The sequence below is a fragment of the Cyrtonyx montezumae genome, unplaced genomic scaffold (assembly GCF_038088225.1).
Source record: "Cyrtonyx montezumae isolate F1298 unplaced genomic scaffold, pur_monq_1.0 scaffold_51, whole genome shotgun sequence".
Taxonomy (NCBI): Eukaryota; Metazoa; Chordata; class Aves; order Galliformes; family Odontophoridae; genus Cyrtonyx; species Cyrtonyx montezumae.
Genome location: NW_027072058.1, coordinates 242,011 through 506,856, shown reverse-complemented (window position 1 = coordinate 506,856; position 264,846 = coordinate 242,011). Strand labels below are relative to the sequence as shown.

The 264,846-nt window shown below is 60.3% G+C and overlaps 28 protein-coding genes and 1 long non-coding RNA gene across 37 annotated transcripts in view; 15 read left to right on the top strand and 14 right to left on the bottom strand.

The window, feature by feature from the left end:
- Positions 1 to 4,414, bottom strand: part of LOC136056541 (uncharacterized) — a 10,635-nt gene extending 6,221 nt beyond the window's left edge. The window contains exon 1 of the long non-coding RNA XR_010622954.1: positions 4,218 to 4,414. This is a non-coding gene — a long non-coding RNA (uncharacterized LOC136056541). The remainder of the gene's footprint in view (positions 1 to 4,217) is intronic.
- Positions 4,415 to 25,039: 20,625 nt separating this feature from the next.
- On the bottom strand, positions 25,040 to 34,470 carry MEF2B (myocyte enhancer factor 2B). 2 transcript variants are annotated; one of them, XM_065748736.1, is made up of 9 exons: positions 34,312 to 34,470; positions 28,834 to 28,913; positions 28,524 to 28,727; positions 28,326 to 28,454; positions 28,080 to 28,245; positions 27,116 to 27,231; positions 26,550 to 26,661; positions 26,365 to 26,461; positions 25,040 to 25,841 (listed from the first exon to the last, which is right to left on the bottom strand). In XM_065748736.1, the coding sequence occupies exons 2-9, from the start codon at positions 28,885 to 28,887 to the stop codon at positions 25,523 to 25,525; spliced, it is 1,197 nt and encodes a 398-aa protein (XP_065604808.1). In that variant the 5' UTR covers positions 28,888 to 28,913; positions 34,312 to 34,470; the 3' UTR covers positions 25,040 to 25,522. The 2 variants fall into 2 exon arrangements, with proteins under 2 accessions (XP_065604808.1, XP_065604809.1); XM_065748737.1 differs by having other exon boundaries at positions 26,365 to 26,458.
- Positions 34,471 to 37,562: 3,092 nt separating this feature from the next.
- TMEM221 (transmembrane protein 221) lies at positions 37,563 to 41,129 on the top strand. The gene is made up of 3 exons (XM_065748753.1): positions 37,563 to 37,864; positions 40,196 to 40,281; positions 40,553 to 41,129. The coding sequence occupies exons 1-3, from the start codon at positions 37,563 to 37,565 to the stop codon at positions 41,068 to 41,070; spliced, it is 906 nt and encodes a 301-aa protein (XP_065604825.1). The 3' UTR covers positions 41,071 to 41,129.
- Positions 41,130 to 42,220: 1,091 nt separating this feature from the next.
- BORCS8 (BLOC-1 related complex subunit 8) lies at positions 42,221 to 49,553 on the bottom strand. The gene is made up of 5 exons (XM_065748701.1): positions 49,491 to 49,553; positions 48,344 to 48,456; positions 44,171 to 44,235; positions 43,754 to 43,861; positions 42,221 to 42,771 (listed from the first exon to the last, which is right to left on the bottom strand). The coding sequence occupies exons 1-5, from the start codon at positions 49,525 to 49,527 to the stop codon at positions 42,729 to 42,731; spliced, it is 366 nt and encodes a 121-aa protein (XP_065604773.1). The 5' UTR covers positions 49,528 to 49,553; the 3' UTR covers positions 42,221 to 42,728.
- Positions 49,554 to 49,709: 156 nt separating this feature from the next.
- RFXANK (regulatory factor X associated ankyrin containing protein) lies at positions 49,710 to 54,614 on the top strand. The gene is made up of 10 exons (XM_065748852.1): positions 49,710 to 49,744; positions 50,113 to 50,312; positions 50,634 to 50,711; positions 51,400 to 51,480; positions 51,681 to 51,746; positions 51,916 to 52,016; positions 52,982 to 53,107; positions 53,519 to 53,585; positions 53,813 to 53,893; positions 54,238 to 54,614. The coding sequence occupies exons 2-10, from the start codon at positions 50,120 to 50,122 to the stop codon at positions 54,294 to 54,296; spliced, it is 852 nt and encodes a 283-aa protein (XP_065604924.1). The 5' UTR covers positions 49,710 to 49,744; positions 50,113 to 50,119; the 3' UTR covers positions 54,297 to 54,614.
- A 329-nt stretch (positions 54,615 to 54,943) lies between these two features.
- Positions 54,944 to 56,342, bottom strand: NR2C2AP (nuclear receptor 2C2 associated protein). The gene is made up of 5 exons (XM_065748851.1): positions 56,273 to 56,342; positions 56,090 to 56,180; positions 55,881 to 55,986; positions 55,667 to 55,743; positions 54,944 to 55,520 (listed from the first exon to the last, which is right to left on the bottom strand). Exons 1-5 carry the CDS (start codon positions 56,311 to 56,313, stop codon positions 55,413 to 55,415), a joined length of 423 nt encoding a protein of 140 aa, XP_065604923.1. The 5' UTR covers positions 56,314 to 56,342; the 3' UTR covers positions 54,944 to 55,412.
- A 6,013-nt stretch (positions 56,343 to 62,355) lies between these two features.
- On the top strand, positions 62,356 to 74,548 carry NCAN (neurocan). Its single transcript, XM_065748686.1, has 15 exons — positions 62,356 to 62,435; positions 66,839 to 66,918; positions 67,780 to 68,181; positions 68,659 to 68,833; positions 68,905 to 69,032; positions 69,107 to 69,400; positions 69,497 to 70,282; positions 70,361 to 71,416; positions 71,816 to 71,932; positions 72,036 to 72,149; positions 72,275 to 72,433; positions 72,533 to 72,615; positions 72,696 to 72,840; positions 73,432 to 73,614; positions 73,718 to 74,548. Exons 2-15 carry the CDS (start codon positions 66,846 to 66,848, stop codon positions 73,954 to 73,956), a joined length of 3,954 nt encoding a protein of 1,317 aa, XP_065604758.1. The 5' UTR covers positions 62,356 to 62,435; positions 66,839 to 66,845; the 3' UTR covers positions 73,957 to 74,548.
- Positions 74,549 to 75,161: 613 nt separating this feature from the next.
- Positions 75,162 to 78,293, bottom strand: HAPLN4 (hyaluronan and proteoglycan link protein 4). Its single transcript, XM_065748690.1, has 4 exons — positions 78,188 to 78,293; positions 77,572 to 77,934; positions 76,799 to 77,101; positions 75,162 to 76,076 (listed from the first exon to the last, which is right to left on the bottom strand). The coding sequence occupies exons 1-4, from the start codon at positions 78,291 to 78,293 to the stop codon at positions 75,736 to 75,738; spliced, it is 1,113 nt and encodes a 370-aa protein (XP_065604762.1). The 3' UTR covers positions 75,162 to 75,735.
- Positions 78,294 to 79,936: 1,643 nt separating this feature from the next.
- TM6SF2 (transmembrane 6 superfamily member 2) lies at positions 79,937 to 83,257 on the bottom strand. The gene is made up of 10 exons (XM_065748663.1): positions 83,166 to 83,257; positions 81,788 to 81,888; positions 81,606 to 81,703; positions 81,390 to 81,493; positions 81,222 to 81,304; positions 80,991 to 81,115; positions 80,795 to 80,896; positions 80,620 to 80,712; positions 80,429 to 80,548; positions 79,937 to 80,198 (listed from the first exon to the last, which is right to left on the bottom strand). The coding sequence occupies exons 1-10, from the start codon at positions 83,255 to 83,257 to the stop codon at positions 79,992 to 79,994; spliced, it is 1,125 nt and encodes a 374-aa protein (XP_065604735.1). The 3' UTR covers positions 79,937 to 79,991.
- Positions 83,258 to 85,098: 1,841 nt separating this feature from the next.
- SUGP1 (SURP and G-patch domain containing 1) lies at positions 85,099 to 102,468 on the bottom strand. Its single transcript, XM_065748660.1, has 14 exons — positions 102,386 to 102,468; positions 102,072 to 102,243; positions 101,148 to 101,251; positions 100,472 to 100,699; positions 98,844 to 98,967; positions 98,176 to 98,279; positions 96,440 to 96,563; positions 94,224 to 94,705; positions 89,465 to 89,571; positions 88,665 to 88,842; positions 88,312 to 88,418; positions 87,196 to 87,341; positions 85,825 to 85,954; positions 85,099 to 85,282 (listed from the first exon to the last, which is right to left on the bottom strand). The coding sequence occupies exons 1-14, from the start codon at positions 102,429 to 102,431 to the stop codon at positions 85,256 to 85,258; spliced, it is 2,079 nt and encodes a 692-aa protein (XP_065604732.1). The 5' UTR covers positions 102,432 to 102,468; the 3' UTR covers positions 85,099 to 85,255.
- A 349-nt stretch (positions 102,469 to 102,817) lies between these two features.
- On the top strand, positions 102,818 to 114,766 carry MAU2 (MAU2 sister chromatid cohesion factor). Its single transcript, XM_065748819.1, has 19 exons — positions 102,818 to 103,243; positions 103,324 to 103,341; positions 103,526 to 103,591; positions 104,118 to 104,213; positions 105,239 to 105,333; positions 105,816 to 105,843; positions 106,238 to 106,393; positions 106,837 to 106,983; positions 107,186 to 107,276; positions 107,590 to 107,693; positions 108,637 to 108,714; positions 109,114 to 109,179; positions 109,445 to 109,528; positions 109,968 to 110,017; positions 110,250 to 110,327; positions 110,697 to 110,808; positions 111,376 to 111,466; positions 112,807 to 112,934; positions 114,078 to 114,766. Exons 1-19 carry the CDS (start codon positions 102,818 to 102,820, stop codon positions 114,150 to 114,152), a joined length of 1,989 nt encoding a protein of 662 aa, XP_065604891.1. The 3' UTR covers positions 114,153 to 114,766.
- A 4,756-nt stretch (positions 114,767 to 119,522) lies between these two features.
- Positions 119,523 to 157,817, top strand: GATAD2A (GATA zinc finger domain containing 2A). 4 transcript variants are annotated; one of them, XM_065748706.1, is made up of 12 exons: positions 119,523 to 119,672; positions 135,946 to 136,020; positions 141,971 to 142,242; positions 148,955 to 149,084; positions 149,585 to 149,716; positions 150,965 to 151,054; positions 152,973 to 153,104; positions 154,135 to 154,302; positions 154,927 to 155,203; positions 155,899 to 156,188; positions 156,739 to 156,922; positions 157,333 to 157,817. In XM_065748706.1, exons 3-12 carry the CDS (start codon positions 141,980 to 141,982, stop codon positions 157,461 to 157,463), a joined length of 1,797 nt encoding a protein of 598 aa, XP_065604778.1. In that variant the 5' UTR covers positions 119,523 to 119,672; positions 135,946 to 136,020; positions 141,971 to 141,979; the 3' UTR covers positions 157,464 to 157,817. The 4 variants fall into 4 exon arrangements, with proteins under 4 accessions (XP_065604778.1, XP_065604776.1, XP_065604775.1 ...); XM_065748704.1 differs by having other exon boundaries at positions 119,523 to 119,681; XM_065748703.1 differs by lacking the exon at positions 119,523 to 119,672 and adding an exon at positions 128,284 to 128,360.
- Positions 157,818 to 162,330: 4,513 nt separating this feature from the next.
- NDUFA13 (NADH:ubiquinone oxidoreductase subunit A13) lies at positions 162,331 to 163,389 on the top strand. The gene is made up of 5 exons (XM_065748634.1): positions 162,331 to 162,446; positions 162,518 to 162,596; positions 162,733 to 162,804; positions 162,906 to 162,975; positions 163,249 to 163,389. Exons 1-5 carry the CDS (start codon positions 162,353 to 162,355, stop codon positions 163,366 to 163,368), a joined length of 435 nt encoding a protein of 144 aa, XP_065604706.1. The 5' UTR covers positions 162,331 to 162,352; the 3' UTR covers positions 163,369 to 163,389.
- Positions 163,390 to 165,106: 1,717 nt separating this feature from the next.
- Positions 165,107 to 168,550, top strand: YJEFN3 (YjeF N-terminal domain containing 3). The gene is given in 8 exon segments (XM_065748662.1): positions 165,107 to 165,685; positions 165,687 to 165,833; positions 165,835 to 165,894; positions 165,897 to 166,013; positions 167,005 to 167,115; positions 167,204 to 167,317; positions 167,700 to 167,850; positions 168,339 to 168,550. Coding segments are annotated over 8 exon segments (957 nt in total). The 5' UTR covers positions 165,107 to 165,640.
- Positions 168,551 to 169,351: 801 nt separating this feature from the next.
- CILP2 (cartilage intermediate layer protein 2) lies at positions 169,352 to 175,308 on the top strand. Its single transcript, XM_065748694.1, has 9 exons — positions 169,352 to 169,412; positions 170,084 to 170,182; positions 170,634 to 170,906; positions 171,067 to 171,249; positions 171,798 to 171,956; positions 172,061 to 172,321; positions 172,431 to 172,539; positions 172,611 to 172,768; positions 172,862 to 175,308. The coding sequence occupies exons 1-9, from the start codon at positions 169,352 to 169,354 to the stop codon at positions 175,252 to 175,254; spliced, it is 3,696 nt and encodes a 1,231-aa protein (XP_065604766.1). The 3' UTR covers positions 175,255 to 175,308.
- A 4,709-nt stretch (positions 175,309 to 180,017) lies between these two features.
- On the top strand, positions 180,018 to 180,963 carry LOC136056497 (uncharacterized). The gene is made up of 4 exons (XM_065748710.1): positions 180,018 to 180,377; positions 180,455 to 180,551; positions 180,636 to 180,705; positions 180,787 to 180,963. The coding sequence occupies exons 1-4, from the start codon at positions 180,018 to 180,020 to the stop codon at positions 180,947 to 180,949; spliced, it is 690 nt and encodes a 229-aa protein (XP_065604782.1). The 3' UTR covers positions 180,950 to 180,963.
- A 269-nt stretch (positions 180,964 to 181,232) lies between these two features.
- On the top strand, positions 181,233 to 183,190 carry LOC136056498 (coiled-coil domain-containing protein 194-like). Its single transcript, XM_065748711.1, has 5 exons — positions 181,233 to 181,562; positions 182,295 to 182,391; positions 182,471 to 182,603; positions 182,686 to 182,766; positions 182,921 to 183,190. The coding sequence occupies exons 1-5, from the start codon at positions 181,233 to 181,235 to the stop codon at positions 182,928 to 182,930; spliced, it is 651 nt and encodes a 216-aa protein (XP_065604783.1). The 3' UTR covers positions 182,931 to 183,190.
- A 1,785-nt stretch (positions 183,191 to 184,975) lies between these two features.
- On the top strand, positions 184,976 to 187,374 carry PLVAP (plasmalemma vesicle associated protein). The gene is made up of 6 exons (XM_065748699.1): positions 184,976 to 185,409; positions 185,599 to 185,689; positions 185,934 to 186,523; positions 186,779 to 186,869; positions 186,952 to 187,030; positions 187,110 to 187,374. The coding sequence occupies exons 1-6, from the start codon at positions 185,032 to 185,034 to the stop codon at positions 187,114 to 187,116; spliced, it is 1,236 nt and encodes a 411-aa protein (XP_065604771.1). The 5' UTR covers positions 184,976 to 185,031; the 3' UTR covers positions 187,117 to 187,374.
- Positions 187,375 to 188,460: 1,086 nt separating this feature from the next.
- GTPBP3 (GTP binding protein 3, mitochondrial) lies at positions 188,461 to 191,116 on the bottom strand. Its single transcript, XM_065748671.1, has 9 exons — positions 191,043 to 191,116; positions 190,613 to 190,848; positions 190,158 to 190,244; positions 189,874 to 190,076; positions 189,724 to 189,796; positions 189,505 to 189,648; positions 189,199 to 189,364; positions 188,799 to 189,071; positions 188,461 to 188,687 (listed from the first exon to the last, which is right to left on the bottom strand). The coding sequence occupies exons 1-9, from the start codon at positions 191,114 to 191,116 to the stop codon at positions 188,462 to 188,464; spliced, it is 1,482 nt and encodes a 493-aa protein (XP_065604743.1). The 3' UTR covers position 188,461.
- Positions 191,117 to 192,392: 1,276 nt separating this feature from the next.
- ANO8 (anoctamin 8) lies at positions 192,393 to 200,814 on the top strand. Of its 3 annotated transcripts, none has more exons than XM_065748848.1 (18): positions 192,393 to 192,577; positions 194,786 to 194,896; positions 195,019 to 195,151; positions 195,245 to 195,383; positions 195,601 to 195,697; positions 195,959 to 196,075; positions 196,172 to 196,299; positions 196,491 to 196,652; positions 196,852 to 197,004; positions 197,125 to 197,251; positions 197,327 to 197,382; positions 197,489 to 197,563; positions 197,751 to 197,894; positions 198,118 to 198,774; positions 199,364 to 199,555; positions 199,629 to 199,760; positions 199,842 to 199,952; positions 200,033 to 200,814. In XM_065748848.1, exons 1-18 carry the CDS (start codon positions 192,478 to 192,480, stop codon positions 200,699 to 200,701), a joined length of 3,303 nt encoding a protein of 1,100 aa, XP_065604920.1. In that variant the 5' UTR covers positions 192,393 to 192,477; the 3' UTR covers positions 200,702 to 200,814. The 3 variants fall into 3 exon arrangements, with proteins under 3 accessions (XP_065604920.1, XP_065604919.1, XP_065604921.1); XM_065748847.1 differs by having other exon boundaries at positions 200,030 to 200,814; XM_065748849.1 differs by lacking the exon at positions 197,751 to 197,894 and having other exon boundaries at positions 200,030 to 200,814.
- Positions 200,815 to 207,214: 6,400 nt separating this feature from the next.
- DDA1 (DET1 and DDB1 associated 1) lies at positions 207,215 to 212,738 on the bottom strand. The gene is made up of 5 exons (XM_065748712.1): positions 212,691 to 212,738; positions 209,388 to 209,468; positions 208,794 to 208,845; positions 208,403 to 208,464; positions 207,215 to 207,493 (listed from the first exon to the last, which is right to left on the bottom strand). The coding sequence occupies exons 1-5, from the start codon at positions 212,691 to 212,693 to the stop codon at positions 207,383 to 207,385; spliced, it is 309 nt and encodes a 102-aa protein (XP_065604784.1). The 5' UTR covers positions 212,694 to 212,738; the 3' UTR covers positions 207,215 to 207,382.
- An 803-nt stretch (positions 212,739 to 213,541) lies between these two features.
- Positions 213,542 to 214,632, bottom strand: MRPL34 (mitochondrial ribosomal protein L34). Its single transcript, XM_065748664.1, has 2 exons — positions 214,547 to 214,632; positions 213,542 to 213,978 (listed from the first exon to the last, which is right to left on the bottom strand). Exons 1-2 carry the CDS (start codon positions 214,588 to 214,590, stop codon positions 213,669 to 213,671), a joined length of 354 nt encoding a protein of 117 aa, XP_065604736.1. The 5' UTR covers positions 214,591 to 214,632; the 3' UTR covers positions 213,542 to 213,668.
- Positions 214,633 to 215,603: 971 nt separating this feature from the next.
- On the top strand, positions 215,604 to 222,255 carry ABHD8 (abhydrolase domain containing 8). The gene is made up of 5 exons (XM_065748693.1): positions 215,604 to 215,886; positions 219,999 to 220,749; positions 221,134 to 221,304; positions 221,409 to 221,625; positions 221,703 to 222,255. The coding sequence occupies exons 2-5, from the start codon at positions 220,007 to 220,009 to the stop codon at positions 221,850 to 221,852; spliced, it is 1,281 nt and encodes a 426-aa protein (XP_065604765.1). The 5' UTR covers positions 215,604 to 215,886; positions 219,999 to 220,006; the 3' UTR covers positions 221,853 to 222,255.
- A 738-nt stretch (positions 222,256 to 222,993) lies between these two features.
- ANKLE1 (ankyrin repeat and LEM domain containing 1) lies at positions 222,994 to 226,367 on the bottom strand (the record flags this gene model as incomplete). Its single annotated transcript, XM_065748817.1, has 8 exons — positions 222,994 to 223,348; positions 223,592 to 223,721; positions 223,796 to 223,955; positions 224,041 to 224,203; positions 224,270 to 225,733; positions 225,827 to 225,911; positions 226,007 to 226,112; positions 226,207 to 226,367. Coding segments are annotated over 8 exons (2,442 nt in total), but the record flags the coding sequence as incomplete, so codon positions are not given.
- Positions 226,368 to 227,178: 811 nt separating this feature from the next.
- BABAM1 (BRISC and BRCA1 A complex member 1) lies at positions 227,179 to 229,422 on the bottom strand. The gene is made up of 9 exons (XM_065748709.1): positions 229,370 to 229,422; positions 228,769 to 229,074; positions 228,618 to 228,676; positions 228,408 to 228,528; positions 228,189 to 228,267; positions 227,930 to 227,954; positions 227,664 to 227,793; positions 227,494 to 227,580; positions 227,179 to 227,398 (listed from the first exon to the last, which is right to left on the bottom strand). The coding sequence occupies exons 2-9, from the start codon at positions 229,063 to 229,065 to the stop codon at positions 227,198 to 227,200; spliced, it is 999 nt and encodes a 332-aa protein (XP_065604781.1). The 5' UTR covers positions 229,066 to 229,074; positions 229,370 to 229,422; the 3' UTR covers positions 227,179 to 227,197.
- A 515-nt stretch (positions 229,423 to 229,937) lies between these two features.
- USHBP1 (USH1 protein network component harmonin binding protein 1) lies at positions 229,938 to 233,212 on the top strand. Its single transcript, XM_065748656.1, is given in 13 exon segments — positions 229,938 to 229,959; positions 229,962 to 230,068; positions 230,071 to 230,452; positions 230,455 to 230,699; positions 230,769 to 230,870; positions 230,956 to 231,071; positions 231,167 to 231,307; positions 231,387 to 231,469; positions 231,654 to 232,093; positions 232,182 to 232,358; positions 232,446 to 232,537; positions 232,613 to 232,735; positions 233,016 to 233,212. Coding segments are annotated over 13 exon segments (2,202 nt in total). The 3' UTR covers positions 233,188 to 233,212.
- Positions 233,213 to 237,227: 4,015 nt separating this feature from the next.
- On the top strand, positions 237,228 to 242,500 carry NR2F6 (nuclear receptor subfamily 2 group F member 6). Its single transcript, XM_065748688.1, is given in 5 exon segments — positions 237,228 to 237,540; positions 239,708 to 239,802; positions 240,903 to 241,297; positions 241,299 to 241,443; positions 242,167 to 242,500. Coding segments are annotated over 5 exon segments (1,155 nt in total). The 5' UTR covers positions 237,228 to 237,295; the 3' UTR covers positions 242,442 to 242,500.
- A 1,389-nt stretch (positions 242,501 to 243,889) lies between these two features.
- OCLN (occludin) lies at positions 243,890 to 249,417 on the bottom strand. Of its 3 annotated transcripts, none has more exons than XM_065748856.1 (8): positions 249,383 to 249,417; positions 247,583 to 248,273; positions 246,652 to 246,810; positions 245,473 to 245,624; positions 245,184 to 245,387; positions 244,767 to 244,938; positions 244,493 to 244,534; positions 243,890 to 244,372 (listed from the first exon to the last, which is right to left on the bottom strand). In XM_065748856.1, the coding sequence occupies exons 2-8, from the start codon at positions 248,264 to 248,266 to the stop codon at positions 244,271 to 244,273; spliced, it is 1,515 nt and encodes a 504-aa protein (XP_065604928.1). In that variant the 5' UTR covers positions 248,267 to 248,273; positions 249,383 to 249,417; the 3' UTR covers positions 243,890 to 244,270. The 3 variants fall into 3 exon arrangements, with proteins under 3 accessions (XP_065604928.1, XP_065604926.1, XP_065604925.1); XM_065748854.1 differs by having other exon boundaries at positions 249,355 to 249,407; XM_065748853.1 differs by having other exon boundaries at positions 249,336 to 249,397.
- Positions 249,418 to 252,634: 3,217 nt separating this feature from the next.
- KCNN1 (potassium calcium-activated channel subfamily N member 1) lies at positions 252,635 to 257,013 on the bottom strand. Its single transcript, XM_065748708.1, is given in 9 exon segments — positions 252,635 to 253,077; positions 253,192 to 253,261; positions 253,900 to 254,027; positions 254,113 to 254,223; positions 254,296 to 254,437; positions 255,893 to 256,311; positions 256,423 to 256,518; positions 256,603 to 256,710; positions 256,712 to 257,013. Coding segments are annotated over 9 exon segments (1,566 nt in total). The 5' UTR covers positions 256,931 to 257,013; the 3' UTR covers positions 252,635 to 252,804.
- Positions 257,014 to 264,846: the final 7,833 nt, after the last annotated feature.

Here is a 264,846-nt window from a genome sequence, read left to right as displayed (position 1 = left end):
GCAGCTCCACATCCCCTTCTGTCACTTCACACCTCCTGGATGCTGGTTTGATTTAAGATGCAATTGCTTTACATTAAAAAGATAAAAAAGAAAGAAAGAGAGGAGAAAGAGAGATAGAGAGAAAGAGAGAAAGAGGCAGGGAGGGAGGGAGAGGGGAAGGAAGGAAGGAGGGGAGGAGGGAGGGAGGGAGGGAGGGAGGGAAGGAAGGAAGGAAGGAAGGAAGGAAGGAAGGAAGGAAGGAAGGAAGGAAGGAAGGAAGGAAGGAAGGAAGGAAGGAAGGAAGGAAGGAAGGAAGGAAGGAAGGAAGGAAGGAAGGAAGGAAGGAAGGAAGGAAGGAAGGAAGGAAGGAAGGAAGGAAGGAAGGAAGGAAGGAAGGAAGGAAGGAAGGAAGGAAGGAAGGAAGGAAGGAAGGAAGGAAGGAAGGAAGGAAGGAAGGAAGGAAGGAAGGAAGGAAGGAAGGAAGGAAGGAAGGAAGGAAGGAAGGAAGGAAGGAAGGAAGGAAGGAAGGAAGGAAGGAAGGAAGGAAGGAAGGAAGGAAGGAAGGAAGGAAGGAAGGAAGGAAGGAAGGAAGGAAGGAAGGAAGGAAGGAAGGAAGGAAGGAAGGAAGGAAGGAAGGAAGGAAGGAAGGAAGGAAGGAAGGAAGGAAGGAAGGAAGGAAGGAAGGAAAGAAAGAAAGAAAGAAAGAAAGAAAGAAAGAAAGAAAGAAAGAAAGAAAGAAAGAAAGAAAGAAAGAAAGAAAGAAAGAAAGAAAGAAAGAAAGAAAGAAAGAAAGAAAGAAAGAAAGAAAGAAAGAAAGAAAGAAAGAAAGAAAGAAAGAAAGAAAGAGAGAAAGAGAGAAAATAAAGAAAGGTTTGTCCCTATTCTCTCACTCACGGGAGTGGGAAGGGAATTGTGAATGGAGAGGAGGAGGCCAAGGTGGAGTAGAAGCGGAGACACGCGGCCAAGCGGCAGCGGAGACAAAAGAAAGCGTCTTCGCTTGTTTTCCTGTGCCGCGGGGAATCCACGTGGCGTTTGTGGGAAGGCAGGGAGAGCAGGATGGGGACAGAAATCCTGCAGGAAGGCTTCGTGTGGTGTGGGAGGCACAGCCCCACAGCCCATGGGTGCCCCCCACCCATCCATCTGCCAGCGGCCCCGCTGGGAGCTATGGGGATCAGCAGTGGGGCCGTGGGGATGCTGCTCAACTTTGGGTCTTCCCAGCGTGGCAGGGACCCCGCTGCCACCACTGCACCCCCAGGCCCCACTGCCCTCCATCCCCACTCCCCCTTTCTCACCTCTCCTCAATCTGTCCCCCAACCATCAGCCCTCCTGTGATATTTCCCCTCTGTGCTTGGCTTTATCTGTCCCGTGGTTATCTCATTGCTTCTTTCCTCCCCTGTCTGTCAGCTTTTCATCCTCTAACCCCACTCGTTTTCCCTCTCTTCACTTTATGGAGTGGAAACCCTGGGGGTTGTGCCCCCATCCACAGCGACGTGAAACGCAGCCCAGGAGATGCCACCAGCACTTGGGCAAGAAAGTCACCGACACCATCCCAATGGCACGGGGATGGGACAGGGCAGAGCCTGCAACCCAACAGCACCCTGAGCATCCTCCCGGAGCCAGCAGCGAGAAAACCCATTTCTCCCTTATTTCTCCCAAACTGATCCCTGAGGAGATGCAGAGGACGGGTCCCTGCACGCAGCAGCTGGTGCGGGTGGCTCGGGGCCGCTCAGGTGGCCGCATCCCGCTATGTAGGTCAGGGCCGGGGGGGGGTGCGGGGGCTCCAGCCCGGGGCCGCCCCTCCCGCGGGCAGCGGTGCCAGCTTGGATTAAACCCCTGGATGCTCCCAGCGAGCGGGAGGGCGGTGCGGTGCCGCCGCCACCGAGCTGCTCCCGGGGGCGAAGAGCTGAAAAGTCGGAGCGTCGCCTCAAATAGATGAGCTCTGCCCCATCTCTGCAATGCCGGCTCTAAATGAAGGAGTCTTAACGAGCAGCAGCGGTGGGCTCCGAGCTGAGCAGCCTGGGCAGGGGGCTCCCGTTGTGCACTGCGCGTTATATACGCACATAGTGCACGTGTGCAGGATGGCATCCCATATCTATACATACAACACATGCATACATGTGTAACCTCGGGTTTTTTTCCATGTTTCAGCTGGGAAGCAGCTTGTGTCACCAAAAATGACCCCCTTCCGAAGATCCCTCTTTTTAAGAGCCACCCCTCCGAGTTCTCTCGTTCGGAAAGAGCCCGGAGGCATTTCTGAGCTCCTGCAGGTTTTCCCCATTTCTTTCTTTTCCTTCCTGAGCGGGAAAAGAATGAAAAAAGGAAGAAATGTTTTCCTTACGGAGATGAAAATCCGCAGAAAAATATTTGTGGGTTTTTTTGTTTGTTTCCCTGCTCCCATCTCAGCACCGTCACAGCTGGGCTGCGAGCAAGAAACACTGCGATGGGAAAACCTCCAATTCTCAGTTAAAAACAATAATAATAATAATTTCCTGGATGCAGACGTCGGGGGCACACTCCATTTCCTATTATTTTTCCTTTTAGGCACAGAATGTGGGGCAGAAATCCCGACATACTGAGGTTGGGTGCCAGCAGAGCCCCACGGCCCACAGCCACCGCGCAGCAAAGAAAAACCACTCGAGAGCACCGTGAGGATCTGAAGGGCTCAAAACACAGCCCAGCCCTGGGGGAATGGATTTGGGGATCTCCCACCACACCCATCGACCGCTGAAAGGCCTAAGCGACGCATCGCCCGCTCTGGGGCGGCCATCCCTATGTGACCACGGGGATCTGGGGGGGAGGGATGCGCAGACGTCGTCATGCTCAACCCATAGGGATGGATGGATGGGTGGACAGAGCCCTGAGGACGGACAGAACCCAGAGAGTGGGGTGGTGAGGGCACATCCCAGAGTTTCATTAGGATGCACGAGCAGTGCTGTGGGTGCACCAGCGGAGGGGGAAGGGTTAAGGGGCGGCGGGAGAGAGGGGCGAGAAGAAAGCCCGAAGAAAAGAAGGGACCTCGTAGCACCGGCGGGCTTGATGGCTTAATTACCATATTCAAATCTAATTAATTCCCCTTTGCATAAAAAGGCCACGGCGGGCGTGGGACCAGCCTTGCAGATGGCGTCTCATGCTCAGCACCATTTTGGGGCCGCCGGCCATCTTAGAGTGAGGTGGAGGGCGGTTTGCCCGCAGCGCCGAGCAGCTGCCGGGGGCACCACCGGGCACGGGGCCGGCACCGAGGGGCCCCAGCCACCCCCACCCCATCACTGACAGAGGGATGGGGAGAAGGGGCACTGGAATAAAGGGATGGAGGAAAAAGGGATCTGAGAGTGGTGATGGTGTTGTGAGGAGGTGGGCAGCGTGCTCGGGGTCTGCGTGGGACGGTGCTGGCAGATGTGGGTTTTGCCACCCCGTGCGCATCTCTTTGGGACCTTCACCCCCAAACGCAGAGGGGAAACGAGGGGTAGCAGTCCTCACCCCCCCGGGGGGAACAGAAGGGAGCACCCAAATCTCTGCAACTGAGATGGGGGGGAAAAAACCCCTCTGGGAATGTGGGTGACCCACAGCGCCTGTGCCATGCAGCCCCAGGGAAGGTACGAGCTGTTTTCCTGCTGCCACGGACAGCTCTGCTGTCACATGCAAAGCGCTGAGCTGCAGGGGCTGAGGGCTTTTCCCTTGACTAACTCACAGGGATGCTCAATGGCTGTGCTCCTCCCTATCCCCATCTCCATCCTCATCCCCATCCCTATCCCCATCTCCATCCCCATCCCCATCCCTATCCCCATCTCCATCCCCATCCCTATCCCCATCTCCATCCCTATCCCCATTCCCATAGCCTGCATGGATTTAAATGACACCCAAAAACGGGCACCCAAAGGTGGTGGGAGGGTGCTCATGTTGCTGAATCCAATGTCTGCCAGCAGGAAAATGGGCACAGGGAGGTGGGATGGAGCAGAACAAGGGGTACTGGGGGAAGACGCAATCCTGGCTGGGGGAAAGCAGGAGGAGATGGAGGGAGAGTCCTTGTTATGCTGTTCAGTCACAGAAAATGATGTTTTGAGTCATGTAGAGAAGATTTAAGATGTACATTCAAAAGGAAATGGGGAAAAAATGTTAACCAGAAGCTGTTACCGATGACACAGTCTTTTTGGTGCGATTTTCAAAGAGGATTTCTAAATAAAAAGGAAGATGCAAACAATTTCTGCCCCCCTTCCCCCCCAAAATACCCTCCAACTTACTGCGTCCAGGAGGCTCTGGAGCATCCCTGGTGGAGTATGGGTACTGTGCCATGACTGAGTCACACTGCTGCAGCCACACCATCCCGTTCCCCGGAGCCGTGCCCAGATTTGTGGCTGCAAACCCGCAGCTCCAGGTCCTTGCAGGACACATCTTCCCCTGGATTCAGAGGGTGCTGCCATGGGGCCGTATCCATGCTGTTCCCGTTGCTCCTCTATCCCTGTTCCCTGCGGTGGCTTCTGCTGGTGGGAGCAATGTGGGGATTTCTCCTCTGCAAACAGAACAAGACGAGCAATGCATGAGGTGCTGCCTGGCTGCCTCCATTGCTGCAGGAGCTGGAAGCACAGTTTTCCTTTGAGTTACTGCACAAGAAAAGGAATGGTGAGGTTGGACAGAGAGGACAGATCGCTGCCTGCCCCATGCTGATGGATAGGGGTCCCCAGAAGCCTGCTGCTCCGAGCTGGGGCTGTCACTGAGTGTGGGATATTGGGCACCATGGCCACCTCCAGCACACAGCCAGCACAGAGCCGTCCCACACAGCTGCGAGCTGTCTTTGAGGTCCCTTCCAACCCAAAATGTCATTCCATCGTTCTTTGCCCACCAGAATGTTCCTCCTGGGTTATGTGGCAGGTCAGAGATGGGATGCAGCCCGTTGCTAGGGGACCAGTTTCCATTTGGCCTCTGCACTGGGGGCTAGTGGGAGCATAGAGCAGCTCCATCACCTCCCCGATCGCATCCGGCTCGAGACAAACCCCCCTTTGGATGTGCCAGTGATAGGATGCCTTGTCCTGCCCAAATCATCATGTTTATGCCCCCCAAATCCTTTCTCTGGGCTGAGCGTCTCCCAGCCCCACCCACGGGTGACACCTTTGGGGCCATTTCCTTTTCTCCCCACCATCCAAGCCCCTCCATTGCCCCTTTGGCCAACCCCCATCCCCCGTAGTGCCCAGCGGGATGCTACGACCCCAAAAACAGAGAACGGTGGCTTTCCCCACCCAGGGGAGCAGGTCGGGCTCTGCCCCAGACAGGCGGCAGGAGCTGGGGGGGGGACAGGGGGCTGGGGACGCCCAAGGCGACGAAGGCTCAGACACAATGCTGCCATTCACGGGGCCGCGCCGTGGGTCCCGGCCCTTCCTGCCCAGACACAATAGGGGCGGCCCCGCGCGCCACTTGTGTGCATTGTGCGCCGGCAGCCCCCCCATCCCCCGCCCCTCCTTTCTGTCCCCCATCGGATAATGGATCTGCTTTGTGTGCTCGGCTGGACAAGGACTTTGTTTCGGAGAAAGAAACTGTGTTTGTCTGTCAGAAGAGATCGGCCAAGAAAGGGATGGGGAGGAGAGGCCGGCAGCGTCCCTCGCTGCTCCCCGCAGCATTGGCCTTGTGCGTTACCTGTCCCACCGTGCAGACCCCGCGAGCATCCCCCCAGCCCAAACCAGCAGCCTTAAAACAGAGCCACAAAGAGGGTCTGCATCTGCCCCGCAGCCCCACGTGCTCCCCACGCTGTTCCTCAGGATGGGCTCAGCCCAACCTCCTTGGGATTATTGCCCCCACGGCATCGCTCTGTGGGATGGGAGCAGCCCCAGCCCCGTTATCACAGCCCTACAGGTCGGGGTTAACCCGGTTCTCATTGGGGCATCCCCAGGTGGGACCGTTTTACCCCATTTTTGTGGCAGCACCTCGGGGGGAAGGCGGCCCCGGCACCGTCCCTCGGGCTGCAGGTGGGAGCTGACAACCTGGATTATTTCCTCTTAAACCAATTCAGGAAACTGTTCTCATTGATCCTATCAGTGGGGATAGTTTCAGTAACTGAGGAAATTCTGCTTTTCATAAGAATACATGGCACAAACACCGGTACTGAATAAAAAAGTGGAGTTTTGTCCCCTCCCCCTCCCAAGATTTTTGCCTGTAAATTTGTCATCGGGGACCAAAGCAGGGACATGACTTCAGGAAATGCTGGATGCCAGGAGCGGGCTCGCCCCACCTGTGGTCCATCAGGAGCTGAGCACGGTGGCACTGCCACCACTGCCCTGCTGTCCCAGCTCACCCAGGGGTCCCCAAACCAGACCCACCGGTACCCCAACCCACAGGTGACACTTTGGGGTGACAGCAGCAACGGGGCTGCCCTCGGTGAGCTGGATGCAACAGCTCAGCAGCACACCCCTCTTCCCTGCTCTATTCTGCTGCTGGATTGGTGGGTATTTGGGGTCCTGATGGTGCCACGGAGTGCCCTGAACCCACAAAATGGGCACCACGGGACCGGGGAAAGCGGCTGGCCAGGCACGATGATTAGGGTGGCCTGGGGAGTAATTATCTCATTGGGCAACTAATACCCTTTCAGCAGGAGCGGGGTGGGGAAGTATTGTTCGGGCTTAGGGATTACATCAACCAGGCTGGAGCAGACAATGTGCTCCCCCTGGGAAGAGGCAGCTCAGCCCCAGGGGGAGAGGAGGGAGGCAAGGGCTGAAGCTGTCTCAATTAGCGAGTGGCCAGCGAGGAAGAGGGTGGTGGGAGCGCGTGGGGGGGACGTGGGGAGTTTGGTGAGACAGAGCATCCTTAACCCTTCGTGCTCCTCCCGAGGGGATGCAGTCCTTCTCAGCCCTGCGGGGACAAGGAGAAGCTGGGAGGGCTGGGCACATCCCCGCTGTGTCACGGTGCTTTCCTCCCATTTTCTCCCCGCTGCTCCTGCTGGCAGCGCCATGCCCTGCCCGCCTCGGCGCACATCAGCACCGTGTTGGCCACTCCACCGAGGGGCTGGGAAGCGATCTGACAGCTGGGGCCACCCGTGGGGCCAGGCCATGTGCAGGACACATCCCCGTCCCCATCCCCATCTCATCCCCATCTTCATCCCCACCTGCAAGCAGCACTGTTGCAACAACTCCATTCCCCCCACCACGTGCCACATCCTCCGGGCACCCCCAAAAACACCAACCCCATCTCCACGCCCGCCCCACGAGGCCACTGTTGTCTTCCACCGTGGGGACGGGGTTATTTTTGGCTGCCTTGATGCTAAATCAGGCGTGAGGTCGGAGTCCCGGCGGCAGCGACCGCGCCAGGTTAGCGGCGGAGCGAGGGGCCGTCTCCACCTGGCCCTCGCCATCCATGGGGTGATTAAACACGGGGCTCCCAGCTGCCATACATTTTTAAATAAATGAATAATACATCGCTGGGTGATAAATAAATAACGGCCATACATTTGAACTTAGCCTCTGAGAAAATCCTTTTAGTTCAAAAGGACCGGGGCGCTTGGAAAGGGGAGTCCATGCATTTTGAATGGGGCTGCCATCAAGTGTCAGGGCTTGGCAAGGAAGACGAGGGGGGAGGGATGAAACGGGCTCGGATGCAAAGGGGGGAGACAGGGATGGGGTCCTTGGGCATCGCCACAGGCGGCTCTGGTGGGAGTGGGCAGCGATGGCAGCAGCAAGGGCTGGCACATGTGTCCTTCCCCATCCATCCCAGGGAGAGGAGGAGGATGGAGGGTACCAGGAGGCAAAGGGCACTCCCAGGAAAGGCACAGGACTGGTCCCTGTAACCCCGGCTGTGCAAAGGAGGGGCTCCTGTTTAGTAAAGCAAAAGGAGCATTTACTCAGGAGTGTCCCTGTAAAGGGGTGGGATGTCTGGACAGCGGCCCAGGCAAATACAAAGGATTAGAGAGGGGAAAGGTGAGGTGCAGGGAAGGAGGATGTGCAGGAAAGCTGCTGCCGGGTGCAGGGCATCACTGAGCACAGAGCAGGGAGGGAACAACGTGGCAGAGGAGGTTGTGAGCTGGATGGGGGAACCACATGGTCCTGATTGGGGCAGAAATAAACAGCAGAGAGGAGCTGGTGGGGCTGGGAGCATCCCTGATGCTTCACCATGTCTCTGCATGGGCAGCTGGAGGCACACAGCCACCCTAACACACATCCCTGAGACACAGCCGTGCATCTGCTCACCCCTGCCATGCACACGTATGCCCGGGTCATACTCAACCATGCAGATGCATGCCCTGGCCATGCCCAGCCATGCCCACGCACATCCCTGCCATGCACACAGGTCTCCTGGGCAGGGGATGGGAGCAGGGCCCGGCTGCCAGGCCAGCACTTGTTCCCTCGCCCTTCACAGTGCCTGAGAGCTGCAGAGCAACTTTAATTCTTTGCTCAAGCCGCTCCCACTCACTTGCATCGCTAAGTGGGTATTGATTTATTAGGCTGTAATTTAAGGCAGAATGTTTTAATATGAACTCACACACCAAGCCCAGACACGAGAATAAACAAGGGCTGATTTATTCCATGCCCATCTCTGTGAGGATGCTGGGCACCGAGGGGTGAGGAGCTATGCTCCAACCAACCCTGCACGAGCAAGCTGGGAGTGAGCATCCACCTCCCCACGAGAGCTGCAGAGCAGCCTGAGACGCACCCACGCTGCATCCTGGGGATGGATGCACAAAATGGGAAGGGATGAAGGGATGCACTGCACTCCTCCTGCGACTTGGGGACGGATGCAGCCGTGCTACATCCCAGGGACGGATGCACAGAACCGGGAAGGGACGACAGCAGAGAGGGCAGAGCCCAGGCAGCACGGGGACGCTGCACGTGCCCCGCCAGGTCCCATCTGCAGGACGCATTCCTGCGAGCTGGCCCCGCACTGCCGAGCAGCAGCTGCCGCCCAGATCCAGCGGCCACGGCGGCGCGGGCTCCTCTTGACCTTGCCGGTCAGGTGCTGGGGGGACCACGGAGCCGCAGCCGTCGTGGGGCCGTGGGGAGGGTTTAATGCAGCGGGGACCATAATGGGGCCGGCTGGGGGAGCGAGCGGGAGGAGAAATTAGTGTCAGTGTGCGCGCCTTAAACAAACCTGCGCCGGGGTGACGTGAATGAGGGCACAGCCTGTGTATATATTAGTGATGGGATCTGACCTCGCTGGGAGGGCTCCTTCCCTCGCTCCGCTCCTCTGGGCGTGGGAAAAAGGCCTGGGCTCTTTTCACAGCTGTTCTCGCTGCTGCACTGAGCTAATGGAGGGGCTGCCCGGCTCCCTCCTCCCCCTCCGCCTTTTCAGTTATTCAGCAAAACCCCCCTTTCACAGTCCCTTAAAAACACACCTCATTGTTCCTGCCTGGTTTGCATTGAAATGCCGCTCGCGCCCGTCTCCCGGAGCAGCGGCCCGGCTGGCGAGCTGCGCCGCGGGGCAGCCGTGTGTGTGCACACGCGTGTGCGAGCCGGGCTGTGTGTGTGTGCGTGTGTGTGTGTGCACGGCTGTGCCCGTGCTCTGCAGCTCACGTGGGATCTCTTCCCCACTGAAGATGGGGAGGTGAGAAATGCGCAGCGCCCAAAGGAGCTTTTCCCATCCTGGGGTCGGAGCTGCTGCTGTGCCCCCAGCCCGGAGCCCTCCCTTTCTGCCCTTTATTTCAGCGTTATTTTGACATGAAAGATGAGCCAAAAGCCACGCTTCCCTGGTGCACAAATCCCCTTTTTTTCCCCACCAAACACAGGACTCTGCACGAGCAGTTGGGGACGTGTGGCCGACGGCTCTGCCCAAAGCACATGGGGGGACATCCACAGGGACCCCTCAGCACCCGGGTGCCACAACACACACCTGCTGCTCCGTCCCCATCTCCACCTCACACACAAAGTGATGGGAGCCCCAGGGTGGGACTCGCCAAGGGAGGGGGTGGTTCTGGTGGGGGGAGCTGCACATTGATTTCCCTGTAACACAGAGCCAGGAAATTGTCCCCAAACTCCGTGGTAAACCAAGATGTAAAAAAAAAAATCCAACAAACCTGCCTGCCATCACGGGGAACTGGGGCAGAGGAAGCTGGGGCTCAGGCTCCAACCACCCGGAGCTATGGGGACCACAGGGCTGTGCTCGAGGGGATGGGCTCATCCCCATTGCCATCCTCATTGCCATCCCCATCCCCATCCCCATCCCCATCCCCATCCCCATCCCCATCTCCATCCCCATCCCCATCCCCATTGCCACCCCCGAGCTCCCAGCTCCCACGCAGCCCCACCTGCCCTCACGCCAGCTCCTTGTTCGCTGCGGCCCAGCCCCAGAATTAGCACCAGGTTTGTGCTTTTCATTAATAATGAACACACACATTCCTGGTGGCTGCCACCCCCAAGGCTCACAAACCAGAAGGCGAACGCGCCGTGAGCCACCGCTATCCTTTTTCATTTTTGAAGCTGCTGTGATTTTTATTTTTTTCAGCCAATCTTTGCCTGTCCCGGGGGGGCGATGGGGGGGGGCGGGGCTGAGCTGGTGGTGGTGGTGGACGGGGACAGCATCCTCCGGGCCGCCCGCGTTTCCCGCTGACCTTTCCCCGCTGCTCTGATAGATACTTTCTGACAAAAGCGGGGACGCCGCGCACACCTTCCGCCCTCGCTCCGTGCCTGGCGCGGGGACATCGCCACTAGCGAGTCCCTGTCACCGGCGATTAGGGGAGAAGGTCTCCACCACCGCCGCGCTCTTTCCGCATCAGTGCCAGGCCGGGGGTGCCCCCGGCCCCGGGACGCGGCGCACGTGCCCTCCTCGGTGGTTTATAAATGCAAATCTGTTTAACAGCCGCACGCGCGTTTGTTATCTCCGAGGATGAGCCCGAGCTCTTTGAAGTCAACATATGTATGTGATTATGCACATATGTGCGTGACCTACATTCGGGGCTGTGGCACTTTCCCCCGTTCCCGCACCCGCGCCGCTCCCTTTCCACCGTTGCCTTTTCCCCACTCGGGTTTGACTCCTCCACCCAGCGCAGCCGTGGAGTTTCCATAGAAACATGAAGATATTAAACTGTAAATAATAATTTCTCCATAAAAAAAAAAAAAAGAAAGAAAGAAAGAAAGAAAAGCAAGGGGGGTGGTGGGGGGAAGAGAAAGGAAAGGCAGCGAGGACGGCATCGGTGCGGGGTGGGCATTGGGGATGCCACTGGGGAGAAGGCAAAGCTCTGGTTGGGGTCACAGTACCCCCAGCTCACACCCATGGGTGGGGGTCCCCAGTATGTGCCCTGAGTGCCAGGTGCTGCTGCTCTGCTCCCCCCCAGGGCCGCTCGGGCTGAGCTGGGGGCTTCAGTCCGACCCTGGTGCACAGCAGAGTGTCCGAGGCCATCGCTGTGGCTTTGAGGGAACAATCAGAGCTCCGTGCTGTGCTGACACACACACACCTGATCGGGGGCAGCACTGGTTTACTGCTCCCCTCCGATGGCTGTGTTTAAATGGCCTAAAGTTAAGTGCAGAGCTGCTTTTCATTTCCCTCTGCTCAGGGCTACGCTGCCAGCGGGGGCTTTTTTTGCCCTTCTGTTGGTTTAAGTGATAATTCTCTTTAATTATTATAATCTTAAATGACATTTCCCCCCCACACACCATATCGTCGCTACCGAGGAGTTGGGAAACCATCACTTCATGAGCAGAGGGGACGCAGCACACGGGGATGGGTTTGGCACTGCAGGGCACCCACGAGTGGCACCGGGACGGCTGCAAACGCAGCTCCCAACTCCCATCCCCAATTAACACCCCCTGGCTGATTATGGCACGGGTGGGGGCATTCCCAGTGCTCCACCCTCTCTGTGCTGTGCCCCGTTGGATGCTCAGAGCTGCTCCCCTGATGGCGTTGGGGACACGGGGACTGCAGCCAAGTCAGGGGTCCGGGATTATCTGCAGCATAACATTCCCTGGGAATAAGATTGCGGCTTAGGGCCTAATGGAAAAGAGGAGAGAGATGGGATTAAAAGGGAAATAATGACTATTTCTTTAGCGAAGGCAGGGAAATGAGAAGGGGATTAGCATCCTCTTTACCAGCAGACCCCAATCCCGCTGGGCGGTCCCGGACTCAACGCCCACACTCAGCATCACACCCGGGCACCACTCCCACGGGTGACATGGGGACGAGCGCCCACACTGCCACTCCGTGACCACCTCTGCCCAAAATGAGGGCGATTTTGCAAACATTGGCCCCCGTGGGTTTTTTTTCCCTCTCCCCACAGATTCACCGGGGGGGGGGGGGGGAGAAAAAAAAATTATAAAATATTCTGCAAGGAATAAAACACTGAAAATTAAAACTTCACTTGCCGAGGCACAAGCCCGAGAATAAACCTGAAAGGCTCCTTTCTCTCGCCTTCGGTTGCACACACCGTGCTTTGCAATTGGCTGCTTTCCTGGAATAGATTCAGTTGCTATGATACCAAGTTTGCTTTTAACGAACCCCAGAAAATTAATGGCATTCAGCAGATAAGTCCTTAAAGTGGAACCTATTTTAAGAAATTCTTTCTGAATGGTTTACAAGTAGTCAGGAGGGAAGAGAAAGCTTCCCGAGGGCGGCAGAGCCCGCGCTCTCCCCCTCGCTCCCAGCTGGGGTTTGGGGTGCAGGGTGTTGATTTGGGATGCTCGTTGCTCCGGGACTTGGGGAGGTGATGGGCAGCACCCTGCATCCTTGGTGTGCATCCTCACGCTGCGCTGCTTCGCTCCCTCCCGGCTGTCCCCGCGCGGCCTCACCGCTGCCACGACCACGCAGCCGCCTCTGCTGATGCTACAGAGCCGTGGGCAGGTCCCTGCTGCCACCCAGCACGTGAGGCTGTGGGGCCACGGGAATGCTTTCCTGAGGATCCCGTGCCCCCTCGGAGGAGCTCTGCCCACGCGCAGCCGAGGGGCGGTGGGGTCGGTTGGTGGATGGGGCACGTGCCCCACAGAATGGTGCGAGGCCAACGAGGGGCTCATCCCGGTGTCCCCGCTGCAGCATGGGGGTCTCCAAATGTAGGAACGACGCCGTGATCCTGCAGCAAAGGCTTCCACCTGATGTCAGCATCGTGTTCCCATCCCTGTGCCACGCCGTGGACAGAGCTGTGGCCGCCATAAAGGCTGCCCAGTGCCTCCAGTGCTATTGTGGGTTGGCTGGGGACGCGGAGCTGAAGTCCCACTGCTCGTCCTCTCTGCTACAGTGAGTGGAGAGAGACAGGGAGCACCCCTGCTTTGTCCCACACCCTTCATGCTTCGAGTCTGTGTCCTCCCTGCTCAGATCAATGCCCAAATGGGGACAAACCATGGCATCCCTACACGCTGGAGATGGATGGTTGCCGAGACCTCGCAGCACGAGCCCCCTGCCCCTCTTGCCGACTGAACAAAGCAAAAGAGCTATCAAGGGGGAGGAAGGTGCACCCCTTCCACTGCCACGCTCCAAAATCCTCCCCACTCCCACCTCCCTGCAGACCCCAGCAACATCAGTGGGAAGAGGAGATGTGACCGCACGCAGAAGCGAAACAGCAGCTGGGGTGAATGGGGCAGGGAGAGCCCATGGAGCAGGCACGGCGGGTCAGGTTTTGACATCAGGAGCCGATGCTCTTCCCCTTCCCTCCTCTCTGCCAGGGAGGAAATGCACCAAGCAGCAGAGCAGTGTGTGGGCCACGGAGGTGCCCCCAGAACCACCGCCCTGTGCCATGCCCACCTCCTGCGGGCGTCAGCACGTGCCACGACCCATTGCAGCTCCATGACTGCGGCTGCATCCATCAGCAGAGCTCTGCCCGAAGAATTAGGAGGGACAGAGCTCAGCACTCAAACACCAGCACCGGAGGGGAGGCCGAAGCAAGGCCCCCAAACCCACCTCCACACAGAACAAAGCTGCTCTATCTCTGCAGGCGCAGAATAACTGACGAGCAGTGATTTATTTCCCTTCCCCGGTAGATAAACCGGCCTCGGAAACGGGTTTGCACTAAATTACCATTTGCATGCAGTAATATTTTTAAGCAACTTTCCTTCTACTTCGTTACAAACAGGGTTTCTCTGGGGGTTATTGCCGAGATGGCCCCGTTTCATTTATCTCTGGGTATCACCGGGTACGACTGAGCTTAATTGTCGATGTGGAAATTAAAACCGCTGCGGAAAAAGAATAAATAAATAAAACAATAATAATAATAAAATCAAAGGCGATGGGTTTGACGCTAGCCTGAGGAACACCAGGTCGGAATAGAAATAATCACCCAGGCACGGTCAGCAGCTCTGGGCCTCCATAAAAATGATTAAAGACAAAACCCCACGGAATGCCCACTCCGCCGCGGCGCGCTCGGCTCCGCTCTCCCCGTGAAGGTGCCACGGAGGAGGGCAGGGATTTACCCGGAGAATAGCGAGCGGGTTTTTACATTCGGTTCTCTAGCTTTATGATATCACATACACTCATACAGCTAGATAACCAAAGACAAAAACCAACCCAAGGTCTTTAACGTCCGGCCTCGGCCGCGCCGCGTGCCCGGGAGCTGTGGCCCCATTGGAGCTCCCCACAGCAGCCAACATCCCCGTCCCCGTGCCGTGGGGAATGAAGAAACCCCAATGGTTTCGGAGGTGTAACGCACGGCCCCGGTGCTGCCCGGTGCCCACCCGAGTGCTCCAACCAATGCCTGCACCCAAAGGGCCACGCATGCACCCGAAATGCGCTCAGCCCCGCGGCCGTCACAGGGCGCAGCGCTCGCCCCGAGCTGTCCCCCAGCTGCTGCCAGCACCCAGCGACCTGCATCGCCCCCCAGCCCCATCCCCGGAGCCCGTTCCCACTTTGAAATGACTGTAAATTACTGGTGGGGAAGTGCTGAGTCATGAGAGCCGCTGGTGAGGGGGACGGACCCGGTGGAAAGGGCCCTGCGGGGTTCCCAGCGCATCTCTGCTCTGCCCTGCTCTTCCTCCTCTTCCTCCCGCAGCTCTCTCTGCAGCCGGGCCCCACTCACAGCCCCGGAAAGGACCCCGTGAACGCGGAGAACCTGCGCTGCCGCGGGGGGGCTCACGCCCACGGGGGACCCTCACATCGCATCCTCTGGGGGACGTTTTGGGGGACACTCCGCATTTTCTGGGGTTCCGGGTCACTGATGTTACGAAGGGGGGACATCAGCATTCCGGTGGGGGGGTGAAGGGGGACTCTGTCCTCTCAGCGCTGCCTCTCCCGCAGGTGCGACCCGAGGGGACCCCGCACGGAGAGGCGGTGGGGCGGCCCCGGTGGGTTTCGCTCGCGGAGTGCGGAGCTGCCCCGGCCGGGGGATTCCGGCAGTGCTCGGTGAGAACCCGGCGGCACCGATGTACCCGGTCCGCAGCGGAGCAAAGCCCACCCGGGCAAAAAGAGGAGCGCGGAGAGAAAAGGGAAAACCCCGGGAAGGGGAACCGGAGAGGGGAACGGGGAAGGAAGTGGGGAGCGGGTACCTGCTCGCCCCGCTGGGGCCGGTGCTGCCCGCGGTCTCCGTCGGCTCGGAATCTCGGCGTCCTTCCCGTGCCGGCAGGGTGGGGAGGAGGCTGGAAGCTCCCGCCTGGTGCCGTTGCGGGTCCCGGCCCCGCTGCCGGAGCCTCCGGGACCTGCCTCTAAAGTTGAGGCAGAGCCGGCGGCTGAGGGAGGGCGGGGAAGGGCGGGAGGAGGGACGGGGCGGCCGGCGGGGACAAAGCCCGAGCGGTGGGGCTGGGACAGCCCGAGCGTGGGGCCGGGGCAGGGGTCACCCCCCGGGGGCAGGGCCATTCGCCACGGCCGCCGCTTCCCCCGGGGGCCGGTCCGTCTGCTCGCCCCCCTTCCCCACCGCCCCCTTCCCGGTCGCAGCCGGCCCGCCCCGTCGGGGAGGCGGCGGTGCCCTGGGGCTAACCCCGCTCGGGCCGAGCTGCGACGGGGCCGCCCCTCCCCGGGCGTTAAACCCGACGGGGAAGGGCTGGGGCGGGGAAAGAGCTGTGGAGGGGGAGGAGGAGGGGGCGGCCGGACCCTCCCGTCGGGGCTACGCTCCAATTGCAAAGGGGAAAATTGGCGGCAGCTCGGGAGCAAAACCAGGCACGACCCCCGGCCCGAGGAGTAACAGGACCATCCCCCGCGATGGGCCCGGGCCCGGCTCTGCCCCCTGGCCCGCTGGAATCGCCCGACGTCCGGGACAAAGCGGTACCGCGGCTCCATTGGGCGCCAGAGCAGAGCCCGGTTCGCAGGGCCGAGGTCCGGCTCCACGTCCCCACCCTGCGGCCGCCCGGGGCCGACCCTTCCCGGAGCGGGGAGCCCGTTCCGCTCTCCTGGCACGGCGGGGCAGCCCCAAGGACCGGCCTGGGGTCAGCATCCTTTCCCCGGAGCCCGAGGCTCTTCGCATGGGCACAACCGTGCTCGTGCGAGCACCGAGTTGCCCGGGCACCGCTGCACGGGCACCGACCCCACGCTGCTGCACACCCAGCAGCACTCCCAGCCCTGCACACGAGCTGCTGCACGCGCCTCGATGCACACAAACCCCTGTGCACGCCCGTCTTGATGCACGCCCAGCTTTGCACCACGCACCCGTGGACGCCCGCTGGTACACACGCACACACGCCCAGGACAACCTTGCTTCTCCCCAGCCTTCCCCGCACCCCCGGACTCACACTTTTATCCCATCTCGGCGGCATCCACAACACTCCGGGGCTGCCGCACCGTGCCTGGCTCTGGAGTAACGGCGGAAAACGAAACCACCGCACATCCCGGGCACAGCACCGGCTCTGTCAACCGCCGAGCACAGCCCCGGCCCCACTGAGCTCCTCCACCTCCCCCGGGCCGGGCCCGGATCAGGGCCGGGGCCGTGGGTGCGGGCACCGCCGGGCCGGGGCTGGGTACTGCTCCCAGCGCTCCGTTTTTTGGGGAGGCAGGAGAGAGCCAAAGGTGAACCGCCCCGTCCCGACCCCTCTGTTCACACCTACCCTTGCATATATATGTAGAAAAAATAGATCGATATAGGCATGTGTAATACGGATGTAATAAATATCTGCGTCGGAGGGCACTCGGAGCAGCGCACGGCGGCGGCTCACGGAGATGCCAACCCGCAGGCACCGGGAGGAGCGGGGCTTTGTGCCTCGCACGGCGAAGCTCCGGCCCTGGGAGCCCTCGGATGGAGCCCGGCGGGGAACGGGAAGAGATCCCGGCGGCACCGGGCACCGGGCACCGGCCCCGCCGCTCTCCGTGGTGCTGAACGGCCGCGGCGGAGGCCCCGGCGCAGCGGTGCTGGTGCCTCCTCGGTCGTTCGCTGTCGAAACCGACACCGGTTCATGATTAGGATTAGGATTATGAATGATTCTCGTTATCATCGCCGCCCTTCCCGTCGCTCGGGTGCACGGCGGCACGGCGAACCGTTCCGAGCGGGAGACGGTGCCACCGAGGCAGCCGGTTGCCGAATTAACGGATAGTCCCCCTCCCGTGGGCTCGTACCGCGCGTGGGTACGGACACACCGAGCCGAGGCCATTCACTTCGCCACCACCGGGCTCCGAAACGCCGCCGCTGCCGGTGTTGGGGTCTCGGCCCCTCTGCCATCCCCACCGCCCGGGCTCTCACCTCTGAAACGCTCCTTCCCGAAATGGCAAAAATCCCACAACGACTGCGGCCCCAAAAGCTCCGCCGAGGGAACGAACGGGAAACGCGGAGTGGCCCCGTGGCTCCGGGAGCGGTCTCGGCTCGGGAAGGGCCGCACCGGGCACCGGCGGGGCCGGGGCTCATCCTCCCCCGTTCCTCCTCCGCCCGCGGGCCGGAGCCGCCGCGCAGGGCCGGGGAGAACCGCAGCGGTTCGGTTCGGCCTCGCCAGTGCCCGACCCCGCTTCCTTCCACTCCGCATCCCCGAGGGGAGGCTCGGCAGAGCCGGGGCGGCCGCTCCACGCGTGTTCGAGACGCGAGGTGACCACGGGGCCCGCCCGTCTCCGCTCCTTCCCACCACTTACCCAGCGCTCACCCTCCTCCATCCCTCACTCGGCGGCCGCGGGCACCGGTACCGACCCGGGCTCCTTTCGTCCCCTTTCCTACCCTCCCCTACACCCTCGTGTGCATCAAATACCTTCACTACAGCAGCCATGTTGGGCTCCGGTGCGAGCACGGCTCTCGCCGCAGGAGCCGCCTCGGCGGGATGCAGCGCGGCTCTGCCCGGCCCGGCCCGGCCTCTCCCGCGGCCCCGCTCCGCCCCGCAGCCCGGTAACTTGCAGCCGTACCGTACCGGGAACGCCAAAGCCGGCGGCCGCGGGTGGCTCGCACCGCCCGCTCCGTCCCGTCCCGCATCGCCGCTGCCCTTCGGGGTGCGGGCTCGGCTCCAGCTCTGCGCTGAGCGAGGGGAAGGGAGAGCCGCAATCACCTCCCGGTCGGGCGGGCGGGTCCCGCGATGATGCCGAGCTCACCTGGGGGGGAGAGAGAGAGAAAAAAAAGCGAATCCGTGAGGAGAAGCGGAGAGCGCGACGGCTCCAACTTGGAGCAACTTTGCCGGCAGCGGGGGTGCTGCTGGAGGGCCCCCCCCGCAGCACCGAGCTCTTCCCCGGGCACCCGGGGCCGTTCTCCCTTCCCCGAGGCGGGCAGAGCTGGGGGGGCCGTGCCCCGAAGGGCCGTACCGGGACACGGCCTCCGCTGCCGCAGGGATACACGCAGCCCCGCGTCTGTCCGTCCGCCCGCCGTCCGCCCGTCCGTGCCGAGCAGCGGCAGCGCAGGGCCTGCAGCCCCGGGGGCACCGGGCACCGCACCGCCCCCCCCCCCCGCTCCCCCCGCACCGTGGGCACCGGAGCTCCGCGGAACCGTCCGCAGCCGCCGCTCCCCGTCCGGCCCGCGCCCCTCGGAAACGGATTTTCAGTCGCTTTTCTCCCCTTTATTTGTGTTTCTTTTTAATTATTATTATTATTATTTTCCTTCCGAGAAATATATATATATATACACATATATTTTCCTTTTTCTTTTCCCGCCCCCTTTTTTATATTTTATTTTATTATGATTATTATTTTAATTCCTCTGTTGTCGCTGGGAATTATTTGCATCTAAAACACAACGACTCGTTCCCCGCACGTCGTTTCGCGGATCAATTGAGGCCGCAACCGTCTGGGGGGGGGGGGTGGGTGGGATAGGGGGGGTGGGGGGGGAGGAGGACACGACCCCCAGGAACGGGGAGCCCGGAGCTCCGGCCCAACCCGCCCCGATCGGCCGCGGATATCGATGTGTGCGGGAACTACGGATGTGGCAGCGGCTCGAAGTGGTTTTATTTCTGCAGTCGCTGTCACCCGAAGATGTGGTGGCAACAAAGGCTGCGAGGGTATTTGACGCTCGTCTTTTTGGCCTGCTCCCGTGCGGAAATATTCCCCCTAAGCCCTGAACGCTTTGCGCGGATCGGTCAATCCGAGAGCGATAATACCGCGCTCCGGAAAGTGCTTAAAAAAATAAAATAGGAATGAAAAAAGAAAGAAAGGAAATCTGATTTTCTCTTTATCCGCGCTGCGATGCTGAGCCCGTCGGAGGACGCGCGCAGCACCGCGGGGTCTCGCACCGCTCGGGTCGGGCCGAGCGTTTCCTCCGCACCCGCGGAGATTTCCGCGATCGGGAAACAACGGTGCGTGGAAATCCCCGCGGTGATCGCTCGGGCAGAGCCGGGAGCTTCGGCACGACAGCAGCCCGGTTACTTTTCTTTTTATAGCATACAACAACAACAACAAAAAATAGATGTACGTATGTTTTTTTCCTTTCTTTTTTCTTTTCTTTTTTTTCTTTTTTTCCAGAGAAACCCGATTCAGCCCCGGCCCTTCGGGTGGGGGTTTCCCCGCCGTCCAGGCTCGCAGCTCGGACCGCCTTCTGGCACCGCTCGGGGGTACCCCGACCACCGCCCGGCGCGGCTCCGGCCCCCTCCCCCCTCCCCCCCCCAAATCCAGCCCCACTGCCCTTCCCCGAAGCCCCCGAAATTGCTGTGGACATCGCAACCGCGCTCCGGCAGCCCCTTACCTCGGGCGGCGGGCAGGGCAGCGCCGTCCGGGCAGCCCGGGGCTATAAACCCCGGGTGGCTTTTGTGAGTTTGCCGGAGTTTCCCCCGGCTGTCCCCTTTTGTGTCCCATTGCCATCTCGAGGCCCTGATTAATTAATTTCACACTGGAGCCCGGGAGAAAATTTTCCCACAAACAAGTGGCCGGGGAGACGTGGAGCCCCAAAGAAAAGGAGTCAACATCAAGTTCAACAGCATGCGGGAAGGCGATTTCCATCACAATCGCGTCTGAGCGGCCCGGGCGGGGGGCGGCGGGCGGCGGCCCCCGCGCCCCCTCCGCGCCCCCTCCGCGCGTTCCCAGGCTCCGAACAATCGCGCTCTGTTTGCCTCGCACATGCCGGCGTTTGGGCACGGAGGCTGCCTTGTGATAACAGAAATAATGAGGGGGGCTCGGGGAGGGGGGCAGGCCGGCGGGGGGGGGGGGGTGGAGTAGGGGTGGGAGGGGGGGGAGTTGGAGGAGGGTGGAGAAAAAGGGAGTGGAGAGCGAGCGGAGCGCACCTGGGCTGCCCGGTACCGACCTGTTGAGCCCCGCCGGTGCCCTCGGCGGTGTTGGAGGTACAAACCGGGACGGGCTCGGCCCCGAAAGCCGGGAGAGGTCGGGGCGGGCCCCGGGGGGGGGACTTTCCCCAAGTTTGGTGCCACTCCCCCCCTCCTCCCCCCCCCCAGCCACGCGTTTTCCCACAGCCCCGGGGGAGCGGGGCCCGGGGTGGCCGAGGCGGTGGTGGACGTGTCCTGCAACCCAAGCAGCTCCGCTCCGCCGGGCATTGTCCCCACGGAGCCCGTGGCCATTGTTCCCGGCGCTGCGGGAGCCGGAGGGAGGGCAGCTTTCCACGCCTCGTCCCCCCCAGCCCCCCCCCCCCCCCCCCATCAAACCGCTTCGCCCCCACCTCCACACTCGCACACCGGACTGGCGGGATCGCAGCCTCTAAGCCGGGGGAAAAAGGCAAAAAAAAAAAAAAAGACCCCAACCCCCCCAATAAATAAATGAATAAATAAATAAAACAGGCCCAGGTCGGGGGACACGGGGTCCCCCTGGCAGACTTCCTTCAAGTTGGGAGAAGCGGGGAGGGGGCGGGCGGCTCTCGGTCTCTCAGCGCCCCGTGTCCCCGTGTCCCCGTGTCCCCGTGTCCCCCTGTCTCGTGTCCCCCTATCCCCGTGTCCCTGAAGCCGCCCCGGGGAGTTCGCAGCGGGGCAGGGAGCGATAGGGGAGTGGGGGGGTATTTACCTCCCTCCGCACATCCGCATCCTTAAGGAAGGACTTAGCGGCAGCTCACGCCGAGCTCCGCCGGGACACCTCCGGGGCGGGGACGGGGGGGGACGCGGCCCCGGCAGCGGGCACGAACCGGAGCCCGGCGACATCCACCCGGTGCGGAGCTGCGGCTCCCGGAGCGGACTGCCAGGAGCAGGGCTGCGGGAAGCGGAGCCCCCGCGATCACGTTGTCTGTACGTGGGGTTAAACAGAGACGTCTGCCCGCGGCTCCAAACGTGCCGGGCCCCGGGCAGCTCGGGCGGGCCCTGGGTCGCGGATTCCACCCCAACATCCATTTTGTCCCTTTTGGAAATGGAGATGGGGGGGGAGGGGGGGGAGAGAGGGAGAGAGAGAGAGAGAGAGAGAGAGGAGGGAAAATGCGCTGCTTTTTTTTTTTTTTCCTCCTCTTTCTCCATATTTTACTACGTAAGGCATGACGTCCTCACGTCGGGAGCGGGATAGGTTAGCCCTGCGATGGTGGGAATGCACGGGGTTGGGGGGCGCGGGGGGCGGCTCCGAGAGCGGAACCTAAAAATAACGGGGATTTTATTAAAATAATAATAATAATAAAATGGTACAGATGCCGCTGATACCACCGATGCGGCTCCGTAAAGGCAGAGAGAGGATGAGCCGGCCCCCCCAGCCCCCCGGCTCCGCGCTCCGCGGGAACGGGAGAGCTCAGGAGCCCCGTGGGGCCGGGACCGGGACCGGAGTGGGGGGTATCGGGGGCTCCTGCCTTTACCCCCACCCCGGGACTGCTGCAGGGGCGGGGGATGGTCAGCTCTGTGCCCCCGCTGTGCTCGCACCCCGCTCTGCAGCCGCTACCGGGTGATGTCCGTGGAAAAGAAGCCGAAATCGGCTAATCTTTAATTTAAAAAAATACAATTAAATTAAAGATTCAAGCAAACCCTACACCGGGTGTTAACAGCCCCGAGCTCCGAAGTGGTCGGGAGCTCAGGGCCGCCCCGCTTTGGCGCATCGGGATTTTCGGAGCGCTTTAAAAATCGCTGCCTACAACCGCGGCTCCTCGCAGCGCACAGCCGGGCCGTGCTCCGAAAGACGGCCCAGGGGTCCGGGACCACGGGGGGTGGGGGGCAGGGGCTCAAAACCCTCACGGCACCGAGCTGGGAGCGGGGCCGGGCACGTCGGGGTGTGCAACCCCAACGCTGCTGCGGAGCGGGGCCCGTTCGGTGCTGTCCCCACGCGCGCTGAGCTTTTCTATTTTCCCCTCAACGAATATTTCCCCCGGCGGGGATGGGGCCCCTCGGGATGCCCTATCCCGGTTCCTCGCCGCCCGCCCCGTCCGACCGGGACCGTGCAGAGCCAGCACGGCCTGTCCCGGTGTGGGACAGCACGAAGTAGGGCCGGGCCTGCCCGCTGGGGACCCCAAGCCGTATCCCTTTCTCCAACCCCGACGGTGCGGCGCGGCCGACGGTGGCTGTGCCCACAGCTCCCGGTGCCGCCGCCTTCAGGCCGGTACTGTACCGGCGGGCCCGGTCCCCCTTCGACTTTGACTGGGGTTTGGGTTTGGGGAGCGGTGTATTTTGGCTCCCTGATAAGGTTTTGATGAAAAATTCATTATGAGGCACTCGACGCAGCGCCATGAATATTTCAGGGTTTGTGCAAAACAACCGAGGGTGTTCGGGGGAGGATGCACCGACGTGGGGAGGAGGGGGCTCGGTAACGCCCCCCCCCCTCTCCCGGTTCCCAGCTCAGCCCCAGTTTGCTGCGACGGGAAGTGAGGAGGGGCCGGGCAGCACCGTGCTCCGGATCCACGGCCCCTCGTCCCCAGCCCGGTGCTCGGACCCTCTCTGTTAAAGGGCAGAAATGGAGGGGGACCCCGATCCGTCCCATCGTGTGACTGCGGGGACACGCAGTGCTCAGCCCCCAGAGCCCTCCTGGCACTGCTCCGTGTTCGTACACGGCCATGGGGATCTGACAGGAGACGGTCCTCCCACCTCCACCACAACCCCAAGGGACACAGAGTCAGCCCCCACCCCATGGGGCTGCTCCAGCACCCTTGTGGAGAGGGGACCCCAAAACCATCCAGCCTGCTTCTCTGCCAGCAAACGGACCCCTTGGCTGCAAGGTCTGCAACTGCTCAGTTTGGGGCACACAGAGCTCTGCCCCTCTGCAGCTGCTGCCTGAGCAGGGAGGTGACAGCACAGGGAAAGGGACAAAGCCCCACCATCTCCACAGCCCCCAGCACCGGAGCACAGCACCCTCCCGGAGCAGCACATCCCCCAGCCATGCCGGGCCTGCAGGTAATGGGGTTTTAGTGGGGCAGCTCCACAGCTTGCTGGGAAGGAATGCAGAGCCACAAAGGCGGCCCAGATACGCAGGACGGCAGGGTGGGGAAATGCAGAGTGATGCTTCGTCTCTTCCCAGTGCCATCCTGAGCATTGGTCTCCTCTGAAAAGCTGCAGCTACCTCAGTGTGATCTCTGGGAGTCAGAGCAATGTGGTATCCCACAGCTCCGGGGGGGTGGGGGGGGTTGCAGCAAAGGGAGTCGGGCAGGGGCACGGGGCCGGAGTGGGGACAGAAGGTGAGAGAGGCCTCCCCACAAACCCAAAGCGGGCTGAGGGCACCCCGGGGCACCCCCCACCCCATTTAGGACCTGTCACAATAGGACGTTACTGGACCTGCAGGCAACCAGGGGTGTGCAGCTCCGCTCGCTCCCGGTGTCCCACCGCTGCCCTCCGCTCCCGTGTCCCCGCAGTGCAGTGTGGTGTCCCCCCCCCCCAGCAGCCCCAGCCCCTCCCCGGGGCTCACCTCACCCTGACATTTCCTGGCGTTCCTTCCATGCCAGCGGGTTGCCATAGCAAATCTAAATCTTACCAACAAAACGAGGAGAAAAGCCTTATTAGCATATATTCAAATGAACCATGCAATAATGCAAACCATAAATCATGCAGTCATTGCTATTCAATCAGTGTCTCTTACCCCAGCCCCCATATTTTCTGCGGGTGTCTCAGTTCCTCTCTGCATTCACAATACCCCTCCCAGCTTGGGGACACGAAAGGGACCGTCCCCGCTGCCCGGGGGCACCTGGACAGCAGTCACCCCTGCTCAGAGACCCCGAATTTGGGGTGACTCCCACTGGCTGAGGCATCACCCAAAGCTGGGAGCATTCTGGGGCGGTGGGCTCTGCACCAGTGAGGCAGCAGCCCCTAATCCGAGCTGGTATTTACACCACTCGCTGGGCTCCATTAAATGGGAAAAAAAAAACAACCCTCTCCCCAGGATTAATCTCCCCACCGTGTTTTAATCTCGGGGCTCAGCTCCTGGTAATCCCCCCATGAGCTGAGCTCAGTGCTGCTGAGCAGAGGGGCCCCATCCCAGCACCGCTGCGGACCCCAAACAGCACTGGGGGAACCCGCGCTGCCTGCCCCCATAAACCCTCAGCCCTCACCCTCTCCCTTGCTCGCCGTGGCCGTACCCAGCACACCTCAGTGCTCACGGGATGTCCCCTTGCACGGGAAGCAGCAAAACTCGGCCCTGAGCCAGGCAAGTGCCACCAAAAATTGTCCCCCACCGATGGTGGCATCTGGGGGAGTCAGAGGGGACGCTCTGCTCACATCTCCCTGCAGCGTGAGATCACACCAAAGCCTTTTTGGGGTCCCCCAGGGCGCGTGGCTCAGCCCCACAGATGCAGAGATGTGATCAGAGTGGGGCGGCCTGTTTTTTCACCCTCTTTTGGAGGTTGGTGACACCGGAGAGGTGGCCCTGAGCCGCGAGGGGACACAGGGGACAGCGGTGCGGAGCTAAAGAAGCCGGGACACGGCCCAGCTTTCCCTTTGGGGACACTAACGAACCTCCACCTCGTTAGGCACACCAAGCTCTGCTGCGCATCCCAACCCCAAGGAGCTCACACCACGCACCCCCCGACACCCCCAGCTCTTTATTGGTGCGAATGCAATAAATAAGAACAAAAAAAAGAGTCCCAGGGCCGTTGCCCCGGCTGCTCCCCCCGCCCCGGTCGTTGCAGGATGGGGCCAGCTGCCGTCGGTGCTGCTGCTGCTCTCAGTCCTGCTGCCACCCCGTGGCACTTCCCAGGCACTCCCACTCGGTGGGAACACGCGGGGACAGACAGACGGACACAGTCGCACAGTGTTCGGCACTGGACATTGCACCTCTCTTGTGGGGGGGGTGGGGAGGAGGGGTCCTGGCCTCGCCGTGCCCTGCAGGAGAGTGGGGCTGGAGGCAGAGCTGCAGGGGGACGGGGCGGTGTCCGGGGTGGGGAGGGGGCACTGCTGACAGCTGCATGGGGCCGGGACCCCTTGGGAAGCCCCAGAGCTTGGAGACTTCCTGGGGGTCTGAGGATGGGGTGAAAGCGGGGGGCTGCCTCCCCTGCACCCCCGCAGCCTCGCTATCTCTGCCACGCATCCTCAGCCTGCGTACGTCGGGCAGGGACCGGGACGGTGGCAGCGGCCCTCTGCTCCTCCGCCAGCGGCCGGGGCGGGGGCAGGGGGTAGGGGTAACCCTTGGCGTAGTCGTCCCGTGGTTGGAGGTCTGCGGCACCTCGGGGGGCTTCGCTCAGGGAGGTCAGGCTGCCCGGGGAGGGCTGGGGGGCACCTGAGGGGCAGCCGAGCCCCGGGGACACCCGCTCCGATTTGATGCTGATGGCGTGGGGCTGCGGGGAGCTGCCGGGGGCCAGGTCCTCGGCGGGGACGATCCTGCTGCTGGCCCTGGGGGTGAGAAGGGAGGGTAAGGATGGATCACCTCATGCAGCATTCCTAAGGACGCGGGGGTAGGAAGAGAATATTCGTGTGTCCCCGTTCCTCCCAGGAGGGGCTGAGATCCATGCAATCCGTCTCATGTTCCAGCTCCATTCAATTCCTCGCCCCCAAGTGCAGCCGGGGGGGCTGCAACATCCCCAGCCCAGTGCCTGCTTCCCAGGCTGCCACCCACCCACACGCTGGCACTGTTGCTGGGAGCCTGATGTGCGACAACAGGGGATGCAGGGACCAGGTCCTCGGGGGAAATCCATCTTTAAATAGGCTCTGGGACCGGCTGGGATGCGGTGGGTGGGGGGGTTCCCAGGGACATCCCCATGCACCCCAGTTTGAGGTGAAGCTGGACGGCACGAAGCTGTGCTTTAAGCATTCAAATACTGGGCTCAACTCTAACCTGCGCTCACTTTGTCCCTCACCCCAGTGCCAGACCCCATCCCCTACTGACCCCCATCCCCAGCCTGGTGGTGGTCCTTACCCCAGTGCTGCCATGTCCCTCGGGGGCTGCCAGGGGGCTGAGGGGCCGGGCTGCAGGAAACCAGGGGGTGGTGGGGCTTCTCCAGCCCCGAATTCTGCTGAGAAGGGGGGTGGAAATTGAGCAGGAGCTGGGGGGGGTGTGAGTGGGGGCTTCCAACTATCCAAGGGTGAGGGGCCAGGACTTACCTGCTTGTGCTGGAGCGAGGAAGGGGAAACCAGTGAGGCTGTGGCTGGGGATGCCGGGGCTGCCTGAGGTGAGCACTGGGCTCAGGGTCTGCAGTCCAGAGTACAGCGGCCGCTGTGGGACACCAGGGTGCCCCTGGTCAGGCACCATGCTGCCAGACCCCCATGAGGGCTGCGATGCTTCCTCTTTATCCACAACCCCTTCCCATGCCCCCCAGCAAAGCCCTGATGTTGGATAAGGAAGAGGAGGAGGGAGCAGATTGGAGGAGCTCCCTGCTGGATTTGGAAGGGGGATATGCACACGCATGGGTGACTTGCTGGGAAGTGCCAGGCTGCAGAGGGCTGAGGGCTGGGTGGAAGCAGGGGACCCCTCACTGCTGGGAAGGGGACCCAGGGGGGACAGTGCCACCGAGCATCCTGCTGGCACCAAGGCCCGGCCATGCTAGGGACTGCAGATTTGGGGTCTCGCATCTGTGGGGCCACTCAGGGGCTGAGCCCTCCCCTGGCAGCACTGTCCCCGTGTGCCACCCTTAGGTGCCACAGGTCTGGGGCCACCCCGTGTCACTCACTGCCGTGCTGCCGCCGCTCCGGCGCTGCCCATCGCCTCCCAGGTACAGCGGTGGTGGGGTTTTGGTAGCCAGGGCTCGGTTCAGGCCACCAGCAGGGAACAGGGGGTAGCCAACGCCTGGAGGGACAGACGGACAGGAGGGTGGCACCCAGGGAGGTGGAACGCTGTGAGTTCCTATCCTCGGGGGTCCCCGAGGTTGTGGCTGGTGGCCTCAGTGTCCTCATCCTGGTGGGTGCCCGTGTGTGCGTGCATGGTGCCGCGCTCCTGCGAAGCCACTTCCTGCCCTGGCTGCACCCGGGCTGCGGCCACGGCCGCGTGCTGAGAGAGGAAACGAAGGCGGCGGCCGGATCCGGCCCCAGAGACCAGTGGGGTGCAAATCTCCGCTGCGGGGAGCACGCTGAGCTCAGTGCCCCGTGGGGACATCCTGCGGCACCGCCCCGGCCACGCTGCGCATCCTGCACCAGGAGCACCACGGCTCAGTTCATCCTGCTGTGACCAAACCTCCCAGCACGCTGCTGCCCCCGGGACACCTCCCACCCACCGGGGGGATTTCCACCGGTCCAGCCCCACGGCATCATTTTTTCCAGCTGCTTTTCTTTTTTTGCTGCCTGACACCGGGGCTCACTCAGGTGGCACCCAGCAGCGCTCGTGGAGTGCCCCCTGCACCCAGCTCAGCTGCAGTGGGTACGGGCTGCGTGGGGCCACCTGGGTGCCCCATGGCAGTGATTCAGCAGTGCAGGAAGCAGCTGGAGGGAGGCAGCAGCCGGTGGCATTTCTGCAGCTGGGGCTGTGCTCCCTGCCCACGCAGCCACCCCGGCCCCGTTCCCGTTAAACCCTTGGGAGAAGCTGTGAGAGGAGTTTTGCATGTGGCATCCGGCCTGGAAAATCCCTGCGAGGTCTCCGTCAGCGGGACCGTGTCCTCGCTGTGATGCCACCAACCTGCAGCCCTGCAGTGCGGACCCTACCTGGGGGCATTGGTCCCGGTGAGCGTCCCGATGGCTTTGGTGGTGTGGGTTTGAAGGCGGGCGGGCGGCCCTGGCTCTGCGGGGAGCTGCTGGCACTGCCCAGGGCTCCATCACTGCTGCTCGGAGGGGAGCTGCCATAGGGCGCCTCGGGCAGCGGCACCGGGCTCTGCGGGGTGAAGCAGAGCTCAGGGTTTGGGATGGGGACACACATCCTATAACCCGTGCAGGGGTGCAGCAGCGACTCACATAAAAGCGGGGCCGTGCCACCGTCAGGTCCATGCCCTCGTTCAGCTGCCGCAGCTTCTCCCCAGGATCCAGCCCCTCCTCCAGCTCCAGCTCGTGGCTCTCCAGCCCCAAACCTTTGCGCTTCAGTGTCTGTGGGGAGCGGGGTGATGAGCGGGACCCCCACCCTGCCCGGTCCCCCCCTCAGCCCCCCCCTGCTACCTCAAGGATGTCAGAGTTGGTGCGGCTCTCGTGGGGCTCGCTGTACTCCGTGTACTTGAGCAGCACCTTGTCCATGTCGGTGCTGGCGTACTGGAAGAGGCGGTTGGTGCTGTTGAAGATGATGAGGGCGATCTCGCAGTCGCACAGCACGCTCAGCTCGTACGCCTTCTTCATCAGCCCAAATTTCCGCTTGGTGAAGGTCACCTGTGGGGAAGGGGACACAGCACTGCCCCAGTGCCACCACCACGGCCCCACAGAGCTCCATATCCCCAGAGCACCCATGGGTCCCACCCCACCCCCCGTCCCCCACCTGCCGGTTCCGCTGATCCAGTATTCGGCTGATCTGGATTTTTTTCCGGCCCATTTTCGCTTCCTCGGCTCAAGGAGAGGCTGAAAGAGAGAGAGAGAGAGAGAGAGAGAGACAAACCCTGAGCACCCGCTGCACGCACCCCACCTTCCTCGTCCAAAAATTCACTTTGCATTTTTGGAAGCGCTTTCGGTCCCAGCGGCATTCCCCGTTTTATTCTGCGAAGTTTCAAAACCTGAAAAGATACCCTCCCCCCAAAAATGGAAAACTCTGCTGAGATAAGGGGTAAAAGTCCCCTCCGCTCTGCTCAGGCGGCTCCATCACCCCCCACCCCACGGCCCCGCTGCCCCATGGCACCTTCCCCACGGGTGGGTCACTGCGGAGCCGCGGTCCCTGGAGAGCTGTGGAGCACACGGAGCAGCCTCAGCATCCCAAAGCTGCACCGCTGCCCCACGCTCGTCCCCATGGGGGTTTTTACCAGCGGATGGGGGCTGATGGGGAGGGGGGTTACAAAAGAGGCCGGGCTGGCTGCGGGGAGGGTCCTCCATGAGACAAAAGGGACATTTTTAGGTTCAGGGCTTTGGGGTTTTTTTTTGTTGTTTTTTTTTTTTTTAATAATACAATACTTTTTGGGGTTTTTTTTTGTTGTTTTTTTTTTTGAGTGTGAACAGACTAAATTTGACCTCAGCCGTTCGCAGGTCAGGAAGTGGCTGTACGAGGAGACAGCAAAGCAAAACCACCCACCTCCCAGTGCCACGTGAGCCACTGCTGGGATGCGGGCACTGTCCCCCCCAGCACCCGTTACCCCAACCCTCTCTGGGACACTGTTGGGGTGCTCAGAGCCACGGGTGCAGCAAGGTGATCCCCAAAATGTGCAGTGCTGTCCTCATTGTCCCCAAGTCACGGCCATGGGGCAAGAGCTGACCATGGGGCTGGGGCTCTGTGATGCTCTCCAGGGGACAATGGTCCCTGAGTGTCCCCAAATGAGCCCCCCCACTGCAGGGATCAGAGTGCGGGTGGGGGAAGCATCAGCCCTTTGCTCCCTGGTGCCCCAGCCCGGCTCGCTTCCTTCTCTCGAGCACGTTGCCATTTACCATCTTGCTCAGCTGCTATATTTAGCTGATCAAAACTAATTTTAATTTATGGAAGGAAATTGCGCTGCTGTTCCCACGGCCCCGCTGCCACCCCGTGTCCCCGGGCCCACGCAGGGTGCGAAGGTATGGGGTGGGGGGGGGTGATGGGACCACCCCGGTCCCTCTGGGAATGACTCTGCTGGGAAAAGCCAACGGTTCCCCGGTGGCATCACGGAGGTTTCCCAAGGATGCACACAGCCGGACCCGTCCCCACCTGCAGCACAGCACAACGCATCTCTCGGTGTGTGTGTGTGTGTGGGGGGGGGGGGGCTCAGCTCCCACCTGCCCACCCCAACCCCAGTCCCACAGTCTGTACGTGATTAGGGTGCGGAAACACGAGCTGTTCCCATCGGGCTCTGCTCGCAGCCCGGCGCTGCCCCACCGCATCCCTGCGAGCGCAGCACGGCTGCACCCCGAGGGGCTATTTTTAAAGGCTCGCAAACCTCAGAGGGGAGGAGGGGCTGCGCTGTGCAGACTCAGAGGTGCTGAGGGGACAAAGGCTGCGTGCAGCGGGGACACTAAGTGCTACCGAGGGGCCCTGGGATGCTTCAGTAGCCCCCCTCCCCCCCGCTGCAGCCCCCCGTTATCCTGCTGTGACTGCAGGTGGGAAGCTCGGGGTGAGCAGATCCCCCCTCTCCCCGTCCCCATTCTCGGTGTCACCGGTGCGGCCTCGTGCAATGCGCGGGGTGGTTTCATCAGCCGCCTCCCCGAGCTCCTCGTTAGGGCAGCTCCACTCCTCCCGGGGCATCACTTCGGCCCTGCAGTGCTTGGTCCCACAGTCGGGCACTGGGCAGGGATGTGCTGCTGCACAGAGGTGAGGGGTTTGGACACCGCAGTGCAGCACAGCTCCTTCTGCCCCCCCCCCCCAACCCCCCCCCCCCCTCCTGTAGGTATTAAGAGCCGTGGAGTGGGGGAAGCTCGCGCTTCGGATTTTAATTGCTGTGATAAAGTGATAAGCAGTGCTCCAGCTTCAGGAGATTAGCACGGAGCTTTGCCACGTCCAAGGGAGCAGCACTGCAGTGCCATAGGGACAGCATCACCCCAGGAGGGAGCGATGGGGACGGGGGAAAGGACACAGCTTTCGGGGCTTCCCAGCTATCCCCAGTGGAGCTCTAAGAACCCCAAACCCAACCTCGATGTCTTTCACCCTGTGCCAGACCGGGAGAGGAGCCCGCTGCCGTCCTCCACCTCCACTTCAACAGGAGCTGCCGTGCTCCTGGCATCCCACCAGCCCCGCTGCCTCCCACACACACATATCTTTAGCTTGGGCCCTGCTCTGTCGCACGCACCCAACCCTCTCCCCCCCCAGCACCGTGAGCCATGGCCCCAGCAGGACCAATGCCCCTGCCAGGACCTGTGTCCCCTGCAGCCACCGCGGTGCTGCCCCAGCCCCTCTGTCTGTACTGAGGGTTATAATTAACTCCCCGTTTCCTGTGCATCTTTAGGGGTCAGTTGCATCACGGAGGAGTGTGCAGATCCGAGCTGCTGTTAATGAGCGTGCTGCGGAGTGGCCCCCAGGAGCAGTGTGTTTTTTGGCGTGTTTTTTCCACGTGTGGCAGCAGAGCCCCCGGGTGGGAGTGGGGTTTGGCTGTGCTGGTTTGGTCCCGGCGTGGTTCAGCTCCGGGTGGCACACACAGTGTGCTGGGATTTTTGCACTGTTACGTTCTTGATCACTATAGTGACCCCAGAAACAGAGAGTGCAGCAAGATGGACAAATCCCCCCCCCCACATCCAGCCCAGTGGGCAGCTCTGCAGCCACGGCCTGCACTCAAAGCAAGGACGAAATGAGAGAAGGGTCGGGGTGCTCAGGGGGGGATTCAGCCCCTGGGGTTGGAGCTGTCCTCAGGAAGGAGCAGTCAGCAAACGCTGCCCGCATTTGGCTGCCTCCAAACAGAGCTCTGTTGGAGAGAAATATTGATTAAAGTGGGACGGAGTGCTTCCACCACATCTTTTTCCCTGGGATGTAACGTGGGCTCGGCCAGGAGCTGTGGCACATGGGGGGGATCAGGCCAGGAGGGCAGCGGGCTCGAAGGAGAGCTGGCTGTGCACACACACACACACAAACAGACCCCAGGGTGCATCCATCGAGTGGGAGCTGCCCCGCTCCGTGCTGGGGACGTGGCCATGCTCCCTGGGTACGGGTGAAGCTGGGGCTCAGTGCCACCCCGAGGTTGGCACGGGGAAACGTCAACGTTGAGCAGCGTTTCTGCAGGGGTTGACTGGGCTTTCTGCTTTTTATAGGCTGCTTAAACAACCAACCAGTAGGAACCAGAGCGGGGCCGGCAGGGGGGAAGCAGGAGGAGCCTGCTGGGAAGGAGAGCTCGGGGGACAAGGGGGCACCTGGGGCCATCGGGGTGTGGGGACGAGGGGTCCTGGCATCTTCTTGGCTATCTCACATAGGCAGACACAATCAGTGGAGCCTCAAAACTCAGCCACAGCGAGCATCACCCCAGCATCATGCGAAAAAAATAAAGATAAAAACCAATCCCTGGGGGGAACTAAAACTCGTGCTGCTGCAGAGCAAGGCTGGGATATGGCACCGCCCTGTGTCCCTCCAGAGCCACATCCAGGCTGGGGACGGGGGACATGGCCCCGTTGGGGTGACACAGAGTGAAAGTCCCGGCAGCGTCCGGCCCTGCTGAGCGAGGTGCACTGCTGGGCGGAGGCTGCTTGGTTCTGAAATGACTGTGGAAGGGGGAAGGATGGCAGTGACCCCCACAGTGAGGCAGCTCTTCCCCCTGCTAAGGCAGGCTGACATCCAAACCCCCTCTGGGACCGAGGCCACTGTTTCTGCTCAGTGTTGGTGGTGCTGCCTGCAGCAGGAGCACGCTGTTGCTGCAAAGCTGGGTCACCCCGTGCTACTGCTGAGTGTCAGTATGGGAAATGATGTCTGTTTGCTGCCGCACGGCTTCATGGGGCAGCCACGAGGTGATGGTGGCCGAGCCCACCCTTGTGGCCCCAGAGTTGCATGCTGTACAAACCTGGTTTGCTCCTGGCAGTCCTGCTGTGAAGAGGAGCAAAATTCAAAGGTCTTAAATAGAGCAACCCTTCCCTTGCTCCTTACATCGCACCCATCGTGGCTTAATGAGTCTGACTCCCTTCTGTAAGCAGGAATTGCTCTCCTTTACACCGTGCAAAGTTCTCTAAATCTGCTTTCCATCCGCACTGCTGCACCAAGCCTGCTCCCAGCACCGAGATATCACCAGTGCCCAAGACTTGGAGACAAGCAGGAACACCTGAAATCCTAAAATCAAGCCTAGGGCCGGCATCTACATCCCAGATCCCACACCCTGAGGTTTTCCTCTGGCCTCTGTGACATGTCCACCTTGCAGATAGGAACATGGGACAGGGTCAGGAGCTGGCTCCCTGCTCTGCTCACCCACTCTCCCTTCCCACCAAGGCCAGGGCCCCACCTCCCGGGGGATGTGCACAGACTGAGGGTGCTGAGCCCATCGCTGCCCCGCAGCTCACTTGCTGGCTGCCACCTTAATTCATTACCTGCAAAACTCCATCCCTGCAGCCAACAGCTCTGGGAAACTTTCCCTCATTAATAGAGTAAAGCCCCGGGGACGGGGACATGCTGGCAGTCAGCTGCAGTGGGCAGAGGGCTCGGCAGAGGATGCACCCTGCTGCCCCTGCAGTGATGGAGTGAGGGACATGCTGGAAATGCCACACGTGGACAGGACAGAGCCGTGGATGGGTCACATCCCCGCTCAGGAGTGACAGAATAACCAAGATCCAGTTCAGTGCCAGATCAGCACAAGACCTCAGCAAAGCCACGGGGAGATCAGGCCCAGGTTGGGGTGTCTGTGCCATGCCTCCGTTACCCCACAGCCCAGCGGGCTCGGCCCCGCCACCCCAAGGCCGAGGGACCCGGGGGAGGCAGACGCAGTGCCGGGCAGGGCGGCTGCCCGCCAGGCTGCACTTTTGGGTTAAACCCAGGCGTTCCTCTGCGCGCAGACACGAGTAAAAATAACCGGCCGGAGCGCGGCGCAAACCACAGGCTTTTTATAGCCCGTCATCCCTAGACGGCGGGGCGGGGGCCGGGGCTCCGCCGTGCTCAGGGCAGCCCGCAGGGCGCCGTCCCGGCCGCACCGCACCGCACCCCGCTCCAGACGGGGCCGCCCCCTCCCCGTGCGCACCGACGGGGCGGCCGCTGCGGCGCTGCCGGCACCGAGGGGTCCCTCCGAGGCACGGGGCTGTGGGAGCGCTGCCCGTTTTCCCCCTCACGTACCCCGGTGCCAGCCGCCGGCTCAGAGCTCGCTCCCGGTTTCCCCACCGGGGGGTTGGGGCGGCTCCGCTCCCCCGTGCGCACGGGACCTCCACCTTCTCCACCTGGGACACGCACCTGGACACCGGTTCCTTCTCCTCGGTAAGTCTCCGCCGGCACGGCCGCGGGTGCCTGGCGCTGAGCGGAGCCGGCCCGGCCCGGTGCGGCCCCGCCGCCGTCGGGTCCCGGTCCGGTCCCGGTCCGGTGCGCTCCCGGGAGCCGCGCGCTGCCCGCCGCCTGCTCCAGGCGCACGGCAACATTTGCATAGCCCCGCCCCCCAACTGGAATAAATTTGCATAGCGCTGCCGGGCTCGCTCGCCATTGGTTGATGCGGAGGGGATGGTTTGCAAACCCCGCCCCCTCCGGGGAAAGGGGCGGAGCGAAGGGCGCGCGCTGTGCCCCGAGAGTGGGGTCAGCGCTTGGGGTGCTGGGGGGGGGGGCTGCCATAAAGGTGGGGTGATGGGGTTAGAAGTGCGAGTCGGTGCGAATCTGGGGGGGTCTCAGGGGTGGTCGTGTCCTCACTGAGGGGGACGGGTGAGGGCACAGGGTTAGGGCTCCCCAGCGCCGCCAGTTTCCTGCACGTCCATCCACCACGGGGCTGGGGGTGCCCGCCCCCCCGCGTCGCAAAACCGCAAAGAAACCTCATCGGCTCGGAAGCACTGCAGCTCAGCGACAAAGCGGTCAACGCTTTGGGTTTTTTTTCTCCTCTCTTCTTCTTATAAACGTCTCTGTTTCCTACATTCCCCCGCCCCCCCCCCCCCGGCGAGGGGCTCCCCTCGGCCCCATGGGCAGAACGGACGCCGTCGGGGGAAGCCGCTGCCTTGGCTCAGCTCAGCACGAGGCCGCCCTGCAGCGGGCGGTCGTGCAAAGCGACGCGGGGACCGACGAACCGCAGTGACATAACGCGAGGGAGGCGGCGAGGAAGCGCTGGGTACACCGAGCGGAACCTCGACGTGCACCCTGCGGCCTCGGAGCAAAGCAAAGCGCGGTGCAACGCGCACTGCAAAACGCACCACCGCCGTTCCCGTGCGCTGCCCCGGCGGGGGGTGGGGTGGTGGGGGGTGGGGGGGTGGGGGTCAGGCCCCGGTGACACGTGGGAGAGCTCAGATTTTCTGGCACCGTCCCCAGCGTGGGCACACAGTGGGGCAGGGAGAGGAGGATGCAGGTGTTTGTGGATGCTGCAGCAACAAACCGGTGAGCGACGATTCCAAATTCACTTTGCAGAGCAAAGCGAGATGCTGCTGCATCACGTGGTGACAATGGAGTGGGCAGCCCTGGGCTTGGAGGACACTGATGCACTGGGACTCTGAGTCCAGGCCCCCAGGTCAGCCCCAGGGAGGAGGGGCACTGCGTGCCCGGGAGCTGCTCGTCCCATCGGGAGCAGCCGTGTTTATAGCAGGGAACTGATGCAACTCTGAACTCACGTGCCCAGGCAGCAGGTGGGAAGGAGGAGGATGGAAATGAGCTCCCCAGGAGGGGATGTGCCCATGCACCCTGCAGTGCCGGTCCCAGCCCCCGAGCAGTGGGGCTGGAGGGAAGGGGCTCTCCGGATCAGACTTTCCATGGAGTTTGTGCATGCAGAAAGGACACGATATATTTTTCAGAGCTGCTTTTAAAGCTCATGATTTATAGAGGGCTTCAGAGCGCAATTAGCAGGCTGTTAATTAGCCTTGCTCGTAATCTTAATTGATCCTGGAGAGGAGGTGGGAGGCAGAGCAGGAGTGCAAGAGCATCGGGAGAGCAGCATCCTGCAGCAACACGTCCAGCTGTGCCCAGCTGTCTCCTCCTGCCTCGGCTGCAGGGCAGGGACACATGAGGTGGTCTCTTGTCCACTCGGAGCATGGGACCTCCCTGACCTCACCTTCACCTTAGGGTCTCCTGGCTTGGCCCTGAGCTGCTTCCAGCTGAGCCCCCTCTTTGGTTGTGGGGCTGTCCCCGGGGTCAGGGGGTGTGCAGGGGGTGTCCAGGCTCTGGCTGTCTGCTCCCAGCAAGCTTGAGGTTCAAAGGCTTTGAGCTCCCTCTGGAGGCCCCAAATCCGGGGGTTCTGGGGGATCTGAGCTGAGCCCCAAGTGACGCAGCCGCACAGAGGGGATAGGGACACTGGCAATGGGCGCCGGTTTGGGGTCCCTGAGCCAAATGTCAAGGATGTGGGTCTGGGGACCGCCATCCCCCACGGCCAAAAAAGCAAGTGGGGCTGGAAATGAGCAGGGAGCCAAACCCTCACTGCCTGCCAAGGCCAACAACGCCAGCGTTCAAAATAGCCCCACGTCCCGCGCGGCTCCGGAGCAGAGGGTGCCAGCAGGAACCGCCCACGTGGGACAGAGGCTCCGACGGAAAGGTCGCCCATCCCGATCCCACAGCTGGGCTGGGCACGGGCCCAACCAGGCTGGAAGGAACCGGTGTCGTACCCCATTCGTGTGCTCATCCTGGCCCTGGCAGGGCGCCTGGGATGTGCACGGAAAGGCACAGCCCCGATGCCCATCCCCTTTATCCCATTCAGGTGGGAAACAGCCGCTCTGGGGGCTGAGGGTTGGAGTGGGGAAATTTCTGCCTCGGTTTCCCGGCTGTTCCTGAGTGTCTTCCCGAAGTAAAAGGGGACCTAGGAAATGATTTTTCCCAAATCGATGGCCACGCCGAACGGGACTGTGCAAAGTGCTACCCCCCTCCCTCCCATCCCCCCCGGAGGGAGTGCGCTGCGAAGGGCAATTCCCAGCCACTCCCAGGGGAAGAGACGCTTCTGCTTCCCAGGATATTTTTAAGGCACGGGAAAGTTGGGCCGGCCCCACGTCCCGGCGGTCCTTTCTCAGCCTCGAAGGGACGGGTTTCGGGTGTTCGCTCCCAAATTGCACAGCAGCTGAGGCCAAACGCACCTCTTCGTGGGTGCGGGGTCGGGTCCCGCCGATGTCCCCTTTCTCGACGCAAAGCAGAGGGAGCGGGGCAGATCCCGGCCGGGAGAGTGCTCCAGGAGCTGCGTGAGAAAGGGGCGAGCGAGGGCCGAGGGGGCCGGGGGGTACCGGTGGACTACCGCCAGCCCTCTCCCATCCATCTGTCCCCGCGTCCGTCCCCGGAGCCCCCGCCCCATTCCTGAATCCGGCCCCGGGGGAGGACGCGGGCGGAGCTGCTCCGCGTTGCCCGGGGCGGGGGGCCCGGCCCTGGGGGGGAGGTCCGGGGGCAGGACGGGCTGGGAAGGGCAGGACCGCCCCGTCCAGGCAGCGCTGCACGGAGAGAAGCGGCTCTCCCGGGGTTCAGCGCTCGGTCCCGGGGCGGATCGGGAGGTGCACGCGGCTCCCCCGGCTCAGCATCCCCCGCTTCCCGGTGCCGGCCCCGCCATGCCCTCCTCCTACCCGCAGCGGACCCTGACGGTGCTCCTGCTTTTCGGCACGCTGTCCGCCGCCATGGCCCTGCTCGCCTCCAGCCTCATCTTCCAGCTGCCGGCGGGGCGGACCGTTCCCGGGAGCGGTCCCGGTTCCGTTCGAGGAGCGCTGCCGGAGCCCGCGGCCGCCGTTTTGCTGCCGGTGTCGGCCGTCCTGGCCGCGCTCTGCCTCGTACTCAACGTCAGCTGCCTCCTGCTCTGCCTCCTCCACGGCTACTTCAGCACCGAGCTGTGCCGGGGGCAGCCCGGATCCGAGCGGTGAGAACGGGGGGCACCGCGATGGGGGGGGGAGTACCGAGGATTAGGGGACAGGAGGGTGTGGGGCGCACTGGGGTGCTCTGGACCCCCAGGGATGCAGAGGAAGCTCCTCCCTCTGCGATATTGGGTTCTCCCCGGGGAGGGTGAGCAGAGGGGTTGGACCACTCTGGGTTTGGGTGAACGCTGAGCAGTGATACCCCAAATTCCTCCCTGCTGTGCTCTCCTATGAATTGGGATCATCCCCGGGGCACACAGTGACCGCGCAGATGAGCTTCCAGCTGCTGCACCCGTGCGCCCTATGGAGTTACCCAAGAGCATCCCTGGGTGCTGCATCTGCACCCCAAGCTGCCTGGGTTTGTCCTCTGGCACAGCAGCGACTGCAGACCCAGCTTGGGTGGCCAGCAGACGTGTGCTGACTGAACCATAACCAGCACACTTACACTTGCAGAACTGTTTCCAGTGCAATTAGTTCCTCTCTGCTTCCTCCACCATGACCTGGCTTCGGTCAGCAGCTCTGCTCCTGGGTGAACCAAAACCAAAAGCAACGTGCAGTTCAGGGCAGCTCGGTGGAAGTTGATCCCTGCACGTGGCTCACACAGTGGTCCCCACGGGGCCGTTCTGGGACCACTGTGAGCAAGTCACAGCTCAGCTAGTGGGAACAAAGTGGGTTCAACAGGTTTGCCCCCGATCTGACAAAACTTCGAGTGCCTCACGCTGCGTGCAGCAGCTCCAGCAAGTCTCACCTGGCAGCTTCCAAGGGATGCTGCTGCCCCGTGTGCTCATTAGTGAATGGGAGCAAAATATTTCTGCAAAACACAGAGTTCCCGGAGTAAACCTTGGTGACAGCAGAAAATCTGCCCACTGCCTGCGAGTTCATTTGAGATTTTGTATTCATTCGTGCTGGAAAATACTCATTTGAGCTGTCCTTCTGGCACGGCTGATGGCAGAGCCACACTGCGAGGGCAGCGACCTGAGCTCCCAGGTTGGAGCAGCCCTCACCCCACTGAGCAGGAAAGCTGTTCCCAAACGATTTGACTTTATGTGATGCTTCTGTGCTCTCCTGCCGAGTCCTCGTGCAATGAGAGGCCGCTTTTTGGTGGTGCAAGGCTTTGGCAGGAGGGAGCTTGCAAAGGGGTGCCCGGGATGGCTCAGGCAGTGCCTCATTTCCCCGGCTGTGAGCTGAGGACTCCACGCGTGTTTGGGAGGAACGGGGGCGGGGGGGCAGGCTGAGGCAGGAGGTGCTGCCCCTCTCCCCGCGATGCCGTTTGCTGCCGTCTCTCCGTGGCCCCACCGGGCTCCGGTTTCATTAGGGGACCCGCTCACGTCCCAGGGACCTTTCCCACGTTGGGGCTGTCACACTGAATTACCGCTCCGCTTCTCAGCGCTGCGCTCAATGGTCCGAGCCAGCTCCAAACAAAGTCCTTCTCCTCCCCGCTAATCCCTCCCGACTCAGGTAATTAATAGAACAAAAGGGCTGCTCTTCCTCGCCGGGCAGCGGGTTCAGGCTCTGTTAACGGCTCCAAGAGGCTGCAGAGGGCTCAGGAGGAGGGCACGGCGTTGGGGCACTCGTGGAGGGAAATGGGGACAGGGCACAGCGTCCCTTGGCTGCTCCATTTGTCCCATAGGACACAGGGAGCTGGCTGCCATGGAAGAGCAATGTGAGGGCTGGTCCTGCCAGGACTCTTGTGTCATACTACTGCCTGCTGAGCTGCAGGTCCTGTGTCCTTCCAACCAGCCCTGGGACTTCAGGAGGTGTCACAGAACCCGTGATGACCTGTGTAGGAAAGGAGGGCCCTGCTGGAAAGGAGCTGGTCTTCTCCTCTTCTGGCATAGGCACGAAACAAGTAGCAACCTCCTCCAGACAAAGGGCTCGCAGCCCGAGATGAGCAATGAAATCCACTCCTGAGGGTGCAGAGAGAACCTGGACTTGCTTGACTCGGTGCACCAGCACTTTGCTTTCCACTCTCTTTAAGGGACGCACGATGCAATCACGTTTGTTCCTTGCTTGCTCTTCAAGGTTTGCTGAACAGGACAAACTACCTGCAGAAAGCCCTGAGCCTCCTGAATCTCTCCTCTCTGCCCTACCTGCTTTCCAAAGCACAGCCAGAACCAGACAGGGAAAGTCTGAAAATTCATCTCAAAATCCTTTTCCAGAGTGGAAACAGCACACCCAGAGCTGTGCAGCAAAGGGGAAACCCCAATTCTGCAGAGCTCCTTGTGCTCGGGTCTCTGTCCTGAACTTCTACACAGAAGCAGCATTCTGGTTGCTCAGTAGGGGTCAGGAGACAACGCAGCCTCACCTCAGCAAAGTGTTTTTCTCCCATTTTGCAGGGCAGACTGGTTCCTCCTGGACAGCCGCACCGTTCGCCATGCGGCCATCGGCTTGTTCTGCTGCGGGGTCTCAGTCTACCTGACAGGTAAGTGCTCACTGCCCAGGAGCACAGCCCAGAGTGGGGGGAAGGCAGAGTCCATGCCCAGCCCGGGCCTCTGTCTGTCTGCTGACTGCTCACGAGCTGCTGTATTTCCACTGAAGCATTAGGTTTGCTTTGCAAATAGCACAGTCCGTAGCGTGAACTTTCTACTCCCGGTGAGCAGCCCCCACGGGGCAATTCTGGCCTGAACTTTGCAGGTCAGATGCATGGTTTGAGTCCATCTGGTTCCTCACGGTGTGCTGCTCTCTCCTTCCAGCCCTTGCCATCTACATGCTGCTGCTGTTTGAACTGGAGGCCGGCATCGCCAGCGCCTGCATCCTCTCCTCTGGTGTCATCGTGCTGCTGGTGACGGTGACACACGCCCTGGTCCGCGCCTCCCAGCTGTCACACCGCAGCCTCTCCGAGGTCTCTCACACTCTGTATGAAAACGACTCTGCTCAGCACAGCGAAACTCCTGGCAGCAACCTGAACAACAAGAGCATCGCTGCTGCTCCGACCCGGCCTGAAATCCACAGGGAGTTCTCCTTCCCTCCGTTCCTGGAGCGCAAATCCCAGCTGGGCTCCCCGGCCAGCAGCAACCTCACCTCCTCGGGCAGCCCTGGGGAGCACTCTGAGAAGGAGAGCTACCACCTGCCCCGCACGCACAGGACGCTGTCTGCAGAGTCAGCCTTGCTGCAGGCACAGGGCAGGCCCTGGAACGGTGTGACCCATGAGATGAGGAACGTGCTGGCACGCAAACCTGGAGCGTCGGGCAAGGACTCGACCCTGGTGTGAGAGCATCCACCTCATCACAGGGGAACTGCAGGCACCACAGCATCTCTGTTTAGAGCTTAACATAGATCACGTCACAGCACAAGTGTCAGTGATCCCTCATGAGATCGGGGTGGCTGATTTTTCACCCTCTGCCCTCCTGCTTGGAGGATGCTTGGGCCTGTGCAACCACAGGTTTTCTTTGCTGAGGAGCCCGAGCTCCCAGCCCCTCCTGCTGGCACTTGTCTACCTGCAAACAAGGCAGACAAACCTCCAGGCAAGCACTGGCAGGCAGAGGCTCGTGCAGGACTGACTCAGCACCACAGGATGAGCAGCTCAGATACACTGAGCAGCAGCAAAGAAAGTGGCACATGTGTGAGAAGAGGATTTGTCCAGGAGCAGACCTACCCTCCTTCCCCAGCAGTCCCAGCTGGTTTCTCTGGCCAGCCATGCCTCTCTCCTCTTCCATTGCCTTCCTTCTTTCTCCTCTATTTCCTGTCACCAGCACCTTGACCCTCTGATGGAGTTTGCTGAGCAGAGAACTGCCCATCCTGTGGGAAAACCTTGCTGAGGATTACTGGGGTGACACCTTAAGAACAGCGACAGTTGTCAAAGCCAAGATGTGAGGAGCAGGAAAGGGTTGTGTTGGTGGTCCTCTGCTGACTGCAGGACAGAATGTGCAAGTGCAGCTGCTGCTTCTGTTAAACTTGAGTGGGTTTAACTCACAGTCACTGCAGCCACATGCTTGGATCTTCCTCACATCCTCACCATCCAACAATCTGTAAAGCACTTCAGGGAGTGAAGGAAGGCCACTGATCCAGATCCCAACTCAGCTTCCATGTTTTTATCCTCAGAGACACCTGTTACCCTGAGCACAATACAGAGTCCTTCTTTGGAAACTGAGTCCAGCATTGCTTTGATCCCTGTATCCTTGGTAAATTCTTTAGCAGAACAGAACTGTTGGTTCCAAGAGACATTAACACTGCATGACACAGAATGAAGAAAATCCTTTCTCTTTTTCCAAGAACAGGACAGTTTCTTTCTCACTTGAAAGGCTCCAACTCCACAAGTCCCTGTTTTGCTCCATGCCCTTTGAAATATGCAGAGCCAGCAGGCTCCAAGACCCCCCAGCCCGAGCAAGCAAGAGGGGAAAGTCTGAGACAGAACAAACTTGTTTTTGCTTTTTATTATTGTTCTCACTAAGACCAAACTCAGCGACTCTTTGGCACACATACAAAAAACTCTCCTTGCAGAACACCCCCTGAACGAGGCTGAAGCGTGCCTACGTTCAGTTTGGACACAGCCATCTACAAAATCCTGAAAGCAAGACCTAGTTTTTCCTGAGCTACTTCTGTGGCCAAAGGTTAGAGAGAAAAAATGTCTCAAAGCAGTCCGCCACCAAAAAGAGCTGGAAAGGACAAATGCAGAACCACCCCATCTCCCTTCTGCAAAACACTGTGGAAAGGGATACGACTGCTCCCCAAAGCAACCCCCAAAGGCAGTCCTGACCTCAGTGGAAGGGTCTTCTTGCTCAGGTGCAGCACCTTGTTACTAGGAACAGAGAGGCAGGGAGAGGCCTCTGTGCAGCTTCACAGACTGAGCAGAAGGTTTCTGATTCCTCCAAGTGGTCGGAGAACACAGAGCTGGAGAAGAAGGCAGAGGACAGCCTGTCTTGCCTGAAATCAGGAACTAGCTGGAGGATTCTTGGCTTGTGGAGCAACAGTGCTGTAAAAAGAAACAGACAGTCACCTCCAGCAGCAGAAAATAAGTGGCCAGGAGAATGTGAAGAGCCAGGGGTTCCCTCAAAACTTCACTGCTTGCAGTAGGAAAGCTTCTTAAGACAAGAACACCTTTCAGTGTTCTGTGCACACTAGGTAGCAGCACACACCAGCCCCCGTGGGTGTTAAGACAACAGTCTTCACAGCCACACCACTGCAAAAAAAAAAAACAAACTAAAAATGCTCTGTGAGTGCTGGACAGCATGACCTTGCTGCATGGGCAACTGGGAAAACACAGAACCTTGTACCAGAAATGTCTAAAAAAAGAGTCATCCTGCAGAGACAGAGGCACTTTGTTTGCTGTGGTGGTTTTATCAGGGACGGACATCTAAAACTGTTTGTGGTGAGCACGGGTGTTTGGGAGTTCTCTCACTCCTAACCAGTCAGACTCCAATACTAACACAGTTCTCAGGAGAGACAAATAAACTGGACTCAGATGATCTGCTGGAGGATGTTTTCGTAGCTGTACTTCAACTGCAAAACACAGGGATGCAGAATCTTTCTGCTTTATCTGCCAGCACCACTAATGTCTATGGGACTTTCCTCAGGGAAAGAGCCACACGCATGACAGAGAACAGCACCAAAGGCAGCCTCTGACCTACTCCATCTCAGCAGCAGCATCACACTCCAAGTGCCTTTAACACAAAGCTTTAGTGTATTACAGAACCAAATATCCCTTTTTAAATAAGGAAATAAATTATTTCCCACTTATCCCTTTCTGTAAACAAGATTATTTGCTTCCCATGGTAAACAAAGCCAGAAGATCACTGGAAGGCAAGCAGCACGCTGTTTTAAACAATAGTCTGGCGTGACATTACTGAAATAACTGCTGGGTATATTTGTTCTGAGCTGCATTACATCACCAAAGCCTCTGTCAGCCAGAAGGGTCACTGATAAACACGCAGGGCAGTGTCACAGTGCCTTGCTACCTGCGGCCCTGAGCGGCGTTCAGCTGATCCTTCATGGCAATGGCATGCTTGAGCAGACTGTCGATGCTCTTGAAGTACACACTGCTGTCTGTCATGCTCTTTATGGCACTGAAAGAGAGAGGAGGACTGGTTAGCACACCCTCAGACTAACAGTGCTCTGCATATTCAGACACTTGCTGGTTAGCGAGTGGATTTACTGCAGGAGAAGGGCAGGACTGCACTGCAGGATCGGGAGGGGAAGAGCTGTGTGCTCAGCAAAGTGAAGCTGTTGAGGTTCTGAGAGCTCTGCCCTACACCCTCACACCTCCACCTGACTGCTTTCTCCCTGGCTCACACCAGGAAGGCACTGGTGAAGCACAGGCAACCTCTGCTTTGCTTCTGTCAGGCAGCCCTCCTGCCTGGGCGAGTCTGCAGTACCTGCAGGCATACTCCACTGTGTAGATGGCTCCTTGGCTCTGCTCCTCCCAGCTCTGCATGTCGGACTGAAAGAAACAAGAGGGCAGCATTAGGTGAGCACTCAGTGACACAGCTCACATCGATGCACTCTGCCAGCTCTGCCCAAATGAGGGCTCTGGCTGCTTTTCACGAGGAGCTGCGTTTGGATTCTGCGTGCTGCTTGACAGCCCGTGGTGCTTGGCTCCTGATGCCAAGCACTAGCATTGGAAAGAAACATTTACTGCGTGCATTTCTGGAAGGGCTACTGGTTGGAGCCAACGCCTGGGATGCTCTGGCAAAATTCCCCTTGTTTTCAGATGTACCTGTGAGCCAGCTGGGAGCTGTGGTGAGGCAGGTTGCAAGCAGCCAGCAACTGCCACAGAGTGCCAGAGTGCCCAGATCCCTCGGTGTGCTTGGCCCAACACAGCTCCTGCCAAGTCCAGTCCTCAGCCCTCTGTGCAAGACCAGGTAAAACAGCTCACTTCACAGGACTGAAAGTTCTCGTTTCATTCTGCTTGCTATCTGTAACCACTATCACAGCCACAAGCCTCCTCTAGCCTGCTCTGGGGGGAGCAGTCGGCACTCTGCCCTCCCTTTCACGAGCTCAGAAGGAGCCCTGTAAACTTCACACAAGCTCAGCTACATGCAGGCAGTTCTGGCACGAGATGTAATTGTGTGCTGCAGCTCTCCAAGGAAAGGGAAAATCAAATGCTCACACAAATCACCACGAAAGCACAGCTGAATTCAGAGGTGTTGCTCAGTAGGTAACTATTTCTAAAGTGCTAAAGCAGTTCAGGCACTTTTTAAAATATGTTCTCATGGGAGCTAATTCTCAAGTCTATTCTGTTGGGTCTAGTTGCAAGCCAAAGAAAATGCAAGGGCCTCTTTTTGTGACTGAAGGAGGTCAGCTAGGAGCTTGGAGTGCATCCAAAATCACTTCTGCTGTTCAAAGCCTGTCCTACATCGGGACGCTTGACCACACAGCTTTAAAGTACAAAAGGAACAAGCCTCTACATGCAGCACTCCAGGCAGTTCTCTGCAGGAAAGGGTCCTCCGACCCGACTCACAACCCCACACGCTGTCCTGCAGGGGCTGTGCTCATCCCAGAGTCCAATCACGTTTTACACAGCCATAATGTGTTGCTGAGAGCAGGCTTTCTGAGCAGAGGGAGCTACGTCCCGCAGCTCTGCAGCCTGTTCTCTCCAAGAGGTGCCAGATGATCTTTAACAACCATTTAGAGCCCAGCATTGCTCTGGCTCAGTCACCAGAGCAGCACAGCACTCTCACTGCTCTGGTGAAAGATGGCTCTATCCCATGAAGGGCAGGAGAGCCCACCTAGCAAATCAGCAGCACCATTTCCTCCAGCAGCAGCACAGACCGTGGATAATTTGAAGTCCTAGCCTGCAAAGCCCAGTGCAGGGTGAGGGCACAGAGGTAAAACTGGAAAGCCAGAGATGGTGACTGCAAAGCTTCTGGGAAAAAGTGGAAGCAATACAGTCTGCTACAACACCCACCCCCCTGTGGCCCTGAGCACCAGCAGGTCTTAATAATTTCCCAGTATCAGAGCCAGTGATGTCCATTCTAAGCATTCCCACTACTTCCTGGGAATGCTGTGCCATTAATAGGATCAAAAGCCTTTCCCTTAAAGCTCTTCAACTTTCCTTAACATCCTTTCTTCAGATTCCCAGGAGGTGTGTTTGGATGCAGTTTAAGAACTAAAGCCAGCTATTAATATACTAAGGATATATTACTGCTGCTTAGCAGTAAATTAATGAGGAGATGCGAGTTCTCAAAAGATCAGGGGAAATCCAGAAAGGCAGCTTTGTGCAAAGCAGGGCTTAGCAGCACAGCTCTGACACGTGGAGGCAGTGAGGGCCCTGCATCGTGCTCCATCTTATCAGCAAGGGGCTAAATCTGCCTGGAGAGTTTGAGATGGTGAGGAAGGTATTAAGATTATTTTTAATCAAATCAAAGAAAGTTGCTCGTTGTAAAGGCATGGAGGTGACCTTCTCCTTGAATGCTTCCCCCCCTCCTCAAGCTCCCTCATTTTTCATCGGTTTAATCTCCCCAGGAACTGTAAAAGCTGCATTTCAGAACTCTGCCAGCCATGGGCAGAGCTGCTGCAAGGCTGAAGGGAAACCACCAATAAATACTGTTTCCTTTATACATTACTTGCACCTTGGGACTAAATTACAAGAAAATGGAGCCAGGAAGAAAACTCCATTTTCTTCCTTTCCATTCTGAGGAATTAAACCCACCATACTTCAGTGCCTTTGCTCTGATTTAGATAAAACCTGACAGTGCTTTCATGGTGTACAGCTCTGCTGACAGTCTCCTGTTCCAGTGTCTCCTAACAGAGCCGATGGGCTTCAGCAGAGCAACCCAAAATATCCATCCCCACGTTCCCAAAAATGGCACTGCAGTCTTGGAAGAAGGAAAGTGGGGGCTGATGAGGCTGGAGGAGACACCACCAGCAGCTACATCCACTGTTGTTCCAGCTGCAAGAAATTATTTGCTTTCTATTCTCCCCCAGCCCTTGCCACATCCATGCATCACTGAACACAAAGGAACCAGGGAAGTGGTTAAAAGCTGGAAATGCCCACGTGTCGGGCAAAAAGAAACAGACATAAACTGCAGCATCTTTGTGCAAGTGTTAGGAGAACATTCCTAAGATCAGAGGGGGAAAGGGCAATCAGGGTGGTGCTCGGGCAGACCTAGGGCAGAGGACAATGAGTATTCTGTTCAACCTTGCCCTGATGTGCACCACTACTGCAGGGAGCACACAGAGCTCCTCCTTCTGCAAGGACACCTCTGTCCCAGCAGGGGTCTGAACCCAGGGCAAGGAGAGATGCTGAGAGGCTGAACATGAAGGCATCAAAGGCATCTGATGGTTGTGATGGCTGCAGTCACATGGGGACAGGCAGTGTCCTCATATTTGCTGCAGGCATCCACAGGACTGCAAAATCTTTCTTACGAGAAGAAAGTGGAAAACAGAAACAATTTTGGCTAAAAAAAAATAAAAAATTATCTGGGGTGGCAGTAACCACCTGAAACTCAGATGAGAATGCCCAGCAGGAAAAACAAGAGCAGCAAAGGTTTTCAGAGATCTTGTTCAGCACAAACCCCACTGCCTAACAACGAGTGTGGTGTCCAGCTCATTCACTTGGCTGCTCCTTCTGTTTGTGCTTCTGTGCTGCCCTTCACCCTCCTCCCTGTTACAAACCCTCGGTGATGGAAACTGATCTCTTCCCTCTGCATGACTTGTCATACAATTTGTTCAATTTCCTTTTGTTCCAGACACATTCCCTGAAACCAGGGCTATCTTGATTAAATGAAAGCAAGTGACAGCTCAGGAATAATTTTATAAACCTGTCTCCTGATTCCCAGTGATGCAATCGCATCAGCATGTGCTATACATACATATACATCTCTATATACCTACCATTGTATACAGACACGTATATAAAATGTTAATAAATAATTGAATAATAAAGTGTCACAATCCAGGTTAATTTGGAAACTAGGGCTGTAAAGCAAAGGTGAAAAATGAGGCCTGACAGTGCATTAGCATAGACATGAAGCAGTAATCTATTCATGAGACATCACTCCTAATGAATCATGACTGGCAGAAGAGGGAGAAGGACAACAAGGCTGGCATTAAAGTGTCTCTGCTCCGTGCTCTGGAGGAAAGTAGGAACACAGCTGTGAGATGCGATTCATTATCCTGCCTTTCCTTGTGTGGGCTCTTCTCACTTGTTTCTTCCCACTCCCCCTTCCCTCCTCTCACCCTCCTCCTTATTTTATGTAGGAAATAAAAATCTTGCAGGGTAGTCAGGGGTAATAAGATTTAACGTCTGCCTCCTCCCCCCCCTCCCTGTACAAGAGTCGTTTTTCTTTGTCTCCACACACACGTCCAGCACTGGGAGCTCGGGGATGTGGCTGCCATGCAAGTTTTACTCCAGATCTGCAGGTGAATGTGCAAATCCCCCTCATCCCCTCCAGCCTGGGCTGACCAGGGTCCCTTAGCACCTCCTACACAGCACCTATGACCTGACGGCAGATTTCCTTCCCGAGGCAGTGAGATAAGAACGACACGGCAGCTCAGGAAAACAGTTCTGGTCTGACTGTGTCTCAGGGTTGGTGAGCTCCACTCACCTTGTGCTGAGCCAGCTCTGGAAGTGATCTCCTGACGTGCTCCTGGAGCCGGTACAGGGCCACGGAGGGCTCGTTGGCCAGCACATACATGCTCTCTGTGAATTTGTCTGTAACTGCAGAAAGGGAAACAACAGTCACAGCAGGTGAGGAGGAGGAACACAGGGCTGGAAGGGCTCCCGTGGGCACCCATGGCTCAAGGTGTCTCTGGAAGATATGGGGTTCAGAAAGCCCACTGCACAAGAGACTCCAAGTTTCAAAAGCAACAACGTGCCAGAGAAGAGATCAGAGGAAAAACCCAATATTTTCCAGCTATTAACCATGTTAGTATCTGTTAACCAGGTCATGGTGGCAAAGCCCCATTACCCAGGTGGTTCACTTTGCACTCTCCATGTCATGGCACCTGCAGTGAGTTCAGCACCAGGTGGAGACATCACCTTGAGATGCTGCTGGCCCAGCAGCCCACCAGCTGGGGATGGCCTGGATTTGGGAACTGCTCGTGCCTTTTCTGAGCAACCTGAGCTGCCCTAGAGATGGGAGGGAGTAGCAGAGAGCTGGTGAACCTCCTGCTTTGGGGTCCTTCTGCCTCTCCTCCCAGCCACAAGTGATGTCCTAAAAGCATCCAGTGAGTGAATGCAGTTTCTCCTGCTGCTTCCTCAGAAGATGTCCCTTCCCAAAGGCCACTTCTGCAGTCTGAGGGCTGTGCAAGAGCTCTGAGCCCTCCTCCCCTCTGGGCTGACACTTACAGCTCCGACAATTAATAACGACGAGAGGCAGAGCTCAGAGATCGCTCCCCATTTCCTTGGGGGAGCGGTTGATTGCAGCGAAGCGGGGAACACCGCAGCACCAATTGAGGGCTGCATTCAGGAAAGCGATTCCCCCTTTTGCTTCAGTGCTTTGGTTTCAGCCACAACCGCTCCCAAACAGCGGCAGACGCCGCAGCTTCTGAACGCGTACGCGAACAAACGCACAACTGTGCGATATTCGCCGCGATATGTCGCGACATGCCTCCCTCCCAGCCCCATCGCCCCGCCCTCCTCTCTCACGACCTCTGCTGTCGCGACAGGGCAACAGAACGCCGCCGGATCCCCTCGCAGCCGACCCGGCCCCACCACCCGCGCCCCCTCGGGCCCCTCCGCTCCACTCCGACCTTTCTTCACCTTCAGCTGCATCTCGGGCTCCTCCATCGCTCCCCACCGCCGCGGCCACTTCCGCTTCCAGCGGCGCCCAGCGCCACTTCCGCCCCGGCCGGGAACACCGCCCCCGGCACACGCGTTCCGCCCCGCACCCCCGCCCCGATAACAGGGGTACCCCCTACACCCCGCTATCGGGGGCTGCGCCCACCCCGCGGCCGGGCCGGGCCGGGCCGGGCCTCGGGGCTGCCTCGGAGTGCGGTCCGATCAGGTAAAGCCCCGCTGATCGCTCCCTCTGTTGTTCCCCGCTCTGCACGTGTAGGCCTCGGGTGCGTACAGGCCGCGCCTCTTCCCCCCCACCTCCCCCCCCAACTCCGTGTCGGGGCTGCGGACATCACCGGGCACCTCCGAGGGCTGGGACCCCCATCGGACACTTGTCTCCATAGTGCCCCACAGGGCCGGAGCCGCCCGCCCCCTGGCTGGGGGAGGCCCTGCGGGTTGGGGGTGTCCCCTCCCAGCCCCATCTCTGGGGACGTGCGGTCCTGCAGCCGCCGCCATCCAGTTTCTGCTGGCCCTGGCAGCTTCCCCCTCCTCTGTTCCTTCTTTTTTTTCTGTCCTCCACGCGCTGCTGTGTGGCAGTTTCCCCATGGAAGGTGAACGAGAGGCCCCCCTGAACGACGGGGACAACAGGGAGCTCCTGAAAGAAGAGAGTGAGAATGGAGCTGAGGGAACAACGGCCACGGAGGAGCCGGCTGGGACCGGGGACACTGGGGACGGCGGTGCCCCCCTGGGGCTTCTGCAGACGGACAGGGGCATGCAGTGCTCCAGCTGCGTGGAAGGTGACTGCTGGGGTGAGGGGTGTCAGAGCTCAGACAGGGCACGCTCAGACCTGGGCAGTGCTGGCTCTGTCTGGAGCCTGGAATCCTTGATAAAAGCAGGTTTCTTTGTGGCACAGTGACACAGTGACAGTGTGAGGGGAGTTTGGCTTCAAAACTTCAACCAACCCTCCAGGGAATTTCATACAGGGAAGGAGCCTGGCAAGAGTAGCCATCCTGTAACCCTCCCCAGTGGGGTAGGGGTGCCTGTATGCCATAGCTGGAGCCCAGCCTGCTCTCCAGCAAGTGGCACCAAGGTCCCTAATGGCCACCCTCCTTCTGCAGGTGGAACGAACACTCTCCTGAAGCCTTCAGCTGCCTCGATGGACAAGCAGAGGACTTCTGAACTCTCGACCCTTGACAGTGAGTATCATGGAGCCTGGTGCTTGCAGATCTTTGGATTCAGCCCCAGTAAGAGACAGGAGTGGGAGAGGTCATCTGCTGGCAAAAGGATCTCTCATTCTACAAAGACGTCTGGAAAAAAGTCTTCTACTGCTGTTGGTCCCTTTCATAACACAGCAAGACTAAGTCCAAATCCAGGCCTTGCTGATGACTCGTAGCAGCAGTGAGAGGTCGCTGTAGCTCCACACAGTGGAACTGGAGATTGCAAACTCTTTCCATACACTTTCCTAATTATACTACGAATTGCTTGTTGAAAATACATCAAGCTTTCCAAGTGGAGCTCTTCCTCTGTAGGAGATATGAAGATGAGTGCATCCCCAGGCTGTCCTCTGCAATATTTCGTGTGCAATTATGCCATTAATGTAAGATCCCTGTCTCCTGCAGTGCCCCAGATGGACCGTGCCCCTCCTTGGGCAGCTGTTCAGGCTGTTTTATCTTCTCTGCTCAGCTGTTGTTCCTGCACACTGGTCAAACCTTGGTCTCCACTTGCAAGGCGATAATTCTTTTTTTTTGAGGGGGCAGGAGGGAATAGATTCAGATAAGTCACGTAAAGTTTCCATGAGGTTTCATGAGGCTTTTGGCCTCAAGTTAGTCCCATTCCTCCCTGTGAACAGAGATGTGCCCTGACTCTCTCCTCTCTCTGGAACAGGCTTCCCCCTGAAGCACTCGAACACACTGACAAACAGGCAGCGAGGCAATGAGATCTCAGCCCTCCCAGCCACACTGGACAGTAAGTAGAGCTGGGCAGATCGAGCTGTGTACCTCAGGCTGCAAGTGTATGTGGGGTGTGCAGGGAGCAGTGCAACTGGAACCTCCCTCCATTTGCTGCTGCCGTACTGTATGAAGCACCCACTCCTGACTCCCCCACAGATGGTGGGTGCTGAGCTGGAAACACTTTGTTCTGATGGCTGAATTTTCTCTGTCCCCCAGCGTTGTCCATTCACCAGCTAGCTGCCCAAGGTGAGCTCAGCCAGCTGAAGAAGCATCTTCGGAAGGGTAAGCATCTTCCTTTGGGTTCACACCTCAGATCACGCAGAGTCCTGCCAGATCATCAAGCACCTTGTGATAAACTGCTGGCTTAGTTTTATATTTGCTGGGTTTATTTAGGGGACAGGGAGTAGAGAAGGTTTTAAGCATCCTATGAGTCTCTTCTGTTTTTATGCAGGTGAGAACTTGGTAAATAAACCTGATGAGAGAGGCTTCACACCACTGATCTGGGCTGCAGCCTTTGGAGAGATTGAAACAGTCCGTCACCTGCTGGAATGGGTAAGGCCACACTTACATAGCACCTCATTATCAAGAAACTTCTCCATTCCAACCCCTGTGACTACCAAAATGTCTTGCAGTGCCCTGACGTGGCCTCAGCCAGCCTTTCCTATGGCATCAAACAAGACATGTTTCCTGGGCTAATGGGCCAGATACTGCTGGATGCTTCTCATAAGGCTAAATCAGGAGCACAGAGAGCCTTATCTCACAGCTAGCAATAACTGTTTGTAATTAAATATCTGCTTATTGGTAATCTGAGATCAGACTTGTCACTTGGGCCCTGTAATCTGACAGTAAACGCACTCACTGAGGTATCATTACAGTTAATGAACTCATTGCTGCATTGTCCTCCAGAGCCAGGCTCGGAGCCCGGGGCTGTGTGGAGGTGAGCAGGAACCAGATCCTCCTGCACCTTGAATCAGCATGCTCCCCAAAGCTCAGTCCCATATCCACGTGTCCACATGTGCTTGTGCCACATAAGCCAGATGCTGCAGCAAAACTGCAGTTCATTACCAGAGAGACAAACAGAACCCAAAATTAATGAGGTGATACATTGCTAAAGGATGTACTGAAATCCACGGCTAGCAGAGCTTGGAGCATGGGGTAGATTTCTAGGTAAATAAGTAACAAAAGAGAGGGTGTGTATTGTCCAGGCACCTCTAGACAAGGCCACTATTAGTGATGTGAAAGGAGGCTGACTAACAGGAACCATCAGGCACAGTCTGACGACATTGGAGAAGGGCTTTTAATTCCTCAGCTGAGACGTTTATTGATTAAAACATGCCTGGTAAGGACTTTGCTAAGGACAGGTCACTGGCACCACGGGAGCAGTCTCTTCTCCACGAAGCCATTGGGATGTGGCTTCACAACCAGCTGTGCTGGGGTACCCCACAAGGCTCTGCCAAGCACCCCAGCTCTCAGCAGGAGCCTTCTCCCACTGGGACTGATACCTTTGCTGTCCCCAGGGTGCTGACCCCCACGCGCTGGCAAAGGAGAGGGAGAGTGCCCTGTCCCTGGCCAGCATGGGTGGATACACTGACATCGTCATCATGCTGCTGGAGAGGAACGTGGACATCAACATCTACGACTGGGTGAGTGCTGCTGAGTGCTAGCCAAGGCCTGGTAAAGCTCATTTTAAGAGGGAACATCAAGTTCACGTTGTTCTAGGCTGTCAGCAGCCACGTGTTTCTCCTTGCTGCTTTCCAGGCTCACAACGCTCGTTTATTTGCTCAGGCAGTTGTTTTGAGAAATTAATCTGGATAATAATTTTAAATTATTTGGTGATGTTATGAGCCTCTAGGAAACTGCACTCAGAAATTAAAGCCGACTTTGAAATTACTTTATCGTATACAGAGAATAAAACCTAAGCAGAGCAACAAAACACCAGGAGCTGGGAGGGGGCAGAAAGGGCTGGGACTGATGGCTCCAGGAGGAGCAGGAGCTGCATGAGCACGGCCCCACGCGAGGCCAGCAGTGACACAGCCCCTTCCCTTTTCCTGCAGAATGGTGGTACTCCTCTGCTCTACGCCGTGCGTGGCAATCACGTCAAGTGTGTCGAGGCCCTACTAGGTAACGGGGATCTGCACTTAGTCCTTGGCCTTGAAATCACTGCTCGTTGGTAACCACCCTGGGGACAGAGCGTGACATGCCTTGGGGGAGAGCCTAAGCAGCCTGGGGGTGTCACAGGGCACTGCCCAGCCAGGATGGGCACTTTCTGGGGGTCTCCTCACCCTGTGCCAGCTCTGGAGGGGACGCTGTGGGAGTGCTGTGCCCTGATTTCCACTGCCTGCTTGCAGCTCGTGGTGCTGACCTGACAACAGAAGCAGATTCTGGCTACACCCCAATGGATCTGGCTGTGGCTCTGGGACACAAGAAAGGCAAGTATCTCCTCCATGCCTGGCACAGAGCCCCATCTTCCCCACCTGAAAAGCCTTCAGGCAATTCCTAGCCCTGCATGGGGCTTCTTTTGACCTTCCACCACAGCTCTCTGACTCTGCCATGTAGAGAAACTGAGCCAGAGAAATCAAAATGATTCCTATTCCCTGTTTCTCCTCCAAACCAGAGTTGTGCTGGGAGCAGGGCTGAGACAGGGGAGATAGGTGTTGTCCAGCTTCCTGCTAGAAAACAGAAACAGATAGAGACCACGTCCTGCCCACAGACATACTAGTTTCTAATAGCTTTGGCTTCTCTGTTTTTCATTTCCCTTCTTTCCCTTCTTTAGTCCAGCAGGTGATTGAAAATCACATCCTGAAGCTATTTCAGAACAAGGGTCTGGAGTGACACAGCAGCTCACACTGCACTGCTGCAGCACCAGTGCTTCTCTGGGCCAGTGCAGGGCTCTCCTCAGGGACCAACGTGGTCTGAACCAGTGGTCCCCAAATGGGCAGCAGCACGATGCTTCCTGCAAGGAGCACATGGAGGAAGTCATGAACTGCAGCAGATTTTTGCCATCCACTCCTGGAAGGTGGCATTGTCTCAATGCCTTGCACCTAGGGACACTCACTTCTCAGGACAGCTGCATTTCTGCTCTGTCTGGGCTCAGCTGCTTTGTATGTGCATTCAGGTATTGCATTTTTGGAAATAAACTCTAAAGCAGCCATGTGGAGCCCTGTTTGCTGCCTCAGTTGCATCCCCCTGGCCTGTCACAGCAGCCAGCCCTCAATTCCAGCACCAGCTGCTTAGGAACTGCGAAGGGGAACTGGGCCAATCAACCTCTTCAAGGCTGGCACCCTCCTGCTGCCTCCAGATTTCTCTCCAGAGCTGTCTCTTTGAAAAGCGTGGCTTGCTCTTATGCCCATAAACATGCCAAGACCTCCCTGCATGCAGCACTGTAACCAGCCAGGGAAATATCCAAGGGCATGAGCAAAAAGCAGCAGGAAACATCTCCCTGCCAACCAGCAGCACAGCACTGCCTCAGCCAAAGGGCCCTGCGAATCTGCTATCAGCTGCTCCAAGTTCAGGGGTGGCTAAAGGTGAGAAACAGCCAGCACCAAAGCACAGGGAGGGGGCAGCATCTCCTCACCCATCCCCAAACCATACAGCACCATTGTGACAGCACTGAGTCCAGGGCACACACCGTGGGGCTCAGTCCCCAGGTGTCCCTTGCTCACGGAGCAGCCACGAAGGAGCTGGGGGACAGCACCATTTATTCAGCCATCCACATAGGCTGCATCCCACCAAAAAAAGACAGCAAAGGTGGCTTACAATTCCAGCACGTAGTGCTCTGCACGAGTGTCCCTCCTGCTCTGCCATCCCATGGGGGGGAGGGGGCTCCATCAGCACTTTGGGATGCAGCTGGGGGCAGCACATCACTGCTGCTGGGGTTTGCTGTCCCATTCCCCCACACGAGCAGCTTTCCTGCAGGGGAATGCAGGTGATGGGTGAGCAACTGCTGCCCTACAGCCTCTCCCCCAGGACCTGGAGGTGGTACACCACGATGCGTCCAAAGAAGTCGGTGCTGTTCTCAAAGGTGATCTTCAACTGATCCAGCGTCGTCTCCTCCACCTGGAATCTGTGTGGGGCCCATGAAGGAAAAAGAAAACAGGCAGGGGGACACCTCGACACACGGGTGGGGATGTCCAGATCTGCTGAGCTGACAGTAGCAAAGTGCCACCTGCAAAGCCATCAGCTCTGCCAGCCTGCAAGGTGACAAAGGATATCTGCATGGCATTGATGTCCTCGGGGTACAGGTCAGATATTTTCACCAGGTCTTCTCCTGTTCTGCAGCCTGTGAAGGGTAAGGGCAGAGGCAGCTGTGTGGAGGCGCTGAAGGGCTCTGTGGGCTGCACCAGGCACAGTCCCAAAACCCCTCAGGTGTGCACAAAGGGAGGCAGAGCAGCCCCACGTCCCCCCCCTGCCCCTCACCTTCCAGCGTGCACCGCCGGCTGGAGAAACCCCCCTGGAACTGGATGTGGAGCTGCGAGACCCTGACAGTGCTGGGGAAATCCAGAGTGACCCACTGGTGACCGCCCTGGGGGCAGGGATGGCACCGGGGCTGCGTTAGGGTGGGGGATGGACAGAGGGCCGTGCGCTCCCGTCCCTCCATCCCCCTCCTCGTGCCCCCATGCCCCCACCTGGTCCGAGTTCCAGCACGTCTCCTCGTTGGCGTCAAACATGTGCTTCTTCCCGAACTGCTTCACGTCGCGGTTCAGCACTGAGCTCACCCTGCGGGGACGGTGGCCCCGTGTCGGGGTCAGCGGCAGCGGGAGGTGACCCCGGTCCCCCCCCATGCCCCCTCCCCCGGGACCCGGACCCACCTCGCGGCCGTGTCAGCGCAGACCAAGGGCTCCGCGGGCATCGCTGCGTGTGATGGACCTGGACGGCAATAGGGACCCCCGAGCAGTATTAGGGACCCCCGAGAAATAGGAATACCCGACCAACCCCCAACCCCAACTCTCACCCCGTGCTAAACCCGTGCAGGAAACGACACCGCCTCTTCCGCGGGGCCGAACCGGTCCCGCCCCGCCCCGCTCCGCCCCACGCCGGTCCCGCGCCGCCCGGGGTGGTGGGGGTGGGTGGTGGGGGCTTGGCATCCCCACGCTGACCCCGCAAAGGTTTCATCCACGCCCCACAACCCCCTCCCGAGCCCTGCACGGGCTCTGAGCTCCGGGCTGTGGGAACCCCCCCCCCCCAACCATCAGCGGGGCTGATTCAGGGCTGTCCCCGGCCCTGTGCCCTCCTGGTCCCGCTCTGTAGGTGGCACTGGTGCAGCGCGGCTGGAAATAGCGGCCGGGAGGCACTGCAGTGGGGGAGTGCGGTGTGTGCAGGAATCCTTGCACGCCGGAGCATCCCTGCACACGGACATCTCTGCCTGCTCCAGCATCCCTACACAGCCCGGCGTCCCCGCATCCTCCTTGTGTGCTCCGGCATCCCTTCCGTGGAGCATCCTACGTTCAAACAGCCCTGTGCACCCCAGCGTCCCTGCGTGCCCCAAAAATCCCCACGTGCCCCCAGCACCCCTGCACCAAGCAGCGTGTGACGCCAGCCCTCCCGCAGCACCCATCCCTGCTGGGTGCTGAGCTGCACACCCCGAGTCTCCGTGCCCCCAGCAGCTGTGCGGGGAGCAGCAGCCCTCTGCACAGCACACAGCAGCTGTTCACAATGCTCCCTCCCATGCACACGGAGCTGCTGCGCCAGCCCACGGCCCCGTGTCTTTGTAGCTGCTCCATGATGCTGCCAGCCCCAGCCCTGCTGCGTCCTGCATCCCCCACCAGCCCCAGTTTGCTGGGGGTCGTGACAAAAGCCACCACCACTGCTGCGGTGGTCTGCAGAGCATCCCTGGGTGTTTGTCTGCTGGCATGAGTCACGGTGACCGCCTGTGCTCAGACAACAGCAAAAATAAACCCAGTGCTGCAAAGCCCTCACCTCCCCCTCGCAGCACAGCTCCGTGCAGGGCCCAGGAGCTTTGTGCTCCTGTCCCCTCCAGCGCTGGGCACACACGTGTGCACGCTGGCACATGTGTGCACGCGCACACGTGGCGGTGAGGGCACATGCTAGCACACACGTGCACGCATGACGCATGCTGCACCTTCCTCCTCCTCCCTCCTCGAGTTTCGCCTGAGAAATTGGGTCAGAAACACAGGAGCCTTAAATGTCACTCGGTTAATCGCACGTCGGGGGACCGGGCTGCTATTTCTGCCGCCGCGACCCACGCCTCCTCCCACCTGCCTCTCCCGGCAGCGTCCCAGCTCTGAGTGAAGGAGATCGAGGTTTCTCTGCATTGCTGCAGCCCCTCTGACCCACACCGGGCTGGCATCCCCCCCTCCATCCCAGCCCCATCCTCTTCCTGCTCAGCCCCCCACATTCCCGAGGCCCCTCATCCTCTGCATCTCCCTCACTCTTTAGGAATGCCGTGGGTTGCTGAACACTCCCCGCTGCCATCCAGCTTGGACTCAGAGCTGCCTTTATCCAAACCCCCATAGAAAAGGCCACAGCTCAGCACGGAGCCTTAGCCCCAACCCCACTGCTGGCAGCCCCACAGCCGGGAGCCCCCCAGGAGCGGTGTGGGCAGCTCGTGCCGGAGTGCAGGAAGCTCTGCCCGGGCCTTTTGTGCACTGGGTGCTGGCGTGCGAGTTTTGCTGAGCAACCCCGGCTGGCACAGGAGCTGCTTCCAGAGAAGAAGCGGGTGTTGTGCCCTTTGCAGTTAATTACTTGCAGCGATTGATTTCCACTTCCGTGTAAACACTGGGGATTACCGGTGAATGCAGCGCAGCCCATTCAGCACCGCGGCTGCTGCCCGGCACAGGGCTCTGCCTGTTCTCAGGGAGCTCCATGGGATGCAGCTCTGCCTCCATCCCCACGCAGAGGGGCTCTGGGTACCCGCACTGGGGGGTCCGGGTGGGGTTTGGCACACTGCTGGCACTGGGGTGGGAATTGATGCTCCGTAGCAGTGCGGTGGCATCTTCACACCGGGAAGGAGCAGTGTGGGGCAGTGAGGAGCACTGCACCGGGAGGAGGCAGGATGAAGGATGTCATCCCAGTGACCTTGCTGTAGCTGGCTGCAGTACTCCCAGCAGAGAGAGCACCCATGGGTGGAGCAGGGAGAGCTGGGCACCTGGGAGACCCACGGTGCCATGGGGATGGTGGCCAGGCCACCACGGTGCCTCTGGGCCCAGGGGGTACGCATCACTGTGAGCAGGTGGCAGGGGGGTATGTGTGCTGTTAATGAGCCTGGCTCTGCACACAGGAGGTGCTGCTCAGCACATGGGCAGGGCCAGGAGGGCAATTACTGCCAGGGCTAATAAAGCAGAGTCGCATTCAGCCCTGTGCTAATTGCTGCAGGTGTCAGAGGAGAGCTGAGGCCAGATTAATGCCCCCTGTGCCCATACTGGAGGGGGACATGTGTACTCTGTCACCTCCCACTCAGATCTCCCATCCGCGCTGCACTGGGGCAGAGGGGCAGGTTTGGGTCCTGCAGAGCTGGTGGCAGTGCCACTCCTGGGAGTCCCTGGGGGAAGGGACAGGGCTGGGTGATGGCTGTGCCCCGTGTCCCCAGGGAAGGTAGGTGCTGTGGGAGGGCACAGGAGCGGGGCTGGGCTGCCGGAAGGCCGGAGGGGGATGGGAAGGAGGCAGTTGCCATGGAAACAGAAAATAAAATCAATTCATCCTGCTGGTGGGTTCGGAGGGAGTTGTGCCTGGTCAGGGCAGAGCCCCATCCCCAGCACTGCACCCACCGCAGCCTCCAGTCCAGCACTGTAGGGACAGGGACCCCTCCGTGCCTTTGTCACCATGCTGGAGTCAAGTCCAGGGCAGTGCTGGCTTTGGCCAGGAGCAGCAGTGGGGCTGGAGACAGTGAGGGAGCAGGTCCACGGCACTGGCACTCAGCCCATCCCCTCTGGAGCATCGAGGTGTCCTGCTACATCTCATCCTCGGGGCGTCCTGCCCTGCTCCAGACCACAGCCACATCTCACCCAAACCTGACCCTGCTGCTCACCCAGCACCCGGCCCCACTCAGCCGTCCGTCCCCATTGCAGTGCCCCGAGCTCTGGCCCCAGCTGCGGTGGGGGGGGTGGGGGGGGGCTGGGGCTCATTAACACGCCGCTCTCCCAATGAATGTGGCAGCTCTCCTGGAACCGGCTCCATGAGCTGGCAGCAGACCTGAGCGGAATAACAAAGCGGTCCTGCGGGGCGCGGGGTGGGTCCCCACGTTCACCCCACGCCACGTGGCTGCCCTGCTCCGTCACCGTGCGCCCTCTGCGGTCCTCGGCAGGAGGCACGCCTGGCTGAGGCCTCCCAAACTCATGCCACGTGTGGCTCCTGCTCCCTGTGGCCATCATACTGCAGCGTGGGGGGGCGGAGAGGGGGGGAGGGGGGTGCACCGCGGTGATGCTCCATCCCCAGTGCCGGTGTCCTCGGGGGCAGGGGCGGGTTCAGGCCCTTGGTGGCAGGAGCACTCGTCCCTGTGCTGCTCCCCTACGCCCGCGGCCCCCTCCCGGAGCTGTCCCCGCGTCCCTGTCACAACAAAGGAAAACATCGCTGGATGGAAGCTGCAGGAGGGTCGTCACGGCAACACTGCTGCAGGATTTCACCAGAAACCCACGATCCAGCTCAAAAAGATGCACCAATCCCCTCTCTATTGCCTTGGACAAAACTGGATGGGGATGAAGACGAGCGGGGCCAAGGAGCAGAGTGACCAAGTGCCACCATGCCAGGGACCGCCAGCGTGACCCTGCTGACACGGGGCACAGCGTGCTCCAGGCACTGGGAGCAGCCAGGGGCTGAGCTGCTGCTGCCCTTCATGGGTGAGCGATGCCATGGGGCCAGGGTGGGGAATGAGGACGGGCTGGAGGCACAGCTGGACCCCACAGCTGACCTCGAGTCTCTTCACAAAGGATGGAGGACTGAGAACATCCCTCCGTGCCACGTGGAGCAGCGTCTCCCATTCCATTCTACCAGGGGGAGTCGGCACAAGGGGACACCAGGGCTCAGCCAGGGGTCACAGACACCCCACAGATTCACCTCTCACCCTTAGGAACCCTCCAGGGGAACAGCCGATGGTCACCAGTGCTGTCCCACCACATGCCACACTCCCCGGGCACGGAGCAGCTGCCAGCGCGGGGGGAGCGGTGTCTATTAAATCCTCATCCGTAAGCCGTGCTGGCTGGTGTCTGTTATGACATTTATCTCCACTCGAGAGGAGAGCTCCGATAACTCACTGCCGGCAGCTTCGCTCCGCAAGACGAATGGCCGGCAGCACCGCGGCACGGCCATCCCGCAGGGCAGGAGCTGTCCGGGGGGGGGATCGCCCATCCGAGGCCGTGCGGCCGCCGTTAGCTCCCCGCTGGCAGAGGGGAAGAGCCAGTGACATCCTCGGGGAGGGAATGGGGCGGAGGTGTGGGTACTGCCGGGGCGTGGGACCGGGAGCATCCTCATCCCAAGCAGTGCTTCCACCCCACGTGAGTGGGTGAGCACCGACCCCCTCCCGCTGTGCTCGAGCAGTGGTGTCCATCTGTGCTCCTCCATGTCCTCACGCTGGGGGACCCACGGGTGCACGTTCTCCCCCCAATATAGAGTATTGGTGACCTGGGGGACCCACGGGTGCACGTTCTCCCCCCAGTATAGAGTACTGGAGACCTGGGGGACCCACGGGTGCACGTTCTCCCCCTGATATAGAGTACTGGAGACCTGGGGGGCCCACGGGTGCACCTTCTCCCCCAATATAGCATACTGGAGACCTGTAGGATGACATCACCCTACACCTGGGTGCGTGGGAAGCGGGGACAGCGTGGTGTCAGCACAGTGACAGTGCCAGGTCCTTCCCCCCCGCTCCTGCTTGGCAAAAACCACGGGACCCTTAACCCCTACGCCTTCCCCCATGCTCGGGCACCTTTGGGGGCAGGAACGCCAGCTGCAGTGGCATAAAGGAGGGGAACAGAAGGGCTCTGTGACGGGGGCTCACAAAAGGCAGGAAGCAGCGCCCCGCACAATGCAGTCGGAAATGAGAACTTTGCTCTCGGGTTTCCGCGCACCCATCCTATAGATGTGGAAGAAAAAGGGTGCCCATCTCCGGCCAAGCTGCAGGAGACAGGGTGGCATTCTGCATTCAGGATGACAGGTTCGGGGAGAACAAAGCCTCCCCCCCCCCCCCTTCCCAAAGGCTCAGTGACAATTTCCCCCCCGTGTTGGGGGTCACTTTTGGCATCACGGCTCTTCCTCGTGTCTCATTGCTTTGTTGGGGTTATTTGGGCTTTTCCCAGGCTTCACACATCCTCTGCATCTTCCTTCCCACATCCTCAGCTCCTTCCAGCTGCTGTGGGGCGCGGGGGGGCTGTAGGGTTCTGAGTGCAGCAGAGATTTAGGGGTGCAGGGATAGATGTCCTTCATCCCGACCCCCACCCCAAAAGCGTGCCTGGAGCAGGCTGGTCCCCGTGCAATGATTTTGGGCACCGATTTTGTCGAGGCGTGGCGACACCCCAAAACCCCCGAGTGCCGGAGGAGGATGTGGGGGCGCGCTGCGGGGAAGGGGGGGGGGGTGGCGGCATGGAAGGTGCCCCCCCCATTGAGACCCCCTCGGAGAAAACCCGCTCCACCCCAACCGCAGGGTCTGCGGTGCCGGCGGCGGGGGGTGGCCCCGCTCTCGGGGGAGGGGGCGGCCCCGGTTGATGGGGGGGAAGAGGGGGGGGGAAGGGGGCGGCGACGCATGCGCGGCCGCCCCTCGCCCTGCACCGGGCAGCGCGGCGGGCGCGGAGCGGGCGCGGGTTCGCCGCCGCTGCGGGCAGGTGCGGGCGGCACCGGCGGGGGGGCCGCGCCTGCCGCCAGCCGCGATTGGCCCGGTCCGGCCCGGCTCGGCCCCCTCCGGGGGACCCGGCCCCGCTGCCCCCTATCCGCTCCCCGTTTTTAAGCCCCCGGTGCCGGCGGGGCGCTCGGTGCGCGGCTCCACCGGCGGCGATGATCCTCTGCGCGCCGTGAGCGCGGCCCCAGGTACGTGCGGCACCGGGAACCGGTACCGGCTCCGCCCGCGCCGCGCCCCCGCTGCGGTGCCCGGTACCGGCGGGGCCGGGGATGGGGGCGGTGGCACCGGTACCGCTGTGACACGAGCGGGACCGGTGCTGCAGTCACGGCGAAGGGATGCGGGCGCCGGGGCTGCGGAGGGAAGGATTGGGGCTGGGGGACACCGGGATGCGCTGGGGTGAGGAGGGCTGGGAGGGGGGCTGCGCTATGATGGAGGGTTGGGGACACTGAGGGGGATGTTGGGGTTCTGGAGGGCGCGGGATGGGGATGCTGGGAGGGACAGCACCGGCTGAGTGGGGCTTGGGTGACAATGGGGTGGGACCGTGGGGACGGCAGGATGGAGGGATGCTGGGGACGCCAGGATGGGGTTAGCAGTGCTCTCAGGCTGGGGACACCAGAGCTGTGGGATGCCAGCACTGAGGCCAGTAGGACAGGCAAGGCTGGAGGATGATGGCAGTGATGCAGCGACAGGGAGAGGAGCTCAGGGACAATGGGGAGGGTGGCAGGTGCTGGCAGCTGAGTGCCCCCCCGCTATGGTGCACCGTGGCCCTCTCCCCAGAATTCACGGCCCCCTCCCCTGCACACACTGCCTGCTCCGTGTTGATGCCACCGGTGTTCCCCCAGCAGAGAAGGAGCTGGAAAGTTTCACAGCCCGGACACGGCGCTCCCAGTGTCCCCCCCTCCCCCCCTACGCACCCAAGCTGATAATTCCGGGCAGGGCTGGGTCCCAGCAGGGGCTCAGCAGCACGGGCAGGATGAGTCCCAGTTCCCCCAGCATGTGGACTCCACATGGCAAGGCCAGGCTGCAGCAATTCAAGGAGGAGTGGGTGCAGGTTTGGGTACCGTGAGGGATTTGGGATGCCCTGTGGGGTCCCCAAGGTCGCAGCACATCCCACGTGCCATGGGCCCCGTGTCAGCCCCACTGAGAGCATCCTGCACCTGCCAACCTCTGCATTTGGGGTGAGTACTGGTGCTGCTGGCAGAGCAGGAGTGGGGTTTGGGGCTCAGCCTCCCAGGGAGAAGCCAGAAAGCAGGGAGGGAAAGAAAGAAAGGAAGAAAGAAAAGCAAATAAAATAAAAATAAGAGCAAATTCTAAAATAAAGGCTGCAGACTGTCTGCCTAATAAAAATCGCACCCAGCAAAGGGCCCATATTGGCCACGATCACAGTTTTCCGAGGTGCTAATTTATGCTCGCAGGATGGGGGGGGAGCGGAGCGTCACGTTGCTGTGACGGCAGCGCGGAGTGCAGAATTCCTTTGTTGTGGGCAGAGAGGAGGGGACGCGGAGCCGCCGGGTCCTTCCGCGGCCGCGCAGCGCTGGGGGGGTCCGCGTGGGTGCCCCCTCCCCGCCGGAGGGACGTGGGGTGCATGGGGGGGCAGCCCGCTGCGGGGACATCGCGTGGTGCTGAAGTGGTGCGGCGGTGGCGATGGGGTCCGGAGTGACCCGCGGGGACAGCGGAGGTCACGGTGTCAACAGCGGCCTTGGGGTGGGGAGAGGAAGGGGTGAAGGAATAGGGGCACCCCTAGCGCCGGGCAAACCCGAGGGTGGGGGCACCCCGTCCTCCTGCGGCCCCACGGCGGTGGCAGTGTCCCCTCCCGCCCATCCCCAGCCCATGTCCCCCCGGCTGTCCCCCAGCTTGTCTCCACCGCTCACCCTGCAACACCCTCCCCCCCCCAAAAAAAAAACCGTCTCGGGACCACAAAATGCCCCAGAAGTGGCCGGGTCGGGCCGGCACCCAATCGCCAGGGAGGAATTCAGCTAGGTTTCAGCTGGAGCTAATCACCAGCCCCTGCTTTGCATATTCATGAGATAGATGAATTATTCATGAGGTGACAGCTAGTGACAGATGTGACAATGTTCGCCTGGGCCGCGGGAGGGGGTGTGGGGGGGAGGCTTTGCACCAGCGTTATTTTAGATTTCCCTCGTCTCCTTTTGCCCGGTTTGGAGCAGGGGCTGCCCGGGGTTTGGGGACATTTCCCATTGTCCCCAAGGAGAGCCCGGCCACGTGGCACTGCCACTGTCACCGTGCCACCAACCCGCGGCATCACCGGTGCCGGTTCTGGGTGCCAACATCTGTGCATCAGTGCCACTGCCGAGGACAGCACGGTGACACCGAGCTGAGCCCACAGCGACCGGGATGGGGTCACCAGGGCTGGGTTATGGGGTGGTGGGTACAGGAGGTGGGAGGAGGGGGCTCTGTAATTTGCAGGGTCCTGACTTAGGGACACTGATAAGGAGAATTGATGGGGGGAGAGCGGCTGTGCTGTGCACTGCTTTGTCCCCAGCGTCCCCAATCTCAGTGGTCCCAGTGGGGTGCACAGTGGTGGCTGCGGTTTCAGTGCTGGCGGGGTTGGGGCTGTGATGCCACTCCCCTGACCTTGGGATCAACTTCTGAGGTTGGCATGGGCTCTGGGGGCTGTGGCAGGGTCCTCCCTTTGTCCTCCTGCTTGGAGCTGGGCCACAGTGCCACCGGGGACGTGGTCCCCACGTGCTCGGACGCGGTGGCAGCAGCAGGCCGGTGCTGTGTGTCCTGTTCCCAGGTCGGGGGACACCAAGACCCCCCCTCAGTTCACAGCCTGAGGTCCCCAGGGAGGCAGTGGGTGCTGATGTCCCCTCCCAGCGCTGCGCTGTCCCTGCTGCAAAAGCAAAACCTGCAGAAATGCTGATGTCAGGGAAGGTGACGGTCACGCAGCCCCGTGTCCTCCCCGTGCACGGGGTCCTGCTGCCAGCCTGGGGGCAGCCGTGGTGCTGCCTTCAGTCCATCCATCTGTCCGTCCATCCGTCCCTCCGGCCACAGCAGGCAGTTGCACATCCAAAGACCAACTCCCATGTTTAACATTTAAATAAAATATTGAATGTTTACCCAGTGGTGCGGGCCGCGTTTGCTCAGCGAGCGCTCGTCTGCAGAGCAGCAGCACTGGGTAAACAGCAGAGAGCTTAAGGAAGTGTTTATATGTGGGTACGTGGATGTGGCTCCTCGGGGTCCCTCTGGGTCTCATCCCACCAGAATGAGTGAAGTCCTGGGTTGCGTGCGACTGCTGCGTGTCCTGGGTGCACCCATCCTGCTCCCAGCACCCAGATCCTGAACCCACCACCCCATCCCCACCCGGGGGTCCTGGAGCTGCCCCTTCCCACACTTCTGGACCAAAGATTTGTGCTGGGAGATCTCCTGATGCCCGAGAAAGGCAACATCAGCATTTCAGCGAGGAGGAGCTGGGACTCCAACCCGGCCATGCCACTTCATGCCAAGGCACTTAGCTAGCTTTTTTTTTTTCTGGAGCATGAAAACAGGGAAAAGTTGAGTGCTGGTTTCCATCTGGGCAGCAGTGATGGGATTTCCATCCCAGAGAGCAGAGCCCAGCAGCCCCTGGTGCCTTCACTGCCTCGGCATCCCGTCCCCACAGCATCCCGTCCCCACAGCATCCCGTCCCCACAGCATCCCATCCCCACAGCATCCCATCCCCCAGCAGCCATCACACCCGGTTGGGCTCTTGGGCTCTCTGTGGGGTGGCTGTTCCCGGTTGCTCCCTTTTCTCTCCCGGGGTGTGCTCGGGCTGGGGCTCAGCATGGAGCTGTGCTGCAGGTCAGCTCACCCCTTTGCTTTTATTAGTGGAAGTTTTTGGAAGCAGAAAGCACCACGGAGCTGTGCGAAAAGGGAAGGGGCAGCCACAGGGCTGCAGATGCTTTCTTCTATAGAAGAGATGAAATAAAACCCAGTTCTGTACCCCCCCAGAAGGGCCATTTTCTACCACTGAACACGGGGGGGTCTCCTTTTTTCCTCTTATCATTTTGCTCTTTCTATTTTTGTCCCGTAAAAGCAGGAGGGACGGGGTGAGAAATCAGGGGTTGGAAAATGGAGCATCAGGGCGAGGAGAAGCTGGGGGCTGAGCTGAAGCTGCAGCCTGGGAGGGTCGGGGGGGGTGTTCCAGCCACATTCCCAAACCAGGAGCTCCCCGTCCTGGGCAGGGGGCAGGACAGGGCTATGGCAGCGTTCGGTGACAGAGCCGGGGACCGAGCATCCCTCCCGGGCTGGAAAGCAGATGATTTAGAAAGCACTAATCGGTGCTGCAGTAAAACAGATGGATGGGAGCTTTGTGCTCCAGCCCAGCTCCAGCAGCCAGAGGCACCCACTGCATGTTAATGCTGGGGCAGAGCAGGGGCTGCACCTGGCACTGTGGGGCTGTGGGACCCCTGAGCATTCCCATGTCCCTATAGCAGAGGTGTGGAGATGTCACGAGGAGCAAACCCCAACCCACTGCTGAGCAGAGCCAGCACTGCTCCCGTGGCTCCTGGGGGAGGGACGATGTCACTGCGTCCCCACGGTGACTCGTGGAGCACAGAGCAGTGAGCAGCCGACCCCGCTCTCGTTGCAGGTTAAGGATGGTCCATGTGATGGGGGATGCCGGCTGCTGGCTCCTGCTCGGGCTCACTCTGCTCCCCATCGCTGTGCTGGGTAAGTGAGGAGGGTGGCACGCAGGGATGGGTGCTGTCCCCACCCCACCCCCCCCAGCTGTAGGGTGAGGAGGAGCAGGGCTGGGAGGGGAGCAGGGAGTCATCTCGAGTTGTGGCTGGGGATGATGAGCCCGCGACAATTGGCATCAGCAGCAAGCAGGGAACCAGCAGTGATGAGGAATGCTTACAGGGAGGAGCAGCAGCTCGGTGGGGGCTGGGGCTGCACAGTGCTCACTCTGTGCCTCAGCCCCACATTGGGATGAAGAAGGGTCGGCAGGGGATTAGCGAGGGAAAAGCCCCCCCGGGTGGCTGTGCTCCCCCCACACTGGGATCCCTTAAACCCTTAATCCCGTTGCTTGGCACCCCCCTCTGAGCCAACCCCCATGGCTGGCTTTGTGCATCTTTGGGTCTGCCTTGCACCCGCACCCCCCCCCCCCCAACACCAGCCCACCCATGGCCCCATCCCACACAGCAGGGACACAGCAGCATCCCGCAGCTTTGGGACCCCCCTGCACCCCCCAGGCAGGAATGGGCTTCGGGTGAAGCTTTGTGGGGTGGGAAGGCGGTGGAGGGCAGCAGTGGGATTAGTGACCATCCCCAGCTAGCTTGGTGCTGCGGGGGGAATCCTCCACGACCCCGGGGGGGGGGGGGGGGGCTGAGAGTGATGGGATTTGTGGGAGCGTGGCCGAGCCGAGCAGGATTAGTGCAGGAAGAGGAGTTTTCTTCCAACCTCACTGATTCTACGAACCCAGGAATCGCTGCCATGCTTCCCCCCAGCTTGGGGTCGGCTTCCCGCGGTGCCCCTGAATCGCATTGCCCCCCTTTGCAGCCCTCCCCCCCCCCCCCGCACCTCTCCCCGCAGGCTCTCAGGACGATGGCAAGGTGATCCACATCAGCCGGGTTCAGCACCAGGCGGTGCGTGTGGGGCTGGGGGAGCCCGTGGCACTGCCCTGCCTCTTCCTGCTGCAACCCTCCGCCTCTCTGGGCCCCAACGAGCCCCCGGATCCCCCCCGCATCAAATGGAGCAAGGTGCGCTCAGCCAGCGGGCAGCGGGAGGACGTCCCCATCCTGGTGGCCAAGGACAACGCCGTGAAGGTGGTGAAAGCCTACGAGGGCCGCGTGTCCCTCCCCGGCTACGCCCGGGACCGCTACAACGGCACGCTGCTGCTGGGAGCTGTGCGCGCCAGCGACGCGGGGCTGTACCGCTGCGAGGTGGTGGCCGGCATCGACGATGAGCAGGACCTGCTGCCCCTCGAGGTGATGGGTGAGCTGGGGGGGGCTGTGTGCTGCCTGGGAGGGGCCGTGTGAGTCCTGCACCCTATTGCAGCCCCCATGAGCCCTGGCGAGGCGTGGACGCCCTACACGGTGTTACAGAGGATGCATGGGATGCGTGTGAGCAGCACGCGTGTGGCAAGCTGTGTGTCCTGTGTGAGGTGTATGGCGCGCCCTCTGCAAGCCGTGCGTGCTGTCAGGCCCTTCATGCAAGCCGTGCTCGCCCCACAAGCTGAGCACCCTATGAGAGCGGCGCGCTCCGTGCGTCCTCTGCAAGCCGTGCACGTTCGCTTGCTCTGAGGGACACGGTTTCGGGGGGGGAATGGTGGTGGTGGGTGGATGGCTGGACTGGGTGACGGTGGAGGATCAGTGATCTGACTGTGCGCTCCCAAACCCTGCACCCCGAGTCCACCTTCCCCCCCACGCACCCCACGTGTGCCCCATACACCCAGGCACTGCTCCCTTCCAGGCGTCGTCTTCCACTACCGCCCCGCGGGCGCTCGCTACGCGCTGACCTTCGCCGCCGCCCGGCGCGCCTGCGAGGACAACTCGGCCGTCATCGCCTCCCCCCGGCACCTCCAGGCCGCCTTCGAGGACGGCTATGACAACTGCGACGCGGGCTGGCTGGCCGACCAGAGCGTGCGGTAAGCGCTCGGCACGGCACCCCACGCCGCGGTGACGCAGAGCCGGGCACCCACCGCAGCCCGTCCCGCAGGTATCCCATCACGCTGTCCCGACCCGGCTGCTACGGGGACCGCAACAGCCACCCCGGGGTGCGTAGCTACGGGCAGAGGGAGCCCGGTGAGCTGTATGATGTCTACTGCTACGCGCAGGAGCTGCAAGGCAAGCGTGGGGACGTCCCTCGGGGCCACCGTGGGGATGGGGACGGCTGTCCGATGTGCCACGCTCTCTTGTAGGGAAGGTGTTCTACGCCACAGCCCCGGAGCGCTTCACCTTGCCGGCGGCACGGAGGCACTGCCGGGGCCGTGGGGCTGCGTTGGCCACCACGGGGCAGCTGTACCTGGCCTGGCGTGAGGGCCTGGACCAGTGTGACCCGGGCTGGCTGGCGGATGGCAGCGTCCGGTACCCCATCCTGGCTCCGCGCAGGAAGTGCGGTGGCGAGGCGCCGGGCGTCAGGACTCTCTACCGCTTCCCCAACCGCACCGGGTTTCCCCCGCCCGCCTCCAAATTCGATGCGTACTGCTATAAAGGTAACGAGGATCGGCCTCGGGGAGGGGGGGGGGAGAAGGGGAGGGGGCACCTCCGGGTGCTGGATGGCAGCCCACCCCCGATCCCCATCCCTGCAGGGGACACGGCGGCCGCCCCCGATTCCACCGCAGAGCAGAGGGAACCGGAGCCACCGGGCAGGGACAACGTGCTGGTGGAGCGTGAGGACGTGGCCACCTCTGGGGACAGCCCGCGTGCCGGCGTCCTGCCGCAGCTGGGGGCTGCGGGGCCGGGCGGTGCTGAGGACGAGCAGTTGCAGTTGGCAAGCGGTGTGACGGCAGCGTGGCGGGGTGACATCCCCAGGGGCAACGGCACGGCCTCGCCGTCCTCCCCGTCCTCATCGGCGTGGCTGCACGAGGATGAAGCCCTCAATGTGGTGGATCAGGCGCTGCGGGAATCCCCACAGGAGCTGTTTGGCACCGACCCGGCACCGGTGCAGCAAGAACTCCCCGATCCCCCAGAGCTCACCCTGAGTCTGCAGTCCCAAAGTCCGGCCCAGGAGGTCACCAGCTCAACACCAGCACCGTCAGCCTTGGGGACAGTCCCCAGTGTGGCAGCAGAAACCCCCGGCACCCCACACACCCCAAAACAGAGCAGCTACGCCGGGCTGAACGGGCGCTATTTCCAGCTGCAGCATCAGAGCCAGGACCCCACGGTGTCCCAGGACCCCTCAGTGGACGATGACCACACAGCAGATGGGGACGCAGTGGGGACAGTCACCCAGGCCCCCATCCTGGCCCTGGAGGTGAAGGGTGCTGCAGCCAACGCAGTGGAGACGTGGAGCATCGCCCGTCCCAGTGCTCAGAGCCCCCGTCAGGGGGGGCCCTACCCACTCTCCAACGAGGTGGAGGAGGAGATTGGCCGCAGTAAGTGATGCCTGGGGTGGAGGGGTGGCATTGGGGTGCTGCCACCCAGGGGACCCCACGGTGCTTCATCTCTTGCAGAGCTGATGGCACCATCCACCACCCCTGTGCCGACCTCCCTGAGGGATTCACCACGGTGGAGCCCCCCTATGGCCGCATATGGTCCTGGGGGCCCCACACAGACGTCCCTGCCGTCATCCTCACCCACTCTCGTTGCTCCCGGTGACGTTCCCCACCACCAGGACATCAGCACTAAGGAGGTTCAGCCCCGTGGTGACTCCCCTCAGCTGCCTGCAGATGCCACTGAGGACTTCTCCGGGGACGCTGCCCCCAAGGAGGATGAAAACCCCACCCCACCATGGCCCCCACTGCCCCCAGCCCCACTGGTGGCTGAGGGTCCCGGAGTGGCCGCACAGCCTGGCATTGACAGCAGTGGGGCCCTGGGTGATGGCTCGCTGGAGAGGCAGAGGAAGGCAGTGACCTTTGTCCTCCCACCCATGGGGTTCCCCGGCAGCTCCAGCCCCACTGCAGTGTCTTCCCCCCATCCGCAGAGCCCCACAGCTCCCCAAGGGGCACTCGAAATGGGGGCTGAGCCCACCCGTGAGCACTTGGATGAGGGGACAGGGACATGGGAGGCAGCCATCACCCCAGTGGCTGTGGACGTCCCCTTGGCTACTCCCACAGACAGCGAGCTGACCCCACTATTGGGCTCTGAGTGGCCAACAGAGGGCAGCGGGCGGGTGGGGGACGGCCCTACAGCTGCCCCACAGCACCCAAACCCCTCTGCACCAGGTCTGGAAGGAGAGGAGTATCCTCCACACCCCCCAGTTCACCAACAGCCCCCCAGCCCCAGCGAGGAGGACGCCTCAGGGGAGGCAAAGAGTGAACCCCCTCCCAGCACAGCCACCCACCCCCCAGCACCCCCTGACACCCACTGGCCATCACCCACTGCCCCCCACCCATGGGTGCTGGAGGGACCTGAAGCTCCAAGCACAGGACCACTCTTTGAGCCCACCACAGCGGGGGGGGCCGGGGGGGCCCTGCTGCTGGATGCTGACAGTGGGAGTGGTGAGGAGCCCGAGCTGGAGGAGCGGGAGCTGCTGGTGTGGGCAGACAGCAGCAACATCAGCCAGCACGGTGAGCACGGGGCTCAGAGGTGTCCAAACCGTGGGGCACAGTGGGGACATGCTGTGACTGCGATGGGTTTTTCAAAGCGAGCTGAGCTGTGAACGAGAGCCAGGAAAGCATCCTCCTAAATGTTTAATATTTGTGGTTGCTAATAATAATAGCCGAGCGTGGTGGCTCCTGGCAGAGGGTGTTCGGCACAAACTGCCTTTAGTGTCCACAAAAAAGGCAGATTTAAAAGTTTAGAGGCACCCAGAGGTGGAAGCACCGCCGCGGTCACTGCCCTGGGGCCTCACTGCCCCCACGGTGCCACCGGGGAGTTGGTGCTGGGTGGGCATCCTGCCGCTGGGGGTGGGGGTGATGGGGTGGGCAGGGGTGGAGTGCCCCAGTGACACTGCTCCCGCCCCACAGCTCCGGCCGACCCCTGCCAGAACAACCCCTGTCTGCACGGCGGGACCTGCCACGCCAACGGCTCCGTCTGCGGCTGCAGCTGTGCCCCGGGCTTCACCGGGGAGAACTGCGAGATCGGTGAGCGGGCGGCCGCGCTGGGATGGATGCTGGTGGTGGGGATGGTGAGGGCAGGGGGTGCCGGGGGTCTCAGCGTGCCTGCAGCCCCATGCCATCCCCGCAGACATCGATGACTGCCTGTCGAGCCCCTGCCAGAACGGTGGCACCTGCATTGATGAGGTCAACGCCTTCGTCTGCCTCTGCCTGCCCAGCTACGGCGGCAGCCGCTGCGAGAAAGGTGGGGAGGGTGGCATGGGACAGGGCAGCCCCCAGACCCCCCAGCCCTGCCCCATAGTCGGTGGGGAGCTGGATCCAGGAGCCCCCATACACCGGCCCCCCTCCCCACCCCTGGTGTCCCCGCAGACACGGAGGGCTGTGACCACAACTGGCACAAGTTCCAGGGCCACTGCTACCGCTACTTCTCGCGGCGGCGCTCCTGGGAGGACGCAGAGCGCGACTGCCGCCGGCGCTCCGGGCACCTCACCAGCATCCACTCCCAGGAGGAGCACGGCTTCATCAACAGTATGGGCACAGTGGGGTGGGGGGAGGGGAGCAGCAGCACCCCTGGGTGCACCCCGGCCCCATGGGTGCCAGTGCCTGGTCTGATGTTTTTCTCCCCAGGCTTTGGGCATGAGAACACCTGGATCGGGCTCAACGACAGGATTGTGGAGCAGGACTTCCAATGGACGGACAACACCGGCCTGGTGAGACCCGTGGGGTGGCTCCTTTGTGGGGTGGGGGATGTGGGGTGCGGGTGCTCTCAGCCCCCCCTGTTTCCCACCAGCAATATGAGAACTGGAGGGAGAACCAACCTGACAACTTCTTCGCGGGCGGCGAGGACTGCGTGGTGTTGGTGTCCCACGAGATCGGCAAGTGGAACGACGTGCCCTGCAACTACAACCTGCCCTACATCTGCAAGAAAGGCACAGGTACTGCTCATGTGGCAACTCCATCCCGCAGCCACCGACGTCCCCGTCCCACAACCCCCAGCATCCTCATCTCACTCCCTGCAGCGTCCCCATCCTTCATCCCACAGCATCCCCACCCCATGGCCCCCATCCCACAGCATCCCCACCCCATGGCCCCCAGCCTCCCCATCCCATGGCCTCCTGGCACCTCCTCATCCTCAGGAAACCTCTCCCGAAGAAAACTCGAGCAGCTCCCCTTAATCTCTATTCTTTTTTTCTTCCCCTGTACTTAATTCTTCCCTCTCCACTTTAATTTGCTTAATTTGCCGCCATTAAAACTATTAAGCTCTCATTCCTTATCTTGAAAGTTATATTAACCTCCAGCTGTTCGCTGGGAGCGCTCCTCCCGTGGATCAATGCTCTCACCCCAATAGTGCCATTAATTACCTCTGTAAATCCTCGGGAGCACTTCCCTGCAGCACCAGTGGGGTGGGAGGGGATTTGTCGCGAGGCCGTGGCGGGTGTGGGATGTCCCTAAGTCCCCGTGACCCCTGCTGCTACCGGGGGTCCGGGTGGGGGTCTGACGGGGCTCTGTCCCCCCCCCCAAATCAGTGCTGTGTGGGCCCCCCCCGGAGGTGGAGAACGCGTTCCTCGTGGGGAAGAAGAAGGAGCGGTACAGCATCCACTCGAGCGTGCGCTACCAGTGCGAGGAGGGCTTCACCCAGCGCCACGTCCCCACCGTCAGGTGCCACAGCAACGGCAAGTGGGACCGGCCCAAACTGCTCTGCACAAAACGTTAGTGGGGTCCGGGGGGGGAAGGGCTGGGGATGGGCTGTAGGGTTGGGGGTTCCCTGACCCCCCCCCTCCGCCTCGCTGCTCTTTGCCCCCCGTTAGCCAGGCGGTCGCACCGGGCACGGAGGCACCACCGGCACCGCCACAGCCACCAGCATCACCAGCACCACCACCACAAACCCCGCAAGGAGCGGCGAAAACACCGCAAGCACCTCCGGCTGGACTGGATGGAGGAGGGCCACTACTTCTAGGGCCGGGGGGGGGGGTGGGGGGGCAGCGAGCACACGGTCCCCAGGCACCCCAGGAACAGCCGCCCGTGGGACGGGACGTGGTGACGTCCCCTGACCCCCTCCAGCCTCCCCTCCCCTCTTTTATAACCCCCTTTGCTTTAGCTCCTAGGATGCCTGGCCCCGTAGGGAATAGGACCCAACGGGGGCGGCTGCGTGTGCGTCCCCAGCCCCCCTCTGCATGCCCCACCCCGGGGTCAAACCCCTGACCCCGCACGGGGACCCCAAAATCCCCGCTGGGTCCTGGGGGGGCCACCCCATGGCGGTCGATGGCCCCCGGGGCTCTGCTCCCCTCCAGGCTGTGGGGGGACACGCAGCAGCCCCTACCCATCACCCCACTGCCCCATGGGGGGCTCTGTTTTTTTAACAGCCCCCCCCCGTCTTCCTGCCCCACCGGTGTCCCCCCGCAGCCAGCACGGGGTCCCCTTCCCACCCCGTGGGGCCCTCCTGGCTGATTTTTGGGGTTGGATTTCCCCTTTTCCGTTCCTTGTCTGTTCCCCGTTGGAGTTGGTGTGTGTGTGTATGGCGCTTTCTGATCTCTGCCGTTTGCGATGTGACTGCCGTGTCCCGTACCCCCTCCCCTCCTCCGTGGCATTTCTGACTCTGCGTTTCTGTACTGCTGGACATTTTAATAAATTTTTTTAACAGTTGAGCAGCCCCGAGCCTGCACTGCAGACCCCCACGGCACACACGGACGGGGTGGGATGGACCCCACGGTCGGACCCACATCCTTTTACTGCTGCTAAATAGGCGTTGCCCTCCATGACCCTCCTCACACCAGGGCTGTGTCACTGCTCTGCCACCATCTGTCAGTGTGTGACCGCATCGCGTGGGGCTCCGGTGGCCCCCAATCCTGTGTCCCCTCCCCGTGTTCCCAGTGGCCACACGTGTCACCTCCCGGCAGCTATTTATTGCCATCAGTGCTGGAAGGGCCATGAAGGTGATGTGCTGTGCTCAGCTGTGCCCAGAGCAGAAGCAGCTGCAGTGCTGCTCCCTGCACTTGGGGCCGGTCCCGATGTGTCGGTGGGGATGAGATGCTGTAGGGTTGCAATAGGGATGCTGTAGGGGTGCTGCTGAGGAAGCCCTGAAATGTGCCCAGCTCTGCTTTACTGGAAATTTAGATACAGAGAGAAACCACGAGCGATGCTCAGCCGGGTGGGACATGGGGTGAGTGCTGTCCCACGGCTCCACGCACCCCACGGTCCCTTTTGCTGCCCTCGCCAGCACTGGGACAAGGAGACACGTGAGCCTGGCTCAGCTCTCCGAAGCAGCCGAAGCTTTTATTTCACCTAAGTCCAGCTCGCAGTGCTGGGGCTGCATGACACCCAGAGCTGCCCCCACCCAGGGCTGGGCAGGCAGCTCGGGGCGGCTTCTGCACTAAGCCAAGCGCGAGGACAAGAGGCTGCTGCCCCAAGAGGGCACCACCTGCACTGGTGCCAGATTTCGGGGCCATACCCCCCTCCCCACTGCGTGTTACCCACAGCTCCCTGAGCTGGGGTTGGTCCCAGCACAGAGCTGGAGAGCACGAGGATGTGGGGGTTCATCCTGCGTGGCTCTGGCCGGGCTTTTTGCACATGCAATGCGCTGATTTCTAAGCAATGACTGCAGATGGGCTCTGCCGGGTTGGTGCTGGATCCTGCCCGGACAGCTCAGTCCTTTCTCCTCCCGATGCCTCGGTTTCCCTCCAGGCATCACCAGGTCCGGGCACAATGGCATCACCTGAGCTCTTCCAGTTCCACGTGCACAGCCCCAACCCCGGGGGGCTCCCAGTGGAGTCCGAGGATGCTTTGCAGCCATGCAGGGCTGGGGGAGCCCCGCAGGGAGCCCCAGCACTGCATCACACGCGGTTGGGATGCCCCTCACCCCCCTTCTTCTTCTCAGGAGGAGCATCGCCAGCCTTTTTGAAGCAGTACACCCCAAAAAGCTTGTACTTCTTATCCGGGAAGCCCAGGTTGCGCACGCCGGGCTCTCGGCCGCCGCAGCGTGCCCGTGGGTTGACGATGGGGTAACGGATGCTGCCGTCCTCCAGCCAGCCCGCCTCGCAGCGGTCCAGCAGCTGGATCTTCCAGGCAGCATAGAGCTGCCCCACCTTGGCCACCACCGCCCCGTTGTTCTTGCAGGCCTGCACCGCCTCGGCGTAGCTCAGCTTGCGGAATGTCTTCAAGAAGTAGACTTTGCCTGGAAAGGGGGAGGGGGGGATGTGAGAAAAGATGGGGTTTGAGGATGGGGTGCATCACCAGAGGGTGAGATGTCAGGTGGGGGTGGGGCTGAGCGGTGCTGCTGGGAGATGTGAGCCCCACATCCATCCCTGGGGGGGGGGATCCGGGGGTCCCCCCCTGCCCTGATCCCCATTGGAAGGGGTGGAGGAGGCAAGCAGCTGGCAGTGGGGACCCCCCCTCAGCGTGAGCAGATTTACAGAGCTGTGCAGTGCTGCCGGCGCTGGCGGTGCTGCCCGCTATTTATCCTGCCTGCCACCATTAAACAAACATCCGCAGAGCCCCCCCCCCACCGCTCTGCCCTGCCAGCCAGGAGCAATTTACACAGCCCCGGAGCCCTCGCGGCTCCGATCTGTCTTGCACGGCCCCGGCCTCATCCATCACCAGGGCCACTCGCAGCTGCAATTACCTCCGTCCTCTGCTCCTGCCCAAGGAGCACAGAGCTGGGCTGAGAGCCACTGCCCCCGAGCAGAGGGTGATGGGGGCACGCAGATGGACCCCGGTCCTGGATGGGGTCCCCCATTCCCGAACCCCTTGTGATGTGACATGGGGATGTGCAGCCACCTCCTGGGGCCGGGACAGCCGGCAGCACCCAGCAGGACCCCAGCATCGCCACGCAGAGACTGTGCCAGCTACGAACCAACCCCCCCAAAATCAGAGAGGCACCCCAGTTTCCCCACTCACCGTTGAGGTTGGAGGTGAAGCAGAAGGCGTCGTAGTGCTCGCTCTCCTTGTGCCGGTAGCCGTAGTTGCGCACCCCCACCGGCGTGTCCTTGCGGCCGCACTCCTCCCGCGGGTGGGAGATGGGGTACTGCACGGATCCGTCCTGCAGCCAGCCCGCGTTGCACCAGTCCATGCCCTCCAGCCAGGCCTGGTGCAGCTGGTCGTGCGAGGCCAGGATGCCGTCCTGCTGCAGGCACGCCTGCTGCGCCTCGTGGAAGTTCAGCGTGTATCGGCCCAGGCGTGGGTGGTATGGGAAAATGACACCTGTGGGGCAGCGAGCGGGGCGTCACCCACCGTCCCCCCCCCCTTAATGAGGTGGGGATCACATCGACACGATGCCATACAGAGCGTCCGGGCATGGGGCCGTGCCCCTACAGCAGGCATGCACAGCCAGCAAAGCGTTTCCCCTTTTCTCAGCATCCCCAGCTGCTCCAGCCCACGCCGCAGCTCAGCTCCGAGCCACGTGTGGCACCGACGCTGCCACGCGCCCCGGTCCCCCCTGGAGCTTTACGAGGCCGTGCTGCTATCTATCTGCGGCCTTTACGAGCTGCCAGAGCAACAATAAAAGCCAATCACAGACGCAATAAAACACGGCACATGCCGGGACAAACGAGCGGCCGTAAAGCTGAGCCCGAGGATGCGGCCCCGGGAGCGGCGTCCCGGCCATCCCACGCGTGGCCACCGACGGTCCCCGCGTGTCCCCATCCCCGTCAGGTCCAGCGCCGTGCTGCTACCTTCGAGATCCAGCTTGACCATGCCGGTGTCATCCTCCAGCTCGTTGGTGACCTCGCACTCGTAGCGCCCGTAGTCCTGCAGGGTGACGTTGCGGATGATGAGCGACGCGTCCCCGAAGCCGTCCTCCTGCAGCGCCGTGCGCCCGCGGTAACTGCCAAACGCCCGCCGCGCCTTCCCCAGCGCCACGAACACGTCCACGAAGGACATCGGCTCCGTCACTTTGGTCCATTTGAGGCGGATCTCGTCGGGGTCGTGGGCAGAGACGTCGTAGTGGTAGCGGCACGGCAGGATGATGGTACCGCCCCGGTGCGTCACCACCTTCCCCGGGGCGGTCTGCACCACCACGGCCCCGCTGTCCCCCTCTGGAAGGGACACTGAGCTCAGCGGGGTCTCATGAGCTCAGGGACAATGAACTCAGCCCCATCGCGGAGTCAGCCGGGTGGGGCAGGGCGGCCACGCGGCCCAGGGATGGGGAGGAGCGGTTTTGGGGGAGGATTCCCCTTCGCAAAGCCACGGGACTGCTCTGTTGCGCTTCCGTGAGCGTTAAACCCCGCTCCTCGAAGGATGCAGAGGGGCACCTGTCCCCCCCCACACTTATCCCCTCCCCCCACTCACCCAGGACGTGGACCACCTTCTTCCTTCCCCGGGCGGTGGGCGGTGCGTCGGAGGCGAGGACACCCACCAGCAGCAGCAGCGCAGCCCACGGCCCCTGGGGACACATCTGGAGGGGGGAGCGGAGCCGTCAGCGCCCACCGACACCGCAGCGCAGAGAAAGCATCACACCTGACCCCCAACCCCGCAAAGCTTGGGCCCCACCTGCCCCTCGCAGGACCCCCACGCCCCCTCCCCCCCGCTTTTCCCCACCACGCCGTGCTCATCTCCCGTTCTGGCAGCGCTGCGGGGTGAGGGCTGCGTGCCCCGCGGGGACCCCCGGGGCTGTGCGGTGCTGAACTCCGCTTCACCCGCTCAGTTACAGCCGGGATGAATATTTCATGGCACGCGCTGCGGGTCGGATCTCGTGAGTTATTTATGGCACATCTGGAAACTGAACTGATGGCGCAAGAAAGTGGGCTGCAGCCCGACCCCCCCCTCTGACCCGCATCCCTTCCCCTGAGCGCAACCCCGCAGTGCGTCCCCGTCCCCCCCCTCCGTCCCCCCGGGTCTGCAATCCCCCCCGTAGCCCACAGACCCCTCGCGGCTCCGGACCCCCCCCAGCGCGCAGGGGTCGGGGTCTGTGCGTGTCTGCGGGGCGGGGGCAGACCCCAGTGCCGTGCTCCCCCTCCCCCCCCGGAGAGGTCCCGGTGCGGTGCAGTGTTGCAGTGCGGGGCACTGCGGCGGGAGCTCCGGGGCTGCGGGACGCGGGGAGCAGCGCAGCGCGGGGGGAACCGACCCGAACCGCCCCCCCCCCCCCCCCCCCCCCCCCCCAAATCCCCGGCTCCACCGAGCGGTGTACGGTACCGGGATGACCCGCACTCACCGTGGCTCCGCGCACCCGTGCGGTGCCGGCCCGCGGCGGGAGGGGGGGGAGGGGGGGGGGGCAGACAGCAGGAGAGCTCCGGTGCTGCCGGTGCTGTCGGTGCGGCTCCGCGCAGGGGGCGGCACCGGGAGCTCGGCCCGGCCCTGCCCGGATCCCGGCGCTGCGCAGGGCCGCCGCCTGCCAAGGTCACCGGTACCGGCACCGGCACCCCCGGTACCGCCAGGCGGGCGGGGAAACGACGGGACGGCCCCTGGGGGGGGGGTGGGGGGTAGGGTGGGGGGCTGGAGCTCGGCGGGGCGAACCCCCACCGGTCCGTCCATTACAACAAGGACAACCCCCACCGGTCCGTCCATTACAACAAGGACAGCACCGGGGGAGTGGGGGGGAAGGGGGGAGGGAGCACGGATGGGGACTCTCGGGTGGGCCGAGAGGCGAACGGGAACCCGCGGGGCATCCGTACACGTGTGCACAGCCCCGGAGGTCTGCACAGCTCTACACACGCGTGCACACCTCCCACCCCCGCGTGCATCCCCGCTCCGTGCACTGAGTCCCCCCTCCCCTTGCACCAAGGACAAGGCAAGGGCAGCACGGGCTGGGGGGGGGACAGGGACAGCTGCTCCGGGGACACAGCACACACACATCGGTGTTACAAAGCCGGACCCGAACTCCTTTATTTTGTAAACAGTGTTTTCGTGCCGTGCTCCGTGCTGCTGCATCCCTCCAGCCAGCACATGGGTGGGACGGGGGGGGGGGGGCATCACTCCCACCCATGTCCACCATCAGATCCCAGTGAGACCCCCCCCCGAGGCCACCCAGCCGCACACAGACCCCACCAGGTCCCCCCAGTGTACCCAGAACCGGAGGGGGGGGGACACAAGGAAGGGACCGGAGCGTCGCAGGGGACCCCTCCCCAGCAGCATCCCACTGGGGGGGGCTGGCAGCTCACTGGTGCTTCTTGCCCCCCAGCAGTCTGCTGGGGGCGGTGGGCAGGAAGAAGGCGGGGCTGTGCAGGCAGCGGAGGGCCAGGAGCTGCGGCCCCAGAGCGTAGAGGACATTGGTGGTGAGGAAACTCCACCAGACGTCTTCGGGGGTCTGGTACGGGAAGGGTGTGCGGGAGTGCAGCGAGGAGCCCAGGTGGGAGAACTGTGCCTGGGGGCAGAGGCAGGGGTGGCACCGAGGGGTGCTGCCGTGCCCCACGTCCTATCTATAGACCCACGCTCCAGCCTATTTCTGGCAAACTCATCCTCAGCTCCATTAAGATCCAACGAGGAAAAATTAATTATCCGGCTGCGGCGGCAGCTCTGGGAGCTGCTCCAGATGCGGGGTGGGTGCCCACCTGCCCCCCTCCCCTCTTCCCACCCCCGGTTCCCTGCCCTTACCTGTGCAATGGCCCCAGCAAACACCAGGCTCCAGTCGGGCAGCCAGGAGCAGCCCGGGCACAGCAGTGCGTAGATGCAGAGGCAGAGGAAGGGGAGGAAGTAGAACAGGTAGATCAGCATCTGCGAGCAGAGAGATGGGAGCAGTTGTTGTGTCCTGGGTGGCCCAGGGGTCCCCCCCTGCCCGCACTCACCTGCACTTTGGGGTAGGCGACGGGGTCGCGCAGGTAGGGCTCGTGCTGGTAGATGTACTCGAAGCAGGAGTCTGCGGGGCAGTCCAGAGCCACCTGCATGGATGCAAGTGTGGCAAGATGCCCATCCCAGAGCATGGCCCGCACCCCAAGGCACCCCCGGACCCCCAGCACTCACCATCCCCCTGAAGAAAGTGAAGGAAGCCACCAGCAGCAGGACCAGCACCAGCACCAGGTCGTGGGGCCGCTGGTGCAGCCACCTGCGCTGCTCCTGTTCGATCTGGGGGGGGGGAGCAGACAAACCGTGGGGTTTGTGCCCCATGGTTGACGCCCCACAGTTGATGTCACCCAGCCCCTGCCCCATTGGTGCCCACCTGCTCTGCTGTGAGGTATGGCACTGCCCTGGGCTGCTGGAAGAGCCGCGTGCCCACCCAGATGGGGATGAGGATGTAGGGCAGGTTGAGCAGGAAGGCAGTGCTGATGTTGGAGCTGTATTTGCCTGAGGAGGAGAGCGTGGAGTGGGGACAGTGCACTGCCCAGCACTCATCCCTGAAGCCACACCACAGGGAGCTGTGGGCGCCGGTGTCCCCCCCACAGCCCCGTACCTATCAGGTTCCCAAGCAGGAAGACGAGGATGCTCATCACCAGAGAGCCCAGCCAGAAGAGACCCAGGCTCCTATAGCTCTTCCTGCAGAAGCAGTGAGATCAGAGCCCAGCACACAGAGAGCACACAGCCCCCCCCCCCGACCCTCAGCCCCCCCAGCCCCGCTCACCGCTGGCTCATGGCCACGATCATGGTGAGGTACAGCCCATAGTGCACGATGCCGTCCCAGTAACAGATCATGATGCCATGTGCTGTGCGCAGGTATGGCTCACCCTGAACGGATGGGAGATATCATGGGGTGGGGGAGAGCACCGTGCCCCCCCCAGGGGTCCCGGGGGGTCGGGTGCTGCTTTCGGCCGCTCCAATCGTTGTGATGGGGCTGTACCTCTCTCACGTAGACCTCTGCAAAGCCCGAAATGAAGCCATCCTCCTCCAGTGAGATGATCAGATCGACGGCAGAGACGAAGGAGAACACCACGAACACTGCAGGAAGCAGCAGGGGGGGCTCAGCACACGGCCCCACTGCCCAAAGGGTGGGCTGGGGGTGCTGGGACCCCCGGCACTCACCGCAGAACAGGGGGTCCTGGAAGTAGCTCCCAGCGTTGGCGAAGTAGACGAGGGCGAGCAGCACGAGGAGCAGCAGCACAGCCCCCAGCAGCAGCGGGTTGCTGTGGGACAGGAGGGGCGGTCAGGCAAGAGAGGGGGGGGGGGTGAGGGGGGGCCGTGTCCCCCGAGGGCCTCATTTCCCCCATCCGGTTCACTGATTGTAAAACGAGCAGGCAATACGACAAACACTGCCGATTTTTTTTGAGAAGTCGGAGGGAAATCCGCGCTGAGCTCGCTGCTTCCCTCCCCGGGGGGGCTGCCTTACTGGGGGGAGCTACGGCTCTGCTCCGGCCCATTCTTCTGCTTCTCACTCCGTACAGCTGCGAGGGCACTGTTCACCCCAGCACCAAAGAAATGGAAAGGGGGAAGCGCCGATCGCTGCCTGCGAAGGCACTGCCGTGTGCCCACAGCTCTCCCTGTGGGAAACTCCCATCACTGCCCCACTGACCCCCGGCTCGTGTTGGCTTTGTGCCGGGGAGGGGGACAGGGGTGGGGTGGGATGGGGAGAGATGGGCGTCACAGCAGCTCCGAGTGGGGCTGGGGGTGTCCTCCCCCTCCCCCTCCCCCCACACACACTCCAGGCATCCAAAACCAGCAGAAACTTATGAAAAAAAAAGAAAAGAAAAAAAAATCAACACCAAAACAATCAGATGATTTAACTGTCAGCGCATAAGTGCATTATTAGTAGTGTATAATTAATTACTACATGACTAATTACTCCCATGGAATGATTAATTCAGAATTCAAATACAAGAGTGGCGGCGGAGCAGAGCTAGGGAGGGATCCTCCGCTCCCCATCGGCCGTCGCTCCTCGCGATGGGGTGGGGGGAGCACCGGCACGCACCGACACGGCCCCACGGGACAGCATCTTCGGGTCCGCTGCCGGACAGGAGCGGCGGGGGGGGGGAGGAGGATGGGGCAGCGATGCTGATCTCACTGGGACGGCCCCGGGAGGGGGAGCTGGGACATGGGGGGCTCAGTGCCCCGGGTTGGGGGGGGGGGGACACACGGCCGTGGGAGGAGGAGTCACGCAGCGTTGGAGAGGAAGCACTGAGCACCCCGATCCCGGAGGTGGGCTGTGGGTGACCCCGGTTTTACTGTGCGTTGTGCCACGAGCCCGAGCTGCCCCGCGTCTGCTGATCCCACAAACGCAGCCTCAAGGTGAGAGCCCCGAGGGGACGCACGGCGGGCTCGGCCCGGGCAGCACCGACCCCCCAACCCCCCCTCGGCATCGCCCCGGAGCCCAACACCGCCCCGCACCCGCAGCTCTGCCCCGACGTCATCCCGCACCGCACCGCACCGCACCGCACCGCACCGCACCGCACCGCACCGCACTCACTCCGCCAACGCCGCAGCGCCGTTCAGGCCGAGAGCCGCGGGGAGGGCGAGCAGAGGGGGGGCGAGAGCGCCCGGCCCGGAGCGGAGCTGCATCCCCGGAGCACCTCCGCAGCCCCGACGGACTTCGGCCCCGGACCGGGCCCGGACAGCGCCCTTAAAGCGGCAGCGGGGAGCACGGAGGGGGCGGGGGGGGGGTGCACAGCGGGGAGGGGGCCCAGAGCCCCCCCAGTGTGGGGCTGGGATGTGAGAGCTGCTCCCGAGCGCAGCGTGGGGAGAGGGGAACTTTGGGACTTGGGGGGTGGTTTTCTGTTTATTTCCCTTCCCGATTCACTCTCGAAATGGTTTTTATTAGCTATATATATAATATATTTTTAGCCAATTCATTCTGGAACTCTTAAGCACTTAACGGAGCCAGGAGGTCACGGCTCTTCACAGCGCACGAGGGGGAGCAAATGAAATGAAAGCCAACGTGGGTCTGCGGCCTTCAGCCACCAATGGGGCTGAGCAGAACCCCGCAGCCCCACGCCGTGTGTGTCCAGCTGTGATCCCAGCACCTCCCCGACCTCCTCCAGCAAAACCTCTTCCCTCCACCCCAGTGGCCCCGAACCTCCACGCTGTTCAGCGGACCCCGAAGGCTCAACCTTTCCCCTCTCCCCCAACGCCTTCACAAATGTGCCACTGTGTCACTCTTTTGCCCTTTTGCTTCTGAGTCCGGGGAGCTCTGCACTTTGCCCCGGGCTGGGACACTGCGTGCTGTGCTGTGTCATCAGCACCACACGGGGACGCAGCACAGCTCCCCACCGACCTCAGCTGTGGGTCTGGGGAAGGCAGCCCGGCCCCACTGAAAGCAGCTCCTGGGAGAAGGGAGGAAGGGATGAGCACAGGGCGAGGAGAAATGGCTTTCATCCCTACGTGTCATGCAGTGTGTTTGTTGTGGGGCTGCCCTCTTTTTTTTTTTGTATTTTAATGTTTTATAATGTAAGAAAGAAGTCTCGTCACTTATCTACGTTAGCCATAAATGTTAGTTGCAGTCCAAGATGAATCCTCTTCACCCAATGTGGCCCAGGAAAGCACAGAGCCCCCTTCTTCAGCCTGAAAAGGAGGGGAACTGTTTTCCCAACGAAGCACCAAGCCCAGATGTCACACTGACCTCCCCTGGCACATTCCCTATCTCTGTTTCCCAACCTCCCATTGCTCACAGTAAGACTGCTCTGTGCCATAACTCAGTGATTAAAACTAAGGAACAAACGAGCTTTATTTTATTTACAGAGCGAACGAGGAAAATTGGTACTCGCAGCTGTTTTTTCCCCCCTTACGACAACAAAACCCAAATGGCCTTTGATAAACTGTGTTGGAGGGCTGGGGTCTTGGTCACCCACGTCCAGGGGCACGGTTTGCAGTGCCTCAAGCGTCCAAGGAGCCACGAAGCTGTTGTCTCTGCAGCTGAATGCAATCCCCTGTGCACCTCTCCCTGCAGTCAGCTCCGCTCTGCTCCCACCCTCCTCTTGCAGAGGGCAGAGGTGAAGCAGGTAGGCAGCGGTTGTGCAACGTCAGCTGGAGGTCAGACTGCACTCCTGGCCTCACGACAGCGTCAGAACTCGGTTTGTCAGGGAGTAAAGACTGAGCAGGAGCCCCCTATCACCTCTGCAATTACAAAGGAGCAGCACAGGCTGCTGATCTGAAAACCAGACCATCTACGGTAACGCCGAAGACGTGCCCTGCCAGTAACACAACACTGAGCTATAGCTGAATGGAGTCCCTGAACCATCCATCCCTATCGGGATCTCTGGAGCTGCCCCCGTGTGCGCAGTGCCCTGCTGAGTGCATCCCTGCCCTCACCAGCTCTGTTACCCCTCCCACCCCCACGCAGGCCTCACTATTTTGGCTGTCACAGCACTGGAGCACGCAGTGAGTGGGCCTGCAGCCTTCCTTCTGGGTGAAGGGATGGCACTGTGACTCGAGGAAGTTGTCAATATTAGCAAGTAAGAGAATGATAATGCAGATTTCATGACGTTTCACAGTAAAATTACGATTGTTTTGGAAATAGATCATCCCCCTCCCCTCCCCCAAAAGAAAAAACCACCAGCGTTCTCAGTAGTAAGGTCGTCGTGGATTGTTCTGTGGGGAATAACAGGAGAAAATTAATCAGAAGCGTCGTCTTCACAGAACAATGAGCATTTGAGCTTAATTATCTGAAAAAGCCACTGAAACGTGACATTTCTGACAGTGAGAGCTGAGGTTTCCCATCACAAATCACAAAGGCAGCTCTCTAGATGCGCCGGCACGCCGAACGTAACGGGCACTGCCAGCTCACTCAGCTCTCACAGCCAGGAATACAATTATTCAAAATAAGCCACAGATTCATGGACAACTCATCTGCCTCCCCTGTGTGCAGCACCTCTGCTTGGTATGGAGCACACAGGACTAAAGGCAGCGTCCTTTGCATCAGAAAAGCACAGCGAGGAGACGTGCACGTCCAGGCATCGCTGGGTAACGGGGATTTGATTCAGAATGAGAATGAATCAAAGGAACGTTCGTTGAATTTGATCTCTTGGTTTAAAAAAACAACCACATTGGAAACTGCTTTCTCTTTTCCAAGAGACACACGGGAGTCTCCGAGCATCTGTCCCTGTGCCTGCTCTGGTCCTGGGGCAGCTTACCAGTGGGTTTGGCCGGAAGCGGTAGGCGAGCATCATGCGTTTGCGGAACGCCTCGTACTCATCGTCCTCCTTGGTCAGCTCTGCGGGACGGTCGATGCCAAAGCCAGCACCATCCACAGCTGTGGTTCCCCTGTTCAGAAGAGATAAAGCTGCTGAGGGAGCAGCTCTCCTCGCTGCTCACCAGCACACACACAACGCAGGTAGGACCGAGCACATCGTCGCCTCTGCCACGTTTCTACGTTGCCCTTCCAAACCACTGAAGCCTGCTGGAAGCAGCAGTGACGACGTGTATTTGCTTACCCCTTTTAGAGCTGGAGTAGAAATAGTGTCTGTGCTTTGGAGGTCTCCCTGCCCGACCAGCAGTCCAACCTCGGGCAGCCAAAGCTGCTGGTTTGTGCCTCCTTGGTGGAGGCAGGCAGCTAACCCTTCTTAGCAACTCTGAGATGGCAAACCCAAGCAAATCACAACCCTGGTTGAACCCTGTGACAGACAGAAGTGCCTTCCTTCTGCTGTTGTAAAGCCTTGCTGTTCTGAACACAGGGATCTCTCCTCACAGGTCTCCTCTGAGCAAACAAGCACACTGTCAGAGAGACCTTCCTGCAGTAAGCAAAGCACTTCTTTGCAGAGACATTTCGTATTGTGCAGTAAAACAACTGTTATTTATAATAGAATCTAATGCTAAGAAATAATGCAGAGCATTTCCTATCACCAACAGCTGCTCTGAAGTTCAGCACACACCACCAGCAGACGATCCAGCCCAAAGGATATGCTTATCTATTTTTGGATGGACCTCTCCTGAAGCTTTATTATCTACAAAATGTGATGAAGTCAGTAAACTCCTGAGCAAAAAATGAGCTGCAAGTCGCACACAATGCTCACTGCTACAGACTAAACATTTCTCAAATGGGTGCACCAGGAGCACGTACTGGTGAGTGCCTTCCACCCACAGCATGCCAGCGACCAGCCAGCAGGCACCAGCAGTGCTTCAGATGCTCAGGGCTTTCTCATGAGGGTTTAAATAAATGTGGAGGCACGTCCTGTGAGTGATGAGGGCCATGCATGTGTTACCTTTGCTTTATAGAGGGGGAAACACCTTAGGAAAAGAAAACAACACGCTAGGCAAAAGGAGATGGCTGGGCTCAGATCATACCTCCTTGCTTGAGACACAGGAACAAATCCAGTCCTGGCAGGGAGAGAACCCCAAAGAAATCAGAAACAATTTTCCTCCTTTGCTGAGAGGATCCCACATTCTGTTCAAGTGATGAATTACAGCCACATTCACTGCAGCTGCTTCCAGTAGGCTAGAGCAGGAGCATCAATTATCAGCCTAAGAGGAAAGGACTAAATCAATAGTAGAAGAACTCTGCTTACTTGCTGACTGGGTTTTTAATCCCCTGTCCATCTGAACCAAGTCCCTCGCCTTCCTTCCAGCCCATCTTCATTAGCATTTGATAACCTATGTTTTCCACAGTCAGTTTGAACTCTTTGTACTCAGAATAATCTGGTTCACGTCCTTCCTGCAGAAAGACAAAAGGTAGAGCTGTTTTGTTTTGTATATGCACAGACAGACCTATCTTTGTGGGTCAAAAGAAGGAAAAAAAATCAGCTACTGGAAGACAGGACTGTTCTGGCAAACAGTTAATAACCAGCACGATCTCCTGGGACTCCACTTCTGCACAAACACAGAGGAGAAAACAGGTAAACGATAAAGCACTGCACAGTCACTGTTATGGTATTATGACTGTTGTTATATTATTGATATTCCACATCATAACATCAACTCATCGTGTAGTTTATTGGGAGTTAAAGAGTTAATGCTCTAGCTGCGTGGATGATCGATAGTTCTGGGTATACCTGTGTTGACAGTCACACAAGCCCTATAACAATCTGCAAGGAGCAGGGAATGCTGCTGTGAGATTAGGCTGAGACATATTCAGCTTCTGAATTTAAAGTTGCTCGCTGAATCAAGTTCCAGATACGGTTCCTATATAAACAAGGATCTCCAGGGAACAGAAGAACCCATGGTGGTTACAAGAAAACATTATCAAGGATGCCAGCATCAAGAAGTTCTGTGCTTTAGAAAGCACTGACAGCTATGAAGTACTTCTCATAAGCTTTTTGTATGCTTCATGCCTTTACTTACTGCAATTGTCTAGATAAAAACCTCAGGTTTTCCTTGCTTGGCATCAGCCACCACTTGTCTTAAACAGGAACTGCAGACAGTGGGGAGCACAAGAGGTTTGTCTCTAACTCCAGCTAGCCCCCAGATACCATCCCAACAGCCTGCTCTCTAGTTCACTACTGCTGCAAAGAGCAAAGACCTGCAGAAGGAACACGGACCCCAGGGTGAGGGCAGAAGTACTTCAAAGCTGCACAATGGCAAACTGCTCTGATAAAGGGCAGAAATGTGCCTGAGGTCTTACCCTCATCGCTGCAGGACAAATCTGAAGCACTACCAACTGCTCTGGGAAATCTCTGCTATTTTACCTTTAAAGCCTTGAACGTCTCCATGAATTTTTCCAGCTCGTCTGGTGGAAGAAAGTCTCCAATGAAATGCTTCCCTCTGCCCATCTGGGTCAGCTGCTCAGCCCACTCTGCTCAGGATACAGAAGTGAAAACAGCAGTTACGACTTGGGAGTTCCAGAGGGTTTGTGAAGCATAACATCTCACAGGAACAAACTTATCACCTCCACCCAACAGGGAGGGACACCACAGAGGAGACCAGTGACAAGCGACCCTGAGACTGCCACGCTAAGAACACGACCTCAAACATCTCCCTCTGGAGGCCTCTGTACAAGAGCAAAGCAAGCAGTGTGCCTGCATGGCAGCTCCCCACACACCTCGTGTCTTGTCCATCTCCATGCGCCGAAGCTGATGCTCCCACGTTCCCAGCTCGCTGTCCACTTCTTCATCACTGTCGTAGCCATGCTGGTGCTGCTGAATGGCCTTTTCCCACATCATCTGCATTTCCTGCATGGCTTGCTTGTGCTTCATAATCATGTCATACATCTGCTGCATCTGGGTGAAGAGATGCAACGGTGCACTCAGGGATACGAACCAAAACGAAGGCAGCACAGCCCCCCGCCCCAGCTGCCTCCCAGAGCACAGGTGATGACAGCTACAGGTCCCCAGGGGCAGCACAGCTGCTTGATCTGATCTGCTTACTTCTCAGATCAAACAGGAGCAAGGCGTGCTGGCTCCTCCAAGAGATGCACCCTGATTACAGCACTGAGGACTGCTGCCACCTCATCATCCCCACGCAGTTTGAACATCACCCTCACCTTCCAGCAAAAGCAAATTCTGCTCTTGCTCCACCACAGCTTGCACACACACCCTCACCTCCCCACTGCTAAAGCAATACGTAACCAGCTGCAGATGAGACACCACAGACCTTATAGATTTGGGGTTTTAGTTTGGGAGCACAGCAATTGGCTGGCTTAGCTCGTATTCCCCAAAGTCCTCTAAGACATTTCTGCTGACTGCAGCACCACATGATCCTCAGGCATTCAGCACAAATCCCAGAGATTTATGTGCAAAAGTTTCCCTGCTCTCGCCACCTCTGTTCTCCCACCCGGCGCTGCCACGCTGCGGCACGAGACGCAGGCACACAATGAACGTGGAAACCATTTCAGGGCATTACCTCCTGCTGCTCCTTCAGCTGTTTCTTCTGGGCTTCAGAGAGCTCCGTCACACCCACCAAACCAACTGGTTTCCCTTTTTCATACCCAAGGCCCTTGAGGTCCTGAACTGAAACAAGCAAACGTAAAAAGACTTCCATAAACCAGAGCCAGCTGTCGAGGCTGCAGAGCCACATCTCCAGAACCCACTGCAAAGCTTCAGACCCATTTCCCCACTGCTGCATTCACACACAGAACTGCAGAGCAACCACCTGAAGGCAGAGGCAGGAAACCCAGCAGCTCGCAGTGGCTCTGCCAGCACAGAGCCCAGATCACGTTAGCAGAGTGGGAACCAACATCCTGTACCCCCAGAGGCGATGCTGCACAGCAATCTCCTGTGGCATGCTTGATAAATCACTGCTCCTTTAATATTAATCCCCCTCATCAGGCTTCCTTGTGAGCTCCAGCCACTGCATTATTCTGAATGGTGTCCCATGCAGATCTGAGCTTGTCACTGTATTGCCCAGCCTGCAGATCACTACGTAAACAGCAGCTCCATTCGCAATGAAAAGCAAGTGACCATGCTGGAATAAAGACAGGAGCATTGTGCTGCTCTGGAAGGTACCACTCCCCAAGGAGATCTGAGCTCCTACAGGCTCAAGAAGAGCACTGTTTGGGTTTCAAAGAGGGGACAACATTCTAAGCTTGACAGCCCCACGGATGCATCCTCCTTCTCCTGCAGCATCCCATTTGGAAGCTCTTCGTGAGTGGAGGATGTGATTCCCATCTGGAATCACTCTTGCTGTCGTATCAGGTAAGGCCTGAGATGAGATACTAAGAAGATGTGGGCAGGGAACACACTGATTTCAAGTGACCGTACAACACTGAGCTCAAAGCACACATTAAAGGAGTGGGAACACCTCTATGTCACTGCTACACCACCAAAAAAGACCAGCACCATTTCTGGGGCTGCAGAAAGAGATTCACAGTAAAGACTGCCTTACAAACCCAGCTTGCATCTCTCTAGCAGAACTGGCAGCAGCTCCCCTCCTTCCGCAGCACCTCAGAATTAGGGCTCCAGCAGTTAAATATTTAAGGAAGCAAAAAAAGACCCACAACCATGCTGGAAAGCACGCTGCATTTTTCAAGGCATGGCGAAGATGATCTTCTGAAATGACTGCAAAACCCTCAATTCGGACGGCCGTCCAGACCACAGTTAAATGATGCCTCATTAATTATTCATCACCTATTAATTATGAAGCCCAATAATAACAGGATCATTGTTAGTGACACCGAATGTCTACGCAGCATGCTAATTAGGCCCCAGGAGTTGGCTTCTGCCTTTCCCTTGCTCTCAACCCAGGGCAACTGATCCAAGCCCTCTTATCTCCCCCTCCTTTCCCACACGCTTTTGGCCAAGCGTGCCACGATTGGGAAGCAGCTTCCTCAGCTCCAGCCTCCCAGGGAGAACATGAAACAGCACACCCAGCCTTGCTCACACAGCGAGAGCCTCGGTGCCAGCCACGGGAGTCAACTCTGCAGGAAGAGTTATGTAAAACACTGCAAGAGGTTTGCTGAGAGCAGGAAGCAATCAGCGGCGTCGCCCTGGGCCTGGCGCTGGGATAAGCACTTTCAGCTCCCAAGAAATAAGAGCAAATAGAAAAATGAACCTGTCTGCTATTGACTAAGAGCCCGACTTCTGTCTCGGAGAACAGGGAGATTTGGAGACTGTCTTAATGAACACGCTCCTCCATTCCACGCCGAACTCGCTGTAAATAAGAATCTGGCTCCAAATGTGATGTGAGAGCGGGGCACTCCAGCAGCAGCCCTCGCCAAGGATTCACCTCCTGTCTCAGGGCATGGGAAAGCTTTCTCTGAATGCACCAAGGAAGGCTCTGCCCTTCACGGAGGTCAGCAGCTCTCTGGCTTCATTCTGAATTGCATAAACACTCAGGCTAAGAGCCAGGCACGGCTCCACAGGCCCCACGAGCTGGTGGCTTGCCAGCATATATAACCACCTTAAAGGAGAAAGGTAGGACCGTGGCATCTTCTTTCACGTCCCAGAAAGCACATGCCACTGCTGCTTCCTGTGCTAAAGCTACATCTGGTTCGTCTGCCTGCTCCGTGGCACCTCGCAGACTTCGTGCTGAGATTTGGCTGTAAGAGTCACTGCAGCAGTTTATTTCTGGGGGATATTTCTGTAGCCTCGGCCCGAAGCATCCCAATACAGGAAAGGGGAGAGAAAAAGCAAAGCTCCACCCAAAGTCTGCACCCGAAGACAGAGAAATCTATGTCAGAAATAGATAATCAGATTTATAGGTGCCTTGCAGCAGGCTAGCATGGTGCAAAAGAAAAGCTGCTCTCAGCCTCACGTTCAGCAAGCTTGGGAAGAAGGCATTTTTCCCTTGAATGACATCAGCTTATCCACAGGGTTAATGGTGCAGTCTATCTGCAGCATTGGCAGAAGACTACCTGAAGGTTCATCCCTTCCCTACATGCACAAAGAGCTTGTTAGAACTGAACTGAACCTCCTTTAAGAGCAGCAGAAGAAACCCCAGTACAGAAGTGCCTGAATTTGCACTTTGCAGCCTCAAGACTGCACTCAATTAAAAGGAATCAGACCCAAACCAATCCAATATCAGGTTTCAGAATATTCTAACAGCAGCCTACAGTACCCATTAGTCCACAGAGTTCACTAAGGGCAGCATCTCTGTTCTGTTCAGCTTCTCAGATGTATTAGTCCCTGCAGCACCTATGCAGTTAAGTGCTTCGACATCAATATATTTAAGAGGAACTTGTTTCTGCCCAAAAGGGCTACTTTTCCTCCACTCTGCAATACTGATTTATTACTACGAGTAGACAGAAAAAGGATCCCAACAGTCCTTCACTACATTCAGAACAAATGCTAAGGATAAAAGGTCTGAGACAGATACATAGGGACCAGAGCATCCTGTGCAACCTGCCTTGCACAGAGCCACTGTAACTTGGAATCCTCTCCACCTGTCAGGTTGAAGATGTTAATTCTACAAAGAGATTAGTCCATCTCAAGCAATAAATAATAATAAAACATGCCCTGTAGGGGGAAGGATTTATTAACAGTTGATTTGTTACGCCCAGCAAACTGTTTGCTGTCCTTTTCTTCTACTTGACACAAAGCCCTGTTGAAAGTGAGCATGAACACAGCTAGCATGTCCCTGTCTAATTAAGGAGAGGCTAAAGAGCCAGGGGAGACTCCAGCAGGAAGCATGCTGCAGTGAGCACACGGATACTCTTGCAGGCCCCCACTGCAGCAGGAGGTATTAAGATGGAATCTGATGCTTGTTTTGATAGTGCCTGCCCAGCTATCAAAGCTTCATCTAAGCTTCATTACTGTCTGCAGGAAAAAAAAAGCTACTCTAGAGGCACGGAGTAAGACTTTAGTATCTGATTTCTGGCTTGCTACAAGCAGCAATTCAAGGTCAAATGAGTGAGCCATTCAGATTGGTGACTTGTCCTGTACGTATGACAAGTACAGACAAGAATTCTGTACAGGGTGGTGATCAGAAAAGCAGATTGCATAGGAGCTCCTCTTCCTCTCCACTTGAAGAGATGGATGAGGAGAGCGAGCCCTTCCTTCCTGACCTCTGCAGAATCAACACATCACAATACATACTGCCAGCCCAACATCTCACCCAGGCCTAACAAGTAAAGCTATTAATGGCTGAGCAATTACATCCTCTAAAACCCAGCCTAAGCAGAAGATCCACTGACTTAATGGAGCAACGAATTGTGCAGGCTGACCATGCACTCAGAACCACGTGGTCTCTCCCTGCAGCTCAGAAAACTATACCCCATTTTTGCTACTTGTCCCATGTCCATTCTGCTATTGCTCTTTGGGAAAGCTCCTACTTAGACAAATACTGATTATTTATCCTGTGACTCTAACCTCACACCCTAGTTTCCTTTCAGTTAGCCTATCTTGCATCTTTCTCTTGCTCCTTTTTGCCATCTCTTCCCCACAACACACTAACTGAACTAAGGATCCAAAGACATCCCCTTAAACACCTGCACCCACCTGTTGTCCTTGACGAACTCAATTTCTGCATGCATCTCTAAGTGCCTGCCTAATCACCTACGTACCAGATGAGCCACAGGAGTTCAACCTCTGTGAGCTCACTGCAAATGCCTGGGCTGGAAGCATTACCTCCCTGCACTGCAATGGGGCTGCACCCCCTGGTGAACCTGGCAGGTGAAGCAGCAGGGACATCAGCCTCAGCACTAGATGAGGGCTGTGATGCCTGCCTGTAATCAAATGAACCAAAATGGGTATAAACTGGAACTGGGAGTTATACTTGTGTCCACCAGCACCTGGAGAACAGCTATTCCCATTTAGCCTTCTGAGCAGTTAGAGTGAGATGGAAGTGCTGCCCAGGGGTTTTATCCTACCGTGGGGAATAAGCACAGTTCAGCTTTGATATTTGTTTTCTGAAGACTCTTCCTGAAGTGAAATAGCCCTAAATAGCGTGGAGGCTGAAGCTCTAATGAGCTATAGCACAGCAGGGTTTTAGAGATAGCTGAAGAACGATAAGATCCAATCCCTGGTGTCAGCGAGATAAAGTGGTTTATCTGGGTTTCCACACAGGGAGAGTTATCTGCTGGACCTAGCTGTAAGACGGGGGGCTGGCGACCAAGGAGATTACAACGAGATAAAGGCTTGCTGGGTTTTGTTTACGCAGCCAGCTGAGCTAAGGCAGAAAGCACTCCCTAGGAAAAACAGTTATGCAACCCAAAAGAGCCACTAACCTGACAGAGGGGAGGGAGAATCCAACTGCTGGATGAGCTGCGGGAGGGGCAGTTCAACCTTGTCCTCCTCCGGCCCCCACCTGCTCTTCCGCTTCTTTTTAGTAGTGCCTGCTGCTGCTGTAGCTGTTGTCACAGCAGTAGTTGTAGCTGTCTGATTAGGTGGAGTTGAAGAGGACGATGGTGAAGGTGAGGGCAATGGTGGGGGCACAGGCAAGGGCACGGGAACAGGTAAGGGGACGGGCAAGGGCACGGGAACAGGTGAGGGGGCAGGGATAGGTAAGGGTAAAGGCAAAGGTGTGGGCACAGGTAATGGCAGAGATGACAAGCACAGGGGTGATGGAGATGCCTCAGGACTGGTCTTCCTTTTCAGACTGGACTCTGCAGGCAAGGGGGCACTTGCAGCACTGGTTTTGGCCTTACGGAACTCCTCCAGTTTCTGCCGGTAATACCTGTAGCCTTTGCTGTTTGGCTCATACAAAAACCTATGGGGGGGAAAAAAAAAATAAGTCTGGACTAGTACCCAGGGGATGGACACAGTTTGCTCAGCACTTCCCCTTCTCGCAAGGCTCTTGGCCCAAGAAGACATCCCACTCATCTCGCTGCTCTCCAGCACCACCCTGTGTGTATGTGAGTGCAACGCAGGGCTCTGCACGCTGCTGCGAGGAGAACTGCAAACCTCGGGGAGCAGGAAGCACGCTTCCCTTCCCATCCACGGGTGACACGCAGCTATTCACAGCCACAGAAGCATGCTGTGCTAAAAGGATCAACGTGTCGTTCAAAGGCAAGGGGAAGAACACGTCTGGGAAAACTGCAAGGGCACCACAACACGATGGATTTCAGCTCTCAGGAGAAAGCAAACGCTCCTGGCTTACCAGGGAGAATGCCAAACCACTGCACAAAGAAACTGCTCCCAGCCCTGTATTCGAGCTAGAAGCGTAGATATTAACAGTCTGCTTAATTATACCACGACTCCTCCTCCTCCTGTTCCTTTGTACTCAACAAAAATACTGCTTTAGGTGTTACTCCTTCCAGAAATAGGCATCCCTGACCTTTTGGGTAAAATAAAGCTCCTTAAGACTCTGTAGGAAGAACGTGAACAATCCTCAGCCTGGCAGCTATGCAAATAAATAAATAAATAAATGAAGATACACTTTGTTTATTATAAACACTCTCTTTTTGGGCTCCCTCCAATACTCCACGCAGAAACTTTGCCTATTCCTAGTGCCTCTGCAATGCTCCTGTTTCAGAGAGGAAGAACTTAAAACGTGATCTAACCTCTCCTTGTGATAGCACCTACTCCTACAAGGAAACACACAAGACAACAGGCCTTCCCCATCTATCACTGCACAACAGCCACAGGCAAACAAGCACATCTCTGACACTCCAAAACACACTGAATTAAATCCTGCATGCCTACATTTGAATGACAGGATCAGGGATTGCTCCAGGAGGGCAGGATGGGACATCCACTGAGGGAATCCCAAGAGAGGAGGTAGGGTTCATCTGGGTCATGCTCAGGTGGGACCACAGTGGTGTTTTCAGGTAAATAATGGAGCAGCTCAGCTATCAGCACATCTGTCGAGTGCAATTCACAACTTGAGGAGATGACCCGAGGGGGCCAGGAGGCAACAAATGAAATGCCAAAACATCAGCAGGAGGAGAAGACCTGCTGAACACAGCGCTGCTCCCGGAGAGCACACCACACTGTTTGTAAGAGCAGAGAAATGAAACACATATGACACTAAAGGGAGACATTAAACAGCTGTCAGCAAGCACTGAACAGAACAATTCACATCTGATGCACTGAAAAAGATATTCCAAAGGGGGACCTAACGGGGGAGGAGTGCTACCTGTACCTCAGAGAAGATGCTGCGCAAAGAGCAACCTAGGAAATTAATTGGACTGCAGCAGTATGAGGGGTGGATGGGGGCCCACAACAGAACCCAGTTATAGGGAAGAACTTAAAGGTCAGAATTATACCAGTGGATTGCAGGTGGGAGGGGTGGAAGTCGTAAATTAATTTTGGAGAAAGCCAATCGATTCCTGCCTCTCTGTGCCTCGATTGGTAAAGCTTCAGAATGTGAAGGCATCAGCACTCTACTCTACACTCTTACCATCCTTGTAAGGTCAGATTTATGTCCACCATTGTCCCTTAAGAAATAAAAAGACCCACCCGAGCCCCCACCTTGCCCCCTGCTGCAGGTTTCTTCCTTTACCTGAAAGCGTGGTTCTCACGGTTGTTCTGCAAGGCAATAGCTTCCACCTCAGGACCCCCGTCTGCTATGAACCGGGCGAGTTTCTCAGCAAAGTTCTTTGTCTCTTCATCCTCTGGGGGTGAAACTTTAAGCAGGCTGTCAGTACTGGGCCCAACTCACACAAGCAACAGTCAAAGCCTATCTGTTCTAAGAACCCCAAGAGCAGAATAAGGGCAAAAGGTCGAGTTTAATTTTTAGAAATATTACACACACAACAGAGTTTACATCACAAGAACATGACATTGCATTACAGTTGTACAACAGTTTTGTAACCAGAGGAGTGCTCATTCACACGTCACCATCCTCTGTGCCAGCAGCTAGATGAGAGCAGATTAGGGACAAGCCAGCTTTTGTGTTCAAGGGGGGCACTCATTTCTCTGTGCAGCAGAGGAAGTCCTTCCTCAAGTCAGGCACTCTGCCATAATATCACATCTCAGTACTCACAATTAATTCTCATTAAAGGTTTTGCCACTGAAGTTCAGAGATGCAAATGGGAGGAAAAAGCAGCCAAGGAGCAACACACAACCCCACATGTACCCAGAGGCACTACGCACCTGATGGCCACTTTGAGGGAGGATTGTAGGGCAGAGGAAATTCACCACAGAACACTCCCAGCCCTCACATGGAAGAGGCGACCACTGCAGCCTCAGTCCAAAGGCACAGAGGTCTCAGAGCATTCATATTTCAAGCACATTTGATGTTTATAAGGAGCCAGGCAAACAGGTTATTTAGCCATGACAGCCTTATATGAATTTGCTACCTGCACAGCACCAGTGCCAGTACTCCAGCGTGCTGACGCAGGACCAGGAGGCAGAAGACATGATTAAAAGCCATGGCTAAGTCATAACCTTTCCTTGCTTCAATATTCCACACCCATAAAGCATTGATAATACCATTTATAGCTTCCAGGCTGCACAATCAGCTAGTTGATATTGGTAACGAGCTCCCTCAGCCCACAGTCTGTTAAGCCACAGTTTGTTTGGGCTGTTAGCTCATCAGCATGACAGCTAAATTGCATTAATACTCCTTTCCACAGGAGAGGAATCTGATAGCAGACCTGAAACGGAGGCTGGCCAGGAAGCAATGAACGCCCAGCGTGCAGACCACATTTCACCCATAACAATTTTGGTCTTCTAATGCAGTTAATGTTGTTCCACCACCCATAGCACCTGTCTGTTAGCAGATCTCCCATTTCTGCTGCTCTCCCACCAGAAACCAGTCCCTTATTTGCAAAGGTTTATGGCCCAAATGGGAAATCAAGGTTTTGAGTAGGGAAACAGCAGCAGAAATGAGGATTACATTCAAATAAACCTTTCTCGTTGATAACAAATCCAATAGGAATGTGTGAGAATAAGCACTCTTCCTCATTTCATTTTCAGTACTGAAACACCTTCCAGATTGCACATAATGGAGAAGCATTTTAGTTCACTTCATATTTCTCCAAAGCCCTTAAAAATTACAAATTCCTTACAAGAGCCCATACACTGTGCTTAAATACATTGTGGGTTTGGGCAAAGACCACCTTGGAAAAGGAGTTTGATGCCAGAGGTCACCATCTCCATACATTTTATTTACAGGAACAGACTGTCATATCTGTCCCCACTGTTTCCAGACAGCCTTACAGTCACGGAGAGAGTGAAGAAGGCAAATAAATTCTGTAATTTATAGAGTATTCTCCAGATCACAGTCTTAATTACCTTTTTGAGAAGAGGACGCCTGAGAACTTTGATTCTCTTTTCTTATCTCTGCCACTTTCTTTCTGTAGTAAAGGAATTCTCTGCTGTTCTTATCATGTAAAAACCTGAGGTGGAGATGAAGGAAAAAACAGCAAAAAAAAATGCATCAGCAACAACTATAAAAAAACCAACACCGATCCCCTAGAGATGTAAACAGCTCCAGCTACAAAGAACAAGATAGATAAATTACTCAGGACGCACTTAAACCGTGGGTTACAACATCTTTAGCACGTATAAACACACACTGCTCTAATCCAAGGACTCGTACCCAAATGTTTTATTTTACTTCACAAAGAAAAATAAATATCAATCTCTCCTTCCCTCCGTCCTCAGCCACACAGTACAGCAGTGGCAGAGAAGACAGACTCAGCCCTAAGGTGCAACCCGTGGGCTGGGTGTTGGACAGACAGCCACATCTCCCAGGCTATATTCCTAGCTAACTGATCCGTGCCCACACCATCACTTTCTGCTTCTGTTTTCCCAGCTACAAAACAAATACAGTGATGTGCAACAAAGCTCAAGTCCAGCCCACAGTAATCAGATCAACTGACCCCGCTTCCCCACGTGAGAGCTACTGATGCTCTTCCTCCTACAAAGACACAGGGTAGACAAGTTAGCTCCAGACTTACGAAAAAGCTGGGTTATCCTTGTAGTCTTCCATAGCGACCTTCTCTAACTCTGGTCCCCCTTCAGCCACGAACCTAGCCAGCTTTTCCACCACTTGGCGGGTCTCCGCATCCTCTGGGGGTAAAACTTTAAGCAGGCTGTCAGTACTGGGGTTCAACTCACACACCAAACAGGCAACAGGCACATTACTTCTAAGAACCACGGCGACAGACAAAAGTAGAACGGGAATGGGAAGAAAAAGGATGAAATGGGGGATCTGGTCTTACACAGCTGTACAAATCACAATCCCTGTTCCACAGTCAGCCTCCCCCCTCCCCTACTATGAAGTTAGTACACTGAGTACAAGAAAAAGCCTAAAAATTTGATCAGAATAGCTCAGGGTACGACTTCAATTGGAACATAATTTGCTTCTGACAACTCTACTCCACACAAAACACAAGATGGGGAGGAATAGGACAACCACATTACCAACTAAACATTATAAATTACAGTTCCCAAAGCGTTGTTCTGTACCACGAGAGCAGAGACAGCTTGTGCAGCTGCAGCACACAGCTCATCCTACTGGCATATGCCTGTGTCCCAGCCCTCACTTGGAGGGAATCCCATCAGAGATAAGAGGAGAGCATCATCTCCAAAAAGCTGTGCCAAACAAGGAACCCACTGTGATTAGAGAGCTGATATAGGGTATATTCAGTGGAAACTAAACACACATTTGTCTGGACAGTGATATTTTGGGTATGGTGCTGAACACAGAGCACGCAGGAGTAGAGATGTCCGCTCTGATCTAGGCTAGTTTTGAACCCAAGGAATGTAAGGGCCCACGTCCTATCTTCACTCTGCAGCAAACAGCTCCTCCTCACATTCCTGCAGTACATTTCATGCCTGTGTCCAGACCTGCCAGGATTACGTGTTAATAAATCCCACAGCAACAGCTAGACACGTTTTTGTTAACATAACGAAACGAACTGTGACACAAACCTTAGTGTGACTTACTTAGCAACACCAATCTAATTTTATACTTGATTAATACGCCCGTGTGAAATTCAGATTATTAACCAAATCTGCCTCCTGGCTCCTCAGCCTATGTTATCCGCAGACACTTGCTTGTTTAAGTACTGCAATTATCTTTGTTGGTTTTATATCTTCAAGTGAAGACCTCTAAGGTGTGTTTTTCTAACGAAGCTTCAGAGAGAGAACTTGGAATTCACCTGATCGTACTTCTGCTCCTTGTAAGTAATTATATTCATTTATACATTCAATTTCTCCCCCTTCCTCAATTGTTTGCCTTGATAACTTAGAAAAAAACAAATTCATTTATACATTCAATTTCTCCCCCTTCCTCAATTGTTTGCCTTGATAACTTAGAAAAAAACAACCTTCCTAGACATAAAACAGACCCAGCCTAACTACGGTGAGCTCAGGCCGGATGAACAACCCCAGTTATTGGGGCTTAACAGCCCTCCACCCTCAGCTTTTCTACACAAAAGTCTGCATGCAAAAACCTTCCCAATAATTCACAACTTAAGAGAAAAGCCCAACCAACCTAACATTTAACTCATTGAGCCACGGCAAGCAAGCCTGACCCCCCCCCCCCCCGATAAACAGTGCAGTAGTACAAGGTGTCATTTACCTTTGATTTCCAACCACTGCTCATAATCTTCCTCCTCATCCTCATCTGGCGACTGAAACACACTGAGGCGGTTAACGACTGGGCTCTGTTTGGAATGGGAGTAGCTCTTCGCTTGCTGCAGCATGCTGCTCAGGACCTGACCAGGGCGCTTCCCAAACACCATAGGTTTCTTCCCAACATTTGGTGCAGAAGTGTTTGCCGAGTTATTAGTAGAACTTGGGGGAGGTTCTTCGAAAAGAATGAGGGGGAAAATAATTCCTGTGCATTTTTACTGTTTTAATCTCAGCAGGTTATAAGTAACAACTCAGGCAGTAATACATCTGCAGTAGGCCGTTATTTTCAGAGTAAATTAAAGACACTGCTTGGCAGAAGCTTCATAACTAAGTGAAAACTACAGTGATTGCTACAAGGTGAGATTCAAACTTAAAAAAAAGTAGTAATAACATATATGCCTGTCTTCAGAGCAACTACAGATGGAAAGAAGTGCAAACGTTCCTCCTGCATCCTGAAGGAAGCCTTCAATCTAAATCTAAAGGGGTCACCATTGCTTCAGAACTTACTCACACTGGTAACAGCTCATGGCAGGGTTTCTAAAGTGAACATACACAGAGGCAGCTCACACAAAGTGGTACCATCAGGAGAAGGAAGGCCTCCTGCTGCCCAGAGGTTGACCTACCAGTACTTGACTTTTCCTTCTGCAGCTTGAGAAACTGCTGGAGGAAACTGCCATCGTTAACAAACTTGTTGGAAACAGAGGCTTCGTTTTCAGCACCGTCATCTCTAAACAGAAAAAAGAAAAGCAGGGGATGGTAATTGACAACTTCCCCAGTCCCTTCAAAAACTTTTATTTTGGACAGAAAACAAAATCGAAAATCCCTATCTTTGATGCCTAATTTTGAGAATGCAGCTTTTCAGAAACACAAGAACCATTCCACTCGCTGCTTATAGCATTTACCCACGCTCTCCATCTGATCTGCTTACCACCAAATTAAAACAGAATCCCCCCTTGCATAGTTGTGTCATTGTGCTTCCAGGAGCTCTAGGCAAGCAGCTACTGGTGGAATTGCACGATTAGGAGTTAAGGTTGTGCAAAAAGTAGTAATTGAGGGGAAGGAAAACATAATATCACAGCATTAGAAGTGCTCCAAGAGGGGAGATTTGGACTAGATATAAGGAAAAAGTTCTTTAAGAAAGGGGTGGTGAAGCACTGGCACAGGATGCCTTGGAGAGGTGGTGGATGGGGAGTCCCTATCCCTGGGGACACACGAGGTCAGGCTGGACAGAGCTGTGGGTGTTCACTGCAGGGGAGTAGGACCAGAAGGCCTTGAATGGACGTCGGGGTCCCTTCCAACCCAAACCATTTATGCTTCACAAGGGCACCTATCTGTTAACAGCAGTATGTGACAAAATTGGGCAGCTCCACTAAACACACGGAGCCCACTGCTGCTGTTCTGGATGGTTAATTAACTCAAATTAACTAACGAGCAGCTCCGACCCCTTAGCATTGGCTCCAAGTGCCCGTGAGGCCCCTTCCCACCTCGCTCCCACCGCACACCCACTTCTCCCAGCACAGCCCAGCACTCCCCATCACCGCACGCACTCTCCGAGCAGCGGCAGCTGCTGCAGGCTCAGCGCGCTCTGCCGGGCCTGCTGCTCCAGCCGGGCCTCGATCTCTCTCTTTTTCTGCGCTATCAGCTCCTCTTGCTGGAGGATATTCGCCGTCGTCTTGGCAGATTTTGACTGCGCGACCCCAAACCACCGACTGGCCTTCCCTGAATGGGGGGAGGGGAGGAAGGGGGACGCGATTACCGCCCACTGCAACAGGAGATCTCCCCGAAGCCCTCACGGCCGAGCCAGGGAGCGGCGGAAGTAACGGGGACGGGAAGAAAGCGGAAAAAAACAGAGGAGCCGTACCCGGAGCATCCCGGTGGTGGTGATGGTGGTGGTGGTGGTGGTCCATTTTGGAAGTGCCGTCCCACCATGCACCGCGCTGGGTCCGGGCGGGCGCTGCCGCAAAGGCCTCTGGGAACTGTAGGCCCCGTGGAGGCCTCGGCCTCACTGCTCGCACTTCCGGGCGAGGAGGAAAGGAGGGAGCGGAGCGGAGCGCTTCGCTGCGGTGCGGACGCGGCCTTCGCTCTCCCTTCCGAGCCCTTAACGCAGCCCACGGAAGAGCGCGCCCGGACTACAGCTCCCAGGAGCCCTCGCGCGGCGCCGCTTCCTCCATCCGCTCCTCCGCCTCTTCCGCCCCGCGCCGGACTGCAGATCCCGTCATGCCCCGCGCGCACCGCTCCCGCCCCCCTCCCCCCCATCCCCCCTCCCCTCCCGTGTTGTCGCGGCGGCCCTGAGATGGCGGCGGTGGCGGCGGGCGCGGCGGGCGGAGCGGCTCCACAGCAGCAGCCGCCCCCTCAGCAGCAGCCCCAGGCGGCAGCGGGCGGCGCCGCGGGCTCCGGGGAAGCGGGGGGCGGCGGAGGGGGAGCGGGCGGCGGAGGAGGAGGCGGCGCTGGGGGAGCTGGGCCCGGCCCGGGGTCGGGGTCGGGCGGCGGCGCGGCGGGGGCCGGGGGGGAGTCGTGGTACCTGGCGCTGCTGGGCCTGGCCGAGCACTTCCGCACGTCCAGCCCGCCCAAGGTGCGCCTGTGCGTGCACTGCCTGCAGGCCGTGCTGCCCCGCAAGCCCCCGGCCCGCATGGAGGCCCGCACGCACCTCCAGCTCGGCTCCGTGCTCTACCACCACACCCGCAACGGCGAGCAGGCCCGGGGGCACCTGGAGAAGGCGGTGAGCGCGGGGGGTGCGGGCGGAAGGGGGTCCGGGGGGGGGGACCGGGGCGGTGCGCTGACCGCTGTGTTCTCTTGCAGTGGCTGATCTCGCAGCAGGTATCCTTTCCTGCGCTCTGCACGTCGCCCGGAGGAGGCCCGGCACTGGGACGGGGATCGAGTCCGAGTTGTTCATCCGCTGCTGCGGCCGCGGGCCGCTTTTGTACCGCGCGTGCCATAGTTAAGGGTTGGGGGTGCCGTGGGGTTGCCGCGTTTGGTATTTACTTAACTCAGACGTTGCCAGATCCCGCAGTTTGAGGATGTGAAGTTCGAGGCAGCCAGCCTGCTGTCCGAGCTGTACTGCCAGGAGGTGAGTGCTGCACTGCTGCTGGGAGGCGGCCCGGGGCTCCGTCTGCTTCTGCTGGCTTTGCTCCCTGAGTAGGGTGTAGCTGTTATCACAGGGGTCAGCCGGCTGCATCCCGGGCTGTATCGATAGAGAAGTGGCTGCGGGACAAGGGAGGGGGTTGTCCCCTTCTGCTCTGCCCTCGTGTGGCCCCACCTGGAATACTGCATCTGCTTCTGGGCCCCCAGCTTTTGCAGCAGGGCCAGAGGAGGGCCAGGAAGATGCTCAGAGTGCCTCTCCTGCAGAGGCAGTGCTGAGAATGCTGGAATAGTCACCAAAGGAGCTAAATAGCCACTGTCTTTGAGCAGACTTCATTTATCTTGCGTGTTAAAAACTGGCTTGTGTTACTTTTCATGTTTTAAGATTCCTGACCTGTGAGGCTTTGGTTGAGGATCAACGCAGAGCTCATCTTGTTCAGAAGCTCCTGCTGCTAACGATGGCAGCACTCAGGGCCTGGCTGTTGTGTTGACTCGGGTGTGCATTTCTGTTTCAGAACTCAGTGGACACAGCAAAGCCTCTGTTACGCAAGGCCATCCAGATCTCGCAGCAGACTCCGTACTGGCACTGTAGGCTGCTTTTCCAACTCGCAGTGAGTGATGTTATATTGCTAATTGAGCATATTGTGTAGCACTGTGGCTGTAAAAATGGCTGGAAAACATCTGTACTATGTAAAAGATCTCAGTCACCTTTTTGTGTCATCAGTTTCAGTGGAGAGACAGAGTTGAGGGACTTAATTCCTCTTTAGAGGTACTCTGTGGAAGAGAGCTGGTTGGCAAGCAGTTTTGTCTTTGATGACTGTCTTAACAGTCACCTGTACTTGTCTCTCCCCCCTTCCTGATGAGCTTAAACAAGCAGACCAACTTCCTCAGAAAGGAATTGCTGAGCTCCTTTGTGTAGTTTGGGAGTGCTGAATTGCATGGAGCCTTTCCTATCGATTAAAGGACAAATGTTTGCTTTGCCATGAGTTAATGCCTGAGTACTCACAAGAAGCTTAAATGTTTTTCTCGGTGCCTCCCACTGAACGGGATCCTTTCTTGGGGCTCGACATTCTTCGCTGATTTCTTTTCTGTGTGGTATTTCCTTTCTGGCTCTTGCTTGACCACAAGGGTCTGTATGTCTCACTGCCTCTGTGCGTGTTCTTCTGCAGTTGTGTGGCTCTCTACCTGAGTTTGGGAAATGTCTGAAATTTGGGAGGCTGTAGGGAGGGAGGGGTTTCTGTGCAGGCTGTGCCATCTTCTCCTCATCACCTGAATCGTGCCTTGCAGACTTCCTCTGCTCCTCCTGCTGGGGAGCAGCACTTACTGAGTAACTGTCTGAGGTTGGTTATGTCTGAGCTGCTCCTGTCTGATTGCACACGATCACAGTAAATTAGGACCGTTTCGAAGTATGAAACCTGGCTGAGAAATTCCTTCTGAAATGTTACAGGCTTTTTCTGGAGGATGCCAGGTGTTCCTGGAAAACAAGTCCACAATGAGACGAAGTAATTAACTTGCCAGTTTAGCAGTTTATCACACCTAAAACACGAGATAGTTACATTAACCAAAAATAAAAAATAAAAAGGCTTATGAGTCTCACTGAGAAACATTGACCTTCTTTGGTCTTTTCTCATTTCAGCAACTGCACACTCTTGAAAAAGATTTGGTATCTGCGTGTGACCTTCTGGGAGTGGGAGCAGAGTATGCCCGGGTGGTGGGGTCGGAGTATACCAGGTGAGCTCCACACAGCACTGGTTTTCTTCCTTCCCACAAACAACACTTTGGTTTTTTCTGCTTCTTATTTGGATGCATTCTGCTGCATTCTCCTGAGTTCTGTTTCTAAATTAATTAGAGATGTGGCCTTTGATTGCCACATGGCTTTTACAGGCAAACCTGAGCACTCTCTTAGGTCTGAGTTTGTTCAGCTCTTCAGTTTTCCTGTGAAAATCAGTGATGTCTGCTAAGACTCGGGAGGTTTTGTTGTTGTTCAGGGTGAACTTCGTTTACTGCCATTATCAGCAGAAGATTTGCCATTAGCCTTGCTTTGACCTTAGCAACTGTTGCAGCTGGAACGGTCTGTGGGCACAGACCAGAGTGGTTGGGTGTGTGAGGTTCTGGTGCTGGGATTGGTCGGCCCCATCTAGCTTTCAAACACCCTTTCTGTGGGGGTACTTTGTGTTTCCTTTGGATTATGACATTATTTTGTTTCATTTCAGAGCACTGTTTCTGCTAAGCAAGGGAATGGTGAGTTGGACTACTTCTAACACTTTAATGATACAAGCTAGAAGAGAATATAACATCTGAACGTTAAGTCGGCTGTTTTAAGGTTTTATCTGTGCTCTTTATATTCTGTATGTGAGCACGGAATTAAATGGGCCCAGAATAAGCCTCAAGTCAGTAGGATTCTTGTGACATTCTTGTGAATGGCTTCCTCTGCTTCCTGATGACCAATATGTGGTTTCTAACTGTGAATTGTCATTGGAGCCCTTGGAATTAAGCATGAAAAACTGTTCCAAGGCTGCTGCTTTTGCAGGTAGATGCCTTTGAGTCTAGTTTTGTTTGAAATAATGGGGCTCAGCCGTGGTCTCTGAGCATCTAAACTGCCAAACACAAAACTGATTAGTGTTTTGAATTACAGCTCCTCTTGATGGAACGGAAGCTGCAGGAGGTGCACCCTCTCCTTACCCTGTGTGGACAGATAGTTGAAAATTGGCAAGGAAACCCCATCCAGAAAGAGTCGTTGCGTGTGTTCTTCTTAGTCCTGCAGGTCACACATTACCTGGATGCTGGGCAGGTGTGTGCAGACTGTGAGAGCTGGGCAGGGTGGTGGCCCAGAAGCAGCAGGGCTTCTGATTCTGGGGCATTTTTGTTGCTGTGTGTGAGCAATGAAAAGATGTCGTTCCTTCTAACATGAGTAGAGGCTTGCTTTGCTATGCTTGCAGCCCTGGTGGCCATTCTTCCTTCTCTGTAAAGTTCAGGGGGAGCAGGTGGTGTGTGTGTGGTATCGAAAAAGGTTCTGAGCATCTGGTGGTGGTGTGTGCAGATATTAAGTTCTGGTGTTAAACCTGGAGCACACCTGAAGTACTCACTGTCGTGTCCTGCTAGTATAGCACCTCACGCATTAGCTTAAGTTCATGAGTGTGGGGATTATTCATTGCTTGGCGAGTTTTCTTAGCTAAGTAAATGTTCAGGTGATGGGATGCAGGAGCTGTGTCTGAAGTGAATCATCTTGTGCAGGTGAAGAGTGTGAAGCCGTGCCTGAAGCAGCTTCAGCAGTGCATTCAGACCATATCCACACTACATGATGATGAGATTCTGCCCAGCAACCCTGCAGATCTCTTTCACTGGCTGCCCAAGGAACACATGTGTGTGCTTGTCTACTTGGTGAGCAGCTTTTTTATTTCTTACTTTATGTATATTGCTTAAAAGTGATCTAGAGCCAGCAGTGATCGATTCTGCACACCACGTGCTGCTTTACTTTATGCTGACAGTTTAATTCTGGTGGCTGCCTGAGGAGCTGTGTGAATGCTCAGACCTTTCCTCTGCAAAGAAAATGTTTTGTAATCCTTGCTGTGTCCTCTGGCAGGTGACAGTGATGCATTCCATGCAAGCAGGGTACCTGGAGAAGGCTCAGAAGTACACAGACAAAGCACTCATGCAGCTAGAGAAGCTAAAAAGTAAGGATAAGAATGAGAATTTGGCTGATGCTGCAAGATTCCATTACTTGTTGCTAATTTAAATGAAAAAAGAAACCAGCAGACTTTCCCAGCTCACTGGGACAGCCTTCCAGTCTGTTTCTGCTACATCCAAGAACTGTGCTGGGTGGTTACTTTGATTTTCTGAATGCAGAAGTCTGAATTTGCACAAAGAACTCTTTGTGCTGAGCCACCTGCACTAGGAAGCTGGTGGGGTGCAGGAGGGCCTGTGTGCTGTGTGGATGTTAGGATTGTCTTAACTCCACTTACTGGATTCCCTTTGTTCCTTCTTCAGTGCTGGACTGCAGTCCTATCTTGTCATCCTTCCAAGTTATTTTGTTGGAGCACATCATCATGTGTCGGCTTGTCACAGGACACAAAGCCACAGCGTTGCAGGAGGTAAACGTGGGCTTTGACTCTCTCCTTAGCTGGGGATGTGTGTGGTAATAACTTGTGAAATTGCTTTTCAAAGAAGATTCTTGGGCTCAGATGGGGTTCCGGCAGTGCTAAGCTAGCAGATGCAGTCAGGCCTGGTGGTGCCTTGGAATTAGAAATCTCTTGAATGATTTCATTCATGAACACTTTGGTGTTGCTGGTGGGGTTGACAAGCACGGAGCAGTGGCTGGAAGTGTTCCCTTCTTCCTGGTGATGATTGGGCTGGTGTCTTTTCCCTCCAGTTAATGGCTGAGTGTATCTCTTAACTCTTCCCCTTTCACTTCCTTGTACAGTTCCTGTCCTGTCCACGTTCTCTGTCCTTAAGACTCTCTGACTTTCTGTCCTTTCTTCCTCTTAAATAATTCGGGGGAAAAAAGGAGGGGGACGGCGTTCTCTAATGCAAGAGTAAACTGCACTTTTTCTTATTCTCCCAGGCGTTTTTAATTCCTTTCCACCCTTTATTTATAAGATACACTGCTGCATCTGTTATCAGTCCTAACATGAACGTATGTGGGGGAAAATCAGCTGAAAGAGTGGTGCTTGGTTCCCAATTGCAACGTGTGTTCCTTTTTTGTTAGGATTTGATTCCAGCTTTTCTGTTGTGTGCCAGCACAGAATCTGAGCATTTCCGAGCAGATCTGTTATTTGTTTGCAGGTGGTGCCACCATATGGCAGAGCTGCAGCAAAGCAGATCATTCCAAACCAGTTCTTGAGTGTGTGTGTGTGGGAGGAGTGTGCACCCAGCAGTGTCCCTCAGCCCGAGGCACAGCTGGCTCTGCCCTCACTAAAGGCAGCACTAGGTCCTGGAGCCAGTTGCTGCAGCTTGCTGGGTGATGTTCGTGATGGACAGAGAGCATACATCAAAAGGGAGAAAAATACCTGAAAATATCTTGTTTTTTCCTGACAGATCTCACAAGTGTGCCAGCTCTGCCAGCAGTCTCCCAGACTGTTTTCTAATCACGCTGCCCAGCTGCACACTCTGTTAGTAAGTATCTGTGATGAGTAGTAAACGTGTGACTGCTGAGGGCTGTGCGTTGAACAGTCACCAGTAATGAGATCATAGTGATGCAGACAGCAGAATTTCCTGCTGAGTAATAGAGTTTGCTTTGCTGTTTGCCTTTGACAGCTCTGCTGTCAGAGTTTTAAATCCCCTTTTAAAGTGTCCTGTGGTGTGGTAATTAGTACGCAGCATAAATACACAGGGTGTGCACTGTGTGCTGTATGGGTATGGGGGCAGATATAACTGGCATTGCTATTTGAAGATTGTGAGAAATGAAGAGCATTTTTTTCAGCCAGTATTCTGATTTCTGTGTGCTTGTCTTCTCTGCATTCTGGGCCTGTAACAATGTGCTGTGTTACCTTAAACACATCGTGTCTTCTACAGGGGCTCTACTGCATTTCTGTTAATTGCATGGACAATGCAGAAGCACAGTTTACTACAGCACTGAGGGTAAGGCCTTTCTTCTCACAGTATTCCCTGTGGTCGTTGTGCTCATGGGGCAGCAGATAGATGAGGCTGGAAGGGAATTTAGAGCCTGTCTGTATTAGTTGCATTAGTTCAGGTCAGGAGGATTTGTTTGTAGCTAAAAAACAGACACCAAATCTGAACGTTTTCTTTCTTCCCTTTGTATATATTTAAGATGGAGTGAACCATTTCTGGGTTTGATGCTGAAGTGTTTTTGACTGTGCTGACGGTGTGCTTTGTTTTATTTTAGCTCACTACACACCAAGAGCTGTGGGCATTCATTGTGACAAACTTGGCCAGTGTGTACATCAGGGAAGGCAACAGGCATCAGGAGGTGAGTGCCTGCTGCTTCCTGCCTGCAGCTCTGTCTGATTTTGCTCTCTCACTTTTTTAACAAAGTAAAACCTTTTTTATGCAGTTTGTTTCTGGTTTGGGTCAACCAACCAATCTGAGACAGCATTTGGATCTGGGGCAGCTCAGTTAAACGACTGCTGAGGATTTTCTGAGGGAACATTGACAGTTTACAGTAACTTTTATAAGGTTCATATAATGCATATTTTGCATAAAACTCAGTTGTAGTACCGAAATGGACATGGTTTCTAGCACTGGAACATCTGTAGTGTGATGTAATCAATATGAATAAACTGCAGTGTGTTGGTGGTGACTGGAATGCTTTGATTTGATGTGCACTTTGTGTCAGGCTCGTGCTCTCTATTCCATCAGCTGTACATGTTGGAAGCACTGATTGTCTTTTTTCCCCTTTCACTTTGTAGCTTTACAGCTTATTGGAAAGGATAAATCCAGACCACAATTTTCCTGTGAGGTGAGAGTTCCAGAAACTGTGCTGATGTTGCACTGACAGTGGTAATACCAGTTTTGTATCAGGGGAAATGCATTCAGAGGAAATGGAATAACCCTTTTCGAGGTAGAAGCTCCGAGTGTGTGTTAAACATAATGTTCTGTGTGGAGGTTTGGTTGTGGGGCAGATCCCCAGGGGTGTGCCCGTGCTGCAGTCACTGTGCAGTGCCTCAGTGTCTGTTCTGCTTTGTTTGTAGCTCCCACTGTCTTCGAGCAGCAGCTTTCTATATCCGAGGTCTGTTTTCCTTCTTCCAAGGAAGATACAACGAGGCCAAGTGAGTACAAAGCAGTGCACCTGGAAAAATGAAATCGGGGTTTAAACAGAACGCATCAACTCAGAGGCTTTGCTTTCCCAGTGGGTTTAGCCAACCTTTGGTTTTCCTTGAGGCAAATGCTGTTTTACATCTCTTTGGCTCTGAATAGTAACAGTACTTGAGCAGTGCTGTGCAGTGCCCCATCTGAAGGAACTGCTTTTCGAGGGAGGGAAATGTGTTGTAGTTGTTCTTGCTAAACAGAAGGTGAGGTTTGGGAACCAGAGCCAACATTTTCAGCTGGGGTTCACGTGGTTCTTAGTGGTGTTTCTTCAGCACGTCAGGGGAAGCAGACTTCTGTTCAGTGCTCCATGTTTTGCTCTGTGTTGGCAGGAGGTTTTTGCGGGAGACACTGAAAATGTCAAATGCAGAAGATTTGAATCGATTGACAGCGTGTTCTCTCGTGCTCCTGGGTCATATATTCTACGTGTTAGGGAATCACAGGGTAAGCCTTCACTGCATGTGCTGCTGCTGTGTGTTTGGTTTGGGATTTGACAGGGATGGGGTGCTTCCTCGAGTGCTGTTTGGGGCTTTGTGTGTTGGTGCCCCTCTGAGAGCTCATGGCTTCACACTGTTGTGTGGCTGCAGTGTGCACGCTGAGCAATGCTCTTTGACAGAGCAGCAGTGTTCACTCCTGTTGTGAGCTGGGTGTCCCTGTAATGCCTGAAATCACTCAGGGGAAAAAACAACAGAATAAAGGACAGGTAATGTCCTGCAGTGGGATTGCTCAGAGGGAACTGTGGGTGTGAGCTCTTTGGAATTCTCATCAGATGTCAGAATGTGTGAAATATTTCTGTTATCTTGCACGACACAGACATCACAATTCCTAGGACACAGCAAAATTCCAGACAGCTTTAGATGATGTGTTTGGGTTACTGTGGCACGAAGCATTTCAGCTCACTAGCACAGAGGCGATTACATCAGGCAAAATTTCTGTCTCAGATTCAGCATCTCCTCGATATGTTTGATGACAAAAAATACATGTTTGATGTTGATGTCTACTCTTCACCAGGAAAGTAATAATATGGTAGTGCCAGCCATGCAGCTTGCAAGCAAGATCCCGGATATGTCTGTGCAGCTGTGGTCTTCAGCTCTGCTGAGAGGTAAGTGAGGAAAACGTGCTTAAAATGAGTGGCAGAGAACCATCACTGCTCAGTGGGGGTCAGAATGGGGGAGCTCATCGTGCAGACTGATACTGCAGCTGCATGGGAAGGGCTTTAGGTCACAGCCATGCAGTGTCTGTGCTGCTGTTGCAGAGCTTTGCTTTGACTGCACCTCTTTCTGTAGTAAACATCTTCTTAGGCTTTGCTTCTGTGTGGGGGCCTTAATAAACACAAGAGACTGTTCTATTGCTCATACATAAATATTGTTTAATCTGACTTACACGGGCCCCAGGATGCTTTGTTCAAATATTGACTAGCTTCTTGGCAGGCTGTCAGCATTAATGCTGCAATTGATTTGCTTTCACTAGGAAATAAAGCAGTAACTCTACCCCTTTTCCAAGAACTTACCCCACAGTTTCAGTTTGTGTTAAGCTGTCGTGTTTGCTGTATGCTGAGCACCAGCCCAGGCTTATGTCTGCTTTGCTGCTGCCTTTGCTACAGAACTGCTTCTGGGCTATTGAAATAACTTCTTTCATTCATTTCCAAGTGGCATTTGATGTACAGAACACGCCAGTAACACAGTGCTGAGTCTGCTGTAGATATGAGGCTGTCCCTCAGTCAGCTGCTGCTCCTCCTCTTGCATCCTCTTGCCTGAGAACAGAAGCATTCTGCTTTGGTTTTTCTAAGAGCTTTCCCACAGAACTGATAGATTCTCTTTTGAAGGAAAGGTGCTCGATCAGGAGCAGTGGAATGCCAGCACTTGTTCACTGACAGGAGCTGCATGTCTCAGCCCTCCCTGCTGCACTGCCCATCACTGCTAGCTAAGGTTGTGGTGCTTGCTGTGTTAGCAGTGTGCAGTCTGATGGAGCAAACCTCACAGGAAACAAAGTGGGACCCGTGTTGGGGTTGGGCAGAGCAGGGCCCTGAAAGCAAAGGTGAACAGGGAGGGAAAGGAAATGAGCTGCAGGGAGAGGTGTGTGCTGCCATAGCGTGGTGACAAACTCGTGAGCCCTCGTCCCCACTAGGTGGTGCCAGAAGGTAGAGAAAGCGAGTGCCTGCAGCACGGGGCTCTGCTGGGTAAGGAGGTGCTTTCCTCCTTGTCCAACTTTTGTACTGTGTTAGAGACTGGAAGCTAAAATACCATCAAACCCTGCAGTGTGCACTGCCAGGCCTGTTGGAAGAAGGGCTCAGGTTCTCTGTGTGCCCCTGCCCATTCTGGCCTTGATGTATGGGCAGTTTAAAGAATGCATTCATTGCTGTAGGGAACAGTCATGTCAGGTAAGATGAAAATGAGTATGAGCAGTGGTTCTCTGTGAGCGAATGAAGCTCTCATCTTTCAGACCTGAACAAAGCCTGTGGAAATGCAATGGATGCACACGAGGCAGCACAGATGCATCAGAACTTCTCACAGCAGCTCCTCCAGGACCACATTGAAGCATGCAGTCTTCCAGAACACAACTTAATCACGGTAAGCCATCTTCATCCTCCATTTGGGAGCTGCTCTTGAGGTGACATGATGTGCTTTGCTTTCCTTTGATACTCCTGTGAGGTCTTTGTTTCCTACAGTTGTGTTATTGTCACTGCAAAACTTCCTTGAATGGTTTTTGTAGCTTCGTTTGGGTGACAGCTGCTACTTTTGAAAGAAACTTACTACACACTCAGGTTTCATTTTAATGTTTGTGTCATCCAGACTGCCTTCTCCTGGGGAGTGCTTTGTACCACGCTGCCACGAGAGTGGTTTCTGTTGTTTTAGTGTTTCTGAATTTCCAGTTAATGACATTCAGTGTCTGTATAGGACTTCTTGATGCCAGAAACACTTCTATCATTGTTTAAAAAAAACCTGAGTGCCCTCGTACGCTGCAATCCAGCAAAGGTGTAAGACAGTGCATCCTTTTAGGCTGAAGTAACAACCAAACATGAATTTGAGATTGAAGGAAACCTGACATATTTTCCTTTTTGGGAGAAAAAAAGGCAGCCAGGAAGAGGCTTTGGTTGCAGGGGGATCCTGAGTCCCACGTGGAGGCAGCCTGTGTTGGTGATGCCCACAGCCTGTCCCCGGGAGCTCCGTGCTCTGCTGACTTTGCTTGCCATTGCTGGCTTATGTGTAATCCATGCTAGATTAGAAATGTGGAGGTGGAAGAGGATTAAAAACTCTGAAATCTGCCTAGTTCAGGAGATTTTGATAAATTTGAGAGGAAAACATGAAACGGGCGAGAACCAGAGGCTTTATTCACTCTGGAAACACTACAGCTGCAGTGTAGAATGGGCCCAACCAAAGATGTGTCAGTTGAGGTCTATCATTGGTGCAAGTTGCAGTTTCCCTGCTGGGACTGTCAGGCTTCAGGAAATGCTGCTGGTGCTGTGGCAGTCAGCTCAGTTTGGAGCACCGTGCACATGGAGTGGCTGCAGTGCCAAAGGAGCACCATCCAAGGGACAGGAGCTCCACTTGCATGAAGCAGAGTCAAACCTGATGCTCAGCTTGCCATGAGATCTGTAATAATCTCAAGGCAGGCCGTGTCTGCGTGGCCAGCCCCTTCCTCTGGCCCTGCTGCTGCTCCTCCCCTTCCCAGGTCGTGGCTGGAGGATTTTCATGCTGTTTGTTATCTTGCAGTGGACAGATGGACCACCTCCCGTACAGTTCCAGGCACAGAACGGACCCACCACCAGCCTGGCCAGTCTCCTGTGAAACAGAATCAGGACAGTGTGTTTAGAAAGAATCAAACAACAAACAAACAAACAAAAAAAAAGCCAAAAAAAAAAAAGAGAGAGAAAAACTCATTGCAAAATCTTTTCTTCAACGAAAAGGCAGCAAATTCCTCTTCTAGTGAGGGCCTCGTAGGAAACTGCATAAAGACAACATACATTTCATAGACTTGCAAAGTGAGAAGGGCATTTTAAGCTACTTTTACATAACGTGTGTGAATATACAGCTAGAGTGTATATACCTACTGGTTTTAATCTGTTTTCCTCTTACTGAGAAGTAAGGTTTAGTCCAAAGGACGTCTGTTCCTTGAGCTGTTAGACTTGTTTTTTAACGTTTGTCACAGAAAGTTGAGAGGACTTGCACAGTTTGGAATACCAGTTGTATTCTAAGTACTTAAACCTTCCCTGAGTTATGGTGCGTGCTAGTTGGAACATCATCTGTGCCCTTCCACTCCTGGGAACAACGGGATTCAATCCTGACTGGTTGTAGGGTGCCCTAAAGTTCTAAATCCAGCTTCTGAGGTGATGCTCTTCTCACTGAGTTGCTGTGCAGGGCGGTGGGATCTGCAGAGGACACCCTCTGCTGGGGGTGGTATCCCTTGGGATGAGCAGAGGGGCAGATCCCACAGCCTGGGGCTGTCAGTCTGTGCCACCACTTTGTCCCCATGAGGGTTTCCGTGTCCTTGCAGTGCCAGGTCCTGTGGGGTGAGGAGGAACCACAGCTCTCTCCATCTCTGCTACTTCGTAGTGATTTGTACTGGTGGAGATTCCTTCTCGTTTTGGCCCAGCAGATGGAGAGCAGCATTTAGCATCCTGCAGCCTCACCGAGGCAGGGCAGTGTCTGTGCCTTAACCACTTCTACTGACGATTGCAGTGAGGGTTCAGCTCAGCTGGGTGCTTAAAGCCAGTTCCCATAGAAGCAAACAAAGTATTTCTGTGTTAGCCTCAGTGTTTTAGCTCCCTTTTTTTGAGCTCCTTGCTCTCCCCTTGCCGCTGCAGCTGTCCCAAAGCAGGGTAAGTGTGGCCCAAACTTCTGTAGGAAACAGTACAGAAGTTGTCAGTCCCATGGAGCATCAGCAGCTTTACAGCAAGGAGCTGTGCCAGGTGCTGCTGTGCAGTGTACCCTTACAGAGCTCCAAGGCTCAAATAAAGGGGGTTTTTTTAATTGCTTTTTTCCTCTCCTGGTAGCTCTGCATATTTATCTCCCACTTTGGGAAGGGGAAAGGAATCTGTAGCTGAGTTTGTGCTTTTTTGGAGAGAGTATTCTGGAGGAAATATTTGCCTGAAACCTGTTGCTATTGGTCCTTCTTTTGGAAATCCTCTTCCCCTGTCTGACAGCAGCGAACACAGACGCATTGTGTAACTCAAACCCCTTGGTTTTAACCACTGAATGACATAAGAGGGACACGTTCTCGTCCCCACACTGGGGTTTTATGCTCGTCCTACTGGACGTGCAGGGGTGATTCAGATCCTGTTTTCAGACAGTTACTTCTGTGTGTATTTTAGGCCTTGTTAAATCTCCAGTAGGGAAAACATGCCCTCAGTATCAGTGTAAGGAGAGGGTTGCAAGAAGAGGGTTGCAAGAAGAAAGTTCAGTGCCGTTTTGAAGCCTATTTTGTTCCCTAAAAACTCCAAGAAGAAGGAAAGCTGTGAGGTCTGAGAGCTGCAGGGATACACCGGACACGGGGAGAGGAGCCTGTGCAGATGGAAGCTGCTGCTGCCCGCCGTGCTGTTAGCTGGGATGGAGTTCAGCTCCTGTGCCCTGCAAGGTGTGAGGAATGGCCACAGCTGTGCAAGTCAGCACTCCCGTGCTTCAACGCTTCCCACAGTCCCATTCAGATGATGCAAACTCTCTGTTTTCAGCCTGCCATCCAATGTGAGGCTGTTGCTGACCTGATTCGTGCCCATGGCAACTGCAATAAGTGGCTTTAAAAGTTGGCCAGAAAAGTGCTGCTTCTCTAAGGCAATATTTAAAAAATAACCCCAACTGCAGAGAGCTGTGGTTTGAGCTGAAGTCAAGAAAAGATTTTGCAGCAGGAAAGGTTTCCCCCGGTGCCATGCAGGAGCTGCACCTCCTCACCTCCCCCTCCTGCTCGAGGAGCTGCGGCGCCCAGGACTGCGTTGTGGGAGAACGTCTGCGGTGGCAATTTGTGGCTCCTCATTGCACGAACCAAACCTTCCTCAGCTCCAATCCCCGTGGTGTTCTCAGGGGGGAAGGGGCACCCGGAGGGAGCCTGCTCACATCCGATGCTTTCAGCAGCAAGGGGTGCCCGAGCTGGTCGTGTCAGGAGGAGGAAGGACGTGGGACACCCGGTGTGTGATGCATCAGCTTCACCCACACTCCGCTCCCACGTGGAACAGATCTGGGCTGCAGTGTCTGAGCTGAGGCACTGCCCTCAGCCTTTCCCCATCACCCAATATCAAAAGTCGTGTAAATTTGGAAATAGCTCGGTGATTTTCTATCTCTGAAATTCGAGTGTACATTTGTTACAATGTACAGTGCTTTTTAACTACACTTGTATATTAAATTATTTAATAGTTTTTTGCTCTTCAGTATCTTTTGTATGTAGCAGAGAGTAAAACGAGGACCTCGTGACCGAAGTTCTTCCGGATTTTTGGACGTGTGTGTAAAGTTGAACGGAAAACTCCAAGTTTACAGTTTACAGACAGTGCTCTGTTCAGTGCTTGGTGTGTCCTAATTTGATTTGAACGGTGTATTTCTAATCTTTCTCGTCCGATCATTTAATTCTCTATAGAAACAAACACGAAGTCTTTTATGAACTTCTAAAATATAATAATAATTATTATTCTTTTAAAGATGTAATTTAGGAAGCTGTACAGTTTTTCTGTAGCGTTTTTTAAATGAGTAGCAAGAACTTAAAACAGGAACACCTAATGGCTGTTTTGTAGATAGTGTAAAAACTCATATATGTATAGAGAACGCAGTGTGAAGAACAGTGTTTGCCCTTTGTGGTTCCTTTCCTACACTGTGGGTATCAGGAAGGCCCTCGTGCACGTGAAATTGAGATTAATTTTGGGGATAGGGAATTGAAAAACAGAGGAAGAAAAACTCATCAGCTTCCTCTGTTGTTGTCCCACACGTGCCAAGGTGTACACTGATACAGCAGCGAGGCCTTTGTTGGTGCACTGCCTTGCTTCCCTGCTTTCATTTTACCCAGCTTCCCCAACTTGCCAGAAATTGAAACTATGATAGAAAGGGTTCGGTGGTGTCCCCCTGCACTGCGTGTCTCACTGACCTCCACCCCCCTCATCCCTCTCCTTTGGGATGCAGTGGTTTCAGAACGGAGCGAGGGGACGTGCAGCCAGCTCAGGCTGCCCGGAGCAGGGGGGATTTGGGATGAAATAACACCGGTCTGTGCTCTTCTACTGTCTGTCTTAGTGAGTGTATTTAACTGTTTCCTGCAGTGAACCCTGAAATGTTACGTCAGGTTTGTACAACGTGTTGTTAAGCGTTTGTAGCTCTCCGTAAGTAGCAGGACGTGTACCTTCTGCCAGTGCTCCTTTCTGAAGCTGTACAGACAGTAACTCCTGTAACGAGACGGAGCCGGGGCCGTTCGTTTCTGCCTTTGTTTCCTCTCGTTTTTCTATAGAAGAATTTTTAAATAAAGTTCAGTTGTACTTCTTCTAGCAGTTCGTGGAACAGTAATTCCTCCTGCCCACAGAGGGCCCATCCCATGGCCCCGCAGGGACAGGGGCTGCCTCGTCCCTGCCTCCAGCTCTGCCTGCCCCGCTGCACCACGGCTGCTGCCCTGGAAGGAGAACTGGAATTTCCTGCTGGGGAACCTGACTGCTCAGCTCTGCACGCTGCAGCAGGACCAGGGGAGGCTGAGGAGGCGAGGAGCTCGCTGCAGGGGCTGCTGGAAGCTGGCAGGGTTCAAACAAGGCTTCTGCAGGTTGCTCCAACAGCTGGCTGCGTTAGTTCTTAACATGGTCTAAAGGCAGAAGTATTTTTTCACCGCAGTTGCACGCTCGGGAAGGAGACCACGTTCATCTTCCCAAATGGGGTCTGGTTTAAGGGAAGAGCGCGTCCTCTCTCTTTACCCCTGAGCTGGAACGGTTCAGGAGGGGATTCTTACATTTCAACATGACGTTCAGAAGGAAGAGAGATGCTCAACCGATCCGTCCTGCAGTGCCACTCTGAAGAAACACGATTTTACAACTTGTGGTGCTCCACCTCCTCCCGAAGCACCACCTGAGCCCCTCCACTGCACTTTACGCTCCACCACAAAAGCCGAGGAGGTCCTGTGCCAACAAATCGCTCCACTCACAGCACCTCCAGCCCAGAAGAGTCACCCACGGAGATGGCCGGGCTCAGCCTCGCCCCGCGGCCAGGTAACGAGCAGCTCTGCAGCTGCTGCTGGCGCAGAGGGCTGAGAGGGAGAGAGATCAAAGCGTTCCTCGGGAGGACCTCACCCTCAGCACTTACCCCGAAGTCCCCGACGGCCTCAGGCGAAGCCGGGAGCCGCCGCTGCAGCGGACGGAACAGCATCGCTCACAGCCGCCGCTATCGGCCTTCCAAAAGATACCGAGCACAGCGTTAACCGCGAACGTGCAACGAGGGGGAGAACGGCCGAAGGGCGGAGAGCCGCTGAGGCGGAGCCGCTCGGGAAGGAGGAACGCGGCCCTCACCTGCGCTGCGGAGGGGTTAAGCCCGGAGGCGTGGCCCGGCACTGCCCGCGCACCCCGACCTACATCGCGGGAGGAAGCGGGATGACTCACCGGGGCCCGCCGCCGGGCCGGGGCGGGGAGCCGGGGGCGGCCGGCCCTACCGCGGGCCCCAGGCCGCGCTGCGCGGGCGGATAAGGGCGGCGGCGCGGCCCCTCCCCGCGGGCAGGGCCTGACCTCAGCCGGCCCCGCGGGCCCGGCCCCGCCCCTTCCCCGCGGATTGGCTGGCGGTTGCCCACTCGCGCGGCGGCTATTGAAGCCTATTGGTTAGGCTGCCCGTCGATCATAAAATCGCCCCGCCTAGTTCCCCGAGGCTTTGCGATGGGAGCGGGCTGTGAGTACGATTGGCTGGCGGCGTTGGCAAGCCCGGCTTTTCATTGGACAGCGCAGCCGTCAATCTTTTCTGTCCCCACCCCAGAAAATAAAAAAAAAAGCGACAACCACCTCTAGGTCAGAGGGGGCGGGGCAAACACATGAAGGGGCGGGGCGAATGAAGCAGGGGGGCGGGGCGAAGCTTCAAGTTTGTCCAAATCTGCCTAGCAACCGGGGTGGGCGGGAAAGGCGTCCCGAGGAGGTGACGGTTGGTGGCGCGCGCGCCACCCCGGGAGTCCCGCTCCGCCGGGGGGGGGAATGGTGAGGGAGGGGGGGGGGGGTTGGAGAGGGCGGGAGGGAGCCCGGCGTGAGGCGGTCCCCTGCGCGCGCAGCCCCCTCCCCCGCCCGCCTCCTGTCAGTGGCCACCTGAGGGAGCCGCCTCCCCTCCCCCCACGGCCCCAGTCCGGCCCGGGCCCCGCTGAGGAGGAGAGGCGGCTCCGAGGGGGTGAGGAGAGTGCGTGACAGCGGCGGCCACGGGCTGAGGGGACGGGGTGGGGGAGGGGATCGGCCCCCAAGGGGTGTGAGGGGGAAGGGGTCGGGGGAGGGGAATGGAATGGGGCTGAGCTGAGGGGGGGGCACCGCCACCCGCACACCCGGCACGGGTGGGGGAGGGGGAGCGGGGGGGTGGGGTGCGTTTTTAAAGGAAAAAAAAAAAAGGTGAAATTAAAGGCAGAGCCGCGCGTGGCGGTGGGGAGGGGGGGGATGAGGGGGGGTCTGCCCGCAGCGCCGGGGCCGCTTCCCGGGAGCTGCCCGCGGGCACGGCCGCCCCGCGATGGGCGACGGCGGAGGGGGGAGGGGCAGGGAGGGGAACAGCGCGGGGGAGGGGCGGCGCACCGTGCCCCGGGGCGGGGGGGGAGGGGAGGACGAGTGGGGGAAGGAGTAAGTTGGGGTGGGGGGAGAGGGAACCGAACGCTGCGTGGGGGGAGGGGTGTGTGTGTGGGGGGGGGGCAGATGGGCCGCGGCCGCCGCGGGACTTAAGATGGAGGTGTACGTGGGGCCGCTGCCAGAGCCGCGCGGGGCTCCGCGGGGCTGCTCCTCCCGGCGGTGTCATCGCTGTGTAGCGCGGGTTGGAGGAGGAGGAGGAGGAGGAGGAGGAGGAGGAGGAGGAGGAGGAGGGGGTGGGGGGAGGGGTGGGGTGGGAGATGGGGGGGGTGGTGTGTTGGGGTGGGGGGGGAGTTTGTACGCGAGGTGAGCTCGGTGCCGAATAAAGTTATATCCTGTCTGTGGTCTGCCGCCTCCCGCGCTGCCCCGCGGCCTGCCGTGTGCCGCGGAGGGGCGGCCGCTGGAAGCGAAAAAAAAGGAGAAATGATCGTAATAATAATAAGCGATTCCTCATTGATCCGCCGCCCTTTCGCCAACTTTCCTCCCGGCTCTGCGGGGAAAAGCCGCGGAGAGGACGAGGAGCGTGTGCGTGCGCTGCGTGCGGTGTCGGTTCAGCGCTGGACTGCACCGATGTCGGCTGTTGGCAGCGCTGCGGGAGACGCTGTGCGGGAGGGAAAGGACTGCGCGCTGCTTCGGCCTCTGCGGGACCCTCCAGGGTGACTACAGAGTCGGGAGCCGAGCGAGTGTTTGAATGGGTTTAGTGCAGCGCGATCAGATGGAGACAGTCGTGTGAAGGGCTTCAGTTCTCTCCTGTACGAAGCAGAAAGTTTTCAGGAAGAAGATGCTTCTCTCGCGGGCAGACTGCCTTCGGATGGAGCTTTCAGGCTGAGTTTTCCTTCTCAATCTGTGGTACAGAGTGCTTTTTTTTTTTTTTCCTCTCTTTTTAAAGACTTTTTTTCCAAGCGTTTAATGAGGTGTTGCACAAACCCGAGTTCAGACAGTGACTGAACCTCCCATTGAGCAGCGATGGGGTGATGGGGCCACGCAGGCAGAACCATGCCAGGTCCCCTCCAGCACACGGTGCTGAGTGCTGCCCTGCGGGAGGAAACTTGTCTGTAAGCAGCGAGTTGGGGGGGCAGAAAAAGCCAAAAACAGCTTGTGTACATTTTTGTTGCTGTTTGAAACAACTGCTCTAACTTTTGAGAGCTCCTCGAAGAATGTGAAGTAGCTTTCATCCGAAGTGAACCACCCCATTCCCATCGTGACGGACTGAGCGCGAGGGGCAGAACCACAGTGTCAGCCTCCTCAGTGCAGCAAAAAGAAGGCAAAGTCCTAGATCTAGCTGTGAGTGGATGTCTCTCATCCCGATGGAGCTCAGCTGTTTGGGCCAACGGGAGCTTGATGCTTTTGGCTCTGATATCTTCAGAGTGAAGCTGGGAGTCCCATCATGCTGCTTGTGCCCTCCCGTGCAGGGTGCTGGCTTCCATCATCTGTCTTTCTGGGCTGACGCAGTATCCAGTTTCACAATTTTGGCCTACAACCAGAAATACCAATGGGTGTCACAGCCAAGGAATAATGGGGAGACGCTCTAAAGAACACCCCTATGCTGATCTGTTCCCTTTTCTGCAGGGCACCGTGGTGTGGATGGCTTTGGAAACCTCACCGGGGCTGTTTCTTGCCCTGGTTGGGACACCAGAGGCACCAGGCCCTGCCATAGGATAACAGCTGCTCTGTTTTTACTGAAACAAATCACACCAACCCAATCCACCGACCCATCCCAATCACAGGAGAATGTACTTCGGGTTTCCAGTCGTCAGGAGACTTTAAATTCATCTTGAGGAGGACAGGATCCACGCTGCCTTTTTACTTTCAATCAAATACGGTTGTAGGTGTGCGAAATGAGCAGACTGCATTGGCTGTGGGCTGTACCCACCTGGAGCACACTGCTCCCCTGCAGAGCACTGCCACGTGCCATTACCCTGTCCTTACTGCAGTCCCATTGGACAGCATTCACCCTTCAGATTCTGCTGCTCCATCGGTCCTGGCTACGGGTAACGAGGGCGTTAGTGACCAGGTGGAATAGCAGGAGAGCTGCAGTGTTTGCACTGGGGTTGCCTGGTGTTGTGAACTGGTAGCTTGGAGCGACCTGAGTTATTTCCACTTCTTTTTTTTTCTTTTTTTTTTTCTGCAGCCCATAGCAACTTTGCCTTTGCCAGCAAACTCCTCTCTTCTCATCCAGCAGCCCTTACTCATCGGTTCTTATTGGCGCTGTCGTTTTATGCAGCTGAACCTGTGTCCAACTGAGCACAGATGGCTGTCCCGAGGGGGGGGTCAGCACTGGGTGGTGGTGTTGAGGCTTTGGGGGACCCAGGGACCATCCCTTGGTGCTGCCCACATAACAGCCTGGGCAGCAGCTTGTGTTCCTACTCGCAGAGCAGTTCAGCTATCCTTCAACAATTGATTTATATAACTGAAATAGCTGGGGAAGTGAGAAATTTCCTTCCTCTTAGGACACAATGCCAAGGATGTCAAATCTCTTGGGAGCCCGATGATAAGAGCTGGGCTGTCCTTTGCACTTATTGACCAAGGATAAGGTGATTCATTGGAGCAGTGAAGCTCGGGGATGCCCTCAGCAGCAGCCCCCTCCCCTCTCCGAGGTGCTGGGGGCAGCTGGGGCTGTTCTGAGTGCATCTCTTGATGCTGTGCTGGGGCTGGCGTGCAGCTGGTGGGGTTTGCTGGTGGCCACCAGGGATCTGCCCCGCTCTCTGTGCTCCATAGGAGTGTTTGGCTTCGCTGTCCAGGACAGATTTCAGCCTGGAAGACGGTTTACCAACATCTGTTGACACAATTAAGCGTTCTCTTCTTCCCCAAGTGCTCCTCGTGTGCTTCTAGCCGAGGGCTTTGTGCACTCTCAGCAAGCGGCGGCTGCTGGATGAATACCTTTCCCTTGAAATCCGCCTGGAAAAAAATCAGACCAGTAATGACTGAACTCATCAATCCTAAATTTAGAAGGAGTCTAATTGATGCGCCTTGCTTTTCAGCAGGAAAGCAGGTTACGGGACTGAGCTGGTGCAGTTCTGTGGGGGAAGAGAGTGCCCTCCTGGAGCTGCGCTCCGACTCAGGGGACGAGGCTGCTGCTCTCTACATGCTGATAATAAGCATTGCAGGAGGAACAACGTTGATAAATGCTTACAGCAAACATGGCGTAAGGCTCAGATAATCCTCCCGAAGACGCAGAGGTCTGCAGTGTGCAGAGTACTCCAGCGAGTGTCCACCCAATGTCACCTGGATCAGCAGAACCCTCCTGTGCCTTCTGACCCCCCTGGCTGCCCATCAGCGTGCTTGTGATGGAGGGGCTGTGCTGGAGCCTCACATACACACAGCCCAGTGGCAAAGGGTGGGAGTGTTGGGCGTGCTTTTGGCTCAGCCCTGGCTGGGCAGCGCGTTCCCACCCGATGAGCAGCGTGGGTTAGCAGCAGTCACCCCCTGGAATCACAGTGACCACCTCCCACCGTTTCCAGGACGCTTTGGTGGATGGATGCAGATCCCGCTTAAAAATCCTCCTCAGCTCTTCTGGTTTCGAATCGAAGCCTCGCAAACGTATAACTCAGCCAGGCTGCTCTCGGTGTGGCTGCCAGGATCGAATCGGGAGCATCTCTGGTGCAGGTCCTGCAGTCGGTGACGCAGCCCTGTGCAGGAGCAGCTCAGTGAGAGGCCAAGTTGTAATCGTGGCATCTGCAGCCCTGTGCAGCTGTCACTGTGCTCCTTATCTCCTGCAGGAGTTAACCATTTCAGCCACCAGCACGGTCCCCTCGAGGATGAAAGATGAAAGCTGTTTCTCTAGGAAATGGGATAGCTACAAACAGCGCTTTGAGAGTCTGGTTCTCTTCCAGAACCCATGAAAGCCATTTGTTATTGAGGTCACACTTAGATTTACCCCATGATCTCTAATTCGGGGGGGGGGGGGGGGTGTGGTAAAGACCAAACTGCAGTTCGGGGGGGGGAGGGGGGGCTCACGTCCTGCTGGCTGCGGGTGTGACAGCAGCAGGCCTGGATGGGAAACGTTCCTGTGAACGTGGAGGGTTTGGTACCATCGTCAGGAGGAGCAGCTCGCTGTAGCTGTGCTGATCTGTGCTCCTGCTTCGCACAGGACCTGGAAAGCCAATCGTGGCACGGGAACGCTGCGGAGTTTTCTGCAACTAGTGAATTCATCTGTTAATCGGGGTCAAGTTCTGATGGGCCACGTGACGGCCATCGGTAAACACGCGAGAGGTGGCTGTTCACAGCCGGCCCTCCGTGATGGCCCGCGGGGCTGAGTGCCAGCAGAGCTGTGCCCGGGCTGCAGAGCCCGAGTGGGGATGCCAGCCCGGCACGTCCTCTGCCCGCTCTTCAAACAAGAGCGGTGCCGGGCAGACTTTGTTCTCTGCCGCTTCGGAGCTAAATCGATAGTCCATGAAGCACTCATTGAATTGGAGCAGAGCTGCTGATCTGTGTCCCCCCCCCTCTGCCCGTGGGGTGCTCGTTAGAGCCAGGTCAGCTCGTGCCACGCTGAAGGCTCCATCTCCAGCCCTGCACGGCGTATCCGCTGCTTTCCCAGTCCCTGATCTTCAGTTTATTTTTTTGCCAGGCCGGAAAAGGTGAATTTTCATTTCATTTCGGGGCCGTTCCCCTCAGTGCGTGGCTCGGGGTGCTGTGTTGGGTGGTGGGCACAGCGTGCAGGGCCCCATGTGCCCACGGTCCTCCATCAGCACACAGGTCCCTGTGCCACCTCGCCGTGCTCCTGAGCTGCTTTCCACAGCTCTGCCTCGAGCAGCCGTGCAGGAACAGAGCTCCAGCAGAAAATAAGTCAAAAGGGAGTTTTCTTGGTCTCCAGTCTATGGAATTCCTTTCATTCTTAGCATAAGCCATCTTAAAATTGTGCTCCTGCGATCTCTAGCACTGCTTACAGTTTATCCTTCTTTTTCCCTTTAACTGTTTAAGGATACAGTAGGTAACTTAGAAACCCCTGCCCAGCGACACACATTCCCTGTGGGATCTCTGCTTCTCAGGGACACGGACACGGTGGTGCTCAGTGTGGGTGCTCTGACTGTGGGATCCCATGGACATCAGACGGCCCCGGTGCTGTGCCAGCATAACTGCGCAGTGCTGAGCCCCACAACCTGCTCAGCCTGTTCTGCACGCTGTGCTAGCATGTTCCCATGTGCCCTGCTCCTCGCTGGTTGTAGGGAGATGACCCACTCTTCCCGATCCAGCGTGGGTTTCACTTCTTGTTCTCCTTTGGCCTGGTGTGCATCGTCTCGAATGCAAGCGAAGGTTTACAGAATCAAAGAGTGGCCCGGGTTGGAAGGGACCTCAAGGATGATGAATCCTCCCAGGCAGGGCCACCAACCTCCCCATTTCATACCAGACCAGATTGCTCAGGGCCCCATCCAGTCCAGCCTCGAACACCTCCAGGGACGGGGCACCCACAGCCTCTGCAGCCCGTCCCAGCCCCTCACCGCTCATAGTGAAGAACTTCCCCTGACATCCAACCTAAATCTTCCCTCTCTCAACTTCAGACCATTTCCCCTCACCCTGCTGTTCTCTACCCTTTCCGAGAGCTGACTCTTTCTCCTGTTTATAGGCTCCTTTAGGTCCTGGAAGGCTGCAATGAGGTCACCCCACAGCCTTCTTTTCTCCAGGCTGAACAAGCCCAGCTCCCTCAGCCTGTCTTCATAGGGGAGGTGCTCCAGCCCTCTGAGCATCTTTGTGCCCTTCCTCTGGACCCTCTCCTACAGCTCTGTGTCTTTCTTGAACCGGGGACTCCAGACCTGGACACAGTGCTCCTGATGGGGCCTCACAAGAGCAGAGAGGGACAATCCCCTCCCTGTCCCTGCTGGCCACTCCTCTCCTGATGGAGCCCAGGATAGCGTTTGCTTTCCGAGCTGCAGGAGCACACTGCTGGCTCACGTTCTGTTTTTCACCCCTCAGGACCCCCAGCTCCTTCTCTGCAGGGCTGCTCTCAAGGACTGCTCCTTCCAGTCCTTATCAGTGCCTGGGATTCCTGCAGCCCAAGTGCAGAACCTTGCACGTTGCTGTGCCGGACCTCATTAGGTTCACCCGGGCCCACCTTTTAAGTCTGTTGAGGTCCCTCTGAACAGCATCCCTTCCTCCCACCGTGTGAGCCGCGCTGCTCAGCTTGGTGCCATCAGCAAACGTGCTGAGGGTGCACTCGATTCCGTCATCAATGTCATTGATGTTAAAGATCACCGGTCCCCGGACAGACCCCTGGGGTTGCTATGTTTAATCCCAGCCTTGTCCTCTTGGACACACCACAGCACCAAGCTGTGCTCTTGTTGCAGCAGCTTCAGCTCTCCGGTGCTGCCCGACGTGCAGCAAACATCTGTGGAAGCGCCGCTGTTTGCTCACATTGGATTTTCATTTGAACAGAGTATTTAATTCAGACTAAAATCCAATAACGTTAATAACGTAACATCACCAACTGTAATAAGAGTGCCCAATCTGGGGGGGCTCAGAGCCCCAGAAGGAGAACCCCCGTCCAGAGCAGCGCCGGCAGTGCTCTCGTGGAGGTCAGTGCTGTTTGCACGCGGTTCAGACCCACGGAGGGTCAGCTTTGGTTGGTGGTTTTTTCGGAGCAGCCGTTCAGAGCTGTGTGACCGTCACTCCTTTGCAAGGAGTTCCCAGCTCACAGCGTTGGTGTCTCGCTCGGTTCCCATTGCAACAACACCGGCTCGCGCCTTCGTTAGGTAATTAGCACGGTGTCGCTGCTGGCTCCTTAATGAGGAGCCCCTCCCGGTGCAGGTGCAGCGCCGTGTCCCAGTGCGGCCGCAGCAGCCGCTCCTGAGCCCGCGCTGTAACGCCGTTACTGCAGGAGCTCCTGCTGGATGTTTGAAGCAGAGACGCGCTCTCTGCATTCAGCTCTGAGCGTCGCTGCGGGGGCTGGCTGCCTTAGTGGGGCTGCTCCCAGCATGGGTGTGGGGTTTGTGCTGCGGCCCAGGGCTGTGTGGCGGCGTTGGGTGCATCCTGAGGGTGCTGGGGTGCCCCGGGGGCAGCAGGAGGTGCTCTGTCCCGCACCGGTGCTCCGTGTTGCCTGCAGAGGCCGTCTGCCCACCCATGGTGAGGGGCTGGTGGCCGTTTGTATGGGAAAAAAGCATCGGGTGGGTTGGGGCCGGGTGCTGACCCTGAGGCAGCGCTGCAGCTCTGAGATCTGTTGTGCTTGAATACAGTGTCTATTAATGAGAGGCAGAGCAGGGACCCCGTATCTTCACAGGACCTACAGATGTCTTCAGCCTCAGAGTTATTACATTCGAAAGAACGTTGCTGATTATTCTGCCCTTTAATTGCTTTCCATTGGTCTGGAAAGGTGTGGGCAAGGGAGCACGGGCATGGGCCCGGTGGAAAGCTGCTTTGGGGTGACCTCCCTCCCTGCTCTAACCTCACGCTTCAGCTGGGTTTCAGGAAACGAGCCCAAAGCCTCGTCCTTCTGGAGAGCAGGGAGCACTCCGCAGTGCTGCTGAAGTTAGCCCGAGCTGCTGGAGCCGGGGAACGGGACGCGCTCGTGCCGAGGGCTTGGGAGGTGCAGCCCCTACACGGGATGAGCAGTGCGGGGCTGTCCCGAGCTCTGACCGGTGCCGCAGCTCCGCGAGCCCGGCTGCGGAAAGTCCCTCCGAGGGCCGAGGGTTTCCTGCCAGGAGGAGGAGGAAGGAAGGGGATGTACGGGCGCTGCTCTCCTGCCCGCAGCCCCGAGTTCCGGCTCTCCCCGTGCCCCCGCGATCCTCAACCGCGAGCACGCGGCGGCAGCTCCGAGCGCTCCTCCTCCCGTCCCCGGGCCCGGTGCGACGCGGGACCCCCCCCTCCCCCCGGCAGCGCCGAACAATGCCGCGGTGCCGCCGCCAGCAGCCCCCGCCGCTCCACGTGGCCCCGGGCGGCCGCAGCGCGGCGCCCCCCGCCCGCGCCGCAGCCAATCGCCGCCCTCCTGCCATGTGCCGCGACCCCTCCGGCCAATGGCGCCCCGGGTCACAGACCTGCTCCACCATTGCCCGGAAGCGGCGCGGGGCCGCGCTGCCGCCGCTCCTCCCGGCCCCGCCGCGCTCCGGGCCCCGCCGCGCGCATGCTCCGCCGAGTGACGCCGCGACTCCATGTGTGAGAAGCGCATTATTTGGCACGGGGGAGCCGCGGCCGACAGCCTGCACCGGGGAGAGCCCGCGGCGGCGGCGGCGGAGGAGCGGGGGAAGAGGAGGAGGAGGAGGAAAGGGCGGCGCGGAGCGGAGCGGGGCAGAGCCGGCGGGGAGCGGCGGGACGCGGCGCGGCTGTAAGTGCCCGAGTGAAAAGTTCTCGTCGGGCGCATTGTCTGCGGGAGGAGCGGCGGGGGCCGGGCCGGGCCGGGCCGGGGGCGGCACGGGGTCCCGTAGCGTTCAGCCCGAGCGCGGGGCTCCGTCGCCCCGGGGTACGGTCGGCTTTGTTCGGCGCTCGGAGTGCGGCCCGCGGCGCTCCGGGTTCGCAAAGTTGGTGTGGGCTTTTCGCCGTGCCCGCTTCCTCCTCTTCGTCGGGGTTGGCAGCGCCCCGGCCCCGCGCGGGGCTCGCGCCGGGGTGGGGGTGGTGCGAGCGGCCGCCCCAGGCAGCCCCCGTCGTGGCACCGGGGCCGGCGGGCGGCCGGGAGGGCCGTGTCACAATAAGAGTCCCCGTTCCTCCCCCCCCCCACTCAAGGTGCGCCGGGGCCGCGCTGCCCGGAGGGGCGCTCCGCTGCCGCCTGCCGGGAACGCCGGGACAGCGCGGGGTGCGGGGGGGGGGGCTCGGCCGGGGGCCGCTCCGGGCGGTGCGGGGGGCGGTGCGGGGGCAGCGGGGCGGCCCCGGGGCGGGGGCACAGCCCGGTGCGCTCTGCGTTGCGTGACTGCGTGCGGGAGAGCCCCGGCCCTGCTCGAGTGGGCACCGCCTGAAGCTGCGCAGTATCGCGCGGCGTTCTCGGTCGCGCGGCCCCGAAGTTGGGATGTGCGCTCCTGCCGCCCCACGGCGTCTGCTCGCGGCTCCGTTTCAGATGCCTCCGCTTCAGGTTTTGCTTTCGCTTGTCCCTTTCTGTCTGCCCCGCGCTGCTGCGGGCTGACCGGGCTGCGGTGCCACGTTCCCTCGTGGACCGACCCGCGGGCACGGCCCCGGCTCCTCCCGTGCGTGCCCGACTTCCCTGCCCTGCTCCCTCCTCCGGCTGCAGCGGCGGCGGAGCTGCTCGCAGGGAGTGTTACACAGGAAGTGAAAACTGGAGAGGGCCCTTTGGGAATCTGTGACTGCTGGCACACCGGAGCAGGCAGGAGCCGGGAGTGCATCCCTCCCTGCTCCCAAACTGCTGAGCACCTCTCAAGCCCCAGGAGAGCAGCACAGGGAAGCTGGAGCCCAGCGGATGCGTGGTCAGCGGAGAGCACGAGGTGGGAGAGGACCAGGAACAGAGATGGTAAAAGTAAGAAATAAGAGGGATGATGCGTGGCACGTTGTGTGTGTGTACTGCGTGGGGTCTTTGAGATGGAGGCATCCCTGAAGGTGGCATCACAGTGGCACCTTATGGCACTAGGAGCCCACTCTGGTGGCACAGAGCCCCGTGCTGCTGCATTGTGCTGAGGGGCTGTGTCCCTGCAGAGCACTGCCTCCCATGCAGCCCTACTCCTGCGCTGGGAACTGCTCTGCTTCTCAGTGTGTTGGTGTGAGAAGGGCTGAGTCCTGTGCCTGAAGGGAGGGACACCAGGATGGGTCCTGCTGGGAAGGAGCACTGTGTATCCGTGCTGCAGATGTTCCCTGTGCTCAGAGGTGGGAGTGCAGTGTTACGTGGCCGTGGGGTTACACCGATGGGCGGTGATGCGGCGATGCCAGCTCGGCTGCAGTGTCACTATGCTAATACAGGAACTTAATATAGCTGCACTGTGACTTTCTGTAGTAATTACAGGCTGGTAGGCATACAGGGAGCTGCTCAGAACTGTTGGTGTAAACTCAGGTGGTGTTCCTGTGCTGTGTGATGGTTTCGGGGCACTGTGGGGCTGTGGTTCTGTCTGCACCACCTGTGCTGTGCTGGGAGGGGGGCAGAGGAGAGCACTTGGGGTAAATCTAAAGGCAGCTGACTTCTGGCATCCCTCAGGTAGCTGGGAGCATGTAGGAAATGAAGCTTAAAGCTCCTTTGGGTGTTGAAGGACCGCCTCGTTCAGACCTGCTGAGAGAGGTCAGAGCTCCTGTGTGGCCATGGAGGTTTTCCTGCTGGAGGGAGGTGCTGCCCAAGCAGTGCAAGGCAGAGGGAGGTTGGAAAGAAAGTATGCAGTGTGTGTTTCTGTGTTGGACTGACATACACACGCAGAGCTCTCGTATGACGTGAAAGAAAAAGCAGTACTGCTCCTCTTCACAGAACAACCAGCGCTATGGAGAGCTCTGGGATGGGTGCTCATCAAATTCCAGTCCCCTGTTTGGTCATTATTGGAGTAATGTAGAACTTTGTGGACGCTGTGGTACCTGGAAATACGATGGACTTATTCTTGGACGTGGGGAAGTACTGTTTGCTGTTGTGTTACCACACTCGTGTGTGTGGCATTGCAGTGGGCACGTGGAGTTGTGTTGGTTTGGGAACAGGAGGGGGCAGGAACATGGGATTTAGGAGCTGGACAGCCCCAGGAGGCTCACAGGCATGTTCTTCTTGCAAGAAGTTATTAATGTGATATTTCCTCCACGCTCAGAGTGCCCCATGTGCATCAGTGTCACTGCCAGCTGAACCCTGTGCCCACGTTCAGGTGGGGAAACCACGAGTGAGTGGCCTGAGGCTGGTGCTGTGGGATCGTGTCCGAGCAAAGGTTAGGCTTACTGACGTGCAGTTTCCTATGCTGGCTTTCGGTTGTTCAGCACTTCTCCTTCCCCCGCCCTCTCCAGACCACGGGATTGCTGGTGGTGCTGCCTGGCACTGCTCCTGGTGTCGGCCTCCCAACACTGGCACGTGTCTGTGCCCCCTGTTCAGCATCACCTGGGGGCTGTGGCTGGGATGGGGCAGGAAGGAATCCTCCCAGACAGCTTTCCTATGTCTTAATTACAGACTGCCTCTTCCTTCTGCTGGGGCTCCTGAGCCTGCAGCCTGCTGTGCTGCTGGTGGCTCCTCCTCTGAGCAGACAGGGCTGGAGAGCAGTGCTGTGGCTTGGTGGGCACAGCTCTTTAAGCAACCATGAGTATTTTGAGGGACAAAAGTGAGGTTAGGCTGTTTGGATTGTATGGGACAAAAGTAAAGCGTAGCAAGTTTCGCGCATCCCTAGCTTCCACGTGGTGATTCTTAAGCAGAGATGTTGGAGTACAGCTGTCCTTTTGTCACTCTGAAATGGGTTAGGGAAGGAGAAGCTCTGACCAGGTGCAGCTGTAGCAGCGCCTGTTCTGTTCCTCCTCAGCTCCAATATCACCAACCTCCCCAGGGTTGCATCCTGAGCTGTGCACAGCTGAGGGCTGCTGAGTAATGTGCTCTCCTTCTCACCTGTGCTTCTCTGGAGGAGAAGTTTTGCATTGCCCCTGATAAGTCCCTCCAGCATCTCCGTGCTGTGGCTGTCCCATCTGCTGAGTGCACGCAGCATGTACCACAGAGACCTGCAAAACCATTTCCCTCGGTCTTGAAGTGAAGGAGTGCAGTGATGGATGTGTAGGAGGTGCAGGCAGGATGCTTCCCTTCTCTGTTAGACTGTTAGTTCCCCAGAATAAGGAAGAGGTTTGCAGTGGGGTCTTTGCACTGGATGCGGGAAGGGAAGGAGTGCAGGCTCATTTTGCAGCTTCCCAATGGGGAAAAGATACAGCTTTGATTGTGTTTTCAGTTGGTCTTGGCATTGATTTGGTCGTGGCCTGCCTAATTCTCTGTGGGGTACAAATGCACACTTCTGGTGTGCGTGGGACTGTAGGTGTTAACGTTCAGGAAAACACATCTTCAGTTCAGTGGGACACTCCTAACAGCAGCACCTGGTGAGCCTGCTGCTTCCCCCAAGGGAAGGGGCTCTGCCACTGCTGGCTGCAGACCCTGCTGCTCTGCCCTGGGTGGTGATGCTGTAGCTGACACATTGGCAGTGTTTCCTTGTAGCAGCTCCGAGCTGCCCAGCACACAGCTGGAACAGAGCACACGAGGCCCAGGTGGGTCCCTGATAAACAGGGAGAGCAACAAAGCCACTGCTGCCACTGCTCCGCACGTCCCAAGGTGGACAGTAGTGGTTTTTTTTTGCTCAGCTTGATTTATGCTACAAGTGTGGAAGACCTTGGAGATGTTAAAGATCCCATTTACTGCCTAATGTGAGGTTTCATACTCATGGTTATTTACCTATTGCTGGAGGAGGACTTCCTTGCTGCAGCCCGTCAGCCGTGCCCGGCCGCTCATTTGCTGGTGCAGCCACGTGGTCCCAAGCTTTGAAATGCTCACAAGAATTAGAGGAAGTAAACTGAAGGCATTCATATTTAATAGGATCTGAGAAAACCCTGTCTGCAGCAGCATTGGGTGTCTGCACATCCCTGGCGTGGCTGTACGTACAGATGTGCTGAGCAGCTCGGGTGTGCTCACAGCACAGAGGCACAGTTTTGGCTTTTTGTTGCACAACAGCGAAACTATCTGTGCTCAGTGCAGGTGTGATGCTCTATGGGATGCTGCTGCATGTGTGCTGCTAGGTTTTATTTTACAGGTGTATAGATGCAGCCTTTGTTTTGGGGTGGCAGCCTGTTGTAAGTAGTGGAGAACAGAGAGCAGAACTTGTTGCTTCCATTGGTGTCTGGAAGGTGCCTGGGTTGTGTTGAGTGGGTCCGAGGGCAGCACTGTCATCTGTGGGCCATGCACGTGACGGTCCTTAATGAGTGTGTGGAGTACTTGGTGGCTCTGATATTCTCTTAAATCCCAAAGCAGGTGGACTTGCATCTTTTTAGGCAGATGTTCTGAGCTTCGTGGCAGCACAGTGAGGTCGAGGAGTGCCCTTCTGGGTTGTGGCTGCAGACTGTGCTTGCGTTGAAGGTATTGGCAATGATTCTGCTGCTGCAAGACTGTCCAGAGAGGGATGGATTCATTTCATTTTGTCAGACCAAAACCGGTTTAAACCCGGAGACAATGGCTTAATAATGGCCAGAACTTAAGCAGTAGAAGTGGTTTAGAGAACAAAGGCAGCTGGAGGGCTGCTCGGTCACTGGTGCTCGAGAGCTGCGGCGATGATGAAGTCAGAAGAAGTAGCTGAAGATGACTCCTTTTAATATTGCACGTCATTGATCCCTGAGGAGACTCAGGCACGTCCTTGGTGGGAATATTCCCTTTGCAGGGTGCTCCTTGCAGCTCTCACACCTCTGGTTGCTCTCTGCCCTCACGCTCTTGTGGCAGCCATCCATTGTGTCACACCGTGGAGCGGAGTAACAGCATCTAACTCGGATCTCACGCATCCCATTTCCCTTCTGCACGTGGTGCTCCACAGCACACAGATGGTTTGCTGCTCAGGACAAGCCCTCGGTCCCACGGGCACAGTGACAGCACCGCTTCCTGTGGCCGTGGGGCGGGGGCAGAGCACCCCACGCTCCCCCCCACGGTGCCATGGGGGGGGATGTGGGAGCACAGGTGGGTGCTGCTGTGCACAGGGCTGCTGCCATAATGTCTGGGGTGGCTGTGCTGCTTCCCCCGTCAATAGGTGTGGCTGCTGGGCTCCTGCCAAGCTGCCATTTCGTTCCCTTATTTGGATTGCTGAGCAGTGTCATGCTCCACGCACACCCTCAGCTTGGTTTTTAAATAATACAGGCAGGGAAGCAAAGATTGCTGCGACAGAATGATTAGCTTATGGGTTATTAACACACTCCTACCACTGAGATGAAGAGCGTGTCGTTGGTGGAGGACGGTACCTCGAGCTCCAAAAAGAAAGAAGAAAAATCCTCCTGTAACACCTCCGGGGGTGATGCTGGATGAAGCCAGGTGGGCACGGAAGGGATTATCCTGGAGAGGAGGAAGACCCCGCTGTGAAGCAGAGGATGGTGGCAGTGTCACCTTGCCACCCTCGGAGCTGTCAGGCACGAAGTGAGTGGGGCGATGCCTTCGTGTCCCCCTTCTCTTTGATATTCTGCCAAGCTGTTCCTCGCAGTGCATAGAGAAGAGACCCCCCCCTCCTCCTCTGCCAGCAGTGTGGCACACATTGCACCCGGAAGGCAGAGGGGGCTCGGATCAGGCATGGCACTGCGGTGACACCGAGGTGCAGCAGCCTGGGACTGAGAGCAGTCCAAGCACGTTGGCACTTTGGTCTGAAAGCACCAACTTTTGGTTTCGAGTGGTGTCCAGGGGCTCAGCTTGGAGCATGCTGCCCGCTCTGGAGGGGGGACATGCTGCTTGTGGATCCCTGCACGTGCTTCCATGGGACTCAATGGAGCCCCTTCTGCTGGGACTTGTCAAAGCCAGAGCTGCTCCGGCCGAGTTTCACTTCCCACTGTTAACCACTTAAGTGCCTGCTTCCCACGGGAATCCCTGCAGTGCTGCTTTACCAAGAACCCCTCCGAAACATCTCAACCCTTCTTCCTCAGCACTGCGTGCCGTGGGGATGGGGTGCTGGAGCTGAGGGTGCTCAGAGCTCCGTCTCTGCAGGGCAGAGCTGCAGCATCCCGTGGCAGGGAAGCAGTTAAACAGCTCCTCGTGTCCTCGTAAGATGAAAACTATTTTAGTCCCATGACAGGAGCACGATGGGAGTTTAATGCTACGGTTTGTTAAAAATGGAGGCAGGCAGGAGCCCCAGCTCAGCTCAGACTTCCCCTGTCCGGATCACTTTGGAAGGAGTGATTCCTGCTCGCTCCTCCTTTTCCTTCCCCCCTCTCTGCCTTTCTTTTTTCCCAGCAGTGTCACAACTTGTGGCAGTGTCACAGTTAATAATGAGTGCAGGAGCTCATCGCTTGCGATGGCTTTTTGGAGGTTTTGGTGTCTGTGTCCCAGCCAGGTGTGGATGCACTGCAGCACTGCTGGATCCGAGCAGGGGCCCTGAAGTAGCTGTAACGATGGTTTTCAATGGGCTACTAATTAGAAAAGTATTGGACTAATAGGATGAGCTATAATTAGCAAGACCTGCCCTCTAGATAGCTAATCAAGACCCAGAATGCAGTTGCATATCCATTCATTAAGTTCCTCTCCCTGCAATTTTGTAGCATGTTTAACCCATTGGAAACTGTGGGTGCTGCAAAGGGCACAGCACAGGGCAGTGCCCCCCACCCTGGGGGTGAGGGGCCCTCCGGCCCCCCCAGTCCAGAGAGCAGGAGGTGGCGAGCTGCTGTCCTGCCCACAGATGACAGAAAACAGCTCCAAAAAGACTTTTGGAGGAGGGAAATGACTCAGAGCACTCAGTGGCTCAGCAGAAAGGAGAGGCTGAGCTTCTGAGAGGGCACTTGGCAGCTGCAGTGCACCCATTGCTGCACACCAGCACGGGGAGCACTGCTGGACTGGTGCTGTGGCCCCGGTGTTTGCTGCGGGCTGGCAGCAGTGCTGTGTGTGCTCACTGCCCCTCAGCTGTGCAGTCCGTGGGTTGGTTTGGTGGTGTTTTCTCACTGGTCAGTGTGTGCAGGCTCGCTCTTTCTTCCCTCAGTGTTTTCTTAGAGTGGGAAGAGGAAGGTGGGGAGGTTGTGCTGTGTGGGGGGGGGTTGTAAAAGGGCTTCTTGTGGCGTGTGAGCAAGTGTAGGACAGCAGATGCACTCAGGTGTCTTTCACACGCAAACACAAAATCAGCGATTGCTGAACAGAGCTGATGTGTGACTTCGTGTGTTGATCTGAAAGCATTCAAACCCTGACTTCAATTCCTTCCCAGCTCGAACCAGAGGATGCGCTCTCTGCCCTTCCCACGGCTTTAGGGTCTCTGTCTCAGGTGAGCCCATCACTACGTGGACCAAAGGTGTGCTCACCTCCTTGTCTTTTCCTGCAGGACCTTCACTGCGGTCGCTTTCAGCCACGTGGTGCAGACAGGACCCCCCACGGGACCCATGAACCTCACTGACGGGTAGGACTGGGGGGGCACGGTGCTGGGGGGGTGGGCTATCATCACATGGTGCTGTAGCAGAGCTCAGCTGTCCGACTCAGCTTCTGCCTTAACCAAAATCACCTTTCCCTTAACACTGAACCAGCGCTCCGAAATCCGTGCGTCTCCTCAGCTTACTGATGGGCAGACAGAGGAGTTTCGCTTCCTTTTAGCTGGGCATTCACAACAGCTGCGGAGTATTTTCGGTCCTGAACAAGAGGAGAGGCAATAGTGAGTGCTCAGAGATTCCTCCCTTGAGACCCGTGTAGATCTCGATCGTTTGTGCAACCCCCAGAAGCAAAGTGGTGAATGGAAATGAGATTTGTGCAGCTCCCCTGCAACTCCGCAGCGTGTGTGTGGAGCTGTGTGTTGGGAAGCTCTCTGCAGTGGCTGTCCTGTGCAGGTGGTGCTCCCTTCTTAATGGACTGGCAAATGAACTGTTATTTAATTAGTGATTTCAGCGTTTGTCCAGTGGCTGTTTTTTGGTGTGGGTTTTTTTTCTCCCCCCACTCTGGTGATGGGTTTAAGTGCTTCTGGTCTTCCCTTCAGCTTGACAGCAGCACCTCCTCTAGAAAAGCAAGCTCGTAGCTTTGATTTGATTTGCTACGCTCTGTGCTGTAGTCAGCTTCAGAGCTGAGCCCCGAGCCCAGATCTGTGCAAAACAGAGCTACCTTCGTGTGAAGGGAAAGGCCAAGTGACATCACACAAGCACCCCCTGTGTGACATCAGCCAGCAGCGATGGAGTGGGAGCAGCAGTGAGAGTCATAGATACGCTGCGGTGCTTGGACGTGTTGACCACAGTTGTGGAAACTTCTTAACCTGCTCTCTTGATCAGTGAGGAGTCAACCTGTGAGCGCCCGCCGTGTGCTCTGAGGCTGCAGAGGTGCACACGTGAGTGCTGTCTCCTTTTGCTCACTTTCTGAATTCTGCCCTTGTGAGCCCCGACAGAGATGTGCACTCATCTGCTGTTCTGCTCTGAGGGATCTTGGTAACTGTATTTTGTTGGGTAATACAAAGCCCAGACGTAGTCATTAGCAGACTTCCTGCCCAGTGGTTGCTAGACAAAAATAGATCCATAAAACTTGGGGGAGAATTCAGGTCAAGCAAATCCCTCCCGCAGTGGCTGTGGGCAGCACCCTCTGTGTGCAGGCTGCAGACCCGAGCTGGGGCCTTAAAGCTGCTGTAACTCTAAAGCTGTTGTTTGGAGCACGGGGTGAAGTGGAGAATCAGAAAACTCCCAGCACTGCCCAGCTCTTCCTTTTGGTGCTGTCCTTTGTGTCCAGTTGTGCTTATCCCATCTGTGTGTGGACTGAGGATGGGTTACTAACACTGGGTGAATGCAGAGTGTGTGCGCTAAGCCTTATTTCTGAGTGAAAATAAATGCTGGATAAACAGTTTTTAATCATTAGCTAATATCTGCACGGGTTGATGGGACTGTGGGGCTGAGGTCAGGCTGTGTGTGCTGCCCTTGGGCACAGCAGTGTGAGTCCCTGCTCTGGGGGAAGAGCTGCACTGTGGATAGGGCCGTGCATTGAAAAAGAAAAAAGCACGAGTTGTCTCAGATCAGCTCGGCCGTGCTCCCCGAATTCCTGCAGATCAGTTTGATCTCTGCAGGCCGTGGCTGCCCCGCATCCACGCAGCTCTGTTGGGTATCGTCTGTGGCACGTGGAGCTTTGTCAGGAATTGTGACTGCTGTGGTGCACGGAGTGCTCACAATCCCGTGCTCTAATCGTTATTGTGAGCAGACGGAGCCAAGCTGTACTGTAAACAGCGATTGCTCTTAAGGTGCATTGACACAAAAGCAGAGCGAAGCAGAGCAGTGCCTCCTTGTGCCTCGAGACCTCCGCTCTCCTACCTGGCCAAGAGCAGAGCTCTCTGCTCGTGGTGCTCAGAGCCTCAGCAGCTGCCTGCTGATGGCACGTGCACTCGGTCGCATGCAGGCTGATGGCCTTGGTGCTGTGGGCACGGTGTGGTGCTGAGCACCACTGTCAGAGGGACCCGTGGGTGCTGGGCACTGCTGCTGGCACAGGGCAGCATGGTACCCTGCTGCCCCACAGCGTGGCTGTTCTCCTGCAGCACTGGGCTGCATCCCTGGGATGCTTTCCACCGTGGACCCGCTGCTGTGCCACCATCCCCGCGCCCACTGGTGCTTCTCTCTCTGTGCCTCGTGCCCTGGCACAGAGGAAACTTCTGTGGGCTTTCAGCTTCTACCAGCAAGTACCCAGAGGTGCTGAGCGAGGCTGCTTATCTTCCTTCCCCTGCGCGCTCCCGGAGAGGGGAAACGTTCCCATTGATTTGTGGTGGGGTCAGGGCCACCAACGCCTGGGAGTGCCGCCGGCCGGCGCTCAGCACGGCAGTGTGGCAGCCGGCGAGGAAAGGGTTAAGGGCTGCCATTTTGTTATGTAACACCCTTAATGGACATATCGGTGAATGGCACCAAAATGGCAGGGCTTAACCCTTGGTGGGCTGGCAGCAGGGCGCCCACTGCCCTCCACCCCACTGCTTCGGGGCGCTGCCGTGGGGAGCGCGGCCCCGGGGTGGCACAGGAGCCCGGGTGAGGGCAGCTGCTGGGGTTCTCGTTTCTGTCAGCCTGCTGTTTTCGTCCTGCCTTCGTTCACTGTTTGTGAAAAAATAATAATAATGCTAACGATCGTCCTGATCTCAGTTTGGGATTCCTGAGGCTCACACGGTGAGGCCGTGAGCTCCTGCCCGTGTGTGTGTGGGCACCACTGCAGCTTCACACAGTGCTGCGTGCGCAGGGATCGTAGCTTTGCCAAAGAGATGAGGCCTCTGCCTTCATCCCCAGTGAGGATATGGGGAAAAAACAAAACAGAAAAGCGACGTAACACCTAGGGTGCTCCGAGAAACAGAGCTCAGCTGCAGCGAGGAGTGCGTGCAGGGGCATCTCTGGGCTCTGATCAGCTGCACCTAGAAGATAGCTGGAGCCACCTCTGGCTGCTGCTCACCCCGGGGTATGGGCGTGCATGTGCTTTCATCTCCCCTTTCCTCTTCTCTAACCTTGCCCTTCTTTCTTTCTACTTTTTTTTTTTTTTGCTCCCCCTTCACTTCTGGTGCAAGGAAGGAGGGCTGCTGTGTTCAGTGAGCCCTGCAGAGCAGTGCTGCTCCCATTGGTGGGGGTTCCCACGAAGCCCTGGAGGTCCTTCTCATTTTGTCCCCTTCTGTTTAACATCACTGTGTTGTGGGAGCAGTGAGAACCGAATGCCAGCATCATTGCTGCCACGCTGGGGCTGCCCAGCTTGGTTCGGGCTGCACTGCACATCAGGAGACATCAGCACAAAGTGATTAATTCCCCACATCTCAATCTGGGCCTTCCTCTGCCCCATTCTGTAGCTTTTGCAGCAGGTGAGCAGGTGGTGCCACGGGCACTGCCACGTGTGGTGCTTCCCAGGCCATGAGCTCAGCACAGGTTTGGGCTTTGGCTGCTGGGAGTGTGCTCAGAGGGCAGTGGAGCAGCATGGAGGGCTTTGGAGCAAGAGTGTGTTCAATACTGTACACTAAACTGCCTTTGAATTGATGGTAGGAGTTAATTTGTTACAGCAGTGGCACCTAAAGCTGAGAATTGGTTGCTGAGGTCCTGAGCTCTCCGCTCTGAGCTGTGCTATTCACGGTCATAAAAGGCAGAACCTCCCATAAAAACCTACTGCATAATTCCTGCTTACCCTTCCTCCTGTAAAATGGGAGGTGGGGTCGGGCCGTGCCAGCGCTGCGTGCCCCTCGTGCTGTCTGCTGCCTGTTGAAGTTGGAGGAGCAGAAGTGGGGATCTGGGGACGACTTCCGAAGCGATGCGTTGTCCTTTGTGGGGTCTGGGCATTCTGAGCTGCTGATCTGTGCCCACCTAGCACTGTCTTCTTGCTAACAGTTGCTGTCCCATCGCTGCTGCAAAGCAGAGAGGCCACGTCGATGCTGGTGTGCTGTCCTGGACAACCTGTGCTGGGAAGGTGTGTGTGCTGCATGCAGCCTGTGCTTGCTGCTGGGCTGCCCTGGTGGCAGGGCTCACCCCAGGGGTGCTGAGCAGGCTCTGGGGCTCTGCCCCACTGCATGCAGCTGTGGTGATGTGGGTCAGGAGGATCCAGCTGTGAATCCTGCCTGGCTCTGAGTACAGTAGGGATAGAGTCCCTCAGTACAGCTTGAAAAGCTCCTATCCCTCATCTCGGTTAAAACTGGGAATAACAAAAGAATAGAAATCTGTGCCTTATAAGCACTCCTAAAACTTGAAGCCTTGCTCCTGAAGTGCAGAGGCACTGACCAGTGCTGGGTCAGCACCTGCTGCTGGAGCTGTGCTGCTCCTCCAGGAGCAGGGGGTGCATAGGTACTGGAAAGCAGACCCAGATCTGCTCGGTTTTGCTTTTTGTCTTCTCAGGGAGGTTTTGTACTAACTGAGCAGCCCTGCTGCAAGAGTTCCTCAGTGAAAACAGCAAAGCCCGGTGTCTGCGAGCAGGCTGGTGGCTCTTGGTTGCAGCTCCAGCTTCAGGTACTGAATGCACAGCAGTGAGATCTGTCATTCCTGCCCGGGTTGCTGGGCTGAGGAGCAGCCTTGCTGTCTGTCTGTGGCTGGAGCTGGGTGCGAGCTGCCATGGTGCTGTGCTGCTGAGCTCAGCCCAGCACACACACACACACACACACACACACACACACACACACACACACACCCTCTGACACCTTCCTGCCCGGCAGTGATGGGCTGAGCAGAGCTATGTGCTGTCTGCAGCTGAAGCTCTTCTTCTTTTTCCCATCCCTTTAAAAAAAAAAAAAAAAGTTTTCTGTATAACAGCAGGCAGAGAAACTTGTGGTCGCCGTGCAGGGCTTAGAGCATCCAAACTGCGATGTCACGGAGCGCTCGGGTGACATTGGTGGATCGTGGGGGGCGGGGGGGGGGTGAGCAGAGGTTAATGATGTTGCGTAATTATGTTAATCTCGCTGCTAAAAACATTTGGAAGACTTGGTCCAACTATTGTGCGTTGGCCTCGCTCTTGGAATCCAGTTTAAAAGGTTGGGGGGGGGGGGGAGGGGGACACTGTGATGGGAGGGACTCTTAATTAATTAGAAAGGGAAGGAGGGGGAGGGGGGGAGGGCTCCCCACGCCCCGTGCCAGCCCCGGGTGGGCCGGCGGTGCGGGCGGAGGAAGAGGAGGAGGAGGAGCGGTGGGGATGCTGCGGGCGCCGGGGTTAGCCCCGCTGCGGGTCGCCCGCTGCCGGCTCAGACTGGTTTCTGGAAAGTGCTTTGTCTCGCAGGCTGCATCCTGGGAAGGGTCATGTGGAGCCCAGTGATGTCATGGGATCAAAGCCTGACTCAGCTCTGCGTCCGAGGGGTGTCCGCAGGTACCCGGTGTCCCGGCCCTCCTCCCCTCCCAGGAGGGGCTGTGCTCATCCAGGAGCGTGGAGGGCTGTCCCTGCAGGGCGTGGTGGTCCCAGAGCCCGCAGCCAGGGCTGGGGGTCCTGGGAGAGACGTGGCAGCGCTCCCAGCCCGATCCTAATCTCCAATTTTGTAATTACGGTTATTTGCATGTCAGGCAAATCCGTACGCTCTTCCTGCTTCTTGGGAGAGCTCCAAACTCTTCCAGGCGTGGGGGTTTGCGTGCTCCTTGTGCTGGTGTTACGATCCCTGCTTGTAGCTGATGCTCGGTGGGGTTTGAGTTGTGCTTTCTTGTTTTGCCTCTTCTGTTTGTTTTTGCCTCACGTAAGGAGCGCAGGCAGGGTGATGCTGGGCGCTTAATGGCTGCAGTCTGCGATGTGTGCTGCAGATAGGGCAGGCGAGCAGAGGAGCACAACTTTTATTGCTCTTTCAGAACTTCTTTTGCAGCAGCGCTGTACTTTGCCCTGTTTTGAAATTAAGGTGGTTTGTTTTTTTTTTTCTGGTCCAACTTACTTTTTGCCAGGCACTTAACTCGTTTGTGTCTCCTCTCTCCCCCCAGAGCCTCACAATGACAGAGGAAGCATGCAGGACACGAAGTCAGAAACGAGCCTTAGAACGTGAGGTACCGCATAACGATGTGGACAGTAAGAAACTAAAAATGGAGAAAGGACTGTTAGGAACTGAAATCAGTGCTGAAGGAGACATGAAAATAAAAACGGATCCCGGAGCTGGAAAAGTGCAAGGACTGTTAAAAAGTGGAGAGGTGAAAGCGACCATTAAAGTGGAGGTTCAGACAGGAGACGAGCCCGTGGACATGAGTACTTCTAAAAGGTGAGTGGTGGGGGGCCCTGCACAGTGAGCTGTGTGCTGGGAAGGAGCTCCTGGTGCATTTGGGGTAGCAGGAGCCCCAGTCTGAAGGGTGAGCTGCAGCTCTGGCTCCTGGTGTGACATCCCTGAGCTGTGCTGGTGCTGTTCCACGAGCTCAGGCAGCTGAGTAAAGAGCATGGTCCTGAATAGCAAGACCTGCAGGCTGTGCTTTGAGGTTGGGACTTTGAGGACGTTTTTCTTTTTTAATTGAGCTCTGATACAGGGAAAATAATAGGTGGTAGTTGGTCAAACAGAGGAGTTTGGATTGCAGCTGGATTCCTCCTGCCAGAGCAGTGTGTATGGATAAGTCTGAGTTTCTTCTTAATGTGAATGGTGGATTTTGGCACTGGAAGGCACTGTGAAGCATGGCACCCCTCTGCAGCAGTTCTTTGTAGGATGGGTTCTTGGTGCTTTCCTGTGTCCGAGCGCTGATATCTCAAAGAACAAATTCACAGTTGCTCATCACTTTGGCAAACCTTACTCCAGGGCTGCAGGACATTCCCTTTGACCTGTGCTCGTGGTGCACTGGTGAATCAGGTGTTCCTGAGGGAGGGGCATCTCCTTACAGCCACGTTCCAGATTTCTGCTCTATCGAACCCAGGTCCTGCCCTTAGCAGGATAAAAACCTGCTCACCATAAAGACCTTGCTTTGTGCCACAGGAAGTCGGGAGCTTCGTTATTCCCAGCTCCATGGGAGCAGTGCTGCAAGGACTGGGCCTTCCTGCATGCAACGTGGGATAAACAGTTCTCAGAGTAATGAATCTGCATCTGTTTGGATGTGAGACATTACAGCGGTGCAGATTTGAGATGTGAAACTGAAAACACGAGATTCTTATCAACTGCGCGGGAGTTACGGGGAGGAGGGGTGCTCTGGGAAGGCTGCTGTCTTTGATGTGTCATGGCAACTCACCCGTAAACTTTTCCCAACTTTTGATGCTTGAGAAATAACCAAGACCACAGCGGCTCTGTTCAGAAATCGCTTCCGTGTTTGCAAAGTAAGACCTCTTCCATCAGTTTGGTTGAGCAGAGGGGAGAGCTGCCAGCTCACTGAGCAGACCTGCAACAAATAACACAGGTCGCTCGAGTTTGCCCCTGTCCTGCCCAGAAGCAGCTAGCTGGGGCAGGTGGTGGTTCCCATGTCAGGCAGTGTGTTGTGCTGAGAGGGGCCAATCTCTGAAGGCATCTTTTGGCATAATTGCTGGCTGCTAATTAATGCAAGTATGCATACTGTGATTTTTTTTTTTGAAGAATATCTGAGAAGATCACTCGTAGCTAGAAGCTGATAAGTTAGTCGGCTGTCCTCGCGCTCTCGTTGTGCTGCTTGCCCCCACATGCACGTGCTCTTTGTGAATCCGTGTTTTGTAAACGTGTGCTGCAAGGCATGCAGTGGGATGGGGGCAGCAGGGTGCACGTGGAGCTTCCAGCATTCCCCTGTCCAGGGATGGGGCATCCTCTCCACGCAGTGCTGCTGTTTCAGGTGGTGATGGATGCTGCTGTGCTGAGGGGAGAGGAGGTTTCCCCATACCACAGCACGCTTGCCACAAGGAGACATTGTGAAAGCAAGCCCACAAAGTTTATCTTAATTAACGTGATGAAGAGCTCTGTGATGCTCTGGGTGAGCTCTTTGGGTGCAGTTTGTAGGTGGGGATGCTGATGCCTCTCACAGGGCCGTGGTCTCACTCTGATCTGATACAGGGAAGCTTGTCTCAGGATGAATCTGACCCCTCGCACATATAGGAGTGCAATCAACGTTTGTGGGAAGGTGGATCTTAATTTCATAGGGATGTTTTTAAGTGAGGGACTTACCTCTCCGGGCCTTTGATCTCCAGAGGAATTTGGCTCTCAGCTCTCAGCAGACCTGTGTTTTCAAAGCAGCTGAGCTGATGTTCTGAGGAGGTGAATAAAAGCTGCTGCTTGTAGTGACTGAGCTGCTCCAACTTCTCGTGGGGTAAATTCATGCACAGTGATGTATGGGGTTCCGACTTTCAAACTTCCTTAATGCTTTTAGAACTGAAATCATAATATTTTCCTTGGAAAAGGTGGCCCAGCAGCAATGGCAGAGGAGCTGACGTAAAGCTGATTGGATGGGTTATCTTTCTGAAATCATTTTTCAAGATCTGGAGTACAGACCTGGCAGCATCTCCGCACTGAACTTAAAAATGTATTTTGCTTCAAGTTTTTTTTTCTTTCCTTTACCCCTGATCCTTGAAGTTACGTTTAAAAATAGTGTCTGGTTGGAGCACATGTTCTGATGCCAGGAGAAACAGAAGGAAGCCTGTCGTGGTGGAAGGCTCTGGGAGGTCACCCCAGGCCAAAGCCAAGCCTGCTGCTCTGCGTGGTGTCCCTGTGCTCCAGGGCTGGACGTGAGGAAGGAGCTCTCCCTGCTCAGTAAGAGCACCAACCGTCGGCAGTGGGATGGTGTAGTGTGAAGGCTTTTGGGACACCCAGCCATGCGTTGATGCAGGGGCTGGAGGAGCAGAGCATCTGTCAGACTGCCTGAGCTTTCAGGCTCACAGTGAGCTCTGGTGGAGACCACAAGTGCTGTTCCTGGGCACGGTGATCCACCGGCAGCCGTATTCCTCGTGGCATCCTCTCGTGGGAAGCTGCAGTCCCACTTTTCCTTCTAGTTGGGGTTGAAGTCTGGCTATGCCAACCAGGCCATATCTGGCACTCCTGGGCCGCATTCTGCTGCAGTTGTCCTCACCCTTCTGATGTCTCCTGATGTGTGACCCACACAGGTACAAAGCACAGCCACAGCCCTGGGCTCTGGGCTCTCCAAGTGGCACGTGAGCTGGGTTGGCTTTAGCCACAGCTTGTCTGCCACAGTGACAACCGTGGGAGAGAGGAGGACGAGGGCTCCAAAGGCATCCCTGCAGTTCAAGGCAGCATCTCAACTCCTTATTTCCTTTAATTTACAGTCCTGCTGGTTATAAAATGTGTGCTTGGGGGATTCTGCCTTGCTCTGGAGCCTCAGAACAATCGTCTCCTCCACTGGTTGTGTTGTATAATGAAAAATAACATCTAAATGGAAAGTGTTTGGAGGCTGTGTGAGCTGGCCTAGCTGCTGCACCCTGCGTGTTCGTGGTGGGGCTTGGGTGCGGTGTCAGGTTTGGAGTTCTGCATTTGGGTTTTCGTTTGTTCCTTTTGGTTTTGAGCCTGGCTTAAAAAAAAAAAAAACCAACGAAGAAAAAGTTTCTTGAGGGATTTTAACGCCGTGTTTTAAATGTAGAGATGGTTTGATTAAAGTTTAATTTATGTTCAGAGGAGGGCAGGAAAGGAATGAAGTTTGCTTTGCTTCGGTTGCACGCCGCGGTTGCTAGATCCATCACAGCCCCTTTGATTCACGTAGATGCATCTCCAGAAAAAAAGAAGAGAGCTCTCTTTTCCCCACTGCATTGCTTGTTCTTGCCTTGTTTGTCTTCCTTCCCTGCCAAATATTTTTGGATGGGAGTATACAAGAGATTGCTGAATGGACTGAGGCAAAACTGTTGCATATTTGCTCATGTAGATTAAGCTCTCGTCTGAGCAGTGGTTGCAGTGCCTGCTCTGGTTACCTGCTGCTGGGCACAGCGTGCTGGGAGAGCACAGCACGAGGCTTCGGGGCCCTGCTCTGCAGCCGTGCCCTTCATGTTTCAGGTCAGTAGTTCTGCAGCTCCAATGCCACGCTCGGTGGATTGACCATCGATTTCTTTTTGGAGGGATTTAAAGGGCATTTCAGAGCGTGGGTAAGATGTGGTCTGTGGATGGCAGCTCGTTCCTGGTGTGGTGTTGCCGTCTCTGGGTCGGTAGGAACAGACTTGAAGGTGCTGTGGTTCTGGGGCTGTCCCGTGAACGTGGTGATGCTCTGTGTCCCCTGGAATGGACCATCCCAGCACACCTGGCCCTGCTTCTTCCTTCAGATCACCAACTCAGTGTAGTGTCCCCAAAGGAATGTGTTCTGTTTGTTATTTTCTCCCTGAGTAACACTGCTCTGATGCTCCAGGACACCGAGGAGGACTTCGGCATAGCACAGTGCATCCATCCTTCTGCTGTATGGTTTCCTAAGAGGGAATGGGAGGAAACACAGCCCTTTTCCTATGGCACCTGGGGCTCTGCACTCGCCTCTTCACACAGACTCTCTGCACGGTCTCTGTTCAGCTGTGGTTTGTTGCTGGGGATGCTCACATAGTGGCATGCAGCTGCAGAGCAGTGCTGCTTTCATCTTCCTGTGTGCAGCCCGGGTGACTGAGACAGCGATGCTTATGAAAGCTGAAAAGGGGGGGGTGGGGGGGGAATAACAGAATGATGTCTTTATTTGGCTGAAGGACGTGGCTGATGGCTTCAGAGGATAAAGGTCACAGGACCAGCGCGGCCATGCTGAGCTATTAACTGCTGGTGGCAGTATTTTTTGGAGGGAGGTGCTGATATTCCCATTGTCTTTCCCATTTGGGAGCATCTGCTTTCAATGTTTCGCTGTCCCCACAGGCTCACACGAGAGCAGGACTGACTCTTTTCTTTCCTCAAAGATCAATTTGTGGTGTTCTGCCCCGCGCTGCAGCTCAGGTTGGTGGTAAAGCACCTGGGATGCCCCGTGTGGGTGGGGGCATTGCTGGGCCCCCCAGTTGGGCAGGAGCTTCCCCACGTGAGGCATTGCCCCGGGTGGGCTCAGCAGCAGCCCTCTGTGCAACTTTTCTCTTCTTCTTCTTGTCCATTTCCCCACTTTTTTTCCTTGAGGAGCAATGTCTGGCCGTTGACGCAGCATCCTGGCTCACCCACAGTGTAGTGCCCGCGGTGCCCGACCCGCTCCATTTTCTGTGCTGGCACCTGGGTCCGACCTCACCTCACAAAATGAAGGCTGGGGCCGCCCGTTGCCATGGCTTTCTCCATGCACGTCACGTGCTGCTGCCTCACGTGACCCCGTGGTGCCCCACTCTGCACAGGACAGCAGTGCCTGGAGGGCTCCGTGGGGCTCAGCCCCACTGTGCATTGCAGTGTTGAGGTGTCAGGGCCCCAACCCTGAGTGCCTGGGGTGCTGCTGGAGTCGGGCCCATGGGTGACAGCGCAGTGCTGGCTGTGCTGCATGGCTCTCCCTGCAGGCAGCAGGCTGGCCGTGCTCTGAGCCCTGCAACCCTGCAGTGCTGTGGCCTGGGAGGGACCCAGAGCAGCACCCCCCACCCCAGCAGTGCGTGTGGGTCGGCTTGAAGGCTGGAGCAGGCAGCAGAGTCCCGTGGGGTCCAGAACTGGGGGCTTCAGGGCACACGCACGGACCCTTGGGATCCCCACGGTTACACCAGACTCGCTCTGTGGGTGCCACAAGGGCCCGGATTCTCCACGTGGAGCAGCATCTCCTCTCCTGTGCAGCAGTGCATCCCTGTCCCACAGCTGGTGCTGCTGCATGGCACGTGTTGCCACCAGGCCCGGATCCATCACAGCCCATCCAGGGGCACTGACAGCCAGTTCTGTGCTGCCAGGTACAGGAAGGCAGTGGAAACCTTCCCCCTGTGCCTCTGCTGCTTTGGATGCCCTCAGAGTTTCAGCAGGTCAGCTTTACTGGCTCGCTGTGCCCTCTAGAGGACACTTCTCCCTTTGTCGTCCTTTCACTAATGTGGAAATTGCATTTTGGAAGCTCCCCGTGCAGTGTTGTAGGCTGGCTTTGCTGCATCCCAAACGTGGCTCGGTCTGGTGAGCTCAGTGTGAATATCCTTTGCATCCCTACATAAGATAACAAGGGTTAATTACTGGGTTCTTGGTGTGTGTGGAGTATCAGTGAAGTCTGGAAATGGTTCTTTAATCTGAGGATTAATTACCTGATAGGAAGAACACAAAGCTTACGTGCCACCTCTTCTACCTGTGAGTAGTGCAAGCCACACTTAAATGTTTGCTTAGCCTGGCTTGGTACAAGCTCTTCAGGCATTCTTCCTAGTGCATAACTCACCACAAATTTAGAAGGTTCACAGTGTAAACTTCATTGTTCCTACTTCTGGTTTTGGGTTTCAAGGAAAACAAAGCACGGACGTGTGTGTGTTCTGCTCTTCTTGCTGTCAGCCCTTTCACAAACACTGCCACCACTCCCTGGGCTGCACCATCCCCTGTACTGCTCTCCTGCTGAACCTCCCTGCTCCCAGCACCCCACCGTGCCACGTGGGTCGAAATCCCAAACCCTGGCACCAAAGGGGATTGCTCCTGCCCCCCCGGATGACCCCATGTCACATCATCCCCAGCCCTTTTAGTTATATTTATTTTTTAATGCAGCTTGGTGTTTCTCGTGGAGCTGAGGGGTGACTCCTTGCAGGTTGCTCAGGTGTAAGGTGCAGACACTGAGTGCTGATAGAGGGCACGAAGGCAAAAACAAAGCTAAAAGCAGTGTTTGTCTGGGTGTGTTTGAGGAGCTTTCTGTGTGTGCTGGGTCTGTTATTCTTTGCTGCTGCTGATAGCAAAGGAGTTCAGTGCAAACGTAGGTAGGTGTGAGTTGTTCCAGTTGTAGCCTGAGTGGGGGAGGTCAGAACACAAAACCCCTTGCATTAGGAAGGGAAAAAGAGAAGGGGAGTCAGGTTCTTTCCTTGCAGCCCATTAGGGAAGCAGTAAGTTGAGAGAGATGGGAATAATGTATCAGGAGGCTGTAAGCAACACCGTGCTGCACGCAGCGCTCGTTCACTTGTTATTAACTCATTCTCTGCATTTTCCTTCTGAATTGCAGTGAAATAAAGAGAGAGAAGCGGGTCCCCTCCCCGGACGTCATAGTGCTATCGGACAATGAACCTTCTAGCCCTAGAATGAATGGTTTAACAAAAATAGCATTGAAAGAGACCAACACGGAGGCACTCATGGTGAGTTGACCGATGCACTTCGACCTGGGCCGTCCTCGTGTTCCTGCAGAGCCACCTGCAGCCCGGGATCAGCGAGGCCCCTGGTTCCTGGGGGGCTGCTTCGTGGGCAGGGGGTCCTGCAGCTGTTGGAAGCTGATGTGTGCTTCGTTATTACTGCCCAGGCTCTCCCCTCCTTAATCTTTATATGCTTCTTAAGTGCACCTTTATCAGAAAGGGCTCTTCAGCACAGGCTGTGTTGGTGGGTGCAATACCCCGTGCTCAGCGTGTCGCCTGGCTCCTCCTGACTTCAGTTTTTTCACTTTGCTTATGGGAAATACCAAAAAGACAGCCTTTTTTTCCACCCTCACTTTGTGTCCTTGCATTGCAGACATGTCAGTGATATTAAGACATACATGACAATTACAAGGCAGCGAGTTCTTGTCGTAACTTGCATGGTATCTGTCTTTCCCTCTGCCCCCTCCCTGTTTTCCTGTCCTCTACTGCCTTACCTGGCCCTGCAGAAAAGCAGTCCTGAGGAGCGTGAGAGAATGATCAAACAGCTGAAAGAAGAGCTACGGTTAGAAGAGGCAAAGCTCGTCCTGCTGAAAAAGCTACGGCAGAGTCAAATCCAGAAGGAGACCACTACTCAGAAGGTGTGTATTTCCCTGCTAATCCTTACCTTGCCTCTTGGAATGAAGGGGAAGTAAAAAAAAGAAAGGAAATTTCACTGTGGCAGTTCCTGTGACAACTTTTGGAGAAAGTGTATCTTGCTTTTTGCTGAACCTCTGTGAATTATAGTGTACCTCATTCCTTCTTGAGGGATTCTTCTCTCACCGAGGTGAGAAGACAAGGCAGCTCATCCTGTCAACTCTGTTCAAAAGCAGAATGCCTCTTTGGTGACCTCGGGTGTGTTAATGAGTGGAATACGCTGCAGATTACTTAAACACCATCCTAAAAAGCAGCATAGAGAGAGCTGGCATGTGCTGGGAGGAGGTTCTCCTGCGTCACAGCCCTGCCAGCGTGGTTGTGGCCATGCTCACATCCCCACTGCCAGGAGCTCTGGGTCCCAGTGGGCTCAGCCCTCTGCAGCAGTGGGTCAGCCCCCAGTCCCTGCCCTTCCTCCTCCTCCTCTCTTCCCACCTGCATCTCACACGCTCTCCAAAGTGCTGGGAGGAAACAGAGCAGCAGAAATTCCCCTTTCTGTGTCGAGGAGCTGCAGTGTCACCAGCAGGTTGCAGGCTGAGTGCCTGCTCTGTCTCAGTGATAATTCACCCCTCTGACTTCGCAGTGCGTGGTGCTGACGCGATGGGTTTTGTGCAGGGGGCAACGTGTAGGACTCAGTGTGCTTTGCACTGCAGCTGGATGTTAGCACCTCTTGTTGGCTGGGTTTGCTTGTTGGTGTCTTTCTCCTGGATGTCTGAGGTGGAAATAAAGGCAGTGAAAGTGCCCGTAGTGTGCAGTTCCTGCTGAGCGATGGGCTCGGGGTGTTGGAGCTCAGCAGGGTCTGGTGGCACATCCTCACCGTAATAACTGAAGCCTTCAACTTTTTTCTCCTTGTGTTCAAACCCAGTTAGCTGGAAGCAGTAGTGGCAGAGGATGAGACCGAAGCAAGCTGTCAGCTGAGGCTACTAAACCAGAGTTCTGCATTGCTGTGCTTCTGGTGCATAGGCTCTGTTCTTTTTCTGACATAACCTAATCTATACTTGCCTAATAACTTCTCCATTTAAACATGCCTGGTGAGGTGCTCGGAGGAAGCAAGGGGTGGGGGAAGGGGAAACCCACAGCCTTTGAAGATTCCCTTACTAAGGCGAAGGAGGTAAACGCTTTTATTCCCTTAGCCTCTGTGATTCTGCCTACACCCTTACACTCCTCTGCTTTCTTTCTGGTTTTTCCTCTTCCAGCCTGCCTGTTCCTCTGGGAGTGCTGTGGCCACCCCTCCGCCCTTGGTGCGGGGCACGCAGAGTGTTCCTGCTGGCAAGCCGTCCCTGCAGGTCAGTGGGGCGGGCCCGGCTGCCAGGTAGGGCACGGGGCAGCACAGGCCAGCAGCTCACTGCTCATACCCAGGTGGGAAGCTCTGAGTCAGACCCAGTGCTCTATCCCACAGACCCCACTGTAAGCTGCGTAAGAACGCTTGGGGTAGGAGATGGAGGTAGGATGTCACATGCAGATGCCCCTCCAGAGCTTATCCTTGCCATCCTGGAGGGCCTCATCTGCTCCACGGATAAATGCATGCAGGTTGTGGCTGCTAATGACCTCTGGCAGAAGAGTTTTGTCTTGGGAACACTGGCAGCCTATTGTTGGTGTGTTTAATGGTGCCTTCAGTACGGTCACCTGCAGGCTGAGTGAGCCATCAGGTTTTCCTTTTTGGCTTGGTGGCTGAATGGCACAGTGTGCTGGTGAGAAGGGTCTATGTTCAGGCTAAATTAAATGTAGTGCTGGAAAGCTTTTGGGGGGGAAAGAAAACAGAGGGAATTGACATCTATCAGCCTAGCCTTCCTCTGGGTCCGGTATCTTGCTCCATTTTCAAGTTTAAAATGTTTCTGATTATTTACCTCGGGCTGATCTGAGGCAGATCTCAAAACTGCTTCAGCACTAAATGCTTTCCCTTGGAAAAGGGCAGCTCTTCATCTGAGAGCCCCACGTGAGGGATGGGGGGGAAGGTGTGCTCTGGGCAGGAGACGTTCACAGCACTTGAAGCGATCTGTCAGCGTGAGTACTCCCTTCCTTAAGGCGAGTTGCCTTCTCAGAAGACAGCACTTTCAGAGGAACTGGACCACGAGTTAAATCCCCACGCATGGACAGCTAAACTCCAGCTGTGTGCGTGTGCCAGTGGGCAGAGCAGAGAGCTGGGAGCTAAGGATGCAGAGTGGCACTTACTCTGTCTGAATTTGTGGTGTTTGGGCACGTTAAGCTCACCTCCATCTGCTTCTGCTCAACTGTGAGAACTAATTCCTGTGTGTGTAGGAGTTAATGTTCAGTCTCCAGTTGAAGGGTGTAACAGAAGGGGGTTAAGCTTCCCCCATCCTCAGTTGTGCACACGTGCTGGGAGCTCATGGATGTGAGAGCTCCGGTGTTTGTAGGACCTTTAGTTTGTGGGTGATGGTCAGCTTGGGGCCGGGGTGGGTGTGCAAAGCCACGTGAGCATGGTGGAGGGGTTTGCTGCTCTGTGGGCAGTGCTTGCAGACGAGGCTGCATCGTGCTCTGCAGGAACGTAAGTGATGCATGAAACCTTCTGCTGCATTATGAGAAACTTCCAAGATTTCAAGTCCACAGCTCAGAAAAGATGGTCAGTGGTGTTTCAGGCCTCTTTAGCTTGACTTTCCCCCCCCCCCCCCCCCCCCCTTTCCTGCTTCTTCTTTCCTTCCTGCACACATGCCCACGCCAAACCACCCCAGGCTCCTGCATCTCCAGCTTCTGTCTGCCCTGTGCCTCTCCTTGGAGCCAGCAGTGTGTATGTTGCTGTTCCTTCATTCCCTGGAAAATAAAGTTGCTTTTTGTTTGCTTGCTTGCTCAGATCTCTAGCTGTGCTGCAGCCATTGCTGTCCTCGTGCTGAAGGCAGATCACATTTGTCACATCAGGCAGAGAGGAGAGCTGCTCTCACACACCCCGTGCTCTTGTGCTCCTGTTTGTGGCATGGCTCCTGTGTCTCAGTGCAGTGGTTCTTGAGCTGCTGAGCTGTGCAGAGTGGTGGATGGAAACGTCTTTCAGGACTTCTCTTTGTATTTTGAGCTCTGTGAAGAGTGTGAAACAACAATCCCCGAGCACACAGCCTGCCCACCTCTGTTCTCATGTCTGTATTGCCACGTCACATTTCGGATTCTGCTCTTTTGGTGCCCTGGGCAGAAGAGAGTGTGTGTCTAAATGCACCAGGATGAAAAATGCAAGTTAAACTGTCCTCTGTTTTTCAGACCTCTTCTACACGTATACCTGGCACTGTTATTCCTCCTCCATTGGTTCGTGGTGGGCAGCAGACTTCTGCAAAATTAGGAACCCAGCAAAACACACAGATAGTAATGCCACCTCTTGTCAGAGGAGCACAGGTATTTCCTTCGTGGTAGATCTGTTCTGTTTTTCCTGAACTCGTCGTAAATGTTTCCTTAGTTATCATTCTGCTTAGCTGGAGGGATCCTTCATAGCTTTCATTCATCCCTTAATAGGGTTGTATGTCCACTGAAGGACCATTGCAGCTCGTGCTTTCTATGCTGTCCCATAACACTCCCAGTGAACCATGGGGAAACCCTGCTGCCTTACCTGCACTGTGTCCTCCCCTGGCTGCACCAGAGACATCTGCTCTCTGTATTACAAGAACTAACTGACAGGTTCCCAGCTTCACCCACTGCTTAGGAGAGCAGTGGCAGAGGAAACAAACTGCAGTCCTTTTCTCTTCCATTTTTCCATCGTTCTTTCTTATCAGTTTCACCATCTCAAATGTGAAAATTCACTTTTTTTTTTGCTCATCATGTCTGTTCAGATTGAATAAGAGCTGCTGAAATGAGATAGCCAGCTGGAAATGGGGGTCTTTATCACCTGCAGCAGAAAGCAGTGCTCTGTTTGATTTGGCCTCGTGGAATTAAGACTTCTGTGGGGAACTGAGGGGAGAAAAAAATATTCCCATGTTCAGTGAGGGTTTATTTTGAAGATACAGGTCTGCTTTTATGTACTGCATAGCCAGCATTAAGGGGAAGGCAGAGCACTTGGCATTTCATTTTCTTTCTGTTCTGATGTGGAGAAAACCTCATTGTGAGAAGCAGCTTTCCTGATGCCCTTAGAACGAATCAGGCTTTTAACAAGTATATGTTTTAAAAGAAGTTGGATGTGGGGACTTGGATTTTTGGCACAGCTCTCCAGTCCATAGCGTGATGGCCTCACACGGGGGCTTCCCTTTTAATGCCACATTCTCCTTGGTTCATTTTGACAGAGGGAAAGGGAAGACCATCCCATTCTGACACGTGTTAATTCCTGTGCTTTCCTTGGGTTCCCCTCCTTGCCCCGTTCCCATCCTGCTCGACTCCCCACCCTTATTTCCTGCTGTCTGACCCGTCACCTCAGCTCACTTCTGTGTCTTCCCAGCAAATCCACAACATCCGACAGCACTCCAGCACGGGGCCACCTCCACTGCTGCTGGCACCACGGGCATCAGTCCCCAGTGTACAAATCCAGGGGCAGAGGATCATCCAGCAGGGCCTGATCCGTGTGGCCAACGTCCCCAACACCAGCCTGATCGTCAACATCCCGCAGGTGAGCCCCACAAAACACCTTGTGCCAAACAGACCGTGCTTTGTTGAACACAGCATTCCTCCTCGTTTTGCATTTGGTGTTTGGATATGGAACTGTCCCTTGGAGTGTTTTTTCTCTCTTTGGTCTCGTTCTCATAAGCAGAGCTGAGAATGGGCTTGAGCCAGCAGGAGATCCTGCAGCAGCAGCTAATGCTGATGCTGTGTAGGCATAGCGTGGACGAAAGCAGTTTAAAGTGGTAAAGAAAAAGTCGTAAAGTGCTCCTTTTCTTTTGGATTTCCAAAACTCGATGGAATTGATAACAAAGTAAGATCAGTTCCTTATAAAAGGATTAGAGGGTTAGATGACAGGTGATGTATGTAATAGGAGGTATGCTGTTGCAATAAATGTTAGTATGGTGACCCACGCTCGCTGCAGAAGTGACCTTTAGGGGCAGGCTGTCCAGCCCCCCCCACCACCCCACCTTCACACACTCAGAGTCTGTGGTCCCAGCTGCTGGGACCCGTGACAATCCAAGTCCCAGCTCCACATCCACGCCTTCGCTGCCCCCCAGCAGCTCCCCACCGTGCTCCTGGCTGTCCCAACCTGCTGGCAGGTGTCACTAAGCCGTGTCCTGTTTCCTCCAAGGCCTCTCCAACGTCCATCAAAGGTACAACGGTGACGTCAGCTCAGGCCAATGCTACCACCACCAGCGCTGCTTCCATCAACTCCAGCGAGTCTCCCGCCAGCCGGCAAGCTGCGGCCAAGCTGGCACTGCGGAAGCAGCTGGAGAAGACCCTGCTGGAGATCCCTCCTCCAAAGCCACCTGCTCCCGAGATGAACTTCCTGCCCAGCGCAGCTAATAACGAATTCATTTACCTCGTTGGATTGGAAGAAGTTGTGCAGAATTTGCTGGAAACTCAAGGTGAGATGGCGTTAAAATTCCTCCAGAGGTGAGGGGAGAGCCTTTCCCATCTGCACTGATGGCAATGGTGGGATGCACTTCCCAGGACTTACACCTTCATAGTCCATCTTACCTCTGGGGTTGGCTTTCATCCCCAGTTCTCCACCTGCTGTAACTGTAGAGCTGTGGGATTTCTCAGAGGCTAGGCACTGCTGGTAAGGATGAAATGCATCTGGTTTTCCCTGGAGCAGGTGACTTCCTTCCAGCCATGTGTTTCTGCATCACCACAGTGCGTTTTCAGCTCGTAGAGGGATGTTCCTGGGGAGAAAGGAGAGCAGTATGCTGCAGGGGCTGCCTCCAGGCAGATGAGAACTCCATCTCTGATGCCACGTTCATGCAGAAGACAAGAAAATCTGAGCTGACTAAAGGCTGTCCTTGCCCTTCTGCACTGCAGCCCTCTCTGGTTTACCAGGCGTTTCGTAACTATCAGAGTAAACAGTGGAGCAGATTTTTGCCTCAACAAATAGCACCGTGTCTCTTGCCTCATTCCCCGTTTTTTGCAATGCCCTTGGCATTCAGAGTGATGGGAGGAGGATGAGGAAAGACCTGCAGGATGCCTGCAGAGAGGGAGGAGTGGGAGGGTCGTTGTGATGGAGTGCCTTGGGGCTTGTCGTAGATCAGAGGTGGAGCTGAGCTCACCTGGCTGTGTTCTGCAGGTAAAGTTTCCATTCCTGTTTCATCTCGTGAGCCCTACATGTGTGCTCAGTGTAAGACTGACTTCACCTGCCGCTGGAGGGAGGAGAAGAACGGAACCATCATGTGTGAAACCTGTATGACATCCAATCAGAAAAAGGCCTTGAAAGCAGAGCACACTAACCGACTGAAGGCTGCCTTCGTCAAAGCACTGCAGCAGGAGCAGGAGATCGAGCAGAGGATACTGCAACAGACTGCATCTCCTGTGCAGAGCAAGTCAGACCCCATCGTGCAGCACCACTCGCTCAAGCAGGTGAGGCTCTGGCTGCACGAAGCCCCATCTCCATGTTTTTAGGATGTACCAAATGAAGAAACTTGCTCCTGTGGTAAATACGTGGGAATAAATGTACCTCAGGTTGAGAGTGTGGCTGAGCCAGGAGCACGTAGTGGTGGTTGTGAAGCTTCAGGGTAACAGCCGTCCATCATTTGTGGTGGAAGCTGCATCTCAGGCACCTTGTAAAACCACCTCTCAGCTGGGAGGAGGCTGCTTTGAGCTGAGATAATCAAGGCCCTGATGATTTAGACCGAGGAGGTGGTGTTGCTGGTGTTGGAGATGCTCGCACAGCACATCTCTTTGCTGCTTTGCAGTTGCTTATAATTCTGCATTCTTATGGGCACTCTGAGAAGCACGGAGCTGATTCTTTGGAAAGAGATGACTTGGAAGTTTTCAGCCCTGGAACGAACAGCTCGTTCTGGGGTTGGCAGAGGGAGCTGAGAAAGGAGGAAGTTAGGCCGTGGATGTTGGTCAGGGCTCTGTTCCACGAAGGAGGGATGCTCACTGTGCCTGTCTGCTCTCTCACCAGACCTCTAGCCAGATGTCTCGAGGCTCTGGAGCCCCACGGGGAGTGCTGCATGCATTTAGCCAGTCACCCAAGTTGCAGAATGCATCGTCTGCAGCAGCACTTGGGAGCAGGCCAGGTAAGCATGCTGAGAGACCTGTCAGCAAGGGCAGCGCTGCCGCCTGGAAGAAGACTCCCATCAACACAGGTAGATTTTTTTTCCTGAAGTTTCTTTTCTTTCTGCTTACAGCTGCACTCTGTCCAACAGTCCCAGCTCGCTGAGTAAGGATGCTTTCTGTTTGGATCTCCAGGAAGGAAACAGCTCTGTCGTGAGCTCAGTATTGACTGGTTTATATATATATTTTTTCTCCTACAGCTTAAGGTGTCCCTTCAGCATGATTTCATTGCAGAGAGCCCTCACCTCAAGTCTCCATTTCAGATCCAAAGTCGTAGTGCTGTTTGTTTAGCTGATTGTAGAGCTTTGGAGGGGTCACGGTGGGCCTTACTCTAATGTAAATGAGTCGTTTTCATGCAGGTTAAATGTCAGTGGTGCTCATGTGCCGCTGCTTTGTCCTGTGCTGTGTCCTTGACTCTCTCTTCTCTTCTGTGTCTCCTCAGGTGGGGCTCTGCCCTTTGTTAACCCTAGTTTAGCTGTGCACAAGTCCTCCTCAGCAGTAGACCGCCAGCGTGAGTATCTCCTGGATATGATCCCCCCACGGTCCATCCCACAGTCTGCCACGTGGAAATAATGCAGAGCAACGCCCGAGAGGAAGACTTTCCTGTTTCTGCCATCCTTTTTATACCACATGACAGTGGAATCTGCTTTAATCCCAGCTGGATACGCCCCAGGCTTTATAGGATGCAAGAAGACCACTCCTCATCCCATCGAGTGCTGCTGTCCCTGCTATGAGAAATGCCACCGTGTGGGTGGCAGAGACTGGAGCTCATTTGGTTATCAGATTCTTGTGATTGACTGATAATGAAGGCTGTCGGGGAAGGGGAAGAATCCTTATTTTTTTTGGCTTTATATATTTAGTTTTGGATTTTCTTTGTCACCAGCACAAGAGGAGGACTAAGAGAGTCTCTGCCCTTGGTTTCTTTGTCAAGAAGCACGCCGGGAACGCGGTGTTGGTTCCCCACGGAGCTCGGGGAGAGCAGCTCCCACAGGTCCTGCAGACACACTTAGTGAGCCAGGTTCATGTTTGCTTTTCTTCCCTGCCCCTCCTCAGCCAGGAAGGCAGTCTACAGATGATAATGTTTCCAAATCTGCTGCTGCTGCTGATGAGCTAATGATAAATAAGCGCAAACTCCAATTCCAGTTGAGTCTGTCGTTTTCGAAGGGACTGGCTGCCACCAAAACTTTGCCTGGTGGGTGGGACCCAGTGCAGGAGCCTCTCGCTTTCGTTGGATTCTGTTTTGAACAGACTTGGAACTGTTGGTAGTCTCAATTTCCCGCATAGACAGACACCTTTGTTTCGACCTTTGTAATTCAGCGAGGAGCAGTTGGGCCTTTCATACGTTCCCAGAGACTTCAAGCAAAACTTTGGGATTCTTTTCTTTTTTGTTTGTTTGATTTTTGGGTTTTTTTTTTTTTTTGGGTGGGGGGGGGCTGGGGGAGGGTTGGAGGTTTATTGTTGTTTTGAGCAATTTTACTCCGAATCCAGGAGTTGTGGAAGCTGCAGAAGGGGAGGGCAGAATGGAGTTGGGGGGGCACGCACTGCTCCCTCCTTCCAGGAGCTCCCCCAGCTGCTGCTGCAGTGTTGCATTTTGATAGAGCTTTAGGTAACCCCGCTTTAAGGACAGGTTTCTACGTGGTTTTAATATATTCTGGGGATCCCACAGGTTTCAGCCCAGATCCCTTTGGTCCGGTTGATCTCCCCCCCCCCCTCCCCCCCATTGTCTTCTCTCCTCCTTTCCCTGTGCTTCTCCCAAATTCCCATCGAATTCGAGTGACAGAAAGACATGCCTTACTACTTACGTTGCATATCAGTGCTGGAAGTAGTGCTGATGAGAATTATTTGCAAAATTATATATATATATATCTATATATAAAGAAAAAGGGGGGAGGGGGGGCCACTCAGCCTCTGTGCTGAGCCTTATTTTCTTAGCAGCTGCCCTTAGGTCCAACTCTGAAGCAGTCACTGCGTAGGGCTGTCCCCCCCCCCCAGGTCTGACCATGGCATAGTGGGAAGGAGACCTCGTTTGTGGGAGCCCCTGTTCTGTTGTGTGAATATCGGTATTTAGATACTTTGCAAACCCTTGGGTAGCCTAGAGAGCCTAGTTCTGCAAAATGGTCTTTGTTGCTGTATAAAGCCCTGGAATTTCAATTGGACTTTGGGTTTTGGTTTTTGGTTTTTTTTTTTTTCTTTTTGGTTTCGTTTTTGTTTTCCCCATTTGTTTTACAAATGTATATTAAGAGCAAAGTGGGCAACAGAGGAATCGTGTCGGGTTCGTTTCGTTTTCATTTTCATTCCGGGTGTATTTTGGATTGGGAGATGTGGAGAGAGAGAGAGAGAGAGAGAGAGAAAGAGACAGAGAAATGGAGTGCATCTTATTTTTGCACTTGGAAATATTACAGAATTGTTTCAGTTCTTTACACGTGTGGAGTTTTCTTGCATCTTTCCCCTCTCTTCTGCCCGCGTTGTCACCTGGACGTGTCCCGTGCTGATAAGTGACGTGGGGAGAGTGCATTTCTCAGTGAGAGAAAGCAGAGCTGCTCTCCATCTGAAATCAGATGCGTTGGGCAGCAGAAATCCAAAGCCTGGGTGAGGTCTGCCTTCTTTTCCCATGTCGGGGTGGCTTCAGCTGATGCTGGGAAGGAGGGAACGGAAGGAGGGGGTGGAAGGATGCCAAGCACCCGGGTTAAAAGCGATGTCAGCGCCCGTTTGGGCACAGCAGCTCCCACCACAGCGTGGGGTTTCAGCACAGGGGGGAGAGAGCTGGCACAGAGCTCAGCGTGGTGGGGGAGAGCTCCGTGCTGAGAGCAGAAGGTGCACAGTGCTGAGTGGATGCTGCTCCCTGGTGATGCCGGAGCACAGCGAGAGCTTCATTGCAGTGCCCTGTGAGCCCCGAACTCCAGGGCAGCGCTGCCCTCGGGGCTTTTGCAGCCGACAGACACGAGCCACCCATCACTGCTGGCATCCACACCCGCCCTGACATCGTTTTTAAGCTGCGGGTTTCTTGGAGATGTCGGTATTCATTGGGTGCTGCAGCAGGATGCTGTGCTGTGTGTTCTGCTGAGCAGTGCTCCTGGGTGCTGTGTCACCCTGGGGGTCGGGGATGGGCAGAACAGCACGCTGCAGCCTTTCACATCCTCTGTGCCACCCGGAGAAGGGGGGGGGGGGGGGGGAAGAAAAAGCAGAGAAGCTCAGTTCCATGGAGTGTCCCAATAGCGGTGGAGGTGCTCTGCAGAACAAACCTCGCTTCCTCCGTGCTGCCCCATTCCCTCTGCTGGAGGGCTCCCGGCCCCACGGAGCTGTGGGGAGAGCTCTGAACAAAGACCGACTGCTGCCACAGTGCTGCATGAGCTGGGGACGGTGCTGCTGGCTTCCCCCTCTCCTGGGGAGAGGGTCAGAGCAGTGCTGCTTCTCGCAAGCCATATAACCTTTCTCGGAGACGTTGCGACGACGAGATTTTATAATACAGTGATAATGACAATGACTTATTGTACTTAGATTTTAGCAACTTGTGAAATAAACCCCTGATTTTCATTTGAAACCAGTGCTGCCGTCTGGGAGCCGTGTGCTTTGTTGATTTGTTGTTGTTGTTGTTATTTCAGTAGCCAAACTTTATTGCCCCTGGGGTGCTCGGGCAGCACCGTGGCCGTGGGGCAGCACTCTGCCCCTCGTTGTGCCACTCGTGGGGCTCCTGCTGCGGTGCTGGGGAAGGTGCTGGGTTATCCCTGCACTCCCAGGAGCACAGTGTTGTGGCTTCGGCTGCTTTTCTGATAGAAAGGAATGATCATCGTTTCAGGAAGAGCCCGTTTGCCTCCGGATGCTCAGACATCACCACCCCTCTGTTTTACTGAGTGCTAAGAAGGAAACGGCCAAAGCACAGCAAAAAAATTGGGAGTGGGGACGTGGGGCTGTGGGAGCACGTGGAGTGGGCACTGGGTTCAGCTCCTCAGTCACCTCCTTTGGTGAGGAGAGGGCATGGAAATGGAAAGCATCTTCTGTTTTAGTAATACAAATTAGATCTCTATGATGCAAAAAGACCTCAGGGAGCTGCAGCAGTGTTGCTGTGCTCCAGGAGGAGTCACGCTGCACATCGCATCCAGTGCAGGAACTCCCGTTGTGCTTTCTTCTTCAATGAGAAGAATTCACCACCGTTAACAAAACGTTGCAGCAGAGCAGGGTATGGTTTTGTCACCCGTATTTATTGTGACTCTAAATCTTTGACTGATATATCTATCAAGACATCAAAAAGGAATAAATAAAGTTCCCATTGAACCCCGATCGTCCCCATGGAGGAGGATCCTGAGCTCGGTAACTGTGCGTTGTGTTGGGGGGGGGGGTTTAGTGCTTGGATGACAATAAACAAGTGGACAAACTCCTGTGTCTGGCTCTCACTGGGGGGCTGGGGCAGCGCCGGGGGGTGGGGGTGGTTGTGGTGGTGTTGGTGGATTGCAGGCACTGTGTGGATCTCCATCATTGCCCACTCCCCCCCCCGAGGAGTGCAGCCCCTCAAACCCACATGGGGGGAGAGGAAGGAGATGGAACCCACGTGGATTTTCACAAATGGAAATGAAAAGCTGCACGCGTCACTCGTCGCACCCCGCACCTCCGAGGCCCCATCGTTCTGCACAGACCCACGTGGCACACGGGACGTTTTGGGGACAAATCCCCTTCGGCACCGAGCCCAGCTGGAGCCGGGACGGGCAGAGCGGCAAAACCCACGGGAAACAAAGCCCACGCCGAGCAGGAACGTGACACCGCCGTTTGCTGTGGTGTAACCTTCTCCCAGCGCTGCGGAAGATGCGCTGCTCCGATCGCACAGCGGCAAAGCGATGGGGCAGTGATTTATTTCCACGCTCTCGGGATCATTTCAGCATCCGCGTTTGTGAGTGCCAGCGTGCGTTTCCTCTCCGTGCTCGGCTCCCGGCGCTGATTTCTCCCCGTTGCCCCTCGCGCTCCGTTTCGCTTTCGGGAAACTGCGCTCATCGGCGCTGAGAACTTCGGGTCCGACCCCGCGCTCCCCCCAACCCCATCCCGCGCCATCTGCAGTCATTAACGGCCACCGCGGGATTAGGGCAAGATTAGGGCTTAAGGGGGCGGGGGGTGGGGTGACCTCGATCTGCAGCGCGGCCGTTCGTGGGGCGGGGGGGGATCGGGGGTGCTGCGCTCTGAGCGCTTTCGATGCGCGCATCTCCGTGCGGGCTTTATGGTACACATTTCGCTGCACGCGTGCTCGTGTGTGTGTGTGGAGGTGGGGGCGGGGGGGGGGCGTGCGCGTGCTCGCTCGGGGGGCGCGCACATTTTGCACGCTCCACACCGGGTGGGGCCCACCTACTCCCTGGCGCCGTTTCCCCTTTAAGTCCGCCGCGCTCGGCGGGAGGTGCGTGGGAGTGGGGGCGCTCTCACGCTGCGCCGCCACCCTAGAGCGCTTCCGGTGAGCGGCGGAAGTGACGTACCGCGCGGCGATGGCGGCGCCGAAGGTGAAGCAGGACATGGCGCCGCCGGGCGGGTACGGCCCCATCGATTACAAACGGCACCTCCCGCGCCGCGGGCTCTCAGGTGGGCGAGGGCACCGGGTCCCCCCTCCGGTCCCCGCCGTGCTCGCGGCGCTCCTAACGCTCCGCCCGCAGGTTACAGCCTCTTCGCGCTCGGTGTCGGCAGCCTCCTGCTGGGCTACTACAACATCGTCAAATGGAACCGGGAGCGCAGGTGCGCCAAGGTCCCCTCCCGTTCCCTTCGGGCCTTTCCCGCCCCCCCCCCCCCATTTTCTCCTCTCGTTCCCTTCCCCTGCCCGGCACAGCCCCCCATCCATCCCCACCCCCCCGCTGACCGCGTCCCCCCTCAGGCGGCTGCTGATCGAGGATCTGGAGGCGCGCATCGCGCTGATGCCGCTGCTGCAGGCAGAGGCGGACCGCAGGTAGGGAGGGGGCAGCGCGGGGCTCGGCCCCGGGCTTTGTTTTTTGGGGGGGGAGGAGGGGGAGAGAACCCCCCGCTGCAGTACGGATCCCCCTCTCGTAGGACCCTCCGCCTCATGCGGCAGAACCTGGATGAGGAGGCCAAGATCATGAAGGACGTTCCCGGTTGGAAGGTTTGGGCTCGGGGTGCTGCGGGTGTGGGGTTCCCATTGGGTTCTGCCCCGGAGGTCCCACACTGAGGGGGGGGAGGGGGGGGGGGAAGTGCACCCGTGGGTCCCTCGGGAGCGTCTTTTTTGGGTGGGTGTGGGTAATGTGCTGCTGGAGGTGCGGTGGGGATATCCATTTTCTCTCCTCGCACGGTCTGAGCCCCGTGCCAGCCCCACCCCACCCCTCCCCCTGGGGGCAGACCCCCGTGCCAGCCCCACCCCACCCCTCCCCCCCCCCAGGTTGGTGAGTCCCTGTTCCACACCGAGCGCTGGGTGCCCCCGACGGTGGATGAGCTCTACTACCTGCGTCCGTCTGCCGAGATGGACAACGAGAAGTTCGGGCTGCAGTACTACGTCTGAGCACTAAACCTGCAGCATTAAACCTGCGTGGGTGTGCACGGCGACCTGAGTGTGCTCCGCTCCTTTGTCCCTGCTCGGAAACCTCGTGGGGCAGCACCCAGAGGGGCTGCAGCAGTGCCACGTGGGGTGGGATCGGGGCTCGTGGTGGTGGGAGCGGGGGAGGGGCTGTGAGGGGCTGCTGCCGCCCACAGAGGGGGCTCGGTGCTCTCTGCCCCGCGTGTCCCCGGGTCACAGTGGGAATGGATCCCTCTCTGTCACGATTGTTGGGGTTTGGAGGTCCCGAGGACTCCGTGCACATCGCCGTTAGGGATCAGGGCTGAAACCCCACTGAGTTCTGTGCTTGGAAGGGGGAAAGCGCTGTGTCGTTTGGGGGGGGGGGGGGCTCGGGCGGGGCGGGGGCAGTCAGAGCCGCCTCCCAGCGGGCGGCACCGCGCAGCGCGGGGGGGACCATTGCTGCCGCTGCTCCCGCAGGGCTCGTCCTGCTCTTCCCATCCCGGTCGGTGCCCACCATGAGCTCCGTTCCCGGCCCCTCCCGGGAGCCCCCCCGCTACCTCAGGTGAGCCCCGCACCGCCCCTCGGGAGCCCCGGGGGAGGTCCCGCTGTGCTCATGTCCCGCACGGCGCGTCCGGTCCCGCCCGGAGTGGGACCGCGGGATGTGAAGGGGATGCGGGGAGGGACAACGATGCCCCGGACGCGGTGGGCGGTGCCGGAGGATCTCTGGGTCCCGGCGGTGGGAGCGGACCCCGCGCTGCTCCTCTCTGGGCAGGGATGCAGAGCCCCTACACGTGTCCCCCGGGGCGGTCCCGGCCCCGGAGCCGCGGGGGTGGAGGGGGCTGGTACCCAAATAGCGGCTGTTGCCAGAGCAACCGCATCCCGGCTCTCCATGGCTGCGGCGGGGATGGGGACGGCTCCGGCAGCCCCGGGGTGGGGGGCGCGGGCTGAGGGGATCCCGCAGTGGGACGGGAGTGGGGCACGATGCAGAATGGGGGGGGGAAAGTGTGTGGGGAATGCGGGCAAATGTCTGGGGCTGCTCTCGTGTGCTGGCACCTCTCCCTCCTCCTCCCCCGGGGGGGTCCTGGCTGTGCTGGGCTCCGCTGGTCCCGAGCTGGGATCAGAGCAGCACTTACACCCCTACGGGAACACAGAGCACAAAGTCTGCAGCTGGAGGGGGACGTATGTGCGGGGCCGCTGCTCCCCGGGCGGGCGGAGAGCCAGGGACACGGAGCCCCGCGTGTCCCCCTCGGGGACGGTGCCAAAACATTGGGACCGAGCCTGGGCCGGGGCCCAGGATGCTTTGCCAGCAGCAATTATGGGTAATGTTCTCCCCTGGATCCAAAGAGCGGATTTTTGTCAGAACTTTGTCTTCTGTTCAGTGAGTGCCAACACAGCTGCAGTGGGGCCAAGCCCTGGGGACTGCTGCTGCCAATGTGCGTGGGGGGGGGGCACCCTGGGGTTGGGGCTGTCCCTGTGCCCCCCAGTTTGCCCACTGCACTGCACTGTGGGACTGGGACAGGGCTGGGGCTCACTAGAGGGCACCAAAGGATTGGGACAGGATAGGATGGGATGGGATGGAACATGGGGCAGGATAGGATGGGTGGGATGTGTTGGGGGTTGGACAGAATGGATGGGGCACTGAAGGCTTATGGGGTCTGTCAGGGGATCCTGGGGGGGTAGATGTCTAATAGAGTTAACCAACACCTTGGGGACGTGGGTCAATGGGATCTGTCAGGGTGGATGGGGTCTGTGGGATCTGCCAGAATGACCGTGGCATGTCACATCTGTAGGGTCTATGGGGCCTTGTTGGACATCCAGGGTGTGGCACAGGATGGGGTCTGCTGGGCCCTGAGGTCTGTGGGGTCAGCCTGAGTGGGATGAGGTCTGTGGCACCACACACCCAGCAGGACCCCATTCTGACCCCCTCCAGCTCCCGGGGTTGTCTGCACCACACCACTGTGTGACCACGCAAGGTGTGGGTAACACACGCACCCAGCAGTGGAGTTCCAGGTCCCATTGCACACCCCACAGCTCCAGGTCCCCCCGTCCCACAGCACCCGTAGGTGTCAGCACCACCGTGGGGTCTCACCCCGCAGCCCCAGAGCCGACGTGGGCTTCACCCGGGGCTCAGATTTCCCCATCCCTTCAATAACAAACGCAGCAGCAGCGGATTGGAAACGGCACATGTTGTTCCCATCCGCGGCGCAGGTGAGCCAACAGATGTGAGCAATTATGGTCCAATTCCGAAGCTCCCAGCCCTGCCAGAGCTCGGCAGCGGATGAACAACCACAGCATTGTTCAGCTTTATATAACAGCCCGGTCACCGCAGCCCGGGGCCGCTGCCAGGGCCGTGCCTCGCACGAAAGGCAACCGCGACCCAGCGCTGTGTGCGCCCGGCTCCTCGTCCCAGCTCCCCCTCGAGCCACGTGCACCCCCTGCCCCAAAGTGATGGTGATCACCCCGCTGCGGTGCTCTGCTTGGCTGGGAACGGAGTGGGGTTTGTGGGGGTCCTGCCCTCACAGCTGCCCACTGCCCCCCACAGCAAAGCGGAGGCGGAGGCCATGGAGAAGGAGCTGCTGGAGGATTACCGCTTCGGGCGGCAGCAGCTGATCGAGATCTGGGGACACGCGTGTGCTGTGGCCATCACCAAGGTGAGCATCCCATCCCATCCCATCCCATCCCATCCCATCCCATCCCATCCCATCCCATCCCATCCCATCCCATCCCATCCCATCCCATCCCATCCCATCCCATCCCATCCCATCCCATCCCATCCCATCCCCACAGCTGAGCAGAGGTGCAGCATCAAGGGCAGCTTTGTGCTTCATGAGGGCAATGAGCTCCACTCCGGGCTCAGCTTTTCCATTCGAGGTGTCTGGGCCCTGCTCTGCCCTCCCCTTCTTTCAGGGCACAGACTTTGTCGGAGGAGCAGAACTATTTGGGTGTTGGAGCTTCGACGCGTCCTGTGGTCAGTGGGGCTGGCACGGCCCCACATTGCTGCATCCCAATAAGTGGGGAGCACCCTCCTCTTCCTCCTCCTCTTCATCGCGGGGCTGGGAACCACACGGGACCGTGCTGACCCCAGCTGTGCCGTGCCCCCAGCATCGTCCCCTCCCTGGGCTCCCCCCACCGCATTCCCGGGAGCCACACGGCAGCTGGAAGCGCATCTGTGGGGCAGCGGCCAAACGCTGCCGCGGGGCCGGGGCCGGGTGAGCGGGCTCTGTCCAGCGGCCGCGGACTGGCGGTGCCTCGCGGGGCTCCGGGGTTTGGATGGGAGCGGGAGCCAGGCTGCGTGAGCAGGAAAAAATCTGTCGATGGATAAACAGAGCCTCCCTTCGCCGGCTGCTGGTATGTGGAGCGCGGCCGCCTCCCAGCAGGCTGGCGGGGAGCCCCGACCCACTGCGGGCACCGGCCCTGTCCCGCCATGGGCAACGGCCCCGAGACACCGCAGGCACTTTCCCCATCCCGTTGTGGGCACTGCTGCCTCCGTCCCGTTGTAGGTGCCATCCCCATCCCGCCACCCACCTGCTGCCATCCAGCATCGCATCCCCAACCTTGTGCCCCCCCCCCCCCAAGCTGCAGTGCCCCTTCCCCTGCCGCCGGGGCTGGGTGATGCTGTGCTGCCCCCTTCCTCTCTCCCAGGCCTTCCCGCTGCCGTCCCTCCCACGGAAGCAGCCCACGGTGCTGGTGGTGTGCGGCCCTGCACAGAACGGGGCCATCGGGTTGGTGTGTGCACGGCACCTGCGCGTCTTTGTAGGTATCTCCTCCTCCCCCCTCCTCCTCCTCCTCCTCCTCCTCCTCCTCCTCCTCCACGGAGCTCTAACACCGCTCTGCTGTGCAGGACTACGAACCCACCATCTTCTACCCCAAACGCTCCCTGGATCCCCTGTATCGGGACTTCACCACTCAGTGTGAGAAGATGGACATCCCCTTCCTCTCGTACCTCCCCACCGAGGTGAGCCCCCCACCCACCGCCCCCACTGCAGCACTTGGGGGGCATTGTGAGGATGCTGATTCCCCCTGACGTCCACGGGGATGAGATCCACGCTCGCTGCTGGCCCTGCCCACAGCTCTGGGGCTGCTGTTGTTGTTGGAAGTGTTGGACTCCCTCAGAGGAGGAATGTGACCTCAAATCGCTGTCCTGGCCGCGCTATGTCCCCCTCCCTTTGCCTGGTGGGGGGAATTTTTGCAATTGCTCTGCACATCCCATTCAGCAGGGAGAAGGGATGCCCCCACAGGCAGCATTCCCATGCTCTGGGGTTGGGGGGGTGGGGGTCCGGGGAGTTTGGGGAGCTTGGGGACCCCCCATCTGCCCACTGTGTTCCTCCCCCCCCCAGGTGCAGCTGATCAACGATGCCTACAATGCGGTGGTGGACGCGGTGCTGGGAGCTGAGGCGGAGTTGGGCGAGGGCAGGGGGCCGTGCGCCAGCATCCTTGCCACCCTGAAACACATCCGCATCCCCATCGTCAGCCTGGATGTGCCCTCAGGTCTGGGATGGGGACCCCCAGGGTGGGTTTGTCACCCTATCTGCCCCCAGGTGTTGTGCCCGGTGCAGGAGGAGCGGGGACAGCTGTGGGTCCCCCTCTGCCCCCCACTCAGCACTGTCCCCGTGGTTCTCCCCGAGCGAGTGCTGCTGACGGCTGAGGATGCATTCAGGGCATCTCCAACAAATAACCAACTGAGACATGATGTAATTTGCAAACACCCGGGTGTCTGGTGGCCAGGCCTGGAATTGCCATCACCCCCCCACCCCCCCCCGCCGTGCTGCTGGAGGAGCAAACAGGAGCCCTGGGCACGGCTGCTGGTGAATCCCCAACCAAGCACAACCCCACACTGTGCCAGGACGCAGCCAGGGCACTGCGGGGCAGCAATGCCACTGGGTGCCACGGGGACCCCACCTGCCCCGACCCCATACCTCCACCACCCCATGTCCCCCCCCCCCCGACCCCTTCCCCGTGTCTCTGTGCCGTTGCAGGGTGGGACGTGGAGGCAGGCAGCAGCGGTGGGATCAGCCCCGACGTGCTGGTGTCGCTCATGGCCCCCAAGCAGTGTGCCCGCCGCTTCCTGGGCCGCCAGCACTTCGTGGCCGGACGCTTCGTGCCCTACGATGTGCAGAAGAAGTTTGAGCTCAACCCACCCGAGTACCCGGGCACTGAGTGTGTGGTGGCCCTGCGTGGCCCGCAATAAAGCACTGGGACTGCTGGCTCAGTGTCTGCGTGGGGTGGGCTCCGTGGGTCCCATCGGTGGCCGCTGTCCCCGTGGTGTGGCATGGGGTACAGGGCTGAGCAACCCCAGGTCTTAATTAGCGGGGAGGATGATGATGAGGAATTGCTGGGGCTGTCCCCACCGGTGCCAACTGATGGGGGGAGGGTGTCCTCAGCCCCGGAATGATGTGGGGGTCGGGTGACCCCAGAACGTCTCAGTTCCAGGAGCCTGAATGGGGGGGAACAGAGAGTCCAGGGGGCGAGGCCATGGTTTGGGGTGATCCCCCCCGCTCTGCCCTTTGCTGGGTGCCCCCCTCCTACCCCAGGGGGTGCTGGGGGCCATGGGTGCAGCGAGCTGTGCAAAATCTCAGCTGACAGCAGCACATGTGGCTCAGGTCACAGCACGGGCACCCACCGGCTGTGCCCATCCACAGCAGTGCCAGGGAGCTCTGGCACCCCAACCTCAACCGCATGAGCTCAGAGGAAGGGCCTTTTTCATCTTTTTTCCCCTTCCCTCCCAGCTGCATTCCCAAGTGCATCCAATTTTAGCAGCTCTGCAAAACAAGCCCTCGAGTTTCCCGGGTTGGAGCAGCGCGCGGCCGGCTCACGGGGAGGGCTCGTTCCCGTTTCCCTCCTGACACGGGGCCAAACGCGGCGGAGCTGACGGCCCCGAGTGCCAGGATCCGATTTCTGCTGCCTGCTGGCGCGAGGGGGAAAGCCCTCCTATATAGATCTGCGGGGCGGCCCCGCTCGCAGTCGCGGGTGGAGCGGTGCGTGGGCAGCAATGGGGCGGCTGCCGCTGGCCCTCCTGGCTCTCGCCACCTTTTGCTGCACCGAGGCAGCAGGTAAGGAGATCTCAGCCTTTGCAGCAGCATCCCAGGGAGCCGGCTGGGGAAGCCCCTCCTGTTCCCCACGGCGATGCGGCGCGGGGCTGGGGGCTGCGGGACGTGCAGGGCAGGACGGCAGCCCCGGGGTTGGACAGCTATTGGCTGGGGGCAGATGTCACACAGCTGCCGGGAGCGTCCCTCCTGAGCGAGGGATGTGTTGGAGATGCTCAGGGATGAGCTGCCCCATTGGGGTGCTTCATCCTCCCCAGGGGGGGAGGGGAAGTGCCACCCACCCCACGGGACAGGGGCTGCAGAGCTGTCCCCAGAAAACCCCGGTGTCCTGAGCTGACCTCTTGGGGGGTGGACTCGGGCAGTGAACCCCCACCGTGCTGCCCTGCTTGCCCGGCCCCAGGCTGTGGTGTTACAGCCCAATTTCCTGCTTTGCCTGCTCTGATTGCTGGGGGCTGATCATACCACGGCCTCAATGAGGCAGCTCGACCCCCCCGTGTCACCCCGGGGCAGCATTTCCAGCACGCAGCCTCTGCTCCACCACCACCAAACCCTGCCCCGTGCCCCCCACCTGCCCCATGCCTGTGATGTACAGTGCAACGTTGGTGTCTGTGGCTCAGTGACAGCCCTGGGGATGGGGTGAGCCAATGCTGGGGGCTCTCACCCTGTGCCCCCCTCAGAGTCCCTGGAGAATGACTCAGAGCCCAGCAAGACCGATGTGCCTGGGAAGCCCTGGAAAGCAGCCCCCAGCCCAGAGGAGCTCGACCTGGACACAGCAGGTACGACCCCAGAACCACGGAGCAGTCCCTGAGCCCCCGTGGGACACCACGCCGTGGGGATCCAGGGGACACCAACGCATTGGGGCACACTGTGCCATCGGGGACACTGTGCCACGGGGGACCCACAGCCAGGGCGGTGCAGGGACACTTCTACTTGCAGCATCCCAAGGGGCTGTGCAGTGCAGTGTCCCCCACTGCCACCCCGCTCCCCCTGGGGACATCACACTCTTCCATGGCACTGTTCCGTCGCAGTAGGAACGCGGTGGCCTCCCCCAAGCTTCCCATGTCACAGCACCCGCTGCTGGTGTCCGCTCGTCCTTGCAGCCCCCATCAGTCAGCACGGAGCCATCCCCGGGATGTCCCTGTCCTTTCCCCATCCCCGACGGCACCCGGGGCCGCATCGGTGCGCTCAGGGGGCGGGGGCTGTGCGCTCATGGGGGGCTCCATGCAGGCGGAGGGGCTGAATGGACGTCGTGGTTCAACATCGACCACCCCGGGGGGGACGGCGACTACGAGAGCCTGGATGCCATCCGCTTCTATTACCGCGGGCGCGTGTGCGCGCGGCCGGTGGCCATCCAGGCGCGCACCACGGAGTGGGAGCTGCCCCAGGACGTGGGAGAGGTGGTGCACTTCAGCCCCAAAAAGGGCTTTCGGTGCGTCAATAAGGAGCAGCCGCACGGCAAGACCTGCTCCAACTACCACATCCGCTTCCTCTGCCCGCTGGGTGAGTGCCGACCCCGGCCCCGACGGCACCTCGCGGGGATCCGGAGCCCATCCTCCCCCGACGGCGCTATCCGGAGGGAGAAGCGCTGCTGGCGTTGATCCCGGGACGGTGGGTTCCCGTGAGCCTCCCCCACCCGCTCACCCCGTCTGCCCTCCCCCAGAGCACATCTACTGGTCGCACTGGTCCTCCTGGAGCCCCTGCTCGCGGAGCGCCTGCGGGAGCAGCGGCACTCAGAGCCGCCGCCGCCGCTGCGTTAACGCGCAGGAGGTGACCGCGCTGAAGGAGCTCAAGTGCCGGGGCAAAGCGGTGGAGCGGCGGCCGTGCAGCACCGGGCCCTGCCCAGGTACGGACCCATCCCCCCCGACCCCACTCCCCCCCCGGACCCCACTCCCACGGCTCCACCTGCCGCCTCCCGCCCCGTTCCTAAAGAGACGGAGGAGACGGCGGCGGAGCCAAACGGCGGCCCTTCCCCGGCCGCAGGAATGTCGGCGTTGGGCTGCGGTCTCCCGTTCTGGCTCTGCTGGTGAAGGTTCTGCTCTCCGCCGCACACCTCCCCCCCCCCTTCATCGCCGCCCCCCCCCCACACACACGCTGCAGGCTCCCGAGCCCCACGCGGGGTCACGGACCGTCCTTGCGGGGCCGCGCCCACGCGGCACGCCCCGGGCGCCGTGCCCCCTCCCGCACGTCGTCGTCGACTTAATGGCAATCACAGAGGCCGCGCTTGTAAAAATAGCTTGGCAGGGGCTGGGGGGGCCGAGCTGGGGGCTGGATGGGGGGCGGCAGCAGCACGGGGCCTCGTGGGGCGGGGACCCCGTCGTGCCCGCTTCTCTCCCATCCCGCGTGCTGCGGGTGGGCAGTGCTGGCGCCCGACGCTCCGCCGCGTCCCTGCAGAGCCGACGTGGACAGAGTGGGGCGCGTGGGGTCCCTGTTCCCGCAGCTGCGGCAGCACCGGGACGCGTGTCCGCCGGCGGAGCTGCCAGAACGCACGGAAACTGCTGTGCGCCGGACACCCCTCCGAGGTGCAGCAGTGTCCCCCCACGCCCTGCCCAGGTACCCCATCCCGGGGACACGGGGACGCTGACCCCCGTCCCCATCCCCGCGTGGCCCCGCTGCTGGCGGTGGCCGCGAGGTCTCAGCGCGGTGCCGTCCCGCAGCCTGCCCCGAGCACACGCTGCGGGGCACTGTCGTCTCCGCCTCCGGCGCGGCGCTGCCCGGAGCCCGGATCTACCTGGAGGGACGCCCGCCGGTGCTGCTGGCACACAGTGACACGCGTGGGGCGTTCCGTGTGGCCGGGCTGTGCGTGAGCGTCGGTGCCAACGTCAGTGCCCACCGCGATGGCTTTGCCCCGGGACTGGCACCGGTGGTGTCCAACGGCTCCGGCGTGTTGGTGGCACACGTGGGGCTGCAGAAGTTGGGTGAGCGCTGCGTGCCACGGGGTCCTGAGCCCCACGAGTGTGCCATGGAGGGATGCGGGGGGCAGGGGGGGGGGCTTCACGGCTGCACCCTCCGGTCCTTCCCCTGCAGAGAAGCCCTACATGGTGCTGCACCCCACGCCGAAGGTGCGGGTGGCCGGGCAGGAGGTGACCTTCTGCTGCAAAGCCTCGGGGACACCCGTGCCCAAGAAGTACTACTGGTGAGTGGGTGCGGGGGGAGGGGACGGGGGGCACCCGCTGCATCTCCACTCACTGCATCCCATCCCTGCAGGTACCACAACGGGACGCTGCTGGACAGGACAGCACACCACTACAGCAGCCGCCTGGTGCTGCGGGCGCTGGCACCGGAGCAGGCGGGCACCTACCACTGCAAGGCCAGCACCGAGGCCGGGGCCATCCGATCTGCACCAGCACAGCTCAGCGTGCTGGGTGAGCGGGCACGGGGTCTGCGTGGGGCGGGGGCACGGTGCAGGGAGCACGGGATAGGGGCCCTCTGAAACCCCTCTCCGCTCTCTCCCCCAGCCCAGGGTCAGCAGAGCTGCAAAGCAATGCCGGAGCCCAGCCTGGTCGAGCTGCCCGCTGAGTGCCAGCAGGACGCCGGTGGGTCCCGCTATTACGACGTGGGGCACTGCCCACCCACACCGTGTGCTGGCAGCCCGGCCGATGGGCAGCGGTGTGGGGCAGGAGCGCGGCGCTGCTGCGGGGTGCGGCGCATGGAGATGCGGGAGATCCGGTGCGGCGGATCCGTCCTTCCCATCAAGGTGGTGGCCAAGTGCGGCTGCGGGCCCTGCGCACGGCCCCGTGTCCTGGTGCAGGGACGTGTGACGGCGGCTGACACCGGGGAGCCGCTGCGCTTCGGGCAGATCTTCCTGGGGAGGAAGAAGATCGGCTTCACCGGCTTCCAGGGCTCCTTCACCATCGAGGTGCCCCCCGACACGCAGCGCCTGGTGGCACGCTTCGTGGACCGGCAGCAGCGCCTGGTGGACGCCGTCAAGGTGCTGCCCTTCGACAGGCGCGGCGGAGCGGTCTACCAGGAGGTGAAGATGATGAGGAAGAAGGAGGCGGTGGAGCTGGACGCCGGGCAGAACAATGCCATCCCGCTGGGCGAGGCGAGCGGCCAGGAGCCTGTGGCAGAGCTCGTCATCCCCGCCGGAGCCTTCCTCCACCCCTCTGGGGAGGTCTTCAGGGGCACTGTCAAAGCCAGCGTCACCTTCCTGGACCCCAGGGACATGGCCACGGCGCGCGCCGCCTCCAGCGACCTCAGCTTCGCCAACGCTGATGGGGAGATCGTGCCCCTGCGCACCTACGGCATGTTCGCCGTGGACTTCAGGGACGGGGACTCGGGCACGGCGCTGCAGACGGGGCCGGTGGAGGTGAGGATGGACGCGGGGCAGGTGTGGATGGCGGAGCACCTGAGGAAGATGAAGCTGTGGTCCCTGAACCCCGAGAGCGGGTTGTGGGAGGAGGAGGGTGTCCTCCGCCCGACCAAGGAGCGGCGCGGGAGGAGGGAGGAGCGGACCTTCCTCGTGGGGAACATGGAGATCCGCGAGAGGAGGCTCTTCAACCTGGACGTGCCGGAGGATCGCCGTTGCTTCGTCAAGGTCAGGGCCTACAGCAACGAGAAGTTCAACCCCTACGAGCAGCTGGAAGGGGTGGTCGTCAGCCTCATCAACCTGGAGCCCAAGCCCGGCTTCCCCGCCAACCCACGGGCGTGGGGCCGCTTCGACAGCGTGGTCACCGGCCCCAACGGTGCCTGCCTGCCCGCCTTCTGCGACGCCCGCCGCCCCGATGCCTACACGGCCTACATCACCGCCACGCTGGGGGGCGAGGAGCTCGAGGCCGTGCCCTCCAGCCCCAAGCTCAACCCCAACGCCGTTGGGGTGTCCCAGCCCTACCTGAACAAGTTGGGCTACCGCCGGCTGGACCACGATGACCCCGAGATCAAGAAGACGGCCTTCCAGGTCAACGTGGCCAAGCCCGACCCCAACAACATCGATGAGACCAACGGACCCATCTACCCCTACCGCAGCCTCAGGGAGTGCGAGGAGGCGCCGGTCAGCGCCAACCACTTCCGCTTCTACCGCGTGGAGGTGGACAAGTACGAGTACAACGTGGTGCCCTTCAAGGAGAGCGACCTCACCTCCTGGACGGGCGACTACCTGGCGTGGTGGCCCAACCCGCAGGAGTTCCGGGCCTGCTTCATCAAAGTGCGCATCGAAGGGCCGCAGGAGTACATGGTGCGGTCCCGCAACGAGGGCGGCAGCCATCCACGCACACGGGGACAGCTGTACGGGCTGCGCGATGCCCGCAGCGTGCGGGATGCCGCGAGGGGGGGCAGCTCGGGCGCCTGCGTGGAGTTCAAGTGCAGCGGGATGCTCTACGACCAGAGCCTGGTGGACCGCACCTCGGTGTCCGTCATCCCGCAGGGCAGCTGCCGCCGCACGGCCGTCAATGGGCTCCTGCGGGACTACCTGGCGCGACACCCACCGGTGGCCGACAGCAACAACACGGCCGCCTTCTCCATGCTGGCTCCGGTCGATCCTCTGGGGCACAACTACGGCATCTACACGGTGACGGACCAGAACCCGCGCCTGGCCAAGGAGATCGCCATCGGCCGCTGCTTTGACGGCACGTCGGATGGATTCTCGAGGGAGATGAAGTCGGACGCGGGCACGGCCGTCACCTTCACCTGCCAGGAGCGGCCGGCCGGGCGCGAGAGCTTCTTCCAGCGCCTGCTGACATCGCCGGCCGAAGCGCTGGATGAGATCCGGCGTGAGATGGGCGCCGGGGAGCTGCGCCGGGCCCCCCCCGACGTGCTGGACTTCGCCTCCGGAGCGCGCGCCCTGAGCCCCGCGCCCACCCCGCGGACCCCCGGCAGTCGGCGGAGAATGGGCCGCGTCCGGGCGCGGCAGTGAGCGCCGCATCCCGCCCCTTCCCCTCGCTTATACCCGCGCCCATTTATAACGACCGACGGGGGGGGGACGCGGAGAGGTGAGGGGTTGCGTCCGGTGGGGATGGTCCCCCCCTGCCCAGGGACGTCTTTTTAAGGGGAAGGCAGGGAGATGCCCACCCCCCCCCCCCCACCCCCCACCCCCGGTGCTGTCCCCTGCCCTCGCCCCCAGCCCTGTGTGGGGCAGCTCGTGGTGCTCCCCCCGGCCGCAGGATGCGGCCCTTTTGGGGGTTATTTAAAAATAAAGAGAAAATCCGCGGGGGCGAATGCAAATAGGGGGAAAGGGATCGATGGGGATGGGGTCCCGTGTGCCATCGCGGGGGCCGAGGGCAGCCCCAGTGCTGGCTGGGTGCTGCGGCCGCTGGGGTGAGGGAGGAAATGTGGGGTTTCTTTTGGGGGAAAAAAAAACCAACAAGAACCACCACACGTTTGGTAGGAAAGCCCTTTTCTCTGCTCGAGTGCAGGGGCAGAGTGCTGGGGGCACCGGGCTCAGCCCCACAGCCTTTCCCCCACTCAGCACTCAGCCCAGACCCCCCACCCCCGTGTTTGGCCTCGGGGCACACCTTTCGCCCCAGATCCCATTTTCCCAAGAGAAACCAAACTCACTTCTCCCACCCCCACCCCCCCTCTGCAAGAAGGGTTGGGCAGCGCGCAGGGGCGAGGGTAGGACTGAAGGATTGTACATTATTTATTACAAAATATAAAGTTGTGTTTACACCCGCGTGGCTGCTGGGATTCCTTGGGGTGCCCGGAGATGGGGGACAGAGAGCGTGGACATCCCCTGCACCCCCAAATTGCGCCCAGGACGGGACGGGGGTCCCATCCCATCGCTGCCCCGACGGAGGGTTGGCCCCGTGGCTTCCCTCGCCCCGCACCATAGCACCGTCCCAGCGGCTGCTGTTTGCCTTGGGTCGGCTGCAGGCAGTTGGCGGCAGCGCAGCGCTGGGGGGGGGGCACCGATCAGCCCCACAACCGGGGGACGTGGCGGCCCCATCCCCAACGCGCCTGGCCCCGATGTGCCGGAGCACCGCTGGCACGGGCTCAAGGGGCGTGCGGGACGCGGGTGGGGGGGGGGGGTCGTGGGAGGGGAGGGAGGGGATCGTGCGGGTGTCCCCCAGCACGTGGACCCCTTGGCAGGCAGCAGCCCCGCTCCCCCGCCCCGCCCGGGGGATGCTGTAATGGAACAGCTCCGTCCGCGGGGCCAAAACATCCCCTCCTGCTCGCGGGACAATGTTTCCCTTTTAAAACACGCTTTGGACGCTGAGAGGCATTTTTTCCTCCTGCCGCTGGATGCTACCGCTGGCGAGATCAAAGGGGACGGGGCACCCGGGGGGACGGGACTCGGGGGGCTGTGCCAAAACCACCCCTGGGCGTTTCGGCAGCCAAAACCCGGCCCCGCCGCTCCGCCTGGAGGGGAAATGCCGCGGACACGTCGGGTTTCGGGATGCTGCTGCTGCGGGGGGAGCGCTCCGTCCCCGCGTGGCCCCGAAACGCGGGGATCTGAACCCCCGATCCCTTCACTGCCCACCCCGGGGTTGGGGGGTGCTGGGGCTCAGCTCCACGTCCCCCGCAGAGGGGGGTCGTCGTGGGATGGGGGTGCGAAGTGACGGCGGGTGGGACCGCTTTTCGCCGTCTGCTCGGGGAGTGGGGGAGTGGGGGGGAAGGGGAAGGTGGGGGGGGGGAGGGAAGAGGGAAACCGCTCCCGCTGCGAAACGGGATGAAAAATGGCAAAAGGAAGGCGGGCAAAAATAGATAAATAAATAAATAACTGTTGGGACGGCTCGTGGCAATTCCATGAGCAGATCCGAGCCTGCCCTGAGGGCTTCGGGGAGACGTCCTCCTGAGAGAGGGGGGTGGGGGGGGTGGGGGGGTGTCTCTCGAATGCTCCTCTGCCACCTGCGCTGCTCCGTCCCCGCACCGCCCAGCACCGCTCCCGGGCTCCTCCCTGAGCTGGGGACAGGGAGAGGGCTGCGAGGGGATGCGAGGGGCTTCCTCCCCCCCCTCCCCCCCCCCCCCCCCAACGTCATGGAGGGATGAGCGCGGGAGGTCCTTGCTGGGTGTGCGGCCCAACCCCTCATTCCCGAGGGCTGGAATCCCGCCCGGGGTCAGGGCCGGGCTGGGGGCTGCGACCAAATCCCCCCGGGACCCCCACCCCCTGCCCCCACCATCCCGGCTGCGCCCGCACCCCACCCTCCGCCCACCCCAGGGTACCAAAATAGCCCCTCCCGATGCGGAACGCGTCACTGCGGTGCAGCTGAGGACCACCGCTGCCGCCCCAGGGCCGTTCTGTGCCTCCTGAGCAGAGAGCACGCAGCAAAACCCGGGGGGGGGGCGGGGGAGGGGGGGGGGGGGGGCACTCACTGATGGAGAGGGATGGAGAACCCGGGGGGAGAGGGGGTGCAACAGCTTGGGGGTCCAAAGTGCCCTGTTTTGGGGAGGATGGGGACGGTGGGGCACAGCACTGCTCCTGTCTGGGGGACACTGGTGCCGCTCACCCCCTCCCCCCCGATGGGGGCAGCACCCATGGGTGCCCACGGGCACGTCCCGGTGCTGGCAGCGAGCAGAGCCGTGGGCTGGAATGTGACTTGGGAAGCAGCTCGCTCGCTTCTGGCTTTGGTGGGGTATTTTTTTCTTTTCTTTTCTTTTCTTTTCTTTTTTTTTTTTGTTTCCCTTTCTTTTTAAATAATGGAAAATAGAATGAGAGCGCCTAAACTGAAATAACAAAAGGCGGCGGCCAAAACTCCATCCCGAAATAGGAGAGAAAGTCACATTCCAGGGAACACGAGCAGGAGAGGGATGAAAGCAGCAAGGAACAGCAGACACTGCACGCTGCGCTCGGCCCCGCGCCGCTCCCGGGGGGGGGCACAGCCCCCTGCGTCCCCCTCCCCCCCCTCCCCCCCACCCTGAGCTCTTTGCAGCCCCAAATGTGTCCCACGTGTCCCAGTAGCTCCTCTCCTCGTGCCACGCTTGGCCCTTAATGGGGGTCGCGCTCTGGTTGGTGGGGGGGGAGGTGTACATAGAGGGCTCTCCTGCCCCACGGCGCAGCATCCCGGGGGGGTGTCATCCGGGACGTGGGAGGTGCCAGCTCCGTCCCCACCCGTGGCAGCTCCTGCTGCAGAATTCCTGTCCGTCTGGCCAAGAGACGCGGCGCTGCCGGAGCGGGAGGAAAACACGCGGTGAACAGCGGGGAGAGCGGTCCCCGTGCCCCGTCCCAAAAAGCAGGGGCATGGCCACAGCCCTCTGTGCCCCCCCCCCCCCCCCCCGTCCACGAATGGAGCCATAAGAGTCAAGGTCTGAGGGCAAAGCAGTGGGGATCGTGACCCAAAATGCAGCCACGAATGCATGGGATGGAAACCAATTTCAGGATTGATCCCGATCCCAAACACGTCCCCGTCCCCAGAACTGCCCTCTGGGGCCACATTCCACCCGCAGTCGCTTTTCAGACCGGTGTGAGGCGTTACAGCCCCATCTCCCGTCTCCACTCTCCCATGTGCCGCTGCTGGAAAACACATCCATCCCCATCCATCCCCATTCCTGGGCTATTTTGGAAACCTTTGGCCTTCACTCACCCTCAGGATCCCATAAATAACAACAGCATCGCGCTGAGGGACAGCACACACGGGTCTGCCAGAGCCCTTCACTCCTCCAGATGGCAGAAATCTGACTCAGAACTCTGTTCGGTACACAGTGGTGTTTTTCATTTCAGTGCCACGCTTTGCTTTTTTTGTTTTGCTTTGTTTTTATGGACCAGAGGGGGTTCTGGGGAGAGGGGAGGGTGGGGAAAGAGCATCTGTGGTGCTGCAGGGCTCTGTGAGGGGTCTCGTGTCCCCAACCTATAGCCACCACCCCATGTGGAACCACAGAATCATTCCAGCTCAAGTCCAGCTGTTGACCCATCACCACCACGGCCACTGAACCACGTCCCTAAATCCCCTCTCCCATATCCAGGACCCCACACCCACCACATCACACACCCCATATCCAGCATCCCGTAGCCACGCGTGGCCTATCTACACCCCACGTGGCACATCTCCCATCCTGCATCCACAACCCCTCATCCCATATCCAAAATCCCACTGCAGCACGGCCTGAAGCAGTGATGCAGCTCATGGTGGGAAGGCAGGGCCGGCCCAGGGAGCTCAGGTGCATTCAGTGCAACGCATTGGGATGGGTGGAGCCAGGATCCATCCCTTCCCAGCCCTCATTTAAGGGTTGGCAGTGGGGGTGAGAGGATCTTGCTGGGGGCTCCTGCATATCTGAGGCCTTCTGAAGGTAAGCAGATGCTTTCCTTTGTTTCTGTGGCTGTTGCACTTAGGCAAGTCCTCTCTTGCTGCAGCTTGGGACTTTTTTGCTACTCTGCTGTTGTTGCTGTGCTTTCTATTGGATTACACCCCTGCCCACCCTCCAACACCCCCTGCCCACCCTCCAACACCCCCTGCCCACCCTCCAACATTCCCTGCCCACCCTCCAACATCCTCCCCCCCCCGGAGGGTCTCTGGGCACAGTTCAGCCCCGCGGCATGCCCCAGTGTCCCCACGTGTCCCACTGTCCCTAGGAAGGACACTGCCTGCCCCCTCCCCCCCCCCCAGGCCCCTCCTGCTGCTGCCCTTGAACCAATCACATGATTTCCTGCGAAAGTCCCGTTATCGGAGAAACGAAACTAAAGGAATTTGGGTTCATCCCTCGGTTTCTCCGGGAGGGGACTGCCCCATCCGGGCGCGGTGAGCGATGGCCGCGCAGGGCAGCGTGCCGGACTGCAGCGCGCACTGCCCCCCCAAATGCAGGAGAGCCTGGAGGGTCTACGGGCTGGTGGTCGTGGTGGTGGTCGTGCTCATGCTGGCTACAGTGCTGCCATCCTCCCTGTGCCTGCAGACCACCGAGCCAGGACCGAGGACAGAGCCGGGGACAGTGCCCGAATTGGAGGGGCTGGCACGGCTGCAGGGGGGGCAGCAGAGGCTGTGGGCGCAGGTGGGTGCGTTGGGGCAGGAGTTGGCTGCCACCAACGAGTCCCTCGCTGTGCTGCTCAGGGCCACCAACCGGTCCCTCGCTGAGGTGCACAAGCAGTGGGACAGCTGCAGGAGTCAATTGGTGAGTGGAGGGTGGGGGGCCGGGACCCCTGGGCGCAGGGGGCGGGGGGGTTTGCTGAGCCGTGTCCCTGCGCTCAGGATGCGGTGCAGAGGTTCGTCCAGGAGCTGAGGCAGCAGCTCTCCCAGCTGCAGCAGCACAGGGGGGAGCAGGAGGCCGTGGTCAATCGGCTGCAAGGTGAGCACTAGGATAGCATCCCTGACCCCCCCAGCACCCCAATCCTCATCCCCTGGGCCACTCTGACCCCGTCCTCTCCCGCAGAGGAGAACAGGGCGCTCCAGGTGGAGGTGGCACAGCAGAAGGAGCAGTTGGAGGAGGTGCAGAGGGACAGGTGAGAGCTGCGCTCCCCCCACCGACGCCTCATCCCTGTGCTCTGTCACCAACCTCCGCCGTCCCCCCCCCCCCCCTCCAGGAGCAGATTCCAGGAGGAGGTCAAGCAGCAGGTCCGCAGGCTGTCGGACTGGATCTGGGACATCCAGAACCGCAGTTCCAGCGGGAGCACAGCGGTGCTCACCGGCGTGGCCGTGCCCCTGAGCCTCCTCCTGGCACTGCTCACCGCCAAGTGGCTGCTCTGAGCACGGTGACGTGGGGCTGGGTGGCCCCATCCATGTGGGGACGTCGTGGGAAGACAGTTCGCCATGGGGCGCCATGGGGCTGGGGCGGTGCCACGCGGTCGGACGGGTCTGAACCCATCTCCAATAAAACCATGATGAAAACCCAAAGCGTTGTGCCCCTCCAGAGAGGGTTGGGGCTGCGGATGGCACAGCCCCACTGCCAGGGGCCGAGCATCCTCCCACACACAGCACAAACCGCACCGCTGGGAGCGGAGAGAAACCACCACCCGGGGCGGCTCCCAGCATGGATCCTGCGGTGCCCAGAGCCACGCTGAAGGCCATGGGGCTGTGCACGCTGCTGGTGCTGCTGGTGGCCGCGGTGACGGCGGCGGTGGCGGTGCTGCTGTGGCGTTCGGAGGCGCTGGAGAAGCTGCGGGGCTGCCGGGAACGGGCGGCCAACGAGAGCCGTGCGTTGGAGCTGTGCGTGGCACAGCTGGAAAGGGAGCGGGAGAGGCTGCAGAGTGCGACCCGCGAGAGAGAGAGGGAGGAGGATGAGCTGCGCCGGGAGCTCGGCCGAGCGCGTGAGGATGGGGAGAAGCTCAGCTCCAGCTTGCAGTTCTGCCGGCAGCAGGAGGTGGGTGCTGTGGGGTTGTACGGATGGGGAGAGTGATGCTGGGAATCCCTGAGGATGCTCTTTCTCTGGGTATGGGGGGGGGGGAGTTGGCTGCTGGGAAGCTCCAGCCCCCGGTGGGGTATGGAAAGCTGCTGTCTGGTTCCCTGTGCCCGGCTCGGAGTGGTTATTCTTAGCAGTGTCCAAACTGAGCGGCTCCACACACATATAATTATCGCATCCCGAGGCAGAGGTGGAGGCTGCAGCCCCGTGCAGAGCTCCTCTCCTCTCCACGGGGGTATTTTTAGCGGCTGGGAAAGGGCCCGGCCCTGCACTGTGGCCGGAGGAAGGGGGGGCCCACCTCTCACCCCATCCGGACGGACAATGGCCCAGAGAGGCTGGAAACGCTCCGGCATTTGGGGCTGGAGCTGGCTATGGGGTCCCAGTGGGATGTGCTGGTGTCCAGCGGGAGCACCCCACCCCTTGAGGGGCACATGGCTGTGCAGGGGCACTGCGGTGCCTCAGTGGGCTGTGGACCCCCCCCCCCTCCACACACACACACACTCCCTGTGCATCCTCACCAAGGTCAGGTACCGGCTGGCCCTTCCCTGTGGGATTTTCCCCTCAAATCTGCTCCCCAAACTCTTGGGGAAACCTTCCCATTGTGACAACGGGAGTACAGGGGCAGCTCTGGGGACACCGGTGAGGACAGCAGTGAGCTGGGGGGGGCTGTGCCACGGTGTCCCTTGTCCCCAGGCCATGCTGGGAGCCAACGTCACTGCGCTGCGGGATGAGGTGCGGGCGCTGCGGCGCGAGCAGGCTGAGCTGTCCCGCAGGAGCACAGCACTGCAAGGTGCGTCTGTCCGACCCCAAACCCACCCGGGCCATCCCCCGGCCCCACATTCACCTCTGGGTGTCCCTTCACCCCACAGAGGAGCTGGCACGGGGCACGGAGCGGGCGCTGGGGCTGCAGCAGAGGTTGGAGGAGGCGGCGGAGCAGCGCAGAGCTCTGCGGGCGCGCGGGGAGCGGTGCGAGCAGCGGCAGCGGGAGCTCGAGGCCACACTGTGAGGGTCCCGGCCCCGGAGTGCCCTCCATCCCCGACTCGACCCCACTCGTGTCCCTGAGCCCGCTGTGCTCTGCCCGCAGGAGGGATCGTGCAGCTGAGCTGGATGCGTTGCAGCGGCGGTCGGGGCCCCGCACGGCGCGGCGCAGGTGCCCCCCATCCCGGTACATCGTGTGGGTGCTGTGCTTCCTGCCAGCACTGTTCCTTCAGGGGTGGGCACCCCGGGTTGGGGTGGGGGTGGGGGGGCTCCTCCGGCACTGCACGGCTCCGTGTGTGTCACCCGTGCTCCTTTGTCACTGCGTCCCCTCCTTTTTGCAGGAAGAGCTGAAGCCCCACAGCGTCCTCCTGCTCGGCCCCTGGGGGCACCCCACACGGGACAGCACACCTCCCCCCCATGGCAGCAGGAACTGGGGCTGCCCATCGCTCCCAGTCCCACCAGAACTGGGACCAGCAGCAGCTCATCCTCTCTGCACTCAGCAGAGCAGAGCCAGTGTGGCACCCATGACCCACCCCCTCGTGTCCCCCCCCACTCAGCAGCTGTGGGTGCTGCCTGCTTGCTGTGGGTGAATGATGGCGCCCGGTCCTTGTCCTGAGGATGGCCAGAGCTGTTCACTCATCATTAATTCTGTTAACTCTCTGATTAAACAGCCCCTGCTCAGCCCTGTGCTGCTCGCTGTGCCCCCATCATTCCGTCAGCTCAGCACTTAGGGGGCACAGAGTGGTGATTCAGCACTGTGCCCAGGGCCGGGCTCTGTGGGGCTGAGCCATGGGGTGGGGGGAACTCTGATTCCCAACGTTTCCCAGTTCCTTTGATCCACTCGAAAGACAGTTTCCAGGAAAGTTGCTGCCGATTTTCCTGCCCCTGCCACAGCGATATCCTGTGCAGAGGGCAGGGTGAGCGCAGGCATCCGGCCCCTCTGCCCCACGAGGGGGATCGTCCCTCACCACCCCCACGGCATGGGGGGCACCGAGGGGCCGCGGGAGGTGCTCACAGCCCCAAACCCAGCCGTGCCCCCCACTCAGTGGTGCGATGGGACGGGCAGGACTCGCCCCCGTGGCCCGACCTCGAGGCAGCCCCGGCCCTTGGCACAGGAAGGATTAATTATAGCTGGGACGCCGGCTGGAAAATGGGACAAAGAGACAGAGAGTGCGCGTGGGAGGGGGCCGAGCCGGTGGGGGGGGGGTCCCACGGGGATGCCCGAACACCCCAACAGATGTGGAGTGCTGCTGGGGACTGCCTGTGGCCACGCGGTGCATCCCATGGGCGACTGCTGCCGTCGGGGACACGCCGGGCTCTGGGGTCAGCAGTGGGGCCGGGGTCCACTGAAACCCAGACAGTGCCCCCAGAGTGGGGCCGGGGGGGAGCGGGGGGGGAGGGGGGGGGTGACTCACTGTTATTTGCAGCTCAGGAAGGAAATGCGGTAGCTGAGAATGGATGGGGGACCGACACCGTCCTCAGCGCCGCAGACACTGCCGGGCTCCAGGGAGCGTGAGGGCAGGAAGCAGAGGGGTCAGCGCTGGCACCTCGCAGCCCCTGACCCCCCCTCCCCCCCCCCCGTCCCGGGCCGGGAATGCTGCGGTGCTGCTGGAGAAGGGCAGCATGGGATGGGGGGGGAATGGGTCCCCCCAGGGCTCGGCGCTGTCACTCAGAAGTGGGAATGTGTACTCACATCGACGTCCAGAATCAAAGATTCATCAGAAATATGAGAGATTCGGGGAGATCCGGGATGGCAACGTGCACGGGGCAGTGCTGGGTGGCACTGGTGATGGGGAGGAGGGAGGAGGGGTGCGGGTGGGGGGTTTGAGTCCTTTCTGTGGGGATCATGGGGCACCCAGCCCAGCTCAGCACCCCCGTGCTGCCCCTGCTTGGAGGGACCTGCTGTGTTCCCCCCCCTCCAGAGATATCCCTAGAAGGGGACACGGGATGGGAACACTGTGGGGTGGCAGCACCCACGGGTGCCCCCGCCACGCGCTTCAGGTCCTGGCAGTGACATGAGCCCCGGGTGGGGGTTCTGCCTCCATCACCCCCCCCCACCCCCCCCGGGACGCACCCACGATGCCCATTGCCCCCATTGCTCTCTGGAGCTGTGCTCACACCGTTCCCTCGCGTGCCAAGCAATGCTGGGAGGGGATCCCAGGAGAGATGCGATCTCCATCAGCACCGGGAGGGGGGACGAGGGGGGGGAAGGGGGGGGGGGGGGAACGGCTGCGCTGTGCCCCCGTCCTATAGCAACGGGGAACAATGGCCACGCAGCAAACAGAAGCTGCACCGTGATAACCTGGAGGCATCCGGAGAGGCAGGAAGGAGCCCAGCGAAAAGGAAATATTAAATAGAGCAATATAAACACGGCTGGGGAGCAGGCTCCACCCCGGCGCGGCCCCGTAGAAAGGGACAGCCCTGGGGTGCGGCGAGCAGAGCGCGGGGCAGCATGGAGAAGAGCGGCTACGGCGTGGCCAAGTTCGGCGTGGAGAGCAAGCAGGCGATGCCCAAGAGGGACTGCGCCTTCTACATGCGCTACGTCTTCCTCTTCACCTCCCTCATCCAGTTCCTCATCATCCTGGGGCTGGTGCTCTTCATGGTGTACGGCAACGCGCACGCCGGCACCGACAAGCACGTCCGGCTGCTGGATGGGCAACTGCAGGAGCACTTCCACAAACTCGTCATGCTGAGCGGCCGCAACACCAACCTGACACGAGCCCTCAATGCCACGCTGAAGGCCAACCAGGGGCTGCAGGGGCAGCTGCAGAAGGTTCAAGGGCAGCTGGATAAGTGCAACAGCAGCCAGGCCCCCAGCGGCACCCCCAGGGTGAGAGATTGGGGGAAACCCAGGCCCGGATCCCAAAGGGATGGGTGAGGGGTGTGTGGGGGGTCCAGTCCTTGGATGCACCCATCCCTGGGGGTCCTCTTTGGCTCCTGGTGCTGCTGTGAGGTGATGGCAGTGGGGGGCACACTGACCCCGTCTCCTTCCTGCCCCCACCCCTCCCTTTGCCCCCAGCTGGAGGACATCAACAGGGCCATCTACTTCCAAAAGACCAACCTGGACAAGTGCTACATGGCCATCAACGTCATCAACTCCAGCTGCACCGGTAAGGGGTGGGGGTGGGAGGGGGGGGGGCAACCTTTAGCATCCCCTCCCAACCCTCCGGGGGCCCACAGACCCCCACCACCCTCATAGTGTGTGTGCACGGGGATCCCCAGTAGTCCTCGGGGACCCATCTGGAGCCCACACAGTGCGTACCCCCAAACGGGGCAGTGCCACGTGGGATCAGGGTGATGTTGGGGGGTGGGGGAGAGGTCCCACATCGCACCCCAACCCTATGCCCCACGCAGCCGAGAAGGCGGAGCTGCAGCGGCAGCTGGACACGGCAAAGCAGCAGAGGAAGGAGCTGGGGCAGAGCTGCACCACGGCCGAATCGGAGCTGGGCAAAGCCAGGCAGGAGCAGGAGCGCTGCCAGCAGGAGCTGAAAGCCACCAGGGTGCTCTCCAGCACCACCAGGGCGCAGCTGGAGCAGCTGAAGGGCGAATACGACACGGTGCGAAGCAACGTGCTCTACACCCTGCGCACCATCAGCATCAGCAACATGAACTTCGGCTGCAGCCAGGTGGAGGAGAAGCTGCGGCTGCTGATGCAGCGCATCGAGGAGCTCTTCAACCAGCAGCAGAGGCTCGAGAGCGACTACGTGGGGAAGAGCGTCTGCGACATGACGCTGCAGCAGTGCCACCTCAACTGCTCCCACGAGAAGCAGGAGCTGGGCAGGAGGCTGCAGGACGCACGGCTGCAGCTGCAGGGCAGCCAGGAGGAGCAGAAGAAGCTGCTGGCAGAGAAGGAGAGGCTCAGCAAGGAGCTGGGAGAGAAGAGCAAAGCTGCTGCACAGGCCAACTACTTCAGCCAGCAGCTCAGCCTCTGCATGAGCTCCAAGGTGTGGGGGGGCAGCCGGGTGGGGGGGTGCGTGGGGTGCACGTGGTTCTCAGGAGGCACTTTTGCACGAGCGTGGCCTTGCACACGCTTGTTTTAGCCCAGGATCTCTGGAGATGTGCTCACAGCCTTCAGCACAGCCCCACGCTCTGTGCCGTGCCACCCCCATCCCTGTGCCCCACTGGTGTGCCCCCACTGCCCTGAGCCCACACTGCAGGGCAGGAGCCAGCACGGACACACAGCCCTCTCCCCTCTGCAGGTGGGCACCTACTACACAGCCCCCCAGGTGGTGGGCAGCGTGCGGCCGGGCCCCCTCCCCAGCTCCTATGCGGATGCTCTGCAGAACCAGGGTGAGTCCGTAAGCTGTGGGTGTTGCCCCAACTGAGTGCCCCCCACTCCCCCCCTTTAACCCCCCTGCTCTCGTCCCACCAGACAAAATCAGTACGGAGGAGATCCAGAAGATGGTGCAGAACGTGATGGAGCAGTACACGGCCATGATGAGGAACCCCAGGTGAGGGGGGGTGGGCACGGGAGACCCCCGGGGATGGGGGGGAAAGGGGGGGATGGGGCTGACCATGCCCTCCCTGCAGTGGGTAGCACGGGGAGAGCCGTGGTGAGGGGCTGGAGGACAGCAGGACGAGCCCGGAGCGGCGCTTCCCACAGCACGGATGGAAAACCCCAACCAGGAGCAAGCGGGGAATGAGTCCCAACCGCCCCCTCCCCCTTCCCCCACCCACCCCAAACCCAATCCCCATATCCCTCCCCTCCCCTCTCCCCGCTCGGTTCCCATGTGTGTGTACCCGGAGCCGCCGTGATGGTGGCTGTGAATACAGCCCGTGCTGAGCACTGACACAACTCATCACGTGTGTACCTCACTGCTGGACAGGGGGAGCTGGGATGGGGGAAAAAGGCCACGGGGGTGGGGGGTTGGGGGGGGGCAGGAACATCCCGTCCCACTGCAGAGGCAGTGAGGCCGAGGAAACAGATCAGGAAGAGGGGGGGGCTGTTCCCAGAAGGGGCCGAGCAGCAGCCAAGGATGTAAGGGACTCCCCCAGCACCATAGGGGGGGGGGTTACGGGTCAAGGCTCCCCTCGGGACAGCTGTAATTTCCCCCATCCCGCTGCCAAACCCAGAGCTTTCCCCATTGTGAGCACGAAGCCCTCGGCCAAAGCGGAGCCCCCCACCCCACCTCCCTCAGGCCTTGCGGTCCCCGCTGCCCCCCCCCTTGCCCCCCTGCTGTTGGCACGCAGGGCCTGAGGTGCAGTGATTTATGGCCACGTGGTGATTTATGGCCACACGATCCTCGCTTTCCTGTTTAAAGAGCTCTTCCTGCCCCCCCCGTACACCGCAGCCCCGGTCCCGCGCCGCCTGCGTGCCACCATCCCCACGTGCTGACACCGAGTGCCCCCCGGGCCATCGCAGCGTCCCCATCCCCCACCAGATCCCTCTGTGTCCCCCCCCCCACCCCATCACTCACAAAGCCACCTGCTGGGGCTGCCCCACTGCATGGCAGCACTGCTGGGTGGCCCCTCCCCAGCCCACAAAGTGAGGCAGCACTGTGAGAGCGGGGGGTGGGAGAACAACGGGCGGCACAGGGTCCCCCCCTCCCCCCACCCTTAGGGTGTACCCACCCCCAGCTTGGGCCGGGACCCCCACATCACCACCCTTGGGGTACCACGGTTGGCCCCACGCCTTGGGATGGGGAGGGGAAGCCAAAAGGGGGAAGCAGAGGATTTTCCATCTCCAACACGTATCCTCCCAGCCAGGAAGCACGGCCCTTCCCAGCGGGTTTTCCCACGCCTGGGGTTCAGGATGCGCTCCCCCCGGGGGCACAGAGAGCACCACCCCCAGCAGGGGGCTGCGGGCACAGGGCAAGGACGCAGACCGACCCAAGGCACCACGGTTTAATACCCCCACGGACCCCCCTTCCCCCCCCCCCCCATCACTTGCCGATGCAGAAGTCCCTGAAGATGACATCCAGGATGTCCTCGGCCCCCACGTGCCCGGTGATGTGCCCCAGGTGCCGCCGTGCCACGCGCAGCTGCTCCGCTGCCATCCCCACGTCCTGCTGCTGTCTGTACTGTGCCAACGCAGCCATGCAGCCCCGCAGATGGGCACTGTGCCGGCTCTGCGTGAGGCTGGGCGAGCCGGCCAGGGGGTCACCACACCTGGAGGGGGGGGGAGGGCACAACACTGTGACAGCCACCCCCCCGCCGAGTGCCATCTGTGAACGGATGGGGTCGGTGCTGTGCCCCCCACCCTGGACCCGTGGTGCTTACAGCTGTGCAAGCTGCTGCCCCAACAGCTGCAGGAGGCGGTCGGTGCCTTCGCCCGTCTTGCAGGACAGCAGGGTGGTGGGGGGCAGCGGGGATCCGCGGGTGCAAGCATCAAGAGCTCCCGTGCACCCCCCCAGCAGGTCGGCCTTGTTGAGCACCAGGACGCAGGGGGTGGCGGGGGGCACCAGGGAGCGCAGGGCAGCCCCCAACTCATCCGGATCTGTGGGCACCGAGGTGGCATCCAACACGGCCAGCACCAGGTCTGCGTGCTGCAGGCTGCGGGGACACGTGGGAACAAAGCCCACGGGGACAAAGCCCACGGGGACATGGCCTGCTGCATCACTGCCAGCTCAGCCCCCCCGCAGTACCCCCATCCTGCCCCCCCCCCCCCCCCCCATCTCACCGCTCCCGGGCACGGCTGACTCCCTCCCGCTCGATGGGGTCGGTGGCATCGCGCAGCCCCGCTGTGTCACTCAGCACCACGGGGTAACCACTGACATTCAGGGACACCTCCACCACGTCCCGCGTGGTCCCCGCCACTGGGGACACGATGGCAGCCGGACGCTGGCCTGGGGATGGGGGAGGGGGGGACAGGGGGCTCAGGGGGACGACGCCAGGGACCCCCGCCCTTGCAGCAGAGTGGATGAGGGGGAGGTGGCTCTGCCTCAGGTGGGGGGCGGCCGCTCGGAGCCCCCCGTGCCCCACTCACACAGCAGGTTGAGCAGGCTGCTCTTGCCCACGTTGGGGGGTCCGGCGATGACGGCGCGGACCCCCACGCGCAGCAGTTCCCCCCGGCGCCCGTCCCGCAGGTGGGCAGCCATCTCCCGCTCCAGCGCCCGCACGGCCGCGTCCACTGCGGGGACAACAGCAGCGGGGGTGGGGATAACGGCCTCAGAGCACCCCCCCCCCCCACCCCCCCTTACCTTACCCTGGGACAACACCTCTTCCTCCACGTTATCATCTTCGCTAAAATCGATGTACGCTTCGACGTGAGCGAGGGCCTGCAGCGTGGCACGGGGGTCAGCCCGGACAGCCCGCGTGTCCCCAACGCCCCTTTATCCCCCCCCAGCCCCCACACCTGGGTGAGGGTCTCTCCCCACCGCCGGTACAGCCGCCCCAGCTCGCCGTCCATCTGCCTCAGTGCCTGCTGCCGCTGCGCCTCGGTCTCGGCGTGGATGAGGTCCCGCAGCCCTTCGGCCGCCGTCAGGTCCAACTTCCCCCGGTGAAACGCGCGGCGCGTGAACTCGCCCGGCTCGGCGGGACGCAGCCCGCACAGACGCCCTGCGTGCGGCCGTCAGCGCCGAGCGGGATGGTGGGGGAGGGGTGTGGGAGGTGGGGACACCCGTGGGGGGGTGGGCTCACCCAGCGCCCGCAGCACCCCGCTCACCACCGCCGGCCCTCCGTGCACGTGCAGCTCTGCGCAGTCCTCCCCGGTGAAGCTTCGGGGTCCTGCAGGGGGCGGGGGGAGACTGCAATCCCACTGCTATGGGGCAGTGATGGAGCTGTGGGTGCTCGGAGGTATTGCGGGGCTGCGGCAGCCAAGAGGGACTGCAGGCAGATGGGGTGCTGGCCAGACCCCCACCCAGCACCCAGACCCCCATCAGAGCCCCCCCAGACCCCCTACTGGGCACCCAACAGTCCCTCCCAGGGGCTGAGATCCCACTGGATCCCCTGTAGGCACCTGAAACCCCACACCAGACCCCCAAACCCACCCCCCAGGGCACCCAACAGACCCTTCCCCCCTGCACACCCAGACCCCTCTATGGTACCGCCCCCCATTGAGACCCACAGCTGATGCACTCCCCCCCAGCCCCCACCTGGGAACCAGACGACGAGGCCGCGGTCCAGCAGCTCGGCGGTGTGGGGGTCCCGGATGCGCCGTAGGGCCATGACGCGGGGGGGGGGCAGCTCGGCGTTCCCGGTGAGGCTGCGCAGGGCCCCCCCGCTGCCCGGCCCGCTGGTGCGGATAACGGCCACCCCGCAGCGCCCGTGTCCGGAGGAGACGGCGAAGATGGTGTCCCCCGGTGCCACCGAGCACAGACGCTGCGCACACCTGCGGGAGGAGGGGGGGGGAGCGTGGAGTTGGGGGGCTCCAAGACGGGACACCAAGACGGGACACCCCCCCCACGCCCAGGAGCGTGTCCCCCCCCCCCAACGCACCCCTTGCCCTTACAACTCCCATTCCCAGGGCTGCACCCCCTCCCCACTCCCCCTGCTCCTCTGTACCCCCCCCCCACGTGCCCCCACCTCCGTCCCGCCGCGCTCAGTGCCCTCCGCAGCGCCATGCCCGCGCGGCTCCACGCCCCGCCCACCACCGCCATGCCCCGCCCACCGCCGCGCGCCGATTGGTTGCCTGAGGCAGGGAGGCGGGCTTTCTGCCGCGACCTCATTTCTGATTGGCTCGAGGCGGAGGGATGACGTCACGCTGCCTGAGGCTGTGCAGGAGCCGCTTCCGCCCGCACGCTGCCACCTTTTGGGGGGGGGAGGGGGGAAGCGGGGACATGGCGCGGAGACAAAGGCGGGGGGGCAGGGGGGGGATAAAGGAGCGTGAAAGAGGGATACAGGCGGGGATCGAGGCAGGGATGGAGGAGAGATGAAGGGATTGCGGGACACGTGCGGGAGGGATGCGGTGGGATCCGGGCGGCGGGGCAGGGAGGGATGCGGGACACGAAGGATGCAGGAGGATGCGGGATTCCCGGGGTTCCTGAGCCCCATCATTGTTCCCCCCATGCTCTGCCCCATCGGGGGCACTGCAGCCCCCCCCGCTCCCCCCCCAGGACTCCCCAGCACCGCTCGTGGAGAGGACACAGCAGCGCGGGGCGGGTGCGGGGGGGGGGGGGGTCGCCGAGTGGGACAGGGGCAGCACCGAGCGAACCCCAACCGCAGCTGGAGTGGGGGGGGGGCCGGGGCCGTGTGGCACCGCTTGTCACAGCCGTCACCGCTGGCACCCCGCGCCGGCCCCAAAATAGCTACAGAGCCGGGGGGGGGTCGGGGGGGGGACGACGACAAGACCCGGAGCGGGGTCCCCCTGCCCCGATGTCACACTGCCACGGTTAGGGGAGCGGGGCTGCGCTGTGCCCCCCAACCCTATGGCACTGCGGGAGGTTTGGGGGGGGTCCCTGGCACCATTGGGTTTGGGCCGTGGGGTGGGGGGTGGCGAGGGCTCCTAAATGTCAGCGGGGCAGCGCGTGGCCCCGCTCGGGTTACCTGCGTGCCCCCCCCCCCCCCCATACACACCCCGAAATAACCGCCTGACCCCGAGCTGGGCGCTGTGCCTGGAGGTGGGGGGGGGTTACGTGGGATGGGGGAGCGGAGGGGGCTGGGGGAGGGGAGGCGGTGGGGTGGGGGGGAGCAGGGGGAAGATTTGGGGTGCAAAAGCAGCCGGGGTGGGGTGGGGCGGGGCAGGAGGGGATGGGGGATGCTGGGAGCAGCGCGGGGGGATTGAGGCTGGCGAGTAGGGGGGGGCAGTAGGGGGGTGCAGCCGTCGGGGCCCCCGCTGTGGTGCTGACATCCAACCAAGTGCTGCGGGGCCGGAGCGCGGCGCTCCGCCGCCTTTGTCCCTCCTCCTCCTCCTCCCGTCCGGGCGCGGCGGCGGCTCGGGCGGTTCGGGCGGCACCGGCCCCGCAGCGGTCCCCATGCGGCGGCCCCCCCCGAGCCCCCGCCGCGCCCGGAGCCCCGCACCATGCCCGAACCGCCCGCGGCACCGCACGACGGTGAGCGGCCCCGGAGGGCCCCGCCTGGGGACGAACGGACGGAGCCGGCGGCCCCTGGGGGGGTCCTGGGTAGGTGGCAGCGGGGATGGGGATGGGGGGGGGACACACGGAATAGGGATGTGGGTTTTGGAGGTGGGGGGGGGGTGGAGAGGCCGCTCCCTGCGGCTCAATGCGGCGCGGCCGCTCCGGGCAGCGCTGCGGTCCGGGGGGGGGGGGGGGGACGGGGGGGGCTGATGCCCCATCCCTTCGTGCTGAAGGTTGCGTGCTGGTTCTGTGCCTACATCCGGGTCGGGGGTCCGCCGGACTCAGTGCGACCCCCCCATACCCACCCTCCCTTACTCCCCCTTCCCCCCCCCCCCCCCCGGACCGGCTGCGTGCAAAGCGCTGTGTGTACGGGGAGACAGCAGCGACTCCTCCGGCCCTCGGGCAGCTGTGCCCCCTTCGTACCCCCCCCACCACAAGGGAGGGCCATTTGCCCCCACCCCTCCCCCCTCCCGCTCTCTGTTCCCCCCCGCCCCCCGACCTCCCCAGGGCCGGGTGGGGGCTGGGGCTGCGGGATGAGGGCTTTGTGACACCGCCGGGGATGCGGCCGTGTCGGGACGCGGGGTGTCGTGGCAGCAGCGTGACCCACTTTGTGCCCCCGCCCCCCCCCGCGGTTCCGCCCGGTGCTCCCGATGCGCTCCGCGGGGCGGGTGGTGGCAGTGGTTGGGTGCCCGGAGCCCTGCGGCTGCGGTGACCTTACCCCAAGGTGAGCGGTGGCTGCGGGGACGGGGGGGGAAGGGTGGGGGCGGCACCGGGATGACATGGGGCGGGGGACCGTGGGGACACGAGCAGGAACGGCCCCAAAGCCGGAGGAGGAGTGGGCAGCAGTGTTCCCCCCCCACCCCCCCGACTCAGTCACCATTAAGTGGACGGGATCTGTGCTGGGACCCCTCTGCAGCCCCCCCGCATCCCTCCCGGTGTCCTCGGGCATGCCCCCGACCCACGGTGCCCTGGGGGCCGTGCCACCGAGTCCCACGCGTGGCACGGCTGGCTCACACACGCGGTATTGCACCCCGTGCCCCCTCCCCCCCGCCCGCTGCCCCGGGTAGGGTTACGCGGCCCTTTGCGGGTGTCAATAATTCAGCAGCACCGCTCTCTCTGCCCGATGCTCGGCCCCATCTGTGCCCCTGCACGGAGGGGGTCCCACTGGGGGTCCCAGCGCGCGGCGGTGTGGATGGAGAGGAGCTGAGGGGGGGGGTCCCGGCGATTCACCCCACCCCGAGCTGAAGCTGCTCCCCCGGTGCCACCCCGGCTCTGCAGCTGCGTTGGCACCAACAATGCCACATTTGTGCCCACCCAGCACCGCCCCCAGGGCCGTCCCTGTGTGTGGGGTGGGCAGGATCTGCCCCTCCACCCCCCCCCGCCCCCCCCGGCGGTCAGCCCGGCGCCCACAGTGCCGCACAGCACGGGACATGAGTTCGTCGGGTCTCAGCCGGGCTGCTGGGGGGCTCTGCTTGGTGCTGGGGTGGAGGGCACGGGGCTGGGTGTGTCTGCTGGGATGGGACAGGGCCCGGTGCGTGTCCGGTATTTCCTGTGTTTTGGGGCACAGCACTGCCCGGTGTGCTCAGGATTTCCGGTGCCCCGGGGTGAGCTGGCGGCGGTGACGTCCTTGTTCAAGTGCGGGAGGGGAAACTGAGGCACAGAGGCGGCCAGGAGCTCACACTGGGACCTCTTGGCTCCGTGGGGCCTCATCCTGCCCCACAGCCAGGCTGCGATATCTGGGGTCCTCAGTGGGGACAGTTCCCCCCCGTCACGGTCACCCCGGAGCAGGACCGGGGTCGAGTCCCAGCCTGGGCGGAGGGGGGGGGCGGGGAGCAAAGGGACCCTGGGGACCACCCCCATCCCCGCGCATCACCGCCGCACGGGGCCTCCCCCCGTTTCCATGGAGACGGCTGCTTTTTCGCTCCCCCCATTTTTGCTGCCGTTTCCCATCTCCCGGCGCTGCGGCCGTACCGGATCCCGGCACCGCTGTGGGGCTGCGGGCAGAGGTGAGCCGTGGGTCGGGGGAGGGGGGAGCACACCGTGGGGGGGGGGGGGGGGGCTGTGGCACGCCATGCCCAGACATGCGTCGCCTCCCACAGCTGTTGGGATTTTTTCAGGCGCCCAGAGGAGAAACCCAATCCCTGCTCCCATTGCGGCTGTGCCGGTGGCCGACCCACCGCTGTGGGGTTACGGTGGGGCTGTGGGGTTATGGGGTGGGCGATGGGGGTGACCGGGGCACTCCGTTCCCCGCAGACAAGCTGTTTGGGAAGCGGCTGCTCCAAGCCGGGCGCTACATCATGTCCCACAAAGCCTGGATGAAGACGGTGCCCACCGAGAACTGCGATGTGCTCATGACCTTCCCAGGTGTGTGTGTGTATGGGGGGGGGGGGGGAAAGGGACGTGGCAAAGGATGGGGACAGCGGCGGGAGATGTGGGCACGGGGCTGTGGGGTCATGTCGGTCCCCCCCGGGCCCCCCCCCCCGCAGACACCACGGATGACCACACGCTGCTCTGGCTGCTCAACCACATCCGCCTCGGCATCCCCGAGCTCATCGTGCAGGTGCGGCACCACAAGCACACCCGCGCCTACGCCTTCTTCGTCACCGCCACCTACGAGAGGTGTGTGTGCTCCCATCCCCCCCCACCCCAATTCCCTTCCCCCCCTCCCCCCCGTACCCCCATCGTGGCTCCATCCCCGTCCCCTCTCTGCAGTTTGCTGCGCGGGGCCGATGAGATCGGGCTGCGGAAACCCGTGAAAGCCGAATTTGGGGGCGGCATGAGGAGCTTCTCCTGCGAGGAGGACTACATCTATGAGAACATCGAGAATGAGCTTTACTTCTTCACCTCTCAGGTGGGATGGGGGGACCCGGGCAGGGATGTGGGGACACGGGGCAAGGACACGGGTCCTCTCCCCCTCTCCAGATGGAGAAGGGAAATGGGGTCCCCCCCACGCCGGGGGTGGGCAGGACAGGGCACGGGGTGCGCAATGGGGTCACATTTAGGGTGCTGGGGTTCGGGCAGTGGGGCCGTGCCCCCCCCTCACGGCTCACCCCTCTGCGGTGCCACAGGAACGGCAAAACATCATCAGGTATTGGCTGGAGAACCTGCGGGCCAAGCAGGGCGAAGCGCTGCACAACATCCACTTCCTGGAGGGACAGCCCATCAGTGAGTACAGCACGGCACTGCCCCGCTCCCCCTGCCCCCCCCACGTCCCCACCGTCCCCAGAAGGTCCCCACCCCCGCTGGGGTCCCCATTCCTGCAGCACACGGGGATGAGCACAGGGTGCAAGCGCACGGTGCCGTCCCCGGGGTGAGACGTGGGGTCCCTGCGTGGCACCGAGCCCCCCTCCCTGCCATCCCTTTGCTCTGTGCTGTGTTGGGGGGGGGACAGTGGTGCCCCATCCTCACCCCCCTGCCCTGGTGCAGTCCCGGAGCTGGCGGCCCGCGGCGTCATCCAGCAGGTGTTCCCACTGCACGAGCAGAGGATCCTCAAGCGGTTGATGAAGTCGTGGGTGCAGGCGATCTGCGAGGCGCAGCCGCTCGGTGAGGCCTCGAGGGGGGGGGGATGAGGGAGGGAGAGGATTGGGGGGGGTGGTTCGGGGGGTCCCGGCCCCACTCACGCCCCCTCGGCCCACGCAGATGAGATCTGTGATTACTTCGGGGTGAAGATCGCCATGTACTTCGCCTGGCTCGGCTTCTACACCTCGGCCATGGTGTACCCCGCCGTGTTCGGCTCCATCCTCTACACCTTCACCGAGAGCGACCAGGTGTGGGGGGGGGGCAGGAGATGGGGCTGGGGGGGGTCCCATCCTTCTCTCCTTTCCCTCATTGCTGCAGAGCTGCAGTGTCCCCCCTGGCACTGGGGGGGGGGGGGGGGGGTCGGAGCTGCCTGGCCACCCAGGACTGCGGCTGTGGGGCGGTGGGTGGGGGTGACCCCGGTGCTGCCCCCCCCCTGCAGACCAGCCAGGACATCTGCTGCGTGGTGTTCGCCATCTTCAACGTGGTGTGGTCCACGCTGTTCCTGGAGGAGTGGAAGCGCCGCGGGGCCGAGTTCGCCTACAAGTGGGGGACACTGGACACCCCCGCAGAGTCCATCGAAGAGCCCCGGCCCCAGTTCAGGGTGAGCACTCTGAGTGTGTGTGTGTGTGGGGGGGGGGTCCTTACGCCTGCGTTGGGAGCGTGGGGGGCAGGGGGGTGGTCCCACGGAGCCGTGAGCTGTTCCCTTCGAGTCTCGTGGGGTGGGCTTGGAGAACTGACGCCGTCGTGACGCGTGTGGCCGCCGGAGGGGTCTGAGCTCGGTGGGGTCACACCTCCATCAGGGGGTGAAGAGGATCAGCCCGGTGACCAGCGCCGAGGAGTTCTACTACCCCCCCTGGAAGCGGCTGCTGTTCCAGTGCCTGGTCAGCCTGCCCGTCTGCCTCGCCTGCCTCTCCTTTGTCTTCCTCGTCATGCTGGGCTGCTTCCAGCTCCAGGTGGGGGCCGGGCTGTGTGGTCACACCTGATGAGGGGGTAGGGGGGTGGGGCACATCCCTGCAGCCCATCCCTGCCCCCTCCCCGCCCCCCACCCACCCCCGGTGACCCCATCCCTGCAGGAGCTCGTGCTGAGCGTCAAGGAGCTGCCCCGCATCCTCCGCTTCCTGCCCAAAATCGTGCTGGCCGTCATCGTCACGACCTGCGACGAGGTTTACAAGAAGATTGCCTACTGGCTGAACGACATGGGTGCGTGGGGCCGGGGGGGTGGGGGGGTGGGGTGCAGTGGGGCCCCCCCTGACCGCAAACCCTTTGGCTCTGCAGAAAACTACCGCCTGCAGAGTGCCTACGAGAAACACCTCATCATCAAAATCGTCCTGGTAAGTTGAGGGGGGGAGAAAGGGAGCGGGGGGGAGGGGGAGGGGTCTTGGTGTCTCCCCCCGCCCTGCATTAACACCTCCCCTCCCCCCACCTTGTATCCCGCAGTTTCAGTTTGTAAATTCATACCTAAGTCTTTTCTACATCGGTTTCTACCTCAAAGACATGGAGCGGCTGAAGGAGGTGAGGGGCCGCGCGGGGGCAGACATCCCTCAGCAGACAGACAGACATCCCTCAGCCAGCAGCACCCTCATCCCCCCCCCCCTCCACCACTGCCCCCCCGGGTCCCCGCATGCCACAGTGGGGCCGAGCTGATGGCGTCTCTCTGTCTGTGTCTGTCCGTCCGTCCGTCCATCTGTCCCTTCCGCAGCTCCTGCTCATCTTCTCTCTGTCCCAAAGCCTCGTGCGCCAGCTCAAAGAGGCGCTCCTCCCCTTCATCCTCCTCCACCTCCACCTCTCCCTCATCTTCCTTAAGGGCCTCCTGGGCTTTTGCTGGAGACTGGGAGTATCCAAAGTAGGAGCGGGGAGGGCGGGGGCCGTGCATGCTGCCGTGAACACCCCCATCCCCGACCCCACCCCTGGGGCTGCCATCCCCGACTCGGTGGCGCACGTGCGGCCGACGGCATCGGCGACGTCGGGGTGACACCGAGGGAAGGGTGTCCTGCTCTGCAGGGATGGGGTCGGGAGGGGGATGTCGAGGTGGTGGCACCCCCCCGGTGACAGCGGTGTCCCCGCAGATGCTGGCCACGCTGCTCATCACGCGGCAGTTCCTGCAGAACGTCAGGGAGGTGTCGCAGCCCCACCTGTACCGCCGCCTGCGCCGCGGGGAGCTCAGCCTGCACAGCCTCCGAGAGCTGTCCCACGCCGTCCTCCGCATGCTTGCACACCCCCGCGCACCCCCGGCAGCCCACGAAGGGCCACGGGGGGAGAAGAAGTGTCTGAATGGGGGCTGCGGGGTGCCCGAGGAGGAGGAGGAGGAGGAAGAGCGGCGTGAGTCGGATTCGGAGGAGGAGAGCGCGCTGGATTGCGGGCTGAAGCTGAAGAAGGTGAGCTTCATCGAGAAGGCGGAGCGGCGCGGCACCGAGCACGGCGGCACCGAGGAGGAGAGCTTCCTGGAGGAGGGCAGCCCCACCATGGTGGAGAAGGGCATGGACCCCGCCTCCGTCTTCGAGCTGGGTGATGATGAGGAGGATGCTGAAGGCCCCCCGGGCAGCCCAGCCAAGGCAGCGGAGCCGACCGTGGGCCCCCGGGTCACCAGGAGGAGGAGGGAGGAGGAGGAGGGCGAGGAGGAAGGGCGCAGGCGGAACCGGGCGTCGTGGATTGATCCACCTGAGGAGGACTACTCGACACAGCTGACGCAGGCGGAGGTGGAGAGCTGCATGAAGAAGTACGAGGTGAGCGGGCGGCACGGCGCGGTGCAGCGTGGAGCATCCTCCCGTTCCTCTCCTCCTGATAGAAACGTGGAACTGTTGGGTTGGAAGGGTCCTTAAAGATCACAGAACCTTGGGGTTGTTGGGTTGGAAGGGTCCTTAAAGATCACAGCACCTTGGCGTTGTTGGGCTGGAAGGGTCCTTAAAGATCACAGCACCTTGGCGTTGTTGGGCTGGAAGGGTCCTTAAAGATCACAGCACCTTGGCGTTGTTGGGTTGGAAGGGTCCTTAAAGATCACAGAACCTTGGGGTTGTTGGGTTGGAAGGGTCCTTAAAGATCACAGAACCTTGGGGTTGTTGGGTTGGAAGGGTCCTTAAAGATCACAGCACCTTGGGGTTGTTGGGTTGGAAGGGTCCTTAAAGATCACAGCACCTGGAATTGTTGGGTTGGAATGGACCTTAAAGATCATAGAGAACCATGGAGTTGTTGGGTTGGAAAGGACCTTTAAGATCTTCCACTTCCACCCCCTGCCACGGATGGGTGCCCCCCACCACAGCGGGCTGCCCATGGGCCCATGCAGCCCATCCTGGAACCTCCTCCTCCTCCTGCCAGGACACCTTCCAGGACTACCAGGAGATGTTCATCCAGTTTGGCTACGTGGTGCTCTTCTCCTCTGCCTTCCCGCTGGCCGCCATGTGCGCGCTGGTCAACAACATCATCGAGATCCGCAGCGACGCCTTCAAGCTGTGCACGGGGCTGCAGAGGCCCTTCGGGCAGCGGGTGGAGAGCATCGGGCAGTGGCAGGTGGGCTGGGGGCTGCAGGGGGCCGGCGTGGCCGCAGGCTTCACGCTCATCACCAGCACCGTGCCTCTTGCAGAAGGTGATGGAGGCCATGGGCGTGTTGGCCATCGTGGTCAACTGCTATCTGATCGCGCAGTGCGGGCAGCTCCAGCGGCTCTTCCCCTGGCTCAGCCCCGAGGGAGCCATCATCTCCGTGGTGGTGCTGGAGGTAGGGGGGTGTCAATATAGGGTCTCCCATTTGGGGAGGGGGCGGTGGGGGTGCTGAAGCGCTCGCCCCGCGTCCCCGCAGCACTTCGCCCTGCTGCTGAAGTACGTCATCCAAGTGGCCATCCCCGACATCCCCGCGTGGGTGGCCGAGGAGATGGCCAAGCTGGAGTACCAACGCCGCGAGGCCTTCAAGGTAGGTGTCCCTGCAGGGGATGGGGACATGTGGGCCGTCCCGTCCCCGTCCCCGTCCCGACGCGCTCCTGCCGGCAGAAGCACGAGCGCCAGGCCCAGCACCACTTCCAGCAGCAGCAGCGGCGCAAGCGGGAGGAGGAGGAGCGGCAGCGGCACGCCGAGTACCAGGCACGCAAGGAGCGCGAGGCCAACCGTGACGAGGCCAAGGCCGAGGCTGCCGGGCAGGACCCGGCCCACGAGAAGAGCCAGAGCAAAGGGAAGGGCTCCGGGGGGTCCTCCGCGCACAGCTCTGACAAGCCCAAGCGGCCCAGCTCGCTGCTGGCCACCAACAACGTCATGAAGCTGAAGCAGATCATCCCTCTGCAGGGCAAGTTCCTCTCCGGGGGGGCCGGGGCGGGCAGCGCGGCCGCCAGGTCCCCCCAGTCCCCCACCAGCAGCGATAACAAACTCCCCGGCTTCCTCAGCTTCAAGTTCCTGAAATCCCCCGAAACCAAGAGGGACGCGGCCACCGAGAAGGTGCAGTCTCCCACCAAGCCATTCAACCCCGGCAAGCTCTTCAACTTCGGCAAGTCCGAAGGGACCGGCAGCAACGGGGCCACCGCTGCCCCACAGCCCCGCGCCGGCCCCTCCGCAGATGGGGGGGAGCGGCCGGGCCCCAGCAAGTCCCACCTCAACGGGGCCCCCGAGGACGGAGCCCGCGAGGAGACGGAGCCACGGGCGGAGGAGGAGAGCGGGGGATTCAGGCTCTGAGCTGGAATTTTGGGAGCGAGAGAGCACGGGTGTGCCAGCCCCACGGCGGCCCCTCCATCGCAGCCCCGTGGGGGTCCGGCGGTGCCCCTCGGATGGAGCATCCCCTCCCACACCGCCGAGGAGGTCATCCAAGGAGGATTCGGTGTCCCTGGACCTGCAGAGCAATGAGAGGTGCAGCTCGGGGCCCCAGCTCTGCTCCACAGGGATGGACAGTGGCGAGAGGAGCCCGATTCAGCCGTGCCTACAGCCATCGCTGCGCCCCACTGACCACGGGACAGCGGCCGGGAGGGAGGGGGTGAGCAGCGAGCGCCGGCTGCTGCCCCCCCAAGGCACGGGCAGCATTTCTTGCACTAAAACCCAAACAAAACCCAACGCGAGCGACTCTGTGCCCTTCTTCGTGCAATGGCTGCAGGCGGCGGAGACGAGGGAGTCGGAGCATCCTGGACCTGTGACAGTCCCTCTCTCCCTCTCTCTGCTTTCCTATGTTGTGGAATCGTTTTGCAATAAGGCACTCGCGCTGGAGCCTGGGAGGATGGGGGGGAGGGAGGGTGGGGGGAGGGGGGTGGGAGCAGCTTTGCTTCTGGCGAGGTGGAGGATTTGCTGGGTGTAGCATTAGTGCTTTGGCAGCCACCGGCCCAGAGGGGAAGGGGCTGCCCACGGCTCTGCTGAGCGCTGCTTTGCTTTAGGGCACGGGGAGGGGCAGCCCCCCACCCCCAGCCCCGCTTACTGCCCCCGCCGAGCTACCTGCCATCTCCAAAGCAAACCGGGGGGAAGGAGGGCTCTGGGGCGGCCGCCCCATCGCTGTGCCTGGCCCAAGGCCTGGGCTGCAGAAACGTCAGGTTGTTCCCCCCCCCATCTCACCCCACAGCACGGTGTGTTTGTTCCTTTCACCTTTGAACCAAGCCATGGATACAGCAATAAGGCCGGGGCAGCGCTGAGGCTCTGCTCCCTGCACAGCAGGGCCAGGGCTGTGCCACAGCCACACCACACTCCAGTGTCCCTGGGAGGCACGGGGGGCCGAGCACCCCCCCACAAAACCAGGCACCACCACGTACCTTCCCCTCCCTGCTCAGAGCAACGAGCAGAGGCTGAGAGTGGGGAGAGGGGAGCAGACCCACAGGGTGTGGGACAGGCAGCAGGCAGAGCACGGAGCAGGGGTACCAGTGACCCCACCACCACTGTCCCCCCCCCCCTTCTCTCCCCACTCCCCATTCGTTGCTCTGCTCCCCGCGTTGGGCTCGCTGGGGCAGCTCTCAGCTCTCAGTTAAAACACGCTGCTCTCCAACTGATCTTTGTTTGCCCCATTTCCCTCCTGGCAGCAACAGTCCTGGCACAAGCCACTCCTGCTCCGTGCAGGGCCCTGCATCCAGGGCGCTTCTCAGCATTTCTCTATAGAAGATCCTTCTCCAGCAGCCTCCTGTCTGCTATCTCACTTCTGGGCAGTTACTGTACAAAGGAGGGAATTGTTTCTTTGGGTTTTCTTTTTTTTCCCCTCGCTGCGTGCTACTTCTTTGGAAACAGAAAGAAGAAGGGGGTTATTTATTTCTTTTTAATTTATTGTCATATTTTTGTAAAACCTGCAGAAATGCAATAAAAGTATATTTCAACAAGCTTGAGGTGTGTGCTAAGTTATGCTCGGGGAGAGAGCCCCAGAGCTGCCAGCCCTGAGAGGGGGGGACAGCAAGAAGGGACAGCAGCGTGCTGTCACTGCTTGGTCCCCCGGCACAGGGCAAAGCGTTGGGGCTTAGAGGATGAGCCCCACGTGTCGGCAGTGGGAGGGAAGGGAAAGAGGAAGAAGAACGAAGAAAGCGGGAGTCCTCTAAATTCTGCAAATTTATTGTACACGGTATCAAACACGGAAATAAATGCGAGACGAAAATGATGATAAAAAATAAAAACCAATTCAACACTCAACCAACAGCACGTCTGCAGTCACTCCACGGCAGCCGTCAGGAAACCCTCCTTGTCCCACACCCACCGTGCAACGTTTCTGCAAAGGAGGGAAGTTTGAGCCGCAGAGATGGGGGGGGAGCAACACGGGCTCACAGGCTGAAAGCTGCGCTGCCAAAAGCAGCTGGGGATGGCAGAGCAGTGAGCTGAGACACTCTGTCCCGATGCACGGCCGGCCCAGGATGGCTGGCTCCACTAAAAATAGGCAGGGAGGCTGAGAGCAGTGCACTGTGTGCTGATGAATAAGAGATGAACGGCTCTGGAAGCCCGGCACCGCCGCAGTGACTCAGCTCTGACCGTCCTGCTCCTTACAGCGGTGCGTTCAGCATCTCCTGTCTCTGGGAGCCCCACACCTGCTATATGGGGCCGGTTCAGCTGCGGGTACTGTGTGCTCAGCTCCGAGCAGTGTGTGTGTGCAGCAGCACAGTGGCATTGCAGTGCTTTGCTAAGAGCAAAGCGGGGCGAGCGGCGCTCACGGAGCAGTGAGGTGTGTTTCTGCAGCTTGCTCACCAAATGAAGTTTGCTTCGGATGTGAGCTTGAGGAAATGAAAAGCTGAGTTCTAACAACAAGAGCACGACTCGCTGCCCCTGTGCATAGGGCAGCTTTGCTTTCATGGAGGGCCGGGGCTGCCTCTCACCTCCACACCGAGCTGCTGGAAGGGATGGGAAGGCAGAAGCCTGCCTGGCACCCAGCCTGCTGCAGGGACAGCCAGCCTCCTTGGGGCTCCCGAGGGTAAAACCTGAGCAGCACAGGATGCTGAAGTCACTCAGCAGCTCAGAAAGCATCAGGACCTCTGGTAAGGCTTCTTCCAACTATCCCCAGAACAACCCCGTGCTAACAGCACGCCCACAGGGAGCCTCGGTTCATCACGCCTGGGGAAGTTTTGCCTTCAGAAACAGAGTCTCATTGTTAGATGTGGAAGCTGGCATTTCATCCCCCCGCTTTGGTTACAAAGAAAAGCTCCTTCCCTGCAGCTCAGGTTCAGCCTTTTCAGCATACAGATTCTGTTTTATTTTCTCAGTGACTGCACAGTTGTTTGGGACACAGAAGAGAAACCCAAAGCACAGTCAGCGTGGCATGAAGGTCAGCCCGTGCCGAAGCAAAGCCATGATGCAATAGCTCCTTCTGGGCACCTTCTCACTCCCAAAAATACCCTGTGCTGCTGCTCCCAGGTAAACTCAACCCTCTCCCTCCTTTCAAGGAAAGGATTTCCCCCTCTTTGTTAAACAGCAGAAAAATCAGACAAAGCGTGGCATGGATAGGGACCAGCTGGATCCCCTCGGGTCACACACAGCTCCCCTGCTGCCAGGCTGACGTCAGCAAAGCAGGAAAACTAGGTTTCCTATCAGACACAGGCAGGTCTTTCTGAAAAAATCCTTCAAGAAATGAAGCCAGTGGTAAGTAAACAAGCCAGGGAATTAAGTGGTAGTACAGCTGGTGGCCGCAGTGCTTCACAAACACAAACCAAATCCAAGACTCCTGCGCTTAGCCTCTGCCAGTCAGGCCAGAGACAAAGAGCTCAGCAACACACAAAGCTCTGAAGTTCTACCTGCTTTAGATACCCAACACGGAGTGAAAGCATTCAGATTAACACCCAACATCTGCCTCAGAGGAACACCCACCGCTGAAGCACTGCTCAAGGCACGAGCAGGAGGGAAGGAAACCCACCCTCCGGCCGGCCCTACTCCGAAGCACCCCCCACTGCCCTCCCACCCCAGCACGGCCCCACACGGGCACAGCTGACCCTGCCCTCAGTTGGGATGAGGATGGAGCCCTGGGGCTGCGTGTGCCCCCACGGCCGTCTGAGACACAAATCCCACTCTCAAACCAGCACACTTGCTGACGCATCACATCCTTGCTATTATTTCTCTTAAATCAGACCTAACACATCAAGGTGACTCTGTTCTGCCTGCGAAGTGCACCTGGAGACCTCAGCCCAGCCCAGCAGCTCGGGTGCTCCCTCCCCTCAAGGAAAGGCTGTGTCTCCCCTCAAGGAAAGCGTCCACACGATGCCAAGAACTGCCCTCCACGCGGTGTTAGTTGCCCTGCACTCGGTCACTAGCACAGCTATACGTTAACACAAAGGCAGTGCCTAATGCTTTGATGTCCTGCACTCACCCAGCACACACCTCCGCTGCTCCCAGGAGCGCCCTGCTGTGGTCCCCTTGGAGAAGGAAGCAGTTCTGCTGCTTCCATTATTGAGCAAAGATTCCCTATTCAACTAAAAAAAAAAAGGACATGAAAAGAATCAACATCGGAACATCCCGGGCTCTGACAAGAATCTCAAGTTTTCATTAAAAAAGCCAAACCTTTAGTGTACATCGTAACAGACACAATAAAAACACCACTGCAGACGTACAAAAAACCCCTGAGGGTCACGAAGTTTCAGTCACCTTGTAACAGGAGCCAGACTCGCCGGGTGCTGTACGAACAGTGCGGTCAGGAGAAATCCAGGCTTTGTCTGTTTGCTTTTTCCTTTGTTCCTTGTTTTCAATGCACTAAGGCACCGGGAAGTCACAGTTAGGCAAAGGCCCTCCATGCAGCACTCCAACCCGACACACTCAGCGTGTAGGACACAGATAGGGTCAAAGTGCAGCAGGAAAGACAGACAAATGTGATCCTGAAGTTTACTTTTAAGATTTAGCCGTCAGTTCAGGACTGCTTAAAAAAGGCAACTTTCTTTCAGCTCTTAAAAGTACCTCGAAGATTGCAAAGGCTCCAGCAATCAAATGGATGTCACTGAAGACACGAGGGAACAAAGACGGGGGTTTACAACAGGAAGGAAGTGCCAACTCTCTTTAATAGTACATCACTCTGTCTGGCAGAGAAGTCAGCAAAGCCCAAACCTTGCCATATCAATCAAGTATACAGCATTTTACAACTTTAAAGCACTGTACAAACATCAGCCTGCAAGGCTGCAGCTCTCCAACTTGCCCACGAATTGGTCACGCTTTACCACCAGCTGCATGTCTGTTTCCCCTTTCAGTATCTCACAGCTCTTCAGAGGATTCTCCAGTCTCAGCTTCAGATGATCCCCGTGAGAGCAGATGCTAACACAGCACCTTCAGCCAACGTTTTGACAGAGTAACTCTGGGAGGACTCTTCTCACCACTGCCAGTGAATCTCAAGGAATTCTAAGTAGTTTTTATCTTCACCAACACGGTTGGCATTTCCAGCAACATCCCAGTCACGTGGAGGTTACTGCCACAGCAAAAAGGGAACGCTTTCTGAGGCAGGGACAAAGATCTAACCTAGTCGGTGCTCACGTGGCGTTCAATTCATTCACTGCATCAGAAACTCGGTGCCTAGCACGCAGCAGCGTGAGCTGAGCCCTGCAACAGCATTTCCCTTCGTGTCCCCTTCGCCCCACACCTGAACACGTGGTGTCTGCTGGTGGGAAGGGCAGGGCCCTGTCCTCCGAGCTCACAGCCGTGCGGTGCGGGGCTGATCCAGGACCTCCAGAACAATGCTGGTCAGATTTCTCGGCGTTTCGGATTCGTGAACGAGGAAAAAAACACAGTTAGAAACGTTATCAATTTAAACTAACACAGTGTGAAGGCAGCTCCTTACATGAAAGCAGACATCGTTACTAAGCTACGCCTCCCGTCCCCTTCGGGTGGCGGCGGTCATTTCCTTTTGGTCTCTGAACTCTGGATCCACCGAGGTGACTTAGGGGCTCCATTTCTGCTCTTAATGAAGTCCGTGGAGGGTTACAGGTATCAGGCACTGAGCTGTCACAGTCTGAAAGAGATGGGCCTGAAGCACAGACCACGGAAGCTCGCATTTTGATCAACTCTAAGTCCTGGACTCCATTCCAGAAAGCACAGCGTGCCACTGGGTCAGAACCAGATGGAGATGCTCAGGTGCTCCCAGACACATCGGCCACGCGCTGCCTACCTCACTCCATCCATCAGCTGCTGCTTAAACACACTGCTGATCAAATACTCAGAACAGGATAAAAGCATCCATTTATTCCAACGGAGAACTTGCACATATCAGTCTGTCCAAGACCAAGAGGCTGTTAGAATTTAAGAGCAACACAAGCAACACACCTTTCACTCCAATCCTCCGTGACCACCTAAGAGATAAGGTACTAAATGACCGTGGCCCTCACAGAACAGACCAAAAAAACACAACTGATATACCAAGTTGACGACACGTTTGCTAAGATCAACGTAACCCTAAATGACATCCATGATTTTTTTTGTGGTTTTTTTCTTTTTTTTTTTTTTTAAGTGCAGTGCCAATTTCAGAATATTTGAGAGGAAAAAAAAAAATAAAGCAATGCCCCTCACTCCTGTCTGGACTGGGTGCATCCGAAGAAGAGTTAATCACTTATGTCAATGGGTACACAATCAGAAAGCCATACTGCCCCAGGGCTCTGTGGCAACCCATGTCTCCTCCCCAGGCTTCCACAGCCTTGATTAGGTAACAGATTCAACAAGACCTGTTAAAGTGACAGTGTATGCTTTTAGGAAGGAGGAACTAAGGTCACACTCCATGTTTTAGTGGATCGTTCCACCATCGCTCCGTGAGTTTTATGGCATAAATTAAAGAAAAAAAAAAAAGAGAGAGAGAAAACAAAAAATAAATACGTCGGCTCCTACGAAGTCAGAAGTGGTTTGGGCTGCATAGTGGAGGGGTGAGAGATGGGGGCAAGGGGCAGAATTTACACACTTGGAGACAAAACGGGAAGCGCCTGCAAAGTAGAGCAGTGGAGGCCCGAGAGTTTAAGTGTCCTCGTTCATATCCTGGCTGTCTGTCCGAGCGATTTTTCGTGGCGGCGCCGAGTTCTCACCTTCTATTTCCACTTGCTCTTGATCTCTCTTCTTTGCTGCATTCTGTTTGGACAAAGAAGGCCAGAGTGAAACTCCCCAGCAGGTTGGATTCTGGTGGGAGCTAGAGCCAGGACAGCAAGCTTTTGTTTGGGAAAGTTCTAGAAAGGCAAGCAGCGCTGCGAGGGCCTAACAGGCACACTGGATGTGCACTGAGGACTTTGCCCAAAGCCAAAAGGAGCTCCCTCTCCATGTCTGAGCACAGGGAGAATACTCTATAATCACCGTTCTCAGCATCCATAGATTTCAAGTACTTCATAAACACGAGCTTCGTCCTCTTCCCTGCTCCTCTGAGTCAGCCCCTGAACTCATCAAACCCTTCTGCCACGCACAAGCACTGCCCTTTCAGCTTTGAGCATCAGCACCCATGATGCTGCCTCTCCCACCATTACACTCCCAGCTCCAGCACCTCTGCTCCCAGTTCACGGCCTTGGTTCTGCATAGGGCTGGTCCTGCAGTGCCAGCTGGAGCACGCTGATTGAGCAGCCCTCGTATGGGAGCTCTGATTTCGTAGCTGAGGAGTGTACACGGCCTCGCCAGCACAGCAGTGCTCTGCACAAGCTCATCCATCTTCCCCTCACAGCCCTGGAGGGAAGAGGAGCTCTACTCTAGCTGCAAAGCAGACAGCTGAGGCATGGGAGACCAATCTGTAAGGGCCACAGAGGGAAACTGCACTAAGCAGGACACATAACTGAAGCCTCCCAGGTTCTAGACTAAGCACTGAACTACTGTCCTTTGCACTGAGAGGGGATAAAAAGAAGCCCGGGCTGAGCGGTGTAGACACTGCCTCCTTTTGCTGAAGCACAGTCCACAAGGAGTGAATCCTTCCTTTTAATAATCATCTTGATGGTAATCAATACTCAGCTCTACCAGTCAGAGTCAGGAAATGAAGACATTAAGGAAACACAGCCATACCTTTTTGTCCCACTGCTGATGTAAATAACGCAAAAGTATATTTGTCTTTTCTGTTACTATAACTGCCAAAGAAAGAGAGAAACGAGCTGAGGTCATTTTAAAGACAACTTTTAAAACTGTGCAGTAACACAACATCATTTCACATACTGAGCGTGGTCCCTTATATTAAAGGAGGGTAACTCAGGAACAGCAAACACTAAATACGTTCAGGGGAAAAGCACAGAAAAGCAATAGCTGGACAGCCACTGCTCATCACTGCGGGAACAGCTCGAGGACATCACTTGATGTATGTATGCATGGCAGATTTTTAAGGTTAGACAAAAAAAATAAGTTAAAAAAATAAAAACCACCCCCAAAACCCCCTCCACAACTTCCAGTGGGGCAGACCTACTTTGTTCAGATGGGTATTCTCTCGTGGGAAGATATACCGATGGTCTTCTGTTCTATAGAGGAATCAGAACAGTTACAGCACGAAGACGGTGAGAAGGAGACTTCAAACTGAAGCATGGTAAACTGACTCAAGGCCACCAGAAACACGGGCTGCAAACACAGCCCTGTGCCCCACCCCGTTACATGGCACTGTGCTACCCGATACAACAATCTTCAGGGATAAGAAGCTCGGCCTTCCACGTGTTTGCACGCCAGCTGAACAAATTTCTGCTTGTAAAACTTCCAGAATAAGGCTAAAGGCATAAGACTCAAAGCCCAAGTCTGGCACTGAAGAATGCACAGACAAAGGCAGCACCACAGATGTGGTTTGGCTGACGTGACCACGCGTGCCTCACCACAGCAAGCAGGAAGCTTCCCCTGCCAATCTCAACTCATGAGCTATCAGCTGCAAGCACACACGGGGGTTTTTTGTTGCTTTTTCATTCTAAGAAACAAAACTCTCATTGCAAGTTTCTCTTTGGCTGTGGTATCCTTTCAGCAGTGCAAGAAAACCTCCCCAGGCACGGGGATCTGAGGGCTGATGTGCAATACTTACTGATGCTTTACATACAGAGTCCGCGTGGAATCTGCTGAAGTTGCTTTTGTTGTAGACTGGTAATCCTTTCAAAAAATCTGCCTACAAAGACACAGAAAGCAAAGAAAGAAGGAGGTGAGGAAAGGAAGAGTGATATTCCAGCTGCTGTTTGCTCTGTGCTGACTCACAAAGGAGTTGCTGGGTCATTAAGATAAACGAGCAGGACTGGGAAGGATGTTGCCAGGCCCCAGCAAGCAAGAGCTCTCAGATACTGAAAGAAAAACCCCAGTGCTGGTTTTGTAAAGGAAGCAAACCCCCAGCTTTCCCACGTGGCTCCTCACATTCACAGAGCTCAAGAACTCAGTTATTAAGCTGCTAACCCACCCAGTCGGCCCAGTTCAGAGGGCTCTGCACCACGGCCACCAGCACAGCCTGGAGTAATCCAGCAGCACGAGCCACGAGAAACTACACCGTGACCGAAAGCCCCAGGTGGGACATCACAGCAAACCAGCTGCTCTTTTGCTTTCGCAGTGAACATTCTTTGTCACAGGCCAAGGCCGATTTCACAAAGCACCAAAAGCCCACATGGCCACAAAGCCCAGCCCTTATCAGGAGCTGTGGGCACAGCCCCACCTCACAGTGAAGGATCACACCCCTTCTGCGTCACAGCCAGCCAAAAAATCCCCAAGTTTTGATGGCAGGAGTAGGTCACTGCTCACAAAGAGCACACGGGCTGGCAAAGCCATTACTAACCAGCAGCAGGAACCCTGCTGAGCCCTACTCAGTTTAATTAAGCCGTTCCAGCATGAAATGGGGATTTCCTTCTCAAAAGACAAAAAAAAAAAAACAACAAGAAAAGAGAGTGGGAGAACATTGCAGGGTCAGGAGAACTCGGAGCTGAAAAGCCTGCTGGAGCCTCTTCACTCACAGCAAAGGCAGACAAAAGAAAGTGCTCGGTGATGGTGTAAAAAGAGCAGGAGGACGGGCGATAAATGCAGGAGGCAATGAGCAGACAGGCCCCAGGATGAGCCCTCCTCGCTGCCTGCACTGCCACGGCTCTCACAGACACTCCAAGTGACCCTGCACACCGAGGGATGCTAATCCTGCACAGACACCCCTGCTCGTAAGCGATTAAAAAGGGGCAAAGCAGGAGATGGGAAGTGGTGTAAAGAGATGCAACAAATCAATGGACACTACTGCCACCAGACTGCAGGGTGGGAAGAGGCTGCTTCCATTCAAACAGAAGCCATTATTTTTATTAACACTACATCTCTAATTCTAAACAAAGAGCTATCATTAGCCAAACCAGAAATGATTATTCATACTTTTGTTCTTGAAAAGAACACCGACGTTTGAGTTTCCACATTCAACGCTTCCTGCACATCAAACTTCAGCTAGAACCAGGGACTTGGATTCCTAAAGCCACACTCAAACTCCTCCTGCTTGCCTTGCTCCTTCCAGGAGCGATGCTATTTCCTTTTGCCTTCACCACTTCACGTCACCAGCACTCCAGGACAGAGTCCGCTGCTCTGCAGCACCGTGGGAGGACCTCCAGAGCCCAGTTCCTGCTCTCCTGGCATCCAGACAACACCCAAACACTGACAGGGATGGGGTCCCCTTGAAAGGCACAGCCAGGCAGTTTTCTTTTAACAGACTTACAACACCGAGTTGCAAAAATGCTGAATGCTATTAAAACCATCAGTCAGAATGGATTTTAAACGGAGAAAGTGCTGCTTTTCCACCCCCACCCCTCCTCTCTCTAAGCAACTGGAGCAAGATATTCGCCAGCTAAGCACAGACTTGCAAGCAGGAAGGCTGGAGACCTCAGCTCTAAGAGGTACAGCCCCGAGGGCTCTCGACCACCACTCTGCCTCTTCACAAGGCTGAAGTCGCTTGGGGGGACAATTCCAGCCCCCAGCAATGCTCCCCTGTCCCCCAGGCCTGCTAGAGCAAGAAACATAAGCACCAGGACAACTGAGCAACAAAAGGACACTGCTCCAACCCAGGTGTCAGCCAGCACGCTAAGCACTCATCACCAACACAACTGAGAAGTCTCCCTGCTAGCAACAGGACTGCTCTACACATTTCAACAGTTACACACTGATGCAATCTCAGAGATCACCTAAAAGGTCCCCTCAGGAGAACTGCCAGGAGCCAATTCCTGGATATTCAGAAAGAGACATTTGGAGTCCAATGGTTCTTATCTGCTCCAAGGCCACGAGATAAAGCAGGCTCAGAGGGTCACTGCCATGAGTACACACCTATCACACCAGACCCACCGTGGAAGAACTGCAATACAGTGTCACACAAAGAAACATTCCTCCTGCATGCCTGCTATCAATCTTCAACCAAGGAAAGCGTGCCCATGGTGAGGCAGCTCCCCGTGTGGAAGTGAAAAACCAGCACCAGAACCAAGCAGCTGCCTCACTTCCTCTGGGGAGAGGCAAAGCCCCACAAACAGCACAACAAATGTGATTAAGCAACCTCGGGAGACAACACCACTTCTTTCTACGATCTGGGAGGTGAAGTAGAGGCCACTCCGGTGCCAAAAGGGTTGCTGAGCTCCCTGAGAATATGACAGTCCACATCTAAAAGCAGAAAAGTAATAATAAACCATATACGTGCCCCATTCTCAGCTTCTGAAAGGAACTGCTGTACCAGTGCTCTGAGATACATTGTCCAGAGCACCGACACGGAGGGGCAGGCCCCCGAGCTGGCACCACGGGCACACATGGGCCAGGGGAGAGCTGTCAGCACCGCCCTGGGAAGTGCCCCCGCGTGCTCAGCCTCAGGGCACGGAGATCACACAGGACACTGCCGATTCCCCCTTTGCTTCCTCCAAAAACGATTACGTCGCTACAAAGGGAGGGGATCAGGCAGCACCCCGAGCGCCTGCTCACGCCCAGGGTCTCCCCAATAACCCCCACGCCCCCCCAGCCCCTACATGGGGCAAAAGAACGCCCTGCACCCGAGATACCCCCAATCCCGACCCCCCCCTTCAGCCTCCAGTCCCCGGGCACCGCCCCCACCATTTTCCCAGCAGTCTCAGCCCTCCCCGGGGGGCACTCAGCCCCTCCTGGAGCCCTCCACCCGAAGCACCACAGCCCCCAGCCCCGAGGAACCCCCCGGGGTCAACGCCCATCTGCGCGGGGCCTGCTCCCCCTCACAGCTCCAGCCCGGAGGGTGCGGCTCTCCCCGCCTCAGCGTGAGCCCCGCCGCTCTCCCTCGAGGTTACGAGCGGGTGGACCGGAGGGCGAAGGCCCCGCTCCCCTCAGCGGGGCGGGCCGGGAGCGCCGCCATTTCGGGCGGGGGGCGCGCACCTACCATCTTCGCCGCCGCCAGCCGGGAGGAGCCGCCCCTCCCCCTCCGCCCAGCCTCTGCCTGCCGTCGCTCGCCCCGCCCCGCGCGCGCCCATTGGTCCGCACGGCTCCACGCCCTGCGCCTATTGGGTGTCGCGGCTGTCAGTCAGCGCGCCGCTGAGGAGCCTGGGATCCGTTTGAGGCAGGAAATGCCGCTCGAAAGGCGGAGGAGAGTGGGAGGAACCCGGATGTGGCGGTGGCCGCGGGGCATGCTGGGAGCGGTAGTCCGCGCTGGGCTGCACGCTGCCGCTCTCCTCGGCTCTCGACGATGAAAGCGCTGTTAATTAGGTGTTAGCAACGAAGCAATTTATTAGCAGCGCTGGGAGCACACGTACAGCGTTAACCAGAGCAATCCCAAGCCCTGCCTCTGGGGCTGCTCGGGGCTCTCAGTCCACAGCCTCCCTTGGCTGGTGCAGATGGGCACAGCTCTGAGCACACACGGTGATCCCCTCTCCCTTCCCGCCCAGAGCTGCTCCACGCGCCTCCTGCACATAACAGAGCATAGCAGACATACCGTGGGCTTGAGCCACCTAAAGCTCTCTGCCATCAGCCCTCATTCCACACTGGTGCCAGCCTTCAGAGGCTCCCCGGTGTGTGCAAACCTGTGACCAAGCTGGCTTTCCTCTCCCTTTTAACTCTGCACCAACAATTAGTGAAGGGAGTTCAGCACAAGTTGCTAGGCTTTAATTACCACTTGTGTTTTGACAAGGTGATCTTACCATTGTACACAACAATGCTACAATCAGAAAAGCAGAAAGCAGCCGTCAAACAAAGCCCCAGGAGGCCACTCCCAGCACCATTCCCCACACACTTCCATCGTGGTAGGAGCCATCAGCCGCTGCTGCCCATCACAGTCCCTCTCTGAGGACAAGGACTCAAGCTGGGGTGCTTCAAACCCGCAGCAGCTCCAGGGCTCTGTTCCAGCTCACCCCACACCAAACGTTCAGTGGGTCAGTGACTTTCTGCCCTTCAGCATGCGCCGGAGGATCACCTCGATCCCGGCCGGTGTGCTGATGCGCTTGATCCAGCCGTGGGTCCGCTTGCGCTTGCGGTTGTTGGGCTGATACTCGTTCCCACGTGCCTTAGTGCGGACCTGCTGCTGGCTCCAGGGGGGCAGCGGGCTGCAGAAGGAGGGGATGATGCCTCTGGGCTTCACGGAGAGGTGGCTGAGAGGCAGCTCCTGGCAATATGTGAGGACTGACGCTGAGCGGAGCTGGAAGGGATGGACTGCAACTTGCTGCAGCAGAAAAAACCTTTGGAAAGATAAATAAATACAGAATACATAAGGATAAACACAGGTTTGAAAAGCAGGCTAACACGAAGCAAATGAGGTTTAACAAGGCCAAGCACAAGATGCTTCACTTGGGTCTAGGCAATCTCAGATATGCAATAGGAGAACCCAGTGTGTGAAGCCCTGTAGAGAAGGAGTTGAGGGTCCTGGCGGACAAAAATGCTGAGCACGGGCCAGCAGTGTGATCCTGCAACCCAGAACGCCAACCATACCCGGGCTGACAGCAGGGGACTGCCCGCTCTGATTTGCCCTTGTGAAGCCCCATCTGTAGTGCTGTGTGCAGGCCTGGGTCCCCCAGCACAGGAATCACGCGGAGCTGATTGATCAGGGCCAGAGGAGGGCCACGAAAGCGCTCTGAGCGGGAGAACAGCCGTCCTGCGAGGACAGGCTGGGCTCGTTCAGTCCGGAGAAAGCTCCGGAGAGGAAAACCAACGGATTTATGGCCACAGTGAGCGGGCCGACCCCGCCGAAGAAGGGACCCCTGCCTCCCCGTGTCCCTCTCGGCCCCATCGCTCCGCACCGGCTATTACCTGCCGCCAGCAGCCCGCGCCCACCGGGGACACAGCGCGGCCATGGCCCGGGCCCCTCCTGACAGCACCGTCCTCCCAACAACGCCGCCCCCTATTGGCTCCCTCCGCTCGGCCAATCACAGCCGATGAAAAGAGCGCATGCGCGCCGGGTGGGACCGGAACTACGTACACCGTAACGGCCGCGGGGGCTGATGGGATTTGTAGTCCCACAGCGTTTGCAGCGGCGGAGGGGCAGACGGCGCCTCACGGAGCACCGGGGCGGATCGCTTCGCCCTCGCTGCCCGCTGCAGTCGCCACAGTTTTGTGGCAGTGCCGTTTTGCTTTTTGCTGGGTGGCCAAGCACAGGCGCAGCTCTGTTTAATTTCGGGGGTTTTTTTCTCCCAGGCAGCTCCGCTGCGTTCCCACCCGGCGGTGTCACGCCTGCAGGGGGATACAAACGTGGCCCTCCCCAAACCACGGGTGTGAACGGAAGTCAATTAAAGGAAGGAGAGAATAATAAAAACATCTGTCATTTCTGTGTTTGTTGCTGCGTTGCATCCCTTGGCTGCCACCAGCTCGTGCTCCCTGTGCTGAGCTCTGTCACGCTCACGGTGCAGCCGTGCTCGGGGGAGCACCACAAAGACCACAGCAGCCACAGAATGAGAGTCCATCACAGAATTGTAGGAGCTGGATGGGACCTCGCAGCGAAAGGCTTCTCCTGCCTGATGATGGACGGGGCACGATGCTCGCAGCACTGTGCAGGAGCTTTGCTGCTCAAACCCCACTTGCTTCGGGATGTCCTGAGATGGAGGAAACCCCCACGTCGGTTGGAACAGCACGGGCAGCAGCAGCCAGGGAGCAGAGAGCCCAAAGCACTGCGAGGGGCAAAGCCCAGGGCCCCTGCACAGCCCCCCTGCTCCTGGCAGGCCTCCATGGGCGGGCAGCTCGGTGTGCTCGGTTCGGCATTGACTGGCAAGTCCCCTTGTCTGTCACGCAGAAAGCCCTCCTCCTTAGGAGGGATTTAAGGGGCTTTCTATGGCTGTAGTCTACAAGGACAAATAGCACCCCCAAGCCCCAGAGCTCGGCGATGAGGCTCCTCGCTCCGCCGGGGCTCGTGGGGAGAAGATGGAAGGAAAAATTTCAGTCTAAAGCCGATGAGCTGAGCTGAAGGCACTGCTCCATCCTTCCCACCACACAGGCAAAAAAAATGTGATCAGAGGAGCCGACCAGCTGAGCAGCCCGCCAGCGCCCGCATCCTGCTCCCGCTGCCTCGCATCTCCTCCTCTCCCCCTGTGCCTCCTGCAGGAGCGGAGCCTTTCATTTGCAATCTCGACTCCCGGCAATCCCTGTCAATAAATGAGGTGAGCATCCCGTTCCGTCCCTCTCTCTTTGTGCCGGGCGCTCGGAGCACGAGTTGCGATGCAGGGCATGTGCTGCAGCACAGGGGAGGAAGGTGCAAAATGGCCAAAGGATCTGATCCTGGCGGCTGAAGGGCTCTGAGAGGCGCTGAATGGGGCTGCGGGGAGACGAGGGGAGGCAGCGGCTGCTGCAGTAGCTGCAATAGCCCCGCGCTGCGAGCCCGCTTCGAGCACGGGGTTAAAGCTGCCCGAGCCATAAAACTTAGGGACGGCTTCTGTTGTGATGCAATGCCGGTCAGTGATTGCTGGCTCTGGAGGAAGACCCGCTGTTGCTATGTGCGTGGCAAATCTGCTCGGCTTTTCGCTTGGAGAGCGAAGGGGGCACCTGCGTGCGTGGCTGCCCGGCGGAGGGGGCTGGGTTTTCTCTTTCCTGCTCCTTGCAACGCTCCAGGCTGCTCCCTGGGGCTGTAGGACGTTTGCAGCCGGAGGATTGCAGCCAGCTCCTCGCGGCGATGCGGTGGGATGTAGCAGGATCCCCCTGGAAACGCAGGAGGTGGAGGTGTGGGGGGGTGAGGCAGTATGTCAGCCACAGAGGTCAGGCACAGGTTACTCCGCTGTGCATTGCATAATCTTTTGTTTCTCAAGGTCTTCTTCCTTCCTAAAGAGAGACGTGTGGCAGGCAGCCAGCCCTGGCTCCGGGCTGCCGAGTGCACGGCGACGGCCGCGTTGCTTTCCCCGCAGTGCCGTTTTCTCCTCTCGGGGCCGTTTTATCCGCGGGGCCGATGGTGGATCCCCGCGGGCAGCGGTGCACCTCTGGGCACGCTGAGCATTTCGGGGCTGCGTCGTTCCTTCTCTGTTTGTAGGGCCGATAAATCCTCCCCGACCCCTCACTCCTGCGTGACCCGAGAAAGCTGCTGCTGTGCTCTCAGGCCGAGGAAGCAGGGTGTAACAGAATAAATCCAGGTGCTTGCCCTCCCCTCCCCCTCCCCCCTGCCGGTGTGCCATTTTGCATCCCCCCAGAGGGAAGTTTACATTGCAGGGTTAAGAGGCATCAACGTTTTCTCGTGCGGTATCTGAGGTTGCTGCTTAAACAGGTGTTGTCTTTATGCGTTTCTCGATGCTGTAGCTCCTCTGCTTTGCTGAGTGAATGAATGGGAGAGGCTGGAAAGAGCAGAACGATATCGGCCCCGTTCCTCAGGAGTGTCGTGTGTCATCATTAATACACCCGAGCCCCAGAGGGAAGGGATTAGAGCTGAACAAATTATTATGGCAGGTCGCATTCTGGCTGCAGCACATCTCACGCTCCTCTTCATGTCCCTGGCACTTCTCCTCCGAGGATTTGCAGGGAATTAGCAGATATGAATCCCTGCTGCTCCCTGCGGGGGCCTGGGGCTGTGTGCTGGGAGGGTTGGAGGTGCTGAGCAGTGGGGCTGCAGGGGCATCTGTGGCACAGGGGGAGCAGAAGCCGCTCTCAGCCGCCAGCTCCTGCAGCAGCGATGCTCTTGGAGCAGTAATCAGGGCCAAAGGCTTCTGGCAGGGATGGGCTCAGTGCCGTGATGGAGAATGGCAGCATCCTTGCCTTCCTCCTGCCCCCCAGGCTGTGTGCCAGCCCCATGTGGCTGCCTGTCACGCTGCCTTGTTGGGTTGCTGCCCTCCGCACATCGGATCGCGTCCCATTTTTCTCCAGCTGTGACATGGTGCCATCAAGTTGTGTCAAATCAGAGGCGCCGCAGCCCGAAGTAGGTCAGTAAGTTGTTTTATCTCAGCTCGGCTGTCAGCGGTGGCAGCAGGGAGGAGGCACAGGGGCTGGAGATGGAGGACCCCGCAGCATCGCTCTGCCACCGAGATGGGAGCAGTTTGAAGCTGGGACACACACACACACACACACACGGGTACCAGCTCATGGCGATGCTCTGCCCCTCCCCAACCTCTGGGGGTGCTCTGTCCTGCTCCTGGCCTGGCGCCGTGCCTGGCTCAGTGTTGTGCCTGGCCTTATGTAACTGGTGCTGAAATCTCGCTCTCTGCTGGGGGTGGCAGTGGAAGGTAGCTGGGATGGAGAGTTGGGGGGGAGGGGGGGGGGGGTGGGAAGGGAGGGGAGGGGAGAGCAGCTCGTCGCCATGGCTACCGGCATCTTCGCAAAGTTCTTCACATCCATCTGGTTTCATTTGCAGCTCTTTCATCTGGCGGGGGGAACGTCCCTTGATGTTTCACAGACGGAGTGGTGGGAGGTGGGAGACGGGCACACTGTGCCCCCCGCCCCGCTGGGTGAACTCACTGAACCTCCCGCCCCTCCGTTTCCCACTGGGATGCACTCTCTGCTGCGATTCAGTCTGGGCTTTCCCAGCTCCAGAGCCAAAGCATGGGCTGCCAGGTCTCAGGCTGTGAGCCCCAGGGATTGCTGGTAGGGCCGGAGCCTGCCCTGCTTGCTGGTCCCCCCCACTCCTGCACCAGAACCAGAGCAGACCCAAGGGCTGAGCCGGGCTCCTGGATCTGCCCGCCGAGCTCCTGAGCGCAGCGGCCTTCCAGCAAATCAATTCTGGAAGCGAACAGGATGGGACTAATTGAGTTAATCCCGCGAAGTTAATCAATGTCAAGTCGGGTTGGCCAGAAGTCCTGTTTATAATCCACGCAGAGATCATTAGTGCCCTGTGAAATGGAGGCACAGCGCAAACCCAGGCTCCGTGGAAATCAGAGGTGGAAGGCCGTGTGCTGCAGGCTGAGCACAGCAGGATCTGCAGCTGCAGGCACTGCAGGACAGCAGCTGGGCCCCAAAGCTGCCCTCCTGTCTTTGCCACCCAATCCACTCTCCTCGTTTCTCCCCCTGCCCTTGTCTCCTGGTGCTTTGGACTGCGCTCTCCCAGCATTACTGCTCCAGAAGTGCAATGGGACCAAGGAGCACAGCTCGAGCCTGGCTGGCGCTCAAGGCAAGCTGAGAGCTGAGCAGTTCTCCATCCCAGCGCAGCAGCACCAGGATTTCCCAGCCAGGAGCTCTGGGCACCCCACATGCCCAGCTCCGTGGGCTCACTCCTGCAAAGGGCTGCACTCAGCTTCTCCTTCCAGGACTCCAACATCCTTTGCTCTTAACGCAGAGAGAAGGGAGGCTGCTGGGGACCAGGCTGTGCACGCCGGGGCTGCAGGGGCTGAGCAAGGTGCAGCCAAGCTCCAAATGGCATTGAATTACCAAAGCCGCAGGCGGAGCCCTGAGCCCGGGCAGCCTCCAGGTTTTGTTTTGCTGATTCCCTCTCTGCCAGCATCGCTGCTGCTGCAGTGCTGTGTGCTCTGAGCTGCTGCTGGGGGAGTTAAGAGGGCTGCAGCCAGGATAACGGTGTTTAATTCCCCTCGGGGACGTGCTCTTCCTTCACCTCCATCCGTGGGGGTTCTGCTCTGTAAGTGGAGGCACTGATGGGGGGGCCTGCTGCGTACCCCCCCCCCCCAGTCCCCGCTGTGAATCGCTTTGCTGAGCCGACTCTCAGCATCAATAATTCAACGTACTGAGCTGCAGCCGTAATAAATGCGCATCGGCCTGGGGAGGGGAGGGGGGGGAGGGCAGGAACATCTCCAGCCCCTCAGCACTCCGGGTGACCCCTGAGCTCAGAAACATCCCGAGCACCTCAGGAGCAGCACTCAGCACAGGCTGGGGAGGCTGTGGGGCTGGGGGAACGATGCCGTGGTCCCCCAGCCCCACAGCCTCCCCTCACCCCCCCCCCACGGGGAGGGGGCTGCCCACTCTCCCAGCTGGATAACTGCCTGTCCCCCAGGTTCTCATGCTCAGCATCGCTATGTGGAGTGCCTCTAATTAAAGCATCCAACCTCAGTCCCTGCGATTTGCATCTCTCCCTGGTCGTGGTGGTGGTTTGGACCCGAGCTACACACACACATTTAATCAGCATAAATAATACATTTTCATAGCTGAGCCTCCACTCAGCCCCACATTCAGGGCCGGAAACATCATTTTCTACGGGCTTTTCCTTGGCTTGGTTATTCCCTCGGCTCCACCTCCAACCAGCAGCAAAGGGAGGTGGCTCAGAAGGGCACACGGGGAGCACTGGGGGGCACCCCGAGGCAGCACTGCCCTCCTCCACACCGCTCTAACCTCCCTCTGCTTCCTCACACAGGGAGCACAATGCTGAACAGCATCACCGAGGGGTTCCTCTGCTGCCTCATGGGCAAGACCACCAACGCCGTGGGGCCGCTGGACAGCGTTGAGTCCAGCAACGGCTACAGCTTCCTGGAGGTGAAGCCTGGCAGGATCCTGAGGGTACGGCACAGCGCACCGAGCCGCCCGCCCGCCGAGCTGCCCGAGGAGCCCGGGGCTGCAGAGCGGGGCACGGTGCACTGCAAGCGCAAGATCACGCTGTACCGCAACGGGCAGCTGGTGATCGAGAACCTGGGGGACGCCGTGCGCTCCGAGATCCTGCACTGCTCCAACGGCACGGCCGAGCCCAGCAGCACCGTGGAGCTGGAGCTGTCTGAGCTGGGCGGCCAAGGCCCGGGGCAGGGCTGTGTCGGCACGCCGGGCTCCGGTGCGCGCGATGCGGCGGCCGGCAAGCGGCGGAAGCGTAAGCCCAAGAAAGTCATCAACATCGACTGCAAGAAGCAGATCACGAGCTGCAAAGGGACACACGGAGACGTGGTGCTGTTCTTCATCCACGGCGTAGGCGGCTCGCTGGACATCTGGAAGGAGCAGCTGGACTTCTTCACCAAGCTGGGCTATGAAGTGGTGGCTCCGGACCTGGCTGGCCACGGCTGCAGCTCAGCTCCGCAGATCGCTGCTGCCTACACTTTCTATGCGCTGGCTGAGGACATGAGGGCCGTCTTCAAGCGCTACGCCAAGAAGAGGAACATCCTGATAGGGCACTCCTATGGGTAAGGGGCACGGGGGTGTGCTCGTCCCGTTGCTGTCCTCACCATATAGATGCTGCAGGGCTGAGGAGGGTGCGGGGTTTCCAGCCCTCGCATTATCCCCAGCTCTGATCTCCTCCATCCTCTCGGTGTCCGGCTCCAGGCCCAGCTAATCCCAGCACCCCGAGCGTGGGCCAGCGAGGAAGCTGGTGCTGCTCGGCCTATAAATAGAGTAAGCCCTGAGAAAGTCAATTAGACGGGGACTGAGCGGGATTAGATCGGCGACGAGCAGGATGCAGCCCGCAGCGTGGCTGCGCTGCTCTCCTGCTGCTGGTGACATACATCCCCCATGGCTGCTTTGTTCCCTGTCCTCACCACGGCCCCACACGGCACTGTCTGTCCCCGCAGGGTCTCCTTCTGCACCTTCCTAGCCCACGAGTACCCCGACCTGGTGCATAAAGTGATCATGATCAACGGAGGGGGCCCGACGGCGCTGGAGCCCAGCCTGTGCTCCATCTTCAACATGCCCACCTGCGTGCTGCACTGCCTGTCCCCGTGCCTGGCCTGGAGCTTCCTCAAGTGAGTCCCATCGCCATCCCCAGCGAGCTCAGCCCCATGTGTGCCACCGGTGGGGGGCAGGGATGCACCCCCATGCTACGCTAACCCCTCCCCACATCTCGCAGGGCTGGCTTTGCCCGCCAGGGTGCCAAAGAGAAGCAGTTGCTGAAGGAAGGCAACGCCTTCAATGTCTCCTCCTTCGTGCTGCGTGCCATGATGAGCGGGCAGTACTGGCCAGAGGGCGACGAGGTGTACCACGCCGAGCTGGCCGTGCCCGTGCTGCTGGTGCACGGCATGCACGACAAGTTTGTGCCAGTGGAGGAGGACCAGCGTATGGCCGAGGTAGGGGGTGCAGCAGGGCTGGGGGCTCGTCCCAGTGCTGGCAGCCCGCTGCTGACACGTGCCCCCCATCCCCACAGATCCTGCTGATCGCTTTCCTGAAGGTGATCGACGAGGGCAGCCACATGGTGATGATGGAGTGCCCCGAGACCGTGAACACTCTGCTCCACGAGTTCGTCCTTTGGGAGCCCGAGACGCCAGCTGGGGACGGGCAAGGAGAGAAGAAATAAGGTGGCGGGGACGCGGTGACCAGGCTGCTCCGATGGGAGAGGTGCTGGGGAGCACAGAGGGCTTTGCGGGCGCACCGGGGCGCAGCCGGCCCCCCCGGGCACGGAGCTGGTTTTGTTCCTGGGCCACGGGCGGGCGGTGGAGCACGGAGGCTCAACCTGGGCACGGATGCTCGGGGCTGGTGGGGGGAACACAGCAGACCCGATCCTACAGCACCGCCGGAGCGCCTTCATCCTGTTTTGTTGTAGTATTCTTTTCCTCGGGGGGGGGGGCAGAGAAAGGACACGGAGGGGACACTGCTCCCAGAGGCACGGGGGGGGGGTCCTGCAGGGGGTGACCCTGGCACTGTGCTGCCATGGAGCTGAGCTGGGGTTGCTTTATGGGAAAGCCCAAGTGAGATTTGCCTTTCTAAGCTGTGGTGGGGGCTGACAAGGCCAGAGCTGAGCTCTCCCCCAGCACCACCGTTTGTGCAGTTGTGTCCCCAAAACACACCACTGCTTCAGGTCCCGCAGCTCTGGCTTCTGCACAACCCCCATCCCACTGCACCGGGGCTCCTGGGGGGCTCACAGCTGCTCCCCAGCCCCCGACCCACACATGGGGATGGATGCAGCCTCCCCTCACCCCGAAGAGCAGAGCCGCTCCCCTCTTTGTTTTCTCCTCTTATTTCCCCCATCTAAACCAAAGACACAGCTTGGAACCTTGTCCTCTGGGTGGGTGCAAACCCCTTCTCACCCCCCCCCCCCAACACCATACAATGAAGAGGATGGGCCTCGAGGAGCTGGCACCGCGTGTTACAGGTGCCACCGCACGACCGCCTCTCCTCGTGCCCACCCTGCAGCCCCCCCCATCCCTCCCCACCGGGGGTTTTAACAATCGACACGTGGGTTGGGATGCATTTCCACGCACGGACCCCATATCGTGGCTCTGCTCCCCCGTACCCCGGAGCTGCAGTCAGCTCCGGGCTGTGGTTCCTCCCCCTTCAGGCTGCGCCACCATCGCTTGCGCTGAGACAAAGGCAAAACCCGCACCCCCCGCACCGCACCCGTGCCATCCCACGCAGGAAAGCCGCGTTGTATTTCACAGCCGCGTCCGAGCCCATCCCGGGGACGCGGTGGGGACGCGGGGCTGGACTCGAGGCACCGCTCCGAGCTGCTGCAGCCATTTACTCATCACCATTTAGGGGTAGATTAAAAAATAAATAGAAACGTTCTCGCCATCATTCGAGACATAAAAACCACCCCCGGCATGCGGTCCCCGCACCCCTGAGGGAAGCACAGGGGGTGACCCCAACCCCCGGGGAGGGGCAGGGGAAGATTTTGGGGTGCTCAGCGCCCAGCCTGGATGTCAGCTGGCCGCAGCTGCCGCTCGCCCTCGGCCAGGAGGATGCGCATTGCTCTGTGCAGCATGTGGACGCCCATACGCCGGCGCCGGGCCGGATCCCAGCTCGCCACCACGCCGTAGCAGTTCCCCTTCCGCTGGTTGGTGACGGCACGCAGCCCTGTGGGGTCAGGGTCAGCACCCACAACCCCGGCACCGTGCTCTCTGTGGGGTCCCCCCTTAGCACCCGCAGCCCCCTACATCCCTACAAAGTCCCCACGGGGTCCCGTTAGCACCCACTCCCACACATCTTTTTGACAGGAGATCATTTCGGGGCACTGTGCCTCAGCTCTCCGTGTGCCCCAGGACAGGATGCATCCACACAAGAGTGAGGACCCCCCCCCCCCCCCCATCCCCTGCTCACCCAGGGCCTCCAGCAGGCATCCCTCCCGTGTGTACGCCTCGGCGGGCACGCTGCTCTGGAAGCAGTGCAGGGAGATGACGCCCAGCCCGCTCGCCCAGATCTCCAGGATGCGCCGCACCTTGGGACAGCCCTGCGGGACAGCCCCACACCTGTGAAGCCTCTCCCTCCCCCGTGTGACCTGCCCCACACCCGACCCCTTCTCACCTTCCGTGCCCCCATGCGGTGCTGGGTCACAGCCTCAGCGAGGTGGTAATAGGGCCGGGCACGCGTTCCTTTGCCCACGTAGAACACGGCACCAACAAAGGTCCTGAAGCACTCCGCGGGGCTCAGGCGGTGGCAGCGCAGCGGAAGGTCCCGGGTGGTCCTGGGGGGAGGATGCAAAGCCCAAAGGACCTCCAGATGTGGGGCCCACAGCGTCGGGGGCCGCCCAAGAGGCAGCACAGCCCTACCTGGGGTCGAGCAGGAGGTAGTTGAAGCTGGCTTTGAGCAGCCCCTCGCGCCAACGCCGGCTCCGATCGGGGCGGTCGAATTGCCGCACCAACGCCATCTCATCCTCAGTGCAGTCCGGGATACGCCCGGTGCGCAGCGCGTCTGCCAGCTCAGGGCTGTGCCCTGGGGGGGGATCGGGATCACCCTGAGCCCCCCAGCACTATGGGGATGGTGGTCCCCAGCACTCACCTGCCGGGCTGCGGCTCAGCTCCTCCAACCGCCGCAGGTACACGCGCCGGGTGAGCACTGTGATGGGCCCCGGGTCGTGGCCCAACGCCCGCAGCCTCCGCAGGAGCGCTTCGTCAGAGAGCATCCGCAGGGACCGCACCTGGTCCCCGTCCCCAGAGCTGGTGGCCTCAGCTCCGGGACCGTGTGACTCGGGGGGTGGCCATCCCTCAGCTTCCATGGGGCGGTGGGGGATGCAGCCTGTGCATGAGCGTGGCAGTGGTGGGGTCCCTGGCTCCGGTACCCCAGGGTCGGTGGCAGAAGTGGAGCCCCGAACATGTGATGGGGAATCCTGGAGGTTGGCAGTACCCCCAGGACCTGGCAGCACCACGGAGCTGGGAGAGCCCCGAGCACCTAACGGGGAGTATTGGGGGGTGCTGGGACCACCAGGACTCAGCAGCACAGTAGGGCTGAGGGAACCCCGAGCATCTGACAGAGGGTTCTGGGCACAGCCGTGGTCCCCAGGAGCTAGCAGCACTGTGGGGCTGGAGCTGCTGGTTTCTTGGGGGGAGCTAGGCTGGCTGGGGGTCCTGGGGAGGATCTGGGTGTCATCTGAGGACCCCGTGCTTTCTTCATCCCCACTACTGAACACGTTCTCAGCACTGAGGGTGATGTGGTGCCCTGGGGTGGTGGCAGGGTCCCTGAGGACACCCCTGGGTGCTCTGACCCGGGGGGGCCTGTGGGGTTTCTCCAGGCTTGCATCGAAGAGGGAGGAGGAGGAGGAAGAGGCACTGAGCCTTGCTGCTGAGGCCTGGAGGCGGCTCTTGGTGCGGGGGGTGATGTGGCACAACTGGGGGGGCTGCAGCCCCTGCGAAGTGACATCCCCTGCAGTAATGCCAGCCAGGCTGCAAGGGAGCTCCAGGGTGTGGGAGGGGGAGCACTCAAGGGTGCAGTCCCGAAGCAGCGCAGGAAGCTCCTCTACAGCCGAGGGGCTGTGGGGGGGCAGCTCCCACTGTCCTGCTGGGGGGGGGGATTTTCCTGGGCACCCCCCGGCCCCGCTGGGCTCCAGCACCTCCACTGCACTGATGAAGCACTCGCTGTCCTCACTGCTGTCCCCACAGCAGTCGTGGCCTCTGGTTCCGTCCTCCAGCTCCCCATGGTCTCCACTGCAGGGCAGGGGCTGGGGGGGGCTCCTGGCCCTGGGCTGCAGGGAGCTGCACACCCCCATCCCTTTCAGGGGTACCTCCTCAGGCTCATCCCGAGCCCAGAGCAGAGTGCTGGATGCAAGGGGCACAGCTGGCCCCCCCGGGAACCACGGAGCGAGGGAGGAACCCAAGGGTGGTTGAGCACAGCATGGGGGCTCCCCCGACCCACAGCTGCCCCCCAGGCCGGGTTCCTCCAGCTGGGACACACGGGTGCTGCTCAGCAGCCCCACATCGCTGCAATCCTCAGTCAAGAAGGACAGTGAGCGCCGGGGTCCCTGGGAGGCTGGGGATAGAGAGAGGGCTCAGTGCTCAGCAGCCCTTCAAAACAAGCCCGGGTAGGGGGAGAGGGAGGAGGGGGAGAGGGAGGAGGGCTCACCCTCATTTTGGGCCCAGTCCCGCAGGAGCTGCACGCACAGCCCGTGGCCCTGCTCCAGCGCCAGGTCGATGGCTCGCTTCCCATCCTGCAGGGAGGGGACACCGCTGCTGGGTGCCACCCCCACGAAGGACGGGGGAGGGGGGGGGGAGGGGGCTCCGAGGCGCCGTCCCCAGCGCTAACCTGGTCCCGCAGCTCCGGGTCCCCCCCGTTCTGCAGCAGCAGCTCCAGGCACCCGCGGCTCCCCCAGGACGCAGCGATGTGCAGCGGTGTGAGCCCCTCGACGGCCCTACACCACCGGTGGGGGGATGGGGGGTGTCACCACCGCCCCTCGGCGGCTCCGCTCCCCACTCGTGGAGACCTCCCCCCCCCAGGGCCTTTACCTGGCGTTGGGGTCCCCGCCGTAGCGCAGCAGCAGCCGCAAGCAGCGCACACCGCCCGCAGCCCCCCCCGCAGCCCCCAGGTGGACGGCGGCGAACCCTCCCGGGAGCAGCAGGTTGGGGTCAGCCCCGCGCTGCAGGAGGACCTCCACCGCCCTGCGGGGGGACAATACGCGTTATAAGGAGCAAGGTGGGGGGAGGGGAGGGGGGGGATCACCAGCCTTGCACCCCACCCCCAGCCGGTCCCCACCAGCCTTGCACCCCACCTTTCCCCCACGCTCAAGCCGCGGCCACGCAGCAAAGGGGCGCAAAGCCTACACCTCCACCGCAATTCTCGGGCTGCTGCAATATCCCCCCCCCCCACCCCGGCTTGCACCCCCCATCCGTGCCCCCCATCCGTGCCCCCGCTTACGCCTCGCGCCCGCCCCGCAGCGCCGCGCACAGCCGCCCCGCTCCGCCCCGCGCCATTCACGCCGCGCTGCGCACGCGCCTTCCGCTTCGAATTCCCCGCGCGCCGACGCTGATTGGCTGCCGAGGCGGCCAATAGGAGCACGACAAGGGCTGCCCCGCCCTCCCTCCCGGCGGGGGGCGTGGCCACAACCGCAGACCTGCGGTACCGGTACCGCCCAGTGCCGCCCAGTGCCAGCACCACTCAGCGTCCCCCAGTCCTCTGCAACAGCCCCACCCAGTGCTCCGCACCAGTACTGCCCAGTGCTTCCCAGTGCCCCGCACCAGCACCACCCAGCGTCGCGCTCCAGCATTGCACACTGCCCTACAGCGGCACCACGCAGCGCTGCGGACCGGTACTGCCCCCAGCGCCTCCCAGTACCCCCATCACCATTTATCCCCCCCAGGACGGAGCGGTGTCCTCACCCCCCTCATCCCATCACGGAAACCACACCACCAGCACAGCCGGGCAAGAAAACACCTCTTTTTTTTCCCCCCCCCCCATTTCCACAGCGGGTGGTGGCCCTGGGGCGGCCCCCTCCCCAAATCAGACGGTGGCCTCCACCTCGGGGGGCTCGTCCCCCTCCAGCAGGCTGTACGCCGCGTGGCTCTGGAAGGGCCTTTGCAGGGGGTGTGCCAGCAGCTTGGCCATGCAGTTGTGCAGCTCCACCGCCGGCCCCGTCAGCGTCACCTCGTACCTGTAGTTGGTGCCCTTGGTGTCCAGGCTGCCAAAGAAGGCGTACAGCTCCTGGAGGGCACAGAGTGGGGGCAGCAGGGGGGGGGTGGCACAGCGTTGTCGCCCCCCCACACACACACACGCACACACTCTTCCCCCATGCATACTTTCCAGCTGGTCTCATCCTCTTTCTCCTCTGCCCCGTTGTGGATATAGACGACGTCGAAGAAGAAATAGGGGCACTGCAGCATCTTCTGCAAGGAGAGGAGAGCAGACAGCTCCGTGTGCATGAACTGGTGCTCTACCCGGGGCGGGGGGGGTGGGAGGGGGTCCCTACCTTCATCTGCTCTGACACAGAGAACTGGGGCTGGCAGCCAGGGCGGCCCAGCACCAGGATGGTGCGCACCACGTAGGGCGGGGGGATGGTCTGCACGTTGTCGGTCACTGGCAGCTCGATCTTCTGCTGGCTGCACCACCACGCAGAGACTGAGCACCACGCAATGCCCTCCCCACCCTGATAACACCCCCGGGGGCTGCTCTGTGCTGGGAGCTTCCAGCCCCGAACCCCCCCCTCAGCGCTGCCCCCCAACTGTGTGGACTCACATGAGGTTGAAGAGCCCGTCCAGATCTGCAGCACAAGGTAAGGAGCGGTGCTGACACACAGAGCCCTCCCACCCCCCCAGAACCAAACCCACCTCACATCAGGGATGCAGAGGGATGGGACAGAACCTCCAGAAATGCCATTTGGTGGCCGTGGAGGAGCTGGCATCGCACCCATGGCACGGCCTCAGCTGCACCAGGGGCACCACGGGTCTCTGCCATCTGCAGGCACGGGACTGGGGCCCCAAATATCAGCGGATACTGAAGGATTTGCAGACGACGGTCTCCAGGTCGTAGAGGCAGCTGCAGACCTCACGGGGGTCTGAAGTGAACCCCGAGAGCTGGGAGAAAGTGGGTGAGGGTCACAGAGCCATCCCATCCCCATCCTGCTCCCATCCCATTCTGTCCCCGTGCCCATCTCCTCCATCCTGCCCTCATCCCCATCCCATCCCCGTGCTGCCCCCACCCCACCCCCACTCACCCACGTGGCGTCGTTGTTCACCACCACCAGGGCGAACTCGTGGCTCTTATCAATCTTGTGCTTCGTCCTCACAAACATCTCAATCATCTTCTGCGAGATGTTCAGTGCATTGGTCTTGGAGCTGCCAGGATGGGGGGAAAGGGGAAAGGGGGCACAGCGCTCAGCAGAGACCCCCTCCCCTCCCCTCCCCCTCCCAGCCCCACCACTCACCCATTGAACGACTCCAGCTTGGGCAGAGCCATCTCCTCGGCCAGGTCCAGGCAGATAATCTAGGCAAAACCCCCACAGCTGAGCCCTGAACCCCACGGCTGAACCCCCCACATCCCACCCCGGGGACCCCCGGCCGCCCCACATCACTCACCACCTTCTCGGGGCAGTTCACCCGCGGCGTTTTCACCTGCACCTCGGGGGGGGGGTGCGCGGGGCCGGGCCACGCGGTGCCGTCGGGGGCGGCTGTGCCCTGCGGGCTGTCCTCGCTGCTGGCCGCCTCCCCCTCCCCCTCGCTGCGGTTGCCCACGCTGCTCTGAGCGCTCAGCGCTCGGTCCTCGGCGCCCTCGGGATTGGAGCGGGTGCGCGGCCGCTGCTCCGGAGCTTTCTCCTCCTCCTCCTCCGCGGCACTGCCCGGCCCCGACGTGTCCATCCCGCAGCTGCGCTCCATGGCACTGCGCTGGGGGGGCTGCGGTGGGGGGGAGGGGGGGGTCACTGCACCCCCTGCTCCGTGCACCCCGTATCCGTGCGCTTTTCGCTCTGTGCACCCTCTGCTCAGCGCATCCCATACCCCACGCACCCTCCGCTGCGTAAGCCATACCCACGCACCCCCAGCTTTGTGCACGCACCCTTTGCTCTCTGCACCCCCCCCTCGTCCCGCGCCCCACGCTCGTGCCCCTCCCCCCCCGCTCTGTACCCCCACGTCACGCACAGACCCCCCCGCTCCCCTCGGTACCCCTTTACTCCGCTCTTACCCTCTCCCCTCCGCCCGAACTCCGCCCGCCGCAACCCGGAAGCGGCCCCGCGCGGGGGCTGCTGGGAGTTGTAGTTCTCCGGGCTCTGCGTGGCGCGTGGGGTCACCGCTTCCCCGAACGCCTGTGCACCGCCCTCTGCAGCCGTGCAACGGACCCTGCACCCCCAAACAGCCATGCACACTCACCCTGCAACCCCCAAAATCCGCTCACACTGTCCCGCACCCACGCGCGGCTCCTCCTGAGCTCAAGGACGCGGAGCAGAGTGCGGGCTCCCGGCTGGGTCCACGGGCACTCACGTGCGCGAGAGGGCCTGGAGTGGGGCCGTGGCACCGTGGGGAGGAGTGGGGTCTCAGGGTGGGGATGCGGTCCCCCAGAGCCCCCCCCGGGGCGGCCGTCACCCGGCGCAGGGCAGCGCAATAGTTAAGGACAGGATGCAGCTGAGGAAGAGGAAATGGCGCCGGGAACCGGAGTGGCCAAGGCCGGGGCGGCCCCGCGGGGCCCGGACAGCAGCGGGATCCGGACACGTCGGGGCTGAGCCGTGGGGCCGGGTGCGGGCAGGAGCCGTGGGATGGAGGAGGCAAGTGGGGTGTCCCGAGAGCACGAGCTGCTGCGGGTCCCCAGAGCTCATTCTTCATCCCCATCTCTGTCAAGCTTCATCCAGCGGTGCCCCCACTGCACCCCAACATGCACGTCCTCCCCCCCCTCCCCCCCGCACCCTTGTGACCCCCGAGGGCCGTGCTGGGAGGAGTCCCCTCTCCCCACAGCGCTTTGCAGTCGAGCAGCTGGACGAGGGCAAGGACAGGGATGAGGATGAGGATGAAGATGAGGACACAGTCGCACTGACAGATGTGGTCCGGCTGCACCGGCGCACCCCAAGCAGGTACCAGCACTGGTGGCTGCGGGACTGGCCCCACACAGACCCCCACGGCACTGGGCCTCTGCCCCACAGGGAGGAAGAGGAGCGACCCCCCCAGGACCTCTTTGCCGACCTGCAGCACGCCGTCAGCTCGCTGGAACGTGCCGTCTTCTCCCGGCACCGGCGCACGGCGGCACCGCCGGCGGAGTGGGTACAGGTGGGGCAGCGCGGCACGGGCAGCCCCACGCCGTGGGGATGAGCACTGCCCCACCGACCTTGTGTCCCCAGAGCCTGCAGGAGCTGCAGCGCGTGGCGGGGGCACAGCGGGTCCCCGGGCGGGGTGAGGGGCTGCTGGAGGTGGTGGAGAGGAATGCAGCACTGCGGGCGGCACTGGGACACCGCGACGAGGAGCTGAGAAGCAGCACGGATGCACTGCGGGCGTTGCAGGGGGAGCGTGAGCGGCTGCAGGGGAAGGTGGGAGTGGGGCAGCGCTGGGGGGAGCCCCACGGTTTGGGCCCCGGGTTCAGCACGGTGCTCACTCAGGTGTGGGAGCTGCAGGAGGCTCTGGCCGGGATGGAGGGGACGCGTGGCACAGGGGGTGACACCGTGGGGCTCAGCGGTGCTCCAGGGCCAGGGGACACTGAGGTGAGTGTGGGGCAGGGGGGGGGAGTGGGGCTCCCCGTTTAGGGGATCCCTCCGCAGCGCTGTGCTCTGCACGCCCCCTCTGCAGGACCTGCCTGGCTGCTGCTCGAGCTGTGACGATGCTCAGCCCCACAGCTCGCTCTGCCCCCCACCCTCGGAGGGTGAGAGCCATGAGCGGGAGGAGAGGGTGCAACAGCTGCAGGGGTGAGTCCCCCCCCCCCCCCCCCGGACCCCAGGAACTGCAGAGCACCACTGGTGGGGAAACTGAGGCACGGGGCTGACGGGGCGGCCGTGCACAGGCACATGGAGAGGCTGAAGGAGGTGAACCAGCAGCTGTCGGCCGCTCTGCGCGACTGCAAGAGCGATTCGGAGCAGCTCAGCATGCTGCTGGGGCAGCACGAGTCCTGCAGCAGTGCGCTGCGCCTGGCTCTGCACTGCAGGTGGGGAGGGGGACGGGATGAGGATGAGGATGGGGGGGGGGGACAGCCCCAGCACTGTGCTGAGCCCTTCTGTGTGCAGTGAGCGCTGCGTGGACGCCTACGCTGCGCTGCTGGAACGGACGTGGGCCAAACTGGGCAGGGATGGGCACGGCCACGGGGATGGTGAGCGCCAACCTGGGGGGTGTGGGGGTGCCAGGGGCATCTGTGGGGTGCTGGGGGGATGGAGGAGGGAGGGGGTGTGAGGAGCGTCGAGGGGATTGGGGGAGGATACTGGGGGCATGTGAAGGGGGTGTGGGCATCCTGAGTGCTGAGCACACTCTGGCCGCACCACCTACCCCGTTCCCAGGAGCCACGGGGGAACGGAGCACGGCACACAGCTGTGGGTCCAGCCCCACACAGAGTCCACAGCTCCCGGGCAGAGCAGAGCTGAACAGTCAGGAGGAGAGCGGGGCCATCTCCTGCCCAGAGCCACGCAGGTACCCCATCCCCATCCCAGGGGCGATCCCAAACCCCGTGCCCACCTCACTGCCACCACATCCTCATCCTCACAGCACCCACGGGGCGGAGGAGGGGGCCCTGCGCGAGGCCATCCGCCGTCTGCGTGCCGAGCAGGCGGCCGTGCAGGCGTCCCTGCACCACGTCCCCACGCCCACCAGGACTCCATCCCACCTCGGTGAGGATGCCCGTGCCCGTGCTGAGCGCGCTCTGCGGGATGCTCGTGCCCTCCTGCCCGGCTGGAGGCGGCCGGACAGAGCCGAGCTGCTGCGGGAGGTGGCGGAGCTGAAGGTGAGCACAGCCGTCGGGGTCCCCCCCCCCGCCCCCTGCCGGGGGAGGATGACAGGGGGAGGTGGTGGTGACAGCACTGCTCTGCCAGGAGGCCATGGCCGAGCTGAGGACGCGGCTGCAGCTGGAGGAGCGCGAGAAGCGGAGCCTGGAGATGCTGGCGGCCGCGCAGGGCCCGCGGGGAGCAGCGCTGCTCCTGGTGCTGCGGCACATGGAGCGGGAGCGGGGGGCTCAGAGCCCCTCCAGCACCTCCAGCAGCAGCGAGGAGGTGGGGGCTCCCTGCGTGCCAGGGGCTGCCCGGTGCTGACCCCCCCCCCCCCCCCACCTCACTCTGCTGACCCCACTCTCTCTGCAGGACTGCCCGAGTGCTGTGATGGGAGCAGCAGCACCGCAGCGCTCTGTGGACCCGGAGAGGACGGCTCAGGAGCTGCAGCGCACAGCGGCACGGTGAGGGCCCCCCCCCCCCCGGCCCCGGGAGCACTGCAGCACCGTGCCGGGCACTGCCATGTGTGCATCCCGCAGCATCCAGCAGCTCCACGCCCGAGCACGGGCCCTGCTCCTGGCCCTGGAGCAGAGCAGCGCCGTCAGCCGAGCGCAGCAGGAGCAGTGTGTCACCGTCACCAGGGAGCTGTTCCACGCTCACAGGTGGGAGAGGGCATCCTAAACCACGGGGCTTCCCTGGATGCACACTGCCCTGCGCCCCACAGTAACGCTGCACCCACTGCAGCCTCTCCCCACACCCCACAGTGACACCATTCCCCCATCCCATCCCCACACCCCATGGTCACACCGTTCCTCTGTGCCATCCCCACGCCCCTCAGTGATGCTGTGCCATCCCCACACCCCGCTGTGATGCTGTGCCATCCCCACGCCCCGCTGTGATGCTGTGCCATCCCCACGCCCCGCTGTGATGCTGTGCCCGCAGTGCCCTGGCCCTGGCGTACCGCGGTGCCCGGCGCAAGCACGCAGCACAGCTGCAGCAGCTGGAGGAGCGGGCGGGGGCCATGCAGCAGCAGCAGGAGCAGCACATGCAGGCTCTGGCACGACGGCTGCAGGCCCTGGAGCAGCGTGCGGCCGGCGGGGAGACCTGCATTTAGGGACAAGGAGACACTGATGCTCGTGGCTGCGGTACGGCTGTGCTGGGGGGTGGGCCGGGGGGGGGGGTATGGGGTCGACTCGTTCTGGTAACAAAGCTGTCCCGTGTCCACGCCCCTCTTCTCGTGGCCTCCCCCCCCCCTTCTCGCGGCCCCATGGTGCAGATGAAGCCGTTCCCTTCGCCCCGATGCGGGATCAAAGGTGACAGTGGTGGCCCCATGCATATTCAGGAGGAAGAGGAGCAGTGACCCCGCACGGGGTCGGGGGGAGTGGGGCAGGAGGCGGTGATGGGGGCCCGGAGGGAATGGGGTGAGCGTGGGGGGGTGGAGGGAGAAAATGCACGTGGGGCTGCGGGGTGTGTGGGGCAGTGGGGAGACAGAGGTGTGGGGCCGGGGGGTGGGGGAGGGCTGCAGCACCCGGGGGACGTCCCGCAGTGGAGTTCAAGGCTCAGCAGATCGATATCCAGATGGCGGGTGGGCAGACGTCTGCAGGGGGTGGGGCGGGAGGCAAAGGGGGGGGGGACACACCAGGGTTTGGGGTGCAAGGTGCAGATGTTTATATGCATATGTTGATGTATACAGAAAGTGTATAGGAACACGTTGATAAAGATCCCTTGGAAGAGCTCTTACGGGTGGGGGGATCGGGGTGGGGGGGTGGGGAAGAGCAGGAGCTGGGCTGTCTGCACCATGGGGGGGACACGGCGAGGTGTGCTGGGGGGGCTGCAGGGACAGCGGGCTGCAGGGACACACCAGTGTAGGGCAGGGATGCACGACCAGGGATGTGGGGCTGCACAATGGGGCTGTGGGACTGCTGTCTCGGCCGGGACCGGGCCGCCTCGTCGGGGGGGGGTTGGGGGGGGGTGGGGGGGGTCGCTGGCTGTGGTGTGGACGGACTGACCCACGGGTTGAAGGTCAGGGCTCTGTGCTCAGACCCCTTTTCAGATTCAAATGCTCTCCCGGGGGCTTTGTGCCGGGGTCAGGCTTCACCGAGAGCCGCGTGAAAGGGTCGGGGCGTTCGGGGCAGCTTTCATGTCCCCGGTGTAGGGGGGAGGGGGCACAGACAGAGCCCCCCCGCAGGCTCGAGCCGCTGCCAGGAACGGGTCAGCGGGACTCCATCACTTCACCCCCAATCCGCAGCTCCCCCAGGATTGCCCTGCGGGCCCAGGTGGTGGTTCGCAAAACACGGCCACCCCACGCCCTCCCCCTGCCTCTTTCCCCCCCCCCCAGGCGCCCAGGGTACCCACAAAGCCACGGCACCCCAAGAGCAGGACCTCAGTGTGGGGGGCTGCAGCCAATCCCACAGAGCACGGGGGCTGTGCTGGGTTTGGGGGGGGGGGCGCAGGGCTGGGATCTGTGCATGGCAGTGGGGAGCTCTCCATGGGTGCAGCAGGATGTGGGGGAGCGGGTGACTCCTGGCCCCGGGGAGGGGTGGGGGCCGGGGGTGTGGGATCTGATAGCCCCAGGAATGCAGGGCAGGGAGTGGCCCTCCCCGTGGGAACAGAATGGGGGGGTGGGGGGGGGTGAGGAGGAGGGGTTGGGGTCTTCCCTGGGTGTCTGCACAGGCCTGGGGGGGGGGGGCAAAACTGTCTCCCCATGAGGGGTTGTGGGGAGCAGGGCTCCACGTGCACGGGTGCGTGCATGTGATGAAGGTGCAGACCTGCAGCCCGTGGTACGGAGCCCCGCGACCTCTCCCCACGGCAGCACCCCCACCCTGGGGGGGGAATGGGGCGGGAGATGGGGCTGAGAGCAGGGGATGGAGAGGAGCCTCTGCTCTGCACATGTGGGGCTGGGGGGTCCCCCGCTGGGTCCCAAAAGCAGGGATGGATGGACAGATGGACGCTCAGTGCTGGTGCCCACCAGCACGAGCCCTGGCAGCGATGTCGGTGTGTGTGGGGGGGTCCGGGGGGGGGGGGATAGGGCACGGCTGCACCACGGCTCTGGTGCTGGGAAATGGGTCAGCGATGGCACTGCAAAACCCAGTTCTCATCCTCCGGATCAAAGGCTGCAGGAGGAGGGGGATGGGGGGGAGGTGGGGGGGCTTTTTGTGCGGGAGAAGCAGCGGAGCAGCGCGAGGAAGGAGGAATTCCTCCGGAGATCAAACGCCTTCGCCCACTGGACACCAACGTCAAAACAAACACGGCTCCCACGGCGGGGCCGGGCTTGGGGGGGGGTGGGGGGGGGGATCCGATTTCCTCCTTTGTTCCTGGATTATTATTTTTGCAGGGGGGCGAGGAGGAGGGGGAGAGGCAGGGAAAGGGCCATAAATCACCGTCTGACAGAGGAGAAAGGGGCTGCGGGGATGGCCGCGGGTGGGGGGCACCCCACCCCAACAACCCCCCCACCAACTCCCCCCGACCCCCCCCCCACCCCCGGCGGCCCCATCCCGCGGCCCCGCAGCACCGCCCCGTGCACGCAGGTACCGCGTGAGCGCGGATCCCCGCAGCCGGGAGGAAATGGAGGTTTTATTTATGGCCGGAGCTGCCATCCGTCTCCCTCTGCCGCTCCGTGGCCTCCGCTCTTCGCTTTATTTATTTATTATTGCTTCTTTTTTCATTATTTTTATTACTATTTTCCTTACCCAGGCCTTCCTCCCTTCCCTTTTCCTTGAGGGTTAGGGATGCTGACCGTGCCAACCCGCGCCTCCAGCCCCGTTCCCCGCGGGGTCCGACCCCCCCACCCCGGACCCCCACGAGGTGTGGGTTTCCTTTTGGGGAGGGGGAGGAAGTTTGGCCCCAAGGTGAAAGGCGAAGGCGCGGCCGTGGGGCCGTCCCGAGGGCGGTCGCCTCTGCGTGGAGTTTATTCCTTCGTTAATCATTAACCGGGAGCGGCCCCGCGGGCACCCCCAGCCCACCGGATGACGACGACGAGAGCTCTCGTCGGGCTGGCTTCATTAGCTTCGTTAATTAACCACGCGACGACCGCGTTCTGTAGGGCTGCGTGCAGCTCGGGACCCCATGGCTTCAGGAGCCCCCACGGCCCCATCGCTGCGTCCCCCCCCCGTCCCGTGCCCGTCCCCGCGCCCCTTTGCCCTGTCCCCTTTCCGTTGCACCGTGTCCCCGTCCCCATCCCTTTGTCCCCTCCTCTCCTGCGTCCTTCTGCCCCCTCCCCAGCTCTGTCCCGCTGCCCGTCCCCCTCTATCCCCCCCCCGTGTCCCCGTCCCCTTCTGTCCCACCGCGTCCCCGCGCCCCTCTGCCCCACAGCCCCGAGTGGGCGCACCCACGCGGGACCGAATCCCGCAGCCGCCCCCTCCGCGCGGCCCCGAGCCCCGCGAGCACTGCGGTGACACAGCGAAGGCCGATGCGGTACAAAGGGGAGCACAGAGCGCGGGGTGCGGGGCGGTGCGGGAGGAGGGGGGGGACGGAGAAAAGGGGGGGGGGAGGGGGGGGCAGCGGGGCAGGACCCGGCGGGCGGTGAGCGGAAGGGGAGGAGGACGGGGAGGAGCATCCAGGGCGGCCACCGCGGCAGCGGCTGAACTTTGCTCTTTCGCGGGAGGCGGGGAGAGCCCGGGGCGCGGGGAGCGGGTCCCGCCGACCCGGCTGCATGCGGCGGCGGCGGCGGGGCCCGTAGGAGGGGGGGGGGCCGGGCCGGGCCGGGTCGGGCTGGGGGGGGGGCCGGACCGGGGCAGCGCCGCCGCCTCCTTCCGTCCGTCCGTCCGTCCGTCCGTCCTCCCGGGGCCGCACGGAGCGGAGCGGCGGTTCCCGCATGCGGCGGAGCCCCGGGGGGATGCTCCGCGCCGCGCCCCGCTCCCGCCGCAAAGTTTGCGCGGAGCCCCCCCGCTGATCCTTTGGCAGCGAGGAGAAGGGAAGAGGGGGGGTGGGGTGGGGGGGGGGTGGGGGGGAGGATAACGAGACCCAAACGGCCGAACAACAGCAGCCAAAACAAAAAACAAAAAAACCAAAACCAAAAAAAAAAAACCCCGCTCCCTTCCCCCTTCCCCCCCCCCCCCCTTCCTCTTCTTAACCCCTCGGAGGGGGGGGGAAAAAAAAATAGAAAAAAAGAAACAAAAATATCCAACCGAAACCTAAACCGCCCCCACCCCCCACCCCCACCCCCCCCCACATTGGAAAACTTGCCGAACTCGCTCCGCTCCATGCGGCGCTGACCCGCAGCCATGGCCATGGTGGCCGGCGGGTGGGGAGAGCCCAACGGCGGCGGCGGAGCGGCGGAGGAGGCGGTGTCCCCCGCGGGTGGCGGCAGCGACGCGGAGCACGGCGAGGAGGAGCGGCCCGGAGCGGCGGTGGACTGCGTGGTGTGCGGGGACAAGTCCAGCGGGAAGCACTACGGCGTCTTCACCTGCGAGGGCTGCAAGAGCTTCTTCAAGCGCAGCATCCGCAGGAACCTCAGCTACACCTGCAGGTGGGTGGGGAGGGGGCGACCCCACGGGCGGCACGGACATGGCGGCAAGGGGGGATGGGGGGTGTAAGGGCGAGGGGGGGGCTGCCTGGTGGCCCCGGGGATGGCTGCCTGGTGGCCTTGGGGGCGGCCGCACGGTGGCTCTGCGGCGGTGGCCCCGGTGCCGCTCGCTGGATGCGTTGTGGCCGCCCCACTGCAGCAGTGCCCGTGGCCCCACTGCAGCACGAGGCCCCGCTGTCCCGCTGCCTGCAAGACCCCCCCCCCCCCACCTCCCTCTTTCCCCCCCCCCCACCCCGGGGCCCTGCCCTGCCCACCCCGACCCCTGCACCCGTGTCACCGCGGGGCCTCGTCCCCGCCCGGCTCCGCTCCCGTGTTCATTGCCCTTCCAGCGTGGATACCGCCGTGGCTCTGAGTCACTCCGCTCACAGCCGCGCTGCCCCGAGAGCATCGCAGCCCGGGGGTGGATTTACCCGGAGGTGTTGGGGTCGGGCACAGATCCTGCCCCGGCCCCACCAACTTCGGGGCTGCCACAACTCCGGAGCCGATGCCGGGTTCACGGCCACGCGCGGTGTGGGCTCCACGCAGCACAAAAACACACACACGCAAACACACACAGGAGCGTGGGCAGCTCCGCACTGCCCCCCACACGTGGGTAGCACCGGCCCTGACCTTGCGGGGGGGAGCGGAGCAGTGATGCTCCCGCGGTGCTGCCGTCCCCGCGTTGCGTTGCTCCGCTTCGGGTGCCCTACATTCCTCCTCCCCCGCGTGCAGCGGCCCTGATCCGGCAGTGCAGGGATGGAGGGATGCAGGGCGTGCATCCTCCCTGTGCTGCCTCAGTTTCCCCGGTGCTTCAGCAGGGTGAGCGGGCTCCGGATCATCAGGATGAGTTCTCGGGGGAGGGGGAACACGCATAGCTCGAGAGATACGGGGTCACAAAGACCCCAAATCGGAGCTCATCGGGGTAGGAGGGCTCTGTGCCCCTTGTGCTGTCGGGCACTGCCCTGTGCACCCCTAGATCCCCCCCCAGGGTAGATTCCCGGGGTGGGCTCCCCCCCAGGCCCAGGGCTGCAAGGAAAGCAGAGTTTCCCCCCAGGCAGTGCTATTGGAAGGGCAGGGTGCAATGCCCCCCCCCCACAGAGCACTGCTTTGTGGAAGGAGTCGAAACCAACGCTGCTCTCATTTGAATGTTAAAAGTGAGTCGGAGCCGGCGTGCTTCTTGCACTAAATAATTACACGTTCTAATTACATAATTAGCACAGTGTTCGCGGGGCTGCATGCATCGGTGGGGCCGCGCTCTGTGCGGTGGCATTGGGGTCTGTGGTGCGGGGGGGGGGGGGGGGGGGGGGTGGTCTGGGGGGGTGGGCAGAGCTGCTGAGATGTCGCCGGGCACTGAGCTGTGCCGTGGTGCGTCCGCTCGGCGCAGCGGTGATGTTCGGGTGAATTAATGTGGGTCAGAGCTGTGTCAGAACGAGGATGGCCGTGTCGGGGCTCCCAGGCCACGCTGTGGCTCTGCCAATCCGTGCCTTCGTTTCCCCCCCCCCCCCCCCGTGGCCCTTTTTCTTCCCGGTTTTGGGGTGGGACACACGGGGACGGTGTCACCGTGCTCTGCTCGGGGTCTCCTGCAGATGGGGCCGTGAGTGCTGCGGTGCCTTTGGGACCTCTGGAAGCTGTCCCAGTCCTTCTATCTCTGCCCTTTTTCCACAGTCTCCACCCCAAAGACCGCTCTGTGGGGCTGATCCCACTGCAACCCCCCCCCCGCCCCCCAGGACCCGGCCCTCCAAGCAGCCTGGTCCCACAGCTCCATAGGAAATAGCTGGAATTCCTCCCATGGTCATGCCCCCCCCCCCAGGCTGCCCTGTGGGCCTGCATGGCTGCATCCCCATCCCACCTTCCCAAAGTCCCACGGCACCTTCCCAAAGTCCCACGGTTCCCAAAGTCCCACGGCACCTTCCCAAAGCTGCGGGCACAGCTGCAGATAGAGATTCTCAGCCCCTTCTGTTTGGAAATAGCTCCCGGGTGCTGTTACCATAGCATCTGCGTGCGGGTGAGTGAGTGTGTGTGTGTGTGTGTATGTGGGGGGGTACTGGGAGGAGGCTGCGGGGCCGTGCCCGGTGGCACCACGCTGCAAAGACCCCATTTCCTCCCCCCTTCCCCCACGTTTTCCCCACAGGTCCAACCGGGACTGCCAGATCGACCAACACCACCGCAACCAATGCCAGTACTGCCGCCTGAAGAAGTGCTTCCGCGTGGGGATGAGGAAGGAAGGTAACAGCAGCACACGTGGGGACAGCAGCCTTGTGCCCCCCACCCCACTGCAGACCCCCCCCCCTCTGCTGCCCCTATTTTCCTCCTGGGGCAGTAGAGCAGTTGGCATTGGGTGTGTGCATCCCTCCTGCAGCCCATTGGGTTCCTCCTGTCGGGGGATGGGTGTCCCTAAATCCAACCCCTTTCCCTATAGCCACGTGCAGTGGGGTTTAGTGCTGCTCAGAGCGGTGTCTGGTGTGGGTGTGGAGTGGGGGGAGCAGTTCCCTCCTTCCCGAGGAGCCGAGATGGCATTACTGCCACTTAGCATGATTTAGAGCTCTCATTTAAGTGGCCCGTGAGCAGCCCATAAATTAATTACTAGGGCCTGAGCAAATAGTGGGCACTAATAAGGAGGGGGGGGGGGTAAAAGATGGCCCTCCCTGCGTGCAATTAGGAAAGGGAGTGCCCTGAGGTTAACGACGCTGCCAAGATGGATGGTTTATTTGTGAATAAACGGGCACTGCCGTGCGGTGACCTTGGGCAGTGATTGCCAGCAGTGGGGCACGGCACGGTGTGGGGTTGGGCTCTGGCACTGCCCCAGATCCACTGCTGCCACGTGGGATGCTGGAGAGCTGCGAGCTGTCCCTGGGGCTGTGGGTGCTGGGGTGAGGGATGGGTCCCTGCACACCGTGGGGCTCCGGGGGGGTCCAGTGTATGGGGTTGTGGGGGGGTCCTGTAGGGATCCAAGGGGTATGTGAGGGTTGTAGGGGTCCAATGGGGATGCAGGGGGTCCTGTGAGGATGAATGGGGTCCGTGAGGGATGCAGGGGGGTCCATGAGGGATGCAGAGGGCTTGGTAGGGATGTACAGTGTCCATGAGGGATGCAGGGGGGGTCCAATGGATTTTCAGGAGGCTTTGTGGGGATGCAGGGGGTCCTGTAAGGATGCATGGGGTCCGTGAGGGATGCAGGGGGCTTTGTAGGGATGCACAGGGTCCATGAGGGAGGCAGAGGGTCCAGTGGGGACGCGGGGAGCTTTGTATGGCTGTTCCTGGAGCTGTGAGCACCCACGGGTGCCGGCTGCCAGACGCGCTCACGTCTGACCCCCTCTGCTCCCCCACAGCCGTGCAGCGGGGCCGCATCCCCCCCACGCACTCCAGCGCCAGCCCCACAGCCATGCCCAGCGGGGAATACTTCAACGGGCAGCCGGTGTCCGAGCTCATCTCTCAGCTGCTGCGGGCTGAGCCCTACCCCGCCGCCCGCTACGGCTCGCAGTACGCGCAGCAGGGCAGCGTGATGGGCATCGACAACATCTGCGAGCTGGCCGCCCGCCTGCTCTTCAGCACGGTGGAGTGGGCACGCAACATCCCCTTCTTCCCCGAGCTGCCGGTGTCGGATCAGGTGGCCCTGCTGCGGCTCAGCTGGAGCGAGCTCTTCGTGCTCAACGCGGCGCAGTCGGCGCTGCCGCTGCACATGGCCCCGCTGCTGGCGGCCGCCGGCTTCCACGCCTCCCCCATGTCACGCCTCCCCCATGTCGGCCGACCGCGTCGTCTCCTTCATGGATCAGATCCGCATCTTCCAGGATCAGGTGGAGAAGCTCAACCGGCTGCAGGTGGACTCGGCTGAGTACAGCTGCCTCAAAGCCATCGCGCTCTTCACGCCGGGTAGGTCGGCACAGCTGTCTGCGTCCCGTTGGGGTTTGGGTACCACGAGCGTCCCCTGAGCCCTACGTGCACCCCGCACAGCTGGGAGCTCTGCATCCCGTAGGGATATGGGCACTGTGAGCATCCCCTGAGCCCTACATCCACCCCACGCAGCTGGGAGCTCTGCATCCCGTAGGGATATGGGCACTGTGAGCATCCCCTGAGCCCTACATGCACCCCACGCAGCTGGGAGCTCTGCATCCCGTAGGGATATGGGATGATGAGCATTGTGAGGGGGCCCTGCGGGTACCACAGAGCCCTTTGCAGCCAGAACAATGTGATGGAGCATGGCTTGGGAAGGGGGTGGAGGGGGGGTCTCAGTCCCCAGGGACAGTGTGGGGTGTCCCTGCAAAGGGTGGGCCTGGGCTGGGGGTGGCTCAGCATCACACCCGGGTGCTGGTGGGGGAGATGGGCAGGGTGTCCAGGGGGGTATGGAGGGGTCCAATAGGGATGAAGGGTTTCTTATAGGCACACAGGGCTTTCGTAGGGATGTGGGGGTCCCACGGGGACACGGGGGTCTCAGTGAGGATGCGGGGGCTCTCCGGGATGCCAACTGTCCCGACAGCGACACAGGAGACCCCGCAGGGATGCAGGGGGAGAGCTCCCACGGGGATCTGAGGGGCACCCACAGGGCCGCAGCCCGCATCCCCCCCCTCCTAACCCCCTCCCCATCCCCCCAAACAGACGCCTGCGGCCTCTCGGACCCCGCTCACGTGGAGGGGCTGCAGGAGAAGGCTCAGGTGGCCCTGACGGAGTACGTGCGGTCTCAGTACCCATCGCAGCCGCAGCGTTTCGGGCGGCTCCTGCTGCGCCTGCCCGCCCTGCGCGCCGTGCCCGCCGCCCTCATCTCACAGCTCTTCTTCATGCGCCTGGTGGGGAAGACGCCCATCGAGACACTCATCAGGGACATGCTGCTGTCCGGGAGCACCTTCAACTGGCCCTACGGGACGGGGCAGTAGGGGCGGCGATGATCCCGGTGTGCCATGGGGACCCTGCAATGCCAAACCCCCCCTCCCTCCCACCCGTCTGAAGTGGGGGTGGGGGGGTCTGAACTGTGCCGGAGAAGGGGAGCCCTGAGAGCTGCACAGCCACGGCCCCATGCTCTGGATCCCAAAGGTACCGCTGCGGGCGGATGCCGGACTTTAGCTGGACCCCAGCACGCGTTGCTCTGCAGCCCCCAGCAGTGGTTCTGGCTCTGGGACTCCGCCCCTCCCCCACACACCCGAATTGAAGACGTTGGGATGGAGGGGATGGAGCACGCGGATGAGTGCCCCCCTTTGTGCCCCCCCCCCCCCGGGACACAGGACTGAAGCACCAACCCCAGAGCCAGAAGAATGCCCACCCCTCTCTTTTGGGGGAGCACAGGATGGTGGGGGGGGGTGGAAGAAGATGATGGGGATGGGGTGATGGGGCATCGTGCGGGGGGGGTGCAGTGAGAGGTCCCAGCCCCTGTGGCTCACTCCATCCGCGCTGCTTGCTTGGTGCTTGGCTCCTCCACAGATTTGGGGGCTGTGGAGGGGTGGGGGGGGATGTGGCCATCCTCTCACTACGCTCAATTCCCACGCTTCATTGCTAAGCCAGGACCTGACGTTGAGGGGTACAGGTGGTGGGGGGGGAACCAAAATCCGGGGTTTGGGTGGGGGGGTTGAATGGGGACAGGGATACCCCACATCCCATCGTCTCCCCCCCCCCCCCCCTCCCTGCCCCCCCCCCAGGTCCTTGCAGCGGGGCTCTGCGTCTCAGGGGTACGCACTGTGTGAGCAGTGCAGGGTCGGGTGGGGAGTGCTCATTTAGATTGATTCACCGAGGAAAAAAAACCCAACCCTATAATCCTTGTTCAATGATACTAAACCAATTAACAGACATCAATAAAGATGTTTCTTACAAGGCTGGGGGTGCTGCTGGATTGGGGGGGGGGGGAGGTGCTGCTCAGACCCCCATCCCCCTTCCCTGACCCCTCAGGGTGAAGCCCTTACAGTGCTGTGGGTTTGGGGGTCTCTGGGAGATGCTCTTCATCCCAAATGTTCCTCGTGAGGAATCAACGCCACCATGTGTGGCTGCAAAGGGATGGGGGGGGGGGGAAGGGATGTAGGGACACCTCTTCCCACCCCCCCCATAAGTTGGATGCAGGATGCTCAGGGGAGGACTGAGGGCAGGCAGCAGCCCAGGGCTCAGTGCAGTCGTCCCCCCCCCCCCCAAGTGCAGTGGTGGGGAGGGGGGGGAACAGCCCCACATAAATTTTGCTGTGGCCCCGCTTTAAAATCAATAGATACACTTCATTTATTATTATTTTAAAAAAATATTACACAGTTTCAGCCAGCTCCTTACAAAATGACCCCCCAAAGGCTTTGACCCCCCCAAAAAAAGCATCTGAACCCCCCCCCCCAAAAAGGCTCTGACTCCCCCCCACATCCCAAGGGATGCTCTCCCCACCTCGGGCTGTGTGCTCTGGGTACAGTTCTGGTACCCGCGGTGCTGGGGGGGGGGGCATGATGCTGCTGCAGACCACAGCCCTTACGAGAGGGGTGGGCCTTACACAGCCCCCCCCAACCCTGCCATAATCACAGCACGGGGTGGGGGGGGGGGGGGGCAGAAGCCCCCAGCACTCCCCCGATGCATTCACAGTGGATTTGAGGGGGGGGGGGGGTGTAACTGCTTTTGGAGGTGTGGATGTGTTTGGTTGTGGTTTTCTTTTTTTTTTAAAAAAAGGTACAAAACGCACAAAAGTCTGTGTGGTGGTGGGGGGGGGAGGGGTGGTGGCCCCCCCCCCCCCTCCTCCTGGCACCGGTTACCCCCGCACTTTGTCGTAGGCGTTCACCATGCGCTTGATGTGGAAGAGCTTGTTGCGCAGTGTCTTGCACTCCTGCTTCTTGCTCTGGTAGTCTGGGCTCTGTAGGGGAGGGGAGGGGTAAAAGTGAGGGGGGGGAGGGTGTCAAGGAGGTGGGGGTCAGTCCCATGCTTCGCTCTGGGGCTGTACGGCCCTGCACCGAGCCGACCCCATTGCACTCACCCGCTTCAGGTCTTTCAGCTGGTTGTACTCCTCTGCCACGTCCTGCAAAGGGAATGAGTACGGGGTGGGGGTTGTAAGCAGCAACCCCAAACCCGAGCAGCATCCCCAGGGCTCCCCAGCATCCCCGCAGCTACAGAGCCCCACGTGCCCTGCAGCCCCCAACCCACAGCTCCCTTGCGGTGGCCCCAAACCCACGCAGCAGCCCCAAAGCTCTAGAGCCCCGCTGGCGGCCCCACAGCCCCCCCCGGCCCCCACAGCCCCCCCAGGCCCCCACCTGGTACTGGGGGCTGTCCTCGGTGATGCTGTCGAGCCGCCGGCTGAGCTGGTTGAGGCGGTCGTTGACGCTGTCCATCTCAGCACAGAGCTGCTTGTAGCGCTTCAGGTCGGTGTCGAACTCCTGCTTGTAGCGCTGGCGGGCGCCGTCCGAGGTGATGGGGGGGTACAGGCTGCGGGCAGGGGGACGTGAGCCCCGTGGGGGTGGATGTGGGTGGGGGGGAACCCATACGATCCCCCCTTATAGGGGGTACAGGCGGTGGGACAGCATGGGGTGAGCACTATGGGGTGGGGAAGGGGGCACGGGACCCTCCTCGTGGAGGGTACAGGCTGTGGGAAGGGTCAGGTGAGCCCTGGGGGGGTGGGGGGGGACACCATAAGACCCTCCTCAAGGTGGGGTACGGGCTCCCCCACTCACCTGGCCCACTGCTCCTGGTCCCGGTCATCGCCGGACTCCACGGCTGTGGTGTAGTCGGTCTCGTACTGGGACTCATCCAGTTCGGGGTTACGGCGGCGGCGGCGGCCGCGGCGGGCGGGCGGTCTGCTGGGCTGATCCCTCCCCTTCTCCTCCTCCTCCTCCTCCTGTGCGGGGCTGGCACTGAGGGCACGGTCCGGCTGGTCCCTGCGGGGACAACGGGGCCATCAGCACGGCCCCATGGGGACGGGCACCCCCAGGACGTCAGGACCCCCCCCCCCCCCCAACTCACCCCCGGCTGCTGTAGGTGCCCGAGGGGTAGTACCCGGCGCTGGGGGGCACGTAGCTGTAGGGGGGGGCGGTGACGGGGCTGGTGGGCTTCTCAGAATAGGCGAGTGTGGCCGTCTCGTCCTGCACGCTGACCCCGTCCGCCACGTTCTTCACCTGCAGAAGGGATGGGAGCTCAGCGGGGGACGCGGGCACCGGGGGGGGGGGGACCCCGCAGCCCCCACTGCAACCCCAGGTGTCATCCCCCGCTCTGGGGCTCCTGGGAAGGATGTCCCCTCCCGCCCCCCCCCACTTTCCTTCCTGCCCTTTGTGGCTGTTTGTGCCGGATGTCGGCCCCAGCTGGGGGCCGGACGGTGGCTTTGGGGACGTCAGCTCGAGCTCCGGCCGGCACGGCCCCTTCCTCCTCCGTCCCCCTCCGTGGACGTAGACGTCGTTAAGCGATGCCCCCCCCCCGGGTGGGACCACCACCGTGTGCCACTTTGTGCCACAGCACCGGGACCGCAGCCCACCCCCACACCGAGGTCACCGCTTCACCCCAATCCACGCACACAGAACGGGGCGTCCTCGGGCTTGGGGGGGGTGGGGGTGGGGGGGTCACTGCCACGGGGCCCTGGGTGTGGGGTCTGCGCCCCAACCGCCCCGATCCCCACGGAGCAGGAAACGCCGGGGAGGGACGTGGAACCAAAATAAATAAACCCAAACAAAAGGGTTTTCGCAAACACTGCGTGCCCGGGGACGGAGGGCTGCAGAACCTGCAGGGTCCCAACACCCCACAGCCGTCCCTATGGGGCTGGGAACGGGCGGGTGGGTCCGGGCCCTGGTACGGCCGTGTGTCACAGCCACGGCGCGGAGTTAATCATTGACGAGACCGAAACCGAGCGGTGCCCGCGGCCGCTGCGGGACGGGCCGAGCGCTGCTGGCCCCCGCCCCATCTGATCCGGCCCTGTTTGTCTTTAGGCACAGAGAAAGGGGAACGACAACAATAAAAAGAAAGGGCGGTGGGGACGGAGCTCAGCCCCACAACCGCAGCGATAACAGCGGCGGTGAACACCGCAAACACCGCGGTTTGAGGAGGGAGGAGGCACCGGGCACAGCCGGGGGGGCACACACAGCCCCGAGTCCTGACAGTTCAGGGCAGGAGGACGTTCCCATTGCCCCCCTCCCACCCCCCCCCCACGCTCACCCACTCCTCCACGTCGGGCCCCTCGTGCACCACGGGCGCTCGGTCCCAGTAGATGTTGGCTTTGCCGTAGCGCCAGATCTTGCTGCGCGTCTTCTGGGCGAAGAAGCAGATGAGGCAGAGCAGGATAACGATGAGGAACCCGCAGACGGCGGCCACGGCCTGGAAGGGCAGGGAGGGGGCGGCTGAGGGGAGGGGGGGGGAGGCTGCAGTCACCCAACCCCCCGTGTGGGGCTGAATGGAGCCGCTCCCCCCCCCCCCACCCCCCACAAACACCCGTGGGTCGGACGGGGACCGCCTCGCTTCGGAGCAGCCCTGGGATTCGCAGGGCAGAAGGTCGGGGTTTTCTCACGGGGACAAAGATGGGCACCCCAACACCGCAGCTCCACGTGCCCACCGGGGCTGAGCTCTACCCCCTCCCCCCCCCTACCCCCCCCCAATCCCAGCACAGCGCTGCTGCGCTCAGGGCACAGGAATGCAGCACGGCCAGCCCAGCTGCCACGAACCGGCAGCACCGGTCCCACCCCAGCAAGGCGCAGGAACCCCGCACCGGCCCCAGCCGAAACCGGGGCCGTGCAGAACCCGCTGCCTTCTGCCCCACTGACCCCACCGGCACGGCACAGCCCCGCTTCCCCTCCCCGACAGCTTGCTCAAACGCTTTTACGAGCTTGGAGACCAAAGTACCCGGGAGCAGGTTTGTGTTGGGGCACAGCCCGTCCCCTCCCCGAAACTCCTCCGCTCCGATGGCCGCGTAGTGTCAGCCCCCTCCCCTCCACCCAATGTGACAGCACTGCAGATGGGGACACCTCGTCCCGCAGCAGCCCAAGGGCAGGACACGCTCTCCCCCTTCATCCTCGCTCCGCCTCCGAGCAATGGTGTTTTTTTCACCCCAAAATCAGGGCCCGGCCGTCACCGGGATGGGGCTCCCGCTCACCTCCTGCGGGTCCACGGTGCAGTAGTGGTAGATGTACTGGTTGAGGTAGGTGCTGCCGTAGGCCTGGCTGCACATGGCCAGCAAGGGGCTGTAGTAATAGCTGCTGGACATCTGTGCCTGCGGGTTGACGCCCATGATGTAGACGATGGAGGCGATGAGCATGACGAAGGCCAGTACGGCGCTCAGCACCAGCACGGCCAGGTAGAAGCGGCGCGATCGCGTGGTCCCCGACTTGCTGAGCGCGGCCACCAGCAGCCCCAGCTGGGCCAGGAAGCACAGCACGGCCATGGCGATCATGAAACCGTTGGCCGTGCGCTGGTTCACCCCTCCGTAGTAACTCCCGTAGCCGTAGCCGTAGCTCAGCCCGCTGCCGTAGAAACCGGACCCATAGAACCCCCCCAGCCCGGTACCGTAGGCCCCCCCCAGGCCGTATCCGTAGTCCCAGGCCAGGGTGGAGGCGACGCAGGCAAAGATGGCGATGCACAAGGCCAGGACCCCCCCCTGAAGCCCCCGCACCACTCCGGGAGGTGATGTCCACTTGTAGAAGTGCTGCGGGGTGTCCTCCATGTAGTAGGAGCCCGGCGGCGGCGGAGACCCGTAGCCGTAATCACCCGTGGGGGGGCCGTACCCCGTGGGGGGGCCGTACCCCGTGGGGGGGCCGTCGTAGGACTTCTTGCTGAACATGATGGCCCTGCGGGGGGAGAAGGAAGGACGGAGAGGTGGCACCGCCGGCTGTCGCTGTCCGTGTGTGTGCAGAGGGGACTTTGGTCGCCGTCACCGCCGCACGTCCGCGTGCCCGACGCGTCACCGCCGCTCGTGGGGAAACTGAGGCACGGTTCGGGGCGGGGAAGGACGGAAAGGGGGGGTGGGGAATCGCGGCGACGCGTGGCCCTGCCCGCTCGGACCCGTTGCGGATGGGGTGGTCTCTTTAAAAGGAGAAAAGCGTTCACCCCACAGGGAGCGCCGACCCCCGGAGAAGATGAGAAGCGGAGCAGTGCTGCGGGTTCGCTGCCGGCACCGCAATTCCCTGCCCGGGATCTCCCCCCTCCCCGCAGTGATTCCCCCCTCCCCTGCACACTGGACGACAACGCCGGGCGGGGGGGGGGCAACACGACCCCCCCCCCCCCAATCCAGCTCCACAAAGGCACAACACCACGAGCACAGCACAACACTACGCACTGCCCCCCCCCTCCCCCCCCCCCCGGCGCCGAGCAGGTGCAGAGTAAGGAAACCTGAACCCCGCGGGGTAACCCGAGCGGAAGGCGGGGTTGGGGTGGGGGGGCGGGGGTCGCGGTGTCCGAGCTCAGCCCGAGGAAAGGGCGCGATGCCCCTCACCCCAAACAGCGGCGGTCCCCGTCCCCGAGTGGGGCCGCACCTCCCCCGCCCCGCGCATCCTCAGAGCACCCCCTCTCCCCCCCCCAAGAACGGGGCACGGCCGTACCGAGGGTCCGACCCTTCCCGCAGCACCGGGCACGGTCCCGTCCCGATCGCGGCACCGACGCGCTCGTAGTAGCTCCGGTCCCGGAGCCTCACCGGAGGACACGGGGAAGTGGGAGGGGGCGAGCTCGGTGTGTGCCCCCACCCGAGATCCCCTCGACGCGGGTCCCCCCCCGGTGCCGCCCCCCACCCGCTCCACGCAGCGCTCCGGTACCAGCGGAGACCCCGCTCCGACGGACGGAGCCCCTCGGAAGGACCCCCGGCGGACCCCCCCCCCGCCGCTACGAGACCCGCGCTCTCCCCCCGGTTCCGGTACCGGTTCCGGTGCCCCGTACCGCCACGCAGCCCTTCACCTGCCCGCACCTCCGCCGCTTTGTTCACCTTAAAATGGCAGCCGGGAGCGCTGCGGGACCGGCCCGGCCCCGGTTTCCGCCTCCGGGGGGAGCCCCGAGGGCGGCCCCGCCGCTGCCGTCCGCCCCCACCGCGGGGAGGGGGAGCGGGGGCTGCGGGAGGGGGGCTGCGTTACGCTCAGCGCGGAGGGGGTGTGGAGGGGGGGGGTTGGGGGGAGGGGGCTGGGGATGGATCGTTTGGGGAACCGGGGGTCCCCCACAAAACCATAACACACCGGGGGACAGGAGCTTCCCCAGGGCGCTGGGTGCCCCCCACCCACCGCGGGGAACCCCAGGATGCATCGATCCCCCCACGGAAACATCACCGGATTTTATTATGAACTGCTCCGACCCCTCTGCGCTGCACCTGCTGAGCCCCGGGGGCTTCAGAGCCACCAGAGACCCCCCCCCCCCTCAGGAGCCCCACATTTGCCCCCCACGCCCGGGTGGGCGCGATGCCACGGGTGGGCAGGGGGTGCCCGTGGTGCAGCACTGAGCCCCACGGTGTCCCCCAGGGGTTCAGGGGGTCCGCATCCATCGTTCCCCGCTCAGAAGAGGACGGCGCTGCCGCGGTCACCGCTGCGGTCGTAGTCGCGGATCTGCGCCTTAATGTGCGTCAGCTTCTCCTTCAGGTAGAGGCAGCGCTGCCGCTTCGCCACGAAGGCCGAATCCTGAGAGCGGGACACAGCGAGCTGACAACCCACCGCCCCCTTCCCCCACCCCCCCCGTCTTCCCCCACCCCCCCTCCTCCCGCAGCACCCATGTCCACGCGGCCCCAAGCGCACGGGACCAAGTGCAAAATCCTTCCCAGACCCCTCTTCTTCCCCGGGAACTCCGAGCAGACGCGGGCCGCCCCCTCCTCATCCCTCGGGGCAGAAAATTGGCTCAGCGTGACATCCCCCACCTCACCCTCCCCTTTCCCCCCCCCCCCCCCCCCTTTCCACTGCGCACCCCAACCCCGAGCCGAGCCCCGGCTAACTCATCACACACCCACCGTCCCCGCGTGCCGCTGCTGGTGGGGGTGGCCCACGGCGGCCCCGCCCCGCCCCCCCCGCAGCTCTCCCCGCAGCTCCCGGTACTCGGCGTGGAGGTCCACGAACACCGCTCCGTACTGCTGCCGCTGCCGTGCGCTGCGGATCGCCGGGTACCGCCTGCGGGAGCACGGCCAGCTCAGCTCCGCGGACCCCCAGAGACCCCTCCCCTCCCCCCCCCCCCCCGGGGACGGTCACTTACACCACATAATCAGGGACGGTGTGTGGCTTTGGCACGAGCCCGGGGGGTACCGAGCCCAAACCCGGCGGCTGTTTGCCCTCCTCGGGCACATCGGAGCTCCCCAGGGGTCTCCTCCCTATGCCCACCTCATCCTCGAAGACGACACGCTTGGCTCGGATGGGGGGGCACGAGGCCCCCGAGGGCTGCGGGCTGTCCCCGGGGTCGTGGGGAATCGCCACAGCCCCCCGGTGCCACCGGGCCACCTCGTGCCACACCTTGAGAGCCACGGCGCTGCCGGCCACGTAGAGCAGCGCCGTGAGGAAGAGGAAGAGGAGCGCGGCCGCCTGAGCCCCCTCCGTGCGGCACAGCTCGGTGAGGAGGGGGCTGCCGGGCAGCGGGGAGGAGCAGAGCCCCCCCAATGTGACGGTGTGGATGTGGGCCCCCGCCGCCGCCAGGCAGAGCAGGAGGAGCAGCACGTGGAGCCCCACTTCGGTGGGGGGCCACCAGGTGACCCCCAGGAGGACGCGGCGGCAGCGGGCTGTGACCCCCAACCCCAGGAGGGCGGCAGTGAGCAGCCAGGCCAGGCCCAGTGCCCCCAGCACGAAGGGGGTCAGCGGGACCCCCAGCCCCCCCCCGAGGAGCAGCTTGCTGCTGTAATCCCGCGGGATGTCAGCGCACACGCAGATGAAGGCCACCCCCCCGCACAGCAGCTGCAGCCCCCCCAGCGCCCGCAGCAGTCCCGGCCACGACTTCACGTGGGGGAAGCGCTGCCCCAACGCATCCCACCCAGCAGCATCGGCCCACGCTCCCTTCTCATCGCTGGGGTGGGTGGGCTCAGCCATCATCTCCCCAAATTATGGGGGAGGGGCGATATGAGCGGGCTGAGCTCGGCTGGAGGGGGGCACCAGGATGAGCCCCCAGCGGGGACCCCACTCCCGGCCCTCGTGCCTCAGTTTCCCCTGCAGGGTGCATGCAGCCTGGCTGCCAACTGCTGCTGCTCCTCCCCTGTCCCGCTAATAAACTCAGTACCCCCACCCCACGCCCCCCACCCCCATCCCAGCACCCAGGCCAGTGTTACCTGCCCGCTGCGTGGCAGGACGTGGCCCCCCCAGGAGCCGCTACCTGCCGCCGCTCGGCACCGCGGGTTAAACATTAACACCGGTGTGCTGCCCCACAGCGGGCGTGGGGCGAGGGGGGGGGTGAGGGCTGGAGGCAGGAGCAGCCCCCACCCACCCCACCCAGCACCCCGTGTTCGGTTGTGCTAAGTAACCATGCACCTCAGCAGCCGGGACCTGCAAAGACCCCACCCTCCCTGACCCCCCATCCCATCGCACCCCACCCCCCCCCCCAGCATCAGTCCCACTGCCACGAGCACAGAGTGACATGTCCGGTTCAGCCTCCTTTAATGTGTGACTCGGCCCCGCCCCCCCCCCCCCCTGGCCCTCCCCATGCCGAGGGTCTGGCTCAAGGGGGGGGCACAACCCCCGGGGGTCCCAGCACAGGGCCCCGTGGAGCGGCTTTGCCCCCACACGGTGCAGGAGCAGTTGAGTATTGCATCCAGGAATCTCACAGCACTTTGACAATGGTCGGTATCGTTGCCCCAAACCCCCCGCCCCCAGCCCCCCCCCCACCCCCCCACCCCACGCCCCCATTTTACAGATGGGGGAAACTGAGGCACAGAGTGGTGACGTGACTTTGCCAAGGTTGCGGCGTGGCCGAGCCAGGATCCTCAGACCTCAGCCCCAGGGGGAGGCTGCCCCCACCCCACACAGCCCCTGGCCCTCCTGCTCCCCACCACCCTGACCCCATCCTGGACCCCCACTCACCCCACATCTGGGCCGCTGCCCCCAGACCCCCCCAAACCTCAGGGCTCCCACTCTGTCCCACCGCCCCTTTTTCTCCCCTTTGCCAGGACCCCCCCCCCCTCCCCAGGGGCTGCTCTTATGTCCCACCCCCAGATCCCTCCTTGAGGTCAGGGGGGGAACCCCAATTGGAGTTGGGGAGGGGGGGGGGGGGGGGGGAGAAGAACAGAGAGAAGGGGGGGGGGTCTCCAGCCTCACGCCAGCACAGTGAACGCAGGAAGTTTATAGAGGGCTTTACAGAACAAAGCTACTGAAATCAGCCACACGATGGCCAGACATAAAGGGACCCCGGCCCACCCCCTCCCCACCCCCCCCCACAATGTCACCCGCTGTCCGAGGAGCTGTGGGGGGCGGTGGAGGGGGAGCGGCGGCGGCGGGCGGGGGTGCACGGGGCGGTGGAGGGGCAGAGGTGGGGGGCCCAGCTCCCCAGCAGCTCACGCTGCTGCTGCCCGATGGCTTGGCTGACGAGGGCCGGCAGTGCCAGCAGGCTCAGCCCCAGCGCCTCCAGTTTCCCCTCCAACGCGCTGATGCGCTTCTCCAGGTCCTCGTTGCGCTCCTGCAGCTCCGAGACCATGTCGTACATGATGTTCTGGGTCTGGAGGAGGAGGATGGGGGTTGGGGGGGGTCAGGTGGGTGATGGTCACGCGTGCGGTCCCGTGCCACGCTGGGCTGGGCTGAGCCGCCCCCCCCCCTCCCCGGCAGCGCTCACCTTGGCCAGGTCCACCAGCGTGTTGGCCTGGTCGTTCAGCTTGCGCTGCTCCATCTTCACGCTCCTCAGCCTGGGGGAGAAGGGGGAGAGGGGGTCAGCGTTGCCTTATGGGGTGTCCCCTCCTTCCCCCCCCGGCCCCCAGCATGCGGCTGATGGAGCCCCCACCCCCATGCGTGGGGGGGGGGTCTGGCTCTCCATGGAGATTCCCGGTAATCCCTGTGATTCCCAGGAGCTCTGGGATTCCCAGGGGTTTCCCCACACCGCCACCCCCCCCCCTGTTTTGCAGCACAGCACCATGCACACGGATGGGTACGAGGGAGACAAGGTACACTTACTTCTGAGCTCTGCAGGGAGGGGGGCAGAACAGAGACAGAACACAACAGCGGGTTTAATACCAGCGCCAAGAGCACACGGGGACCACAGCAGCACCCCTGTCCCCCCCCTCCCAACCTCCCCCCCATCCCCCCAAAGCAGGGGGCACCGCGTGAAGCCGGCACCCCACACCATCCCTGGTGCCACCCCCCAGGAATACATCCTCCCCATGGGACAGGGCACTGGGGAAGGATCCAGCCCAGGGGACAGGAGCAGGTGGGGCAGGGCTGGCACAAAGGGGGGGGGGCAGAGGAAGGGGACGGCCACCAGGCCGGCGTGGTGGTGGCACGGGCGAGCGGGCGCCGCGTAGGAAGCAGGTAAAGGTTTGGCACTTACTGATGGATGGCTTGGAGGAACTTACGCTGGTGTTTCCGAACTTTGGCATGGTCGATCTTCTTCACCAGCTTGGTGTGTTTGTAGATGAGCCACGTTTCCCTGAGTACGTTGGCAGCAGCATTTTTCACCTGGAGGGGACAGAAAGGGTCAGGGCGGGGGCAGCCGGAGGGGCTGTGCAGTGGTGTGGGGAGAGGGGAGGGGGGGGGCCCTTACCCGCTTCGTTAGCTGCGTATCCATCATGAAGTTGTGCACGTGTTTCTCTGCTTTGGTGAGCTCTAGCTTTCTGGCCACCACGGCGACGACCAGAGCCGTGCAGCCGGCACCCTACGGCACAGCACGGTGAGGGACCGGCACCAGCACCCCCCCCCCCCCCCATTTCCAGCCCCCCACGCTCACCATGATGCCGGTGAGCAGACAGACCCCCTTCCCGCAGTAGGTGTGTGGCACCATGTCCCCGTAGCCGATGGAGAGGAAGGTGATGGAGATGAGCCACATGGCCCCCAGGAAGTTGCTGGTCACCTCCTGCTTGTCGTGGTACCTGCGTGGGGCCGAGCGCGGCCGTCAGCATGGGGCCACGTGTTGGGGAGTGCCACGCGGCGTTCGGTGGCTTTCCCGTGGGGGTGGGAGTGGTTGGGGGGGGAGGGGAGCTGGGGGGGGATCTGGCTCAGCCCTGGGGCCGCACACCAACGCGGTGCTGTGGGGCCAAGCTGGGCAGCGGGGACATGCGGGGAGCAGCGGGGTGATGGAGGCGGGGAAGGGAAGGGCTGGCAGCAGCAAGCCGGGGCGGGCTGAAGCGAGAGGAGAGGAATTTAGGATTGCTGCGTCCCTTCACCCGCATCCCCCTCCCCCTTTCGCCCCTCCCTCCCCTCCTCGGGTACAGCCTGCAATGTTTGGGCTTGGAACCTCAGCCTGCACCGAGGGCCGTGGCGGGGCGATGCCGTGGGGTGATGCCACGAGGTGCCATACCCAGGGGCTGAGGGCATCGAGGTGCACGGAGATATCGGTCCCCAAAGTGCCACCGGCCCCAGGGCTGTGCCCCGCGCTCCCTGCTGCCCCTCACTGCCCTCCTTCCTCTTCTTCCCTCCTGTGCTGCACTCCTGGAGCATCCCTTGGCTCCTCTGATGCCCGAACTGCGGGCACCAAAGAGCAGATCCCCCCCGGAGGTGCTCCAGCTCTGAGCTGGTGACAGAAGGGACCCGCTGTCCCCTTCCTGACTGCTCTGCTCCGCTCATCACTCCGGGAACAAAACCAGGAGCCCTGCAAGGGGTCCTGCAGCACACACAGCCCCGCGGTGGGGCAGAGCATGACCCCCAACCAGCCCTGGGCACCGCGGTGGGGATGGGGGCACGGAGAGGGCAGAGAGCAGCTGCTGAGGTTCCAAGTGGAAAAGGGCTCCGGACCCTTTCCAGCTCTGTGGGATCTGTGCTCTGGCCCCACTGCCCCCTCCCGCAGCCCCCACAACCCGGCAGCTGCAGCTAATCCTAAATTCTGAGTAGCACAAGCCCGGGGTTGGGGGGCGGGGGGGGGGGGGAGGGGTTGGGGGCCGTCCCGTGCAGGACGCGGCTGTCGTTCCTGGGGTGACTCACAGTTTGTCCCTGCGAGCAGCAGAGCGGTCAGAGAGGGAAAACAAGAGCAGTTAATGCGCGCTCCCGGGGCGAGCGGCGGCCGGGGAGGGGGGCGAGCATGGGGTGGGGGGAAGGGAAGGGGGCGGGGAGGGGGAACGGGGGACTGGAGGTGGGTGGGGGGGGGGGGGGGGGGCGCAGCCGTGGAGCGCGTGCCACGTCCCCACCTCGGGACTCCTTCTGCTCCCCAACAGATAGATCCGCGGGGACGGCCCCCCCCCCCACCACCACCACGCAGCTCTGTCCCACCGACCCCAGGCACCGGGGTCCCAAAGACCCCTTCTCCCCACGGTTTGGCACCTCAGCCGCGCCCCTCCCCCCCCCCCTCCCCCCACCCCACTCCCCAACTCCTCCAGGCTGACCCCCCCCACCTCTCGCAGACACGGACGGTCCAGGCGGCGATGATCCAGGAGGAGATGCTGAACACCAGCAGCACGGTGCCGGGGCAGATGGTCATGAGGGTCTTCATGACGAAGCGGGTGTTGAAGTTGATCTTGTTGAGCGCTCCGATGCTGCGCGACGAGGCGTCGGTGAAGAGCTTGCTGTGCAGCAGCATGACGCGCCCGATCAGGTAGAGCCTCAGGAACATGGGGATGGACAGGATGATGTCCACGTCGGCGTCGGCCACCGAAGCGGCGTAGGTGAAAGCCAAACGCGCCGTCCAGGTGAACAGGTACTGCCCGGGGATGGGGTGGATGGCACAGACCAGCAGCTCCAGCGCGATGAAGAAGATGCGCTCGTAGGTCATGGCGATGCGCCAGTCGTCCGCGCCGTTGTCCACCATGAAGAGCTGCAGGGAGGGATGGCATCGGTGGGACGGCGCTGGGGGGGATCCCTCTGGGTGTGTGTGCTCCCCCCCCCTCCCCCAAACCCCAGTCCTTCACCCGGAGCCCCCTCTCACCTGGATCTCCCTGGCGTGGTACATGACGATGAGCCCCAGCAGGATGACGGTGGAGAGGCTGATAAGGCATTTCAGTGCAAACGAGTACGAGGACTCCTGCACGCAGAGCGGGCAGCGTGAGCACCGTGGGGCACAGCCGACCCCCCCCTTGCCCTCCCGGCTCCCCTCCCCCCCCCCCACCTTGGTGTAGACCCCCCAGGAGAGCTCTGTCTCGGTGACCATCACCACGATGCCGAACATCCCGAAGATGAGCGCGTAGTCGCTGAGCCGCTTGCGCTTCTCGAACAGGGGCGCGCCGGTGGCCCAGTTTGTAGCCGATGTTCTGGTTCCGCCGCGGCCCCCCCCGCGCCTCGGCCGCATCGCCCCTCCCGGGGGGGGCCGGGGGCTGCACCACCACCTCGAGGCCGGGGGCTCGGCGGGGCCGCAGCGGTGGGCTCTGAGCCTCCAGCGGGGGGGGGCTGCGGGGCGAGGCGCTGGGGACCCCCCCGTTGCGGCGGGGGCCGCTCATGGCTGCGGCGGGCGGGGGGCCGGGCGATGCCGCATGGCTCGGCGGGGGCGGGGGGCACCTGCGGGAACGGCCCCGTTAATCCCCCCTCCTGTAACCCGGGGGCCGCGTGTCACCTCCTGCCCCGCACGTGGCACCGCTCCCCGTGACGCCGACCCGCGTGCTCCCGGCACACACCCCCCCTTTCCCCCCCCCAAACCCGACCCCGCTCCCCACGCCGTCCCGCGTCCGGTGCCGGTGCCGCGCTCCGCGGTGTCCGCCGGTCCCGGGGCCGCCCGCAGCCACCGGAGCGGTTTCCCGGTCCCGGCGCTGCCCCGCTACCTTCCGCCGGGCCGGGAGCGGAGCGGACCCGCAGTACCGGAGCCGGACCCGCCGCAGCCGCAGCCCCACTCGGCCCCGGGAGCGCGCGGCGGAGGGACCGGAGCGCTCGGGGGCGGGGCGAGCCGAGCGGCGCCGCTGATTGGCGGAGAGCGGCACCGCCCCCGCGACGTGCCCCTTGGTCACGCCCCCTTGGTCACGCCCCCTTCCAGCGCCGGCTCCGCCCCCAGGCGCAACTGCCCCCCCCACCCCTCCTCCTCCGCCCCCCTGGAGACCCTCGCACTCCCCGGTCCCCACCCCCCCCCATTTCACAACGCGCCCCCATCACCCCCTGCTCCCCCCATTTCCCCATGCACCCCTCTTCGTCACCCCGTGCATCCCCCCCCACTCCATCTCAGCCCCTGTGCACATTACTCCCCATCACCCCCCCACACTTACAACAATCCCACGCACCCCCCCCCGTTGGGGGGACGCACAGGGCTCCCCAAACCCCGCCCACATCACTCCCATGTCACCCCCACGCTCCCCCCTCCATACTCCCAAACATCCCCCACTGTGCACACCCCTGTACCCCAACCTGCCCCCTCCCCCCCCCCACGCCCCATACCTGCTCGCGCTCCCCAGCACCGCCCGGGGGCGGCCTCGGGGTGCTAGGGGCCGGGGCAGAGGAGCTGGAGCTGGGAGATGGGGGGGTCCGGGGGGCCGGGTGCCATGGGCTTCCCTCCACACCTGGCGGGGATGAGAGTTGGCATTAGGTGGGGGCACATGGGGGTATTGTGGGGGCAAGGCACGGGGGCGTGGTGGGGTGGGGGTGGGCCCCATGCTGGAGCTGCAGCTACAGCCCCCCCCTCCCACACACACCCTCACTGCAGGGCCTGCACTGTCCGCGTGCACCGAAGCTGGGGGGGGGGGGCACAGAGCCCCGTTGGATTCCCCGTCCCGGCTGCAGAGCCAGAGCTGATCCCACTGTGCAAACAACCCCACTGCACGGGCTGCCCCACTGCACGGGCTGCCCCACTGCACGAGCTCTGTGCTGCTCAAACCTCCCCCCCCCCTGCACCAACCGCTCCACCGCACCAACAGCTCCGTCGCACCATCAGCACCACCGATGCACGAGCAGCCCCCACCGTGTGCACGCCCCCCACTGCTCACACAGCCCCCGCTGCACCTCTGTAGTGTCCGAAGGGGCCCTGCACCGACAGCCCCACTGCTCAGCGGCCCCGGACACGCAGCAGCTGCTCCGCTGCATCAACGCAGCCCCACCGTGCAAACTGCTCTGCTGTGCGAACGGCCCCACAGAACAAGCGTCCCCATGCCACCAACTGCACCCATGTCCCCCCCCCACACCCCCCCCCCCACGCACTGCACGAAGGGCCCCGCAGAGCCCCTGCAGCGCAAAGTCCCACCGATGGAGGCTGGGAGTCCCACTGCCTCCCCACGGCCGCAGGGCCTCAGCAGTGGGAACCCAAGCGGACCCCTCCATCCTGCAGCCCCCCCAGATTTCAGGCCCCCAACCCCAGCACCTAGCTGCTGCTGACCCCAAACCTCCGCCACCGCCATCCCCACTGCAGCCACTGTACCACATCCCCACTGTGCATGGGGACCCCAGGAGTGCCGGACCCCCACACGCAGCACAGGGACATGGGGACCCCCGCCCCCCCCCGCCCCTCCCCGCGGGGGTCACACTGCAGTGCCCGTGGGGGCAGGGCTCGGGGTGCAGCTGCTGCACTGGGCCCTGGCTCCCCTCCAGGGGCAGATCATTTTCTCACCATTCTGCCAAATTTACGGCCGGGAAATGAGCTCCGATTTCCTTTTAATATTCGCTCGGGAGGAGATGTGTGGGGGTGTGTGCGTGGGGGGGGGGCTGGGGGGGCGGGGGTGGTCTGCGGGGTCTCGGGGGCTCCCCGGTGGGATCTCCAGGGCCCTCGTGGATGGATCCTGGGCAGTATTGGAGGAACCATGGCACGCTGCGGTCGCATCGCTCGCGGCGAGGCCTCATTAAATCCTTCCTGTGTGACACCAGTGGGATCCGTCGGCTGGGGAAACGCTGGGGCCGACCGAGAGCCGGACCCCGGAGCGGGGACGGCCCCGTTTGCGTCCCTGTTCCCATAGCAGAGCATCCTGTGGGGATGCTCAGGGATGCGGGCGCTGAGCACATCCCCGCCCCGCACAGCCGCAGCGTGGGGATGGGGACGGGGACACCGCGGTCCCCCGGTTTGGCCGCAGGTGACGGCGGTGGATGTCCTTGAGATGTGGCCCTGTGCGTCCCCGGTGGCAGCGGCAGTGCTGTGCGGCTGCAGAACCCCCAGTGCTGCAGTGTCCGTGGGGTGAACCCACCCCCCGGGGGTGGGGGCAGCGCTGGGGGTTGGCACCCCCGTGGCCCCCATGGCGTGACGAGGGAGCTCTGGCCCTATGGGGGCACGGAGATACCACAGCCTTCAGGCTGCGTGTCCTGGGGGGGCAAGAGAGGATGGGGAGGGGGGGTCCTCGTGTGATATCGGCATGCATGGGGGTCCTGGCCTAGCCTGCAAGAACTGGGGGGGGCATGTGCTGGGATGGGGGGGGGGGAACGCATTGGGCCTGAACGCTGCAGCAGAGGCTGCACTGAGTCACAATGGCTTCAGCCGGCCCTACTGCCCCCCTCCCTCCCCACTGTAGGGACCCCCTCGTCATCCCCACGATGGGGACAGTGAGAGGGGGACGAGCGCACCCCAAAAGGGCCCCCAGCCGGGACACAGCCATCCTATCACCGCCTGCAGCCCCCTCCCCATGAGGTCGGTGCCCCCCAGCCCAGCTGCAGCACATCCCCATCCCTGGGGGTCCGTCCTATCCCCAGCGCATCCCCACGGGTGGCAGTGGGACCCCACTCCCCCCATGCCCCCAAGCAGTGCTGCTGCCTGCGAGCAACTGCAGAGGAGGGTGCAGCTAAAAATAGAGGCGGGCGGCCGAACGGCTCCGGGTGGTGATTTATTTATTACCCGCTCCCTAATTTCTGCCTGGGAATCATGGGGATGGGGGTGGGGGGAGTGGGGGGTGCAGGGATTTGGGGAGCTGGGGCCATCTTTGCAGCCCCGCTCCTGCATCCCTCGTGTCCTGGGGACGCCCTGCTGGGACCATATGTCCCAGACTGGAGAGCATCTGCTGGTGCCAGCGGGAGCCCCCGGCCCCACACACAGTGTGTGTGTGTGGGGGGACAGTGTGGGGGGGCCAAACGTGCTTTAGGGCCAGGGGGAAGTATGGGGGGAGCCCAGATTGGTTCAGGGCTGCAGAGCCGGGACCCCTGAGCTGGTGGAGCCATCAGTACGAGGAGGGCTGGGACAATGCCATGATGGGACCCCCCCAAATGCCAGCACTGCGGCCCCACGGGCACTTCCCCGATTGCAGAGCCCCGATTTGGGAGCGTTCCGCCCCACGCAGGACCCTGTGTGGGGGGGCAGGTGGGGGTAAGGATATCTGTGGGTCTGGAGGAGCATGGAGGAAGGCGGGCTGCTGGCACCCGCGGGGACACGCAGGGACACTCGCACCGCCCCGGGCAGAGCTGCCATGTGGGGAATCCCCCGGCATGGGGGAGATCCCGGGGTCTCCCCGAGAGGAAAGCAGAGGGAAACCCTCCCGCAGGGAGAGGAGCTGAGGCCGGGGCTGAATCGGGGCCTGGGGGACAGCGGGGACACGGGGACAGCAGCAGCTGCGGCTTCCCCAGGGCTGGGGGAGGAGGTGCCCCCATCTTCCCCGACCCAACGTCCCCAACCCTCCCACAGCGGATGGGTCCCCACCCCACCATCCCCATCACAGGGTCCCCACGGGGGTGGCACCTCCTGCCCCCACCCCAGAACCCCCTCAGCCCTCCCGCACCGGGGGTGCGGTCACCGCAGCGCCGGGGGATGCCCTACCTGTGCCAATCGGGGGGGGTACCCGGGGTCCCCGCGCCCCTCCGCTGCCACCACCGCCGTCCCCAGACAAAGGCACCGCGCCGGCTGCGCCCGCCGCCCCCCCCCCCGCCGCTCGGCTCAGCCGCAGGACAAAGCCGCCACGCATGGCTGCCCCCAACGGGGCACGCGCGGACCCCCTGCCCGGGGGAGGGGGGGGGGGGCTGAGGGTGCCCGGCCGTCCCCGCTGCATTCGAGGGGTGAGGGACCCCAGATCCCCTCCAGCTCCTTCGCAGAGCGGCTGCACCCGGTTGTGGGGAGGTGCCCCCTCGCCCCCCACCCCGAGCGCAGGGGCCCAAGGTCATGGGGAAGGGCAGAGAGGGGTTGGGGGGGGTTAGGGGGAAGGGGGGGGGCTCGCATCGTTGGGTGAAACGCAGCGCACGGAGCGCGCCGGGTTCCCGTGCGTTGACCCCGGACTTTGAGATGGCAAACACAACGCACGGCCCCGGGGACACTACCGGGACACGGCGGGGACACCTCGCCCCCCCCTACCCCCACCCCAACCCCCGGTCCCACCGCCCTCACTGCCTTCTGAACCCGCACTGCCTTCACAACATGGGACCCCGCAGCGGGGAGCCCCGGAGCGTCCCCCTTTATCCCCCCCCCCCATCACCCCTCCGTGTCACCTCCGCATCCCTGTGACTTCGGTCCCCACGGCCACACGTCCCCACGCGCAGACCCCCGAGTGGGGCTTCACGCTGAGCACCGAACCCACCCACCCTGGGCACCAATGCCACCGGGACACGGGGGATGCTCGGCTGTGAGATGCACGGCTGGGGGAACCCGGGGGGGGGTTGGGGGGGGGCGAAAGCAATGTGAGTGTGTGTCCCCCCCCCCACCCATCACGGCGTCCCCGCTCACCTGCCACAGCCCCGCGGGATGGGGATGAGGACGTGGGGATGAGGAGGGGGCGCGGGGGCCGCTCTGTGCCGGAGCCGCGAGCGCCTCTGGGAGGGAGCGGCAGCACGAAGGGGGGGGGCCGGGGGCTTCCCCGCCCCACACCCCCGCGCCCCCCCGGCCCCACCAGGCGGGTGGTGACCTTGAGGCCGCGCTGGCGGCGGTGGTGGGGAGGATATTTTTAGCCGGGCAGAGTCACTCCCGTCGCATCCTCATTGTTCGCGCCTCCCCCCCCCCTTAACACAACCCCCCACTGCTCAAATGCGGACCCCCCACCACCGCAAACTGGGGACGCACAGTGCGAGAGAGAGCGGGCGGGGGGGGGGAAAGGAGAGGGGGGGGGCAGAACGGGTTGCGCTCCCCTTGGCAGCGGAGCGTCCTGGGAACAGTCACCGCCCCCTCCCCACCGATCAGTGCCAGCCCGGGGCACCCCCCCCCCCGAATCCCGGGGGGATTCCCAGCAGCGGGGGGTTCCCCTCAGCCGGGGGGGTCCCCCGGGGGAGTCCCCGCGAGGTGGGGGAGTCCCCATTGCCGCGCAGCCCCAGAAGCTTTGGGGGGGGGGGGTCTCCAGCAGCCCTGTGCTCCCCAAGCTGCCGGAGGGGTCCCCGAGGGCTCACACGATTCTCACACTGGAGGAGATCCCCAGCGCCAGCGGGTACCGAGGAGCCGGGGGGGGGGGGTTCCCCGACTCATAGGGTCCCCGAAGCCGGTTGCCCACCCCTCCCCCACCCCCCCGCCCCACGCAGCACCCACCTGCGGGCAGACCCCCACCTCCGCTCCCCTCGTGTGCCACCGGCGGTGAGCATGGCCCGGGGCGGGCACGTACCGGGGCGGCGGGGAGCGCGGGTTGGGGGGGGTTGGCCGGGGGAGGCCGGGGGGGGTCTCCGCTATGTCCCCTCGGCGGCCCCAGCGCGGGGCGGTGCGGTGCGGAGCGGTGCGGCGTCGCGATCCCCACTCCCACGCGCAGACGCGCGCTCCCGCGCACCGCCGCTATTGTCTGCGGCTGAAACGAAACCTCCCGCGGTGTCCCCGCTTCGTGTCGTCCCCCCCTCCCCCTCCCCCCACCGCGGCTCTCCCCCCCCACCCCGCCGGAGCTGCGGGGACCCCTCGGTGATCCCCGTCCCTTAAGGAGGAACCACCCCCGGGGGTCCCTCTGCTCGTCCCCGGGAGGATGGGGGGGTGGGGGGGGGAACACCGAAGGGTTCACAGTTTCAGAGGGGACCCAGGAACAAAGGGGGGGTCCCAGCAGTAAAGAATGTCCCCAGTGCTTCGGGGGGGGGGGGGGGTACCAGGAATCGGGGGATCCCCAATGCCGGGGGGGGGTGGTCGAGAACGCAGGGGATTTCCCCAGGAGCGCATGGGGGTCCCCAGGAGCAAAGGATGTCCCCAACGCCGGGGGGGACAAGAACCTGGTGGGGGGGGAATCCCCAGTGCCGGGGGGTCCAGGGCTGCAGGGGGATCCCCGGGAGCACGGGGGGGGTCCCCAGGGCTCCGTTGGTGCGGAGCGGCCCCCCCCCCGCCCGCTCCCTTTGTGAGGCGGGTGTGCACGGCGCGGCGTGGCACGCGGTGACTGTGGGTGTGCGTGGAACAAAGCGTGTGGGGATGGAGGGGGGGGGGGGGGTGGTTTCAGGGGTGCTCCGGAGCGCTCTGTGCGGGGGGGGGGGGCGGCGATGCGTGCAAGAGGTGTGCACTGGCGGCACGTGGAGCAGCTCCGGGTGTGCACGTGCGGTGTGCAAAGGGGGGGTGCACGGCTCGGGGTGGCGGGGGGGGGGAACATAGGGGCGCACGCCCAGCTCCGTGCTGCAGCGCGGGGGGGGGGGATGCGTGGTGCAGGGGCGGTGCGCGGCGCTGGGGAGGGGGGGTTCGCATGAAGGCGGGAAGGGCTGCGTGGGGCGGGAGCCGTGCACAGTGCCTGGGGGGAGGAGGGGGGAGGTTGCGGGGGGGTGGGGGGGTTGCAGGGGGATGCCCGGTGCGGGGGAGGTCCGGGGGGGGATGCCCGGTGTCAGCCCTGCGCGGCTGCGCGCGCCGTGAGGATCCCGCAGCCACGTGACCGCCCCCCCCCCTCCCCCCCCCCTCCCCCCTTCCCCCTCCCAATCCGTGGGTTCCCCCGCCCCCGCAGCGCAGCGCTCGTTGCCATGGCAGCAACAATTTTAAAGCTCCCCCCCCCCCCCCCCCTTCACCCGCGGGGTGGTGGATGCAGAAAGGGAGGGGGAATCCCTGAGGGGGGGCGGGGCGGGGAATCCCTCCCCTCTGCGCTCCTCTCCTCCCTCCTTCCCCCCCTCCCCCCCCCGCTGCGGGAACCCGCTTCAATGCGGGGGGGGGGGGGGGGTTGGGAACCGCCGCTCTGCACCGAGGGGGTGGGGTTGGGTGATGGGGGGGTTCCCCCGTGGTGGCCCTCAGCGCATCCATCTCGCATTCGCGGCGGGGGGGATTCCCGGTAATCCCGGCTGTAATGGAGATCCCTGCAATGGGGGGGTGGGGGGTCCGTTGTTCCCCCCGTTATCCCTACCCCCTCTTCCCCCTCCCCCGGCAGTGGGGGATCCCTGCAGCAGGAGGGGCACACGCTCGTTCGCCCCTTCCCCACCCTCTCCTCCCCCCAACCCTGGTCCCCGTCGCACCGCAGTGTTCGGGGGGGGGCACTCTGCGACCACAGCCCCGCGCTGCGGAGGAGGAGGAGGAGGAGGAGGAGGAGGAAGGAGCCCCGCAGTGCGCACGGCCCCACCGCCGTGCAGGGAGCGAGGGGAGGGGGTTGAAGGAGGGAACACCTCCAGACCCCCC

Coding starts and splice junctions, on each gene's coding strand:
- NR2C2AP (XM_065748851.1), bottom strand. CDS start 56,313: ATGCCCGCGGAGCCCTTGGTCTGCGCTGACACGGCCGCGAG. Junction 56,181..56,272: donor TGCGCTGACACGGCCGCGAG/GTGGGTCCGGGT, acceptor CCGTCCCCGCAG/GGTGAGCTCAGTGCTGAACC. Junction 55,987..56,089: donor CGTGCTGGAACTCGGACCAG/GTGGGGGCATGG, acceptor CCCTGCCCCCAG/GGCGGTCACCAGTGGGTCAC.
- NDUFA13 (XM_065748634.1), top strand. CDS start 162,353: ATGGCGGCGCCGAAGGTGAAGCAGGACATGGCGCCGCCGGGCGGGTAC. Junction 162,447..162,517: donor CCCGCGCCGCGGGCTCTCAG/GTGGGCGAGGGC, acceptor CTCCGCCCGCAG/GTTACAGCCTCTTCGCGCTC. Junction 162,976..163,248: donor AGGACGTTCCCGGTTGGAAG/GTTTGGGCTCGG, acceptor CCCCCCCCCCAG/GTTGGTGAGTCCCTGTTCCA.
- MEF2B (XM_065748736.1), bottom strand. CDS start 28,887: ATGGGCCGGAAAAAAATCCAGATCAGCCGAATACTGGATCAGCGGAAC. Junction 26,662..27,115: donor GGAGCGGCGGCAGCACGGCA/GTGAGTGACACG, acceptor GGTGTCCCACAG/CGGCCGCTGTACTCTGGACT. Junction 25,842..26,364: donor AGGGACATGGCAGCACTGGG/GTAAGGACCACC, acceptor TCTCACCCCCAG/GGCCAGCAGCAGGATCGTCC.
- LOC136056497 (XM_065748710.1), top strand. CDS start 180,018: ATGGCCGCGCAGGGCAGCGTGCCGGACTGCAGCGCGCACTGCCCCCCC. Junction 180,378..180,454: donor ACAGCTGCAGGAGTCAATTG/GTGAGTGGAGGG, acceptor CCCTGCGCTCAG/GATGCGGTGCAGAGGTTCGT. Junction 180,552..180,635: donor CGTGGTCAATCGGCTGCAAG/GTGAGCACTAGG, acceptor CCTCTCCCGCAG/AGGAGAACAGGGCGCTCCAG.
- LOC136056498 (XM_065748711.1), top strand. CDS start 181,233: ATGGATCCTGCGGTGCCCAGAGCCACGCTGAAGGCCATGGGGCTGTGC. Junction 181,563..182,294: donor AGTTCTGCCGGCAGCAGGAG/GTGGGTGCTGTG, acceptor CCTTGTCCCCAG/GCCATGCTGGGAGCCAACGT. Junction 182,604..182,685: donor CGGGAGCTCGAGGCCACACT/GTGAGGGTCCCG, acceptor CTCTGCCCGCAG/GAGGGATCGTGCAGCTGAGC.
- ANO8 (XM_065748847.1), top strand. CDS start 192,478: ATGCCCGAACCGCCCGCGGCACCGCACGACGGTGAGCGGCCCCGGAGG. Junction 194,897..195,018: donor TGTGCTCATGACCTTCCCAG/GTGTGTGTGTGT, acceptor CCCCCCCCGCAG/ACACCACGGATGACCACACG. Junction 197,564..197,750: donor ACATGGAGCGGCTGAAGGAG/GTGAGGGGCCGC, acceptor TCCCTTCCGCAG/CTCCTGCTCATCTTCTCTCT.
- NCAN (XM_065748686.1), top strand. CDS start 66,846: ATGGTCCATGTGATGGGGGATGCCGGCTGCTGGCTCCTGCTCGGGCTC. Junction 69,401..69,496: donor CGATGCGTACTGCTATAAAG/GTAACGAGGATC, acceptor CCATCCCTGCAG/GGGACACGGCGGCCGCCCCC. Junction 73,615..73,717: donor CAAACTGCTCTGCACAAAAC/GTTAGTGGGGTC, acceptor CCCGTTAGCCAG/GCGGTCGCACCGGGCACGGA.
- SUGP1 (XM_065748660.1), bottom strand. CDS start 102,431: ATGGACCACCACCACCACCACCATCACCACCACCGGGATGCTCCGG. Junction 102,244..102,385: donor CCACCACCGGGATGCTCCGG/GTACGGCTCCTC, acceptor CCCCCCATTCAG/GGAAGGCCAGTCGGTGGTTT. Junction 88,419..88,664: donor GGAGATGGACAAGACACGAG/GTGTGTGGGGAG, acceptor TATCCTGAGCAG/AGTGGGCTGAGCAGCTGACC.
- TMEM221 (XM_065748753.1), top strand. CDS start 37,563: ATGCCCTCCTCCTACCCGCAGCGGACCCTGACGGTGCTCCTGCTTTTC. Junction 37,865..40,195: donor GGGCAGCCCGGATCCGAGCG/GTGAGAACGGGG, acceptor CCCATTTTGCAG/GGCAGACTGGTTCCTCCTGG. Junction 40,282..40,552: donor GGTCTCAGTCTACCTGACAG/GTAAGTGCTCAC, acceptor CTCTCCTTCCAG/CCCTTGCCATCTACATGCTG.
- HAPLN4 (XM_065748690.1), bottom strand. CDS start 78,293: ATGTGTCCCCAGGGGCCGTGGGCTGCGCTGCTGCTGCTGGTGGGTGTC. Junction 77,102..77,571: donor GGTCAAGCTGGATCTCGAAG/GTAGCAGCACGG, acceptor GCTGCCCCACAG/GTGTCATTTTCCCATACCAC. Junction 76,077..76,798: donor CTTCACCTCCAACCTCAACG/GTGAGTGGGGAA, acceptor CCCCCTTTCCAG/GCAAAGTCTACTTCTTGAAG.
- GATAD2A (XM_065748706.1), top strand. CDS start 141,980: ATGACAGAGGAAGCATGCAGGACACGAAGTCAGAAACGAGCCTTAGAA. Junction 154,303..154,926: donor TGATCGTCAACATCCCGCAG/GTGAGCCCCACA, acceptor GTTTCCTCCAAG/GCCTCTCCAACGTCCATCAA. Junction 156,189..156,738: donor AGCACCACTCGCTCAAGCAG/GTGAGGCTCTGG, acceptor CTCTCTCACCAG/ACCTCTAGCCAGATGTCTCG.
- RFXANK (XM_065748852.1), top strand. CDS start 50,120: ATGGAAGGTGAACGAGAGGCCCCCCTGAACGACGGGGACAACAGGGAG. Junction 50,313..50,633: donor GTGCTCCAGCTGCGTGGAAG/GTGACTGCTGGG, acceptor CTCCTTCTGCAG/GTGGAACGAACACTCTCCTG. Junction 53,586..53,812: donor GTGTGTCGAGGCCCTACTAG/GTAACGGGGATC, acceptor GCCTGCTTGCAG/CTCGTGGTGCTGACCTGACA.
- OCLN (XM_065748856.1), bottom strand. CDS start 248,266: ATGTTCAGCAAGAAGTCCTACGACGGCCCCCCCACGGGGTACGGCCCC. Junction 245,625..246,651: donor GGCCCGACGTGGAGGAGTGG/GTGAGCGTGGGG, acceptor TCCCTTCTGCAG/GTGAAGAACGTGGCGGACGG. Junction 244,535..244,766: donor AGGACAGCCCCCAGTACCAG/GTGGGGGCCTGG, acceptor TTCCCTTTGCAG/GACGTGGCAGAGGAGTACAA.
- MRPL34 (XM_065748664.1), bottom strand. CDS start 214,590: ATGGCCGCGCTGTGTCCCCGGTGGGCGCGGGCTGCTGGCGGCAG. Junction 213,979..214,546: donor GCGCGGGCTGCTGGCGGCAG/GTAATAGCCGGT, acceptor ATCTTTCCAAAG/GTTTTTTCTGCTGCAGCAAG.
- TM6SF2 (XM_065748663.1), bottom strand. CDS start 83,257: ATGCAGCTCCGCTCCGGGCCGGGCGCTCTCGCCCCCCCTCTGCTCGCC. Junction 81,116..81,221: donor CCTGCTTGGGAACCTGATAG/GTACGGGGCTGT, acceptor TCTCCTCCTCAG/GCAAATACAGCTCCAACATC. Junction 80,713..80,794: donor TCACTTTCTTCAGGGGGATG/GTGAGTGCTGGG, acceptor GCATCCATGCAG/GTGGCTCTGGACTGCCCCGC.
- BABAM1 (XM_065748709.1), bottom strand. CDS start 229,065: ATGGAGCGCAGCTGCGGGATGGACACGTCGGGGCCGGGCAGTGCCGCG. Junction 227,955..228,188: donor CGTCGTCTGCAAATCCTTCA/GTATCCGCTGAT, acceptor CTTGTGCTGCAG/ATCTGGACGGGCTCTTCAAC. Junction 227,399..227,493: donor AGGATGAGACCAGCTGGAAA/GTATGCATGGGG, acceptor TGTGCCCTCCAG/GAGCTGTACGCCTTCTTTGG.
- PLVAP (XM_065748699.1), top strand. CDS start 185,032: ATGGAGAAGAGCGGCTACGGCGTGGCCAAGTTCGGCGTGGAGAGCAAG. Junction 185,690..185,933: donor CATCAACTCCAGCTGCACCG/GTAAGGGGTGGG, acceptor TGCCCCACGCAG/CCGAGAAGGCGGAGCTGCAG. Junction 186,524..186,778: donor GCCTCTGCATGAGCTCCAAG/GTGTGGGGGGGC, acceptor TCCCCTCTGCAG/GTGGGCACCTACTACACAGC.
- ABHD8 (XM_065748693.1), top strand. CDS start 220,007: ATGCTGAACAGCATCACCGAGGGGTTCCTCTGCTGCCTCATGGGCAAG. Junction 221,305..221,408: donor CTGGCCTGGAGCTTCCTCAA/GTGAGTCCCATC, acceptor CACATCTCGCAG/GGCTGGCTTTGCCCGCCAGG. Junction 221,626..221,702: donor AGGACCAGCGTATGGCCGAG/GTAGGGGGTGCA, acceptor CCATCCCCACAG/ATCCTGCTGATCGCTTTCCT.
- BORCS8 (XM_065748701.1), bottom strand. CDS start 49,527: ATGGAGGAGCCCGAGATGCAGCTGAAGGTGAAGAAAG. Junction 48,457..49,490: donor GCAGCTGAAGGTGAAGAAAG/GTCGGAGTGGAG, acceptor CCCTTTCTGCAG/TTACAGACAAATTCACAGAG. Junction 43,862..44,170: donor ACAGTGGAGTATGCCTGCAG/GTACTGCAGACT, acceptor TCTCTCTTTCAG/TGCCATAAAGAGCATGACAG.
- GTPBP3 (XM_065748671.1), bottom strand. CDS start 191,116: ATGGCGGTGGTGGGCGGGGCGTGGAGCCGCGCGGGCATGGCGCTGCGG. Junction 190,077..190,157: donor CGGGGTGCTGCGGGCGCTGG/GTGAGCCCACCC, acceptor GGCCGCACGCAG/GGCGTCTGTGCGGGCTGCGT. Junction 189,072..189,198: donor GTCAGCCGTGCCCGGGAGCG/GTGAGATGGGGG, acceptor GTGTCCCCGCAG/CCTGCAGCACGCAGACCTGG.
- CILP2 (XM_065748694.1), top strand. CDS start 169,352: ATGGGGCGGCTGCCGCTGGCCCTCCTGGCTCTCGCCACCTTTTGCTGC. Junction 172,322..172,430: donor CGTGGGGCTGCAGAAGTTGG/GTGAGCGCTGCG, acceptor CTTCCCCTGCAG/AGAAGCCCTACATGGTGCTG. Junction 172,540..172,610: donor GTGCCCAAGAAGTACTACTG/GTGAGTGGGTGC, acceptor CCATCCCTGCAG/GTACCACAACGGGACGCTGC.
- DDA1 (XM_065748712.1), bottom strand. Junction 208,465..208,793: donor AGAATACCCATCTGAACAAA/GTAGGTCTGCCC, acceptor TTTCTTTGGCAG/TTATAGTAACAGAAAAGACA. Junction 207,494..208,402: donor ATCAGCAGTGGGACAAAAAG/GTATGGCTGTGT, acceptor TTGTCCAAACAG/AATGCAGCAAAGAAGAGAGA.
- MAU2 (XM_065748819.1), top strand. CDS start 102,818: ATGGCGGCGGTGGCGGCGGGCGCGGCGGGCGGAGCGGCTCCACAGCAG. Junction 104,214..105,238: donor GGCTGCTTTTCCAACTCGCA/GTGAGTGATGTT, acceptor TTCTCATTTCAG/CAACTGCACACTCTTGAAAA. Junction 105,844..106,237: donor TTCTGCTAAGCAAGGGAATG/GTGAGTTGGACT, acceptor TTTGAATTACAG/CTCCTCTTGATGGAACGGAA.